Consider the following 239560-nt stretch of genomic DNA (forward strand, 5'->3'; position numbering starts at 1 on the left):
GTGTGTAATGTAATGGTACGGTGCATGTGACAAAAAAGAATAGATAATTATATATTATCTTAGCTAGCTTTGTGAACATCGTATTTCGTGATTAAAATAATTATATATCGTTAAAAAAAGAAAAAAAGAAAAAGAATCATCTATCCTCTATACGAGGATATGCATCCCAGTTTATGTCAAGATGAAATTGGCCGCGTGTTCTTGTTGTTCTGATAAGACACGGGGGTCAAAGTTGGGTAAGCCGGCCCAGAGTTGTTCGTACGCGCATGCAACTTGCGAAAAAGCAAGTACCTAGAAAAGGAATAAAAGTGACTCAAAAGGAGGGAATATATATACATAATTACGGGTTGCACTCACTTTTCGTATCATTTTCTATTCCTTTTATATCTTCCATGATGAGCTCCGTTCTGTAACGATTCATCCGGTTGGCAATGGAGTTCTAATATATATATATATATATATATATATAATAGTAACGTGGAAAAAGAATTTGGGAATATAATTTTTTACGGATAAAATTTTCCATGAAATTCGAGCCGTCGGTTTCCTCCTCGTCTAATTCAAAGGACACTCACAATGATTTCCTCACAAAACTCTCATATTTACCGTGACTATGCTATGATGACTCTAAATCACATAAAAATAAGAACGTTAGAAGGAGTCTCGGGTGTTGTTCCGAGGAACCCCTCGAACATAATTTAAAGTTAATCAGCCAAATTACTGGAGAATTAATTAACATTATAAAAGGTGGGCATTTATAGAAAACCCAAAAGAATATACCTTACTATGATTGGACTGTCGAATTGTTGATTGGGCCTCGGGTTTAGGCTCGATGTGGACTGACGAGGCCGTCCTTGATCCTGGCCCATGAAGCCAAGTCAGACCGGAACTCGTTAGCCTAGGCTCCTTGAACCAGGTGTTTCTCGAGGCTTAGGCCAGGGCTTGTCTAGCCCTTTCCTTGAGTAAGCGCTCATTCAGCCCCCGAGATAGCAGGAGGGGCTGGTCGGGCCTCGAAGAGGTGGAGGAGGGGCTCGGTGAGTCCCCGTGATAAGAGGAGTGGCTCCTCGAGTCCCTTTCTTGGAAGGGACTCATTGGGCTTCCGGATAGATGGAGAGGTTAATCGGACATCTTCCTTAAAGAAGGGTTGGACGAGTCTATGGTGGTGGTAGCAGCTCTTTGAGAGCTCAACTAGTAGCTTTGGCTAAAAGGCCTCCCCAGTTACTTTTTGGGCTCGTAAACCCGGTCCAATCCGGTTACAGACCATCTCATCGAATAAGTTTTTTTGTTCGACCTCCATGTAAAGTCGGAGTCCGAAAGATGTCAGTTCGGTTCGGTTCACGAAGAAAATGTCTACAGCAATTTCGGATCATTTGGTTCGGTCCGGTTTGAACGAATAGACGCACCGGACCGGACTGCCAATTGCCTTTTCCCTTGCAAAAACCCTAGATATATAAATCTTCTGAGCCAATCCGTTCTCTATTGCAGTCGGCAGCGGAGCAACACACTCCTCAAGAACCTCGCCGTCCTTTCGCCGCCGTCTCCTTCAATCTCCGAAATGGTAAGCCATGTTTGCATCCACCACTGTGAGCTTCTTTGTTCAATAGTTCGTTAATAGATAGATCTCCTGTTAATTAATGTTGCCTGCGTGATTAATCTGGTCATTGCCGTCCTATAGAGTCTAGCAATTTGTAGGAGGAGATGAAGTTGTTGACTTTAGATTAACGATTTTACTCTGCAGCCATTTTCATGCTAATTTAGATGTTTCTGTTCGGATTTTCCCATGTAAATTACGATAAGAAGTGGGTAGCAAGCTCAACTTGTTCTCCTCTGGGTCTGACATATTGTGCTGTTACCCTTTGTTGCGAGGGAATCACAGTCGAAGAGAAAGGTTAGGGAGCCCAAGGAGGAGAACGTCACCCTTGGACCTGCTGTCCGCGAGGGAGAGCACGTCTTCGGGGTCGCTCACATTTTCGCCTCGTTCAATGACACATTCATCGTAAGCATCATAGATCCTTCGGATCTGAATTGTTTTTTTTAGTAATATGCCTTTCCTATGAATGACATACTCTGTGTTTTTTATTGCAGCATGTGACTGATCTATCTGGAAGGGAGACAATGGTTCGCATCACCGGTATGATCTCTATGACTTACAATATCTAGTTCCTGCCTCTGCCATTGCATTTGCTTGGGTTTATGATAATTTATATACTTGGAGGATTGGAAGATAATGTCAGACTTGGGTTGCTGTTTCTTTTCCATTACTGAAGTTCATCTGACCCGTAAAACTTTATTGCCCTTTTGACTAGGCTTCAGTTCTTACCCTCTTGTTGTTTCAGTGGGTTCTTTTGATTATTATTATTTAGTGATGGTAGAATAGAACTTCTTGTCAGTTGTTAATATTCTAGACTTAGCTTTTATATGTTATTAAGATTGGTAATGCCGTTTCCTTTTATCTGTATCTTATTGACATGGAACATCTGTTTTCAGGTGGGATGAAGGTGAAAGCCGATAGGGATGAATCTTCACCATATGCAGCCATGCTTGCTGCACAGGATGTTTCTCAGCGCTGCAAGGTGTTATTTTTTCCGACCCTGCTGGTTTCCGTTTTTAGTTCTTTTTCCTGAATTTGTCTCTAATTGTGCTCAATCCTCTCTGTTACTCTGCAGGAGCTTGGTATCACAGCTCTCCACATTAAGCTTCGGGCCACTGGAGGGAACAAGACCAAGACACCTGGTCCTGGTGCTCAGTCGGCACTCCGGGCCCTTGCCCGTTCTGGCATGAAAATTGGCCGTATAGGTACCCCTGCTTTACCTTTCTACCTGCTGCTTGTCGTTATTATTAGTTATGATTTCTTGCTGTCAATGGCTCGGAGGAATGGAATTTATGCCTGTCTCCCAAAGAACTACCCACACCTAAGAACTAGTGTACAGCGGATAATATCTTTTCTTGTAGGTCCTTAAATGAAAACTTGTTTTCTGACACGATTTGCTGAAATTGCAGAGGATGTGACGCCGATTCCTACTGACAGCACTCGTAGAAAGGGTGGTAGAAGGGGAAGGAGGCTGTGATTACTCTTCCAAATCTCTGTGCCCTACTCTGGCCGCAACTTGCTTCTGGATAATTTTGCATTAGATGTAATGTCTTAAAATCTTCAGTTGAACTTACAATACATTTGGTCGAGTTGTGTTATTGAGACTTGAGATTTTGAGCATGAGGAAGTCAAAGTTAGGAGACAAGTCCCTCTTCCTGTGTTTGGCACTGTTATATTTTATTTTGTTCCTCATTCAGTCATTTGATCTCCAGTCTTACAGCTCTCATAAATTCATGCTGGCCCTTCCGAGTTACATCACACATGATGCCATGATGTGTGCCATGTACTGGACAATCGTTGCATGAAGCAAGACAAAAAAAATTGTCATTCTACCAGGTTTGCTAGAATAACAGTAATTGGTCCAAAGATAGAGCAATTCAAGTATTAGCCCGGCTGTGCACTGTGTTCTGGCCAGCCAGCCCAACCCTTTAGGAGGCTTCCCATGCTCAGGTAGCGGTACAAATGAATGCCATGTAGCTGGACGGTCCTCGTTCTGGTGGGAAGAGCGATTAAAGATAAAACAGAGTTGGAAGCATATATTTGGGTTAAACCTTGAAGGAAGGAAATGAAAACGGGACAATGGACAGACTCATGGATGAAAGCATATATTTGGGTTAAACCTTGAAGGAAGGAAATGAAAACGGGACAATGGACAGACTCATGGATGAAATAACGCTCATGTTTCTTATAAGTTAAAACGGTTTTCGGTTAGAACTCACTTTGAAAAATTACATCAAACATGATCTTTCAATGGATGGTTGATTCGAGGGAACACATCAAAAAGGGGCAACTTAACGCCTTCTATAATTGCAACTGATAGTGAAAAAATGGAATGGACGATCAATGAAAGAATGTCAACAATCTTTAAACCATGTTACATGCTCTTAGCAGAGTCTACAAGGAATATTGACAATGCCAATTGGGGGGGGGGGGGGGGGGGGGGGGGGGGGTGAGGTACGAAGTACTTATGGCCACCCCCAAACAAGAATTTTGCAGTAGAGTTGCTTGCCACGAGAACCCAATGCGGGAAGTTACCCCTCAATGCTTTTCTCTCATAAGCATGGTATCCCTCCCGGATGGAAGGCACATGGAGAGGCTCAGTTCAGGCCAATTCCTCTGTGGGTTCTTTGGGATTCGCTTCGGAGGTCTCCAATTCCTTAACTTTCTCGAGTTGCCTCAGGAGGTCAAGTCTCTCGGGCCCATATGTAGAAGGTATCTACCAAAGTGAAGCAAAGCTCAGTTAATCAATGAAATAGCACAGATAATTAGTAAATGAGGTGCAGTTTTAAGAAACAGACCAGTTGTGGTACGTATCTCTGAATTGCAGCTAACATAGCTGCGTGGCCGACTGCAGTGACCTGTGAGGAAAATGATCTTCAGAAAACAACTCAAGAGGAGCATATTATTATCCATTTGGCTGAAAGTGTATGACACTAGAAAGCTAACCGGGAGGAGCATCAAGACACCAATGGGGACAACAGATGCTAAGTCGGTCATCGTTCTTCGGAGAGCTTTCTTTTCCTTGCCTGTCAATTCATCTCCAATGAGGCCCCTTCTAAGCAATTCCATGGAAGCTCCGACATCAATAGCAAGAAGTTGAGTGCCTTGCCAAACATCCTGGTCAAGTATATACAACGCGATAATGATGAGAGAAGAAAATCAGAAAACATTAAGCTCATGATCTTTCGCTCTGGACAAACGACCCCTTAAACTTTTGGAAATTTCTGTTGTGAGCCAGAGATCAGAATCTGCACTTGGTTTGATGAACTCACTAAAGCAACATCCAATTATGATGTTGCAGACAAAATGCTGGTGCCACTGTGAACTATATCGACTTCAGAATCATTGAACAAAGGAGCAAAGACTAAGAATTTAGAGTTTTGACATGGTAGATATTTGTCCAATTGATACAACGATGTTCAAGTTTAAGCCTGATTACTCTTAACAGCTTATAGCACGTGAACTCAAAAGTTGGAAATAATCACTAGCTTACCCTGCTCGTATCTTTCAGCTTGTCAAGTGACTTCTCAATGATGTTCACTTTCTTCTGAACCTGAACCAACTGAGAATCTAGACTAATCTCATCATTTTCAGCACTTTCAACTGCAAGCTGAATATCCTGAATTATGTACACCGAAGCACATGTAAACACTAAAGATCTTGAGAATGTAAACATGCTAGAGATTAAATGACATGCAATATGTAAGCCCAAGAATGAAATGTTGTCAAATGTAATAACTTTGGAATTATTAGAGGTAAGAGACTTTCAGCATTCTCTGACATAATATGGATTTCTCTGCTTACCTCATTTCAAATCATGTGATTAAACATTTCTATAAGCAAGACAAGATTAGAAGAGCATTTCATACGACAAGTGTCATAAGATCATACCTCATCAGTGTCAGACTTGTTAGCACTTCTTTGAACTCGTTTTTCAAGTTCTATTAGCTCATTCCTCAAAAGTTCAAAACGGCGTATGCCACTTAATTCTGAGTCTTGAGAATCCATCTCCGCATTAAGCTGCCGAATATATTCATCATCCTAGACAATCAGAAAGTGATTCAGGTAATCTGCATCTAAGCAGAGACTCCAATCTAGGTAGAGAGGTTAAGAATTTTAAAAAATTTATATAAACAAGTTCACTAACATGTTCAGATGTACATCAATTGACCAAGAAAAATTGAGAAAGTACAAAGTTCTCTGTAAAATGACGTAATTTCCCCAGCAAGGGCTCGCCAATTTTCTAGACAATGTAACAAATAGATTTCCAGTGGCTAAAGAGGACAAGTATGCTCCGTAGAGTAAATCATAGCAACCACCAGCTCATTAGTCATACTAACTATACCATGTTTAATTTTCACAACTGCACGATAGGGAAGAGATTTGCTCATGTTGTTCATAAAGCTATTACAAGGAACACATCATATTTAATCATGAAAAATATACAAGCATTATTTCAACCAGTCGCCAAAAATTGCATCATCATGATAATTATGTAACACATATAACCAGTTATACTATTATTGATAGGACGAGCCATACCGATCCACCCAAAGTTGCCAGATCAGAGTCGGGCTTTTCAGAAGGCCAGCTCTTAAAGAAGTTCCACAATCCACGAGAATTACTGCAAGTCAACCAGAATGTCTTTCAAGTAAGATGAAGGAAAAGAGACGCATCCAGGTTGACAGTCCAAGATTCATCTTATTGAATCAACAAGTACAGGTGACCCAGCCTTCGTACAACATACCTTTTTCCACTATTTGGCATTGCAGTATCTCCATTTCTGTTTTTTCCTTTCAGGAATTGCTTCTGTCCACTAATAGAAGGTTTAGAATGACCATCCCCATCTCCCTATGACCAGAAAAGTTAAGAGACAGTTAAAGAGACTTTCTCCATACAACTAGATGCTTCATAAAATCTCATATATGCAAGTCTAAACACAATATTGAAGCTTTCATTTTCTTCTGTTCATCTCTCATCTGAAACTCAACAAAAACACAACATATTACACACTGCAAGAGGGACATCTGGAAGTCTTACTCCATAACTTCATTAAATTCTTGAGATAACCACATTGCTAGTAGATACTACTGTACTACTGATACTATTTTTGTTAATCAAAGCAAGATGATGACCACAGGCGTATCTTGCTTCTGCATGCAACAAAATTACTGCCAAAATTGACTGCTGTAAGACTAATATGATAAATGTAAGGGAAAACATATAAATAACTTATATCTGTATGCCCAATGTGGGCACATTTCGGAGTTTAAGTGCACTAAGCACATGAACTAACTATTGGAGACATTATATTCTAACAAATAGAGTAGAATACCTGCTGCAATGATGCTGCTTTTGCTCTGAAAGATGCCTCAAGAAATTCAGCTTCTTTCTTTAGTTTCCTTATTTTCTCAAGGTCAGAACAGGCAGCCTTTAGATGCTCCTTTCCAGAACTAGAACTTGATACATGCAATTCTTGAAGCAGCTCCTCCAGTCTCATAAGAGCTTCCTCCACACTCTCCAATGCCTAAACGAGGAGAATGTTACAGCATCATAGATTTCCTAATGACGTAAGCAATACGATCCAGAATGCAAACTTGTATGTCCGTTGTTCACAATTATTTCTTCCCTTCGTCTAGACATGCTTAAGAATGGAACTACATGCACTACGAGTTAAAAAGTGATAAAAAAACCAAGAATAATTGAATATTTGGGCGAAACTAACAGGCAAGAGATAGAACTAAAGCTCGGAAGACTGTACTCTACACCATTGTAATTCTAGAGTGTCGACAAATTTGAGAATGGGCATGGCTTTCGAGCATTGGAAATCAAGAGTACAATAACATGAAATACTGTTTTTTTTGTAATCCATAAAACAGGAACTTACTATTATGCTAAATGTACACCTTCAGATGGCATAAGATCAAGCAAGTAAAGAGTTAGGAGAGAAGAAGTCAACCTTGTCTAAGGAATCAGCCTTGTTTTCAGATGTTGAATATCTTGTAGTTACAGCCTTAGATGAACCTTTTGTATTGATTTCCATACCTTCGTTCCTGCATAATGTGGAAAATCAGTTCAATCTAGACATGATAGTACTGGAGCAATAAATACGAAAAAATTGCAAAATGAATGTGGCCAATGTTATAACATTGAACCAGTTGAAGCTAAAAATACCCGGATTGAAGCCAAGGAAATATGAGAACCAAACTACATACTGTTTTCTAAAAGATAAAGTGGAGATGAAAGATTCCAAACCAAGTCCAGTAGAAATGGCACCAATACCAGGTGTAATAATACTAATGTACCACCTTACACAAGACCAGGTAAACAAAGAAGCCTAGTTTCATAGAAGAACAAAAATTGTAAGAAATAGGAATCATGGCATTCAAAAGCTATAATAATGAATTTTCAGTAATGAATTCCAAGCTTTGTTTAAGGAGCATAAGTGGATAAATAGTAGTACAGAGGGAGAGGGAGCAAGAGGAAGTACAATAGCTTCCTTACTTCAATATTCCCAGATCCTCCCTGCATTCCATTAACTTGTTGTGCCTAATCAACAAGATTCAGCATATCAGTTCATATATGGGGGGGCATACATCCTTATTCTAGGGTAGTTGCTAAGGTGGAATTCACGCACCCTCTGGAAAGAAATCTTGCTGCCTTGACGTTGGAAGGATTCTCTAACCATTTGCTATACTTAATAAAGCTCTGAATCCAGTGAGAACATACATCCAATGCCTGGGGGATAGCTTCGGGATTTGGGGGAAGTTCTTGTTTACTTTTGTGACCATGCGACTGTTTTGGATTGTCTACCAGGCCCGGGAAAAATGGAAGCCAATCAAGCTCCTCGCAGACCACCTACCATATCAAGAATCTACCAAATTGTCAAATATCATAATTCAATAATCAAGCAAAGTTCAATGATGAAAAAATAATAAATACGGACCTCCACAAACAGTTGGTAAGAACTTATTGATGAAAGCTGAGGGTAGTATAAAACACTACCTCCTATAAAGTATCTGCAACAAAGGATAGGTCAATAAAGCAACAAAAGCAATTATATAGACCAAGGCCAGGTCTTACTTAAATTAGCCATATACCTAATGCAACCTTCAATAGGATCTCCTATACCATCAAAACCATTTGCACATAAAAAGACCTGCGTCCTTCTCCCCAGGGCAATGAAAAATCCAAATATAGCTAAGTCCCTCTCCAATACCTGCAGCAATTCAGCATTTAAACACAGAAGCAACCATATCTGATATGCTATCGAATGTCAAGAATCTGGATGGCAATATCAAGAATTTCTTGTCAGGCGATAAAGCATGTTTGCAATCCTCCCACTTTGGGCCTGTGAATGCTGATTGACAGTATCAGACATAAGCATATGCAAGGAGGGAAACCCAACTTCTCTTTTATCATTCCCTTGCAAATACTGTAGTCTGCTGCAATGATAATGATCACTATTCACTACTGTAGTGAGCATGGGCTCATGAGGCATAGCCTTACAGTAAATTTATTTTGCACATGCTAAAAGCTTGGAAGTTATAATCTAGAACTCAGTGAATAAAAACCTCCCCACCAACCTCAATGCTTTCAGATGTAGTTAGTCTTGACCATATTCTGTCCCTATCTATAGCTCGTTGCAGCTGGTTTGTGATAAGGTTTACCCAGAAAGAAACCTCCTCCGCATCCCGATCATTTCTCACTCTACATGATGCAGCTCGAGGACCAAAATGGAGAAGAAACTCTCTGCGTAGACCTATTTTCTTTACTGATTTATAGGCTTGCTGTATCAAGACAAAATCAACTAGCATGTCCATCAACCGGCCAGTAACATCTGGAATCATGGAAAAAAACTGTGGACAAGAAACTTTTGCTGGGCCAAGCTTGGTGATTGCTGCCACACAAGTTAAGGCGAGCATAAGGAGAGATGTGTCACTGGCGTTTCCTGGTCGGACAGACACGGCGTTTCCTGGTTGCACAGACATCCCTTTCCCACCCCTGGAAGAATTTGAAGAAGCAATGACCACTAAACAGTAATCAAATCTATTAACACTAAACAAATCTATTTCTTCTAATCTAAGATAATTTAAGATGAGAACATACACAGTAGTCGTGGCAGTAAAGCGGGAATCCCCTTCAAAGTAATTTACAAAGGATGTAACCACAGCTGGAACCTGCTCTGACCAGAACCAATCATATATATCTGGCTGCTTGTCCAATAATTTCTCCCTGATTACACTCTCCAGTGGAGCATATTGTCTTGATAAACTGCAATCCCATAATTGCTAAACAGCATTAGATGCTCTGATTGAGTGGAATGAAAGGTCCAGTCTCAAGGCAACAAATTGCTATTGATTGCAAAAACTAAGTTTGAGTAACAAGGTTGTAAGTACCTTCTTTGGACAAATACATTTACGTCCCTGTCCCTGTGATCCCCTCGAGACGAAATTTCACTCGCTGCTTGCAGTAAGGAATAAATTGAAGCCTGACAATGATTCAAGGACCTTCAGATAACCCAGCGATTAAGAAAATAGGCCAACTGATAAAAGAAACCCGCAATAGAAATTTGACCATTGACAGTTAAGCAGGGGAAAATAACTAGCCTCCAGGATATGCACCATTTGGAATGCGCATGTAAGGAAGCAACGCAACTTGAGGCATTGCGATTTATTCTATCTTAAAACTCAAGACAAACCTGGTAAGACAGCGTCTTCAACCATGCATTTCTGTCGATACCGAGCCAGGCAGTTGTAAACCAAGATACTCTGGAATGTGAAGAATGTTCCTTGATTGCTAACTCAAATACCCGGGCAGCATCATGAAGAGACTGGACAAGCCCATCATTGTAGTCTTCATCTTGCAATGTGCGGTCAAGTTTGACTCTCATATCCTCGACATCACCACTACTAGTACCTCCCTGAGGACTCCCGTTGACAGTAACTCCGTCTTCGGCAGATGCAAGGGTAGTGAAGTGCCCCACTCTTCTTGACTTACGTAAGCTCAGAAAGTCTCTCTTGATTCCCAAAGGGAGATTATTGATGCAGTGGCCCGTACCATCCAAGACATCAACTCTCATGGCAGATCTTTTCCTCGAATGTTTCCAATTAATGAGCAGGTAATCCAAGGTGACAGCACTTTTACAAGAGAAGCATGTTCTAACGGGTCTTCGTGAAAGATAAGGATGTGCAGAGCTGCAGAACAACATGAAATATTTACCCCAGGAGGCAAAAAAAATAAAATAAAATAAAAAGACAGACAATTACTTGAAGGAATACAATCTTGAATACTTCAGCTCAAAGCTAATTACTCTTCCAAGTCGTCATAGCAATATCTTTCATGTTTCGACCACAACCGACCAGTTGAGCTTCTCATTGGTTATGGAGAGTGCACCATGTACATTAAAACAACATTAGTCAAAACACCTGACGGGGAATTTCACCAGCTATGGAGGATCCAAAAGCAATTCTAGCCGCCCAAACAGGATAATGCTTTAATAAGGACACAACAACACGGCGAGATTACAGTGAACAAACTCCACTCGACATCGTCAGCAGAGAGCCTTTGACACGCAGGCACCGATCATTCACCCTAATACTACAAAAACCAATCTGATTGCAGCTCCAAAACCCTAACAGTAACAGCAACGACGCTGCTGAGCTGAAACTATGAGCCGACGAAGTAAGTTCAGAGAGCTAGGCACAAACTTGCAGGGAGAGGAAAGCTCATGCACCTTGAGGAGACGTATAAACGATCGTGCAGCTTCATCGCCATTGACAGAGCTTTAGATTAAATGAAACTTCAGGTGGGAAGAGCGGAGTCAGAGAGAAAGGAAGAAGAGAAGAACGGGAGAAATGTTGTCTGGTGGGCTGGAGGAGGAAGAGAAGCTGACGTGGCAGGGGGGGGGGGGTGGGTTTTATCCGTAGACGTGGAAATGCGGGCAATCACATAACTGATGGTTCTCTTCTAGCTGCAATAACAAAATCTAATGCCCCCGCGGGATTCTACGAATAACGATGTTCCCCGCTATATATCTCGATAAAAATAAAAATAAATAAATAAATAAACTATAAGAAGTAGAACCACTAGATTTTTTTATTTTCCACTGCCGGCGGGAAATCCGTATATTTTCTCGATTACAAAAAGAACGCCGGTAATTTTCATATTACTTTGTATTGAACCAGATCCCCTTTTTTACATATTATTTTGCTTTAATATTATTGCTCAATATTAAACCTGTCATAAATTTTTGTTCATCCCTCGGTAAGCTTGAAGTTGAATCACAAGGTCAGTAAGCCGGTTAAGATGACGTACAAGCACTTCCAAAACCTCGGAATAATTAACAAAGGAACCATAGCGATTTGCTCTTCATCTTATATCAGCACACTGGGCGTTGCTGTGACATCCAGCACATAGGACAGATAAGGGGAATCACTCATGGCATCTTAACACAAGCAAGACTATCATTTACACTGAAACAAGGAGATCCGAGGTTCATGCGATGGTTACATAACATGCAGTCCAGGACAGAGTGAGGAAAGAAAAGTCAGTTACACCCTTTCCGAATTTTCCCGAGCAGAGGAAAAAAAGATACACAGATAGAACTCAAAGAGGAGCCGTCAACAACTAGAAAAGGAAAGACTCAGAGGAAAGACCAGAAGAGATTTATGTACAAGACTGCTAATGTAATAAAATCTGCCTCTGGCTCCAGGACTCCCTCATGAATGGTGGACCTTCAGCAGTGCTTGGTAGAACATGTCGATGAATTGATCGTCCTGTCACAAGAGCACATAACAGAACTGCCATTTATTAAAAAAGAAACATCAAAGCACATCTTGCAAGGAGTTGGGCTTGGTAAAGCAGACTCTTAACGACATTCTCTAAAACTGGACATCATGTCTTGCCCGGCTAGAATGAGCTATCAACTGTCTTGGAATAAAAGGTAAATTGGAAAAAGACGGGCATTAACCTTTCTAGCAGATGCATCTATCCTGATAATTTGCAAGTACAACAATGTTCTGTTTCATTTCCCTTGGTTTGAAATTATCCTTTTGAAGAACTTGGTCCGAAATTATCCAGTCTCTCCATTTCTATTTCTTATCAGAGAGCATACGGTAGTTTGTGTGTCGAGTCCAGGCTATATTAACAGACTCAACAGGACAGCTCGGCGCATCAGAGACCACCAATCATATCTATAACGATTTTGCTGAGCTCAAGTTTGAATTCTTGGCAGAGGAAGGATGAGGATTTATACATGCTTAGTAATGGTAAAGGGCATAGCATTATCCACCAAAAAATAAGAAGGGCATAGCATTGACGAGCAACACCACTGAATTAATGAACCGGTAAAAGACTCTAAAACAAACAGAAGATGAAAATGATACAAGAACATGGAGCTCATAAGAATATGCAACTGAGCAGAATACCTGGACAAGCTTAAGGAGAGCACCACGAACTCTGTCCCTGTTGATAATGGGTATGTCAGCAGGAGGAGACGGGCTAGGTGTTAGGGACGGAGATGGAGTAGGCGGTGGAAAAGGTTGAAGCAATGGGGTGCCATATGGGCGTGGCAAGCTCAATGGAGAAGGATGGAGAGAAGTAGCCGCAGGAGCGGCCGAAGGGATTTGTGGCATCACTAGAGGAGATGCCTGAGATGGTGCTGACATAAATGAAGAGGGCTTCACCAGATTAGTCACCAGGTTCTTGTTGCTGATCGAATCTGAAGAGTCAGTACGGGTCACCAAATTGAAAGAAGATGGAACGGAATAGGATGATAATTCAGCATTTGGTGGAGGAGCTGAAGGAACAGCGGCTGTATTTTGAAATATTGGGATTGGTGCTGAAGATTGATGAGGTGGTCTTGAGATCGCCATGTTTGGAGGATTATTTCCAACATTTAAGGCGGCCTGCAGCAATTTTATACAAACTCTCGGGTGAGGAAAGAAAGAGAACAGAAGAGAAAGCAAAGTACACATTCAATGATAAATATTCTGTGAAATGAAGATGCGGAATTAGTTTCAGAGAATTTTGAAGGATTATTATACAATATAGCATATAAAGGGAAGTTCAAGCTCAACAAAAGTAGATTTCATATACAACAGATCATGAAAACAAGTCAACCCTAAAAGCTGCACTATTGTGCAGTAATAAATGCATAATCTACTGCAACTTAAAATGCAAGAATCTATCAGACAAATTACGTACACTAAAGAAGTTCATAAATGAGGAATCTTCAGGACCATCAGTGGCAGACACAGTTGATGATGGCTCCAGTGGTTCTTCAATCATAGACATGTTTGGGGCAACTTCCAGCTCCTCAAACTCACTAAATCACAATAAAAGGATCAAGATAGTATTGATGTCAAAAGGTCAAACTTGAGATGTGAATGAAATCAACAACCTTCTTGTAGGAAAATGTGAATAAAAAATGGCTAGTCACAACTACCTATACTAAGAATCTGGAATAGTGCATCATATCAAGCTTAAATGAAAACAAAGAGGAAATTCTCCGTTCAGAATAATGAGATGTATTTAAAGAGAGAATTACCACATTTATCAAACCAAAATTAGTTGTGCTACAGCAGAAAGCAAGAAATATACTAGAATTCCATTTGCCCACTCATCTAAGATCTAAACTACCAAATATCTGGAGTTGCACGACCTCTAAATTTCTAAAAGGAGAGATCTAAATGTAAGAAAGCACCTTATATGCAATAAATACAAGAATATCCAAAAGTTAGGAGGGATCTTCCATTTTCTTTTTCTTTTTTTCAAACGTGAAAATTATTGTTACCTTTTACTTGAGTGTCCTTTTACATTAGGAGGAACCTTTGAGAAGGCATTCACTATTCTGTAAAAAGAAGAGCATATCAAGGTCAGTATATGGGAACATGAGATTTGTAAGAGCTTGGGTATTTAATGGGAAAAGAAACAGTATCTCCTAAGAGGATTTTTCCAAGCCCGAATCAATTTGTGTGTAATTAAGGAGCTGGCCAACCTGAAGAAACATGCTTGTTGATTAATTTATGTCACCTAAAGCAGAGGATTCTGTCACGAATTACGAGTTTGTTCGACTAGAACTACTTTGATTCTTCCTGTCTTGATTAATGAGATATATATTGGAGCACAAACACTATTGACTTACATCTTCTCACTTTTTCTCCATTAGTTTATTTAAGGAAATTGTTTTATGCCAGCTATGAGTATACTTAATCCCTCAAACTCCACCATGGAAACGATACTTACCTGCTAAAAAGATTGGCAACTTCCTCACATTCACGTGAATTGTAGAACCAAATGCCATTAACTTCTTGTGAAGCATTCCGATATAATAGATAAGGAACTTGAATTTCGTACTCAAAATCTCCCAAAAGATTCTCCACCAAATTTTCTGCTTAAGACAAGAGCAAAGGAAAATCACACGTGATAAATTGATGCACAACTATTTTTTATCAATTAACTTGCAGAAAATACCAACAACTACAAATGTATTGATGAGTAAATGTGCAAAAGAAAACAAATAGGTGAAGTGAACACTCAGAAACCACGAGGAGAATAGTCTGTACGACCTTATCAAATGGCATGCATTCAGTTATCGATATGCACATATTGTGGACAACTAAAGAGTTGCCCAAATTCACAAGTAGTCACAACAGAGCAACTCTCATGTGCCAAAACTCTCTGTTAAGAATGGGGAGAATTTGTTTCCTAAACCTGCGTGATTCCATTTCTGTGTTTCTTCATAACATCACAGATGCTGATTCTATGAGGTAAAGATGAAGATTGCAAGCTTAATCGCATAATATGATAGGAGTCTACTTGTCTGGAACTAAAGATTGGAAGGCTCTAACCTGTACTCCGCCGGTTCATCACAATGAACTGGAATCGAGGCTGAGCATTCCTAAAATCAACAGCAGGAGTTAAATTTATGAGCAGAAAAATGCATCTGCCCAGCAGGATGAGACATTCGAACCCTACCTTTTAACGACAAATAGAGACCCTTCAACGTCCTTGCGACTCTGCCATCATCCGAGATCAAATGAAACAATGCATAAATCAGCACCGAAAGGAGAAGCAAAGCACACAACCAAATGAAATCAAATGTATCAGAATCATGAAATATTCTCCTCGAATAATGCGCTTTGGAGTCATACACTAGTTAAGCCAAAACAGCTGACTGAAAGATCCTTCCAAATTAAACGTCCGCCATATCAGTACCAGTACCAGCTCACTGATACGGATCCACAATAATCTAACCCAATGCTAGATTTAGCAGATAATGCAAGATCGCTAAGCTCCGAGCTCGTAACTCAGCACAACGCAGTAACCAAGAGGTAGATCAATCAAATTGATCGCAGAGAAGGATTCAACTCACCCACTGGTTGCTCTCGATGTTGAACTCGTACAAGGTGACGTGAGCGGCGGTAATCAGGATCTCTTCGATGTTGGGATCGACTCTCTGGAGCACGGTGAGGTTGAGCTGCTTGGTGCTGTTCTGGTCCAGATTCGGCATCAATTTCCCGGACTGAGACATTTTCCGAGCTCGCGAGGATCCTTCCGAGCTGGAAATCTTCTCTGCGTTATTCTCCCGGGAAAGTTACGGCGGCGAGGAAGACAGAAGGGAGGTGGCGGTTTGAGCAAATCCGGCGACGGACTTGCGTCAGGCAGAAGTTCTCGCTTCTCTCTCAACTTCCGTGCACTGTTTTTGTCTCTGACGAGCGAAGCACCGGAATTGACAACATAGACTTGGGGGTTGCCCGTCAATGCTACCCGGTTCAGGAATCTGAACCCCGAAATAAAACCGGTCCCCGAGATTTTCTTTTTCTTTTTCTTTTCTTTTTTCCCCTCAAATTTTAGTCCTTTTGTCTTTTTTGCCCTTTAGTTTTTCGTTTACGAACCATGCCTATGAGGGAATAGATAAAAGGAGGGGAGATATAAAGGCACCGAGAATTCCACTCGTGAGAATTGAACGTAGTACATCTTGATTTTAGATCGAAGGCGATGCTAGCCTAGCAGCAAACCCCCTTGCTCTTTTTCGCCCTTATAATTTGTATAAATTGTAATAAGTGCAATTTCTTTTTTCCTAATGATAAGTGTTTCTAAACTCATCCATCGATATCACAAAAATTTTATGAATGATAAACTTGTTGTGAGGCATGCCGCTTCAGGTCGAATATAATTTTATTTTATTATGAGATTGATGTTTTCAACTGATTAATTGTTCGGTCGACGTCAGTTTCCTTGACCTCTGAATTTGCACATATAAAGCACAAATTATGCATGGTAGCCGTGGTTTTGTGTCGAATATATGCATTACCACTGCAACCAATTAGCGAGATGACTATCTCTTCCCATCGAGTATCCATTTTCAATCACTTCCATATACAAGAACCTGAAACAGGCTACACAGCCTTAATTGTCTTTAAACACACATTAACACACGACACATATAGCATTACAAACAGAGATACAGAGACGACGCAACTCATAATTAAGCAAGCACCAGTTGCTCGATCAGACTCTTCGGAGAGCCATCGCGGATATCAGCACCAACATCGATAGCAGGGCCCCTGCAATTAAGGACCCAATCACAGCTCCAGTGGCCTTCTGGCAGAAATCACCAAACTGCTGACAGATTGGCAACCAGTTCGTGTTCGGGTTGCCGTTGTGAGCCAAGTAGGACATGGCAGCTGCCGCCGCACCGGCTGCTGTGGTCAGAGTAAGTGCCATCTGCAATTCGCATGGAAAAATCTCACTTATAATCTTTCCATACTAATCATAATATTTAGAGGGGGAGGAGAAGAATTCACATACTAAGTCCAAGATGAGGAGGACGACCCTCGGCCCAACTGCTCGAGGACGAACCATGCATACTATGGAGAAAGGGAGTGACAGGACCAAGTAGCCACCCACTATGGCCATTGCAATCGTGAAAAACCTGCAGTAGCGAGACATTGTTCGTACTTTAAACCGTAGTCTCGGAATTCTTTGCTATATATGTATTGGTTTGCCTTGCCAATTAGGAAATCAGAGAGAGCATATATATATACACTCACTGAAAGGTCGGGATGTCATCATATTCGGCTTGAAATTGGAAGAACTGGGTGAAGAAAGGAAGGGTCTCCTCAGTGGTTCCCATGGCAGCCGCTGCCGCCAGAGCGGCCACTATAGCACTTATCCTGAGAACCAAGTCGAATATCGCGAGTGCTCTCTTCCCCCCAGCAGCTCTAGGCACAGGTGCTGCAGCCACCACCGCTGGCGCTTTCCCTTTGGAGGAAGTGGAGCGGGCAGCTGACTCTGGGACATCGATGGTGGTCGAGTCTCCACTCTTCATTTTCGAGGCTGAGACCGCACTTGATGCTAGTGATCGATCTCAAGATATGAGAGGGAGAGGAGATGTTGAACTCTAAGATTGCTGATGGAGATGACTAAACCAGCCAACAGGATATATAGATGGAACTCGAGGGAAACATAATGACAAAGTATAGCTGGCTAGCTTAGCTATGAGGAGTTGTTGCTAACCTCTCCCACATTAACCGAACAATCATGCCATGAAGTTTCAAAAAGGCAAAAGGATATATAATAACATACGACTTCGATCAGTACTATATCTATATTTCAGAGTTATTTGCATATGGATTAGTTTGCCCTACCACGACATTCTCCCTATTCAAATTGCCAAAAGCAAAAGCATCGTCTTCCCATTACAGCAGCATCCACAAACCAAACTTAATAATTATTGATGGGTATATTGTGGGCTGTAGCCCAGATAATAGCCGTCGGCCCATCACACTATAGAGCCGTCAATTAGCCCATACCGGCAGACGAAAGCCTTTATGGGCCCTTCACCTAGGCCCATAATATCTGCGACGTTCCTACGCACACCCTGCCATACGGACTTATTGTCATCAACAATAAGCACGTCCAAGGTTAAGTAGGAATAAGACATCAACATTGCGTTCATTAAGGAAGTTAAGTTTGATTTAAGAAGATGAAGATAAAAAATAGTTGAGAAAATGTATATGACAGAATTTGAAGAAAAGAAAAAAAAATGATTGTATTGTTGAATTGAGGAAAAATTGTTGAATAGTTGAAAGAATTTAATATTTAAGAATTAATTATAATAATAGATGAGAAAAAGTATGAGAGAGAATTTGAAGAAAAAAATAAAAAAGTAATTATTGTGTTATTGAATTGATAAAAAAGTAAAGTAAAGTTAAATTTGGTTTTGTAAACAAACATACCAAAGGTCTAAACATAACCCTTTTTGGGATCATGTACGTATTATGAGGGAATTATTTTCCCATAAGTTATAATAATTTTAAAACATTAGTATTATATGTAAGGTGATTCAAAATCGTTTTTTTCGATAATTGGTGATTCAAAAATTTTACTTACAATAAAGATATTCTATTATAGACCTAACAGTATTTTATTACGGAAATAACATAAGGTTAATATATTATATAAGATGGTCGTGACATTTAAATTTTTTTTATATGATATCAGAGCACAAGCTTGAAACATCGTACAAATATTTATCTCTATTTAATTAATTCCATGCGAGCGAGCCTTCTAAACTAACCCTTATCCAACCCCTTCACTTTTCCCTTCTTCTTCTTTTGGTGAATATCCCATGCTCATTTTTTATTACACAATTGCAGCGCTTCAAGAATCTCACAAATAAAGCACTTTTGTCTTCAAGGGAAAAAAAAAAACACTAAATCCTTCATAGAAATTAATGGTCTGTTTTATTTTATATGGCACTTTAAAATTTGTCTTTCTTTCGGTGAATTTAAATTTTGTCTTTTAATTACCAATAAATGGGATGAAGAGAATGTGATCCACGTTTATTAATTAATTTCCAATAACAATTAAAATTTTCGTCCTGCGCAACCGACCAAACCAACTGAAGATGAGAGCTTTGCTGACCATACAATTAGGATATTAGGAAAGGGGCCGCTCAATGCAGCGGGTTTCAATAATATTTTCATATGATAAAAGTGATAGAAACAATTGATATTAATAATATTGGAAAGTATAAAATAATAACAAGTTAATATCGCATGTCTTATTTTAAAATTGATATAATTCTTTACATTTGAAATTGTGTTAGTTTAATAAGCATTTAGACGTGGAGAAAAAAATGAGAAACTTAATTAGGTAATACAATAAGAAAAGTAAAAAATAGTAAAACCTTATAAAAATATTAAATATAGTGATTAAATAGTATCTATATAGAAAGAGAGAAATTATATATGCTAAAGATATAATTAACTTTATGAAGAAACTAAATATTAATTCGTGCTTTGTAGACATATATACCATATCTATTAGTATTACACATAGAATTGCCACTATATTTATTAGCATATAATTCTAGCTAATTTCTCTTCGTTAAATTTATCATTTTTTATATGTTAATATTATAGCTTATTCTTACTACAATCTATTTCGTTTGATCCCGATACCCTTTTGACACATAATATCAAGCTAGAATATACTCAAATATTATGATGATTCTTTTATTTAGTAATAAAAAGCAAAAAATATATAGGGTACATTATAGTGTTGAAAAGATGGACCATATTATAGTAATACAACAAATCTATAAATACGAAATATATTGTAATTATTGTAATTTTTATTAAGTACAAATTTAATTGAAGATTCTAATATTAGTCTTATCGTGAAAAGCATACATGAATGCGAGAGAAAATATCAAAATCCATCTTAATAGTATACGGAATGAATATAAAAAGGATACAAATGCATAAATAAAAAACAATTTAGTTGGAAAAAATTCTTGTTTGAATCAGTGTAAAAATCATCATCGACAATCCCATTAATTTTAAGTGACTTTCGAAATTCATTTAAAATATCTTGCGACCACGACCAACCAACGAAGGATTGTAAAGGCCGGAACAATCTTGCATTTAACCAAAGAAAAGAATTAGGATATATCTAACGTCACGATAAAAACTATTTTAGTTGGTGATGACTTGAAATAAAATTTTTATATTTAGGTAAATAAATTATTAAAAATACAAAAATAAATATCATAGATAAGCCTTAATGAGATTATAAAGTAATATTAAAAAATCAAAATAAAATAACCAAAAATTAATAATTTGACATGTGTCTGTATCAACAAGAGAATCAGTTTATAGTAATGATTGTTGGGAGATGAGATCGTGGACTATAAAATCCTCGAGGCAATCGGCCACGTATATATTGGCTATGCATGTTGTATCGGGAACAAAATAAATAATGAAAAAGAAAGAAAGAAAGAAATTAGAAGGAACAATCAATGCCAGTTATTTTAAGTGACTCGACGCTTATTTCTCTTAAAAAAGGTATCAGGTTCGGGTCTTGTTGATGAAGAAATTCAGGTTAGGAGAACTTGTTACCCATAGTGAACCGTCCGGTCGAACTGGATTAGTCATGACCAATAAATTTTCGGATACCAAAATACATATGGGTAAAAAAAAGAAAGGAAAGAAGAAGAAGAAGAAGAAGAAACTAGAAGGAAGAAGAGGATACAACAACCGCGCACCGTAAACCTGGACGCTCAATGCATGCATGCATGCCTGGGGGTCGTTGTTGACCATTAGCCTTACCTTCCCTTCACCTTAGGTGGTCAGCATTTCACTTAATAAATATAGGACCTTTACTTCTTTTCTTTGCTCTGCTCGATCAACCATATATTCTGAATCTGCAATTCCGTACGTACCTTCATCCTCTCTCTCTCTCTCCCTCCCTCCCTCCCCACGACTACTGAGCTTAGGCAACATTCTTCCTAACTGAAAGACGATCAAGGGTCGCTTTTTCTATCGATCGAACTGCAGCGTGAGTCTCTCTCTCTCTCTCTCTCCCCTCCCTCCTTCTGATCTCAATCTCTTTCTGATAACTAATATCTTGATATCTATCGATATAGCTAGCTAGTCGACGCTTGTCCACTCAATCTGTACCACACATGGTTAATTAGTCCTGTCTACACGAGAAAGCAAATTATTGCCAGCGGTATAGCTAAGATTGTGTTCGGCGTATACTAATTAAAACCTTGACCATTTAATTAAGAAACTTATTGATGAACATATATGTTCAACCACCAATGAAATGAAAATATAGTTTTTTTTGGTGGAATAATGAAAATATAGTTCAACCGAGAAAGAAAGCGTAGTGCGGTGATTTACGCGGTAATCAAGAAGTTATAGATTCTATTGTTATTAGTAGAATCACTCGTACCTCTTTATTTAGCTTTACATTTTCATGTATTGGACTTGTAAGTTTTCTTTATAACTGAAAAAAAAAGGGTTCAATCGCGAAAGAAGGTGTAGTGTCCAGTAGTAGCGTATGTTCTCACCTGATAATCAAGATGTCCCCATGTTCGATATTTGGGTGAGACTGCTCATGCCTTTTATTAGATATTTATGGTCTCTCTTTAAATTATTAAGTCCATAAGCCTTTCTTATAATAATAAAAAAAAAAGTTCAACCGGAATATATATGAATGTCCAGTTCTCTAAGAAGGGTTTGTAGCTTGTCGTGTTGGTATTGTTATGATATCTCCCAACATATACGCTCAGAACAAAAAACTTTCCGATTATTGACTTTTTTGGTGATTCAAAATTCATGGAGAACACAGAGATAAATTTTCAGGTACAAACACAGAGATAAGTTTTGCAATACAAACTAGCCGTAGAAGCTGCCGAAAATCGATTTTCACATGCAGGGAGTACGTACATCTAACAGTCCTTCATAAATGGATATCCAAAAAAACAGTCCTTCATATATATAGATGGTATTAATGGTGTGTCGTTTCATTTCACATGGGTATAAGTACAAAAGAAAAACGTGCCAAAGAGAAGGAATGGCACAGCTCAAGTTTAATTTTCATAATAGGACTACCAATACTTTTATATCAGTTATTTTATTTTATTTTTTATTAGACTCATAACTTCCCTTATCAGGGGTAAAAAAAAAGATGTGAAAATTGAAGGCTTAGACTAATCCAGTCGAGTCGGGTTGGCTCATTGATAAGTAAAACTTTACATATTATGAATTTTATTCATTTATAAGACTCAAATTTGAGACATTATTTAAAAAAAAAGCACGTCAAATTGTTAGAATCAATCTATATTGATATCAAGACTTCCATTACATAATAAAATAAAAAAGAAAAGAATTACTAATCCTTTATTTGGATTGAGGTAAGCAGACAACAAGCAGGAGAGGGAGGGGGATTTTTTTCGATGTGAACTCAGGTATTCGGAAGTTCAATTGGATACCGATTAATTCAGTCGGGTAGGGGATTTTTGCATGGGAGTTAAAGTGTCAAACTCACTTTCCTTCCTTTCATTTCCATTATATCCAAATTTGTTATAAAAGATTTATACGTCGTGATGGATTATCGATTCTCATTGTCGGTTGCTATAACAAGCAGAAAGGAAAGGAAAGCATCCGAATAATGAGTAGTGTCCATGTCTCCATGCAAAGCCAGGCGGTGGAGCAGAAAACAGCCTCGGCTGCCGGTGTCTACACGTACGTAGCTCAGTGGCCGATATATGCCGTGGCCTGGTCACACCACCGGGCGTACAGCAAGCCTCGGCTTGCCATTGGGAGCTTCCTCGAGGACTATGCCAACAAAGTAGAGCTGGTCCAGTTCGACCCCGACACGTCAAACTTCTCCACCGACGGCCGCCTTGTCTTCGACCACCCCTATGCCCCTACCAACGTCATGTTCCTCCCATCTGAGGCCGATGCTGCCTCCTCCACCGTGGAGCTGCTCGCCACGTCAGGGGACTACCTTCGGTTGTGGGCAGTCCATCACGACCGCGTCGAGATGCGGGCACTCCTCAACAGCAACCGGGGCAGCGAATTCAGCTCTGCTATCACGTCCTTCGACTGGGCAGCATTCAATCCACGCCATATCGCAGGGTGCAGCGTCGACACTACATGCACGGTGTGGGACGTCGAGAAGGAGGTTGTGGAGGCCCAGCTCGTCGCCCATGACAAGTGAGATATATACGATCTATCAATTATATATGGGACTGAAATGGTAAACTCCAGCTCATTGTACATGTCTTTTATCAACAGAGAGGTATATGACGTCTCGTGGGGCGGCACCGGCGTGTTCGCTTCTGTGTCCGGTGATGGCTCTGTCAGGGTCTTTGACCTACGGGATAAGGAGCGGTCAACCATTATCTACGAGAACGTCACCGCTCCGAATAGGGATCAGAGCCCACTCCTCCGCCTCGAGTGGAACAAGGCTGACCCAAGGTTCATGGCGACCGTAGGGATGGATAGCAGCGCGGTCGTAATCCTAGACATCCGGTTCCCAACTGCACCCCTCGCAGAGCTCAACAGGCACAGGGGGAGCGTGAACGCGGTCTCATGGGCGCCGCAAGTGGGGCGGCAGCTGTGCTCCGTGGGAGACGACTCGAGGGCTCTGATCTGGGATGTGCTCAGCGCAGTGGGGCTCAGCTCGGATGGCAATGTAGCCGTCGACGTGGAGCCGGAGATGTGGTACGGGTCCACGTTGGAGATCAATAACGTGCGGTGGTCACCGGTGGAGATGGATTGGATTGCTCTCACTTTCTCCAACAAATTACAGCTCCTACGAGTTTGACCAAAAAACAATACAGTAATCTATGATAATTTATGTTATAGATTAGATGTAAATCATCGAAATTTTGAATAGACTAACCGCGACAAAATCACAAAACACTTAAATTTTTTTAATATTTATGATATTTATAAAAATCAATAGAAATTGGGATATCTAGAGGATTGTAATTTTGCGAAGTAGGCTCTGTTTCATGTAAGACTTTGTCCAGCACCAGGGCACCAAGTGGTTCAAACTTCAAAGTTTTGGGGTGCAAAACTTAATATCCTAAATAAGAGGGATGAGAAATTAATTTGCCCCCCAAAAGAGTTTCCCTTCCAACTCAAGCTCCGTTAATGGCTCTGTTTTGTTTCGTCGCCGTCGTCTTTAATTACCCGATGGCTGTTCGAAAGCAAAGCCTCACTGAGGGTGAAGAACTAAAGATTTCCCGACAGAAACCGAAAGTTGCAATTTTCATTTGTTTCCTTCTCTGCCATTCCTTTCCCCTTTGCTCCTCTAGACAGAATCAATACCATCGCTGATCGGTTCGCAAGCTTCAAGCCTTCCCCAATTCGCGACCTTCGAACATGGCGATGACCATTCACGGTACGATTCCTTTCCAGCCCCTCTATCCATTTCATCATCTGTATGTATAGACCAGGTCTTCCCGTACCTCTCGTCGCCTCGTTTCTCCGCCGTCCTGTGAAGATGAATGAGCTTTCGATTGGGCAGTGCATGAGGAACAAGTCGGCAGCTGCGGTTGAGCTCCTAATGTTAATTTCCAGCTCGGTTTAGTAATTCTCGTACTAGTGATTCGGCAATCGCAGCTGGTTCTGTATGGAAGTCTTCGTTTTGCTTTAGTTAAGCTTGAAGATCAGCGACCCCCGGAACCCTAATTTTGAATCGGTTGCTCTGTCGTGACTCCGTTAAGAGTATGCATGAGGAGTGGAGTTCCCTGAGATAACTCCCCTCAATGAATTATCCGTTTGACTGCCTTCTAATCTGAAGAGAGTATGCGAAGTTCCAATCTTGCTGTTAAAAGGGAAAACTTTTTTGCAAATTTGCTGGGATCATGATCTCATTGATATGCCTTGGATTGGTGTCGGATAGTATTTTATATCACTGCTGCTGTGTTATCACTTCCTCGGCTACTCGGGGATGGTTCTATTCTGCTATTCATATATCTCTTTTTCTATACCATCTTGTTGAGCTGACTCCTTTACATTATGTTGGTTATCTGACATCTTTTATGGGTTCTTTTGTGGCACTTTGCTGATTCGGGATCCTGCCCGTTATCTTCACTGCAGTGTAAGTTTAACTCAAGGAACTTTTCCGATGCATAATTGCACACTTTTAGTTCTGTTTTGGTATATTGGATTCCTAAGGCTTGATATTCTGGGTGCAGCCTGGTGGGACTTGCTTTTATGTTTTCATCGAGCATCCTCCTGCAGATCTTGGTATGTTTCAACAATCAAGCTGAGACCAAATTGGTCCTGGTGCTACATAGTCTTTTAGATTTTATGAACATTCCTCCAACAATATTAAAAAATATAGAACTATTTTTGTTTCCCTTCTAATGTTTGTAATCTGGCTGGTCTTTTTCAAGAAAGTGCTAACCTACATCAGTAGATAGTTTTGTATCCGATAATTGACAAGTGTGCTGAAAAGGTCGAAAACATTGAGCTTCCTATGCACACGCTGCTGTGATGATAATATGATATCTGCAGAGCTCTAGCTTTTGTGCAAATTTATGATCTGGTGATCCTCTGGAATGGCATATGATTGGATTTCCCATCATCTGCAATACTGTTTTTCTCGTAGAAGATAATTCCTAATTTATTCTTGTTGGACGACTCATCGGATGGGCTTCACTGGATTTGGAAAATCTTGTTGCCTCAAGAGTGTGATCATGCTAGTTTTTTCTCACCAGTTGTGTTGAGGTTTAGGGTTCTTTGCCTTAAGATAAACCATCAGACCCCTGACTCTGATGATAGTCTCATCTATTAGCCTCCAGCTTCTTTCTGATGCTGAAATAGTAACCGACTTGGACTTTTAACAACTGCTAAAAGAGCAACAATTTTCTTCTTATCCTGCTAATTTTTTCTAACATGAAATTTGGGCAGGCATGTGCATTGTATAACAATTGGTGGCCGATGTTATCAGGTGAGTACCAGTGCTGAATATGGATTATATCACATAAAATAGGATTGCTTGCCTTTACAAGGCTATTAATGGGTTATTGTTTCTCTAACAGCTCTGATGTATGTTCTGGTGCCTATGCCCTGTCTATTTTTTGGAGGTGGGTCCACTCAGTTTCTGATCACCCGAGATGGTGGAGGGTGAGCAATGCTAAATCTGAGCTTCCTTCGATTTTGGAAAAGATAGATTAATTTCACGCTTTGAGCTTAGGGAGAGTCTATTATGTATTCTCTATGGCGAACAGATCTGCGTCCTGAGTCTGATTGAGCAAGCCATCTTGTTTAGGCTTCTCTTTCAGTTTATTTGGGCTCTGATAACGCAGAACCTAATAGTGAGTCTGTCGAAGGGTATCGAATTAAAAGTTTATGGTACCCAAAAAGAAATTCGAACTAGAGAGTCCCTCTCCTGAGGATCAGCATCCTACACCAAGTCTTAAATTCATACTCCCTTCTGTCTTTGCCTTGTCTGGAGCTCAATCATCGAGGAAAAAAGAAATCTACACCCTCCTTTGTTTTATCATAAGACATTCTGTACAACTTCTAAATGTAGGCTCTTTCTCATTCATTTCCTTTGCAGTTGGATCGATGCTGCTAAGTTCTTGACGGGGGCATCGGCTGTGGGGAGCATAGCGATTCCAATCATCCTGAGACACGCTGATCTAATCAACACGGGAGCTATGTTTATTGAGTTCACATCTTTCTTCATCTTTGCAATGACCGTCCTGTGCTTCCACCGAGCTAGCCTTGACGACGAGTGGTGATTGACTGACTGCGCCATTTTCAGTGGACAAAAGATTCCGGAAATTATCATCCTGTAAATCTGTTCTAATTTTATAAACAAATCTAGAAATGTACAATAGTGTTGTCTTTGGACTATTTGAGGAGACACATTCTCTGTTGTGAAAGAGTAGCTGTTTTGGCAATATTTCTTTTGTTTCTCAGCAGCGTGTGAGCTATCGCTTGCTCATAAACTATTTTTCTTGGCAATCGATATTCTGTGTTGGGTCCAAGTTGTCTTGTGGTTGTCTGTCAGTCTTGAAATGTGATTTCATCTTGTGGTAAAAAACTACGGTGAGTCCCGGGCCATCTTATTTTGCACGTACACTGCAGGGCTTCTCGAGTGAAATAATGAAAAAAGGAGACAAAATTCAATTTTGTTCAACCTCTCACGATCCATCTAAAGTTTTTAGTTAAAAAGAAATTGACTGATCGACGCAGTAATTTGATTTCCGAGCTTAACCGCATTCATTACGATGTTGATCTGAACGAATAAGAAATATATATGTCGTAACAATCATCTCGGCTGCTGGGTCAGGTGATTGGGAATAAATGAAGATGTAGGCAACAAACATGTTTTGTTTCTATAAGTGGCATACACGCGACAGAAATAAATTTGAAGTCAAATTTGTTTTTGATCTGTTTGGTCTTGCTGTAATTGACATCCCCAGTTGTTGATTGCTCGATTCTCATCGGTCCAGCCAAAACAAGCATATTCCTCCATTGACCGTAAAATGGAACAGCAGGGACAACGTGGATCCCAGTCTCGGTCGTCCAATGTCCGGATCAGGCACATTACAAATATAAATTAATACTACCGTAGCGCACGTGCTTCGCTGCGAGAACGGAGAAACAATTTTTTGTAATACAGTTATTTTTGTTTCAGTTATTAAATTATATATAATAAATATGAGTTAGTAGGGGTAATTTACCTATTGAAGTAACTAAACAAATTTTAAAAGAAAAGGTACAATATGCATTTGTCTAGTATATAATATGTACTCGAATCATAAATTAAAAGTCATTAAGATTGATAAGCATAAATTAAATTAATCAAAAATAACAAAATTTATGTGAGACCATAAAGAAAACAACTGATCATTGTAATTTTATTCTCCAAATTTATAATTGATAGTCTATTTTGTTTATGATAATATGGTATTCTCTTGCCTTGTTGTGGAACTAAAATTTTCTCACTAAAGTCTATAGATGCAATAGTAAGAAACTATTTTCCGGTGAGATTACTTTTATTAATATATAGGAGTAAAAGGATTTAAAATTCTCGCTCTAAATATGCAAAACAAAGATATATTAATTGAGATCATTTTTATCGAAAAAATTTACCAAGATATTATTTTCACTCGTAAAACAACTGTTACAATATAAGCATCATTAGTCCAAATAACTTAAATAATATATGTTTAATTTGTTGTCAAGTGCATCTATATTTTAATCACATTAAATTTTCAAAATTGAATATAGTTGTATTAATATTTAAAATTTTTGTTTTAAATAAGTTATTTTGTCGTGTGTGCTCTCTTGTATTGATGCATGGATTTTAATACATTTGTAGGAAAAATTTCAATGAGAAATTAATCTTTCATCAAATTCTTCATTTTTAGCTCGATAAAAAAGAATCTTTTTACTCTAATTTCAAAAAAAAAATCTCGATTTGTATAGTAGGATTTAATAAATAAATTATTAATCAAAACAAAGAATAAAATGACGTAAATATAGAATATTGGATGTTTATTGAGAATTTTCAAAATACAAAAATACAAAAAAGATCCTAACAATGAAAAAGACACTCGTTCAAATTTTTTTACACATCTTATCTTATACTATTATTTAAGTGAAAGTCCGGTTTCATAACTACCGCCTTATTTATTGGATGTTTTAAAGAGAAATTATAACTTATTCCTAGTTTAAATATGATACGACTTAAAATAGAAGAGATGAGTTGAACAATAATATTGCCCACTTACTATAGTTCTCCACTCTCTCTTTCCTCCCATGTTCAACCTCTCCTTATTTTTTTTCAAGTTATATCTCTAATTCTTAATTTACCTTAATTTTTTTTCTTGTTCGTCAAATTTAATCCATCATGAACATATTGGAAAAAATAATTATAGTTGGAACACAGTTTTTGCGAGTTTGGTCATGCTATTGCACATGTAAATTTTTAGTATATAAAAATACGCAAATAAGAAAATGAAAAAAAATGGAAAAAAAAATATAAATATATATATATATATATACAAGAAAAGGCAAAATGAAAATGAAAGTGGAAAATCAAAAGAGAGTGTAGCGTAGAGGCGCTGTTGGTGCACATCTTCACTTGTTAACCTAGAGGTTGCAGTTTCGATACCTAGTGAGACTATCGATGCCCCTTTATTAGTTATTTAGCATTTATCTTTCCTTATACTGGGCCTACAACCTCCTTTGTAACAGAAAAAATGAAAGTGAAAAAAAAAGAAGAAAAACATCAGCTTGACATGTGGCATAGAATATACAAGAGTTTTAGTATATTTAAAGATTTCATGTGTTAACAAACTGATAATCTTTATAATCATAGATTTGCTGAGCCTAATCTATCTCGAATTACTTGTTTGTAGACTGTTGGTTCACTTCAAGACATCAACAAAAAGTAAGATACCCCCATATGATTCCAATAAGTAATTAATCTTACATACATAATCACACGTTCGATACGAATGACTTACATAAATTCATTGTCAACAAGTGATATAGTTCCATTAAATTAACCTTCTAATACTAATCTTCTTGCCTGGAAACTCTTAAAATTTCTTAAGTGCAGTTCGACAGATTAATTGAGTCAGCTTCGAATCAATTAGCATTCCTCTAGCTGGAACCAATTTAGTTGTTGATCCAATCCCACAACGGAACAGTACAGCCAATAGGGAGCATCACTGCATCATGGCCGGAGCTACCCGATATTCGACCTCTACGGCCAACCTCTCCAGAAGATGAAGAACTATTTGGTGATGATGAATCAATCAATGTTGTCGTCCTCTCCACCTCTGGTGAAAGATTAATATCGTTATTGCATGTCGTCTGATGTTGCTGATGATGATGATGAAGATGATGATGATGATGATCAGATAGTATTGTTGTGGTCTCCTCGTAATTGAGACGATCACCACTAGCTAGCCCTTGTCCTGGAAGCTGATAACTTGAGCTTCCACCGGCAGCAGTCGGCCTTCGGTCAAATGCCCGCAGGATCTTCGATTTTTTGTACACTCGGCACAAACTGTACTCTTGCCTTAGCAGCTGAAATCGATCACGCAGGCAATATTGAACATTAATTAAATCAACTAGAAAATATTATTGGTGTATAAAGGTCATATTTCTTCGATGAAATTGATATAGATGATGCATGGATCAAACTGAATATGTTATACGTAGCTCTCTAACTTTTTTCCATGACTATATAGTGATCGAATGATACAGGAAAAATTGTTAGCAGAACCCTTAACCTTAAAAGCATGACCTATCGGTTATAAGTTCGCCACATTACTAACATACATGAGGATATTACATTAATTCGTGATATCATAAGGTCGCAGTTCAATACCATTTTCTGCACAAGCCCAAATACACTATCTACTATATATTTAAGTTAATTTATAACCCTATTAAATGTTAACTAAGTAAAAAATAATAACAAAAAATGTGTTTATTCGCTATAAGCAATTACTATCCCAGATAAATGTTATCATTATTTCCAAAATAATTATTATAATATTGAACTATAAATAAAATTAATAGATACTTAACAGATGTTGGCATAATTTTTATTTTGGGAAAAGATTAGTTGATTCCGCATGTAATTTCAAAATAAAGCAATTATGACAAGCTGCTAAGGTTATGAACTTATGATAATATAAGAAGATTAAAATTAAGTATTAAGACGAGGATAAGATAAAAAAAATTATTTGAAAATTCACAAATCAAGGTTGTATAAGAAATTTATAACCTAAATATATATCATAAATTCGCCTAATATATAGAACTTTAAATAAATCACAGCACATAGTAATATTCGAGTCATTAATTGGTTTTGAAAAAAAAAACAAAACTATTTAAAATTAGTCTAATTTAATAAATATTATTGTTTAAACTTTGAATTAATTAATTAATTTTTTTTATCATTATTAACTAAGCGGTTTTATATTTTAGAAATATGAGTAATTATCATAAGTGATATAAATGTTTGAAAATGAATATATACGATGCAACTCATAGAACACTACAAAGAATTATGTGCTTATAGGTATTTTTTGAAAACATTATTACAAAAAGATTGTTCCTTTTAAAATTTATAGTCGAATAAAAGAAAATGCCAGTATAAACGGCTTGTGATATAATATTGAAAAGATTAATATTTCTAAGCAAAGATGTTGTGAACTCTATTTTTAAAAAAATGGTGAAAAAGAAATTTATAATATGTTATTTGAACTGAATATATATGATATATATGGATTAACAATTAAATGAAATATATGATATATGCATATTAAGACAATCAGTTGCGGAATTATTTATTTGATCATTTTAAACAATTTTTTTATCGGAAGCTACTCAAAATTAATTTGATGAATATTATTACTCTCTATAATAAATTTAGTATTTTAAAGTTCACCCAGAAAAAAAAATTACAATACTAATATATTAGTGTGATCTCAAATCTGTACCTGTGGAATCGTCGATGAGTCATCGCATAAATCATGATCGGCCAGCACTCCTTCAAGGACCTTATACTCGTTCATCTTCCACTCTGTTTTGGAGCCATTGGGAGCCCTTCCCTTGTAAAAAACCATGGTCCTCTTAAGCCCTACAATCCGATTACTGGAAGAGTAGACACATCCTGGAGATCCAGTTGCCTTCCAGTACCCGAAAGTCGTGAGGCGCCTCGGTCTGCCTCCACGAGCCTCGCTGTCTTTCCTCGGGATGAAGAAGAACCACTGCTCGGTATCTCCTTGGCACACCTCCCCTGCAAATTCTGGACGCAGCAACAGCGATATATGAATAATATGCGTGCATGGAAATAAATTGCACCTCAGTCCAGAAACGATTCTTGAAACAACCAAGACAAGGGGGTCATAAAGCTAGGAACATCTAGTTCCGAGAATACATGGACTAAATATTGCACCCACATCTAGCTACTTTATTATATGTTTTGTGTCATACAACATACATAAATATATATATATATATATATATATATATATGAAGTGATGATAATCAGTTAAGCTGAAGTGCGAAGAGAAGCGAGCTGGGATTGGAGTTTTTACGTGGAAGGTCCCATGGATTGAACTCATAGATATCCAAAGTCGGGATGACCCTGTCCAAGATCCGGTTGAGGTCCGCATTCATTCCGTCTAGCTTCTTCTGCAAATAGAACTGAACCAACTCTTCTTCTGTTGGATAGAACCGATAGCCCGGTGGCAAATAATTCTCCATCGTATTAATCTTTCCCCCCCTATTATTCTTTACGGACTCTCTCGTCTCTCCTTTTAGATCACTTATGCAGCTCTAAGATGATAGATATATATGCAGTTGCTCTCTCTAGGTCATTTTCAGTGATATATATATACACGCATAATGTTCTATACTTACGGTGACTTTGAATCAGAATAATGCCATTAGATACTTTCAATTCAAGTGTAGAGTATTTTGTATTCTGTATAAAAAATAATATAAATACTAACCACTTAAACTGAAGTATTAAGGGTGTATTTGTTTTATAAACAATGTTCAACTCAACTCAACTCCACTTATCTTCAATTCAACATCACAATAATTACTTTTTTATTTTTAAATATTTTTAACCATTCAATTCAATTTTTAATATTAAATTCTCTCAACTATTCATTACTTTTTCACAATTCAACAACACAATCATTACTTAATCATTATTTTTTCTCAATTATTTATTACTTTTTCACATTTTTTCTCATAATTCAACAATACAATCATTACAAACCAATTAAAACTAAAACTAAACTAAACTAAACTCTCAATTCAAACGCACTCTAAATAATTGAAGTGAAAGCAATAAATACGTAACTCATTATCATTATCGTATTAGAATTTCCGGGCACCTGTATATATCAATTATCACACAGTTGTTGTACAAAGAGAGAATGTGAGGGAAGGGGAATGGAAGTTTGGGGAGAAAGTGTGAAAGAAAGGGACGAGACTTGGACAAAAGAGAGAGAGAGAGAGAATCACGGATGGATTTGCTTTGAAATTTCCAACTTCCAAGCCCATGTGAGAAATGAATGAAACTTACCCGTGCCATATGCGCATCATTACGAACCCTTTTTTTAATTTTAGTTTTATAATAAATAATTTGGAATAGAAAATAAGTTTTCTCTCTTTCCATTACCAAGAAGATTTATAAATATAATAATATAAAAATTTTAATATCTAATAAATAGATCATAGTGGTTCTATAACGATTATCAAAATATAAAATTTATTGATTACGGGTAAAATCATGCATTGCTGTATTATACTCTTTTTGATCATGTCGCATATTTATTTATAGGGGGCCTGCCCTTGTAAGAGATAGATGTATATCGCGTATGATAGCGCACTTACTGAGGGCCTCTAGATGTTTTTTTGCAGATGATATCAACTCGACCTCTTCTTGCACAGCAGCGCAGGGTGAGATATGCTGAACCACCGCTGCTAATCTCAGGAAGCAAATCCATGCAAGTAATAAAGGTTTTAAAAAAAAATTAGGGTAAACTCAGTCTCAAACAATTTTTTTTTTTGTCAAAAGAAGATTTAGAAAGTTTTCCGGTGAAACGGTCTTCAGTGGAACCTCCTGCACTTTCTCCTAACTAGCCAGGAAAAGGCTTCAACAGAGAACAAGAGAAGGGGATCTGACTAATATGTCGATTCAACACACGCAATCTCTATTGTTTATTTATACCTATATTTAACTTGCAGCATATTTAATCATATCTAGAAGTTTTCTTTGGCCATATATTAAAAGGATCGATCGTAATAAATCTAACTCATCAAAAAAATCATAATAATATTCAAAAGAGGGTATAGAGTAATAGCATACGACGAGGTCGTAGGTTCGATATTTAGTGAAATTATTTAGGATTTTTCTTTCATTATATTAGGTTTTGAATCTCCTTTATAATCGAAAAAAATCATAAAAAATATTCTAAAAGTTAAAAGAAAATAAAAACACTACAACATTTCGTTTTGTTATAATTCTAGCTATAGCATGCGTTTTGCCATTCTTCAGTCAAGCCCAGCCATAAGTACTGACGTGACGCATATCGCCAAAAGACTCCAGTAAGTTCATGGTTTTATATAATCTTCTGTCTTTATCTTTTTCTCCTACTTCTATTCCCTCCTGTTTTTTGTCTTTATCTGGCAATTCATGTTAAGTTTCAAGAGGAAAGACGAGCAATTGAGGACTGTCGGGGGCATTTTAGGACCTTGAGCCAGGCGGTCAAATTCGCAGTGCTATTTTTCTTATTTCAAACCGTACATATGAAGAAAATTTTCAAGAAATTACCGATGGGAGAATTTCAAGTTGGTAAGGCTTAATTATGTAGAAAAACTATATCTAAATACTACAGAGTTGTCTCATTTTGAGCAATACAATAGTATTCACAAAGGGCGAGTCTCTATTTCTATTTTTTGGGAACCAGTTTTGTGCTACATAAACAAAAATAGGGATCCAAAATAAATAGGGACTCACCTCCACAATGCTAAGTCTCATCGTCATTTAGTATGGACTTCACAGACATTTCAAACCTTTAAAAAATAAATAGATATTAATATGTATTGTCCCTGGCAACAACAATTCAAGGAATACGGTTCTTTCTCCTTCACCTTTTTTAAAAAAAAAGAAAAAAAGAAAATGCCTGTCACCATTGCCACACGGCAAGCTCCATTCCAATGGAGCTTGCCTCAACAGGGACGGTTGCAGCTAGGGACTCACCTCCACAATGTTAAGTCTCATCCCCATTCCATATGGGCCTCACAGATATTTCAAACCTTTGAAAAATAAATAGATATTGATATGTATATCTCTAACAATAACCCAAGATATACAGTTCATTTCCCTTTATTTATTTATTTATTTTTTAAGTCTGTCACCACTGCCATGCAACAAGCTCCAATTGGAGCTTGCCTCAATGCGAACGGTTGCTGCTAGCAGCCGCCGTCCCTGAGTAAATTTTCCCCACAATGGGTGGGAATTCAATGGGGACGTCCCCGCTGCTGAAACTTCGGCAACGGGGACGGCCATTGTAGGTTGCTTAAGGGAGAGGGTGACAAAGACATTCCTTACTCTTGCAAAGTGCTTCGCTTTTCTTATTTTAAAAATTAAATTTTGTCTTATATAGTAGGTAATTTATTATTATTATAATATAAAAAAACCTCCTCCATAAGTGGCTTGTCTTTATAGGATGATATAATTCATTAATGAAGAAAAGATATATAAAGGGGAATTTTTTGCGTTTTATTTTAATATTAAGTAAATTTACATTGAAATTTAAAAAAAAGGGTGGAGAAAGAGAGCAAAGGATGGGAACACGTAATGGACAAAGTCATCTTTGGGGTTTAATGGCGGGCCCTAGGCCGTACAATACACCGCCCGGTAGACTAGTCGGTTACTACAGCGCCGGACACTATTGACAGCAAAAATAAAAATTAAAAAAAATGGAAAAAGACATCTTAAATTATTCATGAGTTTTTTTCCTTGAAATTATAAGATTTTCCACCCAAATTTAGGTTAATTTATTAGAATTGTTAATTATTGTTATTATTATTCTTTGCATGTATTATTTCAAAAGTCTAAAAGAAAATTTCTAGTGAATTTGTATATTAATTTCTATTTTTAAATTTTTGTTGTTGCTATCATTTTTTAAACGGTTTTGTATCTTGTTAATATCTTTTATTCTATTCATATTTTATGTCAGGAGAATAAGGAGAAATAACAAGCTTTTTGCAAAAAAAGTTTAAATTATTGGTTAAGCAATAAGAGAACTTTATTGGTAATTTAGATAGATAAAAAAAAATTCATATTAGTGGACGCCCGTGTGTTGTACGGGCCGCTCACTAGTATTCATATATACACAACATGAAGGAATTGCATGGCTAATTCTATACAGTCTGGTTCATGTTTTTCATGATTGAATTCACCATTTTATTATGGGTTTCTTTCATTCATAAATAATACAAAATTAGATCCAAATAATTCGTTACGGGGATTTAGCATTTCTTTATATTTAGTTTATTCGATGACAAAAGCGAAAGCTGGGAGACATGGATAAGTGCTAGGCAACTTCGAACGAAGCCAGTCATCAATTTACGTACGTGAGAGAGAAAAGGTCGGGAGGAAAGTCAAGTGAAGTCAACCGAGTGCCTTGACTAACGGTCGACTTCCATGCATGAGTCAAGCAGAGGGAGAGAGACAGACCCACGCGCACTTCAATGTAGCCGGTGCACGTAAGCCCACGAAGGCACATGAGCTCTTGCACATTCGATCTACATGCACCGGGTGCATAGAACATGTCATCAGATGTCGCCAAGACCACGGGCCCGCCACTGCCTCTGGCCTTAGTGGGCCCACAATGTGTCCGTGGTGAGGCCCACTATAGAGGACGGAGCAGGGTTGGGGGGGAGGAAGGGGGGTGGTCCAGGAGGACTCTTTATGATCTTCATGTCCTCTCTGATCCGTGACCACTACAAATTATTCCTCATGGTCGTCCATATCCAACCAACATCGTTCGTAAATATCAAAGAGACTTCAAATTAATGTTAAGTCGTCGTCATAGTGCATCCATGCACAGATGTGAAAGGCGTAGCAAATGCATCCCACCAATCGATGCGAAAAGGTGCAGCAAAGTGGTGAAGGTATTGTTGTAATTGCGGTTGCAGAGATCATGTTTGACAAAATGGAATTCGTGGCATCGTAGAGTATATATGGATTCGAGATAGCAACTGTAAATCGATTCGGTTTGCTTAATGTGCTTATTGAATGCGGTTTCTAATTATTTAGCCAGCAGGGAGGCAAGTATATATGGATTCGAGATAACAACTGTAAATCGATTCGGTTTGCTTAATTTGCTCATTGAATGCGGTTTCTAATTATTTAGCCAGCAGGGAGGCAAGTATACTCCACATGGAGGAAAATTAAGTTTTGTGGAGGACTATCAACTGCATAGACTTATCGATGAGGTGCATTGAGCAAAGACTGGTAGTTGTGAGTGGGGGATGACTGTATCCCAATGTTTCATTTTCATAAGATGATTATGATCACGAGCACATTGTTATAACATGCATGCACGTCCGCGAATTCTGCAATTCATTGACGGTACACCCCGTAGAAACTATGTACTTCGAAGACGGCAGCTTTGATTCGTCAAGAGGCGGCATAGAGCAGTTTTCTACAAATATTAATCACTAGAACCACCATTTGGTGAAATTTTCTTAAACATCGTAATACAAATGTCACCATTGCTTGGTATTGTTGTGGTGCAGAAAAACCGAGCAGAGTACAACAGACTGGCATACGAGCTGTCCTCCCGATCTATAGGTGTGAGTGTGACACACTTGAACTTACAATTCCTTCCGAAACAACCTCCGAAGTGCAAGAGTGAAGGGTTTCCATTCAGTCAGTTTGATTATAAATCGACACATCATCAATACTTAATGGTGTAAGACTGTATCTGGTATATCAGAATTGAAAGGAATGTAAGGAAATAAATATTTCATCACTTCCTCCATTTCTTTTGTTCAGTATCTCTTTCATGAGTTGAATGATTCTTTTCTCCAAGTTGATGGAATGATGTTTCCTTCAAAAAAAACTTAAGTAATCCCATTTCCATCATTCAACTAGCTTTTATTCAAGCATGATGTATTTTCTTTGAAATTCATATATCTAAGTTTTTTTTTCTTTTTTTTTGAGAAGGGGAGTGACGGAGCTAGAAAATGATCTCAAGGGGGGCACGGCTAAAGTCGAAGCATATATGAAATTATATTTAATTTGTCCATATCTAATTCAGATGAAGAAAAAAATTAAAATAAATGTGTATAAATTAATTACACGAAGACTAAGCAGAAAACTCAAATGAGAAAGAAATGACCTAATGCTTGTCGTTGCTCTGAATGTTGTGCTCAATTCTTATCTTCTAAAGTTTTGATTTTGACTTTTGAGAATTAAATCCTTTCAACTAAAGTGAAAAATCGGGTTTTGGTATTCATAATATTTCATAGATTTAATTTCTAAATCTTTAAAATTATAAAGAATTTTAAAGATTTAAAATTCTTTAAAATTTTGAAATTCTAATTTTATAAACATATCGAGAAATGTACAGTAGTGTTGTCTTTGGACTATTTGAGGGGACACATTCTCTGTTGTCAAAGAATAGCAGTTTTGGCAATATTTCTTTTGTTTCTCATCAGCGTGCGAGCTATCGCTTGCTCATAAACTATTTTTCTTGGCAATCGATATTCTATGTTGGGTCCAAGTTGTCTTGTGATTGTCTATCAGTCTTGAAATGGGATTTCATCTTGTGGTAAAAATTTTCGGTGAGTCCCGGGCCATCTTATTATATGTACATATATAATATATGTTGTAACAATCATATCGGCTGCTGGGTCAGGTGATTGGGAATAAATAAAGATGTAGGCAACATGTTTTGTTACTATAAGTGGTATACACGCGACAGAAATAAAATTGAAGTCAAATTTGTTTTTATCTGTATGGTCTTGCTGTAATTTATATCCCCAGTTGCGAGAACAGTGAAACAATTTTTGTAATACAATTATTTTTTTCAGTTATTCAATTATATATAATAAATACGAGTTAGTAGATGTAATTTACATATTGAAGGAACTACAATTTTTTTTAAAAGAAACGTACAATATGCATTTGCCTAGTATATGATATGTACTCACATCATAAATTAAAAGTCATTAAGAATGATAAACATAAATTAAATTAATCAAAAATAACATAATTTATGTTAAACCATAAAGAAAACAGTCGGTCACTGTAATTTTATTCTAAAAATTTATAATTGATAGTCTATTTTATTTATGATAATATGGTATCCGTATATGATAATATGGTATTCTCGTGTCTTATTGTGGAACCAAAAGATAGTATCATAATTTTCTCACTAAAGTCTAAAGGTGCAATAGGAAGAAAATATTTTTGGGTAAAATTAATTTTATTAATATATAGGAGTAAAAGGATTTAAAATTATCACTCTAAATATGCAAAACAAAGAACTATTAATTGAGATCATTTTTATGAAAAAATTTGCCAAGATATTATTTTCACCCGTAAATCGACTGTTACAATATAAGCATCATTAATCCAAATAACTTATATAATATAAGTTTAGGTTGTTGTCAAGTGCATCATATATTTTAATCACATTAAATTTTCAAAATTGAAAATAGTTGCATTAATATTTTTAATTTGTGTTTAACAGAGTTATTTTGTCGTGTGTGCTCTCTTTGTATTAATGCACGGATAATAAATTTAGCGGAAAAAATTCAATGAGAAATTAACCTTTCAACAAATTCTTCATTTTTAACTTGATAAAAAAGAATTTTTTTACTCTAATTTCAAAAAAAAAATCTCGATTTTTATAGTAGGATTTAATAAATAAATATTAATCAAAATAAAGAATAAAATGACGTAAATAAAGAATACTGAATGTTTATTGAGAATTTTCAAAATAAGAAAAAATACAAAAAAGATCCTAACAATGAAAAAGACACTAATTCAAGTTTTTTTACACATCTTATCTTATACTATTATTTAAGTGAAAGTCTGATTTCGTAACTACCACCTTATTTATAGGATGTTTTAAAAAAGAAATTATAACTTATTGTTAATTTAAATATGATACAACTCAAAATAGAAGAGATAACTTGAATAACAATATTGCCCATTAATATAGTTCTCCACTCTCTTTTTCCTCCCATGTTCAACCTCTCCTTAATTTTTTTTCCAAATTATATCTCCAATTCTTAACTTACCCTTAACTTTTTGTTCTTGTTCATCAAATTTAATCCATCATGAACATATTGAAAAAAAATCATTATAGTTGGAACACAGTTTTTGCGAGTTCGTTCGTGCTAATGCACATGTAAATTTTTAGTATATAAAAATACACAAATAAGAAAATGAAAAAATAATATATATATATATATATAGACATAACAAAAGCCAAAATGAAAATGAAAGTGAAAAATCAAAAGAGAGTGTAACGTAGTGCCACTATTGGCGCACGCCCTTATATGTTGACCTAGAGGTCGTAAGTTCGATATATAATGGGACTGTCGGTGTCCTTTTATTAATTATTTAGCATTTATTTTTCATTGCGCTAGGTATTCAGTCTCCTTTGTAACTGAAAAAATGAAAGTGAAAAAAAGAAGAAGAAAAACGTGAGCTTGACATGTGGCATAAAATATACAAGAGTTTTAGTGTATTAAAAGATTTCATGAGTTAACAAACTGATGATCTTTATAATCATAGATTTGATGATCTTTAGTAGATTATGGGTTCACTTCAAGACATCAACAAAGTAAGATACCCCTATATGATTCCAATAAGTAATTAATCTTACATACATAATCACACGTTCGATACGAATGACTTACATAAATTCATTGTCAACAAGTGATATAGTTCCATTAAATTAACCTTCTAATACTAATCTTCTTGCCTGGAAACTCTTAAAATTTCTTAAGTGCAGTTCGACAGATTAATTGAGTCAGCTTCGAATCAATTAGCATTCCTCTAGCTGGAACCAATTTAGTTGTTGATCCAATCCCACAACGGAACACTACAGCCAATAGGGAGCATCACTGCATCATGGCCGGAGCTACCCGATATTCGACCTCTACGGCCAACCTCTCCAGAAGATGAAGAACTATTTGGTGATGATGAATCGATCAATGTTGTCGTCCTCTCCACCTCTGGTGAAAGATTAATATCGTTATTGCATGTCGTCTGATGTTGCTGATGATGATGATGATGAGGATGATCATGATCATGATTAGATAGTATTGTTGTGGTCTCCTCGTAATTGAGATGATCACCACTAGCTAGCCCTTGTCCTGGAAGCTGATAACTTGAGCTTCCACCGGCAGCAGTTGGCCTTCGGTCAAATGCCCGCTGGATCTTCGATTTTTTGTACACTCGGCACAAACTGTATTCTTGCCTTAGCTGAAATCGATCACGCAGGCAATATTGAACATTAATTATATCAACTAGAAAATATTATTGATGTATAAAGGTCATATTTCTTCGATGAAATTGATATAGACGATGCATGGATCATATATTATATTATGCGGTTAGTTTTCCAGCTTCAAACTGAATATGTTGTAGGTAGCTCTTTTTCCATGACTCTATATTGATCGAATCATACAGGAAAAATAGTTTACGGAACCCCTAACCTTAAAAGCATGACCTCTCAGTTATAATTCCACAGCATTGCTAACATACATGAGGATATTACATTAATTGCTGATATCATAAGAAGGTCGCAGTTCAATACCATTTTCTACACAAACACAAATCGGCTGTCTACTATATATTTAAGTTAATTTATGACCATATTAAATGTTAATTAAGTAAAAAATAATAACAAGAAATACGTATTTATTTGCTATAACTTATAAGCAATTATTATCCCAGATAAATGTTATCATTAATCCAAAATAATTATTATAATATCTGAACTATAAATAAAATTAATAGATACTTAACAGATGTTGGTATAATTTTTATTTTAGAAAAAAGATTAGTTGATTTCGCATGTAATATCAAAATAAAGCAATAATGACAAGCTGCTAAAGTTATAAACTTATGATAATATAAGAAGATTAAAATTAAGTATTTAAGATTAGGATAACATAAAAAAAATTATTTGAAAATTCACAAATCAAGTTTGTATAAGAAATTTATAAACTAAATATATATAATAAATTCGTCTAATATATAGAACTTTAAATAAATCACAGCACATAGTAATATTGGAGTCATTAATTAGTTTTGAAAAAATACAAAACTATTTAAAATTAGTCTAATTTAATAAAATATTATTGTTTAAAATTTGAATTAATTAATTAATTTTTTATTGTTATTAACTAAGCGGTTTTATATTTTAGAAAAATGAGTAATTATCATAAGTAATATAAATGTTTGAAAATGAATACATACGATGCAACTCATAGAACACTACAAAGAATTATGTTCTTATAGGTATTTTTTGAAAACATTAATACAAAAAGATTGTTTCTTATAAAATTTATAGTCGAATAAAAGAAAATGCCCATATAAATTGCTTGTGATATAATATTGAAAAGATTAATATTTGTAAGCAAAGATGTTGTGAACTCTATTTTTAAAATATGGCGAAAAAGAAATTTATAATATGATATTTGAACTGAATATATATGATATTAACAATTAAATGAAATGTATGATATATGCATATTAAGACAATCAGTTGTGAAATTATTATTTGATCATTTTAAACAAATTTTTTTATCGAAAACTACTCAAAATTTATTGAAGATTATTGTTTGAACTTTAAGTTAATAATTTGAGGAATATTATTACTCTCTGTATTAAAATTAGCATTTTAAATTTCACCCAGAAAAAAAAATTACAATACTAATATACGAGTGTAATTCCAAATCTGCACCTGTGGAATCATCGATGAGTCATTGCATAAATCATGATCGGCCAGCACCCCATCAAGGACTTTATACTCGTTCATCTTCCAGTCTGTCTTGGAGCCATTGGGAGCCCTTCCCTCGTAAAAAACCATGGTCCTCTTAAGCCCTACAATCCGATTGCTGGAAGAGTAGACCCATCCTGGAGATCCAGTTGCCTTCCAGTACCCAAAAGTCGTGAGGCGCCTCGGTCTGCCTCCACGAGCCTCGCTCTCTTTCTTCGGGATGAAGAAGAACCACTGCTCGGTATCTCCTTGGCACAGCTCCCCTGCAAATTCTGGACGCAGCATCAGTGGTCATAAAGCTAGGAACATCTAGTTTCGAGAATACATGGATTAAATATTGCACCCACATCTAGCTACTTTATTATATGTTGTTACATGTCATGCGTAATATATATATATATATATATATATATGTATAAATGAAGTATTGATAATCAGTTAAGCTAAAGTGCGAAGAGAAGCGAGCTGGGATTGGAGTTTACGTGGGAGGTCCCATGGATTGAACTCATAGATATCCAAGGTCGGGATGACCCTGTCCAAGAGCTGGTTGAGGTCCGCTTTCATTCCGTCTAGCTTCTTTTGCAAATAGAACTGAACCAACTCTTCTTCTGTTGGATAGAACCGATAGCCCGGTGTCAAATAATTCTCCATCATATTAATCTTTCCCACTATTATTCTTTACGCATTCTCTCGTCTCTCCCTTTAGATCACTTATGCCGCTTTAAGATGATAGATATATATGCAGTTGCTCTCTCTATGTCATTTTCAGTGATATATATATATTTATATATATAATAATAATGTTGGAGATATATATATAATGTTCTATAACTTTGAATCATGTTTCAATTTAAGTGCATAATACTACATTTTAAGTGTATAGTACTTTTTATTCTGTATCATAAATAATATAAATACTAATCACTTAAACTGAAGTATTAAATAATTGAATTGAAAGCAGTAATGTGCTCCTGGGACTCATTATCGTATTAGAATTTCCGTGCACCTGTATATATCAATTGTCACACCGTTGTTGTACAAAAAGAGAACGTGAGGAAAGGGGAATGGAAGTTTGGGGAGAAAGCGACAAAAGAGAGAGAATCTCGGATGGATTTGCAGGGGAATTTCCAAATTCCAAGCCCATGTGAGAAATGAGTGAAAATTACCTGCGCTATACGCGCATTATTACGTACCCTATTTTAATTTTAGTTTTATAATAAATAAATTGGAATAAAAAATAATTTTTTGCTGTTTCTATTAAAAAAAATATATATATATATATAAATATAATAATATAAAAAATTTAATATCTAATAAATTGATCATGATGATTCTATTACAATTATCAAAATATAAATTTCTTGATTACTGATAAAATCATGCATCACTATATTATATTCTCTTTGATCATGACGCTGATTTATTTGTAGGGGGTCTGGACCGCACCCTTGCCAGAGATAGATGTATATCGCATATGGTAGCGCACTTACAGAGGGGCCTCTAGATGTTTTTTGCAGATGATATCAACTCGACCTCTTCTTGCACCGCAGAGCAGGGTGAGATATACTCAACCAGGAAGCAAATCCTCGCCAGCAATGAAGGTTAAAAAGAAGAAGAGGAGCAAACTCATTCTTAGAAAGATTTCTGGTAAAACGGTCTTCAGTGGAACCTTCTGCACTTTCTCCTAACTAGCTAGGAAAAGGCTTCAACAGAGAACCAGGGAAGGGGATCTGACTAATATGTCTGTCGATTCAACACACGCAATCTCTATTGTTTATTTATACCTATATTTAACTTGTAGCATATTTAATCATATCCAGGAGTTTTCTTTGGCCATATAATAAAAGGATCGATAGTAATAAATCTAACTCATCAAAAAAATCATAATAATAATTAAAAGAGGGTACACATCAATGGCACACGCCGTTGACCTAGAGGTCGTCAGTTCAATGCTTAACGGGACTATCCGTATCCGTTTATTAGTTATTTATGATTTCTTTTCATTGTATTAGGTATTGAACATAATTTATAGATTATAACAAATATTCTAATTGGTTAAATTAAAAGGAAAAAAAAACACTACAACATTTTGTTTTGTTGTAATTCTAGCTGTAGCACGCGTTTCGTCATTCTTCCGTCAAGCCCAGACATAAGTACTGACGTGACGCATATCGCCAAAAGACTCCAGTAAGTTCATGGTTTATATAATCTTCTGCCTTTATCTTTTTCTCCTTCTTCTATTCCCTCCTGTATTTATTTATTTATTTAACAATTGATTTCTTGTCTCTGGCAATTCATGTTTAGTTTCAAGAGGAAAGACGAGCAATTGAGACTGTCGGGGCCTCCACAACGCGAAGTCTCATCCCCATTTCATATGGACCTTACAGATATTTCAAACTTTTGAAAAATAAATAGATATTAATATATAATGTCTCTGACAATAACAATCTTAAGTATACGATTCTTTCTCTTTTATCTTTTTTTTAAACAAAAATAAATTGTATGTCATTACTACCACGCGACAAGTTTCAATTGGAGCTTGCCTCAACGGGACGGTTGCTGCTAGTAGCCACCGTCCCTGATTAAATTTCCCCCACAACTTGCTAGTAGTCTCAATTGCTCCCATGATTGCTTCGATGTAAATAATTCCAAAGCAAACTTCAGCAACGGGGACGGCCTTAGTAGATGGCCTAAGGGAGAGGGTGACAAAGACATTTCATACTCTTGCAAAGTGCGTCGCTTTTCTTATTTTAATAATTAAATTTTGTCTTATATAGTAGGTGATTTTCAATTATTCTAATATAAAAAAAAACCTCTTCCATAAGCGGTTTGTCTTTATAGGATGATATAATTCATTAACGACAAAAAGATAAATAAAGGGAAATTTTTTGCGTTTTATTTTTATATTAAGTAAAAAAAAAAAGGTGGAGAAAGGGAGCAAAGGATGGGAACACGCAATGGGCAAAGTCATCTTAAATTATTCATGAGTTTTTTTTCCTGAATTTTTCCACCCAAATTCTGGTTAATTTATTAGAATTGTTTATTATTATTATTATTATTATTATTATTATTATTATTCTTTGTTGTCTTATTTCAAAAGTCTAAAAGTAAATTTCTAGCGAATTTGTCTATTAATTTCTATTTTTAAATTTTGTCGTTGCTATCATTTTTTTAAACGGTTTTGTATCTTATTAATATATTTTATTCTATTAATATTTTATGCCAGGAGAAATAAAAAGTTTTTTTGCAACAAAAAAAAAGGGTTTAAATTCTTGGTTAACCAATAAGAGAACTTTACTAGTAATTTAGATAGATTAAAAAAATTCATATTAGTGGACACCCGTGTGTTGTACTGGCCGCTTACTAGTATTCATATATACACAACATGAAGGAATTGCATGGCAAATTCTATACAGTCTGATTCATGTTTTTCATGATTGGATTCACCCATTTCATTATGGATATAATCAAAATATATAAGTATCAAGATGATTATATGATAAATCCAGTCTCTTGGTTTCTGTTGAGGAGTAAAATGGGATAAAGCTCACATCGGAAAAAAAAAGAAAAATCCATGGGTTAATATATGACTTGGGTACCACCACTTATCAGCTTGAGCTTTTAAGTGGATATGGGCCTGAGCCCGTATAAGCCCAATGGAAATTTAATATGGTATCAGAGCGGGTTATACTTCCGTATGCCTACGCGCGTATGCGCATGGACTCACACCACGCCAGGCCCAGTATGTCCGAGTGCAGCCAAGAGTGCGCCTCGTGTTAGTGTCCCCCCTCGCCCGAGCACGGAAGATGAGCCCGGCTCGAGGTCAATTGTTGAGGGCGGGTATTTAAGGGCACGTGACAACGTGTAGGCAGAAATAGACCACACATTGCACATGAGGGCGGGTGTTGAGGAGTAAAATGGGATAAATCCCACATCGGAAAAGAAAAGGAAAATCCATGGGTTAATATATGGTTTGGGTACCACCACTTATCAGGTTAAGTTTTTAAGTGGATATGAGCCTTAACCCGTATAAGTGCAATAGAAATTTAATAGTTTCTTTCATTCATACATAATACGAAATTAGATCCAAATAATTCGTTAGGAGGATTTAGCATTTCTTTATATTTAGTTTAATCGATGACAAAAGCGAAAGCTGTGAGAGACATGGATAAGTGCTATGTAACTTCGAACGAAGTCAGTCAAGTGAAGTCAAGCAGAGAGAGAGAGAGAGAGACAGGCCCACGCGCACACAGTGTTTTAACAAAATATTTTCAATGCAGCCGGTGCACGTAAGCCCACAAAGGCACATGAGCTCTTGCACATTCGATCTACATGCACCGGGGGCATAGAACATATCATTAGTTGTCGCCAAGACCACGGGCCCGCCACTGCCTCTGGCCTCAGTGGGCCCACGATGTGTCCGTGGTGAGGCCCACTATGGAGGACGGAGCAGGGTTGGGGGGAGGAAGGGGGCTGATCCAGGAGGACTCTTTATGATCTTCATGTCCTCTCTGATCCGTGACCACTAGAAATTATTCCTCATGGCCGTCCATATCCAACCAACATCGTTCGTAAATATCAAAGAGACTTCAAATTAATGTTAAGTGCATCCATGCACAGATGTGAAAGGCGTAGCAAATGCATCCCACCAATCGATGCGAAAAGGTGCAGCAAAGTGGTGAAGGTATTGTTGTAATTGCGGTTGCAGAGATCATGTTTGACAAAATGGAATTCGTGGCATCGTAGAGTATATATGGATTCGAGATAACAACTGTAAATCGATTCGGTTTGCTTAATGTGCTTATTGAATGTGGTTTCTAATTATTTAGCCAGCAGGGAGGCAAGTATATATGGATTCGAGATAACAACTGTAAATCGATTCGGTTTGCTTAATTTGCTCATCGAATGCGGTTTCTAATTATTTAGCCAGCAGGGAGGCAAGTATACCACACATGGAGGAAAAATTAAGTTTTGTGGAGGACTATCAACCGCATAGACTTATCGATGAGGTGCATTGGGCAAAGACTGGTAGTTGTGAGTGGGGGATGACTGTATCCCAATGTTTCATTTTCATAAGATGATCATGATCATGATCACGAGCACATTGTTATAACATGCATGCACGTCCACGAATTCTGTAATTCATTGACGGTCCACTCCGTAGAAACTATGTACTTTCGAAGACAACAGCTTTGATTCGTTAAGAGGCGGCATAGAGCAGTTTTCTACAAATATTAATCACTACAACCACCATTTGGTGAAAGTTTCTTAAACATCGTAATACAAATGTCACCATTGCTTGGTATTGTTGTAGTGCAGAAAAACCGATCAGAGTACAGCAGACTGGCATACAAGTTGCCCTGTTATCGGTTCAAATCTCGTTATGTTTCTTATTCATTCTATTCTTTCAGAAAGGAATGCCAGCGGATATTCTTTTTTCTATTAACACGAGTCTAATCTAGTGTTGTATATGATACACGCGCAAAAGAACCCCGATCTATAGGTGTGAGGGTGACACACTTGAACTCACAATCCCTTCCGAAACAACCTCCAAAGTGCAAGAGTGAAGGGTTACTCAGTCCGTTTGATTATGAATCGACACATCATCAATACTTAATGGTGTAAGGCTGTATTTGGTATATCAGAATTGAAAGGAACGTAAGGAAATAATATTTCATCACTTCCTCCATTTCTTTTGATCAGTATCTCTTTCGATGAGTTGAATGATTCTTTTCTCCAAGTTGATAGAATGATGTTTCCTTAAAAAAAAAACTGAAGTAATCCCATTTCCATCATTCAACTAGCTTTTTTTTTCTTTTTTTATTCAAGCATGGCTAAAGTCGAAGCATATATGAAATTATATTTAATTTGTTCATATCTAATTCAAATGAAGAAAAATATTAAAATAAATGTGTATAAATTAATTACATGAAGACTAAGGAGAAAACTCAAATGAGAAAGAGAATACCTATTGCTTGTCGTTGCTCAGAGTGTTGTGCTCAATTATTATCTTCTAAAGTTTGATTTTGACTTTTGAGAATTAGATCCTTTCAACTAAAGTGAAAATCGGGTTTTGGTATTCATAATATTTTGCAGATTTAATTTCTAAATCTTTAAAATTATAAAGAAAATATTATAGTAAAATTACCAAATTTTTTTCTATCCTACTAAATTCAAGTTTACTGTGGATAAATATTTGAGAAAATATTACCTCTTTGAAATTTCTAAAATATATAATCTTATATTTCCAATCAAGAGAGGTAATTTAATCTTCACGGCTCTTCTATCTTGTGTTGCATTTGATTCTGAGGTTTTTTTTTTGGTACTAAAATATGAGATTTCATTTCTTTTGCTACTAGATTCTTTTGTTGCATTTACTTCCTTAATCAGATAATATTATATTCTAGGGGGCCAGTACTATAGATATGGGATCATATTAAGAGTTTTATAAAAAAAATTTGGTATGAAACCCGGTAAAAAATTTATGCACGAAATTATGAACGAATTTTTCTTTCTCAACGCAGAGAGGAAATGTTCAGCTCAAAAAATTACATCTATAAAGCTTTGACATGAAAATTTCATCTCAATTTCCGTTTCAAACACTTTGTCCCAATTTTGTCCAAAAGTCAAAACAAATTCCGTCTCGATTTGTCCGTCCCTATTCCTAAATTTTCTTCTAATTGGTGTAGCAAATCCCACATGGCGTAACCATATAGCCATGAATCCAGCCGTGAAATATTCGATTTGAGTCATAACTACAGCAGGAACTGAGAGCCTTGACTTGTCACCACGACTACAACGCAAGTCTATAGTCAAAGTCCTGCTATCATAAACGAGTTCGATAATAAATAAGAGGACCTTTCCCCCCTTATTTGCTCCCAAGTCTCCAATGAGACTTGAACCCTTCACCTAGTTTTTAATTAGGACACTGACGCATTATCAATTGAAGTACACCTAATTAGTCATATATCTAAATATATGCATTCGTGTATAGAATAAAATTTTGTCATTAAGTTCATCCTTTTTAATTATTTTCTTTCACATTTTTCAAGTTTAACTAAAAAAATTAATTTTCTTTTGATAATTGTTTTCCACATTATGAAAATTCATTTCATTCCGACGTACCACGCGTTACCAAAGAGTCATGCAGCGAAATGGGCTTATTGTAAGGCGCTTACGAAAAATCGTGATAATACATTGAATTTTAAGAAGGTCAGATATCATTAGAGATGGCAACCGACCTTGCTAAATCAGATATAGGTCTATCCTTGGCACGAACAACGACAAGAATCTATCAATGCGATCCATAAACTCTTGGGAATCGACTCAATAAACAATGGAAATACCTCGGAAGAGAGAAATTGCACACGTGATATATGTGGGAAAAATCCCCTCAATCGATGTAAGTAAGAGGAAAACATCCACGGGCAAAATGAGACTCCGTAATGGCTTTTTATTGAGCAATAAATAATGGAATGCATTACAAAATGAGTGCGTCTCTCACGTGCACAACAGCCGAACAACGTAAAGAGATCCGAGAAGTTGCACTCGCAAGTATCGAACCTTTGCTAGTCAAGTTTGACAGTAAAGAACGAGAGGCCTAGTTTGGCCCATGGGCTAATGCTACTTCTGCTAGGGCCCAGTAGCGCCATTTCAGTGCATGGAAAATAGAGCAGTAATCTTCAGTCAAATGAATTTTTCTCTCTCCGACGACCAACCGAGGACTGCTCCCAGCAGCGGAGTAAAAACTGCCAACAGACTGTCTCCTTGTTCCGCTCGTCCTCCGACCGTATCCTCTGCTCCGCCTGAATTCGGATCCTTCGATTCTCTGCGGAATTGTGGGGATTTCACTCCGACGAGATCAACTGAGGCCCAAATTCACTCGCTCGGACTCTTCTGCTCGCGGAGATGGATCACCAGCAGCCGCAGCGAAGCCTCTCGGGGTCCAGTCAGAGCCCCAGATCTCCACCTTCGCAGCCCTATCTCTCTGTCTCCGTCATCGATCCCGTGAAGCTCGGAAATGGCGTTCAGGCCTATATTTCTTATCGCGTCATCACCAAGGTACTGTCTTGTGTCGTTTTCCTATAGCCCGCGGCCAAACCACGGGGACCGAATTAGGGCTCCTGCATGTCCTCTGATTGTTCTGCTTCATAATTGAGCTGAATGTAGAATTAAAAGGGCATTTCTTGTAATTAGCTATATAGGAAGACTGATTACCAGATGGCGTTCTTTCATGTTTAATTTTGTGGTTTGCTATGATCCATTCCAATTTCCGAGATCCATGTTGTCATACCAGAATCTAATCTGACTATATTGTTCCATGTCTCGATGGGCCTTGTTGTAGACTAACTTACCCGAGTACCAAGGACCAGAGAAGATTGTCATTCGTCGATATAGCGATTTTGTGTGGTTGCATGATCGTCTTTTCGAGAAGTACAAAGGCATTTTCATTCCTCCGTTGCCCGAGAAGAGTGCTGTAGGTAATTTACTTGAAAAGATGAAGTTTCTTTGCCTGTGATCTTTGATCAAGAGAGTGCTGCAATGGCTCTAGCGTGTTTACTACTAGAACCAAATTTTGCTTACGGCTTATTTAACTTCCACAATGTAATTACCTACTGTAATTAGATTTGAAATGTAGTCAGGGAACAGAAAAAAAAGATATTTTGAATCTAAGAGATTAATTTGATTCATTGAAAGTCTATTTGTTGCAGAGAAGTTTCGGTTTAGTGCTGAATTCATTGAAATGAGGCGTCAAGCTTTGGACTTATTTCTCAATCGGATCGCCTCTCATCATGAGCTTCGTCAAAGCGAGGATTTAAGAACTTTCTTGCAAGTTGATGAAGAGGTGATGTCTACGAAGTGATTTCATGACTTTGAACCATCTGATATCTTTTATATTGCACTAACTCTGTATCCTCAGTACTGAGGCCTGCTAGGAGGTTCTAATAAATTGATGTTGGGGAGTTTGGAGAATGTTTGCCATGCTATTTATTTACTCTTGTGTTGGTTTTCTTTTAGGTAATGGAGAGGTTGAGGGCCCATGAGACTGGCATATTTAAGAAGCCAGCTGACTTAATGCAAATTTTCAAGGTAATGAATGTTAATTAGTTTTATAACCACGTGCTCTCGCAAATATCGGATATATGCATGCGCGATCAGTGATGATACTTGTGCAGCTTATATATATATGACTTTTCTTATGCATGATCTAAGAACCTATGCCAAAAGCAGTTAGCGTAAAGGACTAGAGCACTGAGGCTCTGGAATAACCTTTTTGAAGAGATAGCTGTTTTTTGCATTACACCTTAAAGTGGTTACTGTATTGGTCAGGATGTCCAGTCCAAAGTTAGTGATGTTGTACTTGGCAAGGAAAAACCGGTGGAAGAATCAAATCCTGAATATGAGAAGCTGAAGCACTACATCTTTGAGCTCGAAAACCACCTGGCTGAGGCTCAGAAGCATGCGTACCGTCTTGTGAAACGGCACAGGGGTAATAGTACTCACTGGTTACTGCCTTAACTGTATTCGCTTCTCTTTTATCTTCTCCACTTTCAGTTTTTTAACCTTTGAGATGTAACTTTTCTGCTCCTTTATTTGCAGAGCTTGGGAAATCACTTTCTGATTTTGGGAAGGCCATTAAACTCCTAGGAGCTTGTGAAGGGGATGCTCTTGGGAAGGCCTTTTCAGAGCTTGGAGCAAAGTCAGAGCTAGTGTCCGTTAGGTTGCAGAAGGAGGTAGCTGTTCTTAAAAAATTGAGGTCTTCAGACAGATATTTAGGTTTTCTTCGATTCTAGATTGCTTCATTGGGTTAAACGTGCAGGCTCACCAACTCTTGATGAACTTTGAAGAACCCATAAAGGACTATGTGCGTGCCGTCCAATCTATCAAGGTGGGCTTCCTAAAATATAATTTTTATCGAGAGGTGTTTACTAAGCCAATTCGTTCTTAGTCACTGCATGTGGTTGGTTGCTTCTTTTAGTAATCCTCCTAATTGTCTGCGTGCTTGAACAGGCGACAATCGCTGAACGTGCCAATGCATTCAGGCAGCAATGTGAACTGGCTGAAACTATCAAACTGAAGGAGATAAATCTGTATGTTCCTGACCTATTTCCATTCCTTTGTCACTGATATTCTTCCCGAGAGAGTGATGATTGAACTTATTAACCTGCGGCGTCATTTCCAATTTGCAGCGATAAGCTTATGCTGACTCGTTCTGACAAAGTGAGAGAAGCGGAGAATGAATATAGGGAGGCAAGTCGCTGTGCTTGTATTCTTCTATTCCATTCGTGAAGGTTCGGTTTTTTCAATGTTTTGGTTGATAAAATAGTGAGTTCATTGCAGCTGAAGGAAGCAAGTGAGGAAGCCACGAGGAGATTTGAGACCATGGTAATACTAATGAATGAGGAGATCGTTCGGTTCCAAGAGCAGAAGACCTTGGACATGGGAGTTGCTTTCCACGAGTTTGCGAAGGGACAGGCCCGTCTGGCGAATAACATTGCGGACGCTTGGAGGAGTCTCCTTCCCAAACTCGAAGCTTGCTCGCTCTCTTGAAAATAACGGCAAAGAATAGTCTGATACCGGTGAAATTGACTGCAGGTTGTACAGTGAATTAGGATGGCCTTCTCTGCCTCTGATGAGCATAAAGATTCTACAGGATTTTGAGTTTATGTATTCTGGTGCTGTCTTGGATTTTTTACTGTTTCGATGCTTTTACTTCCTTATTATCACATGTACAAATACAGGCAACGTATTTCGGAACAGTTAGTTTGTTTTCACCTTCTCCAATAGGATGGATGAAAGAGAGTTTTGCCATGTCAATCATCTATCCTAGAAGAATTAAATGATCATGGCATAAAGCAATTTGACTTTTCAAATTTGGCCGAACCAATTCGGCGTTCTAAATTGCCAGAGAAAATCGACATCCTGATTGCCTTGGGTCGACTAATTGTTTCCTAGTAGTATAATACTCGATCCCGCAACAGTCCTTGTATGTCAGATAGTCCCCTTCTTCTCCATTAATTACGAAGAGAGTAGTTACTAGCTGTGTCATTCATGTTCCATTCTCAACGTTCAGTCGATCAACTTTCGATGATAAAAGTACGGCAAATTCTACAGTTAGAACAGGTTTGTGTAGGAATAGACACGGTACACATAAAAAATACACAACCAAAGAGAGTTATTCATGTTCGAACAAGTTTTAAAAATACCATTGTAACTGATATAGATGCATGGGTGAGGTAATTTTGTAATCCTATGCCGGTACTTGTGGATTTTGGATTTTGAGGGTACAAGATGGACCCCAAACCGCAGCAGGAAATGCTTTCCGACCGGTACGTACTCTATGGTTCGGGGCTTTGGCAGGTCTATTGATGACAGAGATAAATGTAGTCGCAGATCTGTTAATATTTGCTATAATTTGAATTTCAGCAGAACAACAACAGCAACAAGTGACAGTTTGGCCGAGTGGTCTAAGGCGCCAGATTTAGGCTCTGGTCCGAAAGGGCGTGGGTTCAAATCCCACAGCTGTCAATTGTACATTTTTTTTTCCCGGTTCTTTCCAAACGGTTCCTTGGTCTGTATATCCATATATAAATCTTCACCAGACGGAATTGCGCCATTCGCAACAGCACTGCCACTGCTCTTCTGAAACCCTAGCTCTCTCTTAACACACTGCACGCGGAGGGAGAGGGACACTTACTCAAAACCTCAATTCCCTTCTTCGCCGTCTCCTTCGATCTCCGAGAATGGTAAACTATGCTAATCCACCGTCTCCTGTTATTCCTTCCCCCTTCCCCTCCCGGATCGATTAATGGTGTCACTGCCCTCCTACTGAGAGTCGAGCAATTCGTGATATCGAAAGAAGCTGTTGAATTTAGATATCGATTCTAGTCTGGTTCTATTCCTTTCGTTGTTCCTCTTCAGATTTTCCGATATAAATCACGGTAAGTAGCGGTTAACAAGCTCGAGTTTCTAATTGGGGTCTGACATTCTGTGCACTGCTCTACCCTTTGTTGCGAGTGGTTCACAGTCGAAGAGAAAGGTTAGGGAGCCCAAGGAGGAGAACGTCACCCTTGGACCCGCCGTCCGTGAGGGAGAGCACGTCTTCGGGGTCGCTCACATTTTCGCCTCGTTCAATGACACATTCATCGTAAGCATCATGCGTCTCTCGGAGTTGTAACTTTTTTTTTTTTTTTCCTTCCTTAATACTACCATTTTTCTTATTGATGACATACTGTGTGATTTCTTATTACAGCATGTGACTGATCTATCTGGAAGGGAAACAATGGTTCGCATCACCGGTACGGTCTCTATACCTCTTCCATTTCTAAGTGCTTCTGTCTGGTCCCATAAAGTTCTATTTGCCTTTTAACTTGCTGTTCGAGAGGATTTGCTGTTACCTATATTTGCTTTTTAAGTTTCGTCCTTGTTGTTTCGGTAGGTTCTTTTGTTAATTGCTATTTGGTGACGGTAGACTAGAATGCGAAGTTTGCCATTGTGGACTATGTGGTCAGTTGTTGATATTCTGGGCTTAGCTCGTAGCTGTTTTATAAGATTGGTTATGCTGACTTAGTTTGCCACATTTCTTATCTAATTGTTCCTTTTAAGGTGGGATGAAGGTGAAAGCCGATAGGGATGAATCTTCACCATATGCAGCCATGCTTGCTGCACAGGATGTTTCTCAGCGCTGCAAGGTGTTATTCTTCTCCGACCTTAAACAGTTTACTTGTTTATTAATTCATTTTGATGAATTGGGTTCTTATTATGCTGTCCTTTGTTCTAATTTCCAGGAGCTTGGTATCACGGCTCTTCACATTAAGCTTCGGGCCACTGGAGGGAACAAGACCAAGACACCTGGTCCTGGTGCCCAGTCTGCACTCCGGGCCCTCGCCCGTTCTGGCATGAAAATTGGCCGTATAGGTACTTCACTTCTCCGCCCACAATTTGCCCTTATGATTAGCTACAAACTTACAAGATCTTGCTATTGATGACAAGGCGGAAGGGAATAGATGTCTCCTTTCCAAAGAACTGTCAACACTTTAGAAAAGAACTAGTTTGCTGGGTCTAATTTCATTTATTTTACGGCATTAATCAAACTCATTTTCTTACTCGGCCTTTTGCTGATATTGTTGCAGAGGATGTGACGCCAATTCCGACTGATAGCACTCGTAGAAAGGGTGGTAGAAGGGGAAGGAGGCTGTGATGGCTTTTCCAATCTCTCTGCCTTCTTTGGCTGCTGCTTTCGCCGGACAATTTTGCATCAGATGCGGAATGCTAGTCTTTAGTTGAATTTACAATCTTTTGGCCGGTTTTATATGTTCCTGAGACTGTCATTTCGAGCAAGAGGAAAGGAAGTCAAACAGCAGCTAGGAAACGATCTCTATTCCTGAGGTTGAGAAGTCAACCAACTTGTTCCCTAGTAATGATCTCCAAGGTTCCATATCGCTCACCGATTCATGTCGGCCCGTCCTATTGTTGACAGTACAACAGATAATGCCTTGCACTAGAGAATCGATTTTGGTATTTAATTGAGGTTAAATGGACTACGGATGGCGGGTCACGGTGTAAAATAAGATCGAACTGGTCTTATCTTTCCTACGAACAATGCTGCTGGGGTGAAGGATGCAACATGAGATCACCAATTTCATGGGAAGGGGCCAGTGGGCTGCATAAACCACTGTCACTGGTCCCAAAGAAAAGGAATTCAGTGTTGGGCTTGGCGGTGGCCCACGTAGCTGACCGTGTAAAAGCCCAGTAGCCCATTATGGGGTTGATTTACCTAGAGAGATGAGAGAGAGAGAGAGGGGCTTTCAGCTGGCGGAACAGTGATGGAGATGGAGGCCGGTGTCGAGATTCCCGGAGAGTAAGGTGATGCCATGACCTCTCTCTCCCCCTTACCTCCGGCGCTTTGTCTTTTCTAGCTCCGGCTGTTTCAGCTACCACGGGTTTCCACCGTTCTTCGCTCCGGAGGAGCAATCCATTCGTGAGTTCTCGAAATTCTGGCACCGATAGTTGGATGTCGAAGGCTGGTCTTTCTCGAGTGTTGCTTGCGCGGTGATGATCAGAGAGGTTTTCCCATTATGCATGTTTTGAGTTGCATGATGCTCTGTTCTCCCGGGGAAGCTTTTTGAGTGGATGAGTGAGTCCTTAGGATAATTCCGGCAATCAGCTAAAGATCTATTAGGAACAAGTGAAGTCTGTGTCGGTTTCCTGCAATATCCCCTGCTATCTATCACTCGCCATTGACGACGGGACCCAACTTAGCCTCTGTGCAGTTACAGTGCATTAAGGGGTTATAATAGTTCCCAATATCAATTCTTCATCCTTAAACTTTGTCTGCTGGGGTCATTTCTTGCAGTCGATTTTCGTGGATGGTCACATCCTACTTTCCCCCATAATTAATTAGATTAAGTCGTCCCGGGAGATAAAGTGATGGTTGTGTTCTGTGTCGGTTGATGTGGGATGCTATTGGTGCGTTTGGTTTCAGAGTTAAAAGTAACTTTAATTTTGATTGTGGAAAATGACAAATGATTGTGTAATGTGTTGAGTGAAAGTTAAAGTTAAAACTTGGAAAATGTGTATTTTTGTTGTGTATTATGTTGACTTAAAGTTAAAAGTTAAAATTTTTGTGATTTTAACTGCGAAACTAAACGAGCTTACATGTTCTGAAGCTGATGATTTACTTTAGCTTTTGCTTGGAATTCGTTATATGAAAGTGGATATCGTGGTGCACTTTGATCGTGTCTATGAAACCTTGTGTGACATTTTGGCGCAGGAGCTCTGGAAATCCGATGAGAATCGGTGGCAATTGCACCCAATTGATGATTTATTTGCTTGCTCCATTGAATCGATGGCCAGGTCCTCTGCAGCCTAGGTCTTCAAAGCTTTTATGCCCTGCTGATGACTAATATCTGCATTCGCTCAGCGGCTAATTTACCCGTTCTGCAGTGGCAATTATTAGCTCTTTCTCCTTCTACCTGAGGTATTTTAATGGTGTATTTGGTTTTAGAGTAGAGTTGAGTTAAGTTTTGATTTTAATTGGATGGTAATGATTGTTTTGTTAAATTATGAGAAAAAATGTGAAAAAATAATGAATAGTTGAGAGAATTTAATATTAAAAATTAAATTGAGTAAAATGGAGGTGTATGTGGATTTATATATGGGTCTCACCTTTTTTACTTTGGAGAGTTAATTTTTGTTGTGTAATGAGTAGAGTTAAAGTTAGTGTTAAAATTTTAAAATCCGATTGCAAAACCAAACAAAGTATAAAAGTTTTTGGCTGGTTGCTATTGCTTCCAAGAGCACCTCATTGTGTACATGATGAATTTGTGCAGGTAATCCTTCTTATTAGCGCAAGTGGAAATGGCTGTTTTCATCATGTCGTGATCGTCTTGGCTGCTTCAATTGTTGGTTTAGGCGAATAAGCGATCCATAATATATATTAATATATACATGTGTAATACATGAAATCCGAAATCAAATCTAGCTAATGTAAAACATGAGCCAGATTTGTTGAAAGGGATTAATGCAGTGGGAACCGGTGATACTACTATACAATATTATATTATATAATATAGTATTACATAAAAATATAATACCATATGATATACTATAGTTTAAAATAATATTAAAATATGATATACTACTTGCATATCTTTATACTATGATCTTGTCGTTGAAGATTTGTTGTCAAGAATCATGCTACAGAAATTCTCCAGGAACTCTTGCTTCGTGAACTCCCTGTAGATGGCTTCTCTTTCAGGGGACACCAACTCGGCTAGAGGCCTGTGGTAGTCAGATTCGTGTATAACCTGAATGGTGATGAACGGATAGGGTTTTCCTGTCGTACATGTTTTGCATGATACTCTAGTTTCTCGTAAAAGCTTTGTTTAAGTCAATCAAAGAGCCCTTAGCAGAGTTACTGCAATCAACCAATGATGGCACGTATGGTCTGTTTCAGTTTCTTGCAATATTCCCTGCATTCTATCACTCATCAAGGATGACGGGACTCAACTTAGCCTCTGTGCAGTTACATTGCAATAAGGGGTTATAATAGTTCCCAATATCAAATCTTCATCCTTAAACTTTGTTGGCTGTGGTCACATTCTTGCAGCTGATTTTCGTGGATGATCACATTCTAGTTTCCACTACTAGATCAGCTCATCCTGTGAGAGAAAGTGATGGGTGTGTTCTTTTGTCAGTTGTGGGATACTACATGAACGAAACCCAATAATTTACAAGAACTTCGCATGGAATTTTTGATATGAAGGTGAATATCAGGGTGCACTTTGGTCCGTGTCTTTGAACTTTGTTTGAAGTTTTTGTTGTAATGGCACGCATTAGATGATTCATTTGCTTGCTCTATTGAATATATGGCCAGGCCGTCCTGCAGCCTAGCATTAGCAGCATTCCCTCGACAGTTAATTTGCACTACTGCAATGGCAAGTATTAGCTCTCTCTCCTTCTTCCTGAGGTCTTTCCTAGTTTTCTGGCTATAGCTATTGCTTCCAAGAGCACCTCCTCACTGTGTAAATGATGAATTCATGCAAGTAATCCTTTTTTACAAGCGAACATGGAAATGGCTGATTTTCATCTTGTTGCAGTCGTGTCGGCTGCTTCAATTGTTGGGTTAGGTGCTTCAACTGTTGGGTTAGGTGAACTAGCGATCTCTGATATATATATGAATGTGTTATATGAGTGTGTCACATCTGAAATGCGAAACCCGATCTAGCTTATGTAAAAGATGGGCTGAATAGATTCGATGGAAGGGATAGTAGGGTACACTCAATAGCCAGTGCATTGAAAATGATGATGATATAAGATCATATAACATGCTATTAAAACATAAAATATAGTGTGTGCATATCTTTATACTTTGATCCTGTCGATCAATGATTTGTTGTCGAGGCCCTTGCTGTAGAAATTATCGAGGAACTCTTGCTTCGTGAAGTCCCTGTAAATGGCTGGTCTGTCAGGGAACACCAGCTCGGGCAGAGGCCCATATTGGTCCGAATCCTTCCACTTGGTCAGATTGAAGAACTCAACAATCGAGATCCTTGGCTCCTTCATACCGTTAGCTAGGACTCGGTGCTGGACGCTTTTGTACTCGCCATTAGAGACTATCTGCACTGTTACATATAATGTGTAGAATTTGGCAAGGCATAGAGAACTGTTGCAAGTTTTACATCTCTCCCCACAAAAGATAAAAAGGAATACAACATAATCGATTTGTCCGTCGGTGGCGATGTACTTTTTCAGTAAAATGTTGGCGGAAAATTGGAAATTATGTGCCAGAGCAAGGTTTCGTTCAATTATATCATGTTTTGGTTAATTATATTTCTTTTACATAGATAGTCAGAGCAAGTTTGATTTTACCTGAAGGAAGTCTCCTATATTGATGATCAATCCTCCAGGAACCGGATCAACATCGGTCCAGTCATCCTCGTGCTTCACCTGCAGCCCTGGAACTCGATTTGTTAGTAATACCGTGATAATTCCAGGATCTGTATGAGATGTGATCCCCAGCGTCAGGTCGGGTTGCGGGCAGTGAGGGTAACAGTGTCCCACTAGAGTTCTGGCATCTGAGAATGTCAGCTCCCTGAACATCCCGGGCTCCAATCCTAGCCCTTCGGAGAGAAGCTCCATCACCTTATCGGCCACGTCCTTTGCGTGTCCATCCCATGCGATTACCTCTCTCCGACACACCTCTGGTATCTCCTCCGACACCGGTGGCTGTGGCCCCATCCACACCTGGAGAGAGTCGTGCCAGCTCGCAGCTTCAGTACGGTAGAGGTCGTTGTTGCTCGCAAACATCACTCCTTGCCCCTCCTGACGTTTGTAGTACTTTGCCTTGTTTTCGTGCGGCTGCTCATGGAATCCCCTGATGGCGTTTATGGTATCGTCCAGGACTGGGGCCGGCACGCCATGGTTGACCACCTGGAAGAAGCCCCAGCTCTTGGCTGCATCCCGGACCTGCCTGACGATGTTTGGCCTGTCAGCTATGGAGTTGATGCCCGAGATGTCGATGACTGGTACGGCACCAGGGGAGGATCGAGAAGAAGACCTGAGGTCAGAGAGGGTTTGTGGAGGGTGGATGAAGAATTCAGGGATCGAAGTGATTCCGGATTCCGAGAGGCCCTTCACCCCCATCTTTGATTCATCGAACTCCTTGATCGCCTTGGTTCGGTCATAAGTCGACGGAGCGGCATCAGTAGCTGCCATCTCTCCGAATTGAGAATTATTATTATGGACTGGACTTGCTTGTAGAGTTTGCGAGGGCTGTATCAAGCTTATATAGTAGTTGATATAAACTTGGTATTGCAATTTAAAATATTTACATATTATGTGTGTCGATAGGGCTGCTACCAAACTCTTTCGAGCTATGTGCGAACTGTTTTCGTTTCTATAAAAAAAAGTTCGATACTTGAATAAATCGACGTATTCCCAATCTTTTACTGAATCCATATGCACAGGCATCCCTTGCAACTACATACATTTTTTTTTCCTGCAATTAACGTATGTGTTGAGATCAAAGCCACATGAATTCTAAAATTGATCCATAAGTTAGAAGAATATGCACGTCCCTACTTTATTAATCACAAAGGACAAAAGTCTGCACACCAAAAATGAAAAAAGAAATAATCATTGCCGTGGTAATCTTTTGACTTTTCTTTTATAAATTGAAGAGTCAAGTAAAGAGACAGAAAATATAATAAAGAGCCAGTGAGAACTTATTGTATTGCACCATCCTCTTAGGTGTTTTCAATAATAAAGCGGCAAGTCAAATAAATCTTACGGTCTTACTAAGATATTAGGATCGAAGAATGTCATGCATGGGATCATCCAAGAAAAGATTGGCCCCACCTACTACACATTCTAGAAGCAGGAGAGGAACTCTAGATTCTTGACAAATTAAACGGTCCGGATGAAGCACTCCGATTCAAAGCTGATAATAGCATGTTGAAATAAGCTGGGTCGTATTGGGATACATATCATGAGCTGCATCTGAATATATCGATATATATTAAGAGCGCAAAGAGGAACATGTTGCAATCCAAATTCATGGTCATTGGATAGGATGATCCTTTCTATAGCATTGGCCATTGGCCAATCCAAGAGTTCACTCTTCTTTCTGACAGACACAAAATCACAGTTAAAGTCACAATCTGAAACCAAACGCACCATTAAATACTCAATGGTCAGTACAGTGAAAAGTGATGATAATCTAATAATATATTTCATCAAAAATAAAATTATTGTAATATCTTTATATTGTAATCTCGTCAATGAGAGATTTTCAGTCGAGACCCTTCCTAGAAACTGTAACATCCCAACTTTTATAATGCTTGTATAAGTACATTTTCACATTTTGACAGATTTAATTAGATTTATTTATTGATTAATGATGTGATTTTTTAAATTTTTAAGAAGATAAGTATGAAGCTTGGCTTTCCATGTGTTCAATTCACCTTCACCCTTGCCTTTTCCACATTGCAATAAGGGGTTAAATTCACCTTCACCCTTCAAAGTGTAATCCTTGTGTTTATGTTCGTATTTGACAAACTCTCCAGGAACCCTTGCCTCGTGAAGTCCCTGTAGATGGCTGGTTCATCAGGGGATACCAGCTCGGGCAGAGGCCCATATCGGTTCGAATGCTTCCACTTGCTCAGATTGAAGGACCCGGTGCTGGACCCTTTTGTACTCGCCGTTAGAGACTATCTGCACCGTTATACGTGATGTGCATAGAATTAATTAGGTAAGACACAAAAATAGGATATTTTCCCGCGCAACTGTGACAAGTTTTACATATCTTTCCGTGATAGATAACAAGAAATGCGGCGTAGTCGATTTTTCTCTGTCCATTGTGATGTAATTTCTGAGTAAAGTATTCGTGGAAATGTGTGAGGTTTTACCCAATTATATTGATAAATGTTTAGTTTCGTTATATTTATTATACATAGATAGTCAGAGCTTGTTTGATTTACCTGGAGGAGGTCTCCTATGTTGATGATCAACCCTCCGGGAACCGGATCAACATCGATCCACCCATCCTTGTGCTTCACCCGCAGCCCTGGAACTCGATTCGTTAGTAATACCGTGATAATTACCGGATCGGTATGAGATGTGATCCCCAGCGTCAAGTCGGGTTGCGGGCAGTAAGGGTAACAGTGTCTCCCTAGAGATCTGGCATCTGAGAATGTCAGCTCCCTGAACATCCCGGGCTCTAATCCTATCCCTTCGGAGAGAAGCTCCATCACCTTATCGGCCACCTCCTTCGCGTGCTTGTCCTATGCGAGCACCTCTCGCCGGCAAACCTCTGGTACTCCCCTGGCACCGGCAGCTGAAGCGCCATCCACACCTGGAAAGAGTCGTGCCAGCTCGCCGCTTCTGTACGGTAGAGGTGGTTGTTGCTCACAAACATCACTCCCCACCCCCCGTCACGGTTGTAGTGCTTCGCCTTGGCCTCGTGTGGCTGCTCATGGAATCCCCTGATGGCGTTTGTAGTCTCATCCAGGGCCGAGACCGGCACGCCGTGGTTGACCACCTGGAAGAAGCCCCAGTTCCTGGCGGCTTCTTGGACCTGCTTGACGAGCTTCGGCCTGTCATCAGCAATGGAGCTGAGGCGTGAGAGGTCAATGACAGGTATGGCAGCATGGGAGGATCTGGAAGAAGACTTGAGGTCAGAGATGGTATCAGGAGCGTGGATGAAGAATTTAGGGATGGAAGTGATCCCGGATTCCGAAAGGCCCTTCACGCCCATTTTTGATTCGTCAAACTCCTTAATCGCCTTGGCTCGGTCATAGCTCGCCGGAGCAGCCATCTCTATGGAAATTCTCGATGTCCCTCAGAGTCCCACCAATCATGAACAAGAACCGTTAAGAGCTCGACCTATCCAATGAATCGGACCCTCGGGTCATTAAGCTCTTTCTCTTTCTCAAAATGAGATATGGTATATTGCACTCCACTTTTCTAGTAAATTTTGTGAGGGTTGGAAGAGTACTATGCACATGCCACAAGTAATGTTGTACCCAAGGCTGAGCAAATTCAATTTTGGCGTGATGAGAAAGTGCATGGAATCTCCGCCAATTCCCATTCCTTCCATTGAACTAAAGCCAAGGCAAAGCAAATTCAACTTTGGCGTGCCTCTTTTATTAGGTGATGCCTAACATCTAATCCCATGGTCAAAATTAGTTGATGCATGTGTGCATTTGTAACTGAAAACAGGTAAACTCGTGCCGTCCGTTTGGTGAAGGCAAACAGGTGTGCATTTGTCATAGATCGCTCTCTGCAGTTGAACTCCAGAAGGGATGCAAATCTTTCCTCCTATGCCCTGAAGCCCTCTACCATCGAGTTATCAATCTAGCAAGATTAACAGACACATCATCGATTTAGTTTGTACAGATAGGACACGAAGACAACAACTATTATTATGTTTCAGATTTTTATGTTCTGCTTTGTTCATTTATTCAAGTCAATTTGTTTCCCCCTTTGATATCCAAGGCTCCCTATAGCTCATCAGCTGATGCTGGCACTTCCTGATAATTTTTCGCAATATCACAGATAAAAAGATCGATTTTCATTTCATTTTCTTTTGTCTCTGTGAATTGAAGAATTGAGGTTATATCGGACAATGGAGAGCTGGTGATAAAGTAAGATAAGATTGAACTGGTTTTTTCTCTGCATTGATGCTAATGCTCGAATTGATATCTCTGGGTAGGTTAAAGTATGTCATATGACATGAAATCTCAAATTTCCTGGTTATTGTCTGCAAGAACAACAACTGTAAACTGGTCCGAAGAGAAACGAATTTCCGTGTTGGGCCGTGCGGTGGCCCACCTAGCCGACAGTATAAAAGCGCAGTCCAGCCTAGCGCAACCCATTATGAGGCTTCCTCCCTCGAGAGAGAGGGAGAGAGAGTGACTTCCACACTCACGCCAAAATTTACTAGAAAGTGATCAATGTGTTCTGCATCGGTTGGTGTGGGATGCTACATGTTTGAAATCTAATTGTTTACATGAGCTTTTGCATGGAATTCGTGATATGAATGGTGAAGTTTTCATGTAGGAGTTCCAGAAATTTGATGACAGTCGGCAGTGGTGGCACCAATATTGATTAATTTGCCTGCTCCATCAAATCCACGGCCAGGCCATCCTGCAGCGCAGCACTTCAAAGCTTTCATGCTCAGCCAATAACAGTTGAGCATTAGCTGCATTCCCGCAACCGCTAATTTGCCCTTCTGCAATGGCATGTATTGGCTCTTTCTCCTTCATCCTGAGGCCTTTCCAAAGTTTTCAACTAATAGCTATTGCTTCCAAGAGCACCTTCTCCTGAAACTCTTGCTTGGTGATTCGTGAAGTCCCTGTAGATGGCTGGTCTGTCAAGGGACACCTGCTTGGGTAGAGGCTGATATCCGTCTGATTCCTTCCACTTAGCCAGGTTGAAGAACACGACAATCGATATCCTTGTCTTCTTCATGTTGTTCGCCAGAACTTGGTGCTGTACGCTTTTATACTCACCATTAGAGACTATCTGCATCACTATGTATAATGTGTATAGAATTAGTCAAATTTCGCCATGTAATAGTGACAAGCTTTCCATATCTTTCAGGAAATGATAAAAGAAAATGTTATAGTCGATTTGTCCGAGCTGATATTGGATTATCTACAAAAAGGGGATGGAGCACAAAATATTTTTGCTAATTCCTTGTACTCGAGCTTCTCAGTACTCGAGCTTCTCAGTCACTGTGATGTACTTTTTGAGTAAAGTATTGGTATGGAACCAGAGCGACGTTTTGCTCGATTGTGTTAACACTGTTTTGCTTCGTTTCGTTATATTTCTTGTGCGTAGATAGCCTACGGCAAAGTTCCGCCAAGATGAGTACATAAGTTTGATTTACCTGAAGGAACTCTCGTACATTGATGATCAGCCCTCCAGGAACTGGATCAACATCGATCCACCCATCCTCGTGCTTCACTTATATCCCTGGAACTTGATTCGTCGGTAATACCGTGATAATTCCAGGATCCGTATGTGATGTGATCCCCAGCGTCAGGTCGAGCTGTGGGCAGTAAGGGTAATATAGTGCCCCATTAGAATTCTGTGGTATCCGAGAATATCAGCTCTCTGAACTTCCTAGGCTCTAATCTTCGGAGAGAAGCTCCATCACCTTATTCAACACCTCCTTTGCGCACGCGTGCCCGTCCCATGCGATTACGTCTGTCTTTGGCACACCTCTGATATCTACTATGGCACCCAGTGCCTGCGGCCCCATCCACACCTGGAGAGAGTCATGCCAGCGCACAGCTTCAGTATGGTAGAGGTCGTTGTTGCTCTCAAACATCACTCCCCGGTGCTCCTCACGTCTGTAGTACTTCGCCTTGGCCTCGTGTGGCTGCTCATGGAATCCCCTGATGGGTTGACCATCCAGGACTGAGACCGGTATGCCGTGGTTGACCACCTGGAAGAAGCCTTAGGTCTGGGTGGCTTCTTGAACCTGCTTGACGATGTTTGGCCTGTCGGAAATGGAGTTGAGGCTCGAGAGGTCGATGACGAATATGGCACAAAGGGAGGATGGGGACGAAGACCTGAGGTCAGAGAGGGTTGAGAGTGGACGAAGAATTGAGGGATCGAATTGATCCTGGTTTCCAGGAGGCCCTTCATGCCCATGTTTGATTTGTCGAACTCATTGATCACCTTCGTTCTGTCATAGCTCACCGGAACTGCCATCTCTATTGCTCTCGCTCAAATGAGATTTGGTTTTCTGGTAGAGTTCAATTTGTGGGGGTTCTATCACTTATTTAGAGGTCGAGATAAGCTTGATAGTTGATATTGCAATATGAAATAATCACTAATGTTTGGTGGAGCCTTTACTCTTAATCAACATTCATGTCAAAGGACCACAAATTCTCCACTCACTCTGATATTGGTCTGCCAATTAGATCGATCAATGTCGTGCAAGAAACATCCGAGAACGGATGGCCTTTACCTAATAAACATTCAAGAAGCTAATTAATAAAACTTCGATCAAACAGTTTGATTCCAAGCTGACAATAGCATGTTGAGCTAAGTTGAGTTTTATTGGCATATATGATACATACCCTCACGTGCAAGTGAAATTCGATATCTAGAGCAAGAGGAACAAATCGCAATTCAGGCTGATAGGACGATCCTCTCTATTGGCTAATGGGAGACCTGTATTTACAAGGAGGGTTCACTCTTCTTTCTGACAGACGAAAACATTCTATGTAAATGCTAAATAGCCCAAAAGAACCTACGTGCTACTAACTAAGCAAGCACTAGATCCTGCCTCTGACGTTCCTGTTCGCGTTCTTCATGCTCCATGCGGTCAGCTTCTCTACCGTGATGACCGCCATCCCATTGTTGAAGGCGAAGAGGTGAGCGTTGTCATAGATTGCTTTCTGCGGGTAGACCCTGGAGGTGATGCAAGTCTTCCCTCCTGCCCCGAAGCTCTCCACCACCGAGTTATCGATCTGCATAACAAGATTCATAGATGTAGCTAGTAGAGTCGGTTTTGCTTGCTGGAAATTTTTTGTGGGACTGTTAAGAGGGTGGATGCTTACCAGGCTCCTGAGGGAAAGCTTGCCGTTGGTAACGTTCACGTCTACGAATCCAGCAAATGCTGGTTTATACAGGCCTGGCGCGTAAGAAGAGCTGCTCCAGAGATACGGATCAAAGGAAGCTCAAGTTAGAATGAGGCCCGAAAAGTCAGAAAATCCATGATAGATATACTTAGGACAGAGGACGCACGGCCTAGCATCGGAGCAGAGAACGACTTTATGCATATTATTCTTGACCTTGAAGATCCTGAAGAAGACTGGGGTGTACTCGTAGAAATCCTCTGTTGCCAGAGTCATGATTCCGAATGGGCCCACCCCTCCTGGGACGTTCGAGCCTTTCTGTGCACATATGGTGTGGGCAGCTCCCCAGCTCGGGTTGAATTTCTCGGCTACATTGAGATCTGAGAACGAGAACACAACCTCCACATCGGCCTGTCCGCAGATGAAATTTGTTATTATCTTTTGGAACATATATTCAGCCCTCCTGCCTCGCTATCTCAATTGGCCACTCGAATCACTTACCTGAGCAGCTGTAATTCCCTTCACTTCGACGTGTTCACCCTTTTTAAGCGTGGTCTTGCCTAGCTCAACCTTGTTGCCTCGCAGCATCTCAATTTCTTCTATAGGCCAATGCATGAGCTGCTTTCCATTGCTGTCGAGCCACATGGTCCTTGGAATCGTCTGCAAAAGGAAGAAATTGCAATAAGAGTGAAAAAGTGGATCAGTCGCAGTTGTTATACTGGGAAACCGCGATGGATTCATAAACTTTACCTGAATCCCAGACCATCCTTTAGCGGTGTCATTTTCTTTTGGATCAGACTCATTAGCCCAACCCCACAAAATCCTCCTGTTCTTGTTTGAATCGAAGAATGTCTTGGAGGCATAGAAGTTTCCATAGTCCAACCTCAGCCCATCCCACCCATCTGCCGAGGTGTTGTCGGGGATGTACTTGTCCATCTTTGGATCGTAGGTCCCAATGGTATAGTACTCGTACCTCGTCTCATCTAAACTCACCTTCAGGATGTGCCTCACATTTTCTCCCAATGACGAAGTGTCCAACCCGTTCTTGCCCTCCTTCAGGACTGGAAAGAAATCAGGGCACTCCCAATTCCCTGCCGGAGTTCAATGATTCCATATAAGAAGAGATTGAATTAACATGCGATAAGAAAACCGAAAAAAGGCTCCGAGTATCAGGTTTCACTCATTCACCTGTGTTCGGAACTGAGTGCAAGGGGTGCTTGGCCTTGACCCAGTGGAGGAAATCCTTGCTCCGGTAGAGGTGGGCAATTCCACGGCGCCTGTGGCGGCTCCCAATTACTGTCTTCCAGTAGCCGCCAGAGAACCAGGCGGTGGTGGGGTCGCGGAAGGCGCTGGCATTGATGCCCTCAGTTGGATATATGAGTGGGTTGTCATCGGGCTTGGTCCAGTGACGAAGGTAAGGGTCAGTCAAGTCCGACGGAATCGCGTAGTTTTGCATCTCAATTGCATCTTTGTCAAGGCCGGTGTAGAGGATCACAGGGCGGTCCCCAGGTAGGATGGTGGCAGAGCCGGACCAGCAGCCCCCGATGTCGAAGTGCTTGGAGGGGTATATTGCCGGCTCGAGGGCCTTCCAGTTGACGAGGTCCCTAGAGACGGAGTGGGCCCAGATAATGTTGCCCCATACTGCCCCCTTGGGGTTGTACTGGTAGAAGAGATGATATATTCCCTTGTAGACCATCGGTCCTGTTTTATCACACAAGCGCAAGATCTTTCTATATGAAAATTTTCGTATTAGGAAAAATGTCGTAAGAGGCTTGGAAGTTCGGTAGGATGCATACACACCATTTGGATCTGTTGCACGGTTCGTATTCCATTCGATCAATCCAATACCGACCATCAGATATAAAGACAACAAAGTTAGTGAACGTTAATATATATGACACAACAAAACATAAGAACTTTTCTTTGAGTTTGATTTCGTCGGACTGAAATCCGGTTTAAGCATTCGTCTCTATGTGTTCATAGACCGAATGTCCTATAATAAGAAGTGTTGTGTGGATCTATGGATCTCGTGAAAATATATTTCATCTCGAAACGCACTCAAGGCATTTGACACAATGATATTTCTTCTTCATAATAGATGCAAATGTTACATCTAGGCCTCTCGTTGGTTCATTCCAAGTGGAAATGCCATCTATTGTAGTCTTCCTCAGTCGCTGATCTCAGAGTGTTTGTGGAAACAAAAAACAGATGAAGATCGGATAGTGCAGTTAGCGTTCGCTTTCTTCCTTATTACACTTCTCTTCTTTCAAACTCGACCATTACCATTCCTAGAGAAAGGGGGGTGGAACTAAGTGCTCATGTCATGGTAGCTTGAAAACTTGCATTTCTTTTCAATAAAGGAGGAGCAGATTGAGATCGAACTATAGGGGAGACACGTGCGTATTACAGAATAAGATTTCTATAGAAGTATAGGAAGTTCTGACATACCGTTGATCCAGTGCTTGGGAGGCTGGAAATGGTATCCCGTGCGGTGCACTTTCTTAATGTTGGTTACGCTAACGGACTGAAGCTCGGGGTAGATCTCATGGGACGCTTCCACGGGGACGACGGAACCACCCAACATCATCACAAGTAGGCAGCATGCGAATGCCGCAAATGCGGGGAGAGGAACACGACTCCTCGACCAGTCCATGAGGGGGGTGCAGAAGGAAATGATAACGGGTGTGAAAGACAAAGAGTATGTTATTGAAGCGATGGCCGTGTGATCGGTTTTTCTTTTTTCCTGCAGAGAAAGAAGAGGAAGAAATAACTGAGGAGGGAATCGAAGATGGTCGGAAGAAGAAGGGGAGTTGGGGGGTATTTATAGCGACGGGCCGCGGAGTTTGGAGGGAGAAGATGGCGGCCAGGGCTTTTGGATAAAAAAACCTTATCAGATCAGAGTGTTTGCAGCGACAGTTAAGGGATATAGTGGCCGTAGGCCTTTATTTTTATTTTTATTTTTTACTACGGTAGTAAGTGGAAAAAGTAGTTTTGATTTATCCTTCCGGAAAATGAGATCTCTAAAACAACGATTTCTCCAAACTTATCCGATCTCATCTAATCCAATTTTCTCTCTCATTCCCTCTTACTTGGTCAGTTAGTAATGTCTACCATTTCAGAGTCATTTTAAAGAGCACATCAAGTAAAATGTCAAAATTACGTAAATGTATGTTGTAATGATACGAGCATAACAGGGTCTAACTCTCGCAAAAACATTTTGTGTATGTAATAATATATGATATGAGTTTCACAATTCACTTTGCTCTAATTAAATTAGATGAGAATAATTCTAGTTTTTTCTCTAAACTCTAATCTCGTTTCATTTTTCGGTAAGCTCGTTTCATTTGATCGATGTATCATTCTCTTACCTAGCTAGTTAGCTCTACTTTCTCTGTCATTTCCCGAATAAATAATGCAAGGAAAGCGAAAATAATTTCTGTTGTTACAATAAAGAGAGTAATAAATCTTCGTGTGCAACTATTCTTCAAACCTAACCCATGCACAACTTGACTTTGATTCTCTTTTAGAACATATGGTTATTTCTCTAGGTATTATATACCATCTCCATACATATATATATATGTATCTAATAACTTCACCGGGCGAAAATTTTTTATCAATACTATGCAATTTAAATCTCATGTGTGTTATATTATATTAACCCCCAAAAAAAAAATCTCATGTGTATTGGCTCAACAAGTGTGAATACACATCCCTCCAATTAAGTTTCATTGACTCTATTTAATATTCACTATAAGCAGGACACTGTATATGATGTACTATAAAGATAGAAATTAACAAAACCTACAAAATCATAATTAATGATGGTGTGACGACTAGCCGGTTTAGGAAAAATTGCGTCGTCTTTCTTTCTTTTTTCCTTTTTTTTTTTCAACTACAAGGAAACTCTATAGCCTAATATTGGCTTCTCTTTTTTATTTTTCATGAAAATAAAATTATGTAATAAGCCATGTCTCTCTCCCTTATTAATATTAGTCCATTTCATTTCTTGTCTCTCTTTATTACTTGGTCCACTTCTCTCGCTATTTTTTTTTATTAGACAAGCATTTTGTGACTAAGGCAAATTGATGGCGATGATTAATCTCGATTAATAGATTGAGTCACTCCGTCATCTTATGAAAAAAAAAAAGTAAAAAGAACATAGGAAAACTGTCGTACTTCATGGGAAAAGGGGTAGAACTTTTGTGATGAGAAACTAAGGGGAAGGTTCTTTAAAATCTTTTCTTGTATTTACTCCTATATGTACCAACAATGCATGATGCATATGCATATATATATATATATACACACACATGCTAAGGCGAGCTGTTCTTTATCACAAGATTATTAGTCATTAGTTCTATCTTGAGGGTACGTAGGCACATACATGCTTACGTGTTTCAGGTGTCGATTTCTCGTTTCTGCTTATAGACTCTAATGGCGACCCGTGAACACATGCACACCTTTTCTTTTACTTGGTAAGAATTCTTCAAATTGAAAATTCATTACCAAATGGACGCTGGGCCAGTCTCAACGCGTACAGATTTTGCTGAATGAGGGGCGTATTCGTTCGTTTTGGTGCATTTCCGACCGGTTGTTTCTATATGCTATATACATATATATATATATATATATATATATATATGTAAGCACGTGCAACCTCAGGAGATGTGGGTGTAAGTGAAAGTAAAGGCATACCATGAAAGAGATGGTAGCCTCACTAAACTTAAAGATATGCATGCATGTGATACTGATTGCATGGATATAAACTATTTTGCTTAAAAAAAGAAAAACAAGTCAAAGCTGAGCATAAAGACTTGATATAGCTTATTTATGATTGATTTGTTTCATGTGATTTTTATCTTTATAAAGCATATTTAAAGTTTGAAACAAACTAAACTATCGAAAAAAAGTTTAAAATAAATTATGTGGAACAAAATAATATACCTTCTCCATTTGAGTTCAAGTCTTGTTCATAAAACAAAATCCATACTATGAGAGTTTTTTACTCCTTAGTGAGCCGAACCGGTTCAAACAAAACTAGTCGGGATCCATTAGAATTTCGAATACTATGATACATACCGAAAAAAATAATAATTCTCACTTCTACGCCGTGTAATTCTTCATTATAATTTCTATGTAAATAATGTCATCAATTCAGTAAAATAATCTGATTTTTTAGAATTATACATAAAGATCCATACACAGTGCTATGATGAAGAGGCCATCATTTACGCTTTATCTTCTCTGAAAACGTCCTGAAAAATCAAGGCATTATACTCTTAAGAAAATTAATCCCGTAGTAATACTTCGGCACTAGCTCCAGCAGAAGCCGATGTCCGTTCGTAGTCTCAATAGCACGTGACATAGAGGATGGACTTTTGGGTTGTCGACTGGCACACTTACGTACGATCAATCCCCAAACCGATCGCCTTGGGGAAAGCTAGCCAGCCAGGCACAGACCTTCCAAATGTTATATACACACGAACTCATTTGCTTGATATATCACATATGTAGAATTGCTTGGATCAATTGAATGTAGGTAAATCTATTGATCAGGTCAAAACCAATACCGAGACCTTTGACTGTCAGTAATAGAATTAAATGGTGTGAAATTCCTTTAAAAAAAAAAAGAAAAAGAAAAATTAAGAGAGATTGCAGAGATGTGGGATATGTACATCTCAGAGGTTGTTCCTGTCCTGTCATGTCCTGTCCCTTTAGCATGTGTTGGGTCAATGTGCTTTGGAGCTGAACGACTCTTTCATTTTTTCATGTGTGCATGTTATGCCACTTCTGGTCTGTTTGTTCTTCCGGGAAATTCAGTACATTAATTGATGAGTTGCAATCACTTAAATGAATGCTGAATTCGCACTACTAGTTGGCCCACATCTTCCATGGTTAATAGCCCACCCAGTTCAGGCTCCTTTCCCCTGCGCGACGGTTCATGATCTATCACTATCGAGAACCGATCGGCAGGTTCCCAACCTTTTTGTAGTTTTATAAGCTTACTGCCGATTGTCGATTCATCTGAAGGATCTTATCAGTACATACAGTCCGTGGCTCACATGAAAAGATTCGAAACGCGTTCCCCCGAGTACACGCCACCATCAACACCACCCCATCTGAGTGTTGGCCATTGCAGGTAAAAAGAAGAGCTAGTATAGATTAGGTATTCACATGGAAGCTGTGCCTTCTGAAAATGTGGGGCATACCGGTCGTAGCTCCTCACGTCTTCTAAATAATCTTCATATTAAACCTCCTACTGAAAGATCAGATTAGGCATCTTTCTTTCTCTGCAATTACCGGATCGGAAGATCAAATCAAAATTTGGTGCTAGACAGAAACTCCCAAGGGCTTGATGCATAGCCTTCTAACAAGAAGATATCAATGGCACAATCCGAATGCTTTACTCGATGCTTTCATCTGAAAAGTTTAAGTTTTTAGTTTAGTTAACTGCGATCCTCTCAAATTTTCAGATGGCATTTACGTTTGTACACCATGCGCAGCAGCCAGTACTGGATCTCGGGAATTATGACATTAAGGAACTTCAGTCGTCACCAGTAATCCCCACAAGAACAACTACCCTCCTTGAAGTGATGAAACCTACTTGAATCTCGGACTATGATCTCCCTAGCTGTAACACTCGACACGAACATGCAGAATGTATGACAGTCTATGCAGACCCTCAGATTCTTTGTGATCCTAATGGAGCTCCCCAGGGGTGTCACGAGGACCCCGAAAGCGATGGCCAGTTTCTCACTATGAGTTGACAACATCCCTGCCTTTACTTCATCTTCCACGTCGTGCAGGACACAATCTGTGTCTGGAACATACCCTGCCAACTCCAATCTCTTTCGCAAACTCTCAAGGGACGCATAGATCTCCTCAGCCTGAGGGTGGTCTCGAGCTCCCGCCCCAAATCGATAGACCTTATCTCCCACTTCGATCCAAGTCCACCCGGGAAGCTTCTTCAGCTTCCTCTGGGTCATCAGGTGCCGAACCCATGCCACTTCCTCCCACCTGCCTGCATTTGCATATATATTTGAAAGCAGGACATAGTGTCCCGGATTGATGGATTTCGCCTCAAGAAGGACCTTGGCAGCCTTCTCCGCCAGTTCTACCTTCTTGTGCATCCTACATGCCCCGAGCAAAGCACCCCACAGCCCTTGATCCTTCTCGACGTCCATTTCTTCGATTAATTTCAAAGCCTCGTCAAACCTCCCAGCTCGGCCCAATATGTCGACTACACAAGTGTAGTGCTTAACATCCGGTTGGACATTGTGAACCTCCCGCATTAGAGAGAACACCCGAAGTCCATCATCGACTAAGCCCGAGTGGCTACAAGCATATAAGAGAGATACGAATGTTATTTTATTGGGTGCTATTCCACTGCTCAGCATCTCCGGGAATAAGTCCAGGGCTCTCCTACCTTCTCCATGGTATGCGTAAGCAGCAATCATGGCGCTCCACGTGATCACATTCTTGTCCTTCATGTGATCGAAAATCTCCCTCGCAGCGACTATGCTGCCGCACTTGGCATACATATCGATCATGGCGGTGCCTAATATCACATTTATAGAGAGATTGTTCTCAGTTATGTAATCATGCACTTGTCTAGCTTTATTCAGGGCGCCGAATTTGGCGCAGGCATTAACAACTGCGACCATTGCAATCTTATCGGGGGAAATACCGACATATCTCATTTGTTCGAACAGATACAGAGCTTCGCCCGCATTCCCGGTCATTGCATAAGAGCCAATCATCACAGTCCACGTCACAAGGTCCCTCTGGGACATTTCATCGAAGAGCTTCCGAGCGGTCTCAGAAGCCCCACATTTGGCATAAAAATCCACAAGGGCTGCACACACGAAGTGGTCCGAGCTCAACCCATTCTTCCAGGCAACCCCATGGACCACACTGCCTGTTCTTAAGTCAGAACAAGCCCGACAAGATCTTATCACCATAGGCAACGTAAAATTATCAAGCGGGGTCGTCCGGGACCTAATGAGCTCCCTGAAAGTCCTGAAACTGTCCGAATGATCGCCCAGCTTGGCGTAACCACCGACCATCACGCTCCAGGACACAGCATCTTTCTCAAACATCGAGTGGAACAGGGAGCCAGCGTCCTTCAGAGCTCCGTGGCGGGTGTATATGTACAGGAGCTTGTTCACGACGGCGATGTTCTGGAGCATCCCACTGCGGGCTATTTGGGTGTGCACCTGTCTGATCTGAGAAACGTCCTTGCAGTTCAGCAGGGTCACGATGCAAGATTTTGGGTCCAATAGGCGAGGAAGTTGGGATTTTTCCGGTTGTTCTTGTGCCTGCAAATGCGGAATGGGGTTCGAATGCGCGGTCCGATGGGGGTGGAGCTGGGGATTAACAACGTCGGAGGTGAGAACAGCCATGGAATCAGAAAAGGGGCGGAGATTCGCATTGGTTCTACCGCGAAAGGTCTGGTATTGGAACTTGATCATGAGAAGTGCAGCGGCGGTTAGAGGTTAGGCTGAAGCCGTAGAGCAACCTCGGCGCCAAGAGTGAACGGTTCGATTTTCCTGTCGGCCTTTTATATTGCTTGTGGGCCTGTCAATTGTGATTTCTTTTGGGCCCTGAAGCCCGTGATGTATAACCCAGCAATTTTATGCCGTACAGGACTTTGCCATAATTTCATATGAGGGTCATTGTGTTAAATGGGACTAATCCTTTTAATTGCATTGAATTATGGGAAACTTCATGGACAATCACCGCATCTGGAAAATATTCTTCGTGTTTTTTTGTTTATTTCTTTCTTTCTAATTAATGTGAAGTTATTTACGACACGAATAATTACAACATAAACTTACAGGGTTGCAGCTGCGTTTCTCAAAAAGAATCTATGCGTGCAAAAACTACACGTAGAGAGCCTAAGGCGAGTTATCTCATGGTAGCTCGCATCAACTATTCTTATCTCATGATATGACATAGATAATTTACGCATCGACCAGCCCGTATGTGATGCGTGTACTTGTATCTCTCTCGTCTTGGGGCATATTTTGGAGGTCCTTTCTTGCAAGAGAAAAGGAGAGAGAAGAGTACACATCATCTTAAATTCAAAATCACTTTAGACTCTCCTGTGAGACCAAAATCACATGTAAAAATGAGTCATGATTTTGGACCAACGTGAGATTAGATGGGACCGTAGCCGTGTAGCCCCATTGCATCTCATCCCATTAATTAATGATCGAGCCAGCCTTATTGGTCCCCGTCACTCTCTTCCTCTCACTCTCACGGGGACGATGTCCGGAGATCAGATTCAGAACCTCGATCAGTCGCCGGCACCGGACCTCCTAGTGCGGCCGGTCGGCGGCACCGAGTACAGCTGGTGCAAGGCCGTCCCCGTCGGCACCGGCGTCACCGTCCTCGCCCTCCTCCTCAGGAAACCTCCGGACTCCTCCCTCGTCCTCTCCGCCCTCCACGGCCTGCAGACTACCCACCCCATCCTCCGTTCCAAGCTCCACTTCGACGCCGCCACCAACTCTTTCTCCTTCCTCACTCCCCCGGTTCCACACCTCGTAATCTCCGCCTTCGACCTCGACTCGACGTCCGAGATCCTCCGTGGCTCGGGGGAGAAAGGCAGCCCCGCGCCAACCCGATTCCAGCAAATAATCGAGCACGAGATGAGCAGGAACCCGTGGACCGAGCTCGATCCCTCGGTGGACAGCGACTGGGACGTGCTCCACGCGAGCGCCTACTCCCTTGAGGAGGGCCGGTGCGTCGTGGCACTCCGGCTCCACACCGCCGCTTGCGACCGCGCGGCAGCGGCGGCGCTGCTGAGGGAGCTGCTGGCGCTGGTGGTCGGAGGGGAAGGGGCTGGGAAGGGAAATAATGGAGGAGAGGAAGGGGTAAATGTGGAAATAGAGAAGCTTATCCCGAGCGGGAAAGCGGACAAGCCCTTTTGGGCGCGTGGACTGAACATGCTGGGCTACTCTTTGAACTCGCTGAGGATGGCCCACCTCGACTTCATCGAACCGGGCTCGCCCAGGGCTTCTCAACTGGTCCGACTCCAGATGAATGCTGACGACACCCGAAGACTTCTCGCTGTAAGTGAACGGACAAATATTATAGTGCATTCGATATTGGATGAGACACATACGGGACGTTTGGTTTCAGAGTTAAAAGTAATTTTGATTTTAATTGTGAAAAAAGACAAATGATTGTGTAGTGTGTTGAGTTAAAGTTAAAATTAAAATTTTTGACTTAAAAAATGTGTATTTTTATTATGGAGTGTGTTGAGTTAAAGTTGAAGTTAAAATTTTTGTGATTTTAATTGCGAAACCAAACGGAACGGAGTAATATTATCGGGTGTTGACTTGACCTTGAAGCAATTAGATTTTGGCCATGGGTTTTTTTATTTTTGCGTGAGGATCTGTTATTGCCAACGAAACGTCACTATCAGTACGTTATTTGTCAATTCTTATCATCGGCATCAGTACATCGATCATTGTCGGGTGGGACAGAGTTTAGCAAGAAGCGTCAGGACATTAAGACGACGAATATTGCTATGCAGGGGTTGTTTTCTTGGTCCAAATTATAGGTACTTCTCGTGGAGTTCTGGCCTTTTTGTGGCCGTATGGGCCCTGAAACCATATCTTTAGGTTGAGTTGTTGACACAGTGGTTTCGCGAATGAAAGTGAACCTTAGGAAATCCGGTTTGATTTTCCGGACATCTCGGTTTTATATATGTGCATTTGCCTCAATTCCCTGGTCTGCACTCATAGCATCCACTCATGGAAGTGATTTATTAGACAGTTTCAGGATAACAAACCTAAATCCCAACTTAGTGCTAAACCGGAAATATTTTGTTTGCCTTACTGAATCAAAGCTGAGAAATCTTTTGCAGGGATGTGAATCCAGGGGTGTTAAGCTATGTGCAGCTTTGGCAGCGGCGGCTCTGATCGCAGCTCATTCTTCCAAGGACCTTCCTGATAAAAAATGGGAGAAGTACTCTGTTGTCACGCTCATCAATTGTAGGTCGATTCTCGACCCGGTTCTTCCTGCCCAATCTGCTGGTAAGCTTATTATGTACCAGTTATAGAGTACAGGTGCTGCATCTTGTATTGCCTGCAAGCTCTAGCATTTAGATGTATCTCTATACAGATGAGAGCTCACGCATAATTGCAAGAATACTCCAAAACAGCGAGCAGTTTTTCGTTTTTTCCGGCTTCCCTTCTTGAAAATGAAGATTCTATGGCATGGAATGCGGCACATTTTTTCTGCTTACGTGATCTGTTGTTGGATCTGTTTCCTTGAATTGATTCGACAGGATTCTACCACTCAGCCATCATGAACTCACACGACATATGTGGCGGAGAAGAACTCTGGGAGCTCGCCGAGAGAACCTACACGGCCTATGTGGGCACCAAGGACAACGACAAACACTTCTCTGATATGGGAGACCTCAACTTCCTCATGTGCAGGGCCATTGAGAACCCAGGGCTTACCCCCTCAGCCTCCATGAGAACGGCCTTCGTCTCTGTGTTTGAGGACTCCATCATCGACGAGTCCAGCCCACTGCAGCTGCAGCAAGAGATCGAGCTGGAGGACTACATGGGCTGCGCCTCGGTCCACGGAGTTGGCCCGTCGATCGCTATTTTTGACACGGTGAGAGACGGCCAGTTGGACTGTGCGTGTGTCTACCCATCCCCGCTCCATTCGAGGGAGCAGATGACGAAGCTGGTCGATGACATGAGGAGAATACTGATCGGCAGTGACTAGTCCGTCATCGAAGACGTGTGAAAGTATTTCATGCGAGGATTATCTGTCCTCTCCTATATCCATTAGTGAATAAGAAAAGGAGAACTCGACTCTAACGCGAATACTTATTGATTTTCGGTACTAGCGATGAGCTCAACTCGTTTGATATATATCAGAGCTCTTATCATCATCATAAAGAATCCATCAACTTTCCGAGATTTGAATCAACTTCCTCTACCTCAACGATACAATAGTACTACTATTACCATGACAATTAAGCGGTGTCTTTGAAGCTTACTGACTGTACACATATTGTTATTGATGGTCCATCGAAACCAATCGACTTCGATCTAGTAGGTGACCGAGAACCGATTTCCCAAGCTCTTTATTTTCTGTTGTTAGGTGTGGTATGTTATTGCTGTTGGGGTTAGGGATGTACTCAACTAAACAATAACGCAGCGATTAATCTTCCTCCCCTTCTAGTGTAATCGAGATAGGAACTATTCAAATCAACCAACAAGCAGTAAAGTAAAACAACACCAAGAATTTTACGTGGAAAACCCCAATGTGGGGAAAAACCACGGGACCAACTCCGAATCAACGATCCACTATGAAGGTTATACAATGTCTTTCATCAAGGGTAAACCCTTGGATCACCAAACTCAAGAGAAACACTCTCTTGGATCACCCAAATACTAAATTCGTCACCCACACCGGGTGGTTCACAAAATCAGCTGAAACAGCACCTACAGAGCTCGAATAGAAATTCTGACCGTTCAGAAGTTAGCCCCACGTGTTGTGAAGCTGCTGTCAAAATTTCGTCCCAATCGGAGTTTGTTTGATGTCCCGATCGAGGTTTGATCTCCAGCTGCGCGCTGCCCCTGCTCTTCGAATTTTGCTGTCTGCTCTTCCCTGGTTTTGTGCTGCTATGCTGCTGCACTTCTGCCGCTCTACACTAATCTGCAGCTGTTCTGCTGCTATTTATACCTCAGCTGATTTGCTGAAACAAAAACCCTAATAAAATGGGTTCTTGGGCTTATTAAGGCCCGATAAAAGCCCAATACAATTTGAGCCCAACTTCCTCCAAATTGGAGGGATACCCAACAAACTCCCCCTCCCGACTATTTGGAGGCTTCAAGCATACCGGCTATACTTCGGCAAACATGAAGTTTCTCCCTAGCGAGAGGTTTTGTCATCATATCAGCTCCATTCTCATCAGTGTGTACTTTGTCTAGCTTCACCAGCTTAGACTCCAACACATCTCTAATCCAATGAAACTTGATATCGATATGCTTCGACCTCGAATGGAAAGTGGGATTCTTGCAAAGATGAATGGCGCTTTGACTATCACAGTGTAGAACATACCTTTCTTGCTTCAAGCTCAACTCCTGCGAAAACTTTTGCAACCATAACATCTCCTTGCAACCTTCGGTCACCGCAATGTATTCGGCTTCCGTTGTAGACAAAGCGATGCACTTTTGAAGCCTTGACTGCCATGAGATAGCTCCCCCTGCAAAAGTCATCAAGTATCCCGAAGTGGATTTCCGGGAATCAATATCTCCTGCCATATCCGCATCCGTATAGCCCACTAACTCCGGCTTACCAGTGCCAAAGTGTAAACACACCTTGGATGTTCCTCTGAGATACCTCAGAATCCACTTAACTGCATTCCAATGCTCTTTCCCCGGATTGGAGAGAAAACGACTAACCACACCAACAGAATGAGCGATATCTGGTCTTGTACAGACCATGGCATACATCAAACTTCCTACAGCTGATGAGTAAGGAACTTTCTTCATCTCTTCTTTCTCCTTCTCACTTGTAGGACATTGCTTCGAGCTAAGTTTGAAATGAGAAGCAAGTGGTGATGAAACTGGTTTAGCATTACCCATGTTGAACCGATCCAAAATCTTCTCGATGTACTTCTCTTGAGAAAGCCAAAGTTTTCCACTTGATCTGTCACGAGAAATATGCATCCCAAGGATCTGCTTTGCCGGTCCCAAATCCTTCATGGCAAAGGACTTGTTGAGCTCCTTCTTCAACTCTGTAATCTTGCTCATATCATGACCAACAAGTAGCATATCATCCACATATAACAGTAAAATGATAAAATCACCATTCGAGAATTGTTTCACGAACACACAATGATCTGAAGTTGTCCGTGTGTAGCCATGGCTCAACATGAAAGAGTCAAACTTTTTATACCACTGCCGAGGTGCTTGCTTAAGCCCATACAAGCTCTTCCTCAGCCTGCACACCAAATGCTCCTTACCTTTAACTCGGAATCCTTCAGGCTGCTCCATATATATTTCTTCCTCCAAGTCACCATGTAGGAAAGCTGTTTTTACATCGAGCTGCTCGATCTCCAAGTTCAGACTAGCTGCCAGTGCGAGAACAACTCGGATCGATGACATCTTGACAACGGGCGAGAAGATCTCCTCGAAGTCAACTCCTTTCTTCTGGTTGAAACCTTTCACTACCAGCCGAGCTTTGTATCGAGGTCGCGAGTTCTCTGTCTTCAACCTGTAGACCCATTTGTTCTTCAATGCTCTCTTACGTTGCGGTAGCTTCACTAGGTCATACGTGTGATTTTCAGACAAGGAGTTCATCTCCTCATTCATCGCCTTCAACCAGTGCTCCTTGTGCTCATGTGCCACAGCTTCATCATAGCACTCAGGTTCTCCCCCGTCAGTCAGTAGCACATACTCATGAGGCGGATATCTTGTAGATGGTCGTCTTATTCTATCAGATTGTCTAGGTAGATCTGCAGGCCCTAACTGTAACCGCGAGCCTGTATCATCCGTAGTCACACCATCATCTACCTGAGGAATCTCACCTCCAGTCGTGGTTTCTTCATACTCACCAGGTACCTCTTCCACTGGATGCTCTACATCAACCGGTACAGGAATAGAGATCTCGTGAGGATTGCCTACACTGGCCTTCTCTAACTTTTGCAAATCCTCGATTGTATGGTCCTCAAAGAAGACAACATCCCTGCTCTTGATGATCTTCTTGCTATCAGGGTCCCAAAGCCTGTACCCGAACTCTTCATGTGCATAACCCAAGAAGATGCACTGTTTTGCCTTGGCATCAAGTTTTGATCTTTCATCTCGAGGAATGTGAACAGATGCCCTGCACCCGAATACTCTGAGATGCTTGTATGATACTTTCTTGCCGGTCCACACCTGCTGGGGTACATCTCCATCAAGTGCAACTGACGGTGTAAGATTAATAAGATCAACCGCTGACCTCATTGCCTCGCCCCAGAAAGGCTTAGACAGTTTCGCTTGAGAAAGCATACAACGAACTCTCTCAACAATTGTGCGGTTCATTCTCTCTGCAAGCCCGTTCTGCTGTGGTGTCTTCGGTACCGTCTTCTCAAGTTTGATACCGTGAGTCCTGCAATAGTTCTCGAAAGGACCCCTATACTCACCACCATTATCAGCTCTGACACATTTCAGCTTCATGCCTGTTTCTCTTTCCACTGCTACATGGAAGTTCTTAAAAATCTCAGTCACCTGATCTTTAGTTCTCATAGGGTAAGCCCAAACTTTCCTGGTGTGATCATCTATAAAGGTCACAAAATAGAGAGCACCACCAAGAGATCTATCCGACATAAAACAAACATCAGTATGCACAAGATCAAGTATATGATGGCATCTAGAGGGACGACTTCTAACAAAAGAAACTCTCCTCTGCTTACCAGCTAAACAGTGATCACAAGTGCTCAAGTGCATACCTTTAACGGGCAAAGACTGCTTTCTAGCAAGAATTTGAATACCTTTCTCACTGATATGCCCAAGTCTCCTATGCCATAGCTCGATAGGATAATCCTCAACAACATTAACCTGACCGGAGTTGTGTCTGGCACGCAGCCTGTAGAGAGTGTCGGTCTTCTGACCCCGTGCCACAATCAACGAACCCTTGGAGAGCTTCCATCTCCCATTGCTGAATTCATTACTGTAGCCTTCATCATCAAGTTGACCCGTCGAGATTAGGTTAAGGCGAATTTCTGGAACATGCCTCACCTTCTCCAAAAACAACTTGCAGCCAAGCTCGGTCTCTAGACAGACATCACCAATACCGACAATCTTGCATGACTGTCCATTCCCCATTCTCACATAACCATAGTCTCTGGTAGTGTAAGATGAGAAGAAATCCCGATGAGGAGTGACATGAAACGAGGCACCTGTATCTGCAACCCAGGTAGAGTCCTGACATGTGAAATTCACATAGGCTTCATCACAAATGATGTAGGTCTCTCCATCAGATGCCACTGCTGTAGTACCTTCTTCCTTCTTGCTCTCACCGTTGCCATTCTGATTTTTCTTCAGAGCTCTACACTCCCTTTTGTAGTGTCCCTCCTTTCCACAGTGATAGCAAGTGACCACTTTCCTCGTCTTCGACTTTGATCTACCCCTCGATTTGCCACGTGAGTTACTATGCTTGGAAGAGAAATTTCTGCTTTGACTTCTCCCCCGTTGTTCAGTAACCAAAGCTTCAGACTGAATGGAAATCCCCGAGCCTTTCCTTCTAGTCTCCTCATTAAATAAACTGTCTGTCACCGTGGCCAACGATAGCTTCCCGTTTGGCGCAGAATTGCTTAATGCAACCACAAGTGTGTCCCAATTATCCGGTAGAGTCCCTAAAAGTAGACAGGCCTGCAACTCATCGGGTAATATTATCTCCAGGTTCGTCAACTGGTTAATAATATCCTGGAAATTACTCATGTGCGCAGCCATATCACCTCCATCCTGGAAACGAAGATGAACCAGCTTCTTCACGAGGAATGCCTTATTTTGTGGTGTCTTCCTCGCATAGAGATTTGTCAATTTATCCCACAAAGCTTTCGCATTTGTCTCCTGAGCAACATGATGATAAATACTATTGTCTATCCACTGCCGAATCAAACCAATAGTCTTCCGATTTGTGCGTTCCCAAGCCTTGTCATCCTTATCTTTGGGTTTCGCGGAATCCCCTTCAATAGGATCGTACAAATCCCTGCAAAATAGAAGATCCTCCATCCGAGACTTCCATATAGAGTAGTTGGTTGCATTCAACTTGAACATGGATCCTGTAGACTCCTCCATCTCGAAAACACCGAAAAAAACTCAAACTTCTCTAACCCGAGGCTCTGATACCACTTGTTGGGGTTAGGGATGTACTCAACTAAACAATAACGCAGCGATTAATCTTCCTCCCCTTCTAGTGTAATCGAGATAGGAACTATTCAAATCAACCAACAAGCAGTAAAGTAAAACAACACCAAGAATTTTACGTGGAAAACCCCAATGTGGGGAAAAACCACGGGACCAACTCCGAATCAACGATCCACTATGAAGGTTATACAATGTCTTTCATCAAGGGTAAACCCTTGGATCACCAAACTCAAGAGAAACACTCTCTTGGATCACCCAAATACTAAATTCGTCACCCACACCGGGTGGTTCACAAAATCAGCTGAAACAGCACCTACAGAGCTCGAATAGAAATTCTGACCGTTCAGAAGTTAGCCCCACGTGTTGTGAAGCTTCTGTCAAAATTTCGTCCCAATCGGAGTTCGTTTGATGTCCCGATCGAGGTTTGATCTCCAGCTGCGCGCTGCCCCTTCTCTTCGAATTTTGCTGTCTGCTCTTCCCTGGTTTTGTGCTGCTATGCTGCTGCACTTCTGCCGCTCTACACTAATCTGCAGCTGTTCTGCTGCTATTTATACCTCAGCTGATTTGCTGAAACAAAAACCCTAATAAAATGGGTTCTTGGGCTTATTAAGGCCCGATAAAAGCCCAATACAATTTGAGCCCAACTTCCTCCAAATTGGAGGGATACCCAACAATTGCTTAGTCGTTCTTCTTATTAAAAGATTAATTAATAATATATGTCAAAATCAATATATATTGAATAATGGAAGGAAAGAGGTAAATAATTTGTAATTAATAATATGTGAAATCTAATGTATTGGATAATGGAAAGAGAGAGATAAATATTTGTAATGAGTTGTGGACGAAAATCACAAGAGTAGAATATATGAACTGAATAAAATGACTCAAAAAATCTTATAGTGAACGCGGCTATCTATAGGTTACAAATAAGAACTAAAATCTAAAAGCAAATATTAAAATATCAACTAAATCAAACTTGGATATATTGAGGATATTAACTATCTAAGTAATCGATATAATCTATTTCCAAAAAAGAGGATAAAATCTTCAGTGATATACATTGTTATTTTCACTTGATCAGCCAGAAGAGGGGGCCGGGGCCCATTTCATGAAATTCAATGTCTACGAACGCTGCGGCATCTCATCGTGATGGAAGACTTTGATCAATTTTTAATTCTCTTTACTTGAGAATTCTTTTGATATAAGTTCTTTAATTGTTCCATGAAAAAGAAAAAAAGTTCTTTAATTGGGAACTGATTCGCCTGGGGTTATACCTGTATCGTTAATGATTTTATTAAATTTCGGTTTGTATCTTTTCGACGAAAATATAAGATATTAACAGCTTATTAACTGAATCTAATCCTCACTCCCGTCTCATTTGACCTTGAACATGATACTGTCAAATTGTATCTACTAATTAAAAAACTGCACATGTAAGAGCAACTTTTATGCTCCTTGTTTTATTATGCTCTTTCTTTTTCCTGATTTCTTGTAGAAACATTTAAATGTATTGCACAAAATATTGGGTCTTAGACAAGACATAGTCGGACAATCGTTCTCAAGTCGTCAAGATCGCCAACTTCATTCACACCATCGATGGCACATTCTGATTCTGATCAAAATAAAAAGGTAAAGGAATTGAATGACTTTGGCCTTGACAACAATTCATCATGCTGAGATAAGGTTGTTTTCTTCATTATTTTATTTTATTTTATTTTTAACAAGACCTCCACTAACATAAGATCAGGCTCAAACAAATCCGATCGATGTGGTTATACCAAACTCTTTATAGAGAAGAGAAGTCATTTTCGAAGGGGGAGAAGTCATTTTATTATATAGCTCCTTTAGATATATATATATATATATGCCACGTAGGAATGTATTATCCTGTGTACTCTACTCCATGACGTCAATGGTATTGTTTTGGATGAGTATTTGGCAATAATAATAGCACTTTCAAGCAAGTGGGTGAATGGTGATCATCAAGTCAATCAATTATTTATGGTAATTGAGAGTTAAGGAAAATAAGCACGGCTCGACTTAACCTTATTGTTATTGGATCAGCTTATACATGGTTCACCCTTTCAGAAGAATTTCTTACGGTGACACTTACTCTTAATATATAAGCAGGGACGGACCAGGATTTGGAACAGAGGGCGACCTTCTTGAGGGAAGAATAAGATAATAATTTTTTTCAAATTTGGGAGCAATGGCATACCTAAGAAATTTGATCAAAAATTGAATAATAATATAAATATTTCTTTATAGTGTTAAAATTTTAAGGGGGCAACTATCCACTTTGACCCTCTTCGATTCATCCATGTATATAACTATTGCTCTTGATATGGAATCAACGGGATTTGTGTGTTCGAATTTCACTAACGCAATTTCGCCTTCTTCTTTTTTTTTTTTTTTCGGGTTATAGGTATTTCTCATTTCTTTAATTAGTTTCATTATCGTATATTAATACAACGAAAAGAAATATGGGCTAAAGAGGGTTTATCGACTCAAATACAACATAATGCATTATTGCATCGATACTCCCTTTGCAATCATGGAAGAATTTCTAGAAATCTCGAGCTGCAAGGAAATTAATCATGGTCGTAAATAATCAACTAAGGGAAACAAAAACAGAATTTTTTTTTCTTGGTGGATTACAAGATCGAAATTTAAATGTTAGGTCGTGGATTATGATTATTAGATGATAAGAAATATCGATAATATATCCCAAATTTAGATTATAGAGAATCGTAGCTATAATCTCTCTTTCAATTCAAATTTAAGTAAAAAAAAGATAACGCTCTTTCAGGAAAAATATGAAACTCTTCATTGCCTACTCAAAATTAGCCCATCCATTGCGCTGAGCATATGGAAATTACACTTTACTACGTGACTCAAAAGATTACTCGAGAGGATTCGATCGACAAGCTAGCTTTTGTTGTCATAAGGCCCGACTAAGACATGAGACCTACGTCCAATCCTCTCTCTATATCTCAAGAAGAAACTTCTGGCTATATGTACAATTAAATCTTCTTCGACCTCTTTGCGGACCTTACCTATCACTAAAGAATGGACATGCTTAGGAACCAGAATCACTGGCCATGAAGAGCTCGACTTTTTCATATGACAAAATCTGTTCCATATCCTTTCTGTGCGTTCCTCGTCACTCACACGGTGCAAACACGAACTAAATGAACTCCTCGACTAGATTGCCAAAGTCAAACCTGCCGTTGCAGCACTCCACAGCATTCAGGACCTCTTGGAATGTCGCGACGCTGCAAGGCACCACTAGCCCGTTCCTCTGCTCAAAACCGAACTCGTCGTAGGCCTTCTCCAGCAGCATCTTGAACAGCGGGTGGGACAGGAACCCCGTAGGAACCTGGAACCTCTTGCGCTCCTCTCCCACATACACGGCGAAGAACCCCGTCGGGGCCATGGGGGAATTCGTGGACTCCTCCTGGTGATCATCATGATCGACCTGATCCCCAAGCAAAAGCTCATGGTGATGGTGATCATCGGAGTCCGAGACCCTTACCTTCACCTTCTTTGCCAGTTTCTTGATGGAAATCTTCTTCCCAAGCATGTTTATCTTGTGTAATAATGCAAGAGTTGTTCCTTAACAATAGCAAAAGAGGGAAGGGCGAGGGGGGGAGAGAGAGATGTGGAGAGGTTGAAGGAGTTGAAATAAGCCAAAAGAGAACCCGAAGGAGAGAGTTGTGGGTTCGTTGTCTATTAATTTGCTTGGAAGTTAAGGGTGAGAGTCGGGGGGAAGAGATAATTAATGTTATTTATTTATATGAAAATATTCATAGGGTTTGAAGAGAATGTCTATTGCACAATTTGGTGGGGTCGTCCCTTTGACTTTTCATTATGAGGGAATCTATGACTTTTTGGGAAAGGCTTCGTTGGTATTCTGAACTTTTCATTGGAGATTTCTCAACTTATTATAGTTTATTAATTTGATGAGCCATTTAAAAATTGTGCTTACCCTAAGGAGATTGAAAAGATAATGTTAGAGTCAGCAAGAAGACGCGACGATTAGTTATAATAATCTTTAGATGTATGTTTATGGTGCCACATATTCACTGGTCATGGCCGTGAATATCCTACACAAAATTTCGACCCTCGTAAAATTGTCATATCTTTATTAATTAATTAAGGATGTTTGAAATCTCAACATGGTCATAAAGCCGAGGAAAACATTACGGCGGAAGGGAAAAGGAAAATCAACTGCGAATTGATGATCGGATCCTCTCTGTTTTATTCTAATAAGAATATTGGTGGATTTGTTATTGCTGAGATTAAGAATATTCATAATCCTGACGAAACAAAAGGGAATAAGACTACATATTTACTCGCTAGGAGGGGAATAAACAGTCAATTCATTACCATATTGTGATGTGTGATAAAATATGGTAATTATAGATTATTATAGAGATAGAATTAGAGGTGTGCGTGTCTGAATATCCCTATTTTTTACGATACTCGGACCTTACCATGTAAGCGACAGATTCCGAGATTTTGAAATCGAACCTTATCATGTTGAGTCATTTTAATCGAAATCCACCCCGGGACATGTATTATACCACAGATTCCGAGATATTCTGTTGGAACTTGTAAATTTTTATCTTGCTAAATAAAATCAAAAATATTTCATCCATAATCAATAATCACGTAAAACAGAATGTCGACATAGATTTATATATATTTTTAAATTAATGACTATATTTTTTAAATATATGAATATCTGAATATAATTATATATATATATAATTGATGAAATTATTATTCGAGTATTGATATCGATTCCGATTTCGAATCTTAGTACCTTATACGTAAAAACCGGAATCGGAACAATCGATTTTCACCGGTTTCGTATTCTAACACTCGAATTCTACCATATTTTCAATATGAGCTACTCAAATCTTATCATAATTGATAGATTCTGATAAATTCTGGATATACTCGATATCCGTATACACTCCAGATAGAATGTGGCCATTTCATTAGAGCTATCATTGGAAGTGTCGAAGCAAGGGGGACCATAAGTGCACTTATTGTACTTTAGAGTGCAAAAATGACTTTTCAACATACTAATTATCATTCTACCTGCAACCGTGTCTCTCTCTCTTATAGCTTATCTATTAATTTAATTTAATCTCAATTATTAAAGATTTATTTGATTTCAAAGTATAATTTTAAAATTATATTTTAATTTAATTCTAATTACAACAAAATAAAATAATTTATACAAAATTAAAGGGTGGATCCCATTTATACAACTATTTTTTTATAATAAAACAAAATAATCCATACTAAATCAAAGGGTGAGCTCCATTTATACCACTTTTTTTCAAAATCTAATTTTAAAATCTTACTTTAAAACAAAACGCAGCATAAATCTACAAAAAAAATAATATTTTTTTATCAAAAAAAAAAAAGCTATAAGTATAACCGCTACGCTAGTTGTCGTATGCATTTCTCATCTACCACTTTGATGATCGGGAGGTTTTAAAAGGAGAGGTGATCGGTCACATCACTGATTAGAAATGAGAAAATTTTAAAATATACATATACATTATGACAAACTATCATCTTTCGTGGTTGAATTATAATATAATTGCGCTGATCGTCATCTCTATTTATAATTTACATGATGGGTTCATATATCCCATTATCTCAGGTTGAAGGCTCGTCTGTCTCCCCGGAGGGAGAAGATTCATATATCTTTAACTGAATCTGTAAAGACGCATATATATAATCATCGTGATGAGCTCATCATCACATTATATTATGAGCTATGAACGAAGAAGTAGATAGCCGGCGGGGGCGGGTGAGTGCGTGCATGTAAATGGTTAATAACGAAAAAGAAAAGGAGAATATTCTCTCTTTTACCAAAACATAAAGAAATCGATACATACGATATATATGTATGTATCAGTGCTGCTGTAAGCCAATCCAAAAGCCCTAGTTAGTGCTGGTACAGGACGAAGGCATAGGACGTGCTACGGAGAGCAGGAATCGCGCAAAAGGGGATTGAAAGCGGCCGGCGCCACTGACATTATATTACATTGGATTTGAGAGAGAAAAGAGTTGACCAACATAACAACAGTTGACCATTGGAGATATGGTGATTTGGATGGCCGATAAAGATCTCTTCTAGATCACAGACATGGTGGTGGAAGACCGACCGTATTATACGAACAGAAGTTGACTCCAAAAAGAGGGTCGGAAACCGGATATGAAATCAGTCCGCGTATCATGTCATAACTCCTCCTGGGCTAGTGTTAAGTCGCGGTACATATACATATTCATCTATACGAGACAAGTGCATGTATACATAAAAGGAAGTATCGTATCAAAGGGTATGCCAGTATAGACCATAGGCTATATATTCATTAACCCTGTTGGACCGTGGATTGATTCGCCGACAACATCCACCTCTACCTGTGCGACAAGATTAAAGACTAATATCTTGACTAAATACATGCCAACATCGCATCTATGCAATAATCGATCTTCCTTTTAATCGAAAAAAAAAATTTAAATACACGGTCAGCTCAAAATAGTACAGAGATTCGTACTTGGAGCCCATTTCAGCCCTATAGGGGGCCCAAATGGTGAAACCGACCTCATGAGCATCCTCCAATGGGCTGTACAGAAGGCTCCAATGGACCTCATTCTCGTCGCTCCAAATGGGCCGTCGCCCTTCCCGACTCGCAGACCGGCGTCTTCCGATTTCAGTCGTCGTTAGGGTTTTGAGATTAGACAACAGTCCCATTCTCAGAAAACCCCTCAGTCCCGCTCAACTCAACCCTCGCGTCTCCGGCGTTCAGAAATTCGCAGAGATGAGCAGATCCGGTCAGCCTCCGGATCTCAAGAAGTGAGTGCTGCTTTACTTGAAGATGTGTCTTTTTTTTTCTTTTTTCTTTATAGTTTTTATCGGTTCCTCTGATGTATTGTGTCTGGTTTTCTCTGTTGATGCAGATACATGGACAAGAAGCTTCAGAGTAAGTCCTCTACGCCAAAAATGAGACTAGATTAATTTTCTTTACCTTATTTTTTACCTGTATGAGCAATATGTTAGACTCATATGTCGGATAGAGCTGAGAAAATAGTGAATTGGGCGGACTTCGCTTGCTCAGCTTCATGTGGTTTGACGGGATATTGCCTTTGTTGTAGCTGGTGCTTGTCTCTAGACTGATTAATCCAATCTCTTTTTGTCATAGATGGGTAGTATAGAGAATGAAATTGCTCAATGCATGATGGTCGAGAGAGAGCAAAATTTGGTCTGAATTCGAAATTGTACCTTTTCCAGAGCTTTTATAATTATGTTTTACTTATATAATTTTCATTTTTTGTCGCGGAAAGAGTATAAAATGGTGGTGAAATTTGTAATGCGCATTGTAAAACCAAGCCTCCCATGTTCGTGCTATTATGTGTTTCTTGGACTTGAGTTGGTATGAAAGTTTTAAACAATTTGAAATGCAAGGCGAACTTCTATAACGTGAAATTTTTATTTGCGGTTTGGATCCTATGTTGGTAAAAGGTTTTTAATATTACCGTGTTCAATGGATAGTCCACATAGGATTGATAGGCTCTGTCTAAGCTGTTCTCTCTTCAAGTCTTATGATCTATAAATATACACGAGTACTCTGAAGAATTACTTTCATTATGACCTTTTCATCTGATGATGCTCATGGACTAAAGTAACGAGACCTAACTGTACGATCTGCATATAGAAGGGATTGTCCTATTCGACTTCTTCGATATATTGATTGATGTCTTGCTCGTATTTTGCTGTCCTACAAGAGATTTTTTTTTTTGGTGATAAAGTATAGAAAATGTTGAATTGTCTGCATATAATTTCTGAAAAAGTACCTTATTATAATTTGATCGTTTGAGAGGTTGGAAGTGTGGTTTTATTGAGGAAGAAGAAGAAGAAGAAGAAGAAGAAGAAGAAGGTGATTGGTTGTCTAGATAATGTGAATGATGTCAGGTGCAACTGCCTGTTGTAGTGGAAGAGCATTTGAGATGTCATAGCTGTAGCTCCTTTGGCGGTGTTGTAGTAAAATTGACTGATGCTGTCCATTGCAGTTAAGCTTAACGCAAATAGAATGGTCATGGGAACACTTCGTGGTTTCGACCAATTCATGAACCTGGTCGTTGAGAACACAGTAGAAGTGAACGGGAATGAGAGAAACGATATCGGCACAGTGGTAGGTTCAGCTCCTTTTTGCTCTCCATCATATAGCTTTGTAAACTCAGATGATGCTTTTACCTCTGTCTCTCTTATGTATTATCGTAACAAGTTGATGTTATTTTTTCCTGGTGCAATACCTTTGCAAACGATTTATGCTGCTTCCGTGGCAGGTTATTCGAGGCAACAGCGTGGTTACTGTGGAGGCTCTTGAACCAGTGAACAAATCGTAACTGAGTGTACCCTATATCTATTATGCGGATCAATGGACTCTCAATTAGCATGTAGTTTTGGATGCTGTTATAAATGCTACTATTCAGTGGATGTAATCCAATGTATTCAAGAGTATACTAAGCTTCCATCCTGTGCATGATTTCTGATGTGAGTGCTACTACCAAAACAATTCCAAATCTCTGATAATGGATATATCAACAGCAGCCGTTGGAGTTCGCACGATCTCCTTTTTTCCTTCCATGCAGGTGAATTTTTCGTACAAACATATCGTGGGTGAAGATTGGCATCATCACGTTGAATGGGCATCGTGCGAGCGATCTTCACTTATTTCTTGTCCAGTGGATAAGGCCTTTTTGTTCTTTTCCTGGAAAAAAGGATTTTTCTGTCGGCCTTTAATTTGAAATTCGAAAACAGTTGTCATTTGGGAAGTGAAGTGACATGACGAGTGTTTCCAGTTCACAATAGAAAAGTCCTTTTTGCAGATTTCTGCACTTTTGTGCATCTGATAAGATTGTTCATTGCTTGTAGTAAGAAAATGCATTGGGTTGCATGACTTACTTGTATGTTTACCTTGCCGGGGTTATTAATCTAATCGATGCCGAGTCATTGATAGCCAATGATTGCAATATATATCGATAACGAGTACATTATTATTGTTGGTTAAGGGACTTCATTGGTCGGACATGTCTGGTGAGCGTAAGGCAAACTAGGAAGACTGACTGATTGTCGTGTGATTGCATATTATAATTTAGATGGTCTGGTCGGTCTGGACTCTGGTCTGGTCCTCTTGTACTTTTGCTGGTGGACTGGCTCTTGTTCTTTGACATTCTGGGGTGTGGCCCCCCCGCATGATTGCGAAATTGCACCTAATTGGAAAAACGGCTGAGAAGAGAAGACACCATCTTTAGGGGCGGCTGCTATGGATTTCCGTGGCGAGATGTGCGCGTCTTCCGGGTGGCCCCGATGGCTTTTGACTCCCCACAGTGCCTTCTATACATGTTTCCAACCAAACAAATGGAAAGAGTTTTTAGCTCGGGTTGGTGGCAAGAGCAATCATCATTGCTCCCCAAGTTACTCGTGAATTCGCTAGGTCCGCCTGGTTTGGATGGTTCACTTGGACGACATGTAAGGAGAAGGATCGGCCGGAGTTTAAACTCGTGGTATGCACGGCGGGTGGCTCATATGCGAGAAATGACTACCTCGTGAAAGAATACGAAAACCCCACATTTGACTTGTAATTAAACTCGGTGCAGGAGTGCAGTAATGGTGGTGTTGGTGTTGGATTGATAGATGTAATGGCTGGCCCAGCAGCCAGCAGGATAATTTATGGGAAATCAACACCTCCCTCGTACTAAAAAATTGAATTGGTGGTCATGTTTATCAAGAATTGAATTGGGAATTCAAACTCAAGATCTTCACCTACGTTTCCACAGCATATACATGTCGGGAAGAACTATCTAGACCCAAGAAATAAGGAAAGGAAATATTCTAGTCCTGAAATACATCCGACTATTATGGCACATGGATATATGTTACAACTGTTCTTGGGGAAGAAAATCTTCCCATAAGTAAGAATTAGTCGAGTGAGATCCAGACATGATCTCATCGTGAGAAATGATCATTTAAATATATTTTTTTTGTCATACCAATGTGAAAAATGATCATTTAGGTTTTTCTTCTTTTGTCTTTCTTGTTCTCTTACGAAATTTTCATGTGAGGTGCTTGCGCAACCTTGAAATTTCTCCGCTAGAGTTTCCTCCACTGAGTTAGGTGTATTTGAATTTTGAAATTTTTTTAACTCAACTCAACTCTACTTTACTTATCTTCAATTTAACAATACAATTATTACTTAATCATTACTTTATCTCAACTATTCATTATTTTTTCACACTTTTTTCTCATAATTCAACAATATAATCACTACTTAATTATTACTTTATTTCAACTATTCATTACTTTTTCACACTTTTTATCATAATTCAACGATACAATCATTACAAACCAATTAAAATTAAAATTCAACTCAATTCAACTCTAAATCCAAATACTATAGTATTTAAAATACGCGTTTGCATCAACTCGTTTGCTTGTTTATGGACAAGTGGAGATGATCATCATACATAGCAATAATCATATATCTCTATAAATCAGGATAGTGTTAGCCAGCTGTACAGTAACTGTCTCGATTTTTCATGATTTATCTACATTCTGTATTCGAAGTGAAACATCATGAATGATCGATCATCCCCCCATTAACGGGTTATATATAGTAAATAATAGGACGAATACATGTATCGTGCGGGGCCCCGAATCAACTGAGACCTTGCTTGTTATTGGGAGGTATTGGCTAATAATAATCATCATCATGAAACCCGAATAAGTTTTCTTCTTGTCGCCCCACTGGATTTTGTTCTTCCTTAGAGAATCAATTTCTCTATTTTTTGCATACAATAATAAATAATAATACAATGGTAGTAATTACAATAGATACTTCATTTATTTTTTGGGGGATAGATAAAGATTACGTAAAGTTAGATAGACATTTTATTTATTAAGGTGTGAGGCAAAATACTTCACGAATAAATGGGGACTATCTCATAGGGGTTAGAGCTAGAAGAACCTTAGGGGAAGTGTTGTTCCAATACAAGGAAACTAGTGGTCCCTTATGGCGTCATGGCCACGACAACACGCAAATACTTCTGTTAAATTAAATTGAGCCGTAGATCGATGTCATGCCACAGCCAGTGCCAGCGCACGGGAATTATTAGATGTTGATATATAAATATTTACCGAAATTAAATAATAATTTACGCGAGTTTTCTTGTAATAATTTAAGTTGATGATTCAAGATCCCGGCATATTTTACCGAAATGTGATTGGTCTACGGTCTTATTGAATAATTTAGTTTAGGTCGAATAATTATAATCGCTGCACTAAGCATTTCTTATATATATATATATATATATAATTAATCCACTTGCCCTCGGTCTTCTAACCTGTCCCAACACCAAGGTGGGGCTTTACGTAAGCTTAGTCCTTTTGTTTATACAGACGGATAATACAGACATTGACAGGTCATTTATTAGATCATTAGACTAATCTAATCCCAAGCCCAACAGATCCATGCCAGAGTGAAAGCTGTATTTCCTATTGCTTAGTTAACCAACCATAAGTTATTGTCCGTATTATGAGAACTATTAGGCTCATATCTACGATATAGTAAATTTTTTTTTTCTTTTCTTATCGTATGACTTTTCTTGTACGTCTGATCTTGAACATTAAGATGTGGCTAGAAGGGAGAATCATTAGTTTACGTTGAAATTTGTGTTCCTTGGATGGAATTGAACTCCTGGAATGGCAAAATAATTTTTTTTATTATCCATTATGAAAGTATAAATTGATTATGATATTCCTGATTTACATTTACATAGTATATTCACGTGGCAAATAACGGAAATAACTCACTGTGTAGACCAAGATTTAAGGAAAACCTCAAATTTTGGTTAGATTGTTTGTGCGTGATTATCTACAAATTTCATTCTCTCATCAAAGTGTCATGGTTGTCGAGGCGAGGTTACAAACTTAATACATTTTCTTGACTAATATAAAGCCTTTTTCTCGATAAAAAATGATTTTATTTATCAAATCAAATATTATAAAAAAAAAAAGGAAAAGTTAAAGAGTGGCTAGATAAAATGAAGCAAAGAAGGGCCACGGGCGGTCTCTCTGTCTGTCTGTCGCTGTGTGTTTCTGTCCGACTCTCTCTTCCTCTTCTTCTCCATCTCGCCCCGAGCTCCCCTCTTCCCCTACCAACCCCACTCTGTGTCTCTGGTATTACCTCTTCAAAGCCTCCATGAAAGAGCCAGCAGGGACAGAGAGAGAGAGAGTGGAGAAGGATTATAGGGAAAAGGTGGGAGGAAAGTGAAGGAAAATGAATACTCAAGTAAAGTGATGATAGTCACGTCTTACCCTCCAAGTTCGTTCCTTCAATCCAACTCCTCCTCCTCCTTCACCCCTTCTTTTTCAATACTCCAAAATCTTGGTCTTTGATTGGAAAAATCTTGTACACTCATCATGCCCAAGATGAATTAAAAATCGAGACTTTTTCAAGAAATCTTTATTTTTTTGTTTATTTTTTTGGGAGAGGGGTTTTTCCTTTTGGGAGGGAGTCAGAAGATGACAGAAGTATTGCAATCCCCGTCCCACTTCCCTTCACCCTCAAGCTCCTCCTCCTCTCCATGTGCCAATAATGACCCACACCACCACCACCAACAACAGCAGCATTCCTTCATACAAGAAGAAGAAGACGGAGACGAGGAGGTGAGAGAGAGGATTATTAGGAAGGAAAGGGACAAGAACAACAGCAGGGAGAGGGAGAGAGATCAGCTGTCCCTTTTGGCCCTTCTGGTAGCTGCTTTTAGGAAGTCCTTGATTGGGTGCAACCTTGTTGATACTGCTGCTGTCAGCTGCGGCGGTGGTGGGAGTAAGGAGCTCCGTGCTTCGATGGAGATTGGGGTGCCTACCGATGTTAGGCATGTTGCCCATGTTACCTTTGATCGATTCGATGGCTTCCTCGGCCTTCCCGTTGAGTTTGAGCCCGAAGTCCCCAGGAGAGCTCCCAGTGCCAGGTGACCGTTTCCCCCTTCTTGATTTGTTCCTTCTCCAAAGTTTCCTTTTTTTCCTATCTAATATGTTTCAAAATTTATGGTGGGTATTTTTAATTGGATCAGTTAAACTAATTTTTACTATGTGGAAAAATGTCAAACGTGTGTGCCATGTCAAAAGATGTTTTTGGGCGATGCTATACTATGTTCTGGAGGATTGTTGTGGAAAATGAATTACGTTTTAAGGGGTCTCGGACTCTTGGGAATGGTCCGCATGGATCTGGTGTGGTTTCTGTAACTTGATAGGTTGGATAGGTTGGATTTGAATTTTGATATTCCAAGTTAAATATAGTTATATTTTTTCCCCTTATCTCCCTGTTGTCTCAGCAAATCTATCCTACAATTCAATCTGCTCCTCAGCTGTTCCCTGGAAATGTATTACTCTATATGGTTGAGTTTTAGATGTTTCTGAAATTTTCAGTTGATCTCTAATATATAAAATACATGCTAAATTGTTGGTCGCAAATCGCTTTTTCCGTCTTTAGAGGAGATGTGCTTGTTTTGATGATATGATATTAGTTGTCATAGCTGATTCTGATAAACGTATGATCGACAGAAGTGGTGGACATATAGCATTGATTAAGTGTCTTCTAAGTTTGAATACTCCCTCATATTTGACTCTGATGATATCCTTTTATTCCTGCAGCACCAGAGTCTTTGGTGTCTCGACAGAGTCAATGCAGCTCTCATTTGACTCCCGAGGGAACAGTGTGCCCACAATTCTCCTCCTCATGCAGAGGCATTTGTATGCTCGGGGAGGCCTGAAGGTATCCATCTTGGAGCAATTACAGGATCAACCTTTAGGTATTTCTTTTTTAAAAATGCTATACTAAAACTGTTGAGTTATATTGTGCAGGCTGAAGGAATTTTCAGAATCAATGCTGACAATGGGCAGGAAGAGTATGTCCGGGACCAACTGAATTGCGGGATCGTACCTGAGGGTGTTGATGTGCACTGTTTGGCCGGTCTTATAAAGGTAGAGTTTTCCCTTTGTAATGATTTTGATTTGATTTCATACTATTCCCACGGATTGTGTGTCTTGATGAATGGTGGATCTTTTGGCAGGCTTGGTTTAGAGAACTTCCTACTGGCGTGCTGGATTCCCTCTCGCCCGAGCAGGTAATGCAGTCCCAATCAGAGGAGGACTGTGCTCAGCTCGTGAGGCTGATTCCCCCAATGGAAGCAGCTCTCCTTGACTGGGCGATAAATCTGATGGCCGATGTTGCGCAAATGGAGCACCTCAACAAGATGAATGCACGGAACGTTGCTGTGGTTTTCGCCCCAAACATGACAAAAGTGAGTGATTTATTATGCGTCACATGAGCTTCCGGGTTAATTAGTTGATCATTTACAGTTATCCTTTGCTGAATTATATGCACGACAATAAACATATATTCCAGAAATCAAATTTGTCAATAGGAAATGATAGTGCTTGATGTCATTAGTTGATCTTAAACAGTAGTCTTGGGGCGCCACTTTTTGATCTGACCCTTCTTGGCTGGTAGTTCGTCTCAGCGTATCTCGTTACATCAGAAATTTTTTAGACTGATCGTGCTGTGATCAATTGACCCATTTGCAGATGGCCGATCCATTGACGGCGCTGATGTATGCAGTGCAAGTAATGAACTTCCTTCGGACTCTCATAGAGAAGACACTCAGAGAAAGAGAGGATTCTGCAGTCGAGCCATTGCCTCCTCCCATTTTAGGTCCTCCTGATGACAGTGGACCCCATGGCCCTTCGCACTCCTTACATGACAGAGAATCAAATAATGACAAGCATGAAGAAGAAGAGGAGGAGCAAGCTCGTATTCAGGAAGAACCTGCTTTGGATTCCACTCCTCAGTCTCCCAAAAGTGATCTTACAACTGAGAGCGGTTCCCAAAACTACCTCATCTCCACTGAGAACATAATCCCATGCTGGAGCCACCCTCAAGTAGACAAGTGTTCATGCGAGGTTATGTCTCAGGTAAATTACTTGCGGAGTGAAGTCCAGGATCTATGCTCCCCAGAGCCCAGTGGGAGCACTCCGAAGAACACTTACAGGAGCAAATCTGAGCAGTTGGTCGATTCGAGTCCCAAGAAAGGGCTGAGAAAGGCGAAGGATCTGCAAGTGGTAATACAAGCAACGGAGAAGGGAGTGGGCGCCAAGACTAACATCTTGGGCAGATTGAATTCAAGGGCGGAGCTGACAGAGGCTTGGCGTTGATGGCTAGTTGTGTTTTACTGTTGGGATCCGAATTCGGTTCTGGTTGAGTTGCGGGGACTTCGCCATTATGTGGGATTGGCGGGTCAGTGCTGTGATACGGTTCGGAAATCTGTATCTGTCTTGTTCATGGTTTCACTGTGTGTTTATAAGAGAAAAATGGGAACAAAAATGTGTAATTGGTCTGTGACATTTCCTTGGTCCATTGTTTTAACTGTTGCTGTCTTACTGCTGCTGCACTCTTAACCCTCTTTCTTAGCCTTCGGAATTAATCAAAGTATTCCTCTATTTAACTTGAGTGGATGGATGCAACTCCTTTCCCTAGGTCTGAAGTTAACCTAAGGTGTTCATGACAACCCGGAATACCAAAAACCCGATCACCATTAAACTTTCCTGTTTCATTGATGCTCGGCTCTTTTCTCTATCAATTGTCACACACAGTATGAGTGAATTTTTTCGGTGAGACAACATTATGTCCTTGACCTAGTTTAAATAATTTGTTCTAGCATAGCATTGATCTTGATCATAAGGTACGTATATTGAGTTTTGAACCTCTATGTTACAAGTAAAATTCACTCATACGAAGCGAAATACGTCGACTGTATCATACGGGCTGGTCTAGTTCCAATTTTCTCCCACCATATAACTGGCCGTTACTGGAACCCGACTTTTTCCAGTAGCCCGCTTACTTCCTTTCGGGCCTCCAGATAAACTATATGGATGGTCCGGGTGCATGTATCGGTGCTACCCCGCTTCTCCTCTTTTCTGCTGCTCGGGGGACCCTCGACTCCTCCGCTCTCTTCTCGTTCTCCGCGACCTCCACTCTGCAACACAGCTTCCTCCATCGAGCTATTCCTTAACTGAAGACATAAAAGGAGCCATTTTTCCTTGTTGGGTCATGTCTGCCGCTAATTAGCTGTGTCGGAGTGACAGGAATTTGTCAAAGTTGGGATTTTTTGAGCTTCTTGATCGAAGGATAGAAGGTGTAGAGGACGAATTTCTGGTCACTAGCATGCATGAACCCGCTATTGCGGTCTGCGATGATTCCGATGAATACCCTTTGCTTCCAGAGGAACTTTGCTGCTTGCTCGCGAGCTCTGGTCCCCGTGCAGCTCCCGTCAAGATCGTAAGAGTATCAATTGATCGTTTTTCTTATTGTAAGATTGTTTCAGTCTGTCTGCTGAGTTAATGGTAAATGGGCAATCGTTTTGGTTCGTTCCAGGGAGACACATTTGTGGTATGTCGTCCCAGATGAAGTGAAGAGTGCATCCCTTCTGGGCCAGTACTCGAAAATCCTATCGCCGTGCGAGAAGGAGTATATTTCTTGTGTCCGTGGGGAGCGGCTTAAGAAGACGGCTTTATTGGCTCGTGTATTGGTTCGAACTACTATTGCAAGATGTATGTCCTTCCTTCTATTGTTTTCGGTATCTGCAAATGTATCTCTGTTTGTAAGCTATTGTTTACATGACCTGCTTCCTGTTTTGGCTAGGAACTTGTGCTTTTGTATGATGAGAATTATCTGGCATTTTAGAAATAGGTGAAAACTCATTCTAACAGCTCATATTTCTCGCACGTCAGTTGTCACTGAGCAGTTTCATGAAATGCTTAGAATCCATATTCTATATGAACAACACTTTTCTTTGTTTATTATTAGATCAGACCAACGGCCAAGTTGATCCAAGCTCCTTGAAGTTCAGGAAGAACATCCATGGGAAACCTGAGGTAAGCCTGTGTTATGATTCTTCCGCTTGACTAGACACCTCAGATCTCTGCTCATTGCTTTCTGATTGGTTTTCCTCTTGCCCCCGTCTTGGGTAGCTAGAGTGGGACGAAAATGATCACGGGTCGCCCCCACCTATACACTTTAACATCTCACACACTGCCTCCCTGATAGCTTGTGGAGTAACTGTCAATTCACCGGTAGGCTATCCTTTTACATTACCGGAAGTATTGCATGTTCAGCAGATATAAAAACCTTATGTAATGCTTCGGAGATGCTGGACTTATTGATTCGTTTTATTTTCTTTAAGTATAGATTGGTATTGATCTTGAGGAGAAGGATAGGAAGATAAAGAACAATATCGTGTCTTTTGCTAGACGATATTTCACTGCTCATGAAGTGGAAATGCTGAGTTCAATTCCAGACCCCGAAACTCAACGTCAGCACTTTATAAAACTATGGACTCTCAAGGTGAGTTGCTGGTTCTCAAAATTTCCCTTCAGTTTCTTACTTCAGGTTACTGAATATGTTGTGGACGTGGTTGACTCTCACGGTGTAATTTTGTTCCATAAGAGAATACGTTATTCTTTTGGTCATGTAGTATAAGTGATCTTGTTTCACGCTGCATTATATAGACTGATCTACTCTTGTCTTTACTGAGCATGATTTTCTTGATATTTCACATTTCAGGAAGCCTATGTTAAGGCATTGGGTAAAGGTTTTTCTGCATTGCCTTTCAGTACATTTACCATTAGATCAAGAAATTCATCTAGGAATTGTCAGAGCAGAGACTTGTCTGATTCTAGCAGTTCAGATGCTGAGGTAAGCACTATTATCCCGAAGAGATAATATATAGATTCTGATGTGTGTCCACTTCCAGTTATCTACTAGGTTGTCCTTTGCAATGAAGTAGGCAAAGCAAAGGAGCTATGAATTTTGACGATGATTTTGTATTTTAAATTCTTAAAATTATTCTTGCTCTTAAATACGCTCTATGGGTGCATTCTGTTGCTCAGATTGTCGTTGAATCAGTTGATGGCTCGAGCAGTCTCATGAATAGCTGGCAGTTTACTCTTTTGGAACTGGCTGGCACTCACTTTGCTGCAATCTGTGTAGAAAGTGATGGAAGTATTGGAGGTGAGATTTTATACGAGTTCTGGCTTTGGTTATGATGATGACTCTGTGCCTAGAGTTCACTTAACTATTTGCAGGTAGAGTGTTTACTCCGAGGAAAGTAACCGCGAGGAAGACTATACCATTTGTTGAAGATGAATTCCATCCTGGAACTGATGCAGTTGTCCTTGGTGGATTATAGTAACCGTGATTGATCGTCACAATTGTATTCTTTGGTGGCTGCATAACATTTGATACAGCTTTTGGTACCTTCAATATTGCAGCCACTGAAACGATAATATTCTCATTTTCATCCAGTCAAGTCCTTGCAGAGTTTGATTATTTGCATCTGTGACAATGTTTAACCTTTGGATTGATGATACAGAAACAGAAGTATGCTCCTTCAAATGCATTGCAGCTGGTACTTACAATCCTTGACAATGGGCTAATAGCAACACACAAACTCATCAGAAAGGAATATATAATAATTATAAAAAAAAAATCCATAACCTGAAACTTTAAATTAATCAGAAACTTTAGCTGGTATTACCAGTAATCTCGACAAGAGCAGATGCCATTACTGAAATGGTGGAAACGAGTTGCGTCCCTGACGACAAACCGGCGATCCAAGACCTTGCTCACGGACTTTATGAATGAATGGCAATCTCCACACACCCTCAGGTTCTTTATCACAACAATCTCAATGTTTGGCTCACTGTTTAAGATCCCAAATGCAATTGCCAACTTTTCACTGTGAACACTCATGCCGCTGATTTCATTCTCCTTAAGATCATGAAGCCCTTCCACTAAACTTTCCAGCTTATGGAGCATTCTGTATATTTCCTCTGTCTGAGGATGACTTCTGTCCCCAGCAATGAAGAGATGAACTTCACCCCTGTGCTCCACATAACTATATCCTGGCTCCTTTCTCAGTTTTCGATCTCTCATCATCACTCGAACCCTCAACACACCCTCTAGATTCCCAGCTTCGTTATATATATTCGACAACAACACGTAGTAGCCAATATTTTCAGGTTCCAGTTTGACGACCCTTTTGAATGCCAGCTCTGCTAGCTCAACGTTTTTATGGATTTTGCAAGCACCAAGAAGGGCACCCCACACCGCACCATCAGGTTCCACCTTCATCGACCTAATGAGATCAAAGGCTTCAGCCAATTTCCCTGCCCGACCTAAGAGATCCACCACGCAGGAATAGTGTTCTGGGCCTCGACGCAAACTGTACTTCTCCTTCATTACTTCAAAATACTCCAATCCCTTATCAGTCAGACCAGCATGGCTGCAAGCTGACAAGACAGATACAAATGCTGCTCCATCAGGTCTGACCCCACTCCTAATCATGTCATCAAAGAGTTGAGTGGCGATTTCTCCTTGTCCATGCATTCCGTATCCATTAATAATAGCGGTCCAAGTAACAACAGTCTTCTCAGGCATGGCATTGAAGATGGCCAGAGCTTTTGCCAATTTCCCGCACCTAGAGTACATGTTTATAAGGGCATTATTCAGGAAAGGATTAGACCCAAAACCGCTCAATTCTATCTGCCTTTCCACTTCACGGCCTATGCTGTGGGCTCCAAGGTGAGCGCAGGAAGACAGGACGCTGACAAGAGTCACAGGATCAGGATGAATTCCTTGTGATTTCATCTGCTGGTATAGGTCCACAACATTGCTAGCAAGACCATTCTGAGCATACCCCGATATCATTGCGTTCCAAGTAATCAAACCATGTTTAGGCATCGAATCAAAAAGAGTTTTGGCAAATTTGATGCATCCACACTTCACATACATGGTGAGCAAACAGTTCCCGACAGACAAATCAGTGTCCAGCCCGAACTTAATGATGCAACTGTGAAGGGACATCCCAACGCTCAAATGTGCAGGGAGAGTACAGGCAGGGATCAAACCCAACATTGTAACTGAATTAAACGACACGCCCAACTCCCTCATTTGGCAAAACAGTGCAACAGCGTCCAAGAATCGAGAATTGAACGCGTACCCAGATGTGAGGGCATTATAGCACACTGTAAGGTTCCCCTGAGGACATTCATCGAACACCTTCCGCGCACTGCCGATGAGGTTGCACTGGCAGTACATGGTGATCAAGGAAGTTAGCACGAACGGCTCGGGTCCGCAGCCTGTCTTGATGACGTGGCCGTGGAGCTGTACTCCAGGGATGGAAAGCGATAGTGCGGCGCAGGACTTGAGAGCGAAGGGGAAGGTGAAGGCATTGGGGGACCCTCCACAGCGGAGCATTTGTCGGTAGAGGGCGAGAGCTTCCGAGAACTGGCCATGCTTCGAGAGCTCCCTGAGTCGTGTGTTCCATGTCACGCCGGCGGCGGCGGGGGTGGAGGCCGGCGGCGCGGGGAGGAGCTGACGATGGAGATGTCCGTACAGTGGACGATGCTTGCTGGTCATAGAAGCCCAGCAACTGCTGCAACGGACTTCTAGAAGGTGCTCCCGACCGAGGAGGTGGCTAAACAGAGCAGCTGAAATCCCGCGGCTGTGGTGATGACACGTGGCATGATCGACGGCCAATGCTCTGCCGAACACGGGCCGTAACTTACTCCGCGGAATACCATACCACCAAAGAAGATAGAGCAACGGATTCTCCCTGCTATCGCAGTGGATAAAGCTCTGTGCAAAGCTCGAGCTTTTTTTCAAGTTGGCAATGGAGGCCGTTCACGTTTCAACGGTTGCTTCCCGCCACTTCGGGGCTGCTTCGCATTCTCTCGCCGGAAACAGAAGCATCTGCGGTGCGAAATGCCCGGGAAAGTCTGCCAGGCTGAGCTCCCCCTGGACCGGTCCCATCTCTTCGTCTTCGCTCTCTTCCAAGAATCCCTTCACGGTAAGCTTTTCTGTGTACGGTTGTAACCCAATTCAGGGAGCTGAGGCTTAGTTCTTTATCTGTTTGGAAGCTGGATTTTTTTTATGTGCTTTCTTTTTAATTTTTGGTGGCTTTGATTCGGTTGCTTGCAGAGAGAGATATGGGGATGGGTGAATGCGAAGAGTGTCACTGTTAGAAGAGATAAGCGCGGTGTTGTGCGGGCTGAGATGTTTGGACAGCTGACTAGCGGCCTAGAATCAGCTTGGAACAAGCTCAAAGGAGAAGGTTTGTTTTAGTTTTTTTCTCCATTGAAGCTCGAAGAAGAAGTTTTCTTACTCGATGTTATCGTATCTGTTCATTTTCTGGTGATGCTAATTGAGGGCTCCATGTGCTTAGAAACTCTGACCAAGGAAAACATTGCGGAGCCTATGCAAGACATAAGGCGAGCCCTTTTAGAAGCAGATGTAAGTCACAATGCATTTAATTAGGTGAACTGTTTTACATGCACATTTAAAGATTCATAAGTGATGATTATTTACCTGTCATGGTGACAGGTAAGTCTTCCGGTCGTGAGGAGATTTGTGCAATCAGTCAGCGAACAAGCTGTTGGTGTTGGCGTTATTCGTGGAGTCAAACCAGATCAGCAGTTGGTGAAGGTAGAAATCTTCTCTTTTAGCAGTAGTTATATTGTTACTTGAAAAATGAGCTTAAAATAGCCAATGAAGCTGAATTTTGATTACTAGCTTCCAGTTTACTGATCCATTACTCTCTATCAATACTAGTCTTCGTAACTGAGCATGCAAACCTACATGGATTTTCTATTTCCATATCAAACATTTGCTTCTTTCTCTTATTTGAAATTTGGATCCATACACTTCTAGAGCAAGAGGATGAGGAGGAGGCCATTGTAAATAGTCTGGGAACAGTAGTCCAAATTTTAATAGCTCCTGCTCGAAAAGCTTTATCACCTTGGGAAAGGTTACTGTGAATGTGCATAGAGTCATGGAACTTATGTGCTGAAGAAAAGGAGGATAACATGATACATTATACATTGGTTTCTTAATGACTACTGAGGAAAATAATATGAGCTTTGATTTACTCTTATTGCAGACAGTACATGATGAGCTTGTCAAATTGATGGGTGGAGAGGTCTCTGAGCTGGTATTTGCAAAATCTGGTCCTACAGTCATTTTATTGGCTGGTTTGCAAGGAGTGGGGAAGACAACTGTTTGTGCGAAGTTGGCCTTTTATCTGAAGAAACTGGTGAACCTTTGTAACAACCTTTTTCCACTGCTTATGTAGTTAGCTCCCTCATTATAACTATATCTTTTTCCTCTTCATGGACTGCAGGGAAAGAGCTGTATGCTTGTCGCTGGAGATGTATATAGACCTGCTGCTATAGATCAGCTTTCTATTTTGGGAGAGCAGGTATTATTGGATTCTCAATGTCCTGCTATTTTTAAGTCCTAGAGTCCACATTTATATGTGGAGGTTCTTGAGGGCTTAGGATTTTGAACTCGGTTCAATTTGCTGGCAAAACAAAATGCATACCTGACTGGTTCTTTTCTTAGATGATACATCCTTACGTTTATGGGGGATAACAGGTCAATGAAAATAAAAGAGCATGAATTGTTTTCTAAGGACATCACAGCATATTCTTCTCTACCAGTGTTTTTTTTTTTTTACCACCTATTAGTTATTTGCTTTCAACTTTATATTGCATGGTTCATATTTTATGTTTTATATCCGATTATAGCTTGTGACAGGTTGGGGTGCCAGTTTATACGGCAGGGACTGATGTTAAACCTGCAGAAATTGCCAAGCAAGGTCTGGAAGAGGCCAAAAGAAAGAATATAGATGTAGTCGTAGTGGACACTGCTGGTAGACTTCAGGTGTGCCTCTTATCCCTTAACATAAGAAGGCACTCTATGACTGAGAAAAAATTAGTCAAGCTTTGTCCTGATTCCACCAACATGTTAAATATTCCAGTTTCTTAATTTTAGTGTTTTCATCTTTTATTTTTCTTTGAACAGATAGACAAAGCAATGATGGATGAGTTGAAGGAAGTAAAGCGAGCTATAAACCCAACTGAAGTGTTGCTTGTGGTTGATGCTATGACTGGCCAAGAAGCTGCAGGTATTTGACTTGCATTCTTCATTTACGAAATTTCTCTATAGCATTCTTACAAATAGATCCCTTTCTTTATATTGAATTTATGGTTCCTTTTCTTGTTAATGTTGGTATGATAATTTGGTGATACAACCCCAAGGATTAGTGCAAGTGGATAGTCCACGGGGTCATGGGTTCTAAATCTTTTGTCTCATTTCTATTCCTTGATTTAACTAAGACTTTGACGAGGCATTTATGACATAAAAGATACTTGTATCTTTTATATCTTGTGTAGAAATTTAATTGATAATCCTACAGATTGATATACTCAACTTTTGCTCTCTTCTTCTTCTTTCTTTCTTTCTTTCTTTTTTTTTAACAGCTCTTGTCACCACATTCAATCTGGAGATAGGGATTACAGGTGCTATAGTAACAAAGTTAGATGGAGATTCTAGAGGCGGCGCAGCTTTGAGTGTTCAAGAGGTCTGTCCTGCTGTTACAATCTCTTGCTCCACCGTTTGTTGTCTTCTATTCTCAGTGTGCTATATTTTCAGATGATGTTTTTCCTCAAGAATGGATTTGAGCATCTGTTAATACCCTTGTATGAATGAATTTTTGGAATAATCGATAGCTTTTGGGATCTTGCAGGTATCTGGAAAACCAATTAAATTAGTAGGACGAGGAGAGCGTCTTGAAGACCTTGAACCTTTCTACCCTGATCGCATGGCTGGGCGTATATTAGGAATGGGAGATGTTCTATCATTTGTGGAGAAGGCTCAGGAAGTCGTAAGTTCTTCAAAGAACTTTCTGTCCATTATAATTCCAGCATTTTATGGAAATATAGGAATGGTTGATGCAATTTCTTTTCGCTCTGCCCACACTTTTAATGTACTGAGCATGATCTCCTTCTTTCCCTGCAAACTGCTGAGAAGATTATGTTGACGTTTTTTTAACTCTGTTCTGTGGGATAGATGCGTCAAGAAGATGCCGAAGAATTGCAAAAGAAGATAATGAGTGCAAAGTTTGACTTCAATGATTTCCTAAAACAAACACGCGCTGTTGCCCGTATGGGGTCGGTGAGCCGAGTTATTGGGATGATACCTGGCATGGGGAAGGTAAGAACTGATCCGTATAAATCCACTGGAATTGTTGATAAGGTTGTCCCTTAAATGTGGTTGGAAAATGTATTTGCAGCCATTCCTCTTGTTCTTTACTCTTTGGACAAAAAATTTCGAATTTTTTGGTTCCTGTTGATTAGTTTGTGGCTAATAGTGTAATATCTTGAGAGATGCTTAAGCTGATTCCTGTACCATTGAGCGAACAGGTTACTCCAGCACAAATTCGAGAAGCAGAGAAAAGTCTGAAAGTTATGGAGGCAATCATCGAAGCAATGACCCCTGGTATCATTCTGCCTTCTATCTTCAGTTGACTAGTACTACTTTCATATGGATAGAAATTCCTTTGGGTTTTTTTAACTGCCCTTTCATAACATGAGTTCTTTTTGCACTGGAATGTCTATGAATTATCAATCTAAGGGCTCTTAGCAGGACCGTACGGGACAGTGTGTGATAAGTTGGCTATTATTATCTTTGAACAACATTCATCTTCATCTTTACAACTTAGTTCCCGTTAACAGTTGGCTTCTTCACTCGTCTTTGACTTTGGTCAGTGCAAAACGCGCTAATCTCCTTCATTATTTGTAGAGGAAAGGGAGAAGCCAGAGCTGCTGGCTGAATCTCCCGCTAAGAGGAAAAGAATTGCACAAGATTCTGGGAAAACGGAACAGCAGGTACTGGTGGTTTCTTTATTCTAGTTTCATCCATCTGTTGAGAACACAAGTCAGTAGATAATTTTTCGAGCAGTACAATAGTCTGCATTCTTCATTATATACCTCTAATACGTTACATGGATATTTAGGTGAGTCAACTTGTTGCCCAACTCTTCCAAATGCGGGTTCGAATGAAGAATCTAATGGGAATGATGGAAGGAGGATCGATTCCTGCATTGAGCAATCTCGAGGACGAACTTAAAACTGAACAAAAGGTGCCCTGCCTTAAATTTCATATCTTTGGATATTGAATCTGTTCTAAATTCAGAATATGCTCTATGCCGCTACACTTGCACACTGTTGCGTCTTTCAACTAAGATTTACGCATATGATAGCACATTATCTTTAATTATCTGGATTTGATTTTCCCCCCCTCCTTTGGCTATCAGGCTCCTCCCGGTACAGCAAGGAGGAAGAGACGATCGGAATCTAGGAGGCAGTTTGCAGACTCAGCCTCAACCAGGCCAAGTCCTCGTGGGTTTGGTGCTAGAAATTGACTGCCCAAAAATTCCACCATGCTTTCATCTGAAAGTGTTGATGAATTTTGGTGGAGGGAAAAAGGCGATTTCCAATTATAGAGAGTGAAAACTGGAAACCTCTTTTCCTTTTAAATCTTAAGTGGATTTTTTTGGTAATGCTTTCCGTAGAAGAATTATGTGTATTAAAAAGATTATTCAATGAAAGTAGACAATCAATGAAGAAAGATATTTCATTAAATGATGAAAATATGTAACATAATGGAATTGCAACTCAATGAGATAGAAATAAACAATTCAAATCAAAATTATAGAGGATGGTTTACTCTGTTTTTCATTAAGGCATGTAGTTTAAGCACTATACTCGGGTATGAGACCACCTGTAGACGGAGTAGAAAGAATGTAACTATGTCGAGACGCACTGCGAGAATAGCCGTGGGATGAGGGTGAGACATTTTATCAACAAGCTGATGGAGTCGTGATCGTGTCGTTGAGGATGTAATCATGTTGCAATAGACTTGTGAACTTGAATAATTGAGGAGATCATCTTGCTGTTACAAGCTCAGGATATTTAAATTACTCAACTCTTAAGGATAAAAGTTTGTATGAACTGAAAGATCTGCAGAGACTCTGTATGTTGAATGAATTATGTTAATCATGCGGGATCTTCTGATATTTATAGATTTTCTTCTCTCCCTAACGATTACAAAATCTATTCTCTGATCTTGAGAATGTGTGTTCCTTGTTATCCAACTGTTTTTAACCGTCCTCTTATCCCCACGTGATACATATCCACAATTTTGACCCAATCCACCTTTGATAAGCTTTATATTTACGATTTGTAACTGCCCAACAGTTGTGATTTAGATATGACATCGTGACCGCCTAGATTCCGAAGTAGTTATAATTCGGAGTGCCATGCACAGTTACGTCCAAATTTTGTCTATTCACAGGCTCAAAATCTAAATCTGTCTGTTGTGCTAGAAACGACGCTGTTCTTATGAGATTCTACTAATATTATGCCGATACCCCTAGACTTTTATAATTTACAAGAATGCTCCCGACACGTCTAATGGCTTGATTGGGCAAGTGGCGAGTCTCTGAAAATTATTTTATTCCGGTAATATAAAGAAAGAGTTCTCAGCAGAACAACGTCTAGAAGTGCCATTAGCTGAGTATTTAGAACTCTTGCCGAACGAAAACAAATTTCCATGGCAGTTTATAGTTAATCCTGAATGTAGGCACGTCATTTTTTTCCCCATTCAGAGTGTATTGTTAGGTGAATTTGTGGTCAGATATGAAGCTGTTGAAGGTCATGAAGTATGTACGATAATAACTTAAAGAGATTGATTATTATGAACTTTCAGATCAGACGATATCCAACTGTCGATGCTCTTGACTCGGCAAATTAATTTTGAACATGACTTTTGGCGAATTCCGAGTGTCTGACAGTTTCCATGGCAGCTGCAGTGAAAGTAGTGGAAGTCCGACCAAACCTACACTAATGGACACCAGAAAAACAACACGTGTTTTCTTCTTGCTGGCAGAGAAGCAACACGTGTTGCTCATGGCATATTCCCTCGCTGGGTATAAGGAATTGAACTCTTCCGATTCCCCCTGTTATGTGATCGGCTTCTGTTCTCAGAGAAAACGGGGAAAATGGCAAGCCCAGGATCAGCTGCAGCACCAGCAGATGGAGTTTCCGGTTCCGCCGATCAGGCATTCCCGCCCATCGATGAACCCGCATTGCTGGAACTTCAGACTGATGTAACTTTCCGTTTATTAAGATTCAATTGCTTTCTTGCTTGGGAAGTCGTGTCCTGTTTCTCATGACTGTTTCATTATATCTTAGCGAGACCCGCCCGACTCTATGGATAATGAGAAGAAGAGACGGCAGAGAGACAACACACAAACGTTGAAGACAGCCATTCTAATATCAGGCATCGCCGTGGCTGTCGTCGGTGCGATCTTTGCCGTAACCAAGAAGTTGAGGGAGAGAGAATCAGTTTTCATTTTGCCACCTCAATTTCCTTTTTGTTGCCTTTTTTTTTTCCCCTCTTATTCAGACAGCTATGTTGTACTTGTTCGAAAAACAGATAAAAAAAAAAAGAAGAGATGCGTCCAATATATTTGCAGATGAATGATTTTTCATGTTAATACACATGCTTATACAAAACTTATGCGTATCTTTTGAGATCCACTCTATCCGTGCGTTAAATGGAATATGTACTTGGGCTTGTAGGCCCATTAACCCACTAACAGTTGGGCCCAATGGGCCATGAGAAAAGTCAAAATGTTCCACACCCCTCCGGGGCTCCGACGCCTAAAGTCAAACTTTCCAAAAATAGAAAGCACAAAATACTTAAAAGCTCGGCTCAGCTCAGCTCAGCTCAGCTCCATTTCTTCCCCCTGCCATGTCTTCCTCTCTGCTCATCTCTCCCCATTACAAGCTCCTCCTTAAACCCCACCTGAATCCCACTCCCACCATAGAAAAGTTCAGACCTTTCCACTTCTGCCCACCGTTAAACCCAAAACCCCTCACCCCCATCTCCTCTTCCCTCAAACCGAAGCCCCATGCCCTCCCTTTCCAATCCCTCGAGCCTTACCTCCTCTCCCAGTCCAAGCCCATCCTCCTCGGTTGGCTCTGCAGTGCCATCTCCGCCTTTTCCCTCTCCAAGCTCGTGCCTAAGATCGGCCAATTTTCCTCAAATTTAGCCCACATCGAGCTGACTACGCTGAGAAATGAGGGTCCTTTGTTGGCGGCTTTGGTGGCTGCCAAGATGGTGGCGTGCTACCTGCAGCAAGCTTTCCTGTGGGAGGCAGCTCTCAGTGCGGTGTTCAACCTCAGAGTTGATGTGTTCGGGAAAGTTCTAGAGAGGGATTTGGGGTTCTTCGAGGGTGGGAACGGTGTTTCTGCCGGGGATATCGCGTATCGGGTTACTGCCGAGGCTGCGGATGTTGCTTCTACTGTGTTTTTTCTTCTTAACGTGAGTTCCTGGCTAGAAATCCATATGTTCGGTCCTCGAACTTCTCATCGGTAATTGCTTGCATATCTTATGAAGTCTGTAAATATCTTCTGAATTTCGTTCGTTGATGACAGACGATAGTGCCTAGTACCTTGCGAGTGTCAGTTATGGCAATGCAGATGTTTGCTATCAGCCCTGTCCTTTCTCTGATTTCGGCTGCGGTAAGTGATTACGAGCATCTTATTTCTACGCCTAGCAATACTGAATATTTGATTTAAGTGGGGTTTCCGGCAAAACAGGTGATTCCATGTATGGCTCTTGTAATTGCTCATCTCGGAGAAAGGCTTCGTAAGATATCCAAGAAGGCCAATTTAGGCATTGCTGCCCTCGCAGCATACCTGAATGAGGTATCCTTTTGGGCCATTTGAATTCCCAAGATTAATTATGTTTTTGCTCATTCTTACCACTTCCGATGGGTTAGTGTCTTCGTTTACAACTGTGTTCTCATTTTTTTCTTTTTCTGTGACTTTGCAATGCCATGTTTGAGTGGTCCTGAGTTGCTGTTTTTGTTCTTTTAGGTCCTGCCCGCTATTTTATTCGTGAAAGCAAATAATGCAGAGCTCAGCGAGAGGTCCAGGTTTCAGAGGCTTGCTCATATTAATCTTTCTAACCAGTTGAAAAAGAAGAAAATGAAGGCACTCATTCCTCAGATAACACAGGCTATTTATCTCGGAGCTCTATTCATCTTCTGTTTCGGTTCACTGGTGGTATCAAGTGGCTCCTTTGACGGAAGCGGCATGGTTTCTTTTATCACCTCATTGGTTCTCTTAATTGAGCCGATCCAGGTAAAGTTTTTAAGCAACCAATCCTTTTCTTTGTCTTGCGGACATAGTGCACAGCTTATTCGAACTCTTCATGCATCTACTTTCTTCATCCAGTTGACTAGAAAACTTTAGTTTGGAAATTATCTGATTTAGAAGGTATAGTATAATAATTTTATGAAGCTGCCGATCTGAATATAAAGCTTTATGTAGGGAATTGGACAAGCATACAATGAGTTGAAGCAAGTGGAACCAGCTATTGAACGGATATATGCATTGGGCAGTTACATACCTAAGGTAAGTTGACTTGGGAACACATCAAATATCTTTACCCTGACCATTTTATCTGCAGTGATGACACTTTTCACTTGGCCATAATACAGCTTAAACAGTTTTTCACAGGGACTTCAGTTAGATTCATTTTTCAGCAGACTGATTCTTCATGTGATTGCGTATCATTTTGTTCTCCTTTTTTGATATTTTCTTCTTCCATGCATGCATACGTTTAAACTTAAGGCTGATAGTGGTAGTTATTTAATTGCAACCAAGAACATTTCCTAATTCCGCTCAAATGAACAGTCTATCTTCTATATTTTTGTATTGCTCATCATTTATGAAATAAATGTTAATTATTGACTGGAGCAATACGTCTGTTCTGCCATGGCAATTTTTGGCATTTCTAGCAAGCTTTCCCGTTGGTTATGGGCACATTTATGCATGATCAAATCTGAAAGACCACCTCATTCTATTCTCTAGCTACCTTAGTTTTTATTGGGAAAAATTAGTTTTGTCGTGATTAGTGCTTGATATAGGTAAGACAGAATCCAGATGCCATCCCATTAGACTGCGTGGCTGGAGATGTGAGGTTTGCTGATGTCTCTTTCAAGTACAAAGACAATACACCTCTCGTTCTAGACAGGTTGAACCTACATGTTAGGGCTGGAGAGACTGTTGCTCTTGTGGGCCCATCTGGTGGAGGCAAGACAACGCTTGCGAAACTACTACTTCGCCTTTATGACCCTTTATCTGGTGAAGTTGTCCAGACTGATCTTTTTTCCTGTTTTCTTTAGTGAATTCTATTATGTTCTGTTCCTTGGATTAATAGAAAGATGTTGCCTTTTCCTGCTTAACAGGCTATATTTCTATTGACAATCATAACATTCAGCACATTCGGTTGGACAGTCTTAGGAGACATATCTGTCTCGTTTCTCAGGATATAGTGAGTAACCACACCTTTTACTTTTGTGATTACTCGAGGATGTGGATCTGATCTCATGATATGCTTTAGACTCTATTCTCAGGAACTGTTGCTGAAAATATTGGGTATAGGGATTTAATGACTCATATTGATATGGAGAGGGTTGAGCTGGCGGGACGATTAGCGAATGCCGATGAGTTCATAAGAATGCTCCCTGAAGGCTATGAAACCAATATTGGAGCAAGGGGCTCTATTTTAAGTGGAGGCCAGAAGCAGAGGTCAGTTTCTTAGACTGGGACATGAACATAAGATGCAATACATCCGTTAGCTTACTTGGTGAGAAACTAAAGATGATCTAACTGTGCCTGCTCGAAATATAGATTGGCAATAGCTAGGGCAGTATATCAGGATCCCTCTGTGCTGATTTTGGACGAAGCAACCTCTGCACTCGATAGCAGGTCCGAGTTATTGGTGAGACAAGCTCTTCAGCGGTTGACGGAAAATCGTACGGTGAGTTTGACCAGCTTTAGTATCCAAGAGCTCTACGTTTCTGACGGATGAGATGGAAGTCCCCTTGTACAGTACTGTGAAAGTCAATTATTAGCTAAAGGTTCGGTTCTTGACAGGTTTTGGTGATCGCTCATCGGCCCGAGACTGTTATGATGGCGGATCGAGTATTCCACTTGAATGAAGGGAAGCTACAGGAGCTGACTCGCTCATTCCTCATGAGCAGTCGCGAGGATACCTCTTTGTCCACAGGACTAGTAATATGAAATTTACTGGTGTACAGTTAACGGCCAAGGATAGTAACCGTTGTTCATTTGACACCTGCATATATATTTCTGAACGTAAACTTTACTGAAACAGAACCTTGAGGTGATAGATTTTTGTCTAATACGTTGACAGCAAAAGTAAGCAATGGGATTGTTTCTGTTAGTTATGCAAAGCTTGGTGCGTTGAGCAAACATCGAATGTCAGCTACACCCTGTCGAATGCTCAAATAACAGTCACGACATCACGGTAGCACATTTACATACAAGAATCTAGAGTGCCTGGTTATATTTTCCGTTTACATATCCTCGAAGGATCCAAGAAAACTAAGTCACGGGTACCGGATTTCAGTTCAGAAGACGTGGCATTTGAACATGCTATCTTTATCCTTCAGTCAGAACACTTCAAAGCAGATAGACACAAGCAAAGCATGCTACACACACCAGCAAAGAATTCCTATCTTAAGAATTCCAATCTAATTCCTAGAATGTTTTGAGTTTGGGACTAAAACCCACTTTAGAACCCATCCCCACACTTCCCATTCGGGAACAAAAACAGGAAAACTATCTTCAGGACGACTTCATTGCACGAAGATACCGCATCTGATCGGGTCTACGGGACCAAATCAGAAGACAGAACCGAACCTATGGATATGTGCTTACTTACTGAGATAGATTAGCAGCAAAGGGGGCAATGTATTAGCCCATTCTCATTGCATTCTCCACACTTGATGACCTTCTTCCCGTCCTCATCCAAGACCTTGCAGCTCCCATTGCAGTCCATGCACATCACGAACCGGACCCCTCCGCATCCTTCACATCCGCTGATTGAAGCCCTCGGTATCCCATCTAAGATAATCCCCAATTTTCCCTCCTCCTCAAGCTTTACCACCTCCTCTGCTCCCCCAATCATCCTGCCCTTCACGAATACCGCCGGGACTCTCACCTGCTTGGTGCCCATCAGTCCCCTCAGCTCCTCCTTGTACCCTGAGTCCATCGAAACGTCCCTCTCCGACACTTGGATCAGGTGCGACTCGATCACTGATCGGACAATGTTGCAGTCCTCGAATGTCTTCCTTATCCCCCTCAGGGTCGTCGTGTAGTTCACCACTGAGTTCTCTCCTCCCGATGGGCACTTCTTCTGGAACTTCGAGAGGATCGAGTCAGAGGAGTCTTTAGAGCCGTTTCTCAGCTTCCTTATCTTGGGTGAGGGTATTATCATCTTCTTGATCTGAATCTCCTCGTGGTTGTTGACGGAGAGTTCCTTCTCGTATGACTCCACGAGCTCGGGGTCGAACAGCGGTCCCAGGCTTCTCCTAGATGAGAGCCCGTTATCGCTCCCAAAGCTGTTTCTCTTCGGGGTCCAAACAGGGGGGACTCTCATCCCCATCGCCGCCTTACACGAATTGTGCGATTTCAGCGAGGCATTCCTCGGCGTGAATTCCGGTTTCACCGGGCCGACCACTTTAGGGCCAGTGAAGCTTCCCCTGTTCTCCTTACCACCTGACTGACGCCTTCCCGCCTTCGGCGACCCTATCGGGTTGCTCAAGAACTTCAGAGGAGTGGATAAAGCCCGTGGCTTGGGACTGTTCCTGTTTGATCTTGAGGCAGGCACAGCCTCTTCGAGGTCTTCCATGAGCTCCCACGCGTTGATAACCTCTGGAGGCTGCTCTTCTTCCCGAGGTGGCGATTTCCGCTTAGAGGCAATGCCAGTGGTGCGATCGCCATTACTCTCCGCCGTGGCGAGGCAGTCCTTGATCACAGCAGCGGCTGTTGCTTCCTCGGCGTCGAGCTTCAGGGCGCCGTAAGTGCTCGAAGTGAGGGAGACGACATGGTTGGGGACATGGTGGCGGGTGACATGCGCTGCAGCAGCAACTTCTCGCTCGATCTCCTTCCGGACGTGCTTCGAGGAGACGCAGCCCATCTATGGGAACCGGGGGTTTCTCTCTTCTTCACTCTCAGCCTCGCCCTTACTCTCCAGACTCACTCCCTCTCGGTGTTTGTATGTCTGATGTGATCTTGCCGTCTTTGTCTGTTTCGGGGGTTCGGTCGGATAGAAGAGAAAAAGGGGCTGAGGGACAGAGTAACGGTTAGCAAACGGGTCCCAACGGTCGAAAATTTCGAATATGCAACACTCACTCACCCCCAACAGGAGAAAATGATAAAAATTTAATGTATTATTTGTCGGGAAGTCCCCCCACATGCTTGTAATTTTGCTTTTGTCCCCTCTAACCCATGCCTTTTCTCAGAATAGTACGCTTTACAAGGGGCCAAAAAGTAATGTTATTGCTCCACACTTTCCAAAATTATTGAACCCATTGATACTACATCGGGAAGAAAGGATCTCCCCGTCCCGGTCTCGGCAAGGGACCGGTTTACCCATATGATGGTGGGGTGCCCTCCCCGGACCGTCCCCTCCTTGGACACGGAAAAAATAAATGTTTTAAAAACATGAATTGTGTACTATATAGTTTTCTGTAACATATTTATTATCGAATTATCTAAAATTTCTTGTGCCCAACATTGCCTTAGGGGAGGTCGTTGGAGGACTGGGTTTGTCTAAGCCAATGACCGATCGATTTTATGTTACGTTAATATATCGTCACGAGGTTAGCATTACTATCGAGGTACGGCGGTTGAATCTTTCTTTATGAGTGCTAAATAGATGAGCTAATAGCTGGTTAGGCTGGGACATGATTCAACCATGAAGTCAAAGTTGACATTGACATAGGAATGTGTGAACTCCAATCCTCGGTTCATGTCTGTCTCTTCATCCTTTCTTTAAAATTAATAAAATAAATTAACAATGTTTGTTCCTGCCAGCGTAGCATAGTATCGAAGGGTTTGGGCCTCGAGAAGATTTGGCTGGGCCAACATAATAATAGCTCACACAGAAGCTGGATCGGGCTGGGCTAGGCAAAAATGCATTCTATTTTTAAAATTATATTATTGAACGAAAAGACTAGTTATTGTCGTACAATCACTTTATCAAGACAATCATATCTAGAGATATTATGAGTAGATAAGTCTCGTATGAAACAACCTTAAAGTATTTGATATAATGATTAATGTGTACTCAAATTTGCACCGAGACTCGGGTTCGAATTCTCTTGGGGCCACCGAAGCTCGGACGCCCGGGGTTAGCAAAAAAACAAAAAAATGTCCCGTATGAAACTCGACCAACTGCACATACAAATATCAAGCAAATCAAATGGACAAAAAAGAGAAGGTATTTTGTGAACCGCGATAAGGGTTAGGAAATGGTCCGTATGAAATCAGATACAATGCCACAATAAATTGGAAGACTGTCTTCATGTCCATAGTGCAATGCTGTCCCACGTTTCCTATTTGCACCTAATTTGGCCCCTTCGAATTGCTCCTGCTTTCAACCATTCTTGCACCTAATCACGAATATTGATCAGCCAATTATTCTCCAGGATGCACCGTCGGCAATTATAATGTCAAAGAGCACAAAGCAAATTACTCGGTTCAACATCGTAGTAAATTCAGATGTCCTCGAAAGCATTATATATACTAATCGGTTGTCGTCGGATTGATCTATTTGTCATGTCAGGATTAAGAAAGCACAGACACTATATCTATTGAGGCTTCGGATTTCATCTGGAAAACATGTCTGTTAGCAAGAATGAAAATTGAAGGTGGTGGTGTGCTTATGTGGATGTAGGTGAGTAGGCAAGATTAGGTCGTTAGCAGGTGATTGGATCTTGTCTTGAAATTAAGATAATTAATTCAAGTCAATTTCCATCATTTATTTTATTCCTTCCAACAGAATAATCATCATCATTATTATTATTATTATATGACCATTTCAGATCAAAACGAGCCAATCGCTAATTCGCTCGTCAGTGGGGAAACCCTCCTCGACAAGTGCACTTCAACCTCCTTCATCTCGTCTTCTCATACATACCAGCCTCATACGAGCTAGAATCGTTTGCATTCATCGATTATGACATCAAAATGTATATACAAATATCATCATTAGAGGCAAGAAAAAAAAAAGAATTTCTAAAAACTAGGAAAAGTAAATATAAATACTTCTGTCGATTTATCAAGGGCTAGTGCTTTTTGTCCAACAATTATTGCGCTCCGGAATCTTAATTTTAAAAAGAAAATCTTGTACTGATCGAAACCAGATCAGATCATCGTCATGAATATAAATATAAATATATGTAGTATGTATATATACAATTCACATTTTATGTCTCTCAATTATGGGATGGCGGTGTTTATATGGGTACATACATATATTATATATGAGATATTCTAGCTTGAACAGATATACATCCATCAAATACTCTGGATTTTTTTCTAGCTTAATTTTTGAAAGTTTTTTTTTTTGGTAGATAATTTTTGAAAGAATAGCATTTTAATATTAACCTAAACATCAAATATATGCTACCATATACTGCATACCATTGGCTAAATCTTTAATGAAATATATATTGAATTTTTTACCAAAATAATCGATGGGATGCAGTTAATATTCCATTATATCTATCGTATCCAATAGAGTAAAATAATTCGTACACGTTAGACTTAGGGGACGAAGGAGGAGGTGGTCAACTGCGTCAAAACTACTTCCTCCAAAAGCATATGTAAATTAGGTTTGATCAATCCTGACTTTATATTATCGGTAAATAACAAAAATGGGCCAATGACTCCTAATTTAGTTACGTATATTATTTCTTCAGGCTTCCAAGACTGAATAATAAAATTAATTATTAAGACCTCTCTTCTCTTCAAGAGCAAATCTTCTCATTTCCCCTCCTCTCTCTCTCTCCCTGTCTCTCTGATCTCTGCCCCCAACCGCGACATAACATAACATAACATGCCTCAAGTGGATCTTGTCTCGGTCTGTGCCAGCGGCCCCTGTGACGGAAAATTTGTGTGCGAGACACTCACTTCCGAGAAGGATGACGACCCCGACGCCCCGCCGGAGTCCTTCTGGCTTTCCAAGGACGCCGAGTTTGACTGGGTCGACCGGAATGCCTTCTTCGAGCGGAAGGACTCCGGCAAAGGCGGCATGACCCCGAACTTGACCAACCTGAACCCCATGATCAGCCACTCCGCCAACTCCCAGCTCTTACCGATCCCCTTGAACTTCAAGTCCAACGCGTCCATCATTGGGCTTCCGAAGACCCACAAGCCCGGGTTTGGCTTGGATTCGAAGAACCGGAGGAACTGTAGAGCGGGAAACACGCGACTGTTTCCGAAGCTAACTGGATCGGTCGGGAAGTCCGGTGCTGATACGTCAATGGTCGAGCCGTCCTCGCCAAAAGTCTCGTGCATGGGGAGAGTGAGGTCGAAAAAGGATTCAGACGGGAGAAGAGAATCCCATGATCATGAACCGGACAAGGCAAGAAAGTCCCGGTTCTTCTCGAGCTTTCAGGCGCTGTTCCACTCCGGTTGCAGGGAGTGCCGGGCAATTGCAGTGCACACACCAACAGCGGAGTTGCCTGCAAGAAAGAGCCCGGCAGAGCTTATGGCGCGTCACGTCAGGGAACGAACACCGGCAAATGGAGTCGGAGACCAGTCCTGGGATTCGATCCCGAGGAGGAGCTCGGTTGATGGAGAAGCGCCCGGTTTGGGCGGGATGATGAGGTTCGCGTCCGGACGGCGATCCGACTCGTGGGCCCCTGGGGAATGTGAACAGTGACGACTGATGAATCGGGCAGGTTTCGTATTTCGCGGGTGGAAGGCCGCGTGGGGGAGTCAGAGGTGGGTCCCACAGAAGGAAATGGTACGGCTCTCGTTGTTGGTGATTGGGTGTCCACGTGGGACCCGCTTCCCTTCAACGGGGCCTTTGGGTGACGTGGCACGTGGAATAACGGTATTACCATTCGCGTAGATTTGTTCCTTACATTTTTGTTCCATACAATCAATATATATTTATTTTGATTTTTGGAGGATTTTATATTGTCTTTCCTTGCATTGTAACATGTAATAAGCCGTTGTACATATTTTCCTTTTCCGGAAAGCCCAATATATAAGATTTACGATATTTTATTTCACATTATCATTCGTAAATAATAAATTCTTTTTGTGAGAATATAATTTAGTATTTACTCGTGGTAGACTTAATTGGGCAACTTTCTTTCAATAATAAGCGTCGGAATATATATATATATATGTATGTATGTATAGTATAGTATGATAATTTTGTTTTTTGGACAAACCAAAAGGAGAAAATTTAAGTAGGGGGGAAAAAAATGAAATGAACGGTGATTAATTAAGACGCGAGCACTTTTATGGATATGAAAAAGAGGTGGCTGGAAAGTCAATGGTTTTGGTGGATGACCTTCCACCTAAAAGTTGTGACTGAATATATGTTTATTTTCAGCATGGAAATAAATGTTAGATACAATAATATTAATATAGTTAGCTAGCTAGTTAATTTGTCGTTATAATAGAAACAAGTAGATAATTGCATGTTTTATTCGTTGTGTTGTGGATTAATTGCTGAAGTAGGACACTATACATGATCTTGAGCACATTTATATATGCACTGTCGTGCACGGCAACATGCTGCTTCGTACTGGCTCGAAAAGGCCAGTGAGCTGGAGGAGAAAATATAGAATGGGAAAGACATTGTGGGAATTAATGTACTACGTAGTTAGGATAATTTCGACCGATTTCTGAGTCAGCTGGAAGCTTGCTATGTAGATGATACAGCTTGAAAAACTATTGTTTGTACACAGTGAGGCTAATTTTATATAATTGACTAAAATAGAAGGAAGGTCAATGTCTTCCCCTGTATGTATGAATGAAAAAAATATAGTCATCACCAATTTTCAATAACATTAAAGGTGAGGGAACTTGTGAAAACGATACGAAGCTACTTCGTTCATATGATTAGTTTCTATTGATCAAGACAATTTTACAAATAAGAAGTCAATAAAAAAAAGAAGAAGAAGAAGCCCTAGGTCTCTCTCTCTCTCTATATATATATATTGTCTGTGTATATATATATATTGGATTTTTTTCCAGCTACAAAAAAAAGAGGCACAAAAGCCATTAAGGTAAGTTAATTGATTCAAACAGTTCGGTACTTATTTTCCTTAAATAATGTTTCAGGCTTGAGTTTTGTGAATGAAGAATATCCATATTTAAAGAGTTTATCTCCTTAGTGTTGAGAATGTTAATCGCAAATGAAAAAAAGGAATAACCATGCGCAGCAACATCACGACAAGCCCAATATGTCCGAGAACAACCAAGAGTGCGCCTCGTATTAGTTTCCTTCACCCGAACACAAAAGATGAGCTTGGCTCGAAGTCAGTTGTTGAGGGAGGGTGTTTAAGGTCGTATGACAACGGAAAAAAATAAAAAAAATAACCATGAGTTTATACGATGATTGGGATATTAAAAAAAAAAAACAAAAGGAGTCGTACAAGTCTAGGGAAATGAAAATGAAAACTAATTAAATGATTAGGTACACGTATTCTCACTAATGAGAATCAAACTCTAACATTTAGATTATTAGGAAAGGACGTATTGCTACTATACTACCCTCCATTTCTCGTATATTTTGGATGTTAGCCAATCTAATTAATATTAAACAACGGGAAATTTCCATGAAGAACTAATTAGGAAAAGGTTTTCCAACTGCATATGAAATTACCATGGTCAAAGAGGGCTTATTCCCGAAATTAATAATGTGAAATCCTGCTTGGGACATGCATATGTATGATAATTTCGTGTTTGCACATACGATAATGACTCGATCTCAATATTTTATATTTTTCAAGATTCCAAGATTGAATTCAAAATCGTCGTTTTTCAATTGCGTATTGATCGAGGCAGGGAAAGACTTCTAAGCCATGAGCAGTTTACGTAGAAATTGGGCATTAGTACTTTGACGCATGCAACTAATATATGATTGGGGATGGACAAAATACACACACACACACACACACATATATAGCCTTTGCTGTTTTCGTAGAGTTACTTGGGCTGAGGGTCAATATCTATACATATATCAACTTTTTTGCTTAACTCAATTTCATTACCAGAGACTTGTTCAAGTCCATTGAATTCTATTCTTGTTCTTCCATGCATGAGACAGGAGTGGACCCTACATGGACCTCAAGTCTTCTGCTATGTACACTACACACCATTCTTCACGCTTCTCGTGCAAAGAATAAAAAGGCATGCGGGCGCGTGATCTTTCGAGCATGTTTCGTAGTTCGGAAAGATATAGGAAAAAGGGAATTGTTTATATTAGCTTTGGAGAAACGGAATGGAAACGACGTGTAAAATGGTCTAATTTTGTACAGAAATTGCGTTCTATTATGTTTCAATTCCTTCCTCCGTGACAAATGCGGCTTCAGGAAGTTTCTGTCTTCTGCTACGAACATAATTTATCGATTGATCCCAACTGATGGACTAGCCGGACTTGCTTTCTGCTCTGGGCCCGCAGGCCCACAAGAGTTATTGGTGTGGCCCAACAGATGCCCATACAGCTTCCTCCTCGTTGCTTCCTTTTTTATTTTTTATTTTTGGTTTATAAGGGAGTCCCATACGCTTGTAAGTATAGAAAATAAAGTAAAATAAATGGTACATATAATCAAAGAGGGTATAGTACAGTGGTGTACATATTCACATGATAACTAAGAGATTTCAAATTCGATATTTAGGTGAGATTACTTGTACCCTTTATAAAATATGTAAGATTTATATTTCAGTATATTAAGATCATTAACTTCCCTTTTAATCGAAAAAGAAAAAAAAAGTACATAAATCCCACCGGTAATTCTGAGCAGGCGTCTTTTATCGTTGTACTAAGACCATTCTTCTCCTCGTTGCATTTTTAGGTTGTTTTTATTTTATTTATGTACTTTCCAACCCTTGCTAGTGTATATCATGACCTTAATTGTAATTCTTAGAGATTAAGCACTTTAAATTTTATGGGACTTGCTTCCATGAGCCGCAGGGCTCTATACCTTCCGATAACTCGGTATTTATTAATGTCATTTGACTTACTGAGGACTGATTATATTAAAAAACTATAAAATCATGCAAAGATTCATATTAATAGCAAAGGCTTTTAGGTTAGATATATAGGCATGAATTCGAGATTAGAAGTGCATGAATCGTGATCATCGCTAGATGAAAGAAAAGTCGGAGTTGCCTCCCTAAGCATGAAAAGCCAATTGGCGATACCCGAAACATGGTCCCTCATCAGTCCTAACCAACTAGACTAGAAGCCACTTAGGGGGCGATAAAGGTATCAGTATCGTCTCCGGATTCATAAATAGCTCACAAATTGATAAAAGTTTAGATAAGTCGGTTTGCATGCAGAATATGGTTCGATGTTCAATGGCATGATTTCCATGAGGTTTGTGGTTTGTGGAAGACAGATAATGCTTTCCTCATGCTGACATGATAAGATGGCTGTATATATATATATATCTTCATTAAAAAGTTACATAGACAATTGTCTCTTTTGGGCATTTTAGTGAGATATATATGTTGTGTGTGTGTCCACATCAAGTGAGAAAACAAGAAGAGACGAAATTGACTCAAGTGATGATGAAGAATGTCGTTCTTTCGGTGAAGTTGCTTTTCTGTGCATTTGCATGACTCCACTATTAAACAAACATGCCCTTCTGTGCACATCTCAAGCGATCCCCATAATTACTGAACACGAACCGTTTTAGACGGCATCCATTCGACATTCTGTCCGCTAGTCTTAGACCGATTATTTTAGGCGATTCCACTGGAGTCTCTCTAATCGTTTCTATATCTTTACATTTTTTTAAAATTTTTAATTTAATTTTGGACCTCTGGCCCTGTTTCCCTATCTAAAAAAATATCATGTTAAGCTTATGCCATGATCGTTACAGTACAACGGAAAACTTACTTCGGACTCCAATCCGAAGTGGATGATGCTATACGTACTGGACCGAGGTAGGTTATCCCATTCTATACACGTAACCAGCTTGTTTAACAGATCAAGTCTAACATCGATGTCGTTTTTTGGATCCTAATGTTGGACTGCACCTGGTAGGGTCAACCGTGAAGTAAACGGGAGAAGGGAGCAGTCAATTGGTGCATGAGATGTGGAATCAACCCTCGGAAGTTGGAGTTAGAAGGCGTCCCCGCTCCTGATCAGATCTCATCTCATCTAACTTTTTTTTTCGGTGTGAACCTTAATATTCGAAAGTTTAATTGGGTCCCGACTAATCCAGTCAAACTAGATCAGCCCACTAAGGGATAAAAGTCCCACAGCTTGAATTTTTTGCATTCACAAACATCCAACTGTTGAAATTATCTCATGGTGGCTCATCTCATCTAACTTTCACTGTATCCAATTGGGGTCTGGTGCCGTCCCACTTATTCCATATTTGGCATTCAACCATAAAATCGCACCTCTGTGATTCGATTTTCAGCCCCATGTAAAAATCTCAAAAATATGTGTTTTGGATTACTTCATCTAACAACTTAAACTTTTTGAATCGAAAATAGGCTTAAATCCGACAATTGAGTTAGTAGAACTCGAGTTTTTAAGTTAGAGATATGACTCAATCTCGTATAAGTTTAGTGAAAATTTAATATGATATTTTACACCACGTCAAGTCAGATAGTGAAAGCCGTGCAACTAATACTGATCATGTCTAATTCAAAATTGCCTTCCGGAGCGGACCAACACAAATGAAGGATAGTACATCATCGTGATTATCAGATGACCTCCAGCTGTTCACTTGTACTATGTAATCCAGCATGATCATTGTACCAAGCCCAAAAAGGAAAAATAAAAATAAAAATAGCATGATCATTATACCAAGCTGAACTGAGAGCGAACCATAAGTTACGATTTTCGGGGCATGACCGAGTCGTAGATAAGGCCCGATTTGGAAAATTGACGCATTCCGACTCCTCCGACTTTTATAGGAAAGACGAAATCAACAAGCTTTGTTGGGTCCAAAAGTGCACCAGCCACAAGCTTAGGGTCCTTTTCATGATATATATATATGTGTGTGTGTGCCAAGCACTTATGTAAGGAGATACAAACCCGAAACCCTCAAAAGTATGGGGAATCGCTTAACTCTCCAAGGAAAGGTTGTGAGGATCATAAAGAAAGATGGCAAAGTCCTTGAATACAGAACTCCATTGAGAGTCCACCAAGTCCTGTCAGATTTCGAGGGCCAACACGCTATATCTGAGGGGATTCCGGAGAAGGAGTATCTCCGGCTGGACTCCATGCTGGTGGGTGGCCGCTCATACTACTTGGTTCCTCTCGCGAGACCCGTAAAGATGGAGAAGAAGAAGAAGAAGAAGAAGGTAAGGTTCGCGGATCAACTAGAGACGGAAGGAGGGACAGGAGGCGCTGTGGTTCGGGTGAAGCTGTTAATCAGTAGAAGGGAACTACAGGAGCTGCTAGAGAGAGGAGCTGTTTCAGTTTCTCGGTTTAGTGAAGCCAGTGCAGTCTGCAGGGGCAATTCTTCTGAAGAGTGGAAGCCTGTCTTAGAGCATATCCCTGAAGGGAACTAGCAATTCCTCGTCCGTATTAAGGAACGGAAATATCCGACACCGTGAAAATTAAACATGGGCTGTGTTTTGTAGGTGAAACGAACTCCGTTTCCATTTCATTCTTTCGTACCAAATGTGATATGAGAGAATATTGTCTGTTCTATCTCTCACATAGAAAAGATATACGGATATAGTTTGTCAAGAAAATATACCGAATGTAGAATGAAACTTAGGAGAGAAAAGCTTTCGTCTTACTGCTCGTCACCCCACTACGCAAAGTGTGAATGTTTCTGCGTTTTCATTTCCGATTTTTCCAGGAAATCGATCCAAATTGAGCTCGCCGCTAATTCTAAACAGAGATTATCTTCAAAATGACTAGGCTAGAGTCGATCATCTCATTTTCCAATTATTCCAGAAAAAAATATGGATAACAATGTCATCTGCTCCTGCCGAAGAAGCGATTTATGCTCACTCCTTGACAATCCATAACAGAAACGGCATGGTTCGGAGTTGGGAATACCAGACAAAAGCACGAGGGCGGTGCGAAGAAATTCCCAGATAAACATAATACATCCATCCATGTTCAAGTCAAAAACGCGCTATGGAACCCCGATTGGTTTGTCTCGGTGAGATTCACCATTGACCGTCTTATCAACAACAGTCTTTAAGTAAACATGAAATTCACGTATATTTTACTCCAGCAACTGTTGCTGTGATCATGGCGTGCTGCTAGAACAGTGCTTCATCATGATACACGCACCACAGCGCAAAGTGGAGTTACTGATCTAGAGCTATTGCGCCTCATGAGGTCTGAAATTACAAGTGACGAGGGGTGAAAGGCATGCATTTTGACCATGATGAGGAAGGATAGTGGATTCCTACTATTGCCTATGGAGCATTCAGCAAAAGTCATGTTGGACCCAGCAGCTTGCCGGTTAGCATCAAGAAACGTGGCTCGCCCTTTAACCTTCCGGCACTTCGCTGAGATGTTCATATCACGGCTCCTCTTTCAGTTCTTTGCCCTTTCCAACACGATCTAAAACCAATATGACCTCCGCAAAGGTGAATCGAAGTGAGCCGATGTTTAGTTCGAGTGAGCCACGTTGAGAAGAATATCAGAGAAAATATTTTATTATAGACAATGACATACATGTCCTACTCTGCCGTGGGCAGAGTATCTCAGAATGGAAAATCAGTGAAAAGAGAACTAGAAGGTCCCTTTTGCATCTGAGCAGTGATGGACTCAAAGCTCCACTTCTAGAAGAGACAATTTTGCTCATTTCTTCTGGGCCCTAGTGGGATGGACCACTTTCGAATGGTTACATGCACTGAAACTCATTCCGACCGTTCCTTACTCTGGCAAGTTGTAATCGGTCTCGCACAACAGCAGAGATTGGAACAGGATCACTTGCCTCTAAAAATTTAATCTTCTCCAGATACTCATGTTTTTATAGTGATGCCATGAATGAAAACGTAAAGGAAAACGTGATTTACGTTTTACAGTAGATTGGTGGAGCAAAACTCATATATAACTATGATGTAGTATGTACAATCGAGAGCATTTTTTCGGTCCTTATATGTCATTACACTCATAATGACACAGAGGATTCCTGCCCATTTTCTTTACAGAGCGAAAGAGTCGATTTATACTATGTAACTCAAGATCCTGATTGAGGAGCTACTGTTCCTTCCTCTCTACCTCCAGAGCAATCTCATTGCGACGGCTAAATGGCAGTGTAAAAGGCGGATTATACTGCAACCACAAGCCACACAATTCAAACCATTTATTGAGCAACGAGTATATAGATCCAGCTGAATGAATCTTGAAGGGCCTTTTGTCAAACTGAGTAAAAAGTACAAACCATCTAAACCATACCTGTGCAACTTCCACAGAAGTGCCTGGTTTTACTCGAAACTCTCTGTCACTTTTCAGAGCCTCTCGAAGTTTGCGTTCCCGCTGCTGAATGTCTTCATCAGTAACAAACCCTGATATTAAGATCATGAAAAATGAATGGGATCAGAATCGCAGTGAAGGATTAAAACATTTGGAAGCGAAAGGAAAGGGGTTGATCGACATCATATCGATTGAGGGTTCTCGCAAGTAGAAGACCAACCAGAAAAGGCAACAACTGCAACGGTTTTCTTTGGGACCTCTTTGATCCTCACAGACGAATCCTTAGGCAATGGTAAGTTGGCACCATATTTTGACGGCATGACAAAGGACATCTGCCACTTCTCTTGATCATTCACCTGAGCTTGATTACCAGTTATTTCTAATCAGGTTCTTGTAAACAAACAAACAAACAAAAAAAACTTCAAAACGCGATGATTTTAAAGCATGCAAGATAACAGGTAAGAAGATAAAAGATTAGCAAAAAGCTTGAGGATGAACATAGCGACGATCAAATATTTATTTGCTGAGGATATCCACGTTAGCAATCTCACCTTCTTGGTTATCACAGGTGTAGTCATTTCCATTCTCTCCCCATCAGATTGAGCTTTGCGAGTATAGACTGGTGTAGTCATCTCCATCTTCTCGTTTGTCGTATTCTGGAATAAAGATAATTATCCAAGCAAGCATATATTAATATATAAAATTATTTTTAAAGGGCAGAGGTGATACTAAGGAAACTTCAAGTACCTTACCGAAGAGATACTCAGCCAAGACGTTAAATGATTGAGATGAGCCGCTGAAATCGAATCCAGTTCTACCAGGCATCGTTGTTTCTGCTATATAGTAAGGCTGTTGCCATGATTATACTTACTTGTTAGACATAGTGCTCAAGATACATATAAGGAGCTTTGCATAAGCCGAAGAACAGGCAAGGGAACGGGGCACAAGGAGTACATTTTCAGGATGTCTGAAAAGTGAAACAAATTCAGAAAAACTTTCAAGAGTAGACATATAATCACAAAATCTGCTACTAATAGTTTTCGAATAAACACGAATCTCAGCCAGTCGTGGCAGTTGAACAGCTGAACTGGCCAAACTGAACAGACATGAAAACCGCTAACAACCAAAAACAGAACCAAAAGGCTCCAGTTTTCAAAACACAAAGAAGCTGATTAACCGGTGGCAAATTTACAACGTTGACTGGGGAGATGAAACATTATGATTGCATTACTAGCACGCAGCAAATCATATAATTATCGATACACATGATTACAGGAACATTGCAAAGACATGAAAGATCACTGAAGAGATGAACCAAAAAAGAAAAATTGACGAATAATTCTGTACAAGGTATGAGAGGAAGCCAAGCACTTCCTCATTTTACCTCGACTTCTCTGATCTCGTACTGGTCTCTCCTGCTAAAAACTTTGAACTTTACTGTCTCAAGATCAGGAACTGTATAAAAATCCCATATTTAGTACTTCCTTGGACAAAACAAAGCAGACAAATCCAATTTTTTCTCGAAGTGTTACCCGACATCAGAGCTTCCTCTAAATTCCGGCTGTCGAACCTCTTGGGGAACACGTACTTTGCGGTCTCTGTTGCCAAGTCCATCAAGACTGCAAGAAGCCACCGCCGAATTCGACCACAGAATCATAAAATCATACACGCATCAATCGGACCGACTTAGAAATTAAGAGAAAGAGGTCAGTTTTCGGTGTAAGAACATTTACGTCGCTGAGAAAGTGACGAAGCCTGAGAAGTGAGGGCAAACACGAGAGATATCCGAGCTTCTGAGGCTGAGATGGGCCTCTTCCGTGGAGGAGAAACGGCAGCTCTGTCGATGGCCATGGACCTGATCCAGCCAGCTGAGCAGAAAGCTGCAGTTCTCGGGTTTCTCGAATTGGACGAAGCGAGATGAAACGGGCATGTTGGAGAAGGGGAGATCACTGAAGGCTTGCAGAGCATCATCGTTTCCGGTTGTTTGGTCTATAGGGTTTTCGAATTTCGGTTGATTGGGTGACTGATTTTTGCCGCGGAGGGGACAAGTGGTGGTTATGGATTTTCCCGGGAACCATTAAGTTTTATTAATATATTTTTTTTCTCGTTACTTTTGTTTTCAAAGGTAATAATGGAAAGATAAAAGGAAAAGGAAAAACGAGATTTTTTCTTTTTCTTTTTCTTTCCTTGGCTTACATCCATTGTTGCTAAATTACATTCGTGATTTACCTAAGATAATTGTATTGTCAGCATCGACGAGTACTTGATCCTGTACCTGAGCAAAGCAATTGTGGATTCATATAATAAGTAGAAGGGATTGACAGGACGACCAGCGTAACAACCTCACAAGGCGTAACGTGGAATTGTGGATCAATATATAACCCATGTAACTGGCGATATCACCGATAGCCAAACTGAAAGCCCAAGGAACTATGCGATGGTAAGAGGAACCTACACCTCGAGAAGTGAAAGATGCCATATTCATGTTTCTGTCCGGTTAAATCTAGTATATTACAGCCGAAGAAGAGACATAGTGGATCTAAACTGAAGATTCACCTTCTGTTCAAACAAGCTGGACACTCTGGCCTAGTAACATGTTTGACAAGAAGTGACAAGCCCAACTTGCTGCTAGGAATAGACACTGGCCCCGTTCGAAGAGAGTAAGGACAATAGGGATAGCGTTCAGCATGCCAGGCGCAGGTATATATGCTGTTTCCGGGAATTGACTAATCTTTGAATCTACATTCCAAGATTCAGAATGGAGAAACTCGGGGGTAAGGTAGAAGAAGAAGGGAAAAGAGGGAGGACATCGCTATTCGGATTGCCTTTGCCCCAATACTGGAATGTGTTCGAACAATTCTGGCAACTATTTGGAATCAAGAAGTAGGGAAAATGGTATTGACTATGGATTTCCCTTTCCGCGGTACAGAAGAAGGGCTTTTCACTTGGCCGCTCAAAATCTTACTTCTTATGCAATGCCGGTTTCATTCCATACTCCCCAAGAGCTCTGTGGTTGCTTTGCTGCGCTCCTGTAGATGCATCGTGGATAGGGTCAATTCACAGCTAAACTCGACACAATAATGCACGGTTCTTTAGGATAGTCTTACTCATTCAGTTGCATTGTTGTCGGTTTGAATTCAGAAGCGTGCCCCTACCGGGTCTTCACTTGAGCTGAATCACTCAGAAAAACAATCTGTCATGGCAGACTATGAATGTCCTTACATAGATAGCTTCATTTCCAATTCTCTATATCAAACATGGTTAGATGCTTTGCTGGACATTTGGAAATATTCAATCAAATTTAAAACGTCCAGCATTTTTGCCATGTCGAGTTAACTTCGATTACTGATCTAAGGACGCACAGGCGTGGTTGCCCGTCATATTACTTATATTAGTAACATTCTCCTATATCATCCTCCCTAAAACTCAGTATTTCACTAAACTAAATCGCCCCTCACCCTATTCATGCGATTCCTAGACTTGTTCCTGATCGAATTTGTTGATCAATATTTAGTCTATCGTTGGGTTACGCTCTCATATCTCTTGCCAGCCTCTACCAGATTATGCAAATCAAGGAAGGGGATGCTTAGAGCATGTAGAGAATTTCAAACGCAAGTTACAGTTCCATATATGGAATAATGGGCGCATGGAACTAAGTTTCGAGCTGAAATCAATGGCACAAAGTCCATATGAGACATAAAAACCGAATCACAGAACTCATAAAATTTTCTGGCCATCTCTTTCATCAGGAAAAATAGTATTTCATCACAAATATATATAACAAGAAGGGGGAGAAATACATAGTCTTCCCTCACAGTGGTTCCCCAAAAAAAAAAAAAAAAAGGCAACATGAAATTTCAATTTTTTTTTTTCCTTTCCATTGGGGTGAGAAAAATGGAAATTAACAGGAGAGGAAAAATAAAAATAAAAATAAAAAATCAACACCTGTTCTCTATTCGTAACCCGCCCGTGTTGGCCCTCCGCCCCTCCTCGACGAGGGCCGCCCGAGCTGACATGATCTTGCCTGACATCAACTGCGCATCGAACACGGAGCAGTCCACCCAGTCTTTGAGCAGATCCTCCTGGCCCCATATATCCGGTATCCACACCCGGCCCGCCACCTCGGTCCTATGCCTCTTCAGCCTCTCGCGGCCATTGTCCTCCAGCTTCAACACAGGCCACTCCTCCTTCCCAAAGGCATCATCGACACCACCACCAACCATCAATGGACTCATCGTCGAGGCCATTTCACCCGGCCATATCGAATCGTCCTTCGGCGCATCGGATACTAGAGACAAGATCTCGGGCTCCTCTTTTTCAGTCCTGTCCTCCTGAGGACTAGGAGTTTCTACGGACTTTGACCGCGGCAGCTCCGGGGTATCACTGCTGGGTTCCTCCGACCATCGGGAGCTCATTTCAATGAGCTCTTTGCTCATAGATGAAGAAAATGATACAGTACACAAACAGTAGACAAAAATGCTTCCCCTTCACCTCCTTCAATTTGGCCTCTCTCTTATTCTTCTTCTTGTTATGTTTCTCTTTGTAATTTCCAAGTCTGTCTGCTTCTTCTTCTTCTTCTTTCGTTCTTCCTAATGATTTTGGTATCTTTTTTGCGTGTGAAGGGGACGAGGAGGAGGAGGAAGAGAAGAAAAGATTACATGGAGGGGAGCGTGTGTGGGAGTAAAGAGACTTTGGAATTGGGTGGGGAGTTCCGTTTACACGTCACTAGCAAATTGAGTTCTTTTGTATGGTAAGTGACAAGCGTACGTGTCCTATTCGAAATTTGCATTATGAGAATCCATTTTGTGTGGCCTCACCTCGCCTTTTCCTCTCCTCTCTTCCGGTTATTATCGAGACATTATTATATGATCTCGATTTAATATACTATATTCAATGTCCACATATCCTTACGATTAATATGTAATTTAACACTCAATAGGTAATTAAAGTGCATGCCGTGTGTTTGAGATTATTGGACATTATTATTCGTTGCGATATATTACGTTTTATGATCTATGTAAAATCGTCAAATAATACCAATTTTACTCCAAAAAGAAAAAAAGAAAAAGAAGGGAAATGGAAAAGAGAGATAAGTGGGGGTGAGATGGGGATCGTCCTTTGATTGATTTGTGGAACATTGTGAGGTTGATGTTGATCTTGGAGGTGCTGTGAGATCTCTTTTGGCGTCTGACCAATGAGGCTTCGGGTTTCGAATCGGGTCGTAATTGAAAAAAAAAAATTGAAATTATTTCTTATTAATGAGATAGGACTCGCTTTGGAAGCTTTCAATCTGCTAGCTAGAAGATATTTTTCTTCGAATATTGATGTCTTCAAATTAGAAATTCTCCAATAATCCTAATTTATTGCGTCTTTTATTCTCCGAGCTCCGGCTAGTCGAGCTTTTATACTTGTATGTTCTTACGGCAGCTTTGAAGCAACTTTCACGAGCACAACGAATGGGGAATTCGTGACTAGGTTGAAGTCTAATGACATCATACATGTCTATGTCATTCCATGCTTGAGAATACGTTCACATGGCCTTGTCTAACCATTAATTATACACCTGCCCAATTTGAACATAGGACGCATCCATGATAAGTATCAAACACACGTATAGGACCTAATCGAGAAGAGACCGACTTTTTCAGCCCGGCTGTTACCTAAGAGATTTGAGAATTCGAAGACAATATCTTTGTTTTTCAACATCTATCTATAAAGTTACTAAAATAGTTGAAGGATTACAAAGCGTACTTCCATCTATTTATGGAAGGCAAGGTCCATGCATCGTAAAGAACAATCATTAGCCAGAAAAAAAAAAGTAAAAGGAATTTGACAAGTCCTCCTAATAATTAACAGTCTCGCGGTGACTAACTCTCAAATCAAACTGTGGCACATAAAGAGAATTCGAGAGGCTCTAAACAAGTTGATGTCGAAATGCCTCCCTTTTCCTTCGCTGAGTGCGTCTCGCCGACTGGTTCGGTGAAGTTACTAGAATTGATTGTCCACTGGTGGATACTGAGTAGTGACTACCAAGCAAAAAGATATCGATATAACATATGATGTGATGATAGGGCCACCAGGTAGTTTGGCCGTCCCGATATTTCATGGTGATTGTAATGGTCCATTTCTCAAAGCTCGATTATGTGAGGCCACCATCGTTAGGACATTCCATGGTACCGGACCACTACGCCCCCGCTGCATACCCGTCCGATCGCTCGTCTCTCTCAATGTCTCTCTCTTTGGGACGATATAAAACGAGGTAGGGCCACAGTGCCCCTAGCACCATAGAAAGTTCGACTCTTGTTTTGTTTGCTTTTCATATTATGCTACTATATCTGGTATTAGCTTTTTGACATGAATAGCGATCGACATGAAACAGTTTTGGCGACATCAATACGTATAGAGTCTGTTCCATGCTTGCTGATCGAGGAGAATGATGGAACTATAGTGGCGTATTTGTTTTCTGGTCTCTCTCTATAAATTGAAAAGAAGAAAAGAATAAACATTCCTTATGGAATCGGAATATGCAGCAATTTGCTGTCTGCTGCTTAAGAGAGAAACAACGGAGATGAAAAGATTTTGCGGCAGAGAACCGATGTCTGCAGGGGTGATCCTGAGATTCAGCTACCATCAGGGGTGATGCCCTATCAGGTTCAAGTTCACTCCCATTAAAGACCCTAGGGTGAACTCTTTGACTTGTCCTTATGGTCACCTTCGATTTTTGTGAACTATACTAGACCCATACTGGTACTATGCAAACATGATCGGTACTTACGTTGATTGTTCAGTTCATTTGACATGTTCGCGGTCAAACACGAGAATTTGAACATTGCGTAGCGAGGACGCAACATTGTCATCATTGTTGCCCACCATATTATTCATTAAAAAAATAATATAAAAAAAAAATCCTGAGATTCAGCTGACTCCGGACGCCTTGATCATGTATGTACTAACGGGATCAGACTAAATCTGAAAAGACATGAGCTTTGAAATGCAGATCGAACAAGATTCATTCAGAATGCATGCCTCCATAACTTCCTCAGAAACAAAGCTAGGCACTTAAAAAGCTAGATACAGTCTGTACAAAGGCAAACACCTTCAACCAGGACGCGCAAACAAGCTGACTTACACTGCGACTCAAAACTTATTGACAGTCTGCTAGCTAAGGCGGCTGAGGTATCTTCAGCCCTCGCTTGTATATAACATGAAGCAACTCTAGAACTATAGCTTATTTGACTGTGTGAGCGTTTGCGAGTTAGGCTACTAGAAAGCAGTTCTAGAAGCCACTGCCACCTAAATACAGTATACATGAAGGTTTTCTTTCAAGGGACAGTGTGGAAGAGAGGATTCGTCTATAACCCCTTGCAAAAAATTAAACCCTGGGATAGCGTGAGCGGCCCTTCTTCTTCAAGAACTCTGGGATCTCCACGGAACTGCCTTCACTGAAAGAGGAAGGTCGCCTGTTGATTCCCATTGTGTAGTCTCCTTGGGATGTTTGACCCGCCTGGAGTTTAACTTCAATCAGTCGCATTGGTGTAGAGGACATGACACAGAGAGAGAGACAGAGAGAGAGTGAAAGACAGATTACCTGCAAAGACCGACCTTCAGTTTCCTCCTGACGCTTGAATCCCGTTGCTATTAGGGTGATACTCACCTGAAAAGAGCAAGAATATGAACATGGTATGATTAGTGTAAAAAAGGTTGCAATTATCAGGCCTGAGGAAGAATGATCAGGTACAGACTACTTATCCAAAATGCATTTAGGTACTTGGGATCAAAGATCATAAGAATGAGCGAAAGAGCCTATAATATAACGAGCAATTCATGTGCAGCTAAAAATAAAATGAAAAAGGAATCACCAACAAAGTTGACAGAGAAGCCTATTCAATTAGGGGGGAAACGGTATGTTAGCAGTTTTTTTTGTGAAATCAACAGTTTAATAAATCTTCTTTCTCATTTAACAATGCTTATCTGAATATTATCCTCCGTATGATGCATTCCCCAGATTTCTTTCGAGTGTAGAGTCCTGCTTGAGCAGATGATGAGATCTCAAACTACTTACTTGACCACTGATGGTTGGATCAATCACTGCTCCAAATATAAGATTGGCAGTCGGATCTACAAGGTCATATATAACCTCTGCAGCAGCATTGACCTGCAAAAGAATAACATCATTATAAGCTTTAACAAAGTTTACTTAATCCATTACTAACCTCATGAGAGATTAAAACCAAATTTCTAAACCCTCAGGGTCTTAACAAAACTTCTTATATGTCTCAATGAATTTTAACTTCAGGACTGATATAATGGAAGGACACTCAATTCCTATACACGCATAGTACCTCAAATAAGGTCAGATCACTTCCACCAGTAATGTTCCAGACAATTCCAGTAGCCCTCTCAATGCCGATATCTAGTAGTGGTGATTGGATTGCGTTTAGAGCAGCATCTCTTGCCCTGGTCTTCCCTGAAAGAGCGAAACATTGACTGATGATCGGAGTGGAAGAGGTTTATAATCTTTGGAGGAGCTCCAATATGAAAAACAGGCGAAAGACAGTGGCTGAATGATTAAAAAATTTTCCTTTGACCGAGATCCAAGGAAAGTTTGGATTGAGAGTTATCTGATTTTAACTTTAACTTTAACTTTAACTCAACACACTACACAATAAAAATACACATTTCCCAATTCAAAAATTTTAACTTTAACTTTAACTCAACACACTACACAACAAAAACACACGTTTCCCAAGTCAAATTTATAATCACATCTCATTTGTCCTTTTCCACAATCAAAATCAAAGTAACTTTAACTCTGAATCCAAACGGCCCTTTTGTCGCTGTTTTGGAATTTGGAGTGTAAGAAGTCAAGAAATTTAAGTTTAAAAACTTGAAATCACCTGTTGCAGTTCCTATTCCCATCAATGAAGAGCCAGCATTGGCCATTATAGCCCGCACATCAGCAAAATCCACATTCACAAGGCCAGGAATCTGCCCATAAATAATTCAATAAGTTTAGATTAAACATGTTAACCTTATCTCTAAGCAAGTACGCTTTGGTATGTAAAGATCCTGAAAAGCATGAGGGCCCATCGCATTAGGGTAAATATGCAACTAAATGATTAACATACACAAATTTGAGTTTGGGACCACAGCCCTTGAAAGTGCAAAAATAATTTAATCTTCCTGGATGCCTGTCGGAACAATATTTTGACTACAAGTCATTCCATTTGATTTCAAATAATGGATCAATAAGTCATTCCATCTTGCACTTGTGAACTTGTTTCTCTTAACAATTTAAGATTATACGCTCTATTTGTCTTTAGGGAGTAATTTTACTTCTTTGGTTTTTTGTGCCAGAAATGCACTTACATTCCTCTACAGATTTTTATTTTTTACGTTTTTTTAGGGGAAAACCAAGTTTCTATGTCTACACTGGCAACTCCTTCACTGAAAACAAAATCTACTATCCTCTAAAAAAAAAAGAAAAAAAGAAAGGAGAATGACGAACTGGGACGATTTTCCTCAACCAAAGAGACCTACTGCAGCTCGTAACCGTACAGTCAAAGGAAAGACGCATGACTTCTTTATGCAAAACACAGGAGAAGTCTATACCGTGATTATGTCTGAGATGCCACGAACACCTTGTCGGAGAATATCATCTGCCAGATTAAATGCTTCTGTAACAGGAGTGGACGGTGAAACTGCAGTCAATAGCTTGTCATTTGGAATGACTATAAGAGTGTCCACATTGTCCCTTAGGGCTGCGATTCCTTCCTGGGCCTGAACAGCCCTCCTTCGTCCCTCGAAGGAGAATGGAGTTGTGACGATACCAACGGTCAGTATGCCCATTGATTTTGCAACTCCAGCAATTACAGGGGCACCGCCAGTTCCTGTGCCACCTCCCATACCAGCCTTCAATAAATAAAATAACAAACAAATGAACTTCTTGTTATCAAAGAGCAACAAAGAACAAATGGACCCTGAAAAGACTGTACTGATCGTAGTGTACTAGATTGATCTTTTTATTGCCTCTGAGAATAGACTACAGCCAAAACATATAAGATAGGGTAAAGGATCTAGCGGATGATAACAGAAGTTCAGCCACTCAGGTGCTCCAATGATGTATGGTCATGTCAACACTGTGTCTATATAATCAAGGTTGAGCATATCAGGCAATACTTCATGATTATCCCGAAAAAATAGTGACTTCATCACCAAAGATATGATTCCAACTGATTATTCACAAACCTTACAAGCTCAGATTTTCGTAAACATCATTGGTTGTATGTGAAATTATTAAAGACACTTATCCCCCCAAAAAAATATTATTAAAGACTGACAAGACATGCAAATAATTTTTGAAATGATAAGTTTCTGAAGATTTTTATGTCTGAAGTGGCATATCGTAAGTCATTGAGAAAGAACTATTTCAAAAGTATAAACTTCTTTACCATGGGAAATTACCACAGGGCAATTAAAAGAGAGAACCTACCGTGACAAAAACCATGTCTGCCCCAAAGAGAGCCTCTTCAATCGATTCCTTGCTTTCTTTGGCAGCATTCATCCCAATCTCGGGGTTCCCACCAGCACCAAGACCTCTAGTCAACTCTTGCCCAATTTGTAGGCGCTGCTCAGGAAAGACCGGTGACATCCTCATGGCCTGAATGTCCGTATTTACGATCCAAAACTCGACACCCTTCATTGCGCTCTCTATCATACGGTTAACTGCATTGGACCCACCACCTCCGACCCCGATCACCTTGATCTTGGCCTCGTTGTGGTTGTTCGTGCTAGGTATGTCCCTTAAGCTCTCGGACACAATTTCACTGGAACTGCTCTTGCTTTGTTTGTTTAATATTTCAGTTCCCTCACTCCTATCCCCTCTAAGCATGGCAACTTCCGGGTGCAGGTTGAGAAAAGGGTCTTTGCTTGGATACGGGCTGACACTGTGAGAGTTTGCCGAGCATCTAATTTGGGGAAAAGCTGATTTTTGGGTGACAAATCCATTCTTAGGCTCTAACTTCACGGAGCCCAATTTCAGCATCTGATTCTCCGCGTACAATCTGCCTCCAAGAACAGTCAGAACACCCATCGGGTTTCCAGACACTGATGGTGCGAGGCTTCTCGATGTACAGGGCACCATCTCTTTACGTGGGCAGAAGGGGTTCTCGAGAGAGAGAGATACGTACCAATGGGGCTTAAACCCTCAATTCTATTGCAAGTATCTTCTGCAGGACCTGCTTGACAAGCAGCAGAAATGGAAAGGCTTAGAATCAAGAACCCAGTTGACTTGAGGATCCTAATTACGAATTACACTAGACACCCAACAAGACAGCTACCTACATTGAATTTGAGGTACTAGAGTTGAGAAAAACAATCGCCAAATGCCCGCATTCAGCTCAAAAATCACAATTTCGGACTTCCAAGAAGAAAACCCAATAAGCCCGAGACAAGAAATGCTGCAAATTGCAAGAACTCATGCAAGCAAAGAAGAAAGACGGAATGGGCATTTGGGTCAGCGAGACTGGGGGAGGGGAGGAGACAGAGAGGGGGAGAAAGAGAGAGACCTGGGTCGATTCAGAAGCTGAAGTGGTCAGCCGAAAGCATTGGCGGGGGTGGAGGTCGAAATGGGGGCAGTCTCCTCCGTATCAGCGCTCTCTCTCTGCATTTAGCTCTTGTCTGCACCTGCGAGTCTTTGTTGCTCAAATAATAAAATCTGCAGAAGAAAAAGAAAAAAATCTGGTGGAGAGCAACGGAGGAAGCTGAAGGTAAGGAGATTCCTAAAGCTTAGGATTTTACAAGCAGACAGACACGGACAGAGACAGAGACAGAGACAGAGAGAGAGAGAGAGTAAAGTGTTCGGTTACTGTTTGGGTCTACTACCACCAGCGATGGAAAGATTGAACCCTCCCCCCATTAAACCCTTACCCCCGCAGGGTTTAAGATCTGGGCTGGGCTGGGCTGGGCTCACTAGGCCCATCATCTGCAAACCCAGGCCCACTATCTACTTCGTATCAAGAGTTTCTTTTGAGAAGAGGATTACCGCGCCGATCAGCTTACGAGAAGAGCTTTACTTCTTCGTCCAAGAGTAATATAATTATGTTCCTAACAATTTTTGTTTTCAATCTGCACCGTTGTTACTTGGGATGTCTAACGGTTTCAGCAGATCCAGGTTCGAGATAAATTGACCCGCACTAAGGTGTAAAATTCTTTCAATCATAATTTTTTTTTTTCATTTATAATGTGCAAACTCGAGAATTTGACTAAAAATGAAGCGATGTCGAATCACTTAAACCATCACACGCAAGTATGTCCCTAATAATTTAGCTCTTTGGTGATGGAACCTTCACACCTCGCGCTTTGGGACCATGACTTTTACTCGGCCAATGGGGAGGAATTATTACTTCTCACTCGGCATTGGCTTAGCTCGACTATGGAGCGTTTTCACTGGATTTCGGCTTCTTGCATCGCAGATAAAAAATCTATTCACCGGCAATGCAGTTTACCTACTGTATCATATCTCGTGATTAACGCCATTATATTGTTCAATTTCGACTGTAATTCGACTTCGATTATCAACCTTAATTGGGGAAAAGTAATGGAAGGAATATATCCATAGGGGAGAGTGGAGTTCTGAGCTGGCACGGCCGCACGGGGGAACAGCTCCCCCCACACGTGTGTCGAACCACAGCAAAGGTCAAACGCCACGCTCCGGCCACACCAATTTTCATCCCCTTCGATCCACAATGGGCACAATCGGCAAATCGCCAACCTCACCTCCCCTGTTCCCGGGAGCCCGATTTCTTCCATTTTCATTGGGAATGGAACCCCGTTTCTTCTTTTCCCCTTTCCTTCTTCGGGTCATCCCAAAGTCGTAGGATTGCTGCTCGGACTCCGGTCTTGGTGGGCATGCCCGATTGGGCTGAACTTCCTTGGTTTCGTCGAAGATCATCATCATCGTCCTGCTCTCCCGCGTGTCTGGTCGGTAGGCAGCTGTCCCTTCATCATCTTCTTACCGGTGCTGTTACTTTTCGTTTGTCTGTCCTGGTCCTGTTCTGTCGGTATCTCGTTGGGTCTCAAACCTCGAATTTGCACGATTTCTGGGCTTGACTCTCTGCTATTTGCTGAGTTTCCATTGGATTGATCGATCTATCTATCTTTTTTTCGTCCTGCTTGTACTTCCATGAACTCGAATCACATCACAAAAATGAATATTTGTTGACGCTTGATGTCCTGTCCTGACCAGGAACACATAAGGATTCCACAGAACAGGACGGAACGAACTTTAAAAGCTGCGTCTTTGGGCAATTTTTTGCGTCTGCGGATCTTGGAATTTCGCCTTGTTGATCGCAGATAATAATTCTCATGGAGAACCTTCCAGTCGAAGTTATCGGGAACATACTCTCGCGCCTCAAGGCCGCGAGGGACGTGGTGATCGCGTCGACGACCTGCAAGAAGTGGCAGGAGGCATGGAGGAAGCACCTGCACGCCCTTTCTTTCGACTCCAATGACTGGCCCGAGTACCATGACCTCACCACGAGCAGGCTTGAGATCCTCATAACCCAGACAATCTTCCAGACCCGAGGGCTTCAGTCCCTCTCCATCTCGATGGAGGACGTGGAGGAGTTCTCAGCCGCTCCGGTGATTGCGTGGCTCATGTACACCCGTGACAGCCTCCGCCGCCTCTATTACAACGTGAGGACGAAACCAAACATCAACATCCTTGAGAAATGCGGGAGGCAGAAGCTGGAAGTCCTCTCATTGTCCCACACCTCCATCTCCGGAGTGGAGCCGAGCTACCAGAAGTTCCCTTGCTTGAAATCTCTCTCCTTGAGTTATGTCAGCATCTCAGCCCTTGACTTGAGCCTTCTGTTGACCATATGTCCGAGGATTGAGTCGCTGAGCCTCATAAATCCTGATATTGTCATGTCGGACTCTCAGGCAACTATGGAGTTGAATAGTCAGTCAATAAAAGACATACGCATGGAGGTGATTAGTTTGGATAAGTTCATTCTCGAGGCTGACAGCCTGGAGAGTTTGAATCTGAGGGACTGCACGCTCGAGTACTTTGAGCTGATCGGGAAGGGGACATTGAGGGCCCTCAAGATTGACGATGTGAGTGTGCTCCACCTTGATATAGGGGACAGCACAGAGAACCTTGAGGTCGTGGACGTTAGCCACTTCACCATTATATGGCCTAAGTTCTACCACATGATCTCAAAGTCTGCAAACCTAAGGAAGCTCCGGCTCTGGGGAGTCGTCTTCGATGATGAGGTTGAGATCATGGATTTGGAGACGATCTCCGTGTGCTTCCCTCGTCTGACCCACTTATCGTTGAGCTACGAGCTTGGGGAAATGGTACTCCATTACGGGCTGCAGGGTTCGTCCCTTCTGGAGAATGTCACCGTGCTTGAACTCGGCTGGGCAGTTATTAGCAGCCTCTTTGCAGAATGGGTCGCAGGATTCCTAGAGAGGTGTCCGAGGTTAAAGAAGCTAGTGATTTATGGGGTTGTCTCTGAGGCCAAGAACGAGGATGATTACCGAATGTTGGCAGACTTCACCACCTCGATCATTCAGCTCATGAGGAAGTACACGAGCGTGGAAATCCAGTTTGAATATGAATAGAACTGCCTTCTCGAAACGGGTTTCTACATATATCTGATGTGGATATTTCTTCTTTAACTAAATACATACAACAAAAGCAGTTTTTTCTGTAACATTGCTGCGATTGTAAATCGAAACTGTGCCATCTCCGGAGCATATCATATGGCCTACACGGTAAATTATTTTTTGTCCTTGTGCAATTGTTTTGTCGCTCTTTATATGTTTCTCAGCCTTTCGACTTAGGTCAGATACTCGGATGTTCTGGTTTTACTCTTGGTTCCTTGATTATGATGATCAAAAGGATGTTCAAATGTCTAACATCTTCCTTCTGTGTCTGCTGATCTGCTGAATTTGGAAGAAAATAGAGAATGCGAAACCAGAGTTTTAAGAAATTCGTTGACATTTGAACATCCTTTTGAGAGAATTCGTAACAACGGAAAAATATGCTTCAACCATGTCACAAAAGTTAGAAGTTGCTGGCTAAACTAGACAAGAAAGGGCAGTTCAATATCCATGAAATTATGTATAATCAAGTTTCCGACGATTGTAACTGGCAAGATGCAACATATAACGACCCAAAGGTATAAGAACATCCAACAGGCTTCAATCCAAGACTCGAGAAAATCAAAAGAAAACTATCCTACTGCATGTCTGAGATTTGACATTCTTTCTAGATTCGGCAGATTTTGCCATACGAACAGCTTATATTTGAGTTAGCACTTTTCGTCCCAGGGAAGCATTTCAATGGACAAAACTCGAGGACACGTCGATTCATTCCTAAACTTCACAGAGGACAACTCAAATTCCTGCGCATCATCCTCAACCTCTCTCTCGCCCTGTTCGCCTTGTTCTGAGTCTTCAACCTCACCTCCTCAAAGTACTGCAGAAACAGAAAACCCTCAGTAACTCACCATTACGCATACTCCCAACAAACAGCTGAAAGGAGAATTCAAATAGGTAGATTCTTTGTGACCAGAGTACGATACCTGCTGTTTTCGTTTTCTCTCGAGCTCTGCCTGCAAAAACTCGAAGAAAATCGCTTTAAGATATAAGAACAAGCTCCACACATAACAAATGCAGCAGAGATAACACCAGGACGAATTGGAAGAAGCTTGCTCGTACCAGCTCCTGTTTCAGGTGTGCGTTCTCTTCTTTCAGCTGATTTAGCTCCGCTTCCAATTCAACAGTATAGGCCTGCGAACATAAAAGCCGCACATATCTTCTTGCTTGCTTATGAATTTGTAGCAATTTACCATCTAACGGTTTATTTGGTGCACAGGGATGTCATGGGAAAGAAAAAAGAATGGATAATGTGCATGTAACAATATCATGGAGCTGGGTTTACTTTCTCTTCCAGCATAGGAGACAATGTTGGCCATTGATGAACAATTGCAAAATGAGCTTTTACCTGTTTTCGAGCTCTTGACCTTGCGGCTGATTCTCGGTTCTTTATCATCCTCCGCTGCCGCCTCTCCACCACCTTGTCCACTGGGCCATCCATAATCCTCTTCCTCGATCTCATCCCTCCCATGTCAAGTCCCATATCCGCGGACCCCGTCCCTATCCCATCCGAAGAAACTGGGCTTACAGGCGCGCCCATCCCCATCGGCTGCGCCGGTCCAAACCCATTGCCACCTCCACCACTGCCATTCCCCACCCTCGGAGCATAGCAAACTGGTGGCGGCGCAGGCCTGTAGCCACCATCCCTCTTCCCATTGGCATATCCTGAGGTCTCCCCCATCATGCCACCCCCCTGAGGCATCGCCGGGTAGGCCACACTGGGCCCGCCCCCAAGGCAGCCTGTCCCCATCATAGGCCGGGAGACGAAGCTCGGCCCAACAGCCGAGTTGCTGTTTTGGAAAACTCCGTACTGCTGCTGCTGTTGAGGTGGCGCAGGAGGCGAATACTGTTCCCGAACCACCCCTGCCTTGATCAGAAAATCCTCCAGGGTCATCTCCCCGAAGGTCGGCTGGCGAGGGGCCGACTCAGGATTAACATTGCTCGCCTGTTAGATATATATTATCCATGTGAAAACCTTAAAAAGCAAAGCTAGCAAGATCCTGCCACATAACCCTGTGAGTCCAAAGAAAAGGAAGACTTGAGTCGTGTCTCATCCTCCCTACTCGTATCAGGGCGAATTTCATGAATATTCGCATACTAAATCCTAAAAATTTTGACCCGAACAATTGCCAGAGATCATAGATGTATGTATATCTAAGCACGTCGTCAGATCAAAATTTCCATGAAATGTATAAGATCTCTTACCCGATCTTCCATTAGAGATCCTGCATGTAACTCTATATGCAACTTCTTCGTCTAAGTGCTGTAATTGACTATCAAATCTCATATATACACCTTCATAAGGACTTTGCATGACTTTAAAATACAAAGTATCCATAAATGACTAAATCCAAATACGTACCGGCTTCCTTAATTACCATAACTGTCATCATTATTATGTGAACACTTTTTTTGTTCGGGGAGCCGGACCGTCCGGGCCCCAGAATGGAGGACCCCATTTGGTAGTTGGGCTCCCTCCAATGCGGGGCTCGGCACCACTGGATGGTTGGGGCCCTGGGACCAAAAATATTTCCCATTAGTGTGATGGGTTACTTGTTAAATGAATACTAACCTGCTTGTTGCCCTGTTGACTCTTATGGATCTCTGACCACACCTCATCAACCGTCTTCCTGCAGAGTGGAGCAGGCAGGCTCAGCGAGGCCTGGCGAGAGAGGCTGTGCGGCTTCGCGATGCCCTCACCGCTGGACACCTCGCCAGAGACGTGCCGGTGGTGGTCCACGCCATTGCCATTGTTGTTGTGGTCCCGACCGCTGCCGCTGCTGTTGATGGCTTGCTGGTTCTCTTCTGCAGTCCATATGCTGGAGAGGAACTCGTCCATGTTCATGGACCCAAAGTGCTTCCCGCTCTCGCACAGCGCATGCTGGAACTCATCGAGGGTGAGGGAGTAGATGGAGGACTGCCTCCCAAGGGATGAGAATGGGTGAACCTTGGAGGACTGGTGGTCCGGCTCCCGGATACTGTGGGATTCTACTGTCACCGCGGCTTCACCTTGCGGAGTCATTTGATCAGGCTCCGGTACCCCCATCCCGATTCTAGTAAGGCTTAGTTTTGGCGGAGGTCGAATAGCTCTTGGGTCTTTTGGACGACACTAATGTGAAAACAGTTGTAGCCCGGATTTGATGTGCAGAACCTCTTGATTACAGGTCGGAGATGCGCATCCTGTTTAGTGAGTCACTGCATGAACATTATCATTATATACTATTTACTCGAGAAAAGGTGAATTACGAAGATGCAGTTGGACTTGAAGAGACTAAGAACACCACCTTTTTACTTTTACAGATCAAGATGCAGCATATATATGGATCTACGTGTAGTAAGTTTACGGGATTAATTGGACGGCCCATATACATCGGATTTTGGGATTCATTAGGTTAAGGATTTCAAGTACATGGCTACTTTCATTAATTAATAACTTATTATTTCAACAAAGAACTATATAAGTAACTAATAACTTACTCATGTCTCATTATTCTCGACGCATAGCACATAGAAAAACAATAATTCAAAAACTGGCGTAGCTAGATTTTCTCCTACGTATCATATTGTCGCGAGGGAAAGTTCCAGCAATCTAATATCTAATAATTTATTATCGGTTGGGACTTGATCAATATAATAAGAGGGCGATACTGTTCGAGAATTCTTTCATCTTCTAGCTAGTGACTAAATCAGGGCAACTTTGCCTAGATAATTGGCCTTTAGTTACACTAACAATATAAACAATCATAGACTACCATAACAAAGGTGGGGAATGAGCGTAAAGCCAGAGCTGTTCTCGAACTAAAACGCAGTGCGCCGGGCTTCAGAGAAAGAGTAACATGAATCCGAAGTACAATAACCGTGAGAGCAGATCATGAAAAGTTTTGATGGACTAGCTAAGGGCAACGGATCGCGCAAATGAGACACGAAACGAAAATGGTAAGATGGAAGCAAAAGTGGAGATCATATATAAATATATATATCTATATATAGAGAGAGAGGGAGAGCACACAGCAGATATGCGCTTATCTTTACATATGTAGCGTGTGCATATATAGATATCTACATATATGTGTGTATGTAAAAGATAACCTGTGAGAATCAGCATGAGAAGAAGGAAGAAGTAGAAGCCTGCGGGCGCAAAGCCGTATGAAGCTCTCACTGCTATGTATATGTGGGCGTGTACGGAAGTGTACTTCTCTCCCCAAAGCCGAGCTGTTGGATCGTATATGTTCAGTTCCGATGAAATGATGGGAAGAGAAAACGTGCACAGACAGAGACCGTGAGTAGAGAGGGGGGGAGAGTGCAAAAGTGCCTACTGATCTTCCTTCTCTCGGCCTGTATGCAACGGGTTTTCTTTTATAATTCTAGTACAAGAAAATTAAAAAAAAATGAAAAAACATTTAATAATTCTATGATCTATTCTAAAATTAATAAGTTTACTATGAAAAAAATCATCAATATGGTTGCTATTTTCAGACAATTTATGCGTATTCTTCTCATGAAACAAGCCTAAGCTATTCGATATGATGATATAAGATTATAGTATAAAAAAAACTAATTCAGTAGGGTGACACTCACGTTCAACTTCATACCATTAAGTTATAAGTTTAACTATGTGTACCGAAATTTTGTGTGTTCATTTTCTTTTTCATTTTTTTAATCACTAAATAGACCTATAAATCTCTCTTATATTAAAAAAAATAAACGATATATAATACTGTGTATATATATATATATATATATTTTATTAAAAGATGATGTAGCATAAGGGTGTGCCTCGTCTTCTTGGTCCGATATTCGGTGAAATTTTAGGATTCCGCCACCCTCGTAACAAGGGAAAAAAAATACTCTTTTTTTCTTTTTGGTCATGATTCCTTTCCGTTGTAATTTATTCCTGTGAAGTGCCTTCCAAAAATGGCACATAAATGGAGATCTGGACACGTAATTGCCATGTGTCTCCTGCTGGTTCACAGTGATGTCCGGAAACCCCCACGTGTACTCTCCTAGCCGGATCGGAATCATTAGCCGCACACCCGACCCGGTCGCATCGGTATGCGGGCCCAAAATACTATGCTGACGTCCGGTAGCAGACTCGAAATGTTAAGGCGACGTCGTACTAACTGCAAGACCGAAACGTTTGCTGATTTGCTGCTCAACGGGTGACGACTTCGACCCGTCTCAATCGCTTCACCATAAAAAGAAGAAAAATTTTCCCACCCAAAAAAAGAAGATGATTTTACCCAAGAGAGGAATTACATGACGTTCCACGGTTATTTATTAGCAATGAACTCGTTCTTAATCTATCGACTTAAACTAGTATGCCTTCGGACTTAAGTTTCCTGATCACGAAACAAGTGCGGCTTGCCGCGTTGTGTATGTATGACAAATTACAAATGTAGTCCGCGATATTTGAATTCAGCCCCTTCCGTCCATGTATATACGTATCGCATGACAGATTTTAGAATCGAAGGCCCGCCCTTATTCGCTTTATAGAGAGCGAGGAGATTGGTACAACCAAATAGATAAATAATCTCTACGATGTATATAGAATAGAAACCCATAATAGTTATATTTGGATCTCCTAGGATACTCTAAATCCACATATCAATCATATCACGATAAATTTCACATAGTGAAATCTATGGAGACGCATATATCTGCCTAATATTATTGTTCCCAGTACGTATGCATCTACGTACCATAATCAGTCTTAAGCACCAAATGATAATTCCACAATATAATATCAGCTCTTAATCATCTCTGACGAGAAAAATTTATGTCGATGAGGCGGTCTCGCCGAGCAGAAGTTTTTTCACGATGAGATCAGGCATCTCCTCGGCATGCGGGAATAGATGCCCAGTCTCGGGTAGCTCGTAATACTGGATCCATGGGAGACGCTGGGCAATGAATCTTTGCAATGTAACTGGCACGAGCAAGTCTTGATCGCCATGCCATACATGGACCGTGCCTTCGTTGTTTGGAAATGGGTTCTCTAATGCGGTGGGGTCGAATTCCCACGTGCCAAACCCGATTGTCATGTCCCGGTAGAGTGATTCATACTCTCCTTGCTGTCTCACTTGGACCTGATCAGGATGATCATAGATTAGTTCGACTCAAGTGCACAGTGCAGCGACAAAAAATGACTAAACAAGTACATATAATAGCTGGAAAATTACGAGCTTAATACCTCATATTCAGCTCTTGAAGGACGCTTGGATATGATTATCTTGTCGGGGAGCGATAGCACATCGGGGCTATGAGCCACGACACTAGAACCAGGGAACCACTTCTGAGTATTCCACCAATTGGCAAGCCAAGGCAGATAGTGAGCAACCCGAACTGCCCATTGATCCTGTGGAAGCTGTTGGTAGTAAGCTTCTGTTGACAAATTTGAAGGAAGACCCGGCCACCAATAATTCACGACCGGAGCTAGAAGTGATGCTCCCGCAAGCCTGATTTGTTTTATCACAGAAGTTCATTAAGCTAAGGACAAGGCATCGGACAAAAACAAAATAACAAATGAAGGAGAAAATGCACAAAGACTGGGAAAAAATGAGATTCCGTTAGACTCGAACCCAGTCTGTTCTAGTTGCCATTGATTCCGTCTAAACGAATCATTTTACACTAGCCATAGCAAGACAAGAATCTCTCCAGGCCCCATGGACAACATAGTTCTACTATTGTCTGGGACATATTAGTTTGTAGTACCTGTGAGGAATGTACTTGAGGCAACCCCACAGGATCTGCCCGCCCATGGAGAAGCCGACCAGATAGAATCTCGCACCCAGCCCCAACTGATCGGCTAGCTCTTCAATGTCTAAGGCAATGCTCTTTGGTGTTCGGTTCGGGTCAGGGTCGCTCTCCCCGTAACCTGGCCGATCGAAAGACACAATGTACACTCCCAGCTCATCGATAATACTCTGGAGGAACAAGAACAGAATCAAACCCCATTCGCATTAAGCATTGCTTTTTCTTAAAAGGGATTGCACAAACCAACAGTATTCATGTCACCTGAGATAGCCCAGTGGCTATGACTGCATCATGCCTGCAAGAATCGAAGCCATGAACGAATATAATTTTATACTTGGCAGTGTCCCTCGGGGCACCATGCTCTTTGTATGCTAAATGCCTTCCATCTCTGAGCTTTATCCTTGGCGCTGTGATCGGGGGCCCGCCTTGGGAGCCCGGAATGTTAGGTTCAGGTGGTTGGATCGCTTGGTAGGCCCACGCAAGAAACCCGACCAATGAAACCGCCAACAACGCCTTGAAAATTCCTGAAATGGTTCATCTGTCTTCAGACAACGCATAGAAAAAATGATGGAACGGCAAGCTCAACAAACCAGAACTAACCACAAGAAGTTCTAACTGCTGTGCCAGGAAAAAAATTCGGTGAAGTTAAAGTCCATAAAATACGAAAATTTTCATAGTCTAGATTTTATAAGCAACAGTTTCTTCTTAGCTCCTATTTCTGTTCACTGAGCTCATGTTGATTAGTATGAGAATATCCTATGATAAAAGAAAGTATTGTTCAGTGGATTTCGATGAAATTTTTCCATCGAGGGGATGAATATTAAGTCATTAGAACAAGAACATGATATAATGCACGAATCATCAACATGATTAACATTTTCTCCTAAGTTGAAAGACAACCTAATCAGATAACACAGCTCACTATTTACTGGCAAAGAAGAAATCTTGATTTCAAAAATGCAGACAGCATTGGCCACTGGTGTGAAAATACAGAGCAGAAATTACAGATTACATGGAACCAAGATTACAGGACTCAACACAAATTCGAAGAATTCAAATCAGATTGCGACCATTCAACCATGCACATTGGGTTCTGAAATTCCGAGGTTTCCTAAGCAGCAACAAAAAGCGACAGTGACTCGAGGCCCGACCAGCCTCGACAATATCCGTGTCCGATGACTTTGAGGGACGACACGACATAGCGCAATGCAGAAAAAGCCGAATTTAATCGAAAGAAACAGCAGCCAAATAAAAGAGCACGGAGGGTGGAGTAAATCACCAGGAGGGAGTATGGAAGAGGAACTCTCCGTGGCTCTTCGGGTATGGGGACGGGCGGCTGCGGCTGCGACCTTCGCTGCCGCCATTAGCACTGTTCCGGAGAGGAACTCCGCCCAAATGGCAGAGAAGGGGAGGGAGGGGAAGGGACTTACTACACAGTTGCGAGAGAGAGAGAGAGAGAGGATGAAGACAAACTGTGGGGATTGGTAGAACCGTAGAAGACACGGGAGGGAGGGAGTGTTAATAACAGAGCAGAGAGGGAAGGAAACAGAGTAGCACAGCCGCCGGGGAGGGACTTCCCGTCGCCGTTTGACTAATTTTATTATGCGTGTACTAAAAAACAATTACGCTGGTTAAAAAGCAATTAAATTTTAAAAAAGAGCAACTAATTTTTTTTTTAAAAAAAAAGGATCAATCTGTGTTGATTTGCGTGGATTAGGTGCTTATTACTGTCAAGTAAAGTTTTGAATTTCGATCTTATCAACTCAAAAATTTTATGAATATAAATTTTTACTTGCTAGTAGACTGATTTAATTCAAATCTGAATTGATCGGGTTCATTAAATTTTAAGATACAGGGTGCACAAAAAGAGGAGGCCAGGGATGGAATACTTATTAATAATAATAATAAGGAAAGAAATAAAAATTTTAGCTACCTGACATTGTCGCGAGTAGATTAAGATAAACGTGTTTGGAGTGCGTAAAAGTACACATGCCCATGGACTTGGTTAGTCCAGCTCTAAATCTGATGCATCGGACCCAGGAATTAGGCTACCAATATTGACAGCTAATTATATTATGAGTATACACAAATTCGTTTGAACTTCTAATCATCAGCGAGTTAGTAAAGTCGAGTACACGCGTGATCAACAGTTCACCAGTCGCCGTTGGGTTCAAATGGACTAATGTAGTGTTAACTTTAAGGAGAACATTTTGACCTCAAATTGATCGTAATCAATCATTTTAGTTGGTCACCGACTATAGCTTTTTTGAGCTACGCAGGTTGGTGTTCTGTCGGAGTACTTGGGCCAGCACAATTATTCAAGACAGGAAGTAATGATAAAAAAAATCTTAGAAGCTGGAAAGTAGATTTTTGAGCCCCTTTACTTCCTATCTTATTAAATTTTAGCCCCTCTACAAATTTTTAGTTTCACTTGACCGTATGAAATTTATGGTGTGTTTGGTTTTAGAGTTGAGTTTTGATTTTAATTGGGTTATTATGATTGTTTTGTTGAATTATGAGAAAATATGTGAAAAAGTAATGAATAGTTGAGAGAATTTAATATTAAAAATTGAATTGAGTATAATGGAGGTGTATGTAGATTTATGTATAGGCCTCACTTTTTTTACTTTGAAAAGTTGATTTTTGTTTCGTAGTGAATAGAGTTAAAGTTAGAGTTAAAATTTTAAAATTCGATTGCGAAACCAAACCGAATATTAGATCTCTGGCTCATTTTAGAATTTATATTTTGCCCTTATACATATTTTTGGTCTCATTTAACTCTTATCCCTTGATTTCATACTTATTCTAATCCTTCTGTATGCCAATACCGTTAATGACATACGCAGACCTATCTATCATTTAAATTAATTAAAGAAAGATTTTTAGTCTTTAATGTATATAACATGTCATATAAGATAATAATTCAGTAAATTATCTTATAATCGATCAAATCTATAATCCGCTTGGAAGAAATGGGGCAAAAATTATAATTTCGAACAGTGGCCTCATTTCCTCTATCTGAATAAAGAAGGAAAAAAAAAAAGAAGAAGGAAATTTATCATCTAATAATACAAATGGCGAAGATAACAACATAAATGAGGTGAATGATCATAGGAGAGAATAATGGTTTGGTATCTTGGGTATTTCTCACTGTGTAATTGAAAGAAAGATCTCTGTCCATATCTGCAAATAATTTGTTTTGAAAAAAATTGCGAAAATATAAATATATTATAATATAATATCACCATTCACCACAAGTATTAGTTATGAACGAAAACTTTTGTCTTCAATATCAAGAATTTTTCCTCTGACGTTGGCTGTGGGTTATATATAATTTGTAAAAAGGTTTTAAAATTGCATTTTCAGATATTATATATGTTTCGTGTAAATATAAATTTGGACTAAATGGAATGGCAAAAGGAGCTTAATGATAATAAATTGAAAGGGAAGGCATTTGAAAAAAAAAATGTCAAAGTTTCGGGAATTTTTTTTTTCTTTTCGGCCGGCTTATATTTGGGAAATGGGATTTAGTTGAAAGATCATTTGCCTTCCTTAATTAGAAACCTTCCTTCTATGGGCTTAGCGTATCCAAGTTTCAAATCATAAAAAAATAGAATTAAAAATAGTTTTGATGAATATTTAATAAGGTACCAAAAATAGTTTTATTCCCCATCATTACAGTAACTTTATTTTTGGACGAAACATTATTAATATACCAATTACTCAGTAGCGGAAATCGAAATTGATTCTTAGAAATGGATGGGGACGGATCAACTCGAAATACGTTTTCACGTTAAAAATATAATCTTGTTCAATATATAATTAGCAGAAGGACATTGTTATATCGCTCCGTTTGATTTTACAATCAAGTTTTAAAAATTTTAACTATAACTTTAACTCTGCTCACTACATAACAAAAATTAATAACACAATTATTACTTTTAACTTTTTCTTCAATTTTTGAATCATTAAATTCAATTTTTAATATTAAATTCTCTCAACCATCCATTACTTTTTTCACAATTCAACAACACAATCGTTACTTTTTCTCAACTATTCATTACTTTTTCACGCTTTGTCTCGTAATTCAATAACACAATCATTACAATCCAATTAAATTAAAACTCAACTCTACTTAACTCTAAGACTAAACACACCAATACCAACTTATAATAAGATGGAAAGAAGGCATCGTCTTTTCTTATAATAATGAGCTAATTGGAATTGTTACAGCATCATCTAGAAGATTATTGACCAATTTTTCAGGGCAGTTTAAATAAAAGGAGTATGAAACATTTATATATATTGGAAATTATAAAGGAGAGACGAAATTTATGTTCAATATTTTCCTGATCATTGACAGAAGAAATTGAGCATCTTTCTAACTTTGACGAAGACTCTGGCTTATTGCTCGGAAAGCTTTCCCACTCGATGAAATTATATCGAGGGTTCATCTTCAGTACATCCTTACAAAGGTTATAGCCCCAATACCATTGATTAAATCATTTGATCTGCTACTTAAATTTCTGATCGACTAGTCAGAACCTCTCACTATCATCAGTTGAGCCATTGTGACCGCAACCTTCAAATCAGTTGTTTGATCCAATTTAATCAACATTCGACCACGGACTATACATAATACTTGTTTAGTGTCCCACTTAATATATATATATATATATATATATATATATATAATATAATATCTATCATGCGTATATCACTAGATCATTGATGTTCATGTGAAAACCGGTACTTGCCTAGTTACATTATATATAGAAGATACGTGAAGCATATCGGTTGACATATAATTCATTCAAGACAAAACACAAATATTCAATCGGCCCAATTGCAGGCAATTGGGCTTTCGGCGTTTAAGCCCGGCGCCATGCCAGGATCTGCGGACAATGCAATCAGCTAAAGCAGCCATGCCAGGACGAAAAGAAAGCAGAATTCCATAGCACAGAGACGAGATAAATCTGACCAGCAGGCAAGTAAAAGGGTGGCATAATAATTATAATATATATGAAATAAATTAATCAATTAAGTGGCTTCACGGAAGAAGAAGAACCCCCTTCTTCTTTTTTTCTCCTTCTATCCGGCCCAGTGTACGCAGCCACTTAAACACAGACACGACATCGTACTGGACGTCCGTAACTCGACCCTGTCGACCTTTCTCGTATGATTACTATTTGTCCCGTTTGAAGATAAAAGAGATTCCTGCTCCTTTGGGAACGTAAGAAAGATTTCGGTACTGGCTATCGTCTTCGAGGGGAGTCATATCTGTTGAAAGGACATTAAAGCGCATGTAGCTGCCAGCTGCTGCTGCTGCTGCTGTATATAACTTAACCGTTGAATTCATCAGATAACGGATGTGTCAGATATTAACGCATCCATGGCCATTCCAATTGATCACTGTTTGTATGGGATATCTTGAAAAGAAGACAATCTGTGCTAGCTAGACATGGGATGAGCTTCTTTTTTTTTTTTTCTCTCTCTCTCTCTCTCTAAGGCTAATAAATGACCAGGCCAAGAACGGTTGGTTCACTCTCATATGGCAGTAAGAATATTAATCAATAATTCCCCTTTTGTCGTACCGTACATTCATTCATTATTGGTCTTTTCAATTATCACATATCGGGGCCCCGTGCCCAGTGCAGAGGATCAATAATATATCTCACATTAGCACGTCGGACCGGCGTTGAGCTTGGATATGGCCCGTCAACGATATTTTGGTCCATCAACTATCGATATGAGTTTGAAGCGGGATGTATATATATATATGTGTGTGTGCATGTGACTAAAGTATGCAATAATATTTGACGCAAGTCTTCTTTTATCCATAAAATGCTGCCACGGGACAAGGAGAGCAGACTATTGGACTACTCTGGAAAACGGGGAGCTTGACCCTGCAGCAGCTTGTTAATGATCTTTCAGGAAACATGCCATTGCCAAGCGGGGAAATGGGATCATATGTAAGGTCACCAAAATGCATTCCTTTAACTGAAGGGGAGGATATGAGCTAAAACAGTAAGCAATCCCCCATTAGCATCGAGAAATATATATTACGCAAGCTGCCACGTTAAAAAACAAGATGACACGTAAAATAAAGTTAAAAACGGGAGGTCAAAAGGGAATGAGCTAGCTAGGGAGGAATAAAGGGTCACGAAACATGAATCTGTTCGGTTGCATTAAGCATAAAGTGATCCTATTTAAGCAGGAAATTAAGGTAAAAAAGGGGAGTGAGCAAACATAACCGAAATTTGCAAAAATGAGATACTTGTGCAGCCCTGATCACATGATAAACCCTGCCTCCCCCCACTATGGAATACGTACGCATAGTCGATGAATATTTTCACACATGATATCGTCAAAGCATGCATATTTGTCTAGTGGAGAGACGCTCGACTTCGATTAACTGAGATATTGATCATACGTTATTAGAATCAAATATATATCGAAAAAGATAGCAAAAGGGATTATATTCAAAATGTTATGGCAATTTGACGTGGAAACTGAATCTATTCTGATCCTGATGAAGGGAGATGGTGCTTGTTCTAGTTATGGAAAATCCTCCATTTTTTGCCATAAACCAATATCGGAACATTTCTGTTTTTAAATTAATAGGGACTGATATGACCACTCCGCACTCGCTAATATATATAACTCGATTGCCCTGATGAGGACACTTTGTGGTGGAGAAAATTTGAAATCAACCTGCCTCAAATGACGTGGTAAGAAAAAATTAATAAAAATTCTTTAATGAAAAATAATCATAATAATTATTCAAGTGATTAGCACCAAATTTTTACTTTCATGCATTTTGCTTGGTATTTTCTCACGTCACGTGACGAGATATGATCACCCAATAACTTCTCATTCGCGGTGGGACTGAATTTTCTCCTTTATGCCCCGACAGACATGGCCCCGAGGAATCTCTCTCAAAATGGCAGATTCCTTTCCTGTTCTCCCATGTAAATATTGGAAAGGTTCTATGAAATACCTTCAATCATTTCTGCTCCTTTGTTACCTTAAATACTAAAGATTATGAAATTAAGAACAAGAAATTTCTACAACCTCGTTTTCTTGGAGGGGAGAATCGTTTGATTAGTGAAAGATATAGGAAGAAAGCAGAGAGCAATGGATTGAAAGTGAACACCGCTTTTTATGGTTTGCCTTTATTAGGACCCACATTTGATTTGAGGATTGTTTATGATTCATGCATTCGATTAAGACTTGATTTGGAATTACTGTTATTAATGTGAAAGTGCTAAAATATATCGTTGAAAAATAAATATTAATTTCAGAATAAATTAAAATATTTTGAAGACAACATTTTAAAACTATTGAAATTAAAATTGATATTTGAAATAGAGAATAATTAAAATTGATATTGAAATAGATAATGATTAAAAATAATTTTTATAAGTAATTATGAACTTATTGGAGATTATTACGTTTTTAATCTCTAAAATTAGTCAAATCGTGGTTATAAAAGCAATTTATCAAATATTATTTTAGCTTAAAAATCATAAGAAAAATACTAATTCAACTTTCACCGTACTCCCGAACAAACTCTAAGCGGATGATCCGACCCATTAATTTGAGAGTTCCGGGGAACACAAAAATAATCACGGGGAACTTGATTCAGTGTTTGGGTGGAGAGTTTTGCATATGTTGTTTCTATTAAACGAGTTGATATTTGGACTACTAAATAATGATACAAAAGATATTTTTTCTTTTGTAATGGATTTGATATAAAGAGATTTATATTCTGTGAATTATATGCTCACGAATGAATTGACAAATAATATTTCAATACAACCGACAAGATCAGTTAAAGTTATGAATTGTAGTTACAACTCTCTCGAACTCCCCCGTATATTTAACAGGAGGAAAGCTCGAGTACCGGTAAGAATTAGCTGATTTGCCGATAAAGCCCGTTCGCTAACCTTAGTTTTACATCGTCCAAGCTAATTCAAGTTTCAACATATATTCCTCTGAGCCACCATCATATCAATCATACATCTCTAGTTGCTTGTCACTGAACAAAATCCTTCAAAATGTACGTACCCTTCGTCCAATCAAACCTTAACATAAGATATCTTATTTTAAAAAAACTTAACAAACTAAGGTGGATTGGTTCAAGCAGTTCGGCGCTTGTTCCGCTTAAGTAAGGTATCGGATTTGAGTAATTATAAATGCAGAAAATCCACGACTATGAGAGTTTTACCTTTTAGTGGACCAATCCGGCTCGACTTGATTAGTCAGGGCCAAATTGAGTTTCCAAATATCAGGATTTACATTAAAAAAAAATATCTAACGTAACATTGTCCACTAAAGCAACCTTTCAATTCCCTTGGTCATAACCTTTAAGCCCTATATATACAAGGCTTCTCTTCCATGTATAGATTATCCCAAGGTCCTCTCTCAAGAAAGAAAACCCTTCTTATTCTCAATTACTTTCCCTAGTTAGCTCCATTGCCTTCTCTCTACAGTAGTAATGTCTAGGGTTTTGGAGCCTCTAATGGTAGGAAGAGTGATAGGGGATGTTCTTGATTCCTTCACACCGAGCACAAAAATGACCGTGACCTACAACGGAAGGCCAGTTTGCAACGGGCACGAACTCTATCCATCCGCTGTCTCCACGAAACCTAGGGTTGAGATTCATGGTGGTGACATGAGATCTTTCTTCACTCTGGTACTTACAAACTAATACTGTCTTCCGTTACCTTCTGTGAGTGCCAAGCCTTTTCCTGAAATCGATTCACACCATCATTGAGGTTATCGGTTGCCCGTCGTGAATCATACAGGTCATGACAGATCCAGATGCTCCTGGACCAAGTGATCCTTTCCAGAGGGAGCACCTGCACTGGTATATATACATATAATACACGCACTTGAGCTAACTAGATATATGTATATATTCCTTCTAAGTATAATCCTTTTGTACAAAGAACAAAGGTTCTATCTTCCTGAATTTATAACCCGCCGAAAAGAGCAATTGAAGATCTAAATCTCGGGTTTCCTGTAAGTTATTTAATTTCCGTTACATGTGGTCGTTATGTGCAGGATCGTGACAAACATTCCCGGTTCGACGGACGCCTCATTTGGTATGATCAGCTCTTTCTCCCGGCCCCTTCTTTTTGGCTTTTCACTAGCTAGGTGAGAGTGTGAAAATATAAACAAACTCGTTTGAGTAACCGTTATAACCATGTTCACGTGTCAATCAATTTTATGAGAGTCATGGTTTTTGGATGATGTAACGTCAATAGGGAGGGAAGCGGTGAACTATGAGATCCCTAGGCCGAACATCGGGATCCACCGCTTCGTGTTCGTCCTGTTCAAGCAGAAGAGAAGGCAGACTGTGAACCCACCTCCATCGAGAGATCATTTCAACACCCGAACCTTTGCTGCAGAAAACGATCTCGACCTACCTGTTGCTGCAGTCTATTTCAATGCCCAGAGAGAGACCGCTGCCCGGAGACGCTGAAAGGTACGATTCTTCACCCGAACGTTCCGATCTAGCCGCTGAACTAATAATGATTAAGAGAGTCATGTATAGGACGTATTTGGAGCAAATTTATATCGTCCAGCTAGAATTGCTCGAAAAGTTATGAGCAGAATCAAATAAATAAATGTGCGTGTGCATGATTTTATATCATTTCATGGTATTGCGGTTCTGGTGTTTCCATTAAAATGGTAATGGCATCCATGACCATTGTTTCCTCATTTGGGAACTACATCCGTGTAATGATCTGAATTGCACTCCTGTCATTGAAACAAATCATGTCTGTGCCTGGTCCACCAGACATACATTTCACCATTCGTATATGGTTAACAGGCCTCGTGACACGGAAATGGCATTCAGGTTGCTAATTCCTGATTCGATCAGATATAAGCATGCGCGATACGACATATGTAGAATTACCGAATCATCATAGGAAATAAAAAAAAAAGCTCAGGATATAACAACACAATACAAAATATATTACATTTGCCCAATAAACGCATATGGAGATCGAGATTTTGGAGATATTTAGCCGGGAAATAGTTTCAGAATGATGAAGTTATATGACAGACTATACCAAGATAAATAGCCAATCGAGGATTCATAATCGATTTCTAATTGCTTGTTTTTTTCGCTAAATAAAAGGCTAGGTTGGGTTATTAGCTCGCTATGGCTACCCCAACTAAGGGAACCTAACTGCCACGGAACGTTCCTTTCGCCATAGCTCGCTGAGACTTTAGCCCAACTTGGTCACCACAGCTCCACCAACACACAAGTGCCGCCGTCATCCCATAATACACTCGCATAGTGGTGAGCTTTACGTACTCAGTAAGGATCGAACTCATGATGTTCAAATGGAGCACTTGATGCTTAATCACTATACCACTGTGCTGGTGGTGATTTCTAATTGCTTGTTGCATTCTTATTATCGTTCTTATAAAAAAAATTATTTAAAAAAAAAAAACCATAAACAAGTGAAAGAGAGAATTATTGGTTATACATAACGAAAACTCTCGCTCTATACATATGCATAGATATTCAAACCGCCCAGTTGGCGTTTAGCCTCGTTCTTTTAGGAAAAAAGGGATCCATTCTGAGTGGAAAAAATTTCCAATTCAAGTTTGCTAAATGGAAAAAAAATTCACGATTGTGAGAGAGCTTTACTCACTAGTGAACTGATCCGATTTGAATCTAAATTAGTTAGAATCCATTAACTTTCGGATATCAAGTGATACAAACTGAAAACATAAAATAAAAAATAAAAAATACAGATGGTTTGTACTGAGGAGGATCAAAGTTAAAAGTTAAAACCTCTTGCACCCTTTAGTGCACCTTCTTTCTCTACGAAAATTCTATACCCTTGGTATTGAACTAAAAGTCACTTTCCTTTTTCGGGCAGAAGCTGGACCCACTATTTTTAACTTAGAACATAACGATTCAGATAGGGGAAAGATCACTTCAAGTGATCATAAAACTTTCCATTACCTTATAGACGAACAAGCAGGAAGATCATCGCCTCCCAAATGACTGAGCCGATGGGCGAAGATTTGACCGGGGTCAAAAGACTCAAAAACATATGTAAGTTTGGAAAAATAGTTGACATAATCTCCGTGTGTGTGTGCGCACGCGCAAAAGCACAATTAAATTGTTTAATTTTGTACAATGATGCAAATAAATCATAAGAATTAGCTTTGTGAAGGCATTTCTCTATCTCCTTACAGAACATAAGCTAATGGTATATGTGTGTATAACATATAAGAAACTTTGTCTTTGATCACTTCCTAGAGTAGTACGCGAGAACACTCGAGTATGGTAGTTGGAGAAGCTTCCCGAGGGGCACGGGCTCCGGGACTGGAAGAGAACCCTGCCTCCCAGACACAGGCTGTCCAGAGGCATTCATCACTGACGTTACTGATGCCGATGCTGGGACAGCGCTGGAGATATCCGCAGCAGGCAAGAGGCAGTTGGCGAGGAGCGCAGTCCCAGTAGTGTTGGCGCAGTAACTTCCCCAGTAATACTTAGGAGGGGGGATGCTGTTGACGGCCTCTAGGTCGATCTCGAAGAGATCCTCCTCATCCTCCATCTCCGTGACGAGATTCCCGAAGCGGGAAGGAGTTTGAACGACCAATGCCATGGCTACGGCGGATAATTTTCTCTGTGGAAGGGGAGATTGATTGGCGGTTGGCTTATATAAGGGCCGAGTTCGTGCGTGGTGGGGGAGGCGGGAAAGTTGGTAAGTGGAACAGTCCTCAACTAATCTCCAACGATCAATTCATTCAAACACGGATTTGATCAGAGGCAATTGGGCTATGAAAGTTTTATTCCATTTCTTACCAGATGATGGCTCGAGCAGGAAATTGCTGGTATTTCGGAGCAGGGTCAGGATTACGACACGCTCTATGCTTATTCAATACGACGTTTGTTACCCTCGACCAACCGAGTGGAAGAGAGAAGGCCACAGTTTGAAAAGAGGAATTGTTGAGTTCCCATCATCTAACACTGACCTAAACCATCACGACAGAGTCAGCAGAAGGAGACCTAATTAAACTAACCCAAACTGAATTGGACGTTTCCTGTCAATCTAATCTAATAATATATAATGTATGATAATTTAAGTGTGTTCCACTTCTACAGCAGCCAAATCACAACCAAACAACCATATCCCCAAATAGATTCAGACTATGTCGAATTTGACCAAAACAATGGGTTACGCGATGACTCTGTAATGCAAAGTGCCCTTACGCAAACAGGAACGGGGCGCTACTTTACGTCATGCACTAAGCCTTCATGTGCAGAATATAAATGATTTTCTTGAAGAGGCAGACCAAAATCAAGACACTGCTAGAAAAAAGATACCACTATTTTAGAAATCACCCATCTCGGCCTGGTTTGAAGAGTGGTCTATAAGTTCCGTGAAATCGAACATAATAGGTGGCCTAGAAAATGTACAGACGAGGGCACACTGGGTGCAATCCGATTGAACCGTGTGCTTGTCAATATGTTGTACAGAACGAGCGCATGGAAACAGTCCACAAGATCCTTAGTTCGGTTTAGATGGAGGGATAAGACAAGCGGGTTGCTTAGGTTCCGTTGGATTGGCGAAGCAAGGTACTGAGCGGCACACGGCCATGGTTAACAGTAACACAATCAGATTCACAATTATATTTATGAGTGTATAAGACGGTAAGTGATCTGAGGATCTTACATGGTCCAAAAGAAGCAATAGAGAAAGAAAACAACTTGCATTGCTTCGAGTCACCAGAAACACATTCCGGGTCAGATCAAGAGAGTGCATTTGTTCAGCAAAGTACATTTGGTTCCACCTCCAGCTAAAAATTCGAACCCCGTCCACATCTTGAGCAGGCAATACAAGTATAGCAGCAAACTCCTTTTGCGACCACATTTAATGTTCGATGCAGACATCAATCTCACCCGAGCAAGCTAAGTAAACCCACCTTAATATTTTTCCAAACAACCGAAATCGGCTAGCAGAAACAAGAATCTACAATAGATTGACTAATCAATAACTACTGCAAGCAAGTACGCAAAGTGAGTGAAAACGACTGCAAGAAAAGGCCATGAAAGACTGTGAAAGAAATCATCAAGACCAGAATGAATAAATTACACACTCTTGAAATCCTGCCCTGCTCCCTCTTAAAGGTACAGCAACTGATGACCGAGTTTCCGGGAAAGTTACCGAACACAAAAATAACAAATTTTGGTCTAGTTCATATGAAAGATAAACATTCAACACAGAGACCACATCAGAAATTATCTGACCTGATGAATCCATGAGAAGCCATGCCTAAAACCATTGGTTGTTAGTCATATTAAGTGAAAACTAATTTGCTACTCTGAATGGCAGAGGCTAAAGACAAGTTCAGCATGCTCGAGAGAAGACCAAATAATCCATCAGAGTCGAGAGATCTCGATAATGGACCTAGCATTGTTACTCCCAAAATTTCAGTACAATGATATAATCAACCTGATAATTGGCTCAAATCTACAAGGTCCAACCACAGGTTAAAGATTGAAAAAACACAAGGACGATCTCCTTTCCGTGCTTCTACATTGCAAGATCGAATCAGAAATAAGTCGAGGAAACAGATAGAATCGAGAAGTAAACAATGGAAAGATATGAGTTATCACTTTTGGGATGATCAATTGAGGGCGACAAATTATCAATTTAGCACAGCCAAGCACCATAGTCAAATTCCTTACAGACTTTGACGAATATTCAAGGGTTTAAGATCTCTGCACACAGAAACTTACGCCAGATTAAAGCATAAAAAACACGGAGACAGCATTTGCTTGTCCACCTCAAGTCCATTGCAAGATCAAGTTTGAAACAAATCAGCGAAACAGATAGAATCACAGTGCGAATAACAAAAAGAATACGCATTATCACCAGCAAGATGATAACTCGATGGCTAAAACTGATCAATTAATCACATCTCAGCTCAGTTACTCAAATTTCGTACCAACTACGGCAACTATTCAAGGGTTTAAGATCTCTGCACACAGAAATTCATCAACAGAAATGGCGAAAACAAGAAGCATCACTAGATACATTGGTCATAAAACATGCATCACTATCTTTCTTGCCAATTGACCCCAAAAATTTTTCAACACCCAATCACCAGTGAAGCATCGTAAGAATTCAACTAAACCTGCCGGCTAGAATATAACGAGCAGCGAGAACAGAGTGTAAATCAAAAAGCAAGCATACGCGATGAGGCCGCGGTGTTCCTCTTCTCCGTCGGCGAGGGCCACCATCAGGCCCGTGCAAGCCCTAGTCGCCCACAGCACGAAAATCCCAGCTATGATGAAACGCCCGGAGCTGCCCTGAGGAAGGAAGAGGGAGGCGGCCGATAGGATCACTACCGGGAGCAGGCAGTATCCGACAACGCTCGTACACGTATGGAGATCCAATTTGCCGTTGCGCCCGGCGAGCATGTTGAACACGACGTAGAGGAAGATCGAGGATACCACGATCCAGCCCAGGATGACGCCGAACTGGATTTTCCCGGCGAGGAGTTGGAAGAGGCAGAGGGAGAGGTAGAGGATGATCGGCCCGGAAAGATCTGAATCCTTGTGGACGGCGGGGTTGACGCGGAGGGGGTTGAGAATCGCCTTGGTCTTCTTCCAGATTTGATCCGGATGGATCCCGAGCTCGTCGAGTAACGGCTCTTCGTCCTCGAAGCTAGCCGAGCCGGAGGGGCCGCCGCCGCCGCCGATCGGACCGCCGTAGATGTTGGAGGAGGTGGTGGTGGCAGCGCCGATGACGAAGGACATGAACGGGATGCTGGAGCCGCTGGAGCGAGGGGGCTGGAATGGCGCCGTGGGGACCCGCCGCTGCTGGAGGTTGCCGACCGGGGGGTTGCCGCTGGCGGGGAACACCACCGGCGGTACATTGAATTCCTTCGTCATCGGGACTAGACAGGCGATCAAGCGATCAATCAGCAACAGCCACCGCCGCTTATCCACAGATACAGAGAGAGGGAATCAATGGAGCTTCTGATTCGGGAGGTTTCCTTCGATGGCGAAAAGTTGAGCAAGAAACCAAGGCGGAAGCTTGGGAAATAATCAAGACGGAGACGATCCGCGAGTGAGGTCTGGAAGGGTGTTTTTGCCATTTCAAATTTATTGGGTGCTGTTTTATGAGGAGACTCATGCTGTCATTGGTCGAGTGATGTTTTTGTTGAGTGAAAGTACCATGTTACCCTCAGAGGTGCCGCCGGACGAAGGAAATGGGAAGGGAAAGGCAATCAAATCGAGGGCGGTTAGTGGAGGGCCGCTTCAAGGGCCCGATTTCGGCCCATTTCTGCTGTCCTTTTGGGCCCCGGTTTATTTGATTTCACATTTCAAGGAGCGGCATAGCATAACCCGTTTCGAAAATCTTTTTTAGCTTGTGGACCAAAATTTGAGTAATCTAATATGAACCAATTTATCCAAAGTTAGCATGTCCCACCCTGAGGCTTGATTTCTTGCTTATAAAGTTCACTATACTTCGCCTTTGTATTACTTAGCTCTCGTATTTATATATAAAAAAAAATCAATCCATAATTATCCTAGTAACACGAAAACTTAATGCTGCGTTTGGTTTCAAAATCAGATTTTAAAATCAGATTTTGATTTTGAAAAAAAAGTGGTATAAATGGTTATATATGGGGCCCATCCTTTAATTTTGTATGAGTTATTTTATTTTGTTATGGGTAAAATTAAATTAAAGTGTGATTTTAACTTTAAAACCAAACAACCCATAAATACCTTACTATACTTCAGACATTCAAGCTTTTATTGATGTAGAAGTTCTTTTTGAGATCGTATTATGCTTAAGCACTAATGATTCCTTAAATAGTTACTGGAGAGGTAGTAATGCATTGCATGTCTAAGAATTTGCCAAATTATTTATTAACAAAATAATAGCATGGTTTGCGTTTTATTAGAGGTGTGAACAAGTGGAGCCGTGTCCAAATCTAGAATGCTCAAGCTCGGCTCAATCATTTTCTCATTAATTTTGAGCTCGGTCGTGTCTAAGCATTCGATATTGAGCTTGGCTTATTATACAAATCGGAGGCAAGCTTGAGCTCGAGCTCTGCAAGGCTCAACTAAGTGAAACAAAAGGGCTCTGGCTCAACTGCACTTGAGCTCGTGCTTGTATAGGTTTGGATGAGTTCGAGCTCGGGCTTGAGATTGAGCCGAATCCGAGCTTTCATCACATCTCACTTAAACACTCCTACGTTTTATTTCGGAATGACATAACCATAGGCCTGATAGTTTTGAGGGTCCGAAGAGTCCTCGTAAGGGGTAGAAAGGGCAAACCAAATTAAAAGTCGCCCATTGAAGCTCAGAAATGGAGATTCCATGTCCACTGCCTAGAACCTAGTCCTGCTCAGGTCAACGTGGGAGCAGCCGTAATCGATAAAGGGAAATTTTTTTGCACAAACCGCTGCTTCCCCTCGACGACATTCAAATTCTTGGTGTCCGCCTTTCTCACAGGGCCTTGACTATGGAAGTTGAAGGAGGCGGAGTTTCGAAACCGGCGGCGGTGATCGCCTGCACAGGTATGGCCCTCTTCTATGTGGCCACCCTCTACGCGCCAACTCTGATCTTCCGCCTCCCGCCTCCATACTCCTTCAAGGAATTCATGATCCGCCGCTTCGTGTGCGCCGCCGTATCCTCTGTTGTCTCAGTCGTCGTCTGCGCCCTTATACTGCCTGTGAGCTGCCTCGGCGCTTCCTTCTCACTCTCTCTGTGTTTTGGGCTGCGAGGCTTCACAGTGGGAGCTCTTTAATCTGATCACGCCATGTGTTTGATGTAATGCAGATACGAAGCTGGGAGGCTTCCACTCTATTAAGCATCTACGGCATCAGGAGAGACCACATAGTGAGTCTAGATTATGTTGCATTCTCAAGTTAAGAAATTGCCTTCATCGAGGGACTTAAGCGTCAATTGGGTGTTCGTACTCATGATGTTGCTGGAGCATCTTATTCTAGTCCCTTGTTTATGTCCTAGTTTCGTTCAAAATTTCATATTAGCCTCGAGCAATATATCAGCTCTCAATTGAGAGATACAAAATGCACATTGATTGATAGTTTCAGAGGTGCCATACTTTTCCATCTCTTGATTCTTAGATATTTCTGGCATAGAGCTATTGGCATGTCGAAATTTGTCAAGTGGGTATTAAGTGCCTAATTCTGGGGGGTCTGAATTGAGGCGTTACTTGTGTTGTGAAACAGTGGCAAGCTGTGATGTTCCCTCTTGCCTTGACTTCCTTAATGTACGCTGGTTCAATGACCCTGAATTTCTTGTTATGGTTGGATTCGTGGAAAGAGGACAGCGATTCTGGTGGATGTTTCTCATTTCGTTGTTTCAGTGATGCCCTGAAAGCTTTCATTGAGCGGATACGTTCTCGTGCCTCCAATGTTTTATTTTGGCGGAACTTAGTAGTGGTTAGTCTCTACATAATTCTCTTTTCTCCATCCTGGATATTTTCTTTTATTTTCTTCTAATTTCCAACCACCACTGTGACGTAAGCTGGTAATTTGGACTCGTTCTTAATCCTCTCTCGTTGGAGATGGGTTTGAGCTTGCTGTCTATATTGAACAGGCACCACTGACAGAGGAGTTGGTTTTCAGGGCATGCATGATTTCTTTGCTTGCATGCGGAGGATTCCAAAAGTATAGCATCATAGTTATGTTTCCTATTCTCTTCAGCTTAGGTAAGCAATAGACATCCAAGATCTGTTTAGACCTCCTGTGACGTTTTCATATTTTTCTACTTCCTGTGATTGCATTAAAACTCTCGCTATTTTCAGCAATTGGCAAGTGCAAGAAATAACTGATGTTGGATAAGGAATAGTTATGCATCCCACTTCTTTTGATGCATGGTTTCTGGTTTCTATCTTTGCTAAATGAACCATTACACTCATGTTGGTCTGACCTTGAAAATGTTCTTCTGCCAGCACATTTGAACCATTTTATGGAGGTTTATTTCCAGCAAAACCGAAACTTGTTGAAAGCTTCCATGATTATAGGTATGCAGTGTCTGGAGACTTCTCTCTTGATACCTATAACTGATGACGTGGAAATGATAGGGTCTGCTTGGTTGTTTCTCTCCTACTACTTCCTGGCTGTTCTGTTGGTTATTTTCTAGATTACCTTTAAATTCTTTAAACCAGATTAGTATTGTTAAAATTTAATTAATATATTCTCATGTTTGGTTCCTCCTATGGAGTAATTTATTCATTTATGTTTCAGGTTTGCAGCTGAGCTACACTGTGGTTTTTGGTTCTTATGCATCTTTTCTACTCATGCGAACAGGTAAGGAAAGATGAAGAGTTTTGAATGGTGCTTCAAATTGATGCAGTCCTTCATTCTAACATTTGGAATCAGAAATCATTATTCTCACGAACTGATGAAAGATAAAAAAGAGTTTCAAGGCATCATTATTCAAATTGAAGCATCTTTCTTATCGTAACTTTTAATCTCAGTGATTTTTATGACATCCGTGATGCAGGACATCTTCTTTCTCCATGGGCTGCTCATGTATTTTGCAATTATATGGGACTGCCAATGCTGTTCTCGCAGAGGAAAGGTATGTAATCACCACATGCATTTTTGACCCTGTGTAAACTGTATATTTCCTCAAGTACACTTGTATTATAGCAGAATCAACAGAGAACAGAAAAGGATAATGATCTTGGTGTACAAATTCAGCATATACAATTCCCATTAATTAACGAGCCAATCATCTTGGATTATCATGTCAGCATATCGTTTTACCTTGTCTTGATTCTTACTATGTATCATTCTCTTGGCAGGTATTGTCTCGTTGGCCTTCGTAGCTGGAGCGGTTGGCTTTCTGTGGTTCCTTTTCCCGCTAACACGACCCGACTTTTATAATGCTAGAACTAACAATTGTAGATGTTGGCAAGGACACTGTTCCTGGAATTGACACGTTTAGAATATTGTATGAAAGAGAGTGATGATCCTCGAGGACATCTACATGAGTAGCGTCTCTGCCTTTGCCACGCCCTTTTTTTAGATTTCCGTTGAGAAGTGCTAAAGATTACTTGTTGGAGATTGTTGACTGATGGTCAACAGGGCACAGGCCCCGCATTTGATGTGCAATATGAGATATGGTTGATTTTGTGGGGTTTAGTCTCTAAGTCCCATTGACTTCCATAGCATATATCCGCTGACATCATCTCTCTGACAATATATCTCGTCATCCCTGTCCTCAGAATCCAAATGAAAACTCGCCCATTGACACTGGTGTAAAGGAATTATTTTTTTTCTCGTGGTGGGGGTAAACTAACGTTGTATCGATTATTAGTGTGGTGGGGGTAAAACTAACGTTCCATCCATTATTAGTCTCACCTCTCGTGGCGATGGCCAACCGACAAACCGAAGATTAGTTTCACAGCTTCAAACCAGATGAGAATGACTTGTGATTTCAAATAAAGAACAAGGAATTATTTTTAAAACAAGGTTCATGAATAGATTATATTATGTTCTTTTTTATATGTTAAGTTAAATATGCTGCCATAGCTGATAATATTTAGTGATGGCCTCATAAACAACTGATATGGAGAACCCAAAATTCATTTGACTCTAAACTCCCCCAAAAAAGGAAAGCAAGACAAGCAAGGAGTACCCAAGTTAACCCAACCCAACTATCACCATGTCATATGACAACCTTAAACTAGACAAACTACCTGCCTACCTCTAACCTTTTAATTTGATTCAGTAAACCCATCCCTCAAAGAACAAAAGAAACCAGAGCTAGTGAGAGGTCCTTCTAAACCAGGTCATATATAAGTCTATGTCCTGCATAGTCTTCCAGAGGCAGCAATCAGTCAGGCATTACTAGAATTAGATGGGTCGTCGTTTGAGCCGGGGCCGAGGTTGAGGTCGGCGAGACCAGTGGTGATTCCGGGATGCGATTTGCTGGAGTTGTTATTGGCAGTGGAGAGCTTCTGCTTCAGCTCGGAGAGGAGGGCTTGGTTCTCTTGGTTCAGCAGCTGTGCCTTCTTCCTCAGCCTCTCGTTCTCCTTCATTATGTAGCAGTTCTGCAGGTACAGGTCCGAGTTCATCCTCTCCATCTCTCCTTTGCACGAGAAAAGATCCAATCTTTTCGCCCGAAAGATCGAGGTTATCGTGGAGTTGCCCCCGCTGCCCCTGTCATCAACAATCAGCAACAAGAAGAGGAAGAAAGGTCAGCACTGATATATATATAGACACACGTGAAAGCAGGGCAAGACAGAACAAAACAGGACATCCCCTACTCTTTTAATAGATTATGACCAGTCTAACATAACATGTGGGTAGCGACAAGTGCACAGAAATCCCTGAACTTGTCGACAAGTAAACAGTGACAAAGGTAGGTGGGGAAGCTTGTGTTTGAGCATTTCGGCTGCCCATGGTTGAAGGAAAGTATAAAGTTCATAGCTTGACAGATTTGCATCTCAAGAACTTACTTTTTGTTCATCACAAGCAGGAATGCATTGTTTTCTCACTTTCTACATCGTGGGACTGAACCGAAACCGAAAGCGAATAAAGAGACCAAAAGGAACAGAGAGCCTGACCACTCGGAGCTCATACATTACCTCCTCAACAGACAAAAACTGCCTTTCTTTGTGAAAGTAAGAAACAAAAGAACTGGAGATTACACACACAGACAGAGAGAAAGAGAGAAGGGATTCTTGATGTTTCCAAGAAAGATTACCTTTACAAGGTTTGTTAGGGCGGGGAGAGAGAGAGAGAAACAGAGAAGAAGAAGCTTTGGCCGGAGAGCTTTGGAAGTTTTAGAAGCAGGAGACAGGACAGTGAGGACACAGAGCAAAGGATGCTATTGTAGTTGTGAGTGTGAGCAAAGGGAACAATGGGGAAGCTACTGAATATATAGAGTGAGAGGGGCCAAGAAAGCTGCTCCGCACTGCACTGCTACTTTCTCTCTCTTCTTTTCTCTCTGTTTCTGTCTCTCTCTCTCTCTCTCTCTCTCTATTGTCTGACAGAACAATCATGGGATGAACAAGCAAATGGAAGGCGGCTGGTTAGGAAGGAGAATTTAATGGCATTTGCAAAATATGGTTTTTTTTTTTTTTGGGAGGGGGGGGGGGGTGGTCTATGAATATAATGATGGTCGAGAGGAAGAAGAAGAGAATGCAAAGTTAAAGAGGGCAGGCAGAGGCAGAGGATCCACCTAATGGCGTCATGTGAGGGATGTGATGATGCCCGCAAAGAAAGATTTCCATTTACATACTCCCAAAAAAAAAAAAAAAGAAAAGAACCGAGGAAAGTTTCATCTCGGATGCTCGACATGGCAAATGTTAATCACGTTGGGGAGCTGGCTATGGATTCTTATTCTAATTTGATGAATTTACATGCTCGTACAATTGGACTGGCCAGCTACAAACTAGAATAAGAATCCATAGCCAGCTCCTCAACGCCATTGCATAAGCTACAGCATAACACACTCATGGGAAACTGCACATACTACAACTTGGTGGATAACAAACCATAATAAGTCCATAGTCAAGCAGATGCATATGATACGTGTCTATGTTATACCTCAGTTACGTTGTTTGTGATACATTAACACGAAACATATTAATCTTCTCGTTTTTCGTTTTCATTTTCGTTAAGATGTTTCGGGGATTTATTTTGGCTAATTGAGGAGCGGAATGGATTTGGGAAGAGGAGAGAGGATCGGTTGTGAAGAAAGAATGATGGGAGGCTAAGATTCGCAATGATGGTTTGGATTGTTTCCAACCCCATCCATCATCAATTACGGATCTTTTGTTTTCTTGGTGCTATGCATATATATATATATATATATATATACACATACATATATATTGGAGAACTAAAAAAAAGCGAGATTGGATTAAATTGAACTTTCTTGGAGGAAATTATCAGAAATTTCTGATGGCCTCCTCCTCCCTCACTCACAAGAGACTCTTGCTTGTGTTCTTAGGGTATTATGATTGTTGTTTGCGTTGGGAACTGTAGGCAACGATCGTTTCCCGCCGTAAACGTAATTTCTTGGTCGACAAATAGTGGAAAAACAAAAGCCCACTTTGGATTTGAGCCTTGTGTTATGTGACAAACATACATATTATAATATAAATGATTTTGTTCATGTATCTATATAATTATATATTAACCCAAAGTGATCCATGTTTTCTCATTTTACGGCTTTGTTAAATCATTGCAACGTATGCAAAAGCGTGCCTAACGTTTCCCTCACCAGCCCAGCCACAACGTGATTGCGAGCCCTAAAGGCAATTTAACCGCTTCCGCGAACCTTGTCGATCGACTCCCTGAGTTTGTATATCGAAAATGAACGATGAAGGCGATGATATGGTCAGTGACTCAGGTGTTCACTTCTACCCTCTAGCTGGTGGTGGGGTGAAGTTCGTGGTCAATTCCTCCCCCCCGGTCATCGAGTTTCACCGGTTGTCGACAATCGATGGCATGTTTTATTTGGCATCATTAATAGGGCAACGAACTATTATAATTGTGGCTTTAGGGGAGGGGATGATGGTATGATTTAAATGGGTTGGGGGTGGGGGAGTTGGCTATCTATCTTGGTAATTATGAGCAAGAAAGAAATTGAATGAGTTAGGAGGTGAAGTCTGCAACAGTAATGATAATGGAAGGACAGTAAGTAGGGCTCTCTAATCCTTTCATGGGTTATGAGTACCTTAACGTGGAACATTATTTATGGTGTGCGTATGTCTAAAAGGGTCTAATGCTCTCGTGGATTATGATGTACCTTATACAATTGTTATGATTATATATGAGTGCGAATCCCAAATTGGACCCCCTTTAGTCGTCACGTAATTGAGACTAATTTATTTCTTAACATGCAATACTCACTGTTCCATTTTATGCGTTAAAATTTTAACTTACACTACTATTAACTGATACTTATTTCTTTTATAATCGTGTCATGTCAGCATATGCCGTACAACAACGATGATTGAAGGGGCAGCCGGTGTCTCAATCCTAGCAAAGTTTATTGAACAAGGTTAATAAAAGAAGGGAAATCGCCGGACAAAATCATTGCATCCTAGTGTTTAGAAGTGAATCGATCCTCATACTGTCGCATATACCATGACAAACACTAAAGAGATGTCCTCATAAAATTACCGAACAATTATTTGATAAAATTACTACAATATTATCACTGTTTAGTGATGAATCGATCTTGATACTGACACATATTTAATATGTCATCTCATCTCTTTGGCACTTCAAGTCAACTTTGTAATTGGAAATCAAAGATTTTGCATGATTTGATGGCCGTCTAAACATATCTACATGCATCAATCAAAGTGGGGGGAAGTTTGTACAAATCCAACCCATCACTCTTCCCTTCACAATTCAAATCATGACCAAGTCAACGGAAGCCATGGGCTAATTTAAGAGCATGGCGTGGCTCTTCACTAGGGGGTTATAAATTTGCTCTGAGATCTCAATCATGACATCCTCTGTAAATGTATTATGGTCTCTTGACTGTCTTCCCGCCCCCCTCACTTATCCCTTCTGGCCCGTTTTCAACCTAATTTTCACATTTTTTTTTTGTTTTTCTATTTAAGGCAAAATTAGATTTAAATTATTTTTAAGTTGGGTTGGGGGGGTAATAAATGAATATCAGAGCTCAAGAGATATGGATGACTCGTATAGAGATACATATACATCATCATCATCGTCCATCATCATCATCATCTACATGCTAATAGATGCCATCATGATGCAAAAGCTAGAGAAGAGAAACACGCAGAAGGAAGAGATCATTGCAATTTCCTCCTCCATCCAAACGTAACTTCTTCTTTTTTTACCTAATACAAAAAAGTTTCTTGATTTTAAAACTTTGGTTTGATCTCATCAACTTAAACCGTGAGATAAAATGATCTAGTCCAAACTTATATGAAATTAGATAACAAGAAAATCGATCAAAATGTTTACCTTTATCTTACTCTTTTAAATCGCTTGGTTTGCAACAAGCCGTTCAATTGCTCTACCTCTAGTTCGTCCACACGAACGATTACTCACCAAGGAATTCCTCCACATGAGCCTAGGAACTCCCGTCTACGGTCACCAAGACAATACGGAGCTTCACGGACAAGAGGAGGGAGTTAGGGCAGTCAAGAAGCAAGGAACGGGGCGAGGGTTGGCCTTGGTTGGCCACGGCTTGCCTCAGCTCGTGGTGGTCGACAGCGGCCTAGGGTTTGCACTAGGACCGGCCGGCTCTCTCTCTCGCTCGACGGCTTGCTCGATTGATCTTCAATCAACTTGTTATGCATGATGATTATATCTATATATAGAGTCTTAACATAATCCTAATGACTAAATAATAATTAATCTTCATTAATTTTCTAAGAGGAAATTACTATCTTATGATTTTACCGGATTCTCAAATGTATCATATGTTTTAGAAATTACCCAAAATAGCCTATGGTTTACATTTGGTTTCAAATTTATCCCGATGTTAATTCTTCTATTAACATGTAACAACCATGCTGACATAACACGTTTAAAGATTAACGGCACATATGTGAAACGTTAGTGGGGTCATACTTGCCACCCTGAAAATTTTTTCGAGATAGATTTGAAAATAAAAATAAAAACTATGAGATAATGATTGAGAATTCAGTGAAACCATATGATATATGGTGTAATAACCTTTAATAATAATTTGATATGAAAATAGTGAGAGCACATCGCAGAATATGATAGGAAGGAAAATTATTACTTATACAAAGATGAGAAAAAAAAGGGAAAGGAAAATCATTTTTTTACGGTACTTATCTTTCATTTCCTATGACAAATACAAAAAGAAAGGAAAGTTCTTTCATCTCAAATGCAAAGCCCATCTTACTTTTTTTTTCTTACTTATTTATTTATTTTTGTAATTTTACCAAATATGAATAGTAAAATGAATGAAAATATATAGATATAATTCAGTTCACCGTTTTTTCTTTTTGCCATAATTCCCTTCACCATCTTTTTTTGGTGAATATTTTATTAATAGCAAACCTAATTTACATTGCATAATCGACAAGAGCATCAACGGACACAAACACTAGACTGTCGACCATGAGGTCAGCCACTCGACTACCAACAAAGAAAATGACCGCACCAACATAGATGGTTGAATGATCATCCCTCATTAACAAAAGAAGATAACAAACCACACATCTGATATGACATAATCTCTAGGACAATCCAGTACTAACCAATTGAGAATTAATCTGACTAGAAGTTTCTTAATACAGTCACGAGGCGAAACAACGAGACGAACACTTAAGTGGCGTCGAGAAATGTTTATAAGTCGTCAACGTGGAATGTCCGACTAGCCAAGGAGTTTTCTCCTTTAAAACTTCACATTCACCGCCATCTTTTGATTTTTTTTTGTTATAAATAATTAATAACTATTTATTACTGAATTTAAATAAATGAGTTATTACGCCATATATCCTATGGTTTCACCGAATTCTCAATCACTATCCCATAGTTTTTTTTTTCAAATCTATCCCGAAAAAATTTTCAGCGTGGCAAATATTGCCCCACTAATGCGCCACGTAGGTGCCGTTAATCTTCAAACGTGGCATGTCAGCACGGCCGTTACATGTTGACCGAAGAATTAACGCCGAGATAGATTTAGAACCAAATGTAAACCATGGGCTATTTTGGATGCTTTTTAAAATATATGATAGATTTGAGAATTTGGTGAAACTATAGGATATATGGCGTAATTTCCTCATTTTCTAATCACCATTAAGTCCTCGTAGTTTAAGTTATCTAATAATTTACCTCACAAGCCATACAAATAAAAGAACATGATATCCTTGACAATAGACTCCACTTATATATATTCTATTTTAGGAAAATTTTCAAATAAGGACACTCTCGTATTTCCTCATGAGGAACTCACCCATGAATCGGTATCGACTTCGGGATGTGCCAACACCCCTGCAACCATATTGCAAGTTGTATCTAATAATCTATTTCCAATTAACTATCTTAATTAGAATCAATTCGACCTTGGCTTTCACATGTCCTATTGTATGTAACTTAATAGGTTCATCACTGAGAGGCAATGGGATTATAACATCAGCTCTTTGACATTATCGGAAACCATTTCCGGAACTAAAAGCACAATTCTCAAAATGTCATTCTGCTCTCAAAGATCATGAATGACACCTAGCAGTATATCATGACAATCCCAACAGTGACGAATATACAATTAATACACTTTGATGACTCAATGACTATACATCATATGCATGCATGTCCCTTTACTGTAGAATCCCGATCTAGCCAAAGTCATTGTGAATGTCAAACTCTATAGCCGATCATGTGAATTATTTTGTTTCCATTCTTAGATCGATATTACTTAAAACAGAAAATCTTTCTTGTCTAAACTTATCTGCCTTGGCCCATGACTACTTGATTGAGAATTGAAAGCATAGCTATAGGATCGTTTCCCTACTTACTCAGGGTAGTAAATCCCATCTTGATCGGTCACTTGTCTCTATATATAACTAATTAGGACCACACATGTCAAATACTCATGCAGAGCACAAGCATATAAATAGTAGCAAATTTTAATCACTTATATATGAGGTAGTTGTGTCCTCTCATGTCTAAAGATTACATACAATAGTACCGTCTAGATAATATTCATTGATAACAGTAAAGATACCATATGAACAACATCTGCACGTCACGTTTGATCCACTTATCACATAAATAGCCACGTGTCTGCCTGACAATCATTGTCAGATAGTATGAGACTCACTACTCTATCTTCATTAGCATCTTTATACTAATCATAGATATAGACATAGGAGACGATTTATCTGGAGAGATAATGTCTAGTTAAGTCTCCTATGATTGTGAACAGTTTAAAGATATTCATACCGACATGCTCCGTCACTCATATTCTTAACTTTTTAAAAATTAAACATTCATAAAATATCTTATAAACTTTATTATAATAAATTCAGATAATATATGAATAATAGAGTAAACTTTATTGCCATAAAATGAATTATCCGAATATTTAAACTGATTATATGACATATCACTAACGATACGTATGGTAACGTATCGTGTCCGAAGAACGGTCATTGGGGTCCCGTGAAGTTCTTTTTGTCTAATATATAATTCTATATGGCTAAAATTATATATCCGTAGTTATAGCGTGGTTTAAAGGAGATATCGAACGTTTGCTGACCCGAAGGACGGGAATGATCCGAATCTGAAAAAACCAAACATGTGATTAAATATTCTTTCCATGGATTCGGGTTTAAATTGCCCCCATCATAATGTATCTCGTGACCTCATCATCCAAAGGGAAATTTAATGATCAACGTCGGTCGACCTTTCTGAGGTCATTTCAATCATTTCCCATGATTACAACCCCCTTCCATGCATGTATAATGATGCTATTTTTATTTATTTCTTTTTCCACCCTCACCATTTCTTGTTGTTGTTATTATATATATATATATATATGTATTTTTTTTTATCTCTCTCTCTCTCTCTCTCTCTCTTTTTCCTTTCCTTTTGCGGGTTAAGTGCATTGAGCCCTCCACGTGAGCCCATAGGCTTTATTATTTCAACTCTTTTTAGAGTTCGTGATTTCGTGGGGACCACAACCATCAAAAAGGCCCTCCCATGGGCCCATTGTTCACATTTACATGGAGTTTGGGCCCAACTCAAATTCCTATTTATTAGTTCTTCTTTTTCGTTAACATCTCCAAAAGAAATATAAATTCTCTTTTCCCCTCCCAGAGGAGCATATATTGCATCGGGATAGCACTAATCGCTTATCCGGAATCCTTGAGGTTCGAAGTTTTCATTAGATTCATATGTCTCCTCCTTTCAAGTATAGAAAAATCGATATTTCCCTTGTTTAGTTGTTACGATCATTTAAACCAAAATTATACATATTGTAATTCAATAACAATGTGCGAGACTGGCTATCGTGTATTCGACAAAATTAACTTCTCACCATCATATTACATTGAATGTGCAAATTCCACATATAAAAAAGGTGCTAATGCTTCATTGTCCAAGGAGAATTATTCAGTGATATATATTTCCTAATTTTATATATGTGGGAAAAGCAGGTTATGGTCATGATAGCGGGAGGGCGCACGAGTGGTCTTGCAAAATCATATAAAGAGACAATGCACGCCTGTCTTGAAGCCTATAGGCCACAAAAATTTGTTGATTTGGTCCCCCAAGAAGTTTGCCCCTTTGAGCTAAACTCGAACCTAGGAAGTAGCAAAGTAGCATTTGCCCATGTCCCTTTTATACGAGATGGCCATGATATATAAAGTATAATTTAGCTTTTTATATATATATATATATATATATATTTTAGTGTGAGCTGCTTGATATTCGAAAATCTAATGAATTCTGACTAATCAAAGTCTAAATTGGATAGGCCCATTAAGGGGATAAGGTCCTCCAAAATCAAATTTCTTCATTCACATATAATTAAATTAACCATTCAGAATCATTTGGAACCAACCCATTCTTGGTAGATTATGACTTCATATGTACTAGGGCAAAATGCAAGCGCGATGCGGTGGGACTAGAACTTTTTTTTTTTTTATCATGATCATAATCGTAAGTTATGCAATACTCAATATAAACAATAACATCAATATATAGTAGTAGAATGAACTATTAATTTTCAGACTTCTTACAAGGTAAATATAGTAGTAGAATGAACTATTATAACGAGAAGTAAAAGTTAATGTATTTTTATGCTTACTCCAAATTCTACATTTATAATATATACAAACTCATTTTTTTTATGTCATTTAATTGCTTTGATTAATGATATTAATTAGGATATTGAAAAATGGAAAATAATTTACCTTATATCTTACAAAAAGAAAGTCATTATGATAGGTTATGACTTATTAAATTGACAAAAAAGTGTTATACAAACCATGTGAAATATAATATAGGGGTATTATCCCAAAAAAATCATAAAGTTTGTAAGAATTATTTGTTATACTAATTTTTCGCGATTTGGCTTGTATATTCACATAGTTTTATGTCGTTACTCCGTCTAACAATTCGTCATTTGATCTGTCAAAAGCGCTAATGTGGACAATAATGGTGCGTGTGTGGCAAACAAAAACTTACTTGGCTTTCAACCCAAACACCGCCCGGATGTATACACCATTTTGCCCTCATTTCTCAGTCGTTTGCAAGCATAAGCCCACGGGCGAGATCGACATTTCATATGACAATATGAAATCTGAGAATAAAAATCCCAATTTGACCTTAATTAGGGCTGGAATATCAGAAGGAAGGATTACGACAGAGAGAATTGCTCCCTCTATTATGGTGCTTTGTTGTCCTTTCAGGCCTCCCTCTATTTCGCTTAACCTGTAACAATATAATATCAATTAAAACCCAAAAATCAAATAAGTACCTAAAAGATAAATGAGAGTTCACTGTACCACTTCACTTGCAGAAGTTGAAGTTGACTCTTTTCCCTTGTTTGGGCACTTCCTTTTATTATGGTCACACTGCCCATATATGTTGCACCTCACTGTACCACCTTTCCTTGAATGAACATTTGGATTTTTGTCTTTCTCAGATTTATCCTCGTTCCTAGCCTTTTTTTGCCTTCCTTTCTTCAATATCTTTGGTGGCAATATTGGTTCTGCATTCACCTTTAGCCACATTCTTTGCCCATTTAATGGTTCAATTGATCCTTCATATGCCAGTAAGTAAGTGCTTTTCTTCAAATAACTGTCCACATAATCTTGAGGTTCTTTCCCAAGTAATAGAGGTTGGACGCTGCATGGGGGCAGGGGATCCCAGCAAGCTGTCACATCCTGCACCCATAGGTCTTAGTCTCGACATCCACAACAAACTTGTTCATGCCATGCACCACTTGGAACCTGTCAAAACAACACAAAAAGAAAGGAAAATTTTGTCGAGCATGGGTTGTCCAGATGCTAAAAGTAATTAAAGGAATTCATACAAGATTAAGAAAGTAATCACAAACCTGCGTTGTCCAGCATGCGTTGGTTTGCATAACCTGCTTGTGAACTTGTTCTCTTCCAACTTCTTCCTAATCCTTGGGCATAGATTATCAATGGAAGCAAGCATTTTCTCTCTCCTCTGCAATACTTTGCACGTAGAGTCCTTATCCCCTCCAACATTTCAATTAAAGGCTTTGTCCTTGCCTTTGATATGTATCCGTTGAAACACTTGGACATGTTGTTATCTACAACCTCGCATGATGGCACAACATTTATGTAGAGACTGCAAAACTTCTCAACACCCACATTTGTGAAATCTTGAGCAGCTGCTAGTGAGATTGCCCTCATCTCATCCAAGCAGTCCCTAAAGTCTGCCTCTGTGATACTCTTGACAGCCCTCCAAAATAGACTCTTCATTGCATACCCATTATGCTTCTTCTTCTAGTTGGTATAGATGTGTCTACTACAGTTACGATGCTCAACTCGAGGTATCGTAGCTTTCACAGCATTCTCAATTCCCTACAAGAAGAAAATAACATGAAAGAGTTAACAAACCACGATATACATAACCACATATATCAGTTAGTATGTAACAACTGTAAATAACATATAAGTAACATTCTCATTACCTTTTGTTGGTCACTTATGATTGTAACCCCAAACCCTTCTGTAATTCCTAATTCTGCAGCCAACCTTTTAAGAAACCAAGTCCAAGAATCCTGATTTTTTCCCTCTACTATAGCCCATGCGATAGGGAACATCTGATTGTTCCCATCACAACGAATGGCACTCAAGAGCTGCCCACCCATATGTGTCTTCAGGAAACACCCATCAAGACTAATTACAGGTTTACAATCACGTTGAAACACATTCTCAGCTCTTTAAACCCACGTAGAACCTCTTAAAAATAGCTTCTACGTTTGGACTTGTCTCAACTAAAAGATCAAAGCAACTATTCTTGTCCACCCCATTTAACTCTTCCCTGTATGATGGAATCATGTTGTAGTGCTAACCTTGAGTACCTATAATCATTCGCCTTGCAAGTCTCCTAACTTTAAGTGTTTCTGCTAACCTTGATGGCAAACTGGTGATCAAGATTTGTCAGCATCTCCATAACACCCCAATCTGTATTTTCACTAAATTTCTCCAAGTAGTGCTTAGCAAGCCACTTATATGAGGCTTGTCTGTGCCTAGAAGCTCTAGCACATGTGTGCTCATTATAGTATAGGTCAACTGCAAAAGCATCCCTTTTTTGAGTCCAACTAGCACCAATCTTCTAATTACATCCAAAACCACATAAGGCCACACACCTGTCACCACCAGTCCTCCTCCATCTAATATTATACCCAGCAACAATGGCAAAATCTTGTACTGCATGTTTAAATATGGGATTCAGACCATGGGTTTGATGAACCTGTTCTATAAGGGTTATATGTTTTTCTCCTATCTCTCCTATGCCTCCCTTCCCCTTCATCCTCTTCTTCATTGTTAGGTGTGAGGACATCATCATTTGAGTAATCAATGTCCCTTTCATGTCCACTTGAAGCCCTAACACCACTATCAGAAGTTGCACCCTGCCCCACTTGTTGAACCCCCTCATTATGCTGCCCTTGCAACTATTATTACTCTTTCACTCTTCTTCTTCTTCTGCTGCTCTTTCTTAATTTTTTTCTACTCCTTGTAAGTTTGCTCGTTATCCTTGGCAATGAAGAAATAATCGTCGTCAACAATATCACTATTCACATCAGAGTTATCTGAATCCCTATCTTCATCAGTTTCTGGCTCATAATCAAAGTCCTCTTTAGAGACATCAAAGTTATATGAATCCTTGCCACTAATGTGCTGCTCATCCTCCACACCAGCGCTACGATCATCCTGCACTACATTGGCATCATCATCTTCCACATTCTCTCTAACCTTTTTGGCTTCTACGTAAACATCTACTATTCCATGTTTAACCCCATGGTCAGCCATCCTTAGTGTCTTAATATATGAATTCATCTTTAAGCCCAGAAGCAAGACTACGCTTTGGTTCTCTATACCACATTCTCTCTGGTTTATCAGATCCTAAATCACTCAGTATGGACTCCATTTCATCCTAAGACATTTTATCAAAATTTTCCTTTGTGCACGTTACGCGGTCCCCTACATATCTTGTTACAAGATGAAACATCATCTTCCCTCCATGATATAACCTCTGATTAATACTGAAGACATCCTACAATAATTAAGAATATGATAAGTTATTAATCAGCTAATGGAGCAATTAGTTAGTAAAATAATGAAACATCATGGCCAAACCAAAGCTTTTGTCACCTATTATCAGTACAACCAATCCCACACCAGTAAAAAAATAATAGTAAAACCAAAGCTTTTTTCTCCTCTTATTAGTACAAGCAACCTCACACTAGTAAAAAATCATAGCAAAACAAGCTTTTGTCTCCTTTGCAGTAAACTCGCTCTCTCAGTACATCAACCCGAAAAATAAAAAATCAATCTATGGTTGGGCAAGGGAATCAAATCTTCAACTGTTGTGCTTTGAAGCAGCACGGGGGACTACTATTATCGTCCTTTCCCTCAGGACAGGGGAATCAAACCTTCACTTTCCAGCCCGAAACCACTTCACCTACTGGTCAACACAAACCCTTTCACTTTCAATGACAGTAACCCTCGAAATCGCACCTCCAATAAGCCCCAATCGAATGCAAGAGCCCAGGAATTGCCCCAATTGAATGCAAACGAACCTCAATAGTACAACAGAGGGAGCAACTCTCTCTGCCGTAATCCTTCCTTAGCGATATTCCAGCCCTAATTGAGGTCACATTGGGGTTCTTTTTCTTAGATTTCTGCCAAAAATGAAATGCCGATCTCGCCTCTAGGCTTATGCTTATAAACGAGTGAGAAAGGAGGGCAAAATGGTAAATTCATCCAGGCGGTGTTTAGGCTAAAAGCCACGTAAGCTTCCGTTTGACACACATGCACCATTACTGTCCATGTCAACGCTTTTGATGGACCAAATGATGAATTGGTAAACGGAGTAACAATAGAAAACTATGTGAATTTACAGGTCAAATCACGAAAAATTGGTAGGACAAATAATTATTACAAACTTTGTGATTTTTTTGGATAGTTACCCTATCATATATTAAAAAAAGCCTGAACGTCAATGAGAAAAGCAAAAAAAAAGTATTTTGTAATTTTATTAATTTATTAATTTTTTTTAAAGACACATTCTTTTTTTCGACGTGTACCCCAATAAGAATGATGCACTTTCACTCCTCTAGAATAATGACTTGATAAATAAAATTCATCGCCAATTTAAAACGATATATGTTATTTTAAAATTCTTTCACAAACTTTTTCTTGGAAGGATTTAGAATCGTAAGGGAATAAATTAGAAATGTGTAACCAAGGTAGCTTGGTTCCGATGATTTCGGCACTTGTTTATTGTAAGCAATGCGAACTCGAGCCTTATGTGGGGAGAAAATTTATGAAAAATGTGAATATTTTACCACTTAGTAGGCCAACTCAACTTGAGCTAGATTAATCGGCATTGGACTTTCAAATATCATGATACAAACTTGAAAAAAATGATAGAAAATGTGAATAAACAAATAATTTTATTTATTGAGTCAAATTTGAGTACTGTGCATGGAAAAAATTCACGATTTAAGAAGTTTTATCACTTAGTGGACCGACCCGATTCGAGTCGAACATGATTCGTCATAACTGATTGGACTTCCGGATATAAGATATATGATAAAAACCTAAAATAAATATAGAAAATGTAAACAAATAAAAATAATAATATTTTAATGATAAAAAAATTAGAATATTGTTGAGAGTTTGGGAAAGATCACTACTCTCCCTCTTATTGCTATGGACCAATTTTTATTGTTTACTGTGATATAATTGTTTACTGTAATGTTGACTATAATATGCATGGCTTGATCTGATGAGTCGAATACATATCAGACTTATTTTTGCGGAAATAAGGCCATTAATTCTTATGTGTAGATATATGATCTTTATCCCAACCCCACCAATATCTGTACAAATCAGATATGTGTTTCTAACAGTAGCCAATTTTTAATGTTTACAGATTGGGTTTGATGAGAGACTAGTAAGCCACACAGAATCGGCTACGACCGACTCATCGTTATCATTCCTATGCCACGTCCACTGTGCATGGGTCTCGTTCACAACCTCGAACTGACCATACCCGAAGCTTGCCTCCCTGAAGATGGAAATATTTTCCGCCGGATCCCTGTACCTATCAGTTGGACGGAGAGATCATGTGTTCAGTTCAAATATATCACCACACAAGAATATCATAATTAAATGCAATGTACTTCGACTTGAGAAAGTATTCTGTGTATACTTTGTCGCAAGGCCTTCACGATTGCCACCATCACCGATTGTGATATGCACCGGGCCACAGTCATCGGCTTTTCCATCATAAACTCGAGTCTGCAAGAGTATCGATGCCAGCCATTAATTATCATTTGGTTTCAAACCTTCTTGAATAATACTTGCCATGATATATATTGTTGAGAGATGATATGGGGAGAAATGAGAGAGCTTACGAAACGCTCATATGCGTGCACATGCCCGGCGAAGACAATGTCTACACGGGCCTGATACAGCAGATCTTCCATGGCGGCTTTCATGTCCACCGACTCCTTCTCACCTTGATGAGCGGTGTTAGTGTTGTACCACGGAGCATGTATCAGCACCACAACCCATGGAGTCCTTGCCCTATCCACCTTTCCCAAATCCTCTTGTAGCCACCGGTATTGGTCCGAGTCTGGCCCGAAATCTGTGTACGAACCTAACATGATAACATGGACTCCGGCTACATCGAATGAGTAGTAGAGGTTGCTGGTGGACCCACTCTCCTCGAATGGCATGCGCCACCTAGCATTGTAGGATGTGAAGGACTTGGAGTGGACAACCGGGATCTTCTCGATCTCATGGTTACCCTGGGTCACCATCCAGGGCCGCTGGCTTGCCAGTGGCTCGACCAGTCTCCCAAAAGAGTCCCACAAAGGCTGGTAAAAGTCCGCGTAGGACAGGTCCCCCGGCAGTAGCAACATGTCGTAGTCCGACCGCGATATGTGCTGGAGGGTCGACTTCGTCCAATCAGTCTGTCCAAAGTCACCTACAATAATTATTGAGCCATAATTATCAAAAGTGTGCTAAGTCAAGCTTGTTGGAATCAAGAAAGATGCCATGCGCGTAAGACATGATAGTTAGTCGTAAGTATATATAAGACGACATACCAATTACTGCAAATTTGATGGGGAATTGGGCGGGAGGCGTTTTCAAGTTGAACTCCCGCGATGGATCAGAACTGCACCGGTAGTAGTAGACCGTATCGGGCTTCAACGGACCGATGACCGCCTCGTGAATTTGGCCCGACTTATAGAGCACATACTTATAAGATGAAGTAGTCCCCGTAACTGAACTATCATACACGCCAGCTGACGTACCATATTCGACGGTTGCTCGGGCCTCATCTTTTGTAATCCATGACACCCTCATTTTGTCTACCCCGACAACAGATATGTGCACCTGAAACATATTAAAGACTAGCAAGTTTAAGGATATGACGGGGAAGTGACTTCTTGTCAAACCCAATAGCCACAGCAGTCAAACTTATGGGCCTTAATGGGTCCATAACACACATTATTATTATATTTTATTACGAATTATTCTTAATCAAACAGTATTAATCCTGCCAATTTTTTAAACACACGTTTTCTTTGCCCTTTTGATTTAGACATATGTATAAGAAAAATAAGAATTTACACATTAAATTGAGACCTTATACGTCTACATCATCAGTCTTAACTTTCTTTTCATTTTAAGATAATGAGATTTCATCAACCTTTTAATTAAGATTACCCATTATTTTCTTCCTTTTTTTCCCCCCTTCTTTTTTATTAATATATGAGAAGGCAAAATGCGGTGGCTCCAACAAATCTTTACCTCTATAACCATGAAAGGTTTACCTTATAGAGCCGTGGAATATTAGGAATCAATGCTTTTTTTTTTTCTGTTTCGTAGCGTTACACTGCTACCAACATGTATATGCATGTATAGCAATTAAAATATTAGGTGTATGTAGACATGTCAAAATTATTCAATATTATCCTTTACATTTTTTGGGTAAATTAAATTTTAAAATTTTAAAATGTTCCAAATATTTGCCAAAATTTTCTCTAAAAAAATGATAAGGAAAAAAAAAAGTCAAGAAAAGAGGCTTCTCATGATCCTGAATTCTGATGATCAGTCCTCCCTTCCCTTCTCACTCACTACAGGACGCACGGCATTGCATCATTCCCCGTAACAACAAATGACCTCTGGCTGGACCATTAATATTATGAGAAACGTACAAAGCTCAGCTGACTTGCTATGATATCACTGATAAGCTCTTCAATTCCACCGTACAGATATAGTCGAAAGCAAAATTGCTTCGACCATGCGGTGGATCCACTCTATATATATATATATATATATATATATATATATATATATATATATAAGGGCGTATCCGACTACGTAATCATTAATGACATCATCACTTTACCATGAATCGGTTGACCTAACACCTCACTACTGAATAGGAGATTTGTGCATATTCTACACCTAAAATGCCTAATGGAAAAGAGAAAGGACCCACTATGCCAGTGGACAGGACACTGCTATCATTTTAGTAAACACTGGTCAGTAAGAAGCAAAAACCGAGTTCACATGTCCTTGTTTTGGCCATCCAAAAGGGGCCCCACCCCGTTCCCATCTACCCCTGGTCCGCACAAGTTGCGATTCCTAGGCCTAAATTTGATCTCTTTTACGATATACTTCTGGTGTACGATATCCGCGCCGTCCTGGCTGACCATCGTATCGCCATATTGAGACGGGAGCGACTCAATGGCACTGACAGAGCTGTTACGGTTTCGAGATACCGTAGAGGACCCCTTACACACACCATCGACATGCACACGTTTCATTATCCCTTCAACTTCTAAGCCCCAAAGGCAATGCCAATAATGGGCCACGGCCAGTTGAAATCGCTTGGCCAACCATTTGCATGCACCAAACGCAATAATAGCCGTTTCCTTCCACGGCAGACACGAAATTCATATCCCCGCTAATTCTAACCACCCGAAAGGAGAGCCGGGACGAATAAGGATCCGAATGGATCCATCACAATTATGTTACATTGTGTTAAGCGTTTCGTTCGTCTAATCCTGTTTAGCGTGAAATTTTGAAAGCAATTGTCTGAAGATTATATGTAATTGAAAACGTGCGTAATAATCATACCTGTTCTGGAGAATTGTCGTTTGATAAGCGGCGGACAAAGATCGTGCGGCGTGCTTTTGGCCGGTTGTAGGAATGACCGCTCCCAAACATTGTAGCAACGGTCATGGCCAGTATTGCCAAAGCCAGAAGCCGGCAGTGGCCGCCAGAGGGGGCCATGGACATACCGGCCGCAGTTGGAGGGCTTGAGACAGAGATAGACAGAGAGAGAGAGAGAGAGAGAGAGAGAGAGAGTTGCTGGAGAAGAAGATGAAGGAAATGGAGGGGGGCTAAGAGGTAGAAATTAATTACGAGAGACGCATGTGAACTAATTGAATCTCTACAAGATATTGGCTTCTTGTGAATGGATGCACACATATATATTCCAAAAATGACCATTGGGATCGTCAACATGTATAACCTTCCATGTGGGATTATTTGGACAAGTGGCACACCACTGATTTGACCTGTGGCTGCGGATATTCTCCTGGCATATATGTATATAGCATATATATAATATATAGTGTGTAATAATGAAAAAGTTAATTTAAAATTTTTCCAAATGGACAAGGAAATTGATGTTTTCGTGACTGCTTTCTTTAAAAGGACTGGCTGGATTATTTTCTAAATTTTAGCATGCGGTTTGGGTTTGTGAGGCAACCTTCACGTCAAGTTCTTTCTGGACATTTCTCATGTACGTGTGATGTTTCATTTCGTCCACGATTTCTCGGAGTCTTTAATTCTTATATGTCTCTTCTAAGTCTATTATTCTATGTGCATGCCTTTTGGACATAATTCATGACTATAATATAGAATAGATATTATCTTATCAAAAACCCAAATAATATAGCTAAATATTTTCCATATATTGCAATTTCTTGGAGTCTTAATTTACTTTCCTTACCTAAAAGTTTAGGAAAATCTGAGATCACCATAATAAAGAACCCAGATGAATTTGTAATGCCCATAGACTTAGAGAGCCTAATATTATGGAAAGATTTATTTCCCATTGTAATTTATGTACATATCCTAATTTACCATATTTAGGAGTCACTAGTTTAGTCATAGATATTACTTTCCCTTTATTGTTTGGACCTGGATGTATACATATCTATCGAATTAATGAGAACGAAGTATCGTCTTCCGCTCCAATTCTATTCTTGATATGGTATCAGAGCGGTGGTCTTGAGGCCAGCCTTCTCATCATCATTGCCGGTCAGAATAGCCGAGCTTCACTCGCCAGTGTTGCTTGTTGAGCGTCATTCTTCATCTTTCAGAGTTGTCCTGCGTATTCCTTTTATCTTCCACGGTCTTCTTTTTCCTAAGCCATCATCATGACGAAATCAACAGATCACAGTAATTCGAGTGGAGGCATACCACTCGTTTATGTCTTCACTCCCTCTAACGGTCCCGACACACAACTTATTTCCTGCAAACTCAATGGCAGGAATTACAACACTTGGTCTCAAGCAATGCAAACGGCGCTTCAAGCTAAGAACAAACTCAGTTTTATCCAAGGCAAGGTGATATAACCAACAGAAGGAGAATCTTACCGTGAGCAGTGGGTGACTTGTAATTCGATGCTTCTCTCATGGATTTTTAATCACCTGGACGAAGAGTTGCAGAATTCTGTAGCAGGGGCGATGAGAGCAAAAGACCCTTTGGGATGACCTTAAAGAACGATTTTCCCAAGGTAATGAAGCGAAAATCCATCAGCTTAAGACTGATATTTGTTTGCTCAAAGAAGAGAAAATATTAGTTTCAGAATATTATTCGAAATTAAAGAGCCTTTGGGATGAATTGGATTTATACCTCGATTTACCGGTCTGTACATGTGATGCTAGAGTTCGACTCACGGCCCACAAGGAGAAGGAGAAAATGCATCAATTTCTCATTGGGCTCAATCCCAAATTCTCAACCATTCGTTCGCAAATTTTGAGCATGGAGCACTGTCAAATGCGAACAGAGCTCATTCAATTGCTGCTCATTATGAAGCGCGGCGTCTGATTACACACGACAGGGAAGCAACGTCTGAAACACTAGGTTTTACGGCCAAAATCAACCATGATTTCGGTGGGGGTTCCAACTCTAATTTCAGCAATTTCAGCATAGGAGTAAACAAAACTCTAGCTCGCCCTTTCTGAGATTGCTGTGGTCGAAATGGTCATCATCGGGCCACTTGCTATTAGCTGCATGGATATCCAAGTTCCGACCAAAGAAATTCGAAAGGATCCTCCGTTGGAAGCTCTTGGCCGGGCGGGAGGAACTCGTCATCTTCTTCCTCGACTCTGCAGAATCGACGGGGAGGAGGTGGGGTCGGGTTTTCTCATTCAAGAGGCCCGGGTAACTCTTACTCGGGTGGCCCATCTAAGTAGCGCCTGTCCCAACTGAACCGTGGGCAATGGAGGCCCGGTCAGTCAGCCTAACAGTTCTTTCATCAAAGCCCAACAAACTACACCGCGGCCTAGGCCCATACTGATCAGCCAGCAGACCTTAGTAAACTGGCCCATCTCTCTGAGGCCCAACTACAGCAGCGCATGTCGATGATTCCTCGTGATGATGATGAGGTTAATCGACTAATTGGTGAGACTTTTGAGCCTATTACTTCGAACCTTGATTGTATTATTGATTCGGGAGCTTCACGACATATAACCGGTAGCCTGGATAATCTTTTTGATATTACTCTCGTTAATAATGGTCCAATTATTCATGTTCCAAATGGAACAATGAAAACTACTTTTATAGGAAAAGTCTCTTTTGGAGTCAATATGGTCCTCCATAATGTTCTTTATGTGCCGAATTTCAATTGTAACTTATTGTCTGTGACTCAATTATTTCGGGAACTTAATTGTAGTATACAATACATTTATGGTTTATGCTTGATTTAGGACCACACCTCGGAGAGTACGATTGGAGTGGGTGAACTTCACGGGGGGGTTTGGCTTCTACGACGAGTATCCTCATCTTTTCAGAGATTATGGGCAATGAGAGCATATGATGAAGATATTTGGCACAAGCGGTTGTGACACCCTTCTTTCCGTATTCGGTTTGAGAACAATTCTATTTTTGTGCATCGTTCAGCTAATAATTCGCACTGTGACATATGTTGCCGGGAAAAACAAACTCGCTCAAATTTTCCCATTAGTTCAAATAAAGCCTCATTTCCTTTTCAATTGGTTCATTGTGACACTTGGGGACCCTATAAAATCTCATCTATTTCTTGTGCTCAGTAATTTTTTGTCAATTGTAGATGACTATAGCCAGGCTGTATGGGTTTATCTTTTACGAAATAAGTCGGAGGCACAAGATTTCCTGATTGGTTTTTGCAAGTTGGTCAGGAATCAATTTGATCGAACAGTGAAAACGGTGAGAAGTGACATGAGACGGAATTCATGAGTTCGGTTGTCCCAGATTATTTCTCTGACAACGGCATCATTCATCAAACTTCGTGCAATGATACTCCTTAACAAAATGGACGGGTTTAGCGCAAACATCGTCACATTCTCAACGTAGCCCGGGCCCTGATGTTCCAAGCTTTGCTTCCAATAGATTTTTGGGGAGAATGTGTTTCCACCGCAGCACATCTCATTAATCTTACACCTTTGAGCATCTTGTCGGGCAAGACACCATTTGAACTCATTTTTTGTAAGAAGCCGAATTATAGACATATTCGTATTTTCGGATGTCTTTGCTATGCACATCATAACCCACGTCTCAAGGAAAAATTTGGGAGACGCTGTGTTTTTATTGGGTACCCATTTGGAAAGAAGGGTTTGAAAGTTTTTGATTTGGAGAATCGAGAATTTTTTATTTCTTGGGATGTTAAATTTAGTGAGGCAGATTTTCCTTTTGGCAGTCCGACTGCATTTGGTTCGGATAATTCGGGAATCCGTTTTTTAGACACTTCAGACCCAATTGGAGTCCATCAATTCATTTGTGAACAGTTCGGCCCATCATCTGCCCAACCCATTTGCGTCCAGGACAGCCCAGCCCATTCTCGCTGAGCCTGATATAGCTGAGTCCAGTAGCGACACTAGGCCTCATTTGGCCCAACTTCACTCCACTGAGCCCGCAGCGCCTGTCAATTTGCCTGGCCTGATTTCTCCTGCCGACCCGGTATCTTCCTATACCGATCCGATTGCTGAAACTAACCCTTCAGCAGACACTATAGCTCGTTCCAAGGCTCCACGGAATATTCGCAAACCAATTTGGCTTAATGATTTTGTCTCCTACACTGCTCGTTACTTAGATTCTCCTTCCCCCCATCATATCACCCGCTCCATCGCACTCTCCAGGTACGTCTCATCACCTCGAGCATTATCTTAATTATTCGGATATTGATGCCACCCAATTGTTGTTCCTTGCTGCAATTGACTCCGACATAGAGCCAATGACTTATTCTCAGGCTGCAAAGGATACCCAATGGCGTCTTGCCATGGCAGACGAAATTCGCGCTCTTGAGGATAAGGCACCCAGACTATTCAATCACTACCTCCCGGGAAGAAACCTATCGGATGCAAATGGGTTTTTAAGATTAAAAGACGGGCTGATGGCACTGTGGAACGTTACAAAGCTCGGCTCGTGGCCAAGGGTTTCACTCAAGTTGAAGGCGTCGATTTTCACGAGACATTTGCGCCAGTAGCAAAATTGGTCACGGTACACTGCTTATTAACCATTGATATTGCTAAAGAATAGGAGATGCACCAGCTTGATGTCAATAATGCCTTTTTTCATGGGGAATTGAATGAGGTTTACATGTCCCTTCCTCCTAGTTTTTGTTCCAGTGATTCTAATCGGGTATGCCATTTGCGGAAGTCTTTATATGGCCTTCGTCAAGCCTCTCGCAACTGGTATTCTAAGTTTGCCACTGCTCTTTTTCAATATGGTTTTCAACAATTCGGAGCTGATCATTCTCTATTCACCTTCTCCCGTGGTGACACGTTTCTTGCAGTTCTGGTTTATGATGATGATATGATTCTGTCTCATGTACTCGTTTTAAGAATTATCTCCACTAGTGCTTTCACATTAAGGATCTTGGTCCTTTGTCCTATTTCTTGGGGATAGAGATTATTCGCAACAGTTCTGGTCTATTTCTCAATCAGCGAAAGTACACTATTGATATTTTTACTGAGGCCGGTATGCTAGGTTCTCAACCTGCTTATTTCCCTATGGAGCAATAGCACCAGTTGTCTAACAACAGTGGCGATCCTATTTTTGATCCTGGCCAATACCGCCGTCTGATTGGTCGCCTCCTGTATCTCACAATCACTAGGCCGAAGCTCAGCTACCATGTTCATATTCTATCACAGTTCTTACAAGATCCTCGCTAGGGGCATTGGGACGCCGCTCTGCGAGTGCTCCGATATCTCAAGCAATCCCCTGAACAAGAAATTTTTATCCGACCAACCTCTCTGTCTTTAACAGCTTACTGTGATGCGGATTGGGCTAGTTGTCCAATGACTCGACAGTCTTTGACTAGATATTTAGTCTTTTTAGGCGGGAATCCCATCTCTTGGAAGACCAAAAAGCAAACAACAGTCTCCAAGTTTTCCGCCAAATCCGAATATCGGGCTATGGCAGCAGCTGTCAGTGAGCTCTTATGGCTCCATTCTCTTCTCAGCTCTCTTGGTGTTTATCATGCAGGTCCAATGCATATTTTTTGTGATAATCAAGCAGCTCTCCATATCGTCTCTAATCCGGTTTTCTATGAGCGCATCAAGCACATTGAAATAGATTGCCGTTTCGTTCCGCAACATCTGCGCTCTGGAGCTGTAGCAACATCCCACGTGTCTACGCACTTTCAACTGGCAGACATATTTACTAAGGTACTTGGGCATAATCAGTTTTCTTTTTTTCTCAGCAAGTTGAGAATTCAGAATCCTCATTCTCCAACTTGAGGGAGAGTGTTATGGAAAGATTTATTTTCCATTGTAATTTATGTACATATCCTAATTTACCATATTTAGGAGTCACTAGTTTAGCCATAGATATTACTTTCTCTTTATTGTTTGGACCTGAATGTATACATATCTATCGAATTAATGAGAACGGACTATCGTCTTCTGCTCCAATTCTATTCTTGATACCTAATTATTGCAGGAAAGTAAATCCCTGGGGAAATGCCCCTCTCAATTCGTCGGACATATGCGCTTTTCCCCTCCACCAAAAACCATCTCATCAGGAATCATTTAATAATATACATACATATTATATATATATATATATTAAATGCATATTGTAATTTAATGGATGATTAAACGCTCTTTTTTCGGCTAATAGTTGGTCTAGACGCATTGTTGTTACCACGACATTGACATTATATACATACATTTGAACCCGACTCTATGTGCTTCACTGTTGAGAGCTCGTGGCTTGTTTGATCGAGACTAGGAGGCAGACATGCGGTGTACATATCGGGAAGGCAATTTATGTGTGAATTAACTTGCTCGGCGATCTATTGATTCTCCTCTTATTGTTAATCTTCTTGATATTTCCTCTTTATTTAGGGGATATTGCGGTTGTTTTTACTCCTTGAATCTATTCTATTTAATTGATTAATTTAATATCGGTCCCTAGTTCACGTAAAAAAAATATTACACGACATTTTTGGACCATGTTCATCTATTTTCATCATGATTGTATGACATTTCTTTTTTCCATCCCGTTATAATCGATCTACGAGCTAATAAACATTTACAACCTTTTTTTTTTCTCCCGTAGAAACCAAAGAAAAAGGTTAGATTTGGTCCTTTGGAGCAATCAAAGATCTTATGCAAGCATACCTAAACCAGAGTCAATTGCATCCATCAAATTGATATGATATGACCTTACAGGTAGGAAATACGTCGTGTATATAGTATTGAGAAGCTAAATTTGGATTAATAGTCTGGATGGATAAGTGCATTTGGAACGGATCATAGCCGGGGTTACGCTGAACACTAGCTAAGATAAACAGTTGCACCTAATTCCCCATTACTGTCATACAATTGGTTCTATATCCAATAATTTCTGTTGAACCATAAAATACAACGAATGGTATACCACCAAACATTAGCTAGCCCAAAATATTAATCAGTCAGTCAAAAGTTTACGTACAAGGTAATTGCAGCTGATGATCGATCGAGATTCCTCAGAGACGACGGAGTGTTCATCGATCACGCCTCGGCACTTTGAGATGATCTCAAACACTCAAAAGGATAATAGTCAAGCCTTTTTATTAATTCGTTGCGGGTACGTACGAGAAGTGGTGTTATTTTACTTAGAAACAATTGCCAACTTAGTATGAACAAAAGGGCATATTCTTTGGATTTCAAATTACAGGGAGGATGCTTCATGATTGAGCTAGCTGTTCTTTCAGGTGTTCTAATTGATTGCACACTATTACACCAATGAACCAATCATTTGTCGTTGACTTATCAAATTTTTTGGGTACGTAAGAACACGAAGACCTTAGTTAATTGGTTTGAGGCAAATTCTTTCACGAATGTCGACTTGCGGATGCCGCGTAGTGCATTCAATGGATATCAACACTTAAATATGAATAAAGTCTGCTTGCTGCCAAATCAGTTCGCGACATTGCATCAGGTTAAACGAGTTATTAATTTAATCCGAAAAAATATGCTCGTGTGTCTCCTCTATACAAAATCTAATGAAATTGGTGCGTTCTCTGAGGAGCAGATTCCAAGGATATTCCCAGATTACTCGATCGCATGATTGAGCTCGCTTGAGGTAGAGAAGCAAAGGGTTTGACCTGCCTCACATGTGGCTGACAACTTTGTTAACTATTCGAATTTCAGGAATCTCTGAAACCAAAAGTCCCCGAAAAGTTAGGAACCACCCACGTAGATTTAGTTCTCGTCTGCTAAGACAACAACAGAGACGAGTTACCCGTGGTCCCAATTCAGGAATATTTTCCATATCTTTTCTTGGCTGCATGCTCCTAGCTTGAGGCAGAATTCGATCGGCCAGTGGAAACAAAGATTCGAGAGTTTTATGTTGATTCTACACGATGAAGGTAGACAACTAGATTAGTTCGAGAGTTTTATGGTTAATTTTAGTTCTATCTATCGTGTTACATAAGACAGTCCTCATTCACAAACTACACTTATTCTCAACAAATTATGACCAAATGATAATAATAACGTTTTAGCGATAACTGGCGAGATTTTTAGCGAGCAGTAGATCGGCCTGGCTAGCTTCACTCATCGTTTAGTAATATTAGCAACTAACTATTTTATGTAACATTTATTATAACTTGCGCGGGAGTGTACATTATTATGATTACATATGTTCATATGATGGATACTATTTAGTAATTACTGTTGGCCCAACCCGAAGCCGAAGCCATGGACAAGCCGAGCCAATTATAAGTTGTTAGCCAAGCCGTGAAAGCAACAAGGATGACTAACAGAAGCTCACAGAAATTCTCCGTGGCCTTGGATGGACAATTGCAAAAGCATATCCTGAAATATGCATATTCTTCTTTGGTATGAACTTCCTTTACGCCATTGCCTTCTTCTCCTCTCATCTTTCGGCTGTTCTTTTAAAAACTTTATCCTCAACCTTTCTCCTCTACTTCTTCTTTATATATATATATATATGATCACAAATGCTATCTCGCACGTCTAATATTAGAGTCCGATTAGCGAAGGAGATTATACTATGGATTCCGCATGGAAGGCTCGTGGCTTTTTTCTTTTCTTTGTCTCGGTTGTCCTCCTCACCTTCCACTCCGCAGTCGCCTCTCAGAATGAATATTCTCGACACCCTGCTCGCCCAATTATCATCTCCCCCCATGACCGATCTGATTCTGAACCTCAGCAGGTTGATTTTCCATATACACCCTGATATCTTTATGGAATAAATTGTGGTGACGATCATATGTATATTGGTAGCATTATCATCTTATTGTGAATTACTTTCTCCAGTCTCGGCATTGTTATCATGCTACGATTCGATTCATCGTCCTTATTGTCAACCCTGATGGCCATCAATTATGTTCAATGTCGATACTTTTGGACATTCAAGCATTCTCAATTCAATATGCTACTTTGAGGTTAATATATTATATTATGCTTGCTTACACAACTGAACGATATATGTGCATACACTAATTGCCCTTTTATAGGTGCACATCTCCATGGCGGGGAGAGATTACATGAGGGTTTCATGGATTACAGACGATAAGAAGGGGCGCTCGGTGGTGGAGTATGGGACAGCCTCGGGGGAGTACAATGCAGTGGCGACCGGAGAGCACACTTTCTACAAATACTTCCTCTACAGCTCTGGGAAGATCCATCACGTCAAGATCGGGCCGCTGGAGCCAGGAACAACATATTACTACCTGTGCGGTGGCTCCGGCCCCGAATTTAGCTTCAAGACACCGCCTCCTACCTTTCCCATTGAATTTGCAGTAGTTGGTGAGTAGTGCTTTTCATTAAATTTTCCATTTTCTGCCTATGTCCTTTGTCTTTAATTTAGACTTTCTGGTGGATACATAGTAAAGTTAAGTCAGTTAATGCTTTGAAGCAAATGCACCGGCTAAAGTGGAAGAGTGCACTCTAATCGCTTTCAGTTCTTCCTTTTAAATAATTCTGATGATGAGTACTGGTATTTCTGTAAGTATTTTTCGATCGTAAGGGATAAAATATAAAGCGGAATAAAGAGGTACATAAAGTTTCGTGGCGAGATCTCTTGATTTTGAAGCGGTGTTATATCATTAGACTACACTACAATAAGACCTCTTCGTTGGTATTTTAGTAACTAGTATTCAATAAAAATAAAGCACTTAACTCTCTTCCCCCAACCCCCCCACCCCCACCCCCCCCCCCCCCCCCCCCCCCCCCCCCCCCCCCCCCCCTATAGACTGGGTATTATAAGCACATCACATCAATATATATCATGGAGTTGAAAAATCTCGAAGATGACTATATATACATAGTAAACTATCGATATTTCCAATTACTATTGTTCAATTGGGACATATGGAACTTGGTCGAATTCTTTTTTTTTTTAAATATTGTTAAGTATAATTTTGTCACCCTAGAGCAGAAGAATTTTCTGATCTCTTTTCTGCTATATAGCTAGGAAGAGGAACGGGACATAAATCAGAAAGAAATTCATTATTAAGCATTTTTATGGATATTCTTGGATTGATATTTTCGCATTTCACGACATACACAGGGGACTTAGGGCAGACCGAGTGGACCAAGTCGACCCTGGAGCACGTTGGCAGCCGGAACTACGACGTCTTCCTGCTGCCGGGGGACCTCTCCTACGCGGACAGCCAGCAGCCACTTTGGGACTCCTTTGGCCGCCTGGTGGAGCTGTACGCTAGCCAGCGGCCATGGATGGTCACGGAGGGAAACCTCTCCTCTACCCTCACGGCTTCAAGGCCTACAACTCACGGTGGCTCATGCCCTATGAGGAGAGTGGCTCCCCATCGAACCTCTACTACTCCTTCGATGTTGCTGGGGTGCATATTGTTATGCTTGGCTCATATACAGAGTTCGAGCCTGGGTCGGCCCAGTACCGATGGCTTGAAGCAGACCTTGCCAGGGTGGACCGGGGGACCACACCGTGGCTGGTGGTGCTCCTCCATGCACCGTGGTACAATACGAACATGGCCCACCAAGGGGAAGGGGACAGCATGCGGGAGGCAATGGAGGAGTTGCTGTTCAAGGCCAGGGTCGATCTGGTCTTCGCCGGCCATGTCCATGCATACGAGAGATTCGTAAGTTTTTGCAATAGATTTTCGTTACTGCGTATTATCTTTTATTTATAATTTTCTACTTTCATAAATGTTTTACAAAGAAAAAAAAAATCTAATATTCGGGCCCGGGAAGGATCTATCCCTAATATATATATGATGAATATTGAGGGACCTGCCTTCTTTCTAAACAATAGGATGTTTCATCCAGTGGTGATGAAACCTCATCAATTATCGCGTACACTCGAGGAATATGATAAAAAATCTCACCCGAGTCCGTGATTGTCATGGTTTTGATGATTGGCATTTATCCAGACGAGGATTTACGACAACAACGCGAATGCGTGTGGACCGGTTTACGTGACAGTCGGAGATGGAGGCAACAGAGAAGGGCTTGCACTCTCGTGAGAATTGCTTGAATCACTAGACAATATTCTTTTTCAAATTTCATTAAAAGAAATGCCCATATTTTATCATACACGTACAGGTTCAAGAATCCTTCATCCCGGTTGTCATTGTTCCGGGAGCCGAGCTTTGGCCATGGCCGGCTGAGAATATTCAATTCTACACATGCACACTGGTCATGGCACCGCAACAACGAGACCAACTCAGTCGTGGCAGACGAGGTCTGGCTGGAGAGCCTGGTCTCGTCTAGACAGTGCATGGGAGACTTGGATTCATATCAAGACTCACAATCCTTTTCACTTAACAAGGATGAGCTCTGATCAAAAGTTAGTATGAAAATAATTGTGTATATATATTTTGAAAGGTCCACCACTAGATCTATTTCTGTGGACAGAGAAATACACATGCGCACTGCTTATATAATCAGGCAAAAGGCCCCGTCTGAAGAACACTGAGGCAAATGATTTCAGCTATTTATTTATGAATCTCCATCATCATCTATTAAAAAGAAAGAAAAAGTAAAAGTGAACTACTGGCGTGGAGTAGATTGGTGATTTAGTTTAAATGGTTTGGTGCTCGTTCCTCTTAATTAAGATCTAAAGTTTGAGTTATTTGAATTAAGAAAATTCATGTTGGGATAGATTTACTCCTTAAATGGTCAATCCAACTCAAAGTAGATTTATTGTGACCTGTTGAGCTTCTGGATACTGGGATGGACATCTAGAAAAAAAAAAAAAGGTGGGCTACTTCAATTTCGGACATCGATCTTAGCCATAGGCGCCATTTCAGCCCGAGAGCACATCTTCTTCGGGGCCTACATTAAGTGAAGTAAAGCCCACAATAGACCGGATCGACATGAAGTAGGCCGAAACTATTTTACCTTCTTAGCAAGCACGATAATTCTCGAGGTTGTTTCCCTAATTTGTTACACTGTCATTCTTTTATATTTTTTTAATTCCTTTATTATTGTAAAATCTCAAACTTTCTTAAAGGGCAATTTTATTTTAATTTTAGATTATGAGCTTACATAGGGATGAGTCACCTACCTTGCACATCAGCAAAATCAGGGATGGTGAGTGTCTTATTTCAAAAGGAGAGAACGTCAATATCATTTTGCGAAACCACGAGTGTACGCATGGAATTCACCCAATACATTAACATATCTTTACATATCAAGCAAAGAAATGAAACAGCATAAAAAATTGTCCAAGTTAAATACCATCGAGAATTGAAAATTTTCACAATTTCTTGCATTAAGTAATTTATTACGAAAATTGACTTAGGATGATCATCTATAATTATTGAAATTATAGTTATTTGTGAATTTGTGAACATATTAGATTGAAGCATTTAATACATATTAAATATAAAAATTATATTTTATATATCAACGTTGGTTGATTCAAGCGGTTCGGCGCTTGTTCTGCTTAAATAATGTCTCGGGTTTGAATCCTTGTGAATGCAGAAAATCCACACTATAAAATTTTTACCTCTTAGTGAGCCGACCCGACTTGACTAGATTAGTCGGGCAATTAATTCGATTCAATAAAGTAGAGTTACCATTTTGTGTAAAAGTTAGAGTAATTTTCAATTACAATAAGAGTGAGTTTTATGATTCAATAATAATTTTGCAACTAATTGTCCTATGCATTGCAGAGGCTTAGTTTAATTATATATTTAAATATACACTAATATTATAATGTTAAATATTAATAAGTTATATATATTAATTTTAATATTCTAACATGAACATCAATTTTGTATATCAAATGCAAATTTATTATAATAATATTGAAAATGTCCAATTCAATGCTATTCATGGATTTAATTTCTTAATTTTATATTATTTTTGGTAAAATTTTAAAATTACTTAAATGATTCATTTTTGCTTATTTTTATTAAAAAAGGAATTGTATTTTTGTTAGTAATTCAATATTTTCAAATTATATTATTATATTTTTTTATAATTTCAAAATAGTATTTATCTTATTTATACTTTTTAAATGCATTAATTGAAGAACATTTATTATTCTTCAAGTTAATTTTGCTAATATATAGATAGATAGATAGATAGATATATGTATTGTAGATTACAATTATTAATGATTACATTTATATCTACAATTCGATTCTTCCTTCCCACAACGTCTTTCCATCTTGTGTTGGGTTTTTAATCCGATCACAGGTTGCAGGATTGACATTGCAAAAGTTTGAGTTATTATCAAATTGATTTTTTATCTATTCGATGTCTCTCGGGATGGGATAGAAAAATAAAGCGTAAAAAATAGGAATAAATATCCATATTCATATCCATATATGATACTAATTAAGGTGTAAATGGCAATTAAAATTGTTGCCTTATGTGAGAAAGCTGGGGATTGCCTGGCAGGAATGCAAGTATCATATATTTGGATAATCTCATATATTTACATTGAGAGAATGATCATTCCGATTTTTTAAAAATCTCATAATTCCATAGAAAAAAAATGATCATTTCGATTTTCTTAAGATCTCATAATAATTATATTTAAAAAGTGATCATTTAAGATTTATATTTTTATATTTAACTTCTCAATTGTGACGCGTTAACAAATCGAGATTAGTCTTAAAAAAGGACTCCATGTTTGATAGATTGAAGAAAGTCTTTGCTTTGAATGGATTACCATAAGAAAATATATAATTATTTTTAATTAATCATGGTACACACGTGAAAAAGATTCGTGTTTTTTTTTTTCCTTCTCATAAAGATTGTGATTCGATTTGTTTAATTTCTTTAGCTTTCTTAATACACCCCAAAATTATCGTTTTATTATTTCAACACACGTGCAATGTGGGGCCATGCATGTGCTTTTCTTAGCTTGTTTGGTGAAGAATCAAAACCAGCCTAACCAGTATTCTTTTGTGGAATTAAATAAGGTCCAATTAAATGAAATTGCGTGTGCTATATATTAAAGGGGAAAAAAAGGCAATTGACCTCATTTTTACTTCTTACCCGGAGGAAGGTAAATTATAATCCTCGTCCCCCTCCGCACCACGTAATGACAGGCACTCAAGTGCATCCCGAAGTAAAAAAATTAATTCCGCATTGATGTGGACACGGTCTCTTATCGAGTATGGATGGTTTGATATCTTGAAATATTAGGACAAGAAAATTACAATCCGAGGTCTCTTGTCGAGTATCGATGGTGGATACCTTGAAATATTAGGACAAGAAAATTACTGTCCAAGTCACGATTAATTAAAGAAAATGGTCGTGGATAAGGACAACTTCGGAGCACTTTCCCATGATTTCCAAGTACATTCCACGTCGGTTGGCCCCATCGAGAGAGCAAACCCAACCCTCCTAGTGAGTATACATCACCCTAATATAAGTACTAAATACAGGGCATTGCTTTAGCTCGCGCACTTTGCATAGTCAAACAAGGAATTAAAGCGTCATTGTTTGTGTACGTTTCACTTGGTAGAATAATAAATCTTATCTATTAGGTGACCGGATTACTTCCGTCTTTTCCTCTTTTCTTAAAAACTCAGGTATATAAAGAAATAAATAGAAGAACCATTGAAGAAAAGAGAAAAATCGAATCCCAATTATTCCTACTTTTCTATAGTGCCGTTATCATCGGAAAAAGTGGGATCGGACCATTGAAGGAGGGACAAGGGTGAAAAGGGGGCCCATTTCGTTATGGAAATTTTTTTAATTATCCTACACTTAACTTCACTTATTTTCAATTTAACAACATAATTATTACTTTTTTTTAAATTTTTTAAATCATTCAATTTAATTTTTAATACTAAATTCTCTCGACTATTCATTATTTTTCTCATCATTCAACAATACAATTATTACAAATCAATTAAAATAAAATATCAACTTTATTTAACCTTTAAAATCAAACCCAATCGGATATTCACAGAGAAAGGGATGTGGGATTATTTATGAACGAATCAAGGGGGCATATGCTCTTCGACGACCGGCAGATTTGGCAACAAAGGGATCGATCCCAACCTTTTCCAGAATCGAATTCATAAAAGGGCGCAGAGGAGAGGACAGCTGCTGCAAAACGGCAGAGGGTGTGGTACGAGATCGATCGCCCGCCGGGACAGCCCCACGTGGCGTGTCCTCATTGGCCCAGGGAGCCCGCTGTGGGACTCTTCTTCTTTTCTCTTCCTCTTAATTAAACCGACCGACCAAACCCAACTCCCCAGACCACAGAGGGAGAGGAAGCAAGGGAGAGACGGCTTTTCTTCCTTCCTTCCTTTCCTTCTCGCGGGGGCAGCTGGCTCAGCTTCGTATTTCTTCGAACCCAACAAATCCACTCCTTCGGTTATATATTTGATTCGGGGTTGATTTTGTTTATTCCCTTCTCTTCTCTCATTATCCGATAAGAGAAAAACGAAGAGCTTTCCCTGTCCCTGTCCCTGTCCCTGTTCCTGTTCTTGTTTTCCCCAATTGGGTACTGAGAGATGGAGGCACTGACTGCTAACTCCCACGGTGGTTCCCTAACCGACGCCCCTAACGGCTGCGGTTTTGGTGGACCGCAGAAGCTCATTATCGATACTGATCCTGGGATCGGTGAGTCCTTCTATTTCAGCTCGGGTTCTTCCTTTTCTTTTATGGGCGATAGCTTTACGTTACATTTTCTTCAGAAAGTGAAAGGAACTTGGGCAAAATCGGATCCTTTTTGGCATATCTTAGCAATTTGATTAGATAATTGATGGAATCAAATTATCTAAGCTGAAGTATGGTAGTTGGAGGAAAGCATGTTTGGTCTGAGATGTTGACTTTTCACCATTGTGGCCGAGTTAATGCTTCAGTTTGCAAAATGAGCGCGCGCGCTTTCCAGTTGACAATTTTTGATAGGAGGCTGCTGAGTAGTGATCACTTGTTATTATCGCAGCCGAGCTTCGGGTTCTTGATTTTTCGTAACGGGTCATTGTCTGCTCTGTTAAAAGCTGCTTCTTTTGAGGACTTGTATCCACTATTGCATGTATTCTTTGATTGGATCTTCAATTCTCTCTTCACGTGAAATAATGCATAAAACATTCACCTTTGGTGTTTTGAGAAGATTCTGCCTTGTTATGGTTTGAAATACCATTGTGATTGATGTTGCTTGAGACTCTGATTGATGCATTTTGATTAAACAGATGACACCATGGCGATTTTGATGGCATTCCAGACAACGGAGGTGGAAGTGTTGGGGTTGACGACGATTTTCGGTAATGTAACTACAGAGAATGCCACTTGCAATGCCTTGCTTCTGGTACATACTGCTCCTATCCTGACGGCCTTTGTTGGAGGATGATTTATCTTTTTCTCTGAAATGTAGAACGTTTTGTGATCAATTACTGTTTTCATTATGCAAAAGGATAGTCTGAGATCGCTGGACGTTCAGATTTGCCCGTTGCCGAGGGCAGCCACGAGCCTCTTAAGGTACGTTTTTACTCATTGGAAATGAAATCAATACTATGGATTCTTTATTTCTCTATGAAAATGCATAATGTGCTGTTGAATTAGTGAATACATTCAAGATCCTGTTTATGCCTGCATTACAGGTTTGTATTGACTTTTGTATAATCTTTTACTAATTTGAGCTCATCCCGGAATCTATGGCTGGGATCATCTTTCATGAGAACAAGAAGCAAAGTAAAAGGAACCACAGAAAGCATGGAAATAAGCCTAGTTAGTGTTCTGTATAAACAGTGGATGTGGATGCTCATTTCTCCCACTTCACTTTTCTGTAGACAAATGAATGCTCACTCTCTTTAATTAATCTCTAATGTTATCAAATTGTCAGATTCTATTCGAATCCGTTCTCTCCTCATCAAAATTTCAACTTGACACTCCTTAATATCAACTTCTTACATTCTTCCCCACCCCCTTCCCCCTTTTCTTTTTGCTGCATCTCTCCTTTTCTTTCTAGTCCTTCCCAATTGTCACCTAAATCAATTTTTCTCTTGTTTGCACAGGGAGGAACGCCACGCGTTGCTGACTTTGTTCATGGCAAGGATGGTTTGGGAAACACAGGTTTGCCGCCTCCAAAAACTAAAAGGATAGAGAAAAGTGCGTCTGAGTTCTTGGTAGAAAAGGTTTCCGAATTCCCTGGTGAAGTATCTGTACTTGCTCTTGGACCACTGACAAACTTGGCCCTAGTAAGTGGAGATCTTTCTTTTCCCACCTCGAATCTTACCTTCTTTCGTTTAAAATTTCAGCTGGTGATGGATTTTTCCGTTTCTCAACAGGCAATTAAAAGAGACTCCTCCTTTGCAAGCAAGGTGAAAAAGGTGGTCATTCTTGGTGGGGCATTCTTTGCACTGGGCAATGTGAACCCTGCTGCTGAGGCGAATGTGAGTTCTCTTCTCAAGGAAGCACTTTGTTCTTGACAGAATATAATCAAGTTAATCACTCTGTTCGTTGTTCCTGTTTGCAGATCTTTGGTGATCCTGAGGCAGCAGACGTAGTCTTTACCTCAGGAGCCGATATTGCTGTTGTTGGAATAAACATAACTACACAGATTAAATTAACAGGTGGAGCTTTGGCTTCCGTTTCTGAATTATTTGTGCTGCACTAGTTTATAAAATCCTTCTGATAAATTACCATATCTCCATGCCAGACGAGGACCTTCTCGAGATGAGGCAATCAAAGGGAAAATACGCTCAAGTTCTCGGGGACATGTGTAAGTCATACATGGAGTGGCATGTGAAATCCGACGGTGTCCATGGTAATCGGAGCCTCTCTCATGGTTATCTCCCTATTGAAAATTTGAGGCATGTGCTCATATGAAGCAATTTTTTTTTTTACAGGGATTTTTCCTCACGACCCTGTCAGCTTTGTTGCACTAGTTCGCCCTGATCTTTTCACGTACAGGAGAGGCGTAGTCCGAGTCGAGACACAGGGGATCTGTACGGGCCATACGCTGATGGATCAGGGCCTAAAGAAGTAAGACTCTCGAGCTGACACGCTGCTGAATAATTATCGGGATTGTTATGTCTAGCTTAAGCAGTTTATTTGTTCTCTCTTAATGTTGTTTCCCTTCGTCTTCCATGGATCAGGTGGAATGCTAGCAACCCTTGGTCTGGCTATTCTCCGGTTGCGGTCGCTTGGACAGTTAATGTCGAGGAAGTGAAGGATCACATCAAGAAAGTGTTGATGAAACCATGAAATCATATGTATTCCATTGTCAAAAAATAATGTCAAAAATGCGAAAATGCAGTCACCCTTCATTCAAACTGTTCTGAAAATCCTGCTTATTGTGCTTTAGCGAATGGAAAAACTGTTTCCGTGGTTCCGAGAACAACAGTGTCTAAGTAGATTAAGAGGAAAATTGATAATTGAGTTAAGCTGCCAAAATTTCATCATTCACCGCTAGCATGGGAAATAAATAGTAGCGAACTCCTACATTTGATATGCCCTTCCAAGTTCTGCTGAATTTTACCACATTGAAATTGCTTTAAAGATGATCGATCAGCAAGACCATCGCGCTTTCATTATTTGATCCCGGATGAGCATATATCGAACAATATACAACCGGAGGATCTATAGGTTTGGACTTGGACAGTTGATGTATAAAGGTGGCGCGAATAGACCAAAAACCGTTCGAGTGACATGGGAGAATGGGAATTAGCTTCCAAGTCGACTTACAAGCCCGGTCAAGTGGATTACGTTGTATTCCTTTAAATCGAAGAAAAAAGATCACAATCACATGATGGCTTCATCAAACGACTCGGACAGTAATTTGAGCCACTTTACAAGCAAAAGCTACTGTTGATCGAAATGGTCATCGTGGGCTTTGCTTCCATTCCATGAACTCTTCAAATCACCTGTAAGTGCTTTCAATCTGACCATCAGAGTTAGGCCGTTTCGGCCACAATATTTGGCACATTTACAAGCACGATACGGCAACTTCTCCGCGTGAGCTGCTCTAGTTAAACGAATTGTCAGCTCATGCTATATGATACTCTACCTTTCTATATGAAGAAATTTACATATTATAATATCCACGAATTAGAATCGAATTCAAAATATCTTAATTTCAAATGAAGAAGCGTAACGTACATGCTGTACTCTTTCTTTTTTTTTGAAGTTAAATCGAGTTAGTCAAAGCACTGACCAACAAGAATCGACCTAGTCCATTAAACAAAAGCATTTGCACTTAATAAACCAACCGTGGTTTTTTTCTTTTGCGTTTTTTTTTTTATCCTCCTTGTCGGTCTTAAATGTTTCATGAAAATTTTCTTTTGCCGTTGACAGCTTCCTACCTCACTGAGGGAACCGTTTCAACTCCCGCCTACACTGTACCCACTCCAACTACCTAATCAAATTACATTACTTAGCCAAATGAAATATCCCAAGATCTTCTCCCCTATATAACCACCCGCGGCTACAAAAACCACCTTGAACTTTGCGATCCCCAAAACCGACAACTCGGGATTCAGAAATGGCGGGTGTATCTTCATCGATGATACTGGCCGAGCATGTGTCGTGGTACAGCACCCTGCTCCTGGCCCTGATGCTGGCAATGAACTGCTGCGAGCCAAGTGATGAGGTCTACCAGGACGCTGGACAAGCTGTTTGGCACCGAAGTGGTGGCGAGTTTGCCAACAAGGTACGCCCATGCGACGAGATTTACGTGGTCAGGGAAGGGGAAACTCTCCATACGATCAGCGAGAAGTGCGGGGACCCATACATAGTCGAGGAGAATCCGCATATCCATGACCCGGACGACGTCTTCCCTGGCCTCGTCATCAGGATCAATCCCTTCAAGTACAGTTAGAGCGTTCCATATGATTTTGCTTAATACTTACTTTAGCGAGGTTTTACTTTTTTTTCTCCTTTTCATCTTCTCCTTATTCGAGATATAGGAATTTATGAATTGGGCAGCTGGCTATAAGACGCTGCGAATTGTAGCATAAGCATTGAATTCCATGAATCGCCGATTGAGGACAACGTATATACGATGTACGAACCATAGATCATACGGTTTGTGTTTATCATGTCTCAAGCTCTCCCGGTATATATTGTAACATTTCAAGACCTTGAACACCGGAAATAATAACATCGCGTGATTTTGTTCCATGCGATTATCTTGAAAAGGCGAGAAAAGATCTGATGATCAAATATTCAACAGTAGAAAAATGTCAGTGTGAATACTGTTGTCTAGATTTTCGTGAAGGGATAGTACCTGCAGATATCCATCAACTTTTGCTAATTAATCAATTGGCGCTTAAATCTCTACATTTTTTCGCGGGAAATAAAAAAGATTTTTTTTTAATAATTTAAGAATACTAGATCAATGCCCGTGCTACGCATGGGTTTTATCAAATCCCGTTAATAAGTTATAGGGTTCATTTATTTCATATTCTCCTATTCATAATTTAGTTTCCGCAAAATTTTTGTAACTCTTTTCATAGTAAGAGATTAATCCTTGTGTAATAAATTACGAAAAGAAAATTGTGTGTAATAAATTATGAAAAAGGTACTATTACGTAATCAACTTATTCCTTACTCATAGGAGAATCTGCTTCTGTCGGTTACATCAATAGCAACTGAGTCTGGGATTGTCAAACTCTACCTCGTGTCCGGTTGTTTATAATTTATATGCCTCGCCCTTATAGAAAGTATAGCAACTTCAGCGATGCTTGCTCAAAGTGGCATTCAGATCGACCCTTCCTGCCCTTTCTGCCACAGTGCAACAGAGAGTGTTCTTCATATACTGAGAGATGGCTGCGTTGCTACTCCTTTCTGGGACAATTTCGAGATCTCTAGGAGCGACACTCAATTCTTCTCTACTCCACTGGACATTTGGCTTCAAGAAAACTGCACATCAAAGCAAGTTTCTGCACTCGGGGTCTCCTGGGGCACCATCTTCTGCTTCGCAATTTGAACGCTGTGGAACCCCAAGGAATTTGGCCTAGTGGTTAATGAGCACTCAAGTTTGCTCCGAGACCCGGGTTCGAATCCCCTTGGGGCCATCGGAGCGCCTTTGGCGTGATTACCCGCTCCGTGCGTCGCCGGGGGTTCACGGAGCCTCGGGGATTAGTCGGGCGAAGCCCGGACACCCCGGGTTAGCAAAAAAAAATTTGAACGCTGTGGAAAAACAGAAATTCTTTCGTCTTCAAAAGATCAGCACTTCACAACGATTTACAAAAGCTCACTCTAGAGCGGGTTGCAGAGTTCCATGCTACCATTAAAACCCATTTGAGGGGCAAGACTAAGCAAATTCTTATTGGCTGGACGCCACCACCATCTACATACTTCAAGCTTAACACGGAAGGCTCCAGTAGGGGCAACCCGGGTCAGGCAGGTGGAGGGGGGATTATCAGGGACTCAAATGGAAGCTGGATCTCGGGCTTTTCTATGAACTTAGGACTGATTACTAGCGTAGTCGCTGAGCTGTGTGCTCTCCGACAAGGCCTCATTCTGGCGCTAGAGATGGGCATTGATCGGATTTGTGTGGACATTGATGCACGGTTGGTGTTTGATTGGATTTGGGGTGCGAGTTCTTCTGACAGGCTTTCAAAAAAACTGATTGATGATTGCAGGACGGTAAGCGGGAGGTTCTAGGACATCAAACCTAGCCACATCTTTCGCGAGGCAAACAGTTGTGCGGACTTTCTCGCGAAAAAAGGCGGAGATCAACCTGCGGTGCTTGTTATCTTTAGTCATGTTCCAACTTTGTTTGGTCTATCCTTGTTTAGCGATGCTACTGGGGCCTTGGTACCCCGTGATGTAACAGATCTCGATATATCTGGATGACTACTTGAATGAATTACTTTCCTTTTCTACCAAGAAAAAGAAAAAAGTACTATTATATATATGTTTTTGAAAAAAAGACCTGCACACTTTGGATTGGAGCAAGAGAGAAGTGGAAAGGAAGGAGAGAGAGAGAGAGAGAGAGAGAGAGAGAAAAAGGAAATGGGGTGGGGTAGGGTGGGGTGGAGTAGTTTAGTTATTCTAGTGAATTTACTATAATGTCCTCCGTCAATGACTAGTGTATAATGTGGGCATAATGTGGTCGTTTATGGAATATCAAAATTGAGACGAAAGTTTCTCTTCAGCGTTTATAATAGTAGAGAAAAAAGATATCTATAAAAAATAGTAGAGAAAAAAAAAAGATAATTTGATTGGTTGATGGGTTTGCAGGCCTAATTAACGTTGGGAACTTTGGACGTGGGCGTGGGCGTGGGCGTGGGCTGACAATAGGCATGTTATGGGAAACATCTTTTAGGTTCAATGGGCCAAGAATTTGGGGTGTTAGCATGCCTATCATTTTCTCACATGTTACCATATCGATAATTCTGAGTTATATGTAAATGATATTGCACCCGCGCTACGAGTGCGGTTTAATACAAAATTTTTAATTATTGATTCATTGATTATCTAATTACAGGATTTACCAATTTTAGGGGGAAGGAAGAGAGAGAACTGAGAATTGCGGAAATTGAAGGCGAGTGAGCGGTTAAAGGAAGATGAATTGACAAATTTGTCCCCTACTATGTCTAATCTAATGGCTTCAAATTCTTTTAAAATTATAAGTTGAATGTCATGCTCTAGTAGCATGACATTGCGAGCAGATTATCAAAGAAAAATGTCTGAAATTATCACGAGTTTAGAACAAGAAGTGCGTACATTGTGATTTGTGATTAGCCTCAAAGGCATTGCATTCAGCTATTTGGGTGTAATACCTCAAACTGTTTCACCCCCAAGAGCGAAAAAAGAGTATTGCATCTGGATCTCCTAACTTCTACCTATCCTACATCGACGCTTACAACTAGGACCACCCGGAGAAGGGCAGTGAAAATAGATGATACGGAAGTCGCCTTCGTCTTTTAAGTTGTGCAGCGCCCATTGCAGGGCAGCCTGCTCTCCTCGACGTCACTCTCCAAGGCAACATACACTCCCTCTCGTTGGGCGAGTTGGAGTAGTCGTCCAACAAGTCTGTGTCAGTAAGATCATCTAACAACATCTTGACGCAACTCTCTAAAAGCTGATGATATGTGTATTTCTTGAAAAGATGAAAGGGGGTAGGGAATAGAAGAAATTGAGATGATAACAGAGATAGAGCGAGAAGAGAATTTAGGCGAAGAAGAATGCTCTCATTCATCAATGGTTGCCTCTGTTTCCTCTATTACCCTTGGAGTCAATTTTAACTGTCAACTGACTTCATATTTATTCTTTACAAACTAGCCCCAAATTTATCATTATTTACAAATCAGCCCCTTATTCATTACAGCTGAACGAGCGGAAGGACTACGGCTTGGCAGCAAGGCTGTCAAACTCGCGTAGAACACCAGGAAGGGAAGTACTTTTTTTTTTTTTCTTCTTTTTTTTTTTGGTGGACGGAAGGGGAAATTTTAATTATAGTGGATTATTATTTTTAAATTAAAAAGAGATATTCTTCTAAATCAGAGCAATTTCATTCTTGAATGTATTAACACGAGAATGAATAATTTAACATTGAAGAATGAGTAAATTAAAAATTAATAACAAAGCCCACTATAAAAGATGAGGTGTGGCTCCAGAATGGGCCCTTGAAAAGAGAAGTGGCCTAAGCCGAATCAATAAGGATATCAAATTTCACTCTGTATTTGGTCACCGACAATCCATGCATTATAGACTACACAAAACAATAAACCAGATTAAAACATATGAACTTGCCGGTTTGAAGCGTTCGAGATACACACAGGAAGGGTAATACAAGCAGCAGAAGCCGTGATGATGCCATGAGCCCAAAAGGCCACCATGCTACGTATATTACCCGTTCGCGTCACTTGCGATATATATAAATATATACATATATGTGTGTGTGTGTGTGTGTGTGTTGGTTCGGCTGGTAGGTATGAACTTGTAAGTTCCACTTCCACCATATGCTCTCGTCCCTCTCAGTGGGCGGGGCGGTCGTGGGGCTGTGCGCACTTCTTCATTGGATGAGCTTGGAGACCATCCAAGAGGAGTTGTTGTTGCTGTACAATTTTTCAGTTAGGATTTTGATTGACACGAGTCCAGCCAAGTCCCACTATATTTGTCGGAGAAGGTGCAAAGCTCAACCTCGATCGGTCGATCACTTGATCCCTTGTGCTTCTTTTTTTTTTTTTCTTTTTCTGATAAATAGCCCTTGTGCTTTGTTTTGTGGGCCCTTACTATAAACTTTTAAGTCTTGCACTCAAATGTCCCATTCCATATGCTTCTTCTAATTTCTTCTTCTTTTGTCCTCACCCCTCTGATAAACAATTTCTCCTCTTTGTGCTCTCCTTCATTACTTCTGCCATGGAGAAATCATCATGGAATCCGCTGCTGCTTCCGTCCATATCTCACTTGCTCTCACTCTGGCTCATTCTCTCATCAGGTAAGGTAGCTGCAGCATGCACGCCGCGCGCTTCGTGTAATGGCTCACTCATTCCCTCACCACCAAGCCAACGTTGTTGATTATCCGATCGACTATATTGCAGCACGTGAGGAGGTGATCGTGGCTGGGAAGTCATTGCATCATCACCGCCACCAGGGCCACACTCACAGCCACAGCGTGGCCGCGGTCCGACCGTTGACGTTCTCGAAGCTATTTGTCTTCGGGGACTCCTATGCCGACACCGGGAACACCGGGAAGCAGGGTAGCGCTTGGAAGGTCCCTTATGGGATGACCTTCCCTGGGAAGCCGTCTGGCCGCTACTCCGACGGCCTTGTCTTGACTGATTTCCTCGGTAAGTTACATATTCCGGCATATCAATTACCTTTTGGCCCTATACAGTTTTATAAATTAATTAGAAATGGCTTTAATTAATTAATTTAATTTGTTGCATGGATCATGGGACGTGATCGATTGGATACAATCATGCATACAAAATGCAAATTCTTACTGTGTATCAATGATTCAATCAACTTCCTTGCCATCATTAAAAACATTAATCTGTCATATAGATTAATTAAGGTCCATCAAAACACGTGTAGCATAATCCAAACATGCACCTCTTGCTATAAAGTTGAAGGTGAATGATTAATGTAGCGTAATAATTTCAGCAAAGCTTGACTAGACTAGGACCATCAACAACACATCAATCTTTATGTAGTTATTATGTTAATATATATATATATATATATATATATAAGAACTGGATATATGCCTTTTCTTTATTCTCCTGTTCACTTTGCATTATTATTATTATTATTATTATTATTATTATTATTATTATTATATAATGCATAAACACATTACAATTAATGTTCTTATGTGCCTGTGGGGTTGAGATGATATATATGACTTACTTTTTTCCACCAGATGTTGGATTTCTATTATAGTGGTCGTCGCACTTTTCAGTGTTTTCTCTCTCTTTTTCATCTCTTTGTCGGGTCAACTTTGCCTCATGTTCCCCCCTCAATCCTTACATTCATTCACGCGTGATTTTACTAACCGGATCTGGTTTTTTTTCATAAAATTAATCATAATTCTTCCATTTACTAAAAAAATTACCAAATCAATCAATCAATCTTTCAAATAATTGAATAGCCACGTACGTCTACACAGCAAAGTATCTCGGGCTGAAATCTCCGGTGGCATACCGGTGGAGGAACGTCGTGCCACCCCAATCCTTGAAGTACGGGGTCAACTTTGCTACTGGAGGGACTGGCGTATTCGACACCCTCACAGCGGGACCGAACATGAGCAGGCAGACGGATTTCTTTCAGAAGCTGCTGAGCACATATCGCTCGGAGGAGCTGCAGTCATCCGTGGCCCTTGTTGTCCTCTCTGGCAATGATTACGCGGCTTACTTGGTTAGGAACGGCTCTATCGAGGTCAGTGATTAAATATAACAGATTTTTTATGGATTTAGTATAATAGATTTTAATCCCAATAGCTTGAAATAAATCTTTTAATGTGTATACCACACGTATCACAATTGGATAGTTATTAAAAAACATCAGTATAATTCTATCGAGAAAAGATTCATTCTACCAAAAAAGATATAAAAATACATCCGGTATAAAATTTGGAATAGTATAAATGGTATAAAATCTAGAATATTGCCCTAGATGGTCATTGTCTTGATCATATGGTTTGTCTGTTTGGTGGGCTTGGATTATGTTAGAAACCGACAAAGATTCTCATTAGTTTCTTCGAGTTCATTGATGTAAGGTGATATATCATGTCGATAGGTTAGGTGGGGAGGAGCAATGAGCTTTGGGCCTTTCTAGGAGAGCTTTCTTTGTGTGTGTGTGTGTGTGTATATATATATATATATATTCAGATGGGGTTGGATCCAACCTATAATTCAGCCACTTCTTATTGAAATCCGCTTTCGTAAAATCACTGCCACGTCCTAACAATTGGACAATTTAATATTGACGTAGGACATATTGAAAGCCCAAAAACTGGGATAGGGCTAATGCTAATGGGCCTGTTACTAGCTAATTCGACCTCTATCAATTAACTTCGGGTGGTTGCCTTGATGGAAGAGACCATCTCAATCAGGACACCGCGGGGCTGTATTGAATCGTCGCGGTAATATCTTGAGATCGACTTGCATTGAGTGGAGTCACGGAGAAGTTGCGTACATTACGTTTTCTGTCTACAGTTATATATATGATTGACTTTCAAGTCCAAGAGTATGATTGCCATATAGCTCAATTCATACATGTCCATAGCCCCAAACATGCACATACACACGCCACTGATAGTTCTTTTACCTCTATGTTATGCGTGAAACATTGATTTCGAGTTGGACAGTCTCTCAAGATCAATATTGATCAATTCCAAGCATCGGCAATCATCGATCATTGTGTTCCAATTCCACGCTAATTAATTAAAAGTGCGAAACTGAAGCAGTACAGTTTGAATGTCATTTCAGGTATTGCCGACATTTATAAGCCTTGTGGTGAACCAACTCACTGCAAACGTAAAGCGGATACACGAGCTCGGAGTAAGGAGGATAGTGGTGTCGGCCTTGGCACCACTGGGATGTCTTCCGGCCATCACTATCAATTCCTCGTACCGGCAATGCAACGGAACCTTCAATGCCTTCGTGACTTTCCACAACCAGCTGTTACAGCGAGCCATGGCCAAGCTGAATCGCCAAGGAGTGAACGACAAGCCCCCGGCTACCTCCAGTTTCATCCTCTTTGATCTTTACCGCTCCTTCTCCTCGGTGCTCAATCCCAAAGGTATATTCATCTCTCGATAACTTGCAACTATGCATGCGATCGACATTTGTATATATGTCTTATACATGTAATATATTAGTCAACCGTATGCTGATGTCTTTTTTCTCTTTAGGAAATTCGACATTTCAGAACCCGCTAAAGCCATGTTGCGTCGGCACAGGTACAGGGTACAGCTGCGGGAGCCTAGATAGTAAAACAGGGGAGAAGAAGTACAGTGTCTGCTCAAATCCTGAGCGTGCCTTCTTCTGGGACATGGTCCATCCTACACAAGAGGGATGGAGGGCTGTATTCTCCCAATTGATGAACACACTTCAACAACTCTTTAAGGACATATGAATCATTAATCAGCTAGCATCAATTCATGTTTGCTCGGATTAATGTAATAACAACAACTTACTCCTCTTTGCTTCTATGTCTCCATTCTTTCCATTCTCTGGCCGTTCAGTCAAACATTATCGTCGAAGTATTTGCAGAAATCGACCTGATATATCATGGAACAGTACATAAATTAATCAAGGGTTATTTTCTTTTTAAAAAAAATTCTCTTTCATAAATGTAGCCAAAAAATGAAAGTGGTTAATTAAAATCACGTACTTTCAAAATTATCTCTTGTTTATAGCCCACTTATAACTTCCGTTAACTTTTTCTTTAAAATGTAAATTTTAATTTATAAAACAAATAAAAATTGAATATTAAAAATTTTGAAAAAAAATTAAGATGCTTAAAGAGGAGTTAGGGAGAGTGATCGAGGGTCCTCCCCAGCTTCGAGATTTGGTAATCCAATCTAAGATACGTGGGAAGGATAAAATTTTGGTTGTGTCATTCCTAAAGTCACCAAGTAAAATTGTGACGTCCTCAACATTGCGACCCCATAGGCCTTTCTTTGCTCCTTTTGTAATTATATATATATATATTAAATGATATTATTTTTTCAAGGAATAAGTGAAAAAAATATGGAAAATAGAAAATTTAACCGAAAAAAACACAAAATGTAATGAAAAATTCAATTGGCTATAAACAAATCAATTTTGAAAACACATAATTTAGCTCTATCTGTTTTCGTTTCCTGCTATTTATTAAACATAGTAAGTATTTTCTTTTGGTGGATATAAAGTATAGTTTTTTATTAACCCATTAATCTCAACCAAAATATTAACCCATTAATTTTGTTCTTTACCCTTCCCATGTGCACCTTGTCAAATTAACAGGAATAAATTATATAATATATAATTGCCCGTAATTAATCATAATTAAATTCGCAGTGATTTTAACAGTAAAAATGCAAGTCCAAAAGTTTTCCTCCCGAGACCATCATTAGTGGGAATAGGAGATTAGGAATAGGATGCTAGTGCTGGACGAGAAGTCCTGTGGGTAATTGTACACCACTTTAGTAAAATAAAACAAGTAGAAAAAAGAAAGGTTAATTATGATGCCTTCCTGCCTGTGCGTTTCTATTCATGGGTCGCATGAACGGTTGTGAATCTTTTCATGCTTTTCAAATATGTAAATTTTCGACGAAAATAGGGAAAATTCTATGACAATCACCAAAAATAACAGTATGATGCTTTCAAGTATTTTACTAAAAAAGTGCTCCGTTTGGATTCAAAGTAAAATTTTAAAATTTGACTTTAACTTAATTCTACCCATAATAAAACAAAATAACTCATACAAAGTCAAATGGTGGGCCCCATTTATACTACTATTTTTCAAAATCAAAATCACATAATTCATACAAAGTCAAATGGTGGACCACGTACATAACCATCTATACTACTGTTTTTCAAAATCAAAATCTGATTTTAAAATGTTATAAACCAAACGCAACATGAAATTCAGGTAAAATTATCCAAAAGTCTATGTAAATTAACAATAAAAGAAAAAAATCTTCAAAATTCGTATAATTTACTGAAACTTTTAATAATTTACACCAATTAATTTTTCAATGTACGTGTAACATACTCGAAAAGATGTATAATTTACTTAATATTGAATTACTTCACTATAACGTTGTGTAATTTATTTGCATGCACAATACAATTATTTTTAGAGTGATTGCACGATAAACCTTTTCATAAAAATAAGGCATATAATATTGTTCTCCTATCTGATCACATATATGTATACATATATATATATTCTTCTCATGTCTATTTATTTCATTCTTGAAAATTTAGAAAAAACAAGCTCATTAGCTTTTCTTATAAAAAAAAAATTGCAAAACAAGCTGACACTCAAGCGAAAATTATTAATCTCAAACAATAAATAAAAAAATACCTCATAATTAAAAAGAAAAAAAGAAGAAGAAAGAAATGAAAACCTATATTTATCCATTTTCCTTGCTTTATTTCTTTGTAAACAAGAGGTGTTCGAATTTTGTCTGAATAATTTTCATGGTCTACATGAATTCTAGATAATTTAGTCTAGTCACATATGTCATGCAAGTAACCCTATAATAGGGAATATTCTCCTTACTTTCATTCACAGTGAAAAATATTGGCCGATTAACAGTTGGGCGGTCTGAACTATTAAGTATTGCAAAAATTCTTATTCCAAATGTTGTAGTCTTGTGACCTAGTTAAAATATCATGTAAATATATTCCATTCCGTGATTACATGAATCAAGATAACGCAATGTTCTGAATGGATTTCAATCACGAGGTCAAAGCCCGGAAGAATATATAATAAAAAATAAAAACGCGTGAATCAGGATGTCATCATATATCATAGGACAAGAATTAATCTATTTATTTGTTTTAGTCAAAAAAATGTAAAAAATTGATATGGCCAAACCATGAACATGCTTACCAATAGCAAATTGTATATCTATTTTCTCATTGACTTAATATCCTCATCTCTCTCGATCTCTTTCTGCGTTTTATTTTAATTTAAATTAAATCCCAATTATCTTATGCCTCTTACCCACTTCGTGTAGTCCACTAGCCCTTCACTTACCACAACGTTAACCCTTCGTGGAAACAAAAATCTCTATGATATAATGATTATAATCCCCCATTTCTGACACGTGATCAAATATGAGAACGTACAGTATAAATTTTTTCTTCATAACCATATATTATTATTATTTTGGGTACAATTACCATTTTAAAATTTTGAATGAGATTATATTAGATTTTCGCTGAGTCTATATAAAATTGGACCAATTCTTCAATTCAAAATTCAAACTGCTAAGTAGTGAAATTCGACTCCGATATATAACCATGAATCTCTCCCAATTTGGCTGGTGTGGAATGTGAAGAATGGATTTTGCTTTTAAAAAAATTATGAGATATTTCTCAAGATATTAGCCGTGATTAATCCCAATGAAGCGACTTCAGTGCAAGCTGGACATGCACACTAGCATGTTAATTTCAGTACCTTGAGGTCTCAAAATTCGATTTCCTACCATTTTTAAGGTCCATGCATATGTCTCCCTTATATATACAATAAATTATTTATTATCTATTTATATTTATGATTTTGCACTGGCTGCTATTCTCATCAGTTGACCTTCCCACCACGTTGATCATTATCAGGTTTGCAACATATTAATTAGCTGAATTATTTTTGGAGCAATGATGCCGAACAAGATTCAATAATAACAAATGCCTTGTCCTAGAATAATTAATAATATATTATGGGACGAAAATGGCCGGAAATCGTCCTCTAGCCTGGGGTACTGTCTATTTAATTAAAATTTTACCACATATCAAAGAGAGTGTAACGCAATTATACATGTCATCGCTTGATGACCAATAGGCATGAGGTTCGATACTTAGATACAACTACATTTGCCTCTTTATTAGATATTTAACATTTTTATTTAATTGTACTAGACCTATGATCTCCTTTGTAATCGAAAAAAAAAATTATATCTACATTTTCATTTTTTTAAGAACATATTCATTTGTTTTAGGTGGGGGACCATTTGTCAAATTAGTCAGTTTAGTAATTGATTATAGTTAAAAGAGGACAAAACTTTTGTGGGATAAGTTCGTCCGTCCCCATCAATTTGGAGATTATGACATCGCAGAGTTTATTAAGTCTATATGTAGAACGATTTTAGCTAGTTATAATAGTCCGAGCTTTACATTGGTCTGTAAGTACATCATGACGTTATTTAGAGGTCCTATATATAGTCTCTGCACGAAATATTTTTATCTAAAAGATTGATGCGGTCCTAAATATAGTATTTGCGCGAAATATTTTTATCTAAAAGATTGATGTCACAAGTTAATAAATTATATATAGTATCAAAGTCAAACCAACTTAAGATCAGTGGTACGTAATGAGATTGAGGCAGAACAAAAATTCTTACATGTACAAGCTGGTAGCCTACTTGTTACAAATTAACAACAATCTGCTTTCTATATATATATATAGATATATATATATATTCTGGTACATATGTACAAAAGGTTACCCGTATTACGCACAGTTTGTCATAAAAAAAATTTCTCTTGTTCTTTTAATTTTCTAAAAAGTTTTTTTTTTATAATTTTGTGATATGCATAAATTTTTTTGTTGTGATTAGAAAGGATTTTCATTTATTAAAGTATTAATTCTTTTTCAGGTGAAAATATTAATAAATTTAATTCGTGAAAAAAGAAAAAAATCGTGAAATGTGAAAGAGAATACGGGTAAGAAATTCGAAGGGGAGGAGAGAGAGGGAGAGTAGAGAGAAGATTTAGGAGGACTAAGAAAAAAGTGGTGATTAGAAAATATAAGTGAATTTGTAATTAATCTTTAATCACACCAAATATCATGAACTTGCACCGTTTTCCCGAATATAATATAAACTCTCAAATTTCCCAAATATAGTAGGACGTTACCCCTGTCAGACTAAAAATGTCATCCGTCAGACCAAAAAGTCACCCATTAATAATTCTATTACTGTTCATAACGTGGCAATAAACGGCAGCCAATGTGATCTAATGATTTTTAAACTCCATTAGAACAACGATAAGTGATCCTCTTCACCCAGTCGATTTTTCAAGAAAACCCATACTTTTTCTTTTTTGAAATTTTGACCCAAATTTTTTTTGAAAAAATGTCCGGGAGGGGGGGCGCGGGGGAAGAATGGGTAGGGACCCAAACCGGCTACTCCACCTGCCCTCGAATCCTCCGACGAGGTGGCCCGACTCCCCAGCCGAGTCAGGACCCCCTCCCATCTTCCCCTATTTTTTTTTTATGGAAAAATGGGGAAAGAGGGGAGGGGCGGCCTCGACCTCGCTGGGAGCTCCCACGTCGGCCTCGACCCTCTGGCGAGGTGGCCCGAGTCCAACCACCTCACCCGAGAGGTCAAGGGCCGGCAGGGGAGCCCCCAAACGGGTCGGGGCCCCCTCCCCTACTTTCTGATAGAAAAACAGGGGAAGAGGTGAGGGGGGCCTCGACTCGGCCTGGGGCTCCCCCGTTGGTTTTGGACCCATCGAGCGAGATAGCCACCTCTCATTTGAGGGCCGGCGGGGGAGCCCCCAGCAGGGTTGGGGCCCCCTCCCCTCTTCCCCTATTATTATTATTATTATAAATATATATATATATATAAAAACAGGGGAAGGGGGCCCTGACCCCACTAGGGGCTCCCCTGTCGAGGCTCAACCCTTCCAGCGAGACAGTCACCTCGCCCCGAGGGGTCAAGGTCGGCGGAAGAGCCCCCAGTCAGGTCGGGCCCCCCCTCCCCTCTTTCCCCTTTTTTCTATCAGAAAACATGGGAAGAGGGGAAAGGGGCCCCAACCCGACCTGGGCCTCCCTCGCCGACCCTCGATCCCTTTAGCGAGGTGGCCAAACTCAGGCCACCTTGCCTAGGGGGTCAAGGGCCAGGGGGGAGCTCTCAGCCGAGGTCGGGCCCTTACTCACTCCAAAAAAGTTTTGGACCAAAATTTCAAAAATGAAAAAGTATGGATTTTTTTAAAAAAATCGACTGGGTGAAAGAATGTCACTTATCGTTGTTATATTAGAGTTTAAAAATTATTAGGCCGCGTTGACTGCCGTTTATTGTCACGTTACGAAATTATTGACGAGTGACATTTTTTATCTGACGGGAGTAACGTCTCGCTATATTTGGAAAAACGGTGCAAGTTCATGATATTTGGTGTAATTAACCATCTTTTCTTTTAGTAGTTCTTGTTTTATTTGTCTTGGAAAAATTACACCATAAAAGCCTTCTCCAGTGGAAGTAATATAAATATATGCTGTAGCACGCGGTTGTTGACAGACATTTGTGTAGTGTACATTCTACATTAAAAAAATGCCATTATTAGTTTCTTTTTCTTTTTAAAATTTTTTATATGTTTTGGGCCAAAAAGAAGATATATTTTTAGTGCGTTGAAGTCCAATGAGCTGCGACTCATCTAATTCGAGCCAAGTTGTCGGCCTACTATGAGATAAAACTCTCTCACCGTGAATTTTTTCCATTCATAATACTCAAATCCGATATTTTGTTTAATGAAAACAAATAACTAACTCATGTCGGTAAAAATTCCTTTTAATTGTTTTTTTATTTTTCTTCTAGCAGTCCGAGGAGGATCAACAATGGCCCGTAACTGAAGAATTAGTTACTTTAATCTGTGGCCGTCACTCCATAGAAAGATTAATTAATTGCGACATAACGCTTTTGCTAATTTGTGCTCATCATGTTTCACAACTTGATTGTACCCGTCATATACATCGCCCTCTCTGTTTGAATAGTTAAGTGGTGGTGCTTGAACGTCCAACTTCCAAGCATCTCGACTAATCCTCGTCTTTGCAATTATCAGAGGCGGATCATCTACGTTCTAACTAAGGGAAATCGCATAGGCAAAACCATTCTGCTTCTAGAGGATTTGAATATAGGTATTTATATTATTATTTCTCTCAGAAAAGAAATAAATTTTGTCAGGGAAAGGGCACATCAATTTAAGATGTAATTAATCCGTCACTGCATTTTCCCATGGAAAATCCGATTGACCACAATTCGGTACTCAAGCCTCCCCAGAAAAATTACACGTATATGCGTATATACAAATATGCGTGTTGTGGTGAAAAGATACCAGGTATATATGTAGTCGATGCCAAAAGGAATCTTAATCTCCTTTAGCCCCTTGTCGTCCTGTGGCTTCAATTTCTATGTAATATTATTTATATATTAGAAGAAATTAGGAAATATATATACATATAGCTCATGATACATCACATGAGGAGATGGAATCCTCAGATTAGATTAATACCGAACAACGATGTTGCTGGTGCGGATGTTGCGTGGAAATAGGTTATTCTTTATGCGAAATTGGCATTATATGTAAGAGAATATATATGTATATAGGATGAAATGAACTATATATATATATATATATTCATGTGAGGGTATAATTCTGAACTGCGATAACCACAAAATTTCAAATAAAACTCCAAACAACACTTCGGAACGAATCCAAAAGAACTGCAATAATAGTGTTTTTATTCAGCGTCAGATGAAGGAAAATATGGTCGATGCAGGACCACAAATAATTGATGCTGAAAGATTAACTGTCATGAAAGGAACATCTATCATAGAGTACATAAATGGCTATCGTTGCATGAAGTGTCTCAATCAAGTCAAGGCCCTAAGCCTGATGCGTGCTTTTTTGCTCACTGATTGTTGCAGATTCTGTGATTTACATTAATCCCAAATCAAAGTAGATATTTGCTAATTAAGTTTCTATCTTCACCGGAAAAAAAGTTGCTATGTATATAAGCAAGAATTTGCTGGGCCTTCTCTTGTCCGAATATGTCGGGCACTTCCCGTTGTCTCTCTCCCTTGTCCCCTAGGGCAACCCTTCGGTGTCACTTAGGGTTCTTTCTTTGTGTGTGTATATATTCGTCTAGTAATTGTTTCAAAAGATTATAAACAACCATATCTATGAGCATTCATAAGGGTGGGTGTGATCATCATGGTTCGACTCTATGATATAAGGTCCCGTTTGATACGCGAGAATGGAATGTTCATTTCTTTATTACACCACATTTTCTTATTAGTATCTCTTACATAAGTTGGAAAAGGCATTCTCTCATTATTATCATTTTAATTCATTTTGATGGAATGAACATTCCTTCATTCAAGAAAGGGGATGGTCATTCTTTGATTTCATGCTATATATTGTGAACCATCCCATATGATCTTTTAATTTATATATCTAAGAATGTATATAACATGATATCTTATTAAATAAGTCTACTATTATAATTATATTCCTTCATTTTGTGATGGTCATTAAAAAAACGCATTTTTTGACTCAATACTATTACATTTTCCTATATATAATTCATTACTTTCCATTCCATTTCATTCCCGTTTATCAAACGAGACCTAAGAAGTTCATAAGGTAGAACAAGCCAACTATATCCCTAGTGCGTTCTCGGATGATGGAGGACTATATATGCTTAAGAGTTAAAGACCGACACGTGTGGGTCCTTGTCAGCCGGTGGAGCTAACCGTATGATTAGAAAGCAAATGAATATATTACATAATCTAGCTATCCAGTTTCTGAAATTTTAAGGCTTATCTATTGCAGTCATGGACCTGCAATATCGCCGACCTTATTAGGTTTTCGGTCAAATCGGAGAACCCGGATAATGAATAATTCAAATGGCTTTGGGCTAGGTAGCGCCCAACTGATAGTGTTTTGATCATTTTTATATGTAATTGATCAACTTTTGTTGGGTGAGAATAAGAATCCGACTATTCAATTGAGCACGTGTCGATCAACGTACACAGAAGATGCGTCTTCCATCAGTTACTTATGTTCTTTGTGCACGAGTTATCCATGTTCGAGCTTGCGTGCTTTCTTTATTCTTTTTTTTTTTGGCCGTTAGTTATTATTTTATCAAACTTTTTTGTGAGTGGAAAAGTGAATCACTGAACTAAATTAACTATTCTCTTATCGACAATAATTATAAAAACAAAAACAAATTATAAATTATAAGGATGCGACTCCGTGACAAATAGATTTTTCAGTGAACGAATTTTACTTGTAATATAAAAGTCGTGGAAACATTCAATGCTAAGATCAAAATCAACTCCTCAATAAGGACTAATTTAGTTTATTAATTGAGAGCACCTTGAGATCTCATTAAAAAAAGAAAAAGAAAAAGAAAAAGAAAAAGCAAACACGAATAATTTAGCATACGCTTAGCCTTTGATTACTCTCATCTCCTTTGTTATAATTGGTGATCACTCCTCATTTCTATATGCCTGATACATATTATCCTTTTGTTTTTGTGTTTTCTAAATCAATTTGATTCATCAATGGACTGCTGCCAAACCTCTTCTCTATGTTTCCTCATCTTAATCCCTTTCGCCCTATTCGCGCTCCTCGTGTCCTATTTCATTGTAACTAGACCGAAGTCGTGGTGCAACTGTGAAACTTGCCAAACTTACCTCACCCTAAGATGGTGCAAGGATCATGTGAATCTTTGCGATTGGTACTCGCACCTCCTCCGCAACTCCCCAACAAGAACCATCCATATTCATGTCCTCGGCAACACAATCACCGCCAACCCCGACAACGTGGAGTACATGCTCAAGACAAGGTTCGAGAACTTCCCGAAGGGGAAACCGTTCTCAACCATCCTCGGAGACTTCCTGGGCCGAGGCATCTTCAACGTGGATGGTGACTTGTGGCGGTTCCAGAGGAAGATGGCAAGCCTAGAGCTTGACAGGTTCTCGGTACGATCCTATGCCTTCGAGATAGTCAATTTTGAGATCGAGGAACGGCTCATCCCTCTTCTGCTGTCAGTTTCGGGGAAAGAAATTACTGCTGGGGTTCTGGACTTCCAAGATGTGTTCAAGAGATTCTCCTTCGACTGCATATGCAAATTCTCCTTCGGGCTTGACCCTATGTGCTTGGAGCTGTCCTTGCCCTTATCGGAATTTGCCCTCTCCTTCGATTTAGCATCAAAATTGTCAGCTGAGAGAGCTATGAAGGCCTCCCCTCTGGTTTGGAAGATCAAACGCTTGTTGAACTTAGGTAGTGAGAAGAAACTGAAAGAAGCGATAAACATGATCGATGTTCTAGCTCAAGAGGTAATCAATCAAAAGCGCAAGATCGGATATTCATCCATTCATAAGGATCTTTTGTCCCGTTTCATGCGAACTGTGCATGACGACAAGTATTTGAGAGACATCATCGTAAGCTTCCTTCTAGCCGGACGTGACACGGTTGCTTCGGCTCTAAGCAGCTTTTTCTGGCTCGTAGCAAACCATCCTCAGGTGCCACATCATAACTCACTTCTGCATTAAAATTCAATATACGTTAGTTTAACAATTAATCGGCCGCAAAAGAACTCGTTATATGATTAACAATTGCATAAACAGGTAGGGTCAGAAATATATGAGGAAGCAAACAGAGTAATCGGGAGTCAAGAGATCACGAGCTTCGACCAAATGAGGGAGCTCCACTACTTGAATGCAGCCATTCACGAAAGCATGAGGCTTTATCCTCCGATACAGTTTGACTCAAAGTTCTGTCAGGAAGACGATCTTCTACCAGACGGAACCTTCGTTAAGAGCGGCACAAGGGTTACATACCATCCCTATGCGATGGGCCGTATGGAAGATATCTGGGGCCCCGACTGCCTGGAGTATAAGCCTGAGAGATGGTTGAGGGGGGGCATATTCGTTCTGGAGAATTCGTTCAAGTACCCGGTCTTCCAAGCGGGGCTGAGGGTTTGTTTGGGCAAGGAGATGGCACTCCTAGAGCTCAAAACCGTGGCTCTCTCGCTTCTCCGACGATTCAAGATCGAGTTAGCTGCTCCGACAGGGAATCCTGTGCTGCGGTTTTCTCCTGGGCTGACAGCCACTATTAGTGGAGGTCTTCCGGTGACGGTCCGAGAAATATCTTGCAAAGCAGCACCCATTTAATTAGGTTCCCTAATCTAAACTAGAACAATATGGGCCATACGGGCTGCTGGGAAGTAATGGCATATATGGCAATAGGCCATGTGACATAAATTATGTGGACTATATTTTACTATTTGTGGAATTTGTAAGGTCTATATTTAGCAATTTCAGCATGAGACAGCCAACACCAATGGAAGTGCTTGGTGTGATTCATGACAAGAAAGCTCTGAATATGTTAATGGCCCGCAGTGCAATCAGCTATCACACTTGCCCACATTTGTCTGACTTGTGTCGGCACGACAAATAATTTTTACCGTCACCTTCTTTTGTTTTGTTTTCCTTTCTTTTTCTGTATGAAGAGAATGATGGCTGGTTTGATTTTGTTTTTCCTCAGACCGATGATTGATCAGCAGATAATGATATGCGTTAATTAAAACTTATTCATCCACGGGAAATTCTAAGATACGGTGCGACTGCGGTATCATACTTTAGACTCCCGACCCCTTCGGATCGGTGGGGTGTGCCCCCTGTTAAACAAAGCTTCCCTCATCTAACGATAAATGGGGCCCCGGCATGCACCAGGACGATATGTAAAAGTTCCTATCTAATCCACACCAAAGTGATTGATAATATCTTTTTCTCAGTTTCATAATTCATCAGAGTCCATTGGAGCCGTTGAAGCTGCGACAACGCAATTGAATCGATTCAAGATGATGGTGGTTCTACAAGGTTAAAGAGAATGCGTATATTTATAATATTATTCTATACTTTCTATTTATCAATGAAATTATCCTTCTTATAAAAAAAAATATACATATATATATTATTTTATACTGCTAACTGAACTCTTTGGATCTGGACCGATTTCTGTCTCTCTTGGAACAAATGTCTTGAGGATGGCAGTCTAGGGTTTTTGGACTTCGAATATACGCTAAACCATCAAAACTTCAATTATTGTATATATGTTCTTTCGTGCACGTCCCGCAAGTAGGATCTAGGGTTTCCCTAGGAAGTGACCTGGACAAATAATATATGATCAATTAGTGAACTCCACTGGCTGCTTGAAGCAAATCTTGGTTGAGTCAATGCCCGGGTTGAGCGCTGAATCCAGAGACCAATTAACTAGTTCAGGCGTCATGCATGATAGATTAATTCCACAACATGGTGATTGAGCTAAAAGCCACAAGTCCAACTGATCTAATCCAGGTCGAGCTCAATGAGGGTCTCAATTGGCTCCCATCAAGTAAATAGTTGAAGATTCAATATCTTAGTGAAAAACCGGGATCCGATGACAAAAGAAGAAATTCTCAATCAACACTTTAAAAAGAGTCATGAGCGATAGCGAAGCCTAGAGAGGCACAGGGCAGGATCGAAGAGCTTAGCGTGAAAGGCTCCGAAAAGGAGCAGAGAAGGGGTTGTGCGCCCTCCGCCCCATCAACCTAATAATAATGAAGGGCTTTGATGCCAGCAAGCATCCTTGTAGTTGTTGGGGAGTAGGGTTCCAAACCTTTTTTTCAGTATTTTTCTAATAGAATAATAAGGTGAGGCTATGAAGCCCTTCCTTCAACTGCGTTTGCCTCTGTGAGGGAGAATTCCGACATTCAACATGCTCATATCTCAAAGAAGCATGCTGCTGATCAGCAATAAAGTATCTAGATATGCAGCAGGTGTCTTTCTCTTCCTTGATAGTTAGCCAGCAGGTAAGACCTGCCCCGCCTTTCGCTCGATACACAGTTGAGGAGGCCAATCACTAACGCTACGGGTGTGGGAGCGATCCTGGTCAAGGAAGGCTAGGGGGTTAGAAAAAAGCTCGTTTATGGATGATGTATTTCGTTATCAAAAAAGAATTCATTAAGCACTTACTAGATAGGGGTTACTTTAGTGCTTTCAGCTTTTTAAAGCGTTGATTGAGAATTTCTTCTTTTGTCATCGGATCCCAGTTTTTCACTAAGATTCAGGGGGAGAATATGTCTCATCAGCTTTCTCTCTAAAGCCATTCATGGAATTGATCATCAGTTCTCCTGCCCGTATACCTCACAGCAAAATGGGATCGCAGAAATGAAAGGAAGCACAGACACATATCAGAAAAGAGATGGGGATCTTGCTCTGATGTTTGACAGCTTTTGAAGAATGCACGTCCGTGTGGATCTCCATCGGATAGACGTATACATTTATATATGATCTCATGCAACGGATCTGAACTGGGCACGGTCCAAAGCTGTACTAGCTAGTCCTATGACTCCTATCGTATTGACAAATGAAGATAAAGCGATATGTATCGGTAGCCGCTGGACAATGGCTTGAAGAGATTCAAGTAAGCTAAGTACCTTTTTAAGAACCATTTCCCATAGTCATACCATTATTCTCATTAATTTGGATATTTATTTTTTCTTCTTTCTCATACAGTTTTCTAATTATCAAAAAAAAAAAAATTGAACTTCTGTTATAGTCTTTAACTGGAAGAGTAGGTGGAAGCTGGGCCTGTAACATGACCAAAACACATATATATTAGCCGGGCCCGCTATTGATGAAAAAAGCCCATGATCGTCTTTTTCTGTATTATTACCCAAATCCCCCATAGATTTCTCAGTTATGAGATTTTTCTTTTCTGGGTGACTGCAAATTCATTCGTTATCATTCATACAATTTATTCATGTAGAAGAATGCTGGATTGCAGGACTTAATAGTTCGTAAAGAGAGTCCTGGAGAACCCAAAACGACGGATACTGACCTTCGAATGCACTGTATATCCGAAAGAAGGATCCTGACTCGTTCTTATGCCGTCTTTTAATATTATTGTCCATGCATGACATAAGTATATATGTGTGTGTGTATCATCTTGCGAAGTATCATACTCGTGAATCGTTAGCAGGATCTATATCCTTCTTCTAATTATGATCTTAACGCAACTTCGCATTGGCTTTTCATGCGTAACCCGAATACAATGCCTAATCAAAGGACAACTTCAGAATTCGTTTTCTGATTTGTCGTTAAATAGATCCGAGATTCTCTCCTAAGCTAGGACGACTCTGCAAGAATCAGAAGTTTCTCATTCTCTAACACATAACAGGTCCACTTTTAGGATCTGAAACAATTTTTTTTTAATATATACTCTGATATCCGAAATCCAATTAACTCAGCCGAACCGGGCCCACTGAGTGGTAAAATTTTCTCCATTTCAAACACTTCGGCTAAATCCTATACACCTCTCTTCATTCCTACTGTCTATTTTCTTTTTATGACAACATAACATACTAATGAACTTAGGCTGGATCAACATTTCACACACTGATATATACATTATTATAAATTCGTCCCTAATGTAAAAGTTTAATTTATGCAAACCATTTTGCCTGTTTGCATGCATGTTAAACTCGAACTCGAAAAGCAGCTTCTCTGGAGCCTGGCCTGATCGTTTCATGCATCGAATAGAAATCAACTTGCACTAGCAGCCTCTTGCTTCCGTGCTGGTTGCGAATAGAAACAGTTAAAAAAATGGAAAATTCATTAGGATAAGTTCCCTATTTGATCGGTCTCCGGATGAATAGTAAAACTCAGGATCCAAAATCCATGCCCTGAACCTCTCACTCTCAGTCTTCAGCAGAGAAAACGTCTTCTCTCTCCTTTGTGTTGTATATATACCGAGTGAACATTCACTCTTTTTACCTGCCTTCAGTGACCCAACAACAGAAATCACAACAAGAACAAAGCTGATAACATGTCGTGGAATGTGTTCCTGTTCTCGTTCAGCCTGTTTCTTGCAGCCACGATGGTCCGCGGATCCCCGGATGAACCTGCAAGAAAGGTACAATTCGCAGCGTGCAAGCTGGTACATAATATAGCTGGTTGAGTCTGTGTTCCACATGACAACTTTGGCTCCTTGGTCACGTTTCAACTCGTGCTTGGACTGGAAAGAATTCGAGATCAAACTCTTGCTGTGGCTTGATTCTCAATTTTGATATGTATGTGCAGAGTTATATTGTGTACATGGGAGATGTGCCGGAAGCAAGTATAAACGCAGCAGACGAACACCAGAGCCTCCTTGTCAATGCCATCGGGGAGTAAGAGAAGAATCACTTTTTATCAGTCGATTTTTAACTTGCTCACACGTACAGGAATTTATTGGTTGCGATGGCTTAATAGCTTGCCTTTGTGTTACCTGTGAATTCTCAGCGCACACGTAGCAAGAAGCTCCATAATTCACAGCTACAGGAAGAGCTTCAACGGATTCGCAGCGAGGCTCTTGCCCCATGAAGTACACAGGCTGATGGGTAAGTGAAGTCTGGAGAATAAGGTTAAGATGCTGCATACCTGACACTACAGGAATTCTCATGCTTCTTTCATTTTTCAGAGGATGAGAGAGTCATTTCAGTGTTTCCGAACAAGAGGCGGCAGCTTCACACCACGAAATCATGGGATTTCCTAGGAATGCCATTGTCGTTGCAGAACAAGAACTTGAAGATGCAGAACGATATAATCATTGGCATTCTTGATACAGGTGAGTTACGTTCTGTCTCGTGACCCATCTCTTGGAAAATCAGATGAACCACGAGTGTGCTTTTTCCAAGCCTTTGCTCTTAATAAATGTTGAATCTTGTAGGGATCTATGCCAGAGCTCCCAGTTTCAACGATCATGGCTATGGACCTGCGCCGGCGAAATGGAAAGGAACATGTGCTAAGGGCTTTAACTTCTCTGGCTGCAACAAGTACCTCTCTTCCCTTCAAATCACTGACAAATGAATGTACGATAAACAATGTGACAGCAACCGCTGAGGCAATAACAACCTATGATATCATTGAATCCACGGATGAATTATTTGATCTAATATCAGGACGAAGGTGCTCATTGATGGCTTCTTAAACATTCAAAATCATCGGGAATTAATTGGTAGCTTTTCATATTAGTAGGGAAGACAAGCAGAGGTAAAATTTGATCGTACCATAGTAGAAGTTTGAAAAAAATGGTAAGGAAGCACGGTCACTTGCCAATCATTAAGCTCAAGCTGTTAGATGAAGGCCTGAGAAAAAACTTTAGACTAACTCAGCTTAAAACTCGAAATGACAATATGCAGCAAGGTCATTGGAGCAAAGTACTTCAACCTGGATGATATGGCTCATGACATGGAATTGAGCCCTGCTGATGATGACGGCCATGGAACCCACACATCCTCAATTGCTGCCGGTGTTCCTGTCCATAACGCTAGTTTCTACGGCATTGCCGAGGGGACAGCACGTGGTGGGGTCCCGTCTGCACGTATCGCCATGTACAAGGTGTGCTGGGGGGCTGGGTGCAATGACATAGACCTCCTGGCAGGATTTGATGAGGCCATAGCTGATGGGGTGGACTTGATCTCGGTCTCAATCGGTGGGCCCTCCAAGAACTATTTTAATGATCCAATCGCTATTGGGTCATTCCATGCCATGAGGGCCGGGATTCTTACGACATGCTCAGCAGGAAATGGTGGTCCGGATACATTCACCGTGCAGAATGTTGCACCCTGGGTCTTGACGGTTGGTGCTAGTAGCATTGATCGACAGTTCAAAGCAGCGGTTAGGTTGGGTAATGGCGATCGATCTGTTGTAAGCCTATCCTCGTCCTCTCCCTCCATCTCCTTCGAAATGATAGTACTCATGATCATGCCATTCGGACACTTCTACAAGTAAAACCGAGACTGACGATTGGGCTCACTTTCTAGGGGGTTGCCATCAATTCATTCTCTTCAGGAAAGCGAATGTTCCCTCTAACAAGCGGGATACTCGCGGCCAATTCGTCAAATGCTCAGTATGGAAACGCAAGGTGAACCAGAATCTTTCTAAGCATTTTACCGTGAGAATCGAATTAAATATTAGGAAAGATTGATTTTTCAAGGATTGATGGTCTTTTTGCAGTGCCTGTGACTATGGGACTCTGAGTGCAGCCAAGGTGAAAGGGAAGGTCGTGTATTGTCTCGACAATGTGGGGCAAGATCGCACGATCAAGGAGTTAGGCGGGATCGGGATCATTACCTCAAGTGACTTCACGACAGATATGGCTATGACCACTGTTATTCCGGGAACTACTGTCAGCTCAACGGACGGAATGAAGATAGACCAATACATTAGCTCAACAAAGTAAGTTTAGTTTGCTGCAGTGAACCTCTGCATTAGAATTAGAGAATGCGCACGTTTACTTCTTCTGGAGTAGAATCGAACTCAATAGGCTATACGATATATGCTGCAGTGGACCTCAAGCGTCTATATCAAGGACAAGAAGTTTTAACGCAACTGCTCCCTCTGTTGCTTCATTCTCGGCACGAGGACCCCAGTTGATCAGTCGCAACATCCTCAAGGTACAAGTTCATATCTTCGTCTTTCTCCCTCGCAGCTCCAAATAAAGATCTCTAGATGTATCTTAAGTCCGAGTTGAGAGATTACAAATTTGAAATCTAAAACATACGTGATTCCTAACATATATCCACAAGTATGTCGCCGTGAAATGATTGTTTGGTTCTCTATCACTATCTATCTCCCCTCAACAATCTTTCTTTTTTAAACCTCCAGCCTGATATCTCGGCTCCTGGACTAGGCATATTAGCTGCATACTCGAAGATTCCATCAGTGACTGGGGACCCAACTGATCCTCGGCACTCCACATTCAACATACTATCCGGAACATCAATGGCTTGCCCTCATGCCGCAGCTGCTGCAGCCTATGTTAAGAGCTTGCATCCTGACTGGTCACCTGCGGCTATCAGATCTGCTCTCATGACCACCGGTGAGTTCCCCGAGACTGACGCACGAAGAACTTGGATCTTTACTGATCACGAGTCGTTAGAGGTTCCACCTACTAACCATGTCGCTTATTCACTTCAGCCACTCCGATGAAAAGCAGGGACAAGTTCGAGGAACTGAGCTCAGGATCAGGCCAAATAAATCCCACCAAGGCAGCAGATCCAGGTCTGGTTTATGACATCGGCATGAAAAATTATATCCGCCACCTGTGTACTGAGGGCTACAATGACACCATGATCGGTCTGCTCATGGGTGGCAAGACGAAATTCAACTGCTCCACCCTGACGCCTGCCCACGGGGTAGACTGCATCAACTACCCTTCGATGCACATGCAACTCAAGAACACAGACAAGGTCTATGGTGTCTTCTTCCGAACCGTGACCAATGTTGGGTCCAGTAAATCTGTCTACGAGGCTACTGTGACACCCCCGGAAGGCATCTCTGTCAAAGTAATCCCCAGCACACTAACGTTTGATCAGCCGCGTCAGAAACGATCATTCAAGGTTTTGGTGGAGGGCGTAAACAAACACAGCCGCACACAGATACTGCCGGGATCAATAGTGTGGAGCGACTCCGTACACGTTGTCAGGAGTCCGATGTTAATTTACATCGGCAGATACTCACTTGGGCCGGGACTTTCTTAATTCCATTGTTTATAGTGTAGGAAGCAGTGTCTTAACGTTGTAGTTTGGCTCAAAAGTTATTTCGAGTCAACTGCAGTACTTGTTTCGTTTTAGCATGCCTTGTGAGCAAGAAATCTACATCAACCAATTTCCTACTCTGTGAATTGGAAAAGAAGCAAAACTAGCAATCTGATCGGTCAGTGCGTCAGTCCCACCGTCAGCAAAACAGTTGCTCTGAACAGATGAATGCTCTTGGTTTGATGGATTAAGGTTCCGAATATTATACCATGTCGGTAAGATTAAATCTGATCCATTTAACTGCTTTTCCCTTCTAAATTCTTGACTCGAGCGAGAGTTCTATGTTGTCCCTGCATTGGTAATGGAGAAAATAGTCGATGGAGGGCTGAGACAGCCTTCATCACTATGTATTAACTTTGTCCTGCTGACTATATATCCATGTAAAACAGTGCCTTTTGACTTTCCCTTCTAATCATTAATCTATGAATGGTTGCACCCAAGTGTAGTGGGACCTGAGTGGAAGAGCACTGAGTGCTAAAGGGAACGAGCAGAGATGTGCCACAATGCAGAGAAATAGGTTATGTCAAATAGCAGATTAGCTATTTACATCCACTACACCAAGGTTCTACGATCTCGTGGCTCGAAATTTATTGAAGGCTTGAAAAGTTTCCCAAAAAAAAAAAAAAAAAAAAAACAGATTCCACTTCAGTGAGAGGTCGTCGCTGGACCATTGCAGACCTCTAAACCTCTTTCACGAGGACTGGGAGTTCTTGGGGTCGTGGGCCAAAGCCGAAAGTTGGAGGGGGTCGGTGGGAGCCTCGGGGAGAGATTAACGAACTCAAGGGCCTGCTGCCTGAGCTCAGCTGGGTAGTCCGCCACGCACCCGATCCTCGGGCCCGCTCCCGTCGACCACTTGAGGGAGAGCTGATGGCCCAGTTGATAGGACTTAGCCGCCTTCTTGGAGTTGATTCTTTGGAGGATTGCTTTCTGAGGGACCTCGGCTCTCGGACTCTGAAGACCACCTGATAGTGTCCTTTGGTAGCTGCCTTTTGCTTCAGGATCGGTAATTTCTGGTTGTTCTGTAGGCTGAACAGTCTCCTCCTCAGCAGCAGAAGTTTCACGGGCTGGGGCTACTGAGGTTTCAGACACTTTGAATGAGCTCGTAGCTATACTTGAATTACTATCATCATATGTGTCAGAATCTTCTGATGCTTTGTGAATCTACAACAAAATGAACATGCAATTCAATCAGTACAGGAGTTGCAGAGACGTGAGTGTTACTGCTAGGGAACATAATAAAAGAAGCAGAATGAAAAGAGACATGGATGAGGGCTTTTACTTCTACTTCCTTGAGGTTGACTCCGTTTTCCTCCAGGAAGGACAAAAAGCTATCGAGACTATCATCAGTTGGCCGGTAATGCCCACTATAGGCGGAGATGGACTGGAAAGCAAAATAACCAAGAATCATAAGACAAGACAGATAATTCTTTTATTTCATACCATTCGAACTAGTAATCCACCATCTTGGGGCTACTTTCAGTCTAACAACCTAACGACAAGTTCCTTATCTTTGTGAAAAACAAACAATAACAGAGATTTGTTCTGTTTGTTGCAAGAAATTGTAATAGGTTTAAATGTATTATGTACTTTAAGGATCCCATGCTCCGCCACGAGCCTTCCAGCAGCTATTGTTGCTCCCCCAGCAAGGAAGCTAGAATGGTGGAAAGCTCCTTTCTTTTTCTGCCAAAATAAAAGGAAAAGAAAATATTAAAAATAAAAGCTTTAACAAGATACACTCTCAGTTCATTGTTATCTTTCTATGGTTTCGTAAATATATGGTAAAATACATCTGCCTGCTTGACTTCCTACCTCACCAGCATATAATTTTTTTGAGGTACTCATCACAAATATCCACTTAGCAGCAGCACCCTGGGATCCCTTCGTCGTGTGGAGAAGCTCTCCCGATAGTTTGTGGATGATCTTCCCTTCCAGGATGAGGTACTCATAGTTCTCTCTCTCTTGCTGAACATATAAAAGGATGACACCACACATGCAGAGAGCAAATAAGTTTTGCGATTGAAAAAATAGGCCAAATATAAACATGCCTCGGATATCTCAATAAAAAGAGACTAAAGCGATCGAGAAAGGGACGGACAGGTCCAAGATACTTAATACACTGCTGCCGAAGCTTTGATCTGGGGCACTCCTTGAGATCAAGTTCCTTCCCATCTCCTATATCCAACCTGCAATGACCATTTACCCACAAACTAAGAGGACATTCTTTTCAAATCAAACCCCAATCTCTTCAGCACACACTGTACTGATGGGAAGTGTCTCAATACTTAAAGATATCTCATTCATATTGCTTCAGCCACAGAAACCTCAGAACAAGTTTGGCAATTTTGGCATTCCAGAGAGCATTTAACTGCCATACAACAAACGAGCAAAAGCAGCTCTGAACAACCCATCTAGAGTTCAAATAAAACCGGATCAAGTTACCACGCATCATGATATTCCTTGTAATTACTGAATAGACAAGTGAAAACTAAGCCGAGCCTCCAGCACAACTAACTCACCAGTAAAAGAATGGCTGACCCGCATCACCTTTACACCACTCCCCGTAGTACAGATGCAAGCTATGACCATAACGGTGACGTGGATCGATCTATTCACAGGAAACATCAGAGCATCAAATGAACCGTTGAGATGGAAAAAATGAACTGAAATTTTTCAACAGAGATGAATTGTTAGAGAAGTAATTACAGCCTCAATCCAGTGCTGAAAAGCCAATTTTTGAGCTTTGGCGTCTTTGGACAAACCCTTTCCCACCTGTTCAGATAAATCCAAAGTTTGTCAACATTTTTCGGGGAAACATATGAACAGCTAACAGAGTGAATTTCAAGTTCAAGCTGTCCTTTTCTGGAAGATAATGCAATCAAACAATAGATAATAATAGCACCAAAACCGGAGGTTGAAAGAAGACGTAATTCAAGCCGACCCAGAAACAAAAATCATTTTACTGCGGCATGCTAGATGCAGAAGAACAAGTAAAGGCGTCACCTTGGAAGCATTCAAGCTGATCCGGTACCACCTCGACACGGCGCTCTCCGGTTTCAAGAAGTTGAAGAAGGAAACCGTGCTGTGGCTCAACCTCGCATAGTCAATCGCTTGCCACCTTCATAAATTTCAGATTATCGTCTTAGAAAATCAGGAAGAAAATAAATTTGGAGAATAAAAGAGGGGAACGACAGGGCTTGTTTGTACCCACCAGAGCTCCTCGGCGACGACGGCTGAGTCAGCTAACCGACGGCGGGTGCGGTAGCTCCGGTAGACCTTCTGCAGCTTCAAGGCTGCCGTGGACTCCGGGGGAGGGATCGCCGGCGGGTTGGGGTGGACACCGTTGGCGGCAGTCTCGTCGGGCTGCTGCATTACGAAGGCCGCGCTCTTGCCGGGAGAGTGGAGCTCCGGGGAGACGCCCAGCGAGTAAGGAAATCGAGGGTTGGGAGTCTTCAGCTTAAGGTCGAAGCTCGAGAGTCGGGTCTGGGTCTCAATATCCATGAGCAGAGACCCCCCCAAGTACTCGAAATCAGCGAACAGAGAGACCTCGAGAAAGAAATGGACTCAGAGCGCGCGCGCGAGAGAGAGAGAGAGACGAACAACCTGTCAAAGGTAAGCGATGCGCGTGCGTGCGTGCGTGCGTCTGCGTGAATATATAGGCACACACGCAGTGGTGTTATAGGGAGGTAGTGGTGGATGCCAGTGGAAGAGGGCGACGGGGAGGCACGCGCTTTGAGCTGCGGTGGGGGAAGAGAGAGAAAGAGAGTTTACTTTTTCTGTTAGAGCAGACAGACTGCGAGGGGTGGACGTAGACCGACAAGTCAAAGTCAGTCCGAGGCCATGGGATTCATGTCTTTCTGTTTGGACGGCGGTAAGATGCCATGGCCACTGTCGATATAATATGCGATGAGATGATATCAACGCGGCCAATCTTAATTAGCTCACAAGCATCGAACGTTTCGCGGGCTTTATTGGGTGCATACACTGGGCAGGTAAACACTGCCATAATCGTAGCCAGAACTTCGGTCAAATAGTGATGTGAAATCATTAATTTGACAGATTGATGACAGTTGGTAAGCATTTGATACCATAGTAGCGGATGAGTTCGATATAAAAATTTTGAGTGAGAGAGGCGCGACTAATTTTTTATAGATAGATAATGTTCATCTGTGTCGAGATATGATCGTCAATATATATACAATATTTCATCACTTGCGGTCGAAAGAATCATATACTATGTGGTCGGATGTACGTAGAAAGCACGTGGTAAAAACTTAATTGCTTATGAATTTTTCAAACGGGACTTGAGTGCGTACAGTAGAGCTATAGTAATTCCATGTCCACGCAGTCGATTGTCTTCGACACTGCGTGTTCCCTGGTTGTAAGGCAATAATTGCTTTGCAGGACATTTTGATGTTCATTTTCTTAATATTTATTATTTAATAAATTGTTGATTGATACTGGTCTTATTTGAGTAGGTGTGAACTTAATAATTATTAAAAAAAAGACCAAGAAATATCAAAGGAAAAAAAAAACACAGAACAAAAAAAGAAAAAAGATCGCCTTGAATTTTGTGCCACACACGATCCACTTGATCTGCCCACTTCTTGGGTCCTTCCTATTCTTTGAAGACGAAATCTCAATAGCCATGTTTGAATTTGCACGGAAACTGTTTAAGCTTTTATGTTTGTTTAAAATTTATTGTAGTCCATGAACAATAAAGGTGTGAGCAATCATTATCGAGAATATATTTTGATATGGGTTTGAACTTCGCATGTCATGATGACCTTATATATGTGGTCCTACCTTCATAATTGACAAAATCGCCCCAACATGAACAAGTGACAAATATATGGTGTGGTCTATAACAATTAAATCTCCAATGATTAATTCCTTTTGATAATTAATTAGCTCTTAACAATAGCCCTACGACAGTGCACAGCTCATGTGCATATCTAGGTACTTATATCTGATGTTGCCGTATATACTCGTCGGAATGATTTGTCGAATTGTTGCGATAGTTGGAGGTATAGTAATACCCGGTAAGATGCTTTAACGTACGATTTAATTGGCTACTGTCCCACTATATGCAAATGAGTGATAATTAATATGATGAACTCATCAGCCACCCTATGTGTGTTTTGACTGATATATCATGAGCTTGCGCGAGGAAAGATCGATATCAGAAGAATGCCTTGATAAGCATCATGAATGAGCAGCAGAGCCCCACCCCGATGCCCATCAGAGAAAGAAAGGAAAAAAAAAAAAAGTCAGAAGCATGGAATGTCGTATTATGTGAGCTAGTGCCCATTTTGCCAGTGCTTTTGACATGTGATTGTTTTCAACGCAGGCATAAATCGTGATGATATACATATATATAGAGAAGGGGGTATTGATGGAGACAAAGATTAGTTACATGTACTGTCCAAGTTCATTGTAACGGATTAGCACAAAATATTTATCGTGCGATTGGGGACCAAAAGTGCAAGCCCACGAAGTTGTAAGCGATCCCTACTCAGCATCATTGTGATGGTGATAATGCAGTATCGGATCTCTTGTGCCGTTTTCAATGAGTTTTGTCGAATTCGATTAATACAATGGGTGATGAATTGCGTTTTGGCCGTCGAATTTGAACATTGTCAAAAGTGGAAAATAAATTGGAGACCAGAACATGAATACACAAACCGATATGTAGTCATTATACCCTACGATATATTTGCAATTTTTTTTCGATCAGTCAAAGTTGTAAATTTTTAGTTCAAAGTTATTTATTTGACTTTGATGTTTACATACGCGTTCCCCTTGAGAGAGGCTTTTTTAATGTTACAATGTGTTTCGCATCACCATTATAGTAACTTGATATGTAAAAAGTATGGCTCAAGTATCAATTAATTTTGGTGTGGTTCTACGCAAACCTGTCGGTTGTTTGTCCATTTCTGCTTGCTAAGCTAAAGATGTAACAAAAGCTTGCCGTAGGTAAAAAATTCACCGAGCTTGAAGACAATAGACCTTTTCTTGCATGCGCACACTAAATATATGAAAATTCAATATACCTCGACTAATTTAATTTAAATTGGATCGATCACTAAGGGTAAAGTTCTAATAGTGTAGTTTTTTTTATTCATAAGATCGAATCTCAAACTTTACTTAAAATTAACGATTATCGAATTATTTAAATCAACTAACATGGTTGTTAATAAACCATTTTCCTTTAGAAAAAAAGGGTTTTCGTTTTTCTAGGGAAATGGAAAGCGAAAAT

General features: G+C 40.1%; 43 protein-coding genes, 1 non-coding gene and 2 pseudogenes across 58 annotated transcripts; 23 read left to right on the forward strand and 23 right to left on the reverse strand.

The window, feature by feature from the left end:
* Nucleotides 1-1314: 1314 nt before the first annotated feature.
* LOC116209406 (40S ribosomal protein S14-3) lies at nucleotides 1315-3291 on the forward strand. The gene is made up of 6 exons (XM_031543038.1): nucleotides 1315-1558; nucleotides 1877-1996; nucleotides 2086-2131; nucleotides 2488-2573; nucleotides 2667-2796; nucleotides 3001-3291. The coding sequence occupies exons 1-6, from the start codon at nucleotides 1556-1558 to the stop codon at nucleotides 3066-3068; spliced, it is 453 nt and encodes a 150-aa protein (XP_031398898.1). The 5' UTR covers nucleotides 1315-1555; the 3' UTR covers nucleotides 3069-3291.
* Nucleotides 3292-3867: 576 nt separating this feature from the next.
* On the reverse strand, nucleotides 3868-11494 carry LOC116209404. 3 transcript variants are annotated; one of them, XM_031543034.1, is made up of 19 exons: nucleotides 11328-11494; nucleotides 10905-10961; nucleotides 10293-10788; nucleotides 9991-10082; nucleotides 9701-9865; nucleotides 9178-9595; nucleotides 8692-8810; nucleotides 8538-8610; nucleotides 8229-8449; nucleotides 8096-8140; nucleotides 7551-7644; nucleotides 6927-7118; nucleotides 6339-6442; nucleotides 6134-6215; nucleotides 5483-5611; nucleotides 5085-5210; nucleotides 4538-4708; nucleotides 4390-4449; nucleotides 3868-4307 (listed from the first exon to the last, which is right to left on the reverse strand). In XM_031543034.1, the coding sequence occupies exons 1-19, from the start codon at nucleotides 11366-11368 to the stop codon at nucleotides 4194-4196; spliced, it is 2799 nt and encodes a 932-aa protein (XP_031398894.1). In that variant the 5' UTR covers nucleotides 11369-11494; the 3' UTR covers nucleotides 3868-4193. The 3 variants fall into 3 exon arrangements, with proteins under 3 accessions (XP_031398894.1, XP_031398893.1, XP_031398896.1); XM_031543033.1 differs by having other exon boundaries at nucleotides 5483-5632; nucleotides 11328-11493; XM_031543036.1 differs by lacking the exon at nucleotides 10905-10961 and having other exon boundaries at nucleotides 5483-5632; nucleotides 11328-11491.
* A 538-nt stretch (nucleotides 11495-12032) lies between these two features.
* Nucleotides 12033-16359, reverse strand: LOC116209405 (mRNA-decapping enzyme-like protein). The gene is made up of 8 exons (XM_031543037.1): nucleotides 15969-16359; nucleotides 15572-15612; nucleotides 15445-15494; nucleotides 14840-14984; nucleotides 14388-14444; nucleotides 13799-13919; nucleotides 13021-13500; nucleotides 12033-12369 (listed from the first exon to the last, which is right to left on the reverse strand). Exons 1-8 carry the CDS (start codon nucleotides 16125-16127, stop codon nucleotides 12313-12315), a joined length of 1110 nt encoding a protein of 369 aa, XP_031398897.1. The 5' UTR covers nucleotides 16128-16359; the 3' UTR covers nucleotides 12033-12312.
* A 527-nt stretch (nucleotides 16360-16886) lies between these two features.
* LOC116208590 (casparian strip membrane protein 1-like) lies at nucleotides 16887-18125 on the reverse strand. Its single transcript, XM_031542117.1, has 3 exons — nucleotides 17650-18125; nucleotides 17408-17531; nucleotides 16887-17323 (listed from the first exon to the last, which is right to left on the reverse strand). The coding sequence occupies exons 1-3, from the start codon at nucleotides 17925-17927 to the stop codon at nucleotides 17108-17110; spliced, it is 618 nt and encodes a 205-aa protein (XP_031397977.1). The 5' UTR covers nucleotides 17928-18125; the 3' UTR covers nucleotides 16887-17107.
* A 3167-nt stretch (nucleotides 18126-21292) lies between these two features.
* LOC116208386 (WD repeat-containing protein LWD2-like) lies at nucleotides 21293-24526 on the forward strand. Of its 3 annotated transcripts, XM_031541792.1 has the most exons (4): nucleotides 21293-21442; nucleotides 22814-22899; nucleotides 23039-23610; nucleotides 23692-24526. In XM_031541792.1, exons 3-4 carry the CDS (start codon nucleotides 23063-23065, stop codon nucleotides 24221-24223), a joined length of 1080 nt encoding a protein of 359 aa, XP_031397652.1. In that variant the 5' UTR covers nucleotides 21293-21442; nucleotides 22814-22899; nucleotides 23039-23062; the 3' UTR covers nucleotides 24224-24526. The 3 variants fall into 3 exon arrangements, with proteins under 3 accessions (XP_031397652.1, XP_031397650.1, XP_031397651.1); XM_031541790.1 differs by lacking the exon at nucleotides 22814-22899; XM_031541791.1 differs by lacking the exon at nucleotides 21293-21442 and having other exon boundaries at nucleotides 21451-22899.
* A 77-nt stretch (nucleotides 24527-24603) lies between these two features.
* LOC116208387 (vacuolar protein sorting-associated protein 55 homolog) lies at nucleotides 24604-27407 on the forward strand. Of its 2 annotated transcripts, none has more exons than XM_031541793.1 (5): nucleotides 24604-24805; nucleotides 25605-25656; nucleotides 26323-26362; nucleotides 26454-26538; nucleotides 26975-27407. In XM_031541793.1, exons 2-5 carry the CDS (start codon nucleotides 25624-25626, stop codon nucleotides 27156-27158), a joined length of 342 nt encoding a protein of 113 aa, XP_031397653.1. In that variant the 5' UTR covers nucleotides 24604-24805; nucleotides 25605-25623; the 3' UTR covers nucleotides 27159-27407. The 2 variants fall into 2 exon arrangements, with proteins under 2 accessions (XP_031397653.1, XP_031397654.1); XM_031541794.1 differs by lacking the exon at nucleotides 24604-24805 and adding an exon at nucleotides 24827-25507.
* A 2471-nt stretch (nucleotides 27408-29878) lies between these two features.
* LOC116208656 (NAC domain-containing protein 90-like) lies at nucleotides 29879-32724 on the reverse strand. Its single transcript, XM_031542192.1, has 3 exons — nucleotides 32490-32724; nucleotides 31890-32197; nucleotides 29879-30465 (listed from the first exon to the last, which is right to left on the reverse strand). Exons 1-3 carry the CDS (start codon nucleotides 32656-32658, stop codon nucleotides 30052-30054), a joined length of 891 nt encoding a protein of 296 aa, XP_031398052.1. The 5' UTR covers nucleotides 32659-32724; the 3' UTR covers nucleotides 29879-30051.
* An 8046-nt stretch (nucleotides 32725-40770) lies between these two features.
* LOC116207254 (NAC domain-containing protein 90-like) lies at nucleotides 40771-43667 on the reverse strand. Of its 2 annotated transcripts, none has more exons than XM_031540159.1 (3): nucleotides 43427-43667; nucleotides 42909-43207; nucleotides 40771-41422 (listed from the first exon to the last, which is right to left on the reverse strand). In XM_031540159.1, exons 1-3 carry the CDS (start codon nucleotides 43596-43598, stop codon nucleotides 41009-41011), a joined length of 885 nt encoding a protein of 294 aa, XP_031396019.1. In that variant the 5' UTR covers nucleotides 43599-43667; the 3' UTR covers nucleotides 40771-41008. The 2 variants fall into 2 exon arrangements, with proteins under 2 accessions (XP_031396019.1, XP_031396018.1); XM_031540158.1 differs by having other exon boundaries at nucleotides 42909-43216; nucleotides 43427-43666.
* A 6988-nt stretch (nucleotides 43668-50655) lies between these two features.
* On the forward strand, nucleotides 50656-53762 carry LOC116208434 (sorting nexin 1). Its single transcript, XM_031541881.1, has 10 exons — nucleotides 50656-51005; nucleotides 51289-51424; nucleotides 51656-51789; nucleotides 51963-52034; nucleotides 52275-52434; nucleotides 52545-52678; nucleotides 52765-52833; nucleotides 52956-53035; nucleotides 53135-53195; nucleotides 53286-53762. Exons 1-10 carry the CDS (start codon nucleotides 50853-50855, stop codon nucleotides 53493-53495), a joined length of 1209 nt encoding a protein of 402 aa, XP_031397741.1. The 5' UTR covers nucleotides 50656-50852; the 3' UTR covers nucleotides 53496-53762.
* Nucleotides 53763-54393: 631 nt separating this feature from the next.
* TRNAL-UAG lies at nucleotides 54394-54473 on the forward strand. Its single transcript has one exon. It is a non-coding gene; the product is annotated as a tRNA-Leu (tRNA).
* A 60-nt stretch (nucleotides 54474-54533) lies between these two features.
* On the forward strand, nucleotides 54534-59234 carry LOC116208436 (40S ribosomal protein S14-3). Of its 2 annotated transcripts, none has more exons than XM_031541882.1 (8): nucleotides 54534-54691; nucleotides 54973-55092; nucleotides 55198-55243; nucleotides 55551-55636; nucleotides 55733-55862; nucleotides 56078-56925; nucleotides 57718-57924; nucleotides 58277-59234. In XM_031541882.1, the coding sequence occupies exons 1-6, from the start codon at nucleotides 54689-54691 to the stop codon at nucleotides 56143-56145; spliced, it is 453 nt and encodes a 150-aa protein (XP_031397742.1). In that variant the 5' UTR covers nucleotides 54534-54688; the 3' UTR covers nucleotides 56146-56925; nucleotides 57718-57924; nucleotides 58277-59234. The 2 variants fall into 2 exon arrangements, with proteins under 2 accessions (XP_031397742.1, XP_031397743.1); XM_031541883.1 differs by having other exon boundaries at nucleotides 56078-56810.
* Nucleotides 59235-59674: 440 nt separating this feature from the next.
* Nucleotides 59675-61319, reverse strand: LOC116208433 (1-aminocyclopropane-1-carboxylate oxidase homolog 4-like). Its single transcript, XM_031541880.1, has 2 exons — nucleotides 60318-61319; nucleotides 59675-60065 (listed from the first exon to the last, which is right to left on the reverse strand). Exons 1-2 carry the CDS (start codon nucleotides 61161-61163, stop codon nucleotides 59811-59813), a joined length of 1101 nt encoding a protein of 366 aa, XP_031397740.1. The 5' UTR covers nucleotides 61164-61319; the 3' UTR covers nucleotides 59675-59810.
* A 186-nt stretch (nucleotides 61320-61505) lies between these two features.
* On the reverse strand, nucleotides 61506-64019 carry LOC116208435 (annotated as a pseudogene).
* Nucleotides 64020-65838: 1819 nt separating this feature from the next.
* On the reverse strand, nucleotides 65839-66825 carry LOC116207835 (annotated as a pseudogene).
* Nucleotides 66826-66978: 153 nt separating this feature from the next.
* Nucleotides 66979-70418, reverse strand: LOC116208432 (beta-fructofuranosidase, insoluble isoenzyme 1). Of its 2 annotated transcripts, none has more exons than XM_031541878.1 (8): nucleotides 69989-70418; nucleotides 69341-69349; nucleotides 68729-69241; nucleotides 68291-68631; nucleotides 68042-68200; nucleotides 67710-67951; nucleotides 67523-67613; nucleotides 66979-67432 (listed from the first exon to the last, which is right to left on the reverse strand). In XM_031541878.1, the coding sequence occupies exons 1-8, from the start codon at nucleotides 70191-70193 to the stop codon at nucleotides 67238-67240; spliced, it is 1755 nt and encodes a 584-aa protein (XP_031397738.1). In that variant the 5' UTR covers nucleotides 70194-70418; the 3' UTR covers nucleotides 66979-67237. The 2 variants fall into 2 exon arrangements, 1 of the variants encoding a protein (XP_031397738.1); XR_004157071.1 differs by having other exon boundaries at nucleotides 67000-67432; nucleotides 67757-67951.
* Nucleotides 70419-73928: 3510 nt separating this feature from the next.
* Nucleotides 73929-76064, reverse strand: LOC116208033 (pentatricopeptide repeat-containing protein At2g33760-like). The gene has a single exon (XM_031541220.1). The coding sequence runs from the start codon at nucleotides 76012-76014 to the stop codon at nucleotides 74095-74097; it is 1920 nt and encodes a 639-aa protein (XP_031397080.1). The 5' UTR covers nucleotides 76015-76064; the 3' UTR covers nucleotides 73929-74094.
* Nucleotides 76065-76622: 558 nt separating this feature from the next.
* On the forward strand, nucleotides 76623-79498 carry LOC116208034. Its single transcript, XM_031541221.1, has 3 exons — nucleotides 76623-77616; nucleotides 78417-78585; nucleotides 78840-79498. Exons 1-3 carry the CDS (start codon nucleotides 76681-76683, stop codon nucleotides 79289-79291), a joined length of 1557 nt encoding a protein of 518 aa, XP_031397081.1. The 5' UTR covers nucleotides 76623-76680; the 3' UTR covers nucleotides 79292-79498.
* Nucleotides 79499-87237: 7739 nt separating this feature from the next.
* Nucleotides 87238-88177, reverse strand: LOC116207313 (auxin-induced protein X15). The gene has a single exon (XM_031540219.1). The coding sequence runs from the start codon at nucleotides 88010-88012 to the stop codon at nucleotides 87617-87619; it is 396 nt and encodes a 131-aa protein (XP_031396079.1). The 5' UTR covers nucleotides 88013-88177; the 3' UTR covers nucleotides 87238-87616.
* A 2981-nt stretch (nucleotides 88178-91158) lies between these two features.
* Nucleotides 91159-93101, forward strand: LOC116206629 (probable small nuclear ribonucleoprotein G). The gene is made up of 4 exons (XM_031539408.1): nucleotides 91159-91312; nucleotides 91417-91439; nucleotides 92527-92648; nucleotides 92803-93101. Exons 1-4 carry the CDS (start codon nucleotides 91278-91280, stop codon nucleotides 92860-92862), a joined length of 240 nt encoding a protein of 79 aa, XP_031395268.1. The 5' UTR covers nucleotides 91159-91277; the 3' UTR covers nucleotides 92863-93101.
* Nucleotides 93102-96579: 3478 nt separating this feature from the next.
* LOC116209686 (rho GTPase-activating protein 5-like) lies at nucleotides 96580-99979 on the forward strand. Its single transcript, XM_031543417.1, has 5 exons — nucleotides 96580-97491; nucleotides 98174-98294; nucleotides 98384-98503; nucleotides 98593-98823; nucleotides 99107-99979. The coding sequence occupies exons 1-5, from the start codon at nucleotides 97040-97042 to the stop codon at nucleotides 99731-99733; spliced, it is 1551 nt and encodes a 516-aa protein (XP_031399277.1). The 5' UTR covers nucleotides 96580-97039; the 3' UTR covers nucleotides 99734-99979.
* Nucleotides 99980-100442: 463 nt separating this feature from the next.
* Nucleotides 100443-102911, forward strand: LOC116209687 (4'-phosphopantetheinyl transferase HetI). 2 transcript variants are annotated; one of them, XM_031543418.1, is made up of 8 exons: nucleotides 100449-100856; nucleotides 100953-101128; nucleotides 101385-101452; nucleotides 101549-101650; nucleotides 101766-101921; nucleotides 102141-102272; nucleotides 102467-102587; nucleotides 102662-102911. In XM_031543418.1, exons 1-8 carry the CDS (start codon nucleotides 100747-100749, stop codon nucleotides 102763-102765), a joined length of 969 nt encoding a protein of 322 aa, XP_031399278.1. In that variant the 5' UTR covers nucleotides 100449-100746; the 3' UTR covers nucleotides 102766-102911. The 2 variants fall into 2 exon arrangements, with proteins under 2 accessions (XP_031399279.1, XP_031399278.1); XM_031543419.1 differs by lacking the exon at nucleotides 101549-101650 and having other exon boundaries at nucleotides 100443-100856.
* A 32-nt stretch (nucleotides 102912-102943) lies between these two features.
* On the reverse strand, nucleotides 102944-105139 carry LOC116209684 (putative pentatricopeptide repeat-containing protein At3g11460, mitochondrial). The gene has a single exon (XM_031543415.1). It carries the CDS (start codon nucleotides 104994-104996, stop codon nucleotides 103110-103112), a length of 1887 nt encoding a protein of 628 aa, XP_031399275.1. The 5' UTR covers nucleotides 104997-105139; the 3' UTR covers nucleotides 102944-103109.
* Nucleotides 105140-105190: 51 nt separating this feature from the next.
* Nucleotides 105191-110148, forward strand: LOC116209685 (signal recognition particle 54 kDa protein, chloroplastic). The gene is made up of 15 exons (XM_031543416.1): nucleotides 105191-105426; nucleotides 105558-105690; nucleotides 105802-105869; nucleotides 105960-106061; nucleotides 106516-106668; nucleotides 106756-106833; nucleotides 107172-107297; nucleotides 107439-107541; nucleotides 107897-107997; nucleotides 108163-108300; nucleotides 108486-108629; nucleotides 108839-108914; nucleotides 109218-109303; nucleotides 109432-109557; nucleotides 109732-110148. The coding sequence occupies exons 1-15, from the start codon at nucleotides 105250-105252 to the stop codon at nucleotides 109837-109839; spliced, it is 1719 nt and encodes a 572-aa protein (XP_031399276.1). The 5' UTR covers nucleotides 105191-105249; the 3' UTR covers nucleotides 109840-110148.
* Nucleotides 110149-112200: 2052 nt separating this feature from the next.
* LOC116208314 (ABC transporter B family member 29, chloroplastic) lies at nucleotides 112201-115749 on the forward strand. The gene is made up of 10 exons (XM_031541689.1): nucleotides 112201-112805; nucleotides 112919-113005; nucleotides 113084-113191; nucleotides 113363-113629; nucleotides 113819-113902; nucleotides 114418-114634; nucleotides 114739-114824; nucleotides 114894-115081; nucleotides 115184-115313; nucleotides 115430-115749. Exons 1-10 carry the CDS (start codon nucleotides 112233-112235, stop codon nucleotides 115574-115576), a joined length of 1887 nt encoding a protein of 628 aa, XP_031397549.1. The 5' UTR covers nucleotides 112201-112232; the 3' UTR covers nucleotides 115577-115749.
* LOC116208315 (uncharacterized protein At3g28850) lies at nucleotides 115436-117625 on the reverse strand. Its single transcript, XM_031541690.1, has 2 exons — nucleotides 116241-117625; nucleotides 115436-115631 (listed from the first exon to the last, which is right to left on the reverse strand). The coding sequence occupies exon 1, from the start codon at nucleotides 117495-117497 to the stop codon at nucleotides 116250-116252; it is 1248 nt and encodes a 415-aa protein (XP_031397550.1). The 5' UTR covers nucleotides 117498-117625; the 3' UTR covers nucleotides 115436-115631; nucleotides 116241-116249.
* Nucleotides 117626-120422: 2797 nt separating this feature from the next.
* Nucleotides 120423-121405, forward strand: LOC116207836. The gene is made up of 2 exons (XM_031540930.1): nucleotides 120423-121195; nucleotides 121270-121405. Exons 1-2 carry the CDS (start codon nucleotides 120423-120425, stop codon nucleotides 121403-121405), a joined length of 909 nt encoding a protein of 302 aa, XP_031396790.1.
* Nucleotides 121406-126575: 5170 nt separating this feature from the next.
* Nucleotides 126576-127317, forward strand: LOC116208616. The gene has a single exon (XM_031542146.1). The coding sequence runs from the start codon at nucleotides 126623-126625 to the stop codon at nucleotides 127082-127084; it is 462 nt and encodes a 153-aa protein (XP_031398006.1). The 5' UTR covers nucleotides 126576-126622; the 3' UTR covers nucleotides 127085-127317.
* A 1253-nt stretch (nucleotides 127318-128570) lies between these two features.
* Nucleotides 128571-131030, reverse strand: LOC116209518 (heme-binding-like protein At3g10130, chloroplastic). The gene is made up of 8 exons (XM_031543173.1): nucleotides 130691-131030; nucleotides 130490-130576; nucleotides 130342-130412; nucleotides 129705-129806; nucleotides 129509-129613; nucleotides 129178-129313; nucleotides 128940-129049; nucleotides 128571-128816 (listed from the first exon to the last, which is right to left on the reverse strand). Exons 1-8 carry the CDS (start codon nucleotides 130926-130928, stop codon nucleotides 128742-128744), a joined length of 924 nt encoding a protein of 307 aa, XP_031399033.1. The 5' UTR covers nucleotides 130929-131030; the 3' UTR covers nucleotides 128571-128741.
* Nucleotides 131031-132674: 1644 nt separating this feature from the next.
* Nucleotides 132675-133681, reverse strand: LOC116209519 (protein BIC1). The gene has a single exon (XM_031543174.1). The coding sequence runs from the start codon at nucleotides 133391-133393 to the stop codon at nucleotides 132896-132898; it is 498 nt and encodes a 165-aa protein (XP_031399034.1). The 5' UTR covers nucleotides 133394-133681; the 3' UTR covers nucleotides 132675-132895.
* Nucleotides 133682-135942: 2261 nt separating this feature from the next.
* Nucleotides 135943-140821, reverse strand: LOC116208769 (cell division protein FtsZ homolog 2-2, chloroplastic). Its single transcript, XM_031542324.1, has 8 exons — nucleotides 140525-140821; nucleotides 139450-140194; nucleotides 138570-138869; nucleotides 137855-137945; nucleotides 137300-137424; nucleotides 137020-137112; nucleotides 136546-136611; nucleotides 135943-136461 (listed from the first exon to the last, which is right to left on the reverse strand). Exons 2-8 carry the CDS (start codon nucleotides 140098-140100, stop codon nucleotides 136330-136332), a joined length of 1458 nt encoding a protein of 485 aa, XP_031398184.1. The 5' UTR covers nucleotides 140101-140194; nucleotides 140525-140821; the 3' UTR covers nucleotides 135943-136329.
* Nucleotides 140822-141661: 840 nt separating this feature from the next.
* On the forward strand, nucleotides 141662-143761 carry LOC116208771 (F-box/LRR-repeat protein At1g67190-like). Of its 4 annotated transcripts, none has more exons than XM_031542328.1 (2): nucleotides 141662-141942; nucleotides 142311-143761. In XM_031542328.1, the coding sequence occupies exon 2, from the start codon at nucleotides 142323-142325 to the stop codon at nucleotides 143580-143582; it is 1260 nt and encodes a 419-aa protein (XP_031398188.1). In that variant the 5' UTR covers nucleotides 141662-141942; nucleotides 142311-142322; the 3' UTR covers nucleotides 143583-143761. The 4 variants fall into 4 exon arrangements, with proteins under 4 accessions (XP_031398188.1, XP_031398185.1, XP_031398186.1 ...); XM_031542325.1 differs by having other exon boundaries at nucleotides 141662-141938; XM_031542326.1 differs by having other exon boundaries at nucleotides 141664-141942; nucleotides 142204-143761.
* A 299-nt stretch (nucleotides 143762-144060) lies between these two features.
* Nucleotides 144061-148024, reverse strand: LOC116208772 (protein ABSCISIC ACID-INSENSITIVE 5). The gene is made up of 6 exons (XM_031542330.1): nucleotides 147711-148024; nucleotides 146194-146816; nucleotides 144970-145566; nucleotides 144684-144755; nucleotides 144548-144577; nucleotides 144061-144441 (listed from the first exon to the last, which is right to left on the reverse strand). The coding sequence occupies exons 2-6, from the start codon at nucleotides 146665-146667 to the stop codon at nucleotides 144346-144348; spliced, it is 1269 nt and encodes a 422-aa protein (XP_031398190.1). The 5' UTR covers nucleotides 146668-146816; nucleotides 147711-148024; the 3' UTR covers nucleotides 144061-144345.
* Nucleotides 148025-149140: 1116 nt separating this feature from the next.
* On the reverse strand, nucleotides 149141-151913 carry LOC116208773. The gene is made up of 5 exons (XM_031542331.1): nucleotides 151651-151913; nucleotides 150633-150895; nucleotides 150330-150541; nucleotides 149809-150073; nucleotides 149141-149704 (listed from the first exon to the last, which is right to left on the reverse strand). The coding sequence occupies exons 1-5, from the start codon at nucleotides 151733-151735 to the stop codon at nucleotides 149396-149398; spliced, it is 1134 nt and encodes a 377-aa protein (XP_031398191.1). The 5' UTR covers nucleotides 151736-151913; the 3' UTR covers nucleotides 149141-149395.
* A 6875-nt stretch (nucleotides 151914-158788) lies between these two features.
* Nucleotides 158789-160068, forward strand: LOC116208774 (protein TERMINAL FLOWER 1). The gene is made up of 4 exons (XM_031542332.1): nucleotides 158789-159069; nucleotides 159182-159243; nucleotides 159441-159481; nucleotides 159644-160068. The coding sequence occupies exons 1-4, from the start codon at nucleotides 158872-158874 to the stop codon at nucleotides 159859-159861; spliced, it is 519 nt and encodes a 172-aa protein (XP_031398192.1). The 5' UTR covers nucleotides 158789-158871; the 3' UTR covers nucleotides 159862-160068.
* Nucleotides 160069-161321: 1253 nt separating this feature from the next.
* LOC116208775 lies at nucleotides 161322-162228 on the reverse strand. The gene has a single exon (XM_031542334.1). The coding sequence runs from the start codon at nucleotides 162011-162013 to the stop codon at nucleotides 161654-161656; it is 360 nt and encodes a 119-aa protein (XP_031398194.1). The 5' UTR covers nucleotides 162014-162228; the 3' UTR covers nucleotides 161322-161653.
* Nucleotides 162229-163102: 874 nt separating this feature from the next.
* LOC116208889 (protein YIPF5 homolog) lies at nucleotides 163103-165483 on the reverse strand. Of its 2 annotated transcripts, XM_031542456.1 has the most exons (2): nucleotides 164609-165483; nucleotides 163103-163381 (listed from the first exon to the last, which is right to left on the reverse strand). In XM_031542456.1, the coding sequence occupies exons 1-2, from the start codon at nucleotides 165307-165309 to the stop codon at nucleotides 163336-163338; spliced, it is 747 nt and encodes a 248-aa protein (XP_031398316.1). In that variant the 5' UTR covers nucleotides 165310-165483; the 3' UTR covers nucleotides 163103-163335. The 2 variants fall into 2 exon arrangements, with proteins under 2 accessions (XP_031398316.1, XP_031398315.1); XM_031542455.1 differs by lacking the exon at nucleotides 163103-163381 and having other exon boundaries at nucleotides 164239-165480.
* Nucleotides 165484-166644: 1161 nt separating this feature from the next.
* On the forward strand, nucleotides 166645-169544 carry LOC116209470 (CAAX prenyl protease 2). Its single transcript, XM_031543114.1, has 8 exons — nucleotides 166645-167101; nucleotides 167209-167268; nucleotides 167622-167834; nucleotides 167992-168103; nucleotides 168347-168418; nucleotides 168642-168704; nucleotides 168901-168978; nucleotides 169205-169544. The coding sequence occupies exons 1-8, from the start codon at nucleotides 166892-166894 to the stop codon at nucleotides 169336-169338; spliced, it is 942 nt and encodes a 313-aa protein (XP_031398974.1). The 5' UTR covers nucleotides 166645-166891; the 3' UTR covers nucleotides 169339-169544.
* A 367-nt stretch (nucleotides 169545-169911) lies between these two features.
* On the reverse strand, nucleotides 169912-171362 carry LOC116209471 (protein LITTLE ZIPPER 3-like). Its single transcript, XM_031543115.1, has 2 exons — nucleotides 171112-171362; nucleotides 169912-170564 (listed from the first exon to the last, which is right to left on the reverse strand). Exon 2 carries the CDS (start codon nucleotides 170486-170488, stop codon nucleotides 170243-170245), a length of 246 nt encoding a protein of 81 aa, XP_031398975.1. The 5' UTR covers nucleotides 170489-170564; nucleotides 171112-171362; the 3' UTR covers nucleotides 169912-170242.
* A 12832-nt stretch (nucleotides 171363-184194) lies between these two features.
* Nucleotides 184195-188046, reverse strand: LOC116207118 (probable purple acid phosphatase 20). The gene is made up of 5 exons (XM_031539979.1): nucleotides 187742-188046; nucleotides 185698-185989; nucleotides 185002-185576; nucleotides 184797-184885; nucleotides 184195-184688 (listed from the first exon to the last, which is right to left on the reverse strand). Exons 1-5 carry the CDS (start codon nucleotides 187901-187903, stop codon nucleotides 184505-184507), a joined length of 1302 nt encoding a protein of 433 aa, XP_031395839.1. The 5' UTR covers nucleotides 187904-188046; the 3' UTR covers nucleotides 184195-184504.
* Nucleotides 188047-196206: 8160 nt separating this feature from the next.
* On the forward strand, nucleotides 196207-199253 carry LOC116208166 (purple acid phosphatase 22-like). The gene is given in 6 exon segments (XM_031541434.1): nucleotides 196207-196540; nucleotides 196845-197136; nucleotides 197900-198100; nucleotides 198103-198449; nucleotides 198741-198829; nucleotides 198913-199253. Coding segments are annotated over 6 exon segments (1329 nt in total). The 5' UTR covers nucleotides 196207-196378; the 3' UTR covers nucleotides 199151-199253.
* A 3618-nt stretch (nucleotides 199254-202871) lies between these two features.
* On the forward strand, nucleotides 202872-206168 carry LOC116208168 (uridine nucleosidase 1). Its single transcript, XM_031541437.1, has 9 exons — nucleotides 202872-203403; nucleotides 203976-204091; nucleotides 204202-204261; nucleotides 204798-204980; nucleotides 205071-205175; nucleotides 205259-205355; nucleotides 205442-205549; nucleotides 205632-205767; nucleotides 205881-206168. Exons 1-9 carry the CDS (start codon nucleotides 203295-203297, stop codon nucleotides 205987-205989), a joined length of 1023 nt encoding a protein of 340 aa, XP_031397297.1. The 5' UTR covers nucleotides 202872-203294; the 3' UTR covers nucleotides 205990-206168.
* Nucleotides 206169-207185: 1017 nt separating this feature from the next.
* On the forward strand, nucleotides 207186-207903 carry LOC116208169. Its single transcript, XM_031541438.1, has one exon. The coding sequence runs from the start codon at nucleotides 207266-207268 to the stop codon at nucleotides 207599-207601; it is 336 nt and encodes a 111-aa protein (XP_031397298.1). The 5' UTR covers nucleotides 207186-207265; the 3' UTR covers nucleotides 207602-207903.
* A 4099-nt stretch (nucleotides 207904-212002) lies between these two features.
* LOC116208167 (GDSL esterase/lipase At5g03610) lies at nucleotides 212003-215392 on the forward strand. Of its 2 annotated transcripts, none has more exons than XM_031541435.1 (5): nucleotides 212003-212173; nucleotides 212277-212525; nucleotides 213347-213615; nucleotides 214668-214980; nucleotides 215093-215392. In XM_031541435.1, the coding sequence occupies exons 1-5, from the start codon at nucleotides 212095-212097 to the stop codon at nucleotides 215314-215316; spliced, it is 1134 nt and encodes a 377-aa protein (XP_031397295.1). In that variant the 5' UTR covers nucleotides 212003-212094; the 3' UTR covers nucleotides 215317-215392. The 2 variants fall into 2 exon arrangements, with proteins under 2 accessions (XP_031397295.1, XP_031397296.1); XM_031541436.1 differs by having other exon boundaries at nucleotides 215141-215392.
* Nucleotides 215393-223964: 8572 nt separating this feature from the next.
* Nucleotides 223965-226222, forward strand: LOC116207086 (cytochrome P450 94C1-like). Its single transcript, XM_031539947.1, has 2 exons — nucleotides 223965-225202; nucleotides 225308-226222. Exons 1-2 carry the CDS (start codon nucleotides 224240-224242, stop codon nucleotides 225851-225853), a joined length of 1509 nt encoding a protein of 502 aa, XP_031395807.1. The 5' UTR covers nucleotides 223965-224239; the 3' UTR covers nucleotides 225854-226222.
* A 3255-nt stretch (nucleotides 226223-229477) lies between these two features.
* Nucleotides 229478-233514, forward strand: LOC116209258 (subtilisin-like protease SBT4.15). Its single transcript, XM_031542854.1, has 11 exons — nucleotides 229478-229637; nucleotides 229805-229893; nucleotides 230006-230103; nucleotides 230184-230330; nucleotides 230433-230538; nucleotides 230905-231412; nucleotides 231529-231629; nucleotides 231722-231943; nucleotides 232053-232161; nucleotides 232373-232586; nucleotides 232685-233514. The coding sequence occupies exons 1-11, from the start codon at nucleotides 229551-229553 to the stop codon at nucleotides 233245-233247; spliced, it is 2244 nt and encodes a 747-aa protein (XP_031398714.1). The 5' UTR covers nucleotides 229478-229550; the 3' UTR covers nucleotides 233248-233514.
* A 171-nt stretch (nucleotides 233515-233685) lies between these two features.
* LOC116209259 (IQ domain-containing protein IQM3-like) lies at nucleotides 233686-236940 on the reverse strand. The gene is made up of 9 exons (XM_031542855.1): nucleotides 236513-236940; nucleotides 236305-236419; nucleotides 236008-236073; nucleotides 235821-235909; nucleotides 235400-235487; nucleotides 235114-235266; nucleotides 234892-234984; nucleotides 234584-234685; nucleotides 233686-234465 (listed from the first exon to the last, which is right to left on the reverse strand). The coding sequence occupies exons 1-9, from the start codon at nucleotides 236800-236802 to the stop codon at nucleotides 233950-233952; spliced, it is 1512 nt and encodes a 503-aa protein (XP_031398715.1). The 5' UTR covers nucleotides 236803-236940; the 3' UTR covers nucleotides 233686-233949.
* Between the last annotated feature and the right edge of the window lie 2620 nt (nucleotides 236941-239560).

Source organism: Punica granatum, chromosome 5, assembly GCF_007655135.1.
Source record: "Punica granatum isolate Tunisia-2019 chromosome 5, ASM765513v2, whole genome shotgun sequence".
In the NCBI taxonomy this organism is placed as follows: domain Eukaryota; kingdom Viridiplantae; phylum Streptophyta; class Magnoliopsida; order Myrtales; family Lythraceae; genus Punica; species Punica granatum.

Bases quoted from the DNA above. Each gene is read 5' to 3' on its own strand.
- LOC116209406 (XM_031543038.1), top strand. The intron at 1,997-2,085 runs GTAAGCATCATA...TTTTTATTGCAG, and splicing joins CGTTCAATGACACATTCATC to CATGTGACTGATCTATCTGG. The intron at 2,797-3,000 runs GTACCCCTGCTT...CTGAAATTGCAG, and splicing joins CATGAAAATTGGCCGTATAG to AGGATGTGACGCCGATTCCT.
- LOC116209404 (XM_031543033.1), bottom strand. From the start codon at position 11,368: ATGGCGATGAAGCTGCACGATCGTTTATACGTCTCCTCAAG. The intron at 9,866-9,990 runs GTACTTACAACC...ATGGGATTGCAG, and splicing joins AATGTATTTGTCCAAAGAAG to TTTATCAAGACAATATGCTC. The intron at 8,611-8,691 runs GTATATGGCTAA...CCTTTGTTGCAG, and splicing joins CCTATTGAAGGTTGCATTAG to ATACTTTATAGGAGGTAGTG.
- LOC116209405 (XM_031543037.1), bottom strand. From the start codon at position 16,127: ATGTCTCAGTCCGGGAAATTGATGCCGAATCTGGACCAGAACAGCACC. The intron at 14,445-14,839 runs GTAAGTATCGTT...TTCTTTTTACAG, and splicing joins GTTGCCAATCTTTTTAGCAG to AATAGTGAATGCCTTCTCAA. The intron at 12,370-13,020 runs GTATTCTGCTCA...CTCTTGTGACAG, and splicing joins CTCTCCTTAAGCTTGTCCAG to GACGATCAATTCATCGACAT.
- LOC116208590 (XM_031542117.1), bottom strand. From the start codon at position 17,927: ATGAAGAGTGGAGACTCGACCACCATCGATGTCCCAGAGTCAGCTGCC. The intron at 17,532-17,649 runs GTGAGTGTATAT...TCGCTACTGCAG, and splicing joins GATGACATCCCGACCTTTCA to GTTTTTCACGATTGCAATGG. The intron at 17,324-17,407 runs GTATGTGAATTC...TGCGAATTGCAG, and splicing joins TCCTCCTCATCTTGGACTTA to ATGGCACTTACTCTGACCAC.
- LOC116208386 (XM_031541792.1), top strand. From the start codon at position 23,063: ATGAGTAGTGTCCATGTCTCCATGCAAAGCCAGGCGGTGGAGCAGAAA. The intron at 23,611-23,691 runs GTGAGATATATA...TTTTATCAACAG, and splicing joins CAGCTCGTCGCCCATGACAA to AGAGGTATATGACGTCTCGT.
- LOC116208387 (XM_031541793.1), top strand. From the start codon at position 25,624: ATGTTTTCATCGAGCATCCTCCTGCAGATCTTG. The intron at 25,657-26,322 runs GTATGTTTCAAC...AAATTTGGGCAG, and splicing joins GCATCCTCCTGCAGATCTTG to GCATGTGCATTGTATAACAA. The intron at 26,539-26,974 runs GTGAGCAATGCT...TTTCCTTTGCAG, and splicing joins ATCACCCGAGATGGTGGAGG to TTGGATCGATGCTGCTAAGT.
- LOC116208656 (XM_031542192.1), bottom strand. From the start codon at position 32,658: ATGGAGAATTATTTGCCACCGGGCTATCGGTTCTATCCAACAGAAGAA. The intron at 32,198-32,489 runs GTAAAAACTCCA...TGCTGCGTCCAG, and splicing joins CAATCCATGGGACCTTCCAC to AATTTGCAGGGGAGGTGTGC. The intron at 30,466-31,889 runs GTACAGATTTGA...GATCGATTTCAG, and splicing joins ACTCATCGACGATTCCACAG to CTGCTAAGGCAAGAGTACAG.
- LOC116207254 (XM_031540158.1), bottom strand. From the start codon at position 43,598: ATGATGGAGAATTATTTGACACCGGGCTATCGGTTCTATCCAACAGAA. The intron at 43,217-43,426 runs GTAAACTCCAAT...TGCTGCGTCCAG, and splicing joins CAATCCATGGGACCTCCCAC to AATTTGCAGGGGAGCTGTGC. The intron at 41,423-42,908 runs GTGCAGATTTGG...GATCGATTTCAG, and splicing joins ACTCATCGATGATTCCACAG to CTAAGGCAAGAATACAGTTT.
- LOC116208434 (XM_031541881.1), top strand. From the start codon at position 50,853: ATGGATCACCAGCAGCCGCAGCGAAGCCTCTCGGGGTCCAGTCAGAGC. The intron at 52,435-52,544 runs GTAATAGTACTC...CTTTATTTGCAG, and splicing joins TCTTGTGAAACGGCACAGGG to AGCTTGGGAAATCACTTTCT. The intron at 53,196-53,285 runs GCAAGTCGCTGT...AGTTCATTGCAG, and splicing joins CGGAGAATGAATATAGGGAG to CTGAAGGAAGCAAGTGAGGA.
- LOC116208436 (XM_031541882.1), top strand. The intron at 55,244-55,550 runs GTACGGTCTCTA...GTTCCTTTTAAG, and splicing joins AACAATGGTTCGCATCACCG to GTGGGATGAAGGTGAAAGCC. The intron at 55,863-56,077 runs GTACTTCACTTC...ATATTGTTGCAG, and splicing joins CATGAAAATTGGCCGTATAG to AGGATGTGACGCCAATTCCG.
- LOC116208433 (XM_031541880.1), bottom strand. From the start codon at position 61,163: ATGGCAGCTACTGATGCCGCTCCGTCGACTTATGACCGAACCAAGGCG. The intron at 60,066-60,317 runs GTAAAATCAAAC...GTAACAGTGCAG, and splicing joins ATATAGGAGACTTCCTTCAG to ATAGTCTCTAATGGCGAGTA.
- LOC116208432 (XM_031541878.1), bottom strand. From the start codon at position 70,193: ATGGACTGGTCGAGGAGTCGTGTTCCTCTCCCCGCATTTGCGGCATTC. The intron at 68,201-68,290 runs GTAAAGTTTATG...TTCCTTTTGCAG, and splicing joins AAGGATGGTCTGGGATTCAG to ACGATTCCAAGGACCATGTG. The intron at 67,433-67,522 runs GTAAGCATCCAC...CTTGTTATGCAG, and splicing joins AGCTTTCCCTCAGGAGCCTG to ATCGATAACTCGGTGGTGGA.
- LOC116208033 (XM_031541220.1), bottom strand. From the start codon at position 76,014: ATGATCAAGTTCCAATACCAGACCTTTCGCGGTAGAACCAATGCGAAT.
- LOC116208034 (XM_031541221.1), top strand. From the start codon at position 76,681: ATGATTTTGGACCAACGTGAGATTAGATGGGACCGTAGCCGTGTAGCC. The intron at 77,617-78,416 runs GTAAGTGAACGG...AATCTTTTGCAG, and splicing joins ACACCCGAAGACTTCTCGCT to GGATGTGAATCCAGGGGTGT. The intron at 78,586-78,839 runs GTAAGCTTATTA...TTGATTCGACAG, and splicing joins TCTTCCTGCCCAATCTGCTG to GATTCTACCACTCAGCCATC.
- LOC116207313 (XM_031540219.1), bottom strand. From the start codon at position 88,012: ATGCTTGGGAAGAAGATTTCCATCAAGAAACTGGCAAAGAAGGTGAAG.
- LOC116206629 (XM_031539408.1), top strand. From the start codon at position 91,278: ATGAGCAGATCCGGTCAGCCTCCGGATCTCAAGAA. The intron at 91,313-91,416 runs GTGAGTGCTGCT...CTGTTGATGCAG, and splicing joins CAGCCTCCGGATCTCAAGAA to ATACATGGACAAGAAGCTTC. The intron at 92,649-92,802 runs GTAGGTTCAGCT...CTTCCGTGGCAG, and splicing joins GAAACGATATCGGCACAGTG to GTTATTCGAGGCAACAGCGT.
- LOC116209686 (XM_031543417.1), top strand. From the start codon at position 97,040: ATGACAGAAGTATTGCAATCCCCGTCCCACTTCCCTTCACCCTCAAGC. The intron at 97,492-98,173 runs GTGACCGTTTCC...TTATTCCTGCAG, and splicing joins AGGAGAGCTCCCAGTGCCAG to CACCAGAGTCTTTGGTGTCT. The intron at 98,504-98,592 runs GTAGAGTTTTCC...ATCTTTTGGCAG, and splicing joins GTTTGGCCGGTCTTATAAAG to GCTTGGTTTAGAGAACTTCC.
- LOC116209687 (XM_031543418.1), top strand. From the start codon at position 100,747: ATGAACCCGCTATTGCGGTCTGCGATGATTCCGATGAATACCCTTTGC. The intron at 100,857-100,952 runs GTAAGAGTATCA...GGTTCGTTCCAG, and splicing joins GTGCAGCTCCCGTCAAGATC to GGAGACACATTTGTGGTATG. The intron at 102,588-102,661 runs GTGAGATTTTAT...AACTATTTGCAG, and splicing joins AAGTGATGGAAGTATTGGAG to GTAGAGTGTTTACTCCGAGG.
- LOC116209684 (XM_031543415.1), bottom strand. From the start codon at position 104,996: ATGACCAGCAAGCATCGTCCACTGTACGGACATCTCCATCGTCAGCTC.
- LOC116209685 (XM_031543416.1), top strand. From the start codon at position 105,250: ATGGAGGCCGTTCACGTTTCAACGGTTGCTTCCCGCCACTTCGGGGCT. The intron at 105,427-105,557 runs GTAAGCTTTTCT...GGTTGCTTGCAG, and splicing joins CTTCCAAGAATCCCTTCACG to AGAGAGATATGGGGATGGGT. The intron at 107,998-108,162 runs GTCTGTCCTGCT...GGGATCTTGCAG, and splicing joins CAGCTTTGAGTGTTCAAGAG to GTATCTGGAAAACCAATTAA.
- LOC116208314 (XM_031541689.1), top strand. From the start codon at position 112,233: ATGTCTTCCTCTCTGCTCATCTCTCCCCATTACAAGCTCCTCCTTAAA. The intron at 114,635-114,738 runs GTGAAGTTGTCC...CCTGCTTAACAG, and splicing joins CCTTTATGACCCTTTATCTG to GCTATATTTCTATTGACAAT. The intron at 115,314-115,429 runs GTGAGTTTGACC...GGTTCTTGACAG, and splicing joins GGTTGACGGAAAATCGTACG to GTTTTGGTGATCGCTCATCG.
- LOC116208315 (XM_031541690.1), bottom strand. From the start codon at position 117,497: ATGGGCTGCGTCTCCTCGAAGCACGTCCGGAAGGAGATCGAGCGAGAA.
- LOC116207836 (XM_031540930.1), top strand. From the start codon at position 120,423: ATGCCTCAAGTGGATCTTGTCTCGGTCTGTGCCAGCGGCCCCTGTGAC. The intron at 121,196-121,269 runs GTTCGCGTCCGG...TGAATCGGGCAG, and splicing joins GGTTTGGGCGGGATGATGAG to GTTTCGTATTTCGCGGGTGG.
- LOC116208616 (XM_031542146.1), top strand. From the start codon at position 126,623: ATGGGGAATCGCTTAACTCTCCAAGGAAAGGTTGTGAGGATCATAAAG.
- LOC116209518 (XM_031543173.1), bottom strand. From the start codon at position 130,928: ATGATGCTCTGCAAGCCTTCAGTGATCTCCCCTTCTCCAACATGCCCG. The intron at 129,314-129,508 runs GTGAGATTGCTA...AATCAAGCTCAG, and splicing joins CACCTGTGATAACCAAGAAG to GTGAATGATCAAGAGAAGTG. The intron at 129,050-129,177 runs GTTGGTCTTCTA...TCTTAATATCAG, and splicing joins TGCAGTTGTTGCCTTTTCTG to GGTTTGTTACTGATGAAGAC.
- LOC116209519 (XM_031543174.1), bottom strand. From the start codon at position 133,393: ATGAGCAAAGAGCTCATTGAAATGAGCTCCCGATGGTCGGAGGAACCC.
- LOC116208769 (XM_031542324.1), bottom strand. From the start codon at position 140,100: ATGGTGCCCTGTACATCGAGAAGCCTCGCACCATCAGTGTCTGGAAAC. The intron at 137,946-138,569 runs GTATAGACTTCT...ATTTATGGGCAG, and splicing joins GCATCTCAGACATAATCACG to ATTCCTGGCCTTGTGAATGT. The intron at 136,462-136,545 runs GTAATCTGTCTT...GTTAAACTCCAG, and splicing joins CTGAAGGTCGGTCTTTGCAG to GCGGGTCAAACATCCCAAGG.
- LOC116208771 (XM_031542325.1), top strand. From the start codon at position 141,867: ATGCCCGATTGGGCTGAACTTCCTTGGTTTCGTCGAAGATCATCATCA. The intron at 141,939-142,310 runs GTCGGTAGGCAG...TGTTGATCGCAG, and splicing joins CCTGCTCTCCCGCGTGTCTG to ATAATAATTCTCATGGAGAA.
- LOC116208772 (XM_031542330.1), bottom strand. From the start codon at position 146,667: ATGGGGGTACCGGAGCCTGATCAAATGACTCCGCAAGGTGAAGCCGCG. The intron at 145,567-146,193 runs GTTAGTATTCAT...TATATCTAACAG, and splicing joins GTCAACAGGGCAACAAGCAG to GCGAGCAATGTTAATCCTGA. The intron at 144,756-144,969 runs GTAAAAGCTCAT...TTATGTTCGCAG, and splicing joins GGTCAAGAGCTCGAAAACAG to GCCTATACTGTTGAATTGGA.
- LOC116208773 (XM_031542331.1), bottom strand. From the start codon at position 151,735: ATGGCGGCAGCGAAGGTCGCAGCCGCAGCCGCCCGTCCCCATACCCGA. The intron at 150,542-150,632 runs GTGACATGAATA...TTGTTCCTCCAG, and splicing joins TAGCCACTGGGCTATCTCAG to AGTATTATCGATGAGCTGGG. The intron at 150,074-150,329 runs GTACTACAAACT...AAAACAAATCAG, and splicing joins CTCAAGTACATTCCTCACAG to GCTTGCGGGAGCATCACTTC.
- LOC116208774 (XM_031542332.1), top strand. From the start codon at position 158,872: ATGTCTAGGGTTTTGGAGCCTCTAATGGTAGGAAGAGTGATAGGGGAT. The intron at 159,070-159,181 runs GTACTTACAAAC...TGAATCATACAG, and splicing joins TGAGATCTTTCTTCACTCTG to GTCATGACAGATCCAGATGC. The intron at 159,244-159,440 runs GTATATATACAT...CGTTATGTGCAG, and splicing joins CAGAGGGAGCACCTGCACTG to GATCGTGACAAACATTCCCG.
- LOC116208775 (XM_031542334.1), bottom strand. From the start codon at position 162,013: ATGGCATTGGTCGTTCAAACTCCTTCCCGCTTCGGGAATCTCGTCACG.
- LOC116208889 (XM_031542455.1), bottom strand. From the start codon at position 165,309: ATGACGAAGGAATTCAATGTACCGCCGGTGGTGTTCCCCGCCAGCGGC.
- LOC116209470 (XM_031543114.1), top strand. From the start codon at position 166,892: ATGGAAGTTGAAGGAGGCGGAGTTTCGAAACCGGCGGCGGTGATCGCC. The intron at 167,835-167,991 runs GTTAGTCTCTAC...TATATTGAACAG, and splicing joins TTTGGCGGAACTTAGTAGTG to GCACCACTGACAGAGGAGTT. The intron at 168,979-169,204 runs GTATGTAATCAC...TTCTCTTGGCAG, and splicing joins GCTGTTCTCGCAGAGGAAAG to GTATTGTCTCGTTGGCCTTC.
- LOC116209471 (XM_031543115.1), bottom strand. From the start codon at position 170,488: ATGGAGAGGATGAACTCGGACCTGTACCTGCAGAACTGCTACATAATG.
- LOC116207118 (XM_031539979.1), bottom strand. From the start codon at position 187,903: ATGTCCATGGCCCCCTCTGGCGGCCACTGCCGGCTTCTGGCTTTGGCA. The intron at 184,886-185,001 runs GTAAGCTCTCTC...ATACTCTTGCAG, and splicing joins TGCACGCATATGAGCGTTTC to ACTCGAGTTTATGATGGAAA. The intron at 184,689-184,796 runs GTATACACAGAA...TCCAACTGATAG, and splicing joins CGTGAAGGCCTTGCGACAAA to GTACAGGGATCCGGCGGAAA.
- LOC116208168 (XM_031541437.1), top strand. From the start codon at position 203,295: ATGGAGGCACTGACTGCTAACTCCCACGGTGGTTCCCTAACCGACGCC. The intron at 205,356-205,441 runs GTGGAGCTTTGG...TCTCCATGCCAG, and splicing joins TACACAGATTAAATTAACAG to ACGAGGACCTTCTCGAGATG. The intron at 205,768-205,880 runs GTAAGACTCTCG...TCCATGGATCAG, and splicing joins ATGGATCAGGGCCTAAAGAA to GTGGAATGCTAGCAACCCTT.
- LOC116208169 (XM_031541438.1), top strand. From the start codon at position 207,266: ATGGCGGGTGTATCTTCATCGATGATACTGGCCGAGCATGTGTCGTGG.
- LOC116208167 (XM_031541435.1), top strand. From the start codon at position 212,095: ATGGAGAAATCATCATGGAATCCGCTGCTGCTTCCGTCCATATCTCAC. The intron at 212,174-212,276 runs GTAAGGTAGCTG...ACTATATTGCAG, and splicing joins CTGGCTCATTCTCTCATCAG to CACGTGAGGAGGTGATCGTG. The intron at 212,526-213,346 runs GTAAGTTACATA...ACGTCTACACAG, and splicing joins TGTCTTGACTGATTTCCTCG to CAAAGTATCTCGGGCTGAAA.
- LOC116207086 (XM_031539947.1), top strand. From the start codon at position 224,240: ATGGACTGCTGCCAAACCTCTTCTCTATGTTTCCTCATCTTAATCCCT. The intron at 225,203-225,307 runs GTGCCACATCAT...TTGCATAAACAG, and splicing joins TCGTAGCAAACCATCCTCAG to GTAGGGTCAGAAATATATGA.
- LOC116209258 (XM_031542854.1), top strand. From the start codon at position 229,551: ATGTCGTGGAATGTGTTCCTGTTCTCGTTCAGCCTGTTTCTTGCAGCC. The intron at 230,331-230,432 runs GTGAGTTACGTT...TGAATCTTGTAG, and splicing joins CATTGGCATTCTTGATACAG to GGATCTATGCCAGAGCTCCC. The intron at 232,587-232,684 runs GTGAGTTCCCCG...TATTCACTTCAG, and splicing joins ATCTGCTCTCATGACCACCG to CCACTCCGATGAAAAGCAGG.
- LOC116209259 (XM_031542855.1), bottom strand. From the start codon at position 236,802: ATGGATATTGAGACCCAGACCCGACTCTCGAGCTTCGACCTTAAGCTG. The intron at 236,420-236,512 runs GTGGGTACAAAC...AAATTTATGAAG, and splicing joins GTCGTCGCCGAGGAGCTCTG to GTGGCAAGCGATTGACTATG. The intron at 235,488-235,820 runs GTGAGTTAGTTG...TGGTCATTGCAG, and splicing joins GGTCAGCCATTCTTTTACTG to GTTGGATATAGGAGATGGGA.